This window comes from Eleginops maclovinus, chromosome 23, assembly GCF_036324505.1.
Source record: "Eleginops maclovinus isolate JMC-PN-2008 ecotype Puerto Natales chromosome 23, JC_Emac_rtc_rv5, whole genome shotgun sequence".
Taxonomy (NCBI): Eukaryota; Metazoa; Chordata; class Actinopteri; order Perciformes; family Eleginopidae; genus Eleginops; species Eleginops maclovinus.
Genome location: NC_086371.1, coordinates 7,872,202 through 8,160,559, shown reverse-complemented (window position 1 = coordinate 8,160,559; position 288,358 = coordinate 7,872,202). Strand labels below are relative to the sequence as shown.

At 39.8% G+C, this 288,358-nt stretch overlaps 12 protein-coding genes and 1 long non-coding RNA gene across 24 annotated transcripts; 4 read left to right on the top strand and 9 right to left on the bottom strand.

Moving 5' to 3' along the window:
- Positions 1-15,940: 15,940 nt before the first annotated feature.
- On the bottom strand, positions 15,941-23,792 carry smyd5 (SMYD family member 5). The gene is made up of 13 exons (XM_063875757.1): positions 23,661-23,792; positions 22,291-22,399; positions 21,510-21,649; positions 20,641-20,762; positions 20,483-20,552; positions 19,956-20,060; positions 19,650-19,712; positions 19,005-19,075; positions 18,807-18,913; positions 18,583-18,639; positions 18,371-18,465; positions 17,887-17,957; positions 15,941-17,396 (listed from the first exon to the last, which is right to left on the bottom strand). Exons 1-13 carry the CDS (start codon positions 23,751-23,753, stop codon positions 17,246-17,248), a joined length of 1,254 nt encoding a protein of 417 aa, XP_063731827.1. The 5' UTR covers positions 23,754-23,792; the 3' UTR covers positions 15,941-17,245.
- Positions 23,793-24,222: 430 nt separating this feature from the next.
- On the bottom strand, positions 24,223-33,986 carry sfxn5b (sideroflexin 5b). Its single transcript, XM_063877338.1, has 14 exons — positions 33,743-33,986; positions 30,067-30,135; positions 29,724-29,801; positions 29,484-29,510; positions 29,316-29,370; positions 29,198-29,223; positions 29,001-29,054; positions 28,593-28,649; positions 28,281-28,346; positions 27,857-27,947; positions 27,442-27,557; positions 27,108-27,193; positions 26,012-26,129; positions 24,223-25,751 (listed from the first exon to the last, which is right to left on the bottom strand). Exons 1-14 carry the CDS (start codon positions 33,797-33,799, stop codon positions 25,674-25,676), a joined length of 978 nt encoding a protein of 325 aa, XP_063733408.1. The 5' UTR covers positions 33,800-33,986; the 3' UTR covers positions 24,223-25,673.
- Positions 33,987-35,408: 1,422 nt separating this feature from the next.
- rab11fip5b (RAB11 family interacting protein 5b (class I)) lies at positions 35,409-47,028 on the bottom strand. Its single transcript, XM_063876722.1, has 6 exons — positions 46,246-47,028; positions 43,459-43,988; positions 42,633-43,215; positions 39,675-42,035; positions 37,924-38,059; positions 35,409-36,706 (listed from the first exon to the last, which is right to left on the bottom strand). Exons 1-6 carry the CDS (start codon positions 46,623-46,625, stop codon positions 36,449-36,451), a joined length of 4,248 nt encoding a protein of 1,415 aa, XP_063732792.1. The 5' UTR covers positions 46,626-47,028; the 3' UTR covers positions 35,409-36,448.
- A 1,348-nt stretch (positions 47,029-48,376) lies between these two features.
- Positions 48,377-57,533, bottom strand: LOC134859399 (BEN domain-containing protein 4). 2 transcript variants are annotated; one of them, XM_063875865.1, is made up of 6 exons: positions 57,038-57,533; positions 53,621-54,199; positions 52,560-52,651; positions 52,359-52,385; positions 51,451-51,691; positions 48,377-50,148 (listed from the first exon to the last, which is right to left on the bottom strand). In XM_063875865.1, exons 1-6 carry the CDS (start codon positions 57,507-57,509, stop codon positions 49,916-49,918), a joined length of 1,644 nt encoding a protein of 547 aa, XP_063731935.1. In that variant the 5' UTR covers positions 57,510-57,533; the 3' UTR covers positions 48,377-49,915. The 2 variants fall into 2 exon arrangements, with proteins under 2 accessions (XP_063731935.1, XP_063731936.1); XM_063875866.1 differs by lacking the exon at positions 52,359-52,385.
- Positions 57,534-59,347: 1,814 nt separating this feature from the next.
- On the top strand, positions 59,348-62,906 carry shisa3 (shisa family member 3). Its single transcript, XM_063875867.1, has 2 exons — positions 59,348-59,920; positions 61,693-62,906. Exons 1-2 carry the CDS (start codon positions 59,650-59,652, stop codon positions 62,268-62,270), a joined length of 849 nt encoding a protein of 282 aa, XP_063731937.1. The 5' UTR covers positions 59,348-59,649; the 3' UTR covers positions 62,271-62,906.
- Positions 62,907-64,085: 1,179 nt separating this feature from the next.
- On the bottom strand, positions 64,086-159,594 carry atp8a1 (ATPase phospholipid transporting 8A1). Of its 6 annotated transcripts, XR_010165129.1 has the most exons (38): positions 159,195-159,594; positions 143,447-143,561; positions 137,579-137,678; positions 136,101-136,199; positions 132,116-132,161; positions 131,875-131,915; positions 129,412-129,485; positions 127,653-127,722; positions 127,404-127,531; positions 126,490-126,601; positions 126,093-126,258; positions 123,012-123,139; positions 122,366-122,443; positions 122,156-122,244; positions 118,757-118,801; positions 115,797-115,869; positions 111,205-111,310; positions 109,623-109,705; positions 108,162-108,211; positions 107,798-107,867; positions 107,169-107,253; positions 106,280-106,419; positions 104,381-104,519; positions 101,714-101,778; positions 97,652-97,824; positions 96,091-96,274; positions 94,041-94,151; positions 88,190-88,264; positions 86,731-86,853; positions 82,586-82,664; positions 81,433-81,494; positions 81,136-81,192; positions 80,701-80,808; positions 72,403-72,491; positions 71,971-72,063; positions 68,691-68,782; positions 67,507-67,798; positions 64,086-66,650 (listed from the first exon to the last, which is right to left on the bottom strand). XR_010165129.1 is itself a non-coding variant. In XM_063876254.1 (37 exons), the coding sequence occupies exons 1-37, from the start codon at positions 159,241-159,243 to the stop codon at positions 66,553-66,555; spliced, it is 3,495 nt and encodes a 1,164-aa protein (XP_063732324.1). In that variant the 5' UTR covers positions 159,244-159,593; the 3' UTR covers positions 64,086-66,552. The 6 variants fall into 6 exon arrangements, 5 of the variants coding, with proteins under 5 accessions (XP_063732324.1, XP_063732323.1, XP_063732326.1 ...); XM_063876254.1 differs by lacking the exons at positions 67,507-67,798; positions 129,412-129,485 and adding an exon at positions 130,158-130,231 and having other exon boundaries at positions 159,195-159,593; XM_063876253.1 differs by lacking the exon at positions 67,507-67,798 and having other exon boundaries at positions 159,195-159,593.
- A 6,600-nt stretch (positions 159,595-166,194) lies between these two features.
- grxcr1a (glutaredoxin and cysteine rich domain containing 1 a) lies at positions 166,195-170,203 on the top strand. Its single transcript, XM_063876867.1, has 4 exons — positions 166,195-166,669; positions 168,039-168,278; positions 168,376-168,441; positions 169,924-170,203. The coding sequence occupies exons 1-4, from the start codon at positions 166,271-166,273 to the stop codon at positions 170,101-170,103; spliced, it is 885 nt and encodes a 294-aa protein (XP_063732937.1). The 5' UTR covers positions 166,195-166,270; the 3' UTR covers positions 170,104-170,203.
- A 2,630-nt stretch (positions 170,204-172,833) lies between these two features.
- On the bottom strand, positions 172,834-184,290 carry slc30a9 (solute carrier family 30 member 9). 2 transcript variants are annotated; one of them, XM_063876550.1, is made up of 18 exons: positions 184,153-184,290; positions 183,586-183,735; positions 182,559-182,750; positions 181,986-182,033; positions 181,710-181,809; positions 179,774-179,866; positions 179,553-179,635; positions 178,673-178,734; positions 178,331-178,398; positions 177,663-177,821; positions 177,376-177,511; positions 176,840-176,879; positions 176,680-176,751; positions 175,906-176,013; positions 175,569-175,734; positions 175,105-175,234; positions 174,535-174,648; positions 172,834-174,376 (listed from the first exon to the last, which is right to left on the bottom strand). In XM_063876550.1, the coding sequence occupies exons 2-18, from the start codon at positions 183,692-183,694 to the stop codon at positions 174,332-174,334; spliced, it is 1,725 nt and encodes a 574-aa protein (XP_063732620.1). In that variant the 5' UTR covers positions 183,695-183,735; positions 184,153-184,290; the 3' UTR covers positions 172,834-174,331. The 2 variants fall into 2 exon arrangements, with proteins under 2 accessions (XP_063732620.1, XP_063732621.1); XM_063876551.1 differs by having other exon boundaries at positions 178,673-178,731.
- Positions 184,291-185,097: 807 nt separating this feature from the next.
- gsr (glutathione reductase) lies at positions 185,098-193,770 on the bottom strand. Of its 3 annotated transcripts, XM_063876293.1 has the most exons (13): positions 193,330-193,770; positions 192,802-192,970; positions 190,597-190,623; positions 190,394-190,482; positions 189,031-189,100; positions 188,724-188,871; positions 188,588-188,642; positions 188,404-188,503; positions 188,055-188,309; positions 186,733-186,844; positions 186,503-186,634; positions 186,195-186,328; positions 185,098-185,748 (listed from the first exon to the last, which is right to left on the bottom strand). In XM_063876293.1, exons 1-13 carry the CDS (start codon positions 193,389-193,391, stop codon positions 185,599-185,601), a joined length of 1,503 nt encoding a protein of 500 aa, XP_063732363.1. In that variant the 5' UTR covers positions 193,392-193,770; the 3' UTR covers positions 185,098-185,598. The 3 variants fall into 3 exon arrangements, with proteins under 3 accessions (XP_063732363.1, XP_063732362.1, XP_063732364.1); XM_063876292.1 differs by lacking the exon at positions 193,330-193,770 and having other exon boundaries at positions 192,802-193,104; XM_063876294.1 differs by lacking the exon at positions 193,330-193,770 and having other exon boundaries at positions 192,810-192,996.
- Positions 193,771-196,647: 2,877 nt separating this feature from the next.
- LOC134860118 (uncharacterized) lies at positions 196,648-198,822 on the top strand (the record flags this gene model as incomplete). Its single annotated transcript, XM_063876960.1, has 1 exon — positions 196,648-198,822. A coding segment is annotated over one exon (1,080 nt), but the record flags the coding sequence as incomplete, so codon positions are not given.
- A 3,137-nt stretch (positions 198,823-201,959) lies between these two features.
- Positions 201,960-217,139, bottom strand: LOC134860256 (cytokine-dependent hematopoietic cell linker). 3 transcript variants are annotated; one of them, XM_063877159.1, is made up of 16 exons: positions 216,981-217,139; positions 215,057-215,118; positions 213,508-213,673; positions 212,145-212,197; positions 212,008-212,050; positions 211,277-211,356; positions 211,153-211,163; positions 210,993-211,076; positions 210,570-210,591; positions 203,712-203,736; positions 203,548-203,632; positions 203,449-203,465; positions 203,279-203,373; positions 202,576-202,650; positions 202,346-202,501; positions 201,960-202,265 (listed from the first exon to the last, which is right to left on the bottom strand). In XM_063877159.1, exons 2-16 carry the CDS (start codon positions 215,057-215,059, stop codon positions 202,113-202,115), a joined length of 1,068 nt encoding a protein of 355 aa, XP_063733229.1. In that variant the 5' UTR covers positions 215,060-215,118; positions 216,981-217,139; the 3' UTR covers positions 201,960-202,112. The 3 variants fall into 3 exon arrangements, with proteins under 3 accessions (XP_063733229.1, XP_063733232.1, XP_063733231.1); XM_063877162.1 differs by having other exon boundaries at positions 217,011-217,133; XM_063877161.1 differs by having other exon boundaries at positions 217,015-217,133.
- Positions 217,140-247,970: 30,831 nt separating this feature from the next.
- Positions 247,971-250,594, bottom strand: hs3st1 (heparan sulfate (glucosamine) 3-O-sulfotransferase 1). Its single transcript, XM_063876048.1, has 2 exons — positions 250,399-250,594; positions 247,971-249,647 (listed from the first exon to the last, which is right to left on the bottom strand). Exon 2 carries the CDS (start codon positions 249,508-249,510, stop codon positions 248,593-248,595), a length of 918 nt encoding a protein of 305 aa, XP_063732118.1. The 5' UTR covers positions 249,511-249,647; positions 250,399-250,594; the 3' UTR covers positions 247,971-248,592.
- A 6,442-nt stretch (positions 250,595-257,036) lies between these two features.
- LOC134860178 (uncharacterized) lies at positions 257,037-287,554 on the top strand. Its single transcript, XR_010165199.1, has 3 exons — positions 257,037-257,282; positions 286,710-286,794; positions 286,969-287,554. It is a non-coding gene; the product is annotated as an uncharacterized LOC134860178 (long non-coding RNA).
- Positions 287,555-288,358: the final 804 nt, after the last annotated feature.

Below are 288,358 nucleotides of genomic sequence, written 5' to 3'. Positions count from 1 at the left end.
TCCACTTTGGTTTTTCATTGGCTTTCTTAATTGTGTCTCTTGTTTATTTGTTACCATAATTTGAGGTATCAGTGCTTTGCTGTTCTTCCTTCAGACACAGTCGTTAGCTGCCACTCATTCTTGTGCAGCATTGTAAACAAGTTTCACAGATGTGAACATTTCCTGTTCTGGATAATCCTTTGCAGTAAACCGAAATCCTTCAATTTAGTGACGTGATTTCACCGCCTAAGTTGAGAAATGTTGCATCAGAGTCTGCATTATGTTAAACTTAAACTACTGCCTATCATCTGGCATTTAGTGGAGGAAATTGAAAGTCTGCAGCATGAAATTATCCATAAAAATCTTCAACAATGTTTTTTTCTTATCCATGTAATCATTTTTGAGCCATCTGTTTCGACCAGGACAGACAAACACAAGTAAATAACTCCTTTTAAGGAGGAAAGGTGGGTGAGAACTGCAGACAGTAGTTTGTGTAGCAGTGAGCTATAATGAGTCTTGTAACATGTGTTTCAGGACTTCATTCTACACCTCCAACACACACACAGTTTATGCAATAGCAGGCCATACATACTACTCCCGGGAGAGTGACGTGATGTCTTCACTTGATTGTGAACAGAGTGGCTGCTGTTCTGTGTGAACCCCTGGGACACTTCCTCTTTCTTCCCAGCTCAGTAGACCATTATTTGAAACAACTCCCATGAACTTTTTTCCCTCACCACAAGGGTCCTTCTTGAATATTTTAAGATGCTTGATATGATTTAATAAAGCAGGAATCCTGCAGGATAGTAAGTATTGGCAGAGGAATCTCTTGTAAATGTCAGGGGAGGAAATCTACCTTGTCATCGACAGTGTTTGACAAAGAGGGACTCCAGTGTTTGTCCGACATTGACAGAAGTTTGGGGGCATGCAGTTACAGCGATCTGAAGATGGTGTTTCACAGACAGTGCCATGCCAAATAGTGCAGTGCCAGACTGCGTGGCGGGCATTTGCACAGACGGTGACTCCGTTACCTCTCACTACAACAGATGGTCAGTCTCATGCCCACTGTGTGCAAGGTTATGTTACTTCTCAGTGGATGCCTAGTTGAGTCTTAAACCTAATTTGGACCACACAGGCGCAGACACAAACAGACACACATGCTCATAAAACACACATGGAGAGGAAAGAGCAGGCTACTGATATAACTGATCAATGTTTTCTAATAGTCAGCACAGTAAAGATTGGCACAACATGCTGCAACACCAACTGAGTCACAGAGGTGTGGGTTGTATTTTAGCTGAAAATCGGACACATGCATCCGCTCCTAACGTTCCTTTTTAAAACACCTTCCCCTTTCTTTAACCCCAGGGCTCGGCTATTATCACTCATGTAATTAAAGATAAGAAAAGAAGAGGAGCAAAGAGATCAGGTTACAATGCCCGTGACAGATGTTAAATTCATGACTCTGCTACCTTTTTTCCAGCATGAGCAATTTGTGTCTGTGGTAGGTTTAAGGGGGTGATAAGGTTATCCGTGAGCATCTATCAGAGATTCCCTGACACTCCTGGTGGCCAAAAATAATCAGATGGCACCTGGATCAACAGCTCTGTGCTTTAAGATCCATAACTCATCCTCCGGGGTTTTTTGAATGTGAGTGCGCACACTGAAATATGTGTGGGAGAGTGTATGCAGATTTTTTTGTGTTTATAAATGGCTACTTGGTCTTTTTCTCTGACTCTTTACTTCAACGCATACGTCTTTGTAAGCTAGAAGCACAGAGCAGATGTTCGTGGGAAGCGATGCTGCTATTGAATCGTGATCATTTTGTTTACCTGTGTGAATGTTTGTGTAAGGACCGTGGAGCCTGACTGACAAAATAATTCTTGTGTGTTACAATGCTCCATCCTGCTTTACTGATTATGATTCGCAGAGTGATCAGAGCTTATCATGGCTCCACTTGGACTTTGGACCCACTTGGTTATCATACACATTACAAAAAGATCAAGACCTGCGGCAATATAACAAAAAGTAATGAACCCGATTCAGATTTAATGTAATTCAGACGCATCTGAGTCATGACTTGGATATACTGAATCGTCTGGTCTCTTCAAGTCCTCTAGGTTGTTAGTAGCAGATTGTTAAATAGCAAAACAGTTGAATACATCGCAGTTGTGTAACAGATCATTTGTTTAAAGGTTTATCAGATGCCAAGACGCTGCACATTGGTCTATGATACTAAATAGGATTTTATGGTGGCAACTTTCATAGTGACATTTGCAAACTGGCTCCATTCAAATAAATGAGGGCTGCTTTTTTTGCCATGCAGGGCTCAAGTCAACCCAATAACTCTCAAGGTTAATTAAGTAACTATGTTTAAGTAATTACAGCAGATTGGTTCACACAGTTTTAAAAGCTAACAGCCATGTGAAACCAGGCCATTCCTTACGCCCAACCACACTGAAGCGGTTTTAGCTGACTGCATAACTTCACCAACCAATCTTCACTGACTGCATCGCTCAAGCAGCATGTATACCTGTATAAGCTTAAACAATATTACCATAAACAGACATGTCAGGTTGTTGTGAAAGTAACGGAGCTGGAGTGAAAGCATACAGAGACATATTGGCAGCAGTGAAAATAAAGTGTTTCTGTTGGGGGAGGAAGACAGTTTGAAAACCTTAGTGATATGGAGACAGCCCCGTCTCCCTTTGGAGGTCTGTGTTGTGAAAACTCTACAAACTCCAGATTCCAACATGCAGCCTTTATAGACTATGGTGGAATGACAGTGAGAGATCGAGGCTCATTTTGGGCGCATGTCTTTGCGCTTTAAGACTGACCTGACCTGGACACCCGCTCATTGATGTTGCACATGCCGGTTGTGTATGCGCGTCCCCTGGGTAAAAAAACAATTAGCCAAATTAGAGGACAAAATCTGGCAAGGGCAAAGGTCGAAAGGGGAACCTCTGCTGTTTTCCATGCTGGTTGTAAAGCAAACAGCTCAGCGGCAGTGTTGTTTTTAGGAGTCTAAAGTGGAAACTTATTACTTTGGCTGTTGTCTCATGAGCTACCTCTCTTATGAACACTATTATCTCCACTTTATTTCCTGCTTGACAAAGACTTACACAAGAGTGCACACATAAAAATATACAAGAGAGCAAATATTTCAAATTTGAGTGAGTGGTTGAAGTCGTGGTGACTGTCTTCAGCAACAAAATGAATTTGCAATTTGTAAAGAGCTTCCACTTGTTTGTGAAATGTGTTGTTCGGCGGTGTGGATGGATGCTACCGTTAAAATCAACAAAGTGGTCTGTAAGCTGTCTTTGTGCTGTCGTTGTTTTTTCCTGTTGGTAAGATTACGCTTCTCGTCGATTTCTATTAACAGGGAATTTAGCAGATGCTTGTTCTGACCTGAGTAGGAGTTGTGAGGGTATTTATTTTGAGTTTAAAGTACTCAGAGGCTGATTATTTGATGGTCTCCATATGTGCTCATTAGTTTTCCCTAGTTTAAGCCATATGTAGGATATAGCTTAGCCATTTTGCAGCTTCTGCATCAGGTGGTGATTCACTCTTTTGGCCCAGAGGCAAAGCCATCCTTCAACTCATGCAGTATTCAGCTCTTTAGGTTTTTCACTGGGCCTTGTACTGCTTATACTGGCCTGAGGTTTCCATGAATTTTTCAATGTAGCATGCTCTATGATAAACTCTGTGTTGTGTGCAGCGTATCGCATTACTTCATGAATTAGTGATGAAGGTTATGACAGAGGGATATCTTACATTCAATGTGGTTCAGATTATCGATTCATAGATCACCTCTTTTTCTCTGCTAATCATTCTGGATAAACCCATAAATCAGATGCAGTACCAGTTTTTGCCTCTTATGTTAGGTTTAGGACATGTATGCATGTGTTTTCTCTCATCTAATGCATACATTGGTACACGTTATTGCATTAAACATTGGTTATAGTCTGCTTGTTATTATGTATACATTTTCTGTGTTGTGATATCGTCATTAGATCTATTTTCAATATTTTCAGCCACAGTTTTACATTTAGTTTATTGCATTTGTTTTGCAGTCTCTAGAAGTACTGAGGAACTTTATAGTGGCTTTGTACCTTAAATGAACACATTTCTGAGACCCCAAGGTTAATTTTTTGTCAAGTGTTATTTCACTTAACTGGATAAAAGAAACAATCTTTAATCATGAATCTTTATAGTAATTTAAAAAAGCACTGTTTACTGTACATGCAGGTTATCTTGGGAAAACATCCGAAATACTCTAAACGAATACAAACTGTAAATAAACAACCTGTCAACGAATGCCACAATAGAGGCTGTGTCATGATTTTTACTCTCTCCTCTGTGCTGCTCTTATAAACTGTCATTGTAAAAACTCTCACATAATGCAGAGCGAGCATTATAAATAATAAGGCAATCTACTGTAGGTGTCATCCTTTCCTGCTCTAATAAATGACTGCTCTGGGACTTACTACTAGGCCCAAGATATCAACAAGTTCACTGCAATATAACAGTCTTTACTGTTTACTAAAAGCAAAATAGAAGGTTTAAGAACTTTTTTCTGATTTGTGCACAAACCATAGACTGTATAAAATATAACAACGGGAAGTAGTCCTTGTGCAATCACCCATTGGTTTGGGGATTATGGGTTGAAAGCCTAAACCTTGGCTGTTTTTTGGGACCAGCAATGAGTAGAGTAGGTAAAGCTTAGTTCTACAGAATGCATTTTCTGGTGACCAAAATGATATTTAACTTGCATGAACTTAAAACACACATCGAAACGGTGAAAAAAGATTTAAAAGGAAAACATGTATCACACGAACCGGATAACAATATGGTAGCGACACGTTATTGAAAAGGTAGCACGCCTTTAAGCACACCCTGCTGTATTGTCTATTTTTACAGGACCATTTTAACATTAAAATCATGCTGTATTGAAAAAGACTCAAAACTAGCAATTGACACCATAATCTAGTGTTCTCAATGTCTACTGAGGTATTAAATCTAGTAAGAAGTAGGGTCATTTTCTCATAGACTTCTATACAATAGGACTTCTTTTTGTGACCAGAGGAGCCTGCTGGCCATTAGAAATAATGCAGGTTAAAGGCACTTGCTCTGCCGGGCAAACACCTAACTTTAACCATGAAAATATGCATTTCTAAACATTTGTGCACTGAAGTGTACAGCAGAAATGTGAAAGGATTTAACCAGCTGGGTGTCCATTAAAGTTTAATCATAGTGGCATACTAAGAAGGTCCAACAGCCACGTGCAGGAAAGTCTTGGGTTACACGGCCTCTTCAAGTAATGATGTAATGATTTGTTGCCAGTCTAATTATCGGATCGTGTCAAGTTTGGTAACAGTCACAGTGAGAGCTGCAGAGACAGGGCAGTCCTTAGATTAATGAGAATCCTTCACTCAAATATCTAAATGTGTTAGTCACAAACTCAGTCTCATCCTTCATGGAGAATAAATAGACTAAAAGTGTGAGTCTAGTGAGGTACTGCATCAGCCTATAAAGGCAGGCGCATATTATTTACTATGTATTTTTTACTGTTCAATTCCCAATCGTAGCAACAAACAATAAGGTGAATATTCACCTTTTTAAACACCTTTTTAAATACTTCCACAAAGAACATAGATACCAATTCTAGAAGCCGTTTTCTCAATGAAAGATTTGAGCAAATACATGGTGTGTTTAAACCACTCAAGAGTACCCATGGGGAAAGGATAATGTAGAAATGTTAATATGAAGAATATTATGATAGATGACACTGTGCAGGGAGGATATAAAGAGGATTGGACAGGACATTAAAGCCGTGTGTTTTAATGCCCATGCTAATCCTGTGTTCATTTCTTTATTTAATTTTCTGTCATCCTACCTTAGAGGATTCAAATGCTCAATGGTTTGATACAATGTTAAGCGATTAAGTTCAAGAAAACTTGTTGTTTTTAAACCAGCAAAAGAACAAATGCATAATACTTCCAGGGTTTTTTGCCCTGAGGTGCTTGACAGAAGTGCTGATAAAGTGAAGGGTACAATCAAAGCTGATTGAGATAATTATGTAATAGCATAAGTGATAATCGGCCCTATTATGCTGTTGAGAATTAAAAGGGTTTTGACTGTACTGGGTGAAAATGAATGTTACAATGGGAAATTGCTTTTTTAAATTGTAAAAATGCAGCCAAAATAATCTAAGTTAAAGAACATGTGTGTGTAAAATTAATAATAAGCCTTTTAGCCCAAAGAGTTATTATGTGTGCATTCTGTGTTTATTGGCTTGTTTAATGTTTGATTCATTTAATTTGCTCATTTGCTTTATTAAATCACATGTCGTAATTTGGTTAATGTCCCAGAAAACCACTCTCTATATTTCCCAGTTCGGTGTGTAATTCCCCGGTGATTTGTTCATCTCATTTCCACATTGATGTTTATGACCAAAGGGAAATCAGTTTGAAGTCCCAGTTTTACGGAGAAAACCACAGCATTTGTTTTATGAGATCTATTTCCCTATATGAAACACAAGTATGAAAAGCTTTAAGGGGATGTAAGGGCTATCTTCCCTGTGTAGATTAGTTTTTTTATAAAGGGTCATAACGCTTTGGCATCACAATCTCAAATGAAACCACTCTTATTAAGGATTCACAGCCATCCAAGTGATGTGCATTACTGTGCGGAGTTACCATGCAGAGTTATTCAGGTCCATGGGAAATGTGCCTCCGTGTCCTCTTGGGAGCGCGAGTGAATGGGGAAGATTCAGGATCCGCACGGCTGGAGAGGGATTACATCCCACAGAGTCTCGTGGGGAGAAAGACACAGATGCTGCATTGATCCTGCTGATAAACACTGAATGGCTGGAAGCTTGAGTAAGTGTCAGGTTCCCCAAACGGAAACGCTAAGTCAGCCCAGAATGAAGCTGTGAGCAGTGTATGGAAGACATGCAATCCAGCTAATATGTCAAATTACCAGAACTAATCTGTGCTATTTACCCACAATTTACATAATTCCCCAACTGTGATCTAATTGTTGGAAACATGCACTTAATGAGAGACAGACCTAAATGATTTCCTGTGATGGTTCGCTTGGACACTTATTGTTCATCCAAAGTTTTGGTAAACATTCTGTTAAACTGATTGACAGTATCACATATTTGGGGGAAAAGAAGGTTTCAACAATCAATTAAATTGGCTATAACCTATTTTGTATTAACACAAATGTTTGAATTGACCACAGTGTCGCACGTGATGAACCGACAGAATATTATCACCTGAATCTGCTCGCCGGCTTAAGGAGCTTCATAGTAAGTTTCAAGTTATAGCTGTCTGGTTTAGTTTCATAAAAAATCAGTCTTTATCTTTTATTACTGTCATTTAAATTTACTATGATGAGACAAATTCAGATTTATTTTCTATAAATTCCATAGGTAAGTTATTAGCCAATGTGACTCCTTTGGCGCTCTGTTTTGTTTTGTTTCATGGTTACATTTCAGTGTATGATTTTCCATTGATAAGATTATTTTATATTTTATTTATGTTATTTTTCAGTCTCTATAGTTACATCCTCTCTTGATGAACAACTTAAATGGGACAGTTCAATTAATTGGTAAACAGTCTCACTCTTAACATATTGGAGTTTTTGTCTCTAATACTAGGATCAAATTAAACTCACCATTATATATCCTGATTATTTCAGCCAGGTTAATCAAATCATAAACCATGTTTTTATATCAGCACTTGCCTTGAAGCAGCACTTTCAAAGGAAAAGGAAAGCCGCCTAAAGGACACAGGGAGGGACCTTCACAGTGGTCAGCGATTGGAACAAGACCCCCCTGACCACACAAGAGAAGACCCTTTATACGGACAAGACAGGATGCTGCACAGCAGAGGAAACAAAACGATCTCACCCCTGCTGCTCTCTGATTTGCGCAGCGTGAAATGACTGTCCTGTTTGTATGAACAGGAGTGCTGGCCACCCATCAGGTAGGGACTGTGGAGAGGGGTCCAAGAGGCCCTTGTGAATTAAGGCTACATTCATAGGGACTCTGGGGAGGTCTGCTGATTGCCTGCAGCACTCTTAATTGATTTAGTGCAAGGTCGGAGGCTGAGTGACAGAGGGTAGAGGAAGGAATTTCCTGTTTCTGCATCTATAATTCAGTGGCTTCCTGTGTGTAAGAGCGGCATGTATGAGTGATTGTATGGAACTTATAATATGCCCATTTATTAATTCACATGGAACCAAAATAAATGTCTTCCTACAGTAGTATTCGATAAGAGACTTCAACCTGAATGTGATTGAACTCCACTGATTATTTGAATTTTACTATAATCCACATAATTTAAAATATATTTAAGATATTGATGTTCAATTTGGTCAGTTTTCATTTGATCAGCAATGACTTCTACATAGAAGAATCCTTTATGCATCAAACATCAATCCATTACTTTTAAGTTATTGCTTTTTCACCATTTATGCAATTGGCAGCTTTTTAAGACTGTAAAATGTTTTTCACCAATTTGAACCGTGTCATAAAATGTAGTTTTCTATTTCAACCATGCATCCCCCTTTTCAACATAATTCAACACTTAGGCTTGTTCACTAGTGATCAATGGTTGAAGTCAATCAACATCTATGTTTATACTTTGCCTTAGTTCCCCGTATTTTGACAATATGGATTGATTCAATACTTTTTCGGAAACCATTTAAAAAATGTATTACTTTTAGCGACCTGTTTACACATCTCTGCTTCCTTACACACTACTTTTCAATCACAACATAATGTGTAGATGTTACATCTTTCTATTTTACTACTACACCACCATCATGGTAGAGGCTGAAGTAACCCTAGAGCTACAGTAATGGTTTTCCCAGTTGGGAATCGTTATTTTCAAATTTCCAATATGCTGTCCTGTACATTGCTTTTCTTCATCCACGCTGGTGGGTGGTGCTATGTTTATGTGTGCTGGTCAGTTAACTGGGCCTATGTTGTAAGGTATGCAAGCTGTCCAAACCAGCAGTCTGCCAGCACGCCCCGCTGCACTTCCCCTTTGAAGGTCTGGTGGATTTCCCTCTGGTGTCTCAACACTCTTCAACCAGCCACACAAACAGACTGCCAGCTTCATGAGAGAGGCCTTTGTTTTTCTCCTCTTCCTCTACAATGCTCGAGCCATCCCATTACAATTAAACAAACACCACAGTGTTCGCTAAATCTGTGATTCACTTCTTGTAGTTAGCAGATGAAGATCATGGACTGTCATCTGAGAAGTGGAGCGAGGATATTTTCATTCAAAGCAGTGTATTTGCTTAAAAGTATGTTCCTTATTCCCAAAAGCAATTCATATCTAGCTAAACCCCTTATGCTGTAAAGTGGTCTCTCTTTTACTTAGTACGTGCAACTATTTATTTTTGATGGCACATTGCTTAAGCCGTCAATGACCCTTAACCCTCAATTATTTGAAAGTCTCCATTTTCATAACTTGTGGACTCTGCCATGCTAAAGGAGGAGAGAAAAGTGACTGCGCAGTTTATTTCCTCTCTGAAACAGAGAAGGTGTATTTCGTATCAACATGCACAACTTTAACAGAGAGAAAGACAAAGCATGGATCAGCCCAGAATTTCAAACAGCCCCAAGCAGCCTAAACATCTCTCACTGAACCCCACAAAGCATTGCTCCTCCCTGATAAAAAAGAAACTACTTCCCATCACATTAAAGAGAAACATCTGTCACTTCAGGGTCCCTCATCCCATGTCACACTAAACAGGTTTATGCCAGGAATATGCTAAATGTCTCCCGAGGAACCACGACAGAATTACAGTTTTGGGTATGGGATTTGTTTGGTGGATCCCTACCACAGAGGTTCAGGCCTTAATCACATTTCCAGCTTGTGCTTGGATCCAACTTTCTGTCTTGGTGGATTTTGCACCTTTAAGCTGAATCGTGAAACTTCTTTGGACGGGTTTGGTTTCAGACAGCGGGGGCCTTCAGAGGCACATCCATCTGGAGAACGAGACATTCACTGCGTCATAGAAGCACCTGATGCGTCAGTTCATCGGAGCGGGAGTTGTCTTTGGAGGATTGTTTGTTTAAACTAAAAACTGAGTCGTCAGGGAAATTCTAGGTAGCTTGTGGCATACGGGCGTTCCTGTTGTGTGCTCTAAAGACAGTCCCATTGAAACGCTTTATCTGTTCAATCTGTGAACAGACGTTAGATGTATTAGGAAGTCAGCTCGGAGTAATATTCGTATTGTTTGCTCCAGCCATAACATTGCTTGTTAATTAGCTGATGTCCTGAGGTGATATTGATGTCTGACAATATTTTCTCCCATAACAGTAGCACAAGGCTTAGGATATGCAATAAAGCCAGTTCAATATTTATTAACATTTAGAAACCAACCTACACTGAAGAAAATCAAAGGGTCAACCTTTGCATAGCAATTGTAGTTTTTGTTCAGGTAAAGGTCTTTATTAATCAATTTCAGAAATAAGAAATGTGGATATAATAACAGATGAATGAGGAAACTGTTTACTGGGTTATCTCATCCTGAAAGTATAATGAAAAGGCCTCGTGAAACCAAGGCTTGTATGTGGTCTTTTTATGTGTAATCAATGGAAATTGTGAGGGAACTACACAAAGCATTAGGCATGCCCCCCCACCCCCTTCCCATGCTGGTCAAAGTGTGTCCTGAGGGTAAATGGTGATGATGGGGGGTTTTACTTTCACACGCAGGCCATTTCATTTGGGACCGAGCAGTGAAATTTGCAGATGAGGGATCATTTTCTTCTAAATTCGAGTATGGAGGCCATAAATCTTGAAAGAGGTCACTCTACAGAGACTCCTGCTGCCTGCAGCCATTTTCATCAGGGACTGATTAGAAGACACAATTCTCAGGGGGCCAACAGAACAGCGCCCAATAAAGAGATCAATATGTATGAAACCAAAAGTATTACACTTTCAGTGCAGATTCTGCAGATTTTGCTCATGAACCTCCAACTACAGCTGGATCTACAAATTTAATAAATCAGTAAATGGACTGAAAGAGTTACTATTTATAACTATTATTGTTGTTTTTCAAGGAGAAATGCCAATACTTTGCTTTTTAAATATTATTTCTTTGTGTTTTTTATGCTAGTAAACTGAACGTATTTTGCTTTTGAACCATTTATTATGTCCTCTTTGAATATATGAAAATGTTAAGGTAATTGTCCCGGTTTTCTGACATTTTATGTTGATAATTCAGAGTTTTATTGTACATCCTATAGCAGCATGTACTTCATTTGCTCTTAGAAGTTCAGAGCCTGTTAGCAGCTTTCCTGAGAACCACTTATCCAAACAACTTCACACTCGACACCACGCTTCCCTGGGTCCTGAGGAACACACCCCCCATGTTTGAAATTGATCGGATTACAAATTGTGTTATCACAAAAATACATTTCCCATTTATCTCCAGTTACTCTTTTAATCAGATAGCTAATTAATCAATATTGAAAACAATTATAAGTTAATAATGATTCATTTTTGTTTAACACCTGAAATATATGGGAAATATTTCCATTAAACCTTTTTATTATGCAAAATGGTTCATCAGAATAATTCATACACACGTAACTTACATGTGTCTACTTCTATATGCAACAGAACATTACTTATAAAACTCAATTAAAAATGCTTTTGTATGAAAGATTCCTGTTCTTGGTTCATGAATGTGACCTTTTCCATGGTTAACAGTTCATCAACCAGCTGCTCACAGGGTATGAGAGCAGCCCTTCATATTGAAAAGATTCTTATCTCACAACGCTATCTTTCTAGCATGCATGTTTCTGACTAGCAAGAATACGCTCCACATGATTGGATACAGTTGCTTCATTTGCATCCAGGACTTTGAAATGCCACAGCCAAAAGAAAGCATTAGCCTCATCCTGTAAGGATGTAAAAATGTCCTGCTCGAGATGTGAAAATGTGATAGCGAGAAATATAGTTGAATAGCCAAAGTGTTTCAAATGCCTCATTTGCACTACATGAGTCAGACCATGTTTGGTCTCAGTGGGAATGTCTGGCTTGACCTTAGAGAAAGAATTCATCTAAGCATTCACAGTTGATCACAGTTGAGCTCTTTCACATATAGCACAATGGACTTATTTTAATTGTCCAAGCCACCAACTGGGAGGTTTTGTAAAACAGTAAATGTACGTCCTGGAGGTCTAAAAATCTGTGCTGAGGGAGGGGAGGAAAAGAAAAGAAAAAGCTTTCTTTGCAATAATGGAAAAAACCCACAGCTACTGAGTTGTTCTTGGAAAATGTTCTAAGAAAATATTCGGACACAATGGGGTGTAAGAAAATATCCCTCCACTTGAATGTTGCAATGTTATGTATTGTGGTAGTACATTCAGGATCAGGGGCTCAGATAGCACAAAAAGTATTGCTTTGATTATTTGATGTTACAGGGACTGTTGCACAATGTGGATCCAACTTTTATTTTACATTAAAAAGCATTGTGTTACTCAAATTATACACTGCATGGCTCTGTGTTCTCTACAGAAAATGATACTATTTCAACTTTGCACAGCTTGTGTTTGCAGGAAAAGGCTAGAAAAAGGCTCAAGCTAAGCGGTCGCTTTAATGTTCGAATATACTTCAGTAGGTAAACACATTATCGCTTATCAGATTTTGGTTGTTTATCTTTTGTTGTCTTTTGATGTTTGTTATGAGGCAGTGCATACTGAATGTAACAGTTGTGCTTAATTTTGATGTTTGGTTATCAGAGAATATATTACAGTTCATCCTGACGGTGTAAAACATTTTATGGAACAACATTGAATTGTTGTTGTCAACGAGAATACCATCGGAAAAAATGTTTTCTGTTTGCAGAGGTTCTTGCTTTTTGCTTTGACACTCTCACCAATGAAGCGCCTGATTGTGTCTCTGCAGGAACCAAAAGAGAGAATCTGTTCACAAAAAACACTTCAGTTATCAAAAATAGCAGATTTCTCTTGAGTTCTCCGTCACAAACACGGTGTTGGTGTTACTGTAGACCCTGTTGTTGTATTTGTGATGCTAAAGCCTGTGTTTGGATGATTCACAGCTCAATTCTTCATGTTCCATCCCACTGGCTCCGGACGCACTGCAAGATTTATATGACGCCATAGAGGTCTTAAACATTTTTCCCTGAAGATGAATGTGATGTTATTGGGCAGCCCACAGTGTTTCTGTTCAGTACTGTTGACAATTTGTATCATTTTGATTTTCACAGAGGAAATGATTTCAGCAGAAGTGAACCACCAAAATCTGAAACATTGATCAAAGCCAGCGGGTCACTCAGGAGCCATGTTAGTGTTTGCAAACTGTATTCCTCTCATGTTTATTTTTATGCAGGGTGAGCTAAAGTGCAATAACCTTACTTCAGGTCGGCTAATTACACGTGAAGCAGTCGTTCATCACTGTAGTTCTGGAGTGGCCCTCCAAGGTAGCAATGGTATGCGTTGTGGTAACCAATCTGGACAGAGCTAATGTAGGCTGGGGATTGTTTCCATATGGGGCCTGTTTTCAGTTTGCTTGGCTCTAAAAACCAGCTTTCATTTCATAGTTTACCCACTTGGAGTATGCAATCTGAAAAAGATAGACAACTTTCACACGAGCAGTCATAACAACACAGTTCAACTTTCACCCTGGTGGATAAATCAACAGCAGGTTGCTGGAAATTTGAAAGAGGGACGGAGTAAAGTATGTTAGGATAAAACCATTATTTCTATGACAGTTTAAAATCATTTAAAATATATTAGGTTAAAATGGCAACTGCTTTTTATTCGAGAAAAAACAAGAAACTCTTTAAAGAAAGCTAAGAAACAAGGACATTTAATTGCTCCAAATGATTTGAAATGGAATAGAATTTATGGGAATGGTGTTGCAAACATTGTGATAAAAGTTATTCTAAAGTTTATTTTGCTGAAATAATTCATTAATAAATGCATTAGAGAGTCAGAAAATCAATAATGGTTAATTAAGGAAGTATGAATCAAAAACTAACTGCCCTTAATTTTACTTTCTCTAATGTGAAGATTTGCTATTTTTCTCTCTTATTGAACAACAGATTTTTGGCTGTTTTTTGGAAAATAAAAGACACATCATGCAGTGCTTCAGGAGATTGTTGGAGGTATGTTTGACCAATCCTTGCAATTGTATAGACTCACCAATTAATAGATAAGTACATACAATGATCTGTATTTAGAATTAATGTTGGTTAATGTTAGCTGTCCCATGAAGTCGGCTGTAAGGAGGTCACATTTTGTCCGATATCATCCTTGAGGTATATTCCGCATCCTACTGGGCCTGACGGAAAATCATATTTTATTCAACTGTATAGATTTTTGGAGGAAAACTGCAAGAGCATCTAATGCTGATGGGTCTGCCACACATTTCATAAAGCCTTGTGTAGTCCAGCCTTGAAAAATAATACAAGATTAAAAGTATTATAATGGGAAAATATGGCTTCTTTCATGTCTTTAAATAGTCAAGTATGGTCCCTCCACCATCTGCATAATATGGACATGACGCTAATACGCCTGTTTTAGATCATTGTAGTCTTTGAAATGTATCTGAAGCGTTTCATACTTGTTTTGAGAGTAAAGGACTCTTTCTCTGCATAGTAATTAATGCTTCCAAACTTCCCTTCTCCTTTCCTCAAACACTTTCCTCACTTCCTGCTCCCTGAATCCTTCAAATGAGCCTCTTTCTAGACCACCTCTCTCGGGGTGGACAGTTTGACCTCTGCCCTTTTAGTTCTTTAAACAGGCCGTGCTGCGTGATGGAGAGGCCAAAATCTGCTCCCGCCTGCGCTGCCACACCAAAGTCCACAATCCAAAGTTACAGAGCTCCTGCAGCGATCCTGGCACGGCTTCAGAAGAAAATGCGCCAACAGTGGGGGAGCTTCAACTGGAGGATCTGTCCAGATGTCCAGCCTCCCCGCCATGCAGGGTCCCAGGTGTGAATCCTTTCATGGACATGTGTTGTTTTTTTTTTTTTCATTTATCTTTTGTGCATCCTGGATGAATTAGCATTTGATGCAAGTACAGCTACAACTGGGGATTGGAGTGGAGAAAACTGAGGAGGTCAAAGGAGAAATGTAGACCATAGAAGACTGGAGGCACTGGGAAAGAATAGTGATTGTTATTTGAAGCCGATGTAGTTCAGGGTTTCTTGATGTTCTGATTTTGTATCTTGAAGTCCCTATTATGCTAATTTTCATGTTTGTATTTTGTGCCTTCTTCATGTTTCCATGCTTTAATTTCCCAAAAGCTCTTTATTTTTCTCGTACTGCCTGTGCTGAAGCTCAGTCTGCTCTGATTGTTCAACCGCTCAGAGATTGCCAGCCCCCAGTGTGTTGGAGCGCTAGCCAATTGAAGAGGGAGTGTTACATAGTGATGACACTATGTAACAGAAGTAAACAAAGGAGTCCAATCCAGGCATTTCAGGCATGGGGGGAGTGTGTGGGAGAGAAACTCCCTGTGGGATATAAGCTTTTGCACACCATTAAAATACACAAAATCCTATACAAAACAATACAGATGCACAAAAGCAAAATCTAACTAAAATGTATTGTGTAGGATTATGCTTAAAATTGTATATGTATACTCTTATCAGTACTTAATGTCAGTATGAATAATGTTTGACTGGCAGGCATCAGCAGTAGAATAGCTCATTTAATCCACTGACTAATTAATGATATGAAATAAGAGATGTATATCCACATGTGGCATGCTAAAAGTGCCTTGAGCAAAAGGCAGTCTGGAAAGTAAAAGCCATAAAGAAGCAATGATTAGTTCAAACCCCTTGAGGAAGACAATTTGACTAAGGCTTTGTATTTAATATGCAAAGACTGAACAAATATTTTACCAGTAGTCTTCTGTAGCACAGGCAGGAGGTGTGTGAACCAGATAAATGACTCAACAGACATCCAACTTCAATGGTTTATGCCAGAGTAGTAAAAATGACAACTGCTATGCTCCTGTTATAATATTTAAATCATACTTTTGTAACTTACACATTCCCCTGTACCACTGCACTTAATGCCAATTGAGGAAATTAGGATTAGTCATTCAATATTTCCAATCTTTGTCAATTTACTGAAATTATTGGGATTTGTGATTACAGTCATTGTTGTAATATTGATTCATGTGTGGGCGGCTGCAATCTCACTCATGTGGAACTGCGGTTTGAAATACAGGCCAAACAGTTACTGACAAAGCAATTTCAAGCTCAAGGTCTCCACAATACATTAAGTAAGGTTAAACTTAACCTCATAGATCATTGGATGAAAACCAAACTAAATTTCTCCGGCTGGATGCCTCTCGTATGACAAGACTGTAATTACAATGGAATATAAATAAAAAGCCTCTCCAATATAGTAATGCATAGTCACATAAGGAACTTTTTAAGTGGAGAAAAACACCTGAGAACCGATTGACCTTCGCCTAATCACTTTGCCTTGTTTAAGAGTTGTCAGGGAGAAGAAAGGATGACAGTTTTCTAAGTTTGCTTTAGTGGACCTGAAGGTCAGACACAAGTATTAGGACAGTTTAGTTTTCCCCTGCACTCTAGCACAAAAGATGAACATGGATAAACAACAACAATAAGTGTGAAGATAAAGGTCTGACTTTAACTTGAAGCTGTTCTAGGACTAGGACTTTAATACAATAAAACTCACCCTTAGTGAATGCTACAGACACTAATTAAAAGCCTCTGCAGCATTCATCAGCTCTTCGGAGCTCTTTTGAGTCTTTCAGCCTGTTGTTTTGTTTGTTTTTTTGGCCCAACTACTTAACTGTTTTTGATTGATTCTCAACATCCGCAGGGTTCAGAAAAAAGCTGTTCTACTGTAAGGCACCCTTTCTGGTTAAAGGGTTCAGAAATTGACTGAATTATTGTTAATGAATGTAGTTTTAACAAGGTGCTTGCATGCACATTGGATTAACAAACGCCTACCAGTCAAACTGTTCAACCCATAACCCAGATAGTTGAAAGTGATAGTGTTGTTTTTATTTGACCCCTCAGCAACAACAATAAACCTATCCCTGCCCATATACTGATTTACATCTTTCTGGGGCAGATCGCACAATTGACAAAGTGTTAAATGTGGTGATAATAGCACACATTTGACAGTCGTGGTGAAACACAGATTGTGGTTTGAACTGTTTTTTTTTATTCCTCAGGGCTTCAGACCGGAAAGGGAGCGGCTGAGAATAATATTGGCAAGTCATTCATCAGACATCGGTCATCTCATCTTCTATCTCATCCCCCTCTGTTTCGCCTTCTGCCTCGCCTTCTTCTTCCTCTTCCTCCTCTGATGTCATGTCCAGCTCATCCATCTGGGAGACGCACTTTGGACATGAGCAGACAAACAGGTAGTTCTCCCTGTGAAGAAAAAGGCAGCGCAGGTCACACTGTTGCACCTCTAATAATAGCTGAAATGAATCACACTCTTGGTCGGAAATCTGGTTCTGCACACCGGAGAGAAAAATACATTTTCTGGAGCAGAAGAGCATAGGTTTATTTGTGTAATTATTACTTTTAATAACCGGGTTTGATGTGGGGTGAAGGGATTTATTCACACAACCAACCGAGCATGCAACTGCTCTTTTTCAATGCTGATAATGAACACAGGTTGCTGAAAACACTCAGAGACTAATAAAACAAACTTGCCCTAAATTCAAAGATGGATTGATATCATGATGATTGATGAGGAGCGTAAGCACAAGAGCAGGCATCATATCCCTAGCATCTCTACTTCCAAACTCCCTATTATGCCTGGAAGGGATTTTTTTGTTATTGATCAAGATTGCAAGCCTAACAGTATGACCTCGTTCAAGTGGATCATCTGAGGGATCAAACACGCTTACTTTACCTCAGAGTTTTATGTCTGCTATGGCGGCTTCGGTCCCGCTGACAGCAGTCCAAATAACTGATGCAGATCTCCTAAGGATTGAAGGAAAAAAAAGAGGTGAGCAGAAGTTTTTGATACTTACAATTACTGTTTAGTCCCATCTACAAGCTACAGTATATTTCAGATGGCACAAGAAAAACACTTGTCCCCCGTCATGCAGGAAGTGGCTGCAGCCTTCCATCTTTCACAAAGCACTCCTGTCTTAGCAACTGTTCAAAATGACAGCCTTGCTTTGAAAATAGCAGGACTGCTTTGACATTACTGTGCCACGCAGATGCAAGGCTTCTCAATCTTTGTGACAGCTTGAAAAACCAACTCCAATCCTCAAAGTCTCAGCCTTCTAATACCGTCTGACAGGGGAGCAAACAAAGCTAGAGAGGGATGTTCTGTCTTGTCTATTTCCGGGCCAGAATTTATCACTGCGAACCCAGGCGTGTCAGCTGACCTCTCCTGGGTTGATGTCATTAAGGGCGCTGAGCTGAAGCAGGAAATTGTTATCGGGAAAGGAGGCCTCTGTGTTGGGTATGCAGCTGTGGTTACCTGCAGGGTCAAGGAGGCAAAAAGACAAAGTCATTAAGGCAGTCTCTTGACCAGAGAACAGGCATCTTTGAACTGAAGCGACAGCCACTAAATAACATGTATATCATCTGCACTTACATGAGCTTTGGAGCAGAAAGAGTCCAGAGCCCTCACAGTTTAGAAAGTCTCCCGTTTCTACAGAGAGGAAGAGACAAATGATGCACAGTTGTTGAACTCTGAACACGGGTTACATAATCACAGCAATGGCATTGGGACAACACAGACAACAATAACCACTCTGCTCAATAGAGACACAATTATTTACTCTAAAATAAACTGCAAGACTGAGATAAAACTGTGACCTTTCTCAATGTCCTTGTACATCTGGTCGATAAAAGAGTCCAATTGCTCCTTCTGCTGGGCAGGAAGCGCAACTGCATCGCAGGCATGAACCCACTGACTCAAGGAGCTGAATGGAGAAAAACAAAGAGCACAAAGAAAGAGTATTATTACTGAGCCCAGGATGTAAAAACTGAAGGACATCAGTGATGAGTGTTTACCTGGTGCCAATTCCTTGTCCATTGGTTCCCACAAGAGCGAACAGAGAGCGGAATCCCTCTGGGGTAAACCACTGCAACACAATCATATCTTTACTGATCAATACTGAAGATCCACTCATTTCCTCTGACCCCTTTCATACTAAAGGGAGCAGAGGTCGGGGTCAATTGTAGCATTTTGAGCTTGTAAGATGTGCGTTCACTTTCCAGTTAGATCAGCATATTAATATGACTCTGGAAGTCAATGACATAGCAGCATGACAAGGAAAATCTCAGATGACATTTATTCAATACGAAGTGGATTTATTAAGTAGGGCAAAATGAATGGGACTAAGCATCCAAAATCAAAAGAGCTGTCAGCTCAGTAGTGAACCTCTTTGATTAGCTTCCTTGAGCAACAAGCTAAAGATGTAATGTGCAGCTGCATTATGACACAGAAATAATAAACACAACTTTTAATATTTGATAACTTATTGACTGTTTCTGATATGAACTTTTGCAATATTCTCAGTTGTATGCATTGCACTTGATTTCCTAGTTTTCTATGATGCTTACCATACCTTTTTGCCAACATATAAAACTAAGTGATCAAAATAATTGTATTTTGGTGAAACGTGAAGTGGTTCCATATTAACTGCGCTTTCTTACCCGACTCAGATGGTCATCGTATAGTGCTGCTTTGAAAAAGCTGTGTAACAAGGCCAGCTGCCCCTACAGAAACATGTTAGATAAAAAACATAAATGTTACGTAACAGAAAACATACATCAAAGATGGCCACCGTGGGAGTTAAACTTCTCTCTAGAGGGTGCAACATTTTCACGCTATGCTTATTGAGCCGTAAACAACTGTGATTAGCATAAGAGCATGATATTTTCTTTGAACTGCCAGACTTCATACATTTTGCACTTCAACAAATTCATATTTTAAACAGAAATCACTCTATGGTCACTTACCCTGAATTTCTCTCCTAGGAGCTTATGGGCGATCTCCTCTTCCTCATTACCTGTCCGACTGCAGAAGTGTGAAAACAGCTTCTGCCAGTGCGCTTTGTCTTTGGCCTGGACAACAAACCAGTACAAACATATCAGAAACATTAAGTTATCAAATAGTTAAATGTGAGTAGTATATCTTGCTTGCACATGCGTAATATTTTCAATGCCCCCTGTCTTATAACAATCAGAACTTAGAAAGTTGGTATGCTGAACTAACAACAAATAGTTGTCTGTATACAGGCTAGGCGAAATTAGCATTCATTTATAATCAGGTTTGTGACAATATTATAAGTCCATGTTCACTCTCGTTTTTGCTCTGTTTTTGTCTCCCCCATCTACTGAGTCTCTTTAGATGCTACATGCTTTGTTGTGTTGTGCTGAGAAGTTACAATACAGCGAGTCTATGTCAGGGAAAAAGTAAATTTCAAGAGAGGTTTGAAACCAATCAAAATATTATGGCTGATAAAAAGACGTTATCAGAGACTTACCTGTTTGACGATTGCTACCATTCTGGCCATCAGCATGATGCTGGAGGTCTCCGGAGGATAATGCATACTCCTGAAGAGAAAACAAATCTCCCGTTTAGATGAAATATATTCTTAACTAGAGAGTTTACGATGAAAATATCTATAAAATGCCCTCTGACCTCCATGCATCTTTGAGCTTGTTGATGGGGTGGTCTGGATCTTCCTGAGAGGGACCCAAACACAGAACCCGATGGTACTGATCTGATGCAGCTTGTCGGCACTCACTGCTACAGTACATCACCTGCAGGGTTAAATATCAATCAGGAACAACCGTAACATTAATGCAATGCATTCATTTTAGGTGACGGGTACAGAAATAAACTAAACTCTGTCGCAATTCTCACACACACACACACACACACACACACACACACACACACACACACACACACACACACACACACACACACACACACACACACACACACACACACACACACACACACACACACACACACACACACACACACACACACACACACACACACACACACACACACGGTTTTTTTTTTTTTTATCAATTAACAGATAGCACTCATTTTAACTGCTTTCTGAAAAGATGATGAATAAATAAAGTAATTTGTATTATCTTGGAACCCAGATCTGAAAATCTTAATTAAGGACACTTTGTTGCAGTCAAAACTTCACTTGTTTCAGATATGTAATACTGTGAAAACAAGAAACCACCATGGATAAACAGTGTTCCCTTTTGGTCTATAAAGAAACAGACAGATTAAGTTACTGATCCGTAATACCAATACTGGCCTCTTAGAATCGATCGGCTAGTCCTGTCACCCACCGTAGACGCAGTGGAAGTTCCTCCATGACCACAGCGGTCTTAAAATCAATATGGTTTATATTGATGTGAACACTTTTTGAGGGCATATTTCTTCAGTGAGCAACAAATGACAACTTCCACAGAAAAAGATGGAGGCTCGTCATCAACGTCTGTGAAATCCATACAACCACACCTCCTGTTTGGACTCACCTGGCACTGAGGGCAGGCTTGGTGCTTCTCCGGTCGAACCCGGCAGAGCTCAGGGTTAGGAAGGCTGAGTCCTGGGATGCCGCTGAGTCTCCTCGCATTCTCCTCTGCAGTCTCCAGAGCACGTAAGCAGTACTCACAGGCTAAAAAAGAATAGCGGATTAGCAGAGAGAAATAAACATTACTGCAGACCCTGTTAGTTCAAGATATAAGATGTATTCTAGATGAATAACCTCCTAAAAGTATCCAGCATTCGTCAAGTCTGATAAAACATTCATGCTTTTGTCATCCCTGTGTGGACTATCAACTATATGTTGTTATATATTATTAATGCAACATCAGTTTCAGTGCTCCTTATTTGTGCAAGATGTAGTTAAAAATTCCATGACCTATTTTTGAAGGCCAACCACAAAGCTAGCATTGCACTGGTTCCCTCGACAAAAAGCCCCATGAGATTTTACCGATGGATTTTCGATATTGCAGACAAAACAAATGGCAAGTATTGAACAAATGTTTGTGAACACCACTTATTTATTTATTAGAGATTGTATGATTAATGTTGTGCTCCTAATTTCTAAAACAGATGAAAATATATTGTTTTAATTCATTTTGCATATGCTTCTTGAATATTTCAGTGCTTGCTCTTATGTTTTCCATGGCTCTACTAGGTTTTTTGTCATGCACCAAAGAAATTCCTTGTATTCCTGTGAATTAAAATGTGCAAACAATACTTTGTCATTTCACTGAACTGCTGTGCGTTTTTTAAATACAGCCCAGATCTCACCTCTATATTTGTACAAAGAATTCCACAGGAACTGGGCAGAGACCAGAGGCCGCTCCAGAAAAATGGTATCACCCTTCTTGATGCTCTTTTTGGCGAAGAGACCCTTGCCCTGAAAGATGAGACAAAATGTTACTGTTGTGCGATGTCCACCAGTGTTTGAAAACACAGCAGCATCTCGTTCGTTTTAACCCCGCCTACAGCAGCAGCACTTCGCTTCACAAATAGGAGCTGAAAGAGGGAAAACTTTCTCTCAATTTCTCATGTTTTTATATCTTCATCTTTCAATCCATAACCACAAAAAAAATTGTATTTGCATATTATCAAACATATTCCTGCAACCCTGCTAAAGATAAGCTGGCAAACATCATTGATACATGGATTTCAATAGACTGATTGATAGTCACCTGCTTTATTTTGATGCCAATGACAAAAACGTGTCTTTCTAACCCTCCAACCAAAACCTAATATTTACACTGAAGTTAAATCTAAATGTCATTATTTTGGATTCAACTTACTTTGTTAAATCTACTAACTCTAATTAATCACGTTTTGATAGAATGAAGAGAATAAGCAATATTTATGAACGTTTTGGTCTAGTTTGTGTTGGATTTGACACAATCAAGCAGTGGTAAACCCATTGCTATATAATGCTACTTTATACGTTTTACCTCCAGACATATTCAACACTTTTAGTTACTATTTTACATATAAAAACACATATAGCTTATGTGATATGATGCAGTACTTTACTATTAAGACTCTAAGATTGGCACATCGACAAACTACAATAGGAAAATGTTAATACAAGTGTTTGTTATTGATAAAAACAGGACAATATAAACATGTTAACATAATACAGTAAAAAAAAAAAAGCCAGTAAATTATTCTGTACTTTATATCATTCGGAAATGGACCATTGTGCAGTATGAGTACTTTTTGTACTTTCACTTGTAATGTATTATTTCAGGACCACAGTATTTGTACTTTTACTCAAGTAAAATAACTTAGGACTTTCCTCCAACAATGCAACTTAGTTCCTTGCTCTATATATCACACCATATTAACTATAATGGTGTAAAGCGGTGGAAGTACTCCCATTTCACAGTTACTGGTTAAAACGAACACCCTTAACGTACAGATCACCAACTAACTGCTAGTTTTAGAAACTTAAAGAGCTCTTATACTCGGAAAACGTTTTATAAACTACATTTGTTCCTTCAGTTCTGTCTGAGCCCTGCAGTCTCTGCTCTGCCGGGCTGGGATGCTCACTGTCAGCCGACATGCGTCCACCACACCTCAGCCGCAAGAGCCGATTCAAACTCCGGATCCCTCTAAATCTTTTTAATCTGACAAACTCTGCACCGCCTTACCTTGATATTGTCTATAAATCTCACATCCACGCAGGCAGAGACTTTGCCGGGGTCCACGCAGAAGGAAAACATGTCATCATGGGGAGCAGCCATGTTGCTGACGACCTTTCCCCTCTCACCCCTGACACTGAGCAGTTATCTCCGCACGAAGCAGCAGTGGCCTCTGGTGGTCAACATGTGAACTGCAGGTCAGTCACTGCTCAACACTAGGGGACTTATTGTTTTATTGAAGGTGAATAGAAAATAAGTATAAGGACAATTATTTTTGTTATTATTAAATATTAACACATTTCATTTATAGTGCAATTTTAAAAGGTGTATATAAAGACACTATATGTGCAGGTTAAACTACATTAAAACATAAAAACAATTGAATTTCCCTAAAGTGATAAAATAAGGTTTATCTCTCATCTTATTTTATCTTACAATCATCCGCTCTAGGACTATGTTCAAATTATATTATTCATATTTACAGATGTGATGCCTTAGCAGAGATATCTATCTAAAAAGGATACGGCACCTATAATGAAATGTCTGGAAATAAAGTCTTCACCGAATAAAGTAAATGGAAAGAGTATTTATTATATAATTTTTAGATAATATAGATAGATGTTTTACATGGTTTGTCTACCAAAGGTATAATAAACATGTAGTACAAGCATTTTACAAATATTAAAAATACTAGTTCATAATCAGTAGTACAATATATCAGCTTAGACGTTTTATGTTTCAAATATTGTACAAAAGAAGTCATTAGGAATACAGCAGTGGTTTCAGAACAAATCAATAAGTTAAAATGTCCTTTCTACAAAGTGAGGAAAGAAAGTTAGCATACAGAGTTTGGCTGTTATACAAATCAAAACATCCAGAAAGTAGAATCATGTTTGTTGTTTCACATTATTGGGTTAAACAGTGGGTAACTAATAAACATCTACAGTACAGTGTCTGCATTTCTCCACAGACATATACAGTACAGAGTGGCTTCTTATTGTCCTGTAGTGACTCAGTGCTTTGTTTAGTATGCAGTGCTGCAGCCTTGTTAATGCAGAGTTTCTCTACCATCACATGATGAATAGACTTGTTCCCGAGAGATAACTTATACTTTTATTTTGACATCTATTTCAGTGTTTCCCACATGTCAACAATATGCTTTGTCTCTGTCACAATATTACAGCAGATTGATAAATAGCCTGAGTGATAAATCATCTGTGCCGCTATTAACTTATTGCAGATACATCAGGGTCATTGTATTTTGACAAGAAAGACCAAAGAAAATTTCCATTACCCTTGAAAATGAAAATGTGCAGCAGAGGGCACTGATGAGTTTTTTTTTCCAGCTGTAAATGGCTCCGTAAAAACCTTCTTCAATCATCTTTCTTCACTGGAAATGTTTGTGAGTTGACATTAATGTGTTTATGTAATGAAATGAATCCCTGCTTGTATGTCTTTGTGTTATAAACCTCAGAAATCCTGTGTTTGTCACTAAAGATGCCTCTAAATAAATATAAAGGCTTTGCTGAACATGGGAAACATTTAGCAATGACTCACTACACTGTAGAGTATAGAGTCATTTTTTGCAGGTTTAAACTGCATTTATATACACCCTTTGTTTTCATGGGATGAAAACACAGCTGAGTGGGCAACAGAATATAGCCTGTGTGTGGAAAACACTGTATTGTACATAATAAAATAATTTCATTAATGCTAAAAAACTGATTTTACCGTAAATATATCATTATTTCTATTTACAGAGCTTCTTCTATTCTCTTAAAAACAGCAAGGACAATGGGAATCCCTCCCAATTTTACACATTGACTGGGATCTTGGCAAAGGTTAAAAAAATGTGAAAATAAAACCTGGGTTAGTACGCCATGATATACACGCTCTGCTATGATACTGCAGCAGAAGGTTTCCCACAGCTGTGGACAGAAGAACCCAACCGAGGCTCTCCCTGACAGCTTTTCACCGTGCAGCCTCTGTCCTCTGATCTCCTCTCCTGCTCCACGCCATCCATCATAGACCCTTGTTGTAGGTCACCATCTTGCAATCTGTTGCCATAGCGATCTCCGGCTCCAGGCAAGACACTTCAATCTGCAAGAAAAACAATCAGACTGAAGGAACAATTTTTAGCTCTACATTTTTGTTTGTATTTAAGCTGTGAAAAAATAATGTTGACTCTAAATTAGACGTGGGAAGAGACATCTGGAATGAGAGGTGAAACTAGTGCATGTCAAGTGGTGTATGTGTAATTTGAATTTCTCCCAGCTGCTCTCTTTTCTCCTCACTCTCTCTCTCTCTGTGAGCCATCTGGCCTTGACAGTAGAAGCAGTTGAAGCGTTGTTGTACTGTACCTGAGACATCTGGGGGAACAGGCTGATTGCCATAGGCAGCGAGAGGCCGAAGGTAACCAGGCACACGAGGCTGTGGATAGGCAGCAACAATCTGCGGTTGCTCTGCAGGAATCGCAGCCTACCAAAGTCAAGAGACAGTGATAAAAGGAAATGTGAGCCTGCTGTGTGGATCGATCCCAGATGACTACTGCCAAGCCAGGAGTTATTTTGGGATAAAGACAGCATGTGCAGATTTAGGGGTGCTATTTTCCACAATTAGTGGGTGGGAGATTAATCTGTCTGTGAGAACGCTCCAGTCCTTGGTTTATTGAGCCAGACTGTAGAAAGCCTCTTTTATATGTTCATAATAGTCTATTTATATTCAGTCTTTTTGTTCTTTAAAACAATAGGGTGTATTATTATATTTTCTCAGGCTGTGACCTACTATTGAACGAGTATATGGAAAGCACTTAGGGGCACACCATATGTCGGGTCTGGCTCAGAACACAAACTGATATTAAGAGATAGATTTTTAGATTAGCAATAACTCAAGGCAGGGTGAGAAAGAAGATTCAGGCTAGCTGTGAAAGTGATTAATTATGATGATGTTTGTTGTAAATGTAAGGCCTTATAGGCAGATTATTTTTTCCCGCTGCCTCTGGCAAAACTTACAGATGTAGGAATAAAAAAAGCTTTATTGTGTCAGTGGCTGTGATATCTGTTACAGCTCCTACTTTTCTTAATGAAGCCAGTCATCTTTTAGCAGGACTGAATAACTATCATCAAAATAGTTTATTTCAACTTCAGGAAACAGGTAGACATTTCAAGACAAAGAGATGTAATGTATCTATCTTTACTAAGTCACCTGCTAGCTTTGACTTAAAAGTGTCGTAGCTGGTTTGCTGTCTGGCAAAGATATTGGAGTACGTTGGAATTGGCACGAGATAGATTTGAGAGTAACAGGATAAGTTAGAAGCAGAAAAATAAGAAATATATTTTGACGTACTAAAAGATGAATGAATTCATTGATAAATTAATCATTAGATTAACCAATACCCAATTTCATTCTTAATTACAACCCCTAGAAAAAAAAGCCACCACATATGTCTGTACAGACCTCTCTAGGTAGGACATGATGATGGGGGGCAGGACGAAGATCGGCATCGGGAGGACCACACGTGTGAAGGCGGTCTCCGTGATCGCCTGGGGTAAATATAAGAACATTGTGCACACGCTTCATTTCAAATTCTGCAAATGAGTTAGATTTAATTTCATGAAATCAGATGTGTGTTGAAGATAGACTGTATAAAATAGCTGCTGAGTGACAGGATCCGAGCAGGAAATTATGAGTTTTCCCATTATCGTCACCACCACATTTGCAATTCATGGGAATAAATCCGCAAAACATATTCAGTGCAGAAGAGTAGTGTGCAAAAAAATAAAAAAATTACATGTCTTGCAGCAATTTTGGAGGATCCCACCACATTGCCGTTGTCGTCCAACACATCAATGCCTTCAGACAGTTCGTTGTGTCTCATCAGGCCCACATTACAGATGTTTGCACTAGCTGAGGAAAGGTGAGCAAAAAGGCTGCTTTTATGATGAAATATGTACACAGAAACATATGGGGTAGACAAGAAATACATAAATCTCAGTAGTTCTTACTGCAAGGGACTGCAGGTATTTCTAAAGGAGTTTATTCTTTTGATCCACGACTGCAATTCAGTTACTAATTTCTAACAACTGAAATCTCTGATGGAAGCTAAATTCAGTGTAAAATCAGTAATAAGTTGTAACTCCCACCACCAGAGGGCCACATAATTACCCCCCCCAATATAACTGGTACGGACGCCTTTGAAAACCTACCTACTGCTGGGAAGGGGACCAGTCTCTGAATGATCATCCTGGTAGCAGGACTCAGCCTGTTGGCTTTCTGAATCAGCACATTGAGACCCACCTACAATAGTTCATACAATAACAAAAAAAATCAGGTTCATCTGCTATGCTCATTTAATGCAAAAGTGTCCTTTGTATTTGCAGCAGTATTGTTTGTATTGCTACTACCGTGAGCCAGACATCGGTAGAAATATAACTGTAAGGCTAAATCTATTCCAAATGCTTTTTAGCAGCACTGTTACTGATACTCTGTATAAAATACAACTAAAAATATAATGACAACTGTTGTGCACATTCAACAGCCGCTCATGACGTAATGTGCAGGTAAAATTCATAAAAAAGGCCCTTTTCAAGTACATTTTTCTCAAGATTTAAGAGGAAGAAACACACGTACTGCAATAGAAACAGCACTGGTCACAGCTCCTACATAGCCTTGAAGAAACTTGGATGTTGGCGTAGGCTGAAGAAAGAGAGAGCATATATTGTGTCACAGCTTTACACATGGCTTACTCTCTATAGTGACCCCTTATGTTGGGATTTAATGTCGTAAAATTGTCCTTCACAGAACAAAAAACAACACAAGTATGTTCTATTATGGTGATCGAACATTTTATGCAGAATCTTAAGCAGCCCAAATTAATAAATACATATTTAGTGTAGCCTTTACTTGACTAAACATCTTAATATCCGGAGTCAATGTTCCCACCTTTGTGGCGTTGCGGTTTGCATAGTTCACACAGGCATTATGACTCTGGTTCAGCCACTGTAGGAAAGACAAAAGACCATAAACAAGGGTTACAGCAAGGACAAAAGAAGAATTATGGAGGAAAAAGACAAAGGGTAATCAAGAGGAGGAGGCAGCAAAGGAAAGGACAAAATTGAAGAAGGAAAAATCTGTAGATAGAGAAGTAGTACAGGCAGACATAAAGACAGGCTCTATATACGGTCTTATTTACTGCTTTATAAACAGGAAGCACACAGAGAAGAGCAAACAGAGCAGCAGCACTTTATATTACAACGTCCTTGGTGGGAAAGCATTGCATGTAAAAGTGTGCTTACCAGAAAATGTACAACAAATGCAATGGTTTCACAATATGTTGGTTATTTACAGTACCTGCCATATAATGGTAGACACCACAGTCTGATTTGGGAGAAGAAGGCCAATGACCTAGATGAGACCAGGGAATAAAGGCTTATTTTTCGGGGTAAAATATGTCTAAAGTCTCATTTCGTCTATCCCCAAACACGATCATGTAAATGGACATCTGCACAGCCATGATTTTGAATGTATGGTTTTCATATGGGACTTACAATTGGTGTTCCAAATGGCACATAACCTGCACAGTGAATACATGATTTTCAGTGTAAACAAAGACAAAATGGAGGAAACTTGAACAACTTTAGCAAAGATCTTCATTTGAGGTCGTACCTGACATTCGAAATGGCATGAAGATCTTCTCCCCTGTGTCTGGATGAATGATAGCCTGCGTGCAGAGAGCATGAACTCATCCTCATGCTGCCCGGAGCCCAGAGGCTTCAATGTATGGAGGTGCATTTAACCTGAGCTGACCTACAATATGAGCGATGAATCACTTACCTGCTTGATCTTCTGGGCTTCCCACAGCTGCATGGGTAAGCAAAACAGTACAAAAAATAACTTCAATTAATCATAAGGTTTATATGTTTGACTTTTTTTAATTGTGATTACTGTATTTTCCTCCAGCAAGGTCTTTTTTATACCAAATATGACTACTTTAATGTGTTTCCTGTTGCATGTTATCTTATTATACTGCGATTTATTTCGTTTTCTATCACATCCATGTCGATAAAGACTCACCTGACTATCGGACACTCCCGGTGGAAGCGCGCCATGTTTGTAGTCATCGAGGAGTTTCAAGCATTCTTTCAACCGTGTCTACATACAAAAGAAAAACAAAAACAAGCTTCATTAGATTAAGAATGTTAAGAACTACAAACATTTTTATTTACAAACTCCAAAAAAAGTCAGTTATAAAACATGTAGGGCTTTTATTTACATCATATTTTTCTTTGCCAAGTACATTTGTAAGTCTATTGTTGCATTTTCTGCTTTAAAATGAAAACCTCATGAAGATGTAAAAATTGACAAGGGCCCAAAATAGTATTTATCAAAAAACAAGTTAAGTTCTTCTTCTCTTTACCTCGGACACAAACAGGGTGCTGGGGTCAATGATGTCTACAAAGTGTCTCAGCCGACCCAGGAATGAACCCTTGAAAAATAAAAAGTTAATTCTTAATGAAAGTAGACACATAACAACAGCACATCCTCGCCTCTGTGAATGGATAATATAAAAAGTGTTATTTAGTCTGAGATGATTTATCACACTTTCCATTGCTCTAGTTTATACTTACTGGTTTAATACATCTTGAGACTTTGCTTTGTCAGTTGCACAGCGCTGGTGTGAATGTTAAATGTGTGTATTTAGTCACATTCAGTACACTTTATTGTTGCGATGATAAACAGGGCTGTAGTAAGACGTCACTAATGTTTAGATCAAGGATAACGAGGCTACACCAAAAGACCCTACAGGTGCAGTGATACTTAGTTAAAGTCTCAGTAAATTTAAGATTTCATCAGTTATTTTTAGATTTTTTTTATTATGGTTAGGGCACATTTAAAATGACTTCTCTCTGCTTTTATTAGCAAATAAATACTAAATCCCTTAAATGTCTCCTAACTTTATGCCCGAAAATATTCACCTTTAGTGACTTTTTTATCCGTGTGTCATCATCCATGATTATGGTTCTGTTTAAATGTAATGCTTGAAAATGTGATATCTTCTTTGACAAACAAGATATCACGTTAATCATTGAGCTTGAGAGGTGCTTCTAGGTGATTGTAATACCTTTAGACAGAGTCAGGCTCACTTTTCCCCCTGATTCCTAGTTTTACAGTAAAATAACACACTGCTGGCTCTATCTTTATATAAAGAAGAAGGACATTTAAGTGGTATCAATCACATCCCTGTCAGCCAGAATATGAGTAGGCGCATTTCCTTAATATTGCTGTATATTTAAATCTCCATCCATAAATATGAACCTTTGCTTTTTGTATTTATCAAACCGGCTGTGAGCTGCAAGTACAAAAATCTGAATCATTAGTAAAAATACTTTTCAGTTTTTTATCTTCTCAGGATTTGTTTCCCAAAAGTCAAGAACAGCATTGCACAAGTCTTTGCTATTTAAATGAAAACTTAACAAAAGGATTCTTTGAAATGCCACTTGAAGGAAAACTGAACCAATATGCTCGATGGCAAAACATCAAAACAAAAAACAGCCAAATATAAAACAGTGTAAAAATAGATGACAGTCTGTGCTATCATAACTAAACAATCCAACAAAAACAAGCTGGGGTATAAAAGTGCCTTTTTTTAGATGTACTTTTAAGTAAATGTACAAACAACCTGAGCACATTTAACAAACACGTCCTCTATATAAGTGAGGCTTTGAGCTGCTGGTCAAATGCCCCGTTTCCAGTTCCCTTCACTGTCTTCATCAGCATGCCAATCACTAAGTGTGTGTGCCAGCACTCTGAAAAGGCCCAACAGCAATGTATGCCAAGAGTCTCTTTGGCAAACCAGATGGACAAAAACATGGCAGCTTCAATCAGATTCCCTCAGAGACGTTTATGAGTTATGAAGAGCAGTGGAAGAGGAATGGCAGTGGAACAAAACCCTTCAATATTTTTAATTATCTGTTCAGCATCGGGTCCTAATTGAAATGACTGGAAACAATTTCCAGTTCTCCTGAAGACCGTAAATAGCCATCTTTTCTAAACTGTAACCCTGGATCTTCTGCCACTGCCATTCCTCCATCACACGTCTCCTCGTCTGACAGGCCATATGTGCTGCAGTGCTGTTTTGTAAGAGAGGGTAGACTGAGGATCCATGTGAGGATCCTGCTTTAATTATGCATGAGTTTCAGCTCCCTGGAGACTACACAACAAGGCTATAGCTGAGATGGAGCACGGCAGAAAGAGCAGACAAACAGAGGAAGATTTATGCTGATTCAAACACTGGCCTAATTTCAACTGCTTTGACGCAAGGAACTGAAAGTATTACACCACCTTTATCAACCCGACAGGAAGTGCAGGTTGCAGATGGAAAAAATAAAAAGCTCTATGGGGGTCTGCAAGAAAAGACTTCCTACTTAAAATCCACCAGCAATAGGAGCCGGAAACCAAGATACTTTGATATCTAAGATACTAAGATTACTCTCTTTTTTTTGTAATGATGGAAGTCTAAAAGAAGAATTTGTGAGGTAATCTTTAAAAATAAAAACTAAAGTAATTCAAATGTGACAAAGGGGGGGAATGAAATGCCACTTAGGCTTCTTGTGAACATAAATTACCCTGTGCTAATTAGTCAGTCCTCATTAATTAGTCCTCAACACTCTAAGAGCAAGACCCCAAGACACTCTGTTTAAGACACACAGAACAACGTCATTTTGTGACCATTGTAGTTATTCTTTGTGGCCGTTTTTCATTCATTTGTGGTGGATTTGTGTTTCTCCAGGACTGTTTTGCATCCTTATGTGGACATGTTTTTAGTCTCTTAGTTTTGCGCCCTACTGTACAGTATTTGGTCATATTGCAGTGTTATCTGGTGGTTTTGTGCCTCTGTTGGTTAATTTTGAATCATACATGGTTATTTTGTGTCTGTTTTTGGTCCCCTTGTGTTTATTGTGTGCTTTTATACATCTTATATCGTTATTTGCATTCTTTGCTGGTCCCTTTCTGTGTTTTTGGCCGTTTTGCATCCTTTGGTGTTTATTTTGCACCCTTATATTTGGTCTTTTTGTCTCTCTTTTTGGGCATTGTGTGTTTCTTTAACTCATTATGCATCTCTTTGTAGTAAAAGTTAACCGTCAGTTCAAACTGATTGTGTTCCCTCATAATATCTCAGAATTTATTTGCTCATAATTTAAGCTTTTTGATTTTTGTCTTTTCGTGCCTTCCCATAGCTTTTCAATGTTATCCTGCATTTGAAAAGAGATGCATCTAAATTGAAATTGTAGACAATCAGAAAAGTTTTGTGACTTATTCACACAATGTGTTTATGGACCTTGATCTGTTCAATACTTCATGTGAATAATTTCCTTAAGGCTGCTGTTTAATAAGTGTCTCTGAAGAAAGAAGCTTCAGAAATGTAAATGTACCCAGCGTGCAGCTTCCTCAGTTAATGTGCAATCCGAGTTTACGTGAAGGTCACATTATCTTTCAAGGCTGACCAATGCAAATTCATTTCTGAGGACGGAAAATTGAGTAATGGGCTTCAGATAAGGACAGACAGCCCATTAACCTCGATCACATTGGGGGACACTGCAGAAAGCATCTTGATATATTAGATAAACTTCATGATGTCAAAGTAGGATTTGGATTAGATAAGTGTACAAGATTTGCAGATATTGCATCAGAAATCCCAAGCAATTTTAAAGCCTAAGAGGCAAAAACAAATATATACGCTTTATGTGCCTTGGTTGCAGCCCACAGTCTGATAATGTCTTTCACGGAGCAACAACAGCGATCCAAAGGGTGTGAAATCCCTTAGTGGAGATGATAAACAGCGATAAAACAACCATTAGCCTATTCCTATTAGTTAAACTACTATACACTCATGCAATCACGCTCAGAAGTTCCTAATCGGTTCAAAGTTGTTGCTGTTCCACAACAAAGAATCGGATGAAAGGCAACTTTCAGTACAAAGTGAGAGCATCCAGAGCAGCAGGGCGGATGATGGAGCTGTTTTCCACCCGAAAGACTGAAAAACAAAATGCCATTAACGCACGCTTGACGGGGAAATAAATAAAAAGACTTACCTGCTCGTATCGCGGTCTCCCGAGCTGGAAGGCAGGACATGCTGCAGGTTCCGCCATGACAGCCAACTCTTTATTTATTAATGAAACTGAATCATGAACGGATTTTCAAGTAGACTGAACTACACTCATTGAGTAACTATAGTGAAGCTGCGAGCCGCTCCGTGTGTCGGGATGTGTAGTCCTCTCGTTTGTGTTAACAGTGGCAAAGTTGAACCGCATGACTACACATCCCAAAATAATCGATAACGTGGACGTTATTGCATAACTGCTCGAATTGATCTTGGGAGAGATAACAGTTGATGCACCTATCCCAGGTGTCAAGATTGAACCAATAAATCATTTTGTGAGGAGGTGTGGCCTAACTAGAGAGGAGAGAAATAACCCAAAGCAAAAGAAAAGTGATGTTAGTCACCACACTGCACACTCATAGCAAGAGATGCTGCTTTTACATTGACTATTTCCAGTGTAGGCTAATGTGCATTAGCCCTTTAAATTATTGTGCACCTTAATCATATTGCTCATTTTATCCCAATATTATATCACTCTGTTTGTATCCCCATCCCTAAATGTGCTCTATTTGTACAGTGGTATGTAAACAAGTAGATTGCTTCGTAGGCCTACTCGACTTATGTATCTTGAGTAATACCATTCTATACAACTTGTTATACCATTGCACTACATTTTGGAGGCCATTGTTGTACTTCTGTACGAGAAATAATGTATATATGATTTTCAAATGGGCCAATCTGTAGCCTATAATGAGTCTTTTAACTTTTTGTAATTTAAGTTTATTTTGATGTTTATTCTGATGTACTGAAGCAACATTTTGAATGCAGGACGTATTGGAGAAGTTCCACAGTGGTATTGATCTTTTTAATTAAGACAACGTACATTACATCTTTACAACTAAAGGGGTATGACAATATAAAGATGCAGCTCAGCCTTTTTTTCTAAGAGGGAACAACCTGCTCAGTCTAAACAGGAAATGTGGCTAATGTTATGCGTCCGTGAACAAACGAAAAAATGCCTGTGCTAGTATGCCTTGCTTCAGAGCAGAAATTATTGGTAATCAACATTTCACAACCTGGAATTGATGCAAAGAGAGAGAAGTGAAGTAAAGTTGCCAGCAGTGCAAGGGCAATATGTCAACATTGTTTGTAATGCAGTAAACGCAATTTACATCAATAATATCTTTAATAAATCACAGAGATTCAAATATCCTGAATACAGTATGTGGAAAGCCAAGGACAAGGTCCATGCTGATCCAGCAGTTTTATAACACTGTGTAGTAAGGAGTGCCTTCTAGTGGAGAAATAAAAGCATTACTGCAGCATAAAGGATGGTTAGCACTTATCAGAATCAGAATCAGAAATACTTTATTTATCCCAAACTGGGAAATGTTTTCGTTGCAGCAGCGAAATACAAAAAGAAGCAAAACAAATAACAAATAATTAGAACTAAAAAATAAAATTTGAAATATGCAAATGTACAAAAAGGCAATAATGTAATCAGTATAATGTAAATGTACATTGTTAAGTCTGAAGGAGTGCATGTTAAGTCCAGTTCACAGAGAGGCTACAGAGCAGTGAGTTGTCTGCCAGCCAGAGGGGAATTTTTGTACAGGGTTATTGCAGTTGTTGCAGAGCTAAATAGTGACACACCAACAAAAAATGACCCGACACTTTGGCTCATGTGCACATTATTTTATTACAGTACAGTACTAAGGTCATGTAAAGCATTGCAAGTAGCTACAGTGGTACTGGAGTGACATAAGATAATATATTATCGTGACAAAAGTATTTTATCGAAATAACTTATAATATCTTATGCATTGACGCTGTTTTATTTCTACAATAAAATGTCGCTAGTTTAAACAAAAGAAAATGAAAAAGACAAACAATACATACAAAATATATTAAACCTTTTTGCATGTAACAAAAAATAAGACTTTAACTAAAGGATTTTGTAAAAGTAAAAACACAGACAATAAGTCTTCATCTCCTTTAGTCTTTTCAACCAGGATTGTTGTTTTTTGATTATCATAAAGCGACGTTAATGCAGAAATGACTTTTATATTATGCAGCGCAGTATTTTCATATGCACATTTTGTAGCATTTCCTAAATTTGAACATATGCATTACCTCAAGTAAACCTTGCACAATTTCATAAAACAGTGGGAGGTGAAAATCTTTTGTGGAGATGTAGTGTTGCACTTGAACAGCTGCAAATGTAGGTTACTTGAGCTAAGATCATATTTTGCCAGAGGATCTACTTTATTTTTTATAGTTAAATGCACTCTGCAAAAGTGTCACCTCTAGCCTGTATTTTATTTTATGCATGTGTATAAGCAGTGAGTTCAAAATTTAAATCGACAACAGCCTACCTTAAATTATTCTACAAAGCATGAGTAAAATTACCTTTATGGTATGATAGGAGCTTTTACTCCTCATAGTAATTGATCATGTTTTTTTGTTTTGTTTTGTTTGGTGCCAAATCAGGAGAGAAACCAGCATGCATATTGGGTAATATTGTGTCTACATCAACAAGGCAGTATTAGCACTGAGAAGACCTGTTTGATTGTGAGATCAAATTTTGAGGAGCATTTCTTTGACTGTCTCTAGAACAGTGATACCCAATCTGAATACTAACCCTGCATTATGCACCCCCTCATGAGTTCAACATTCTGCAGGATTGTATGTCGCATTGTCACTTGTGTCTTTTGACTTGAAGCAGCGTTGGTGTCTGCTCCATGATGCGCAGTAAAAGATTATCAATGTAGTCCTCCAGGTCTCGAACCTGTAACTTGACCTTTTTCAGCTCAGCTTCACACTTGTGCAGCTGTGCTGCCTGCTGCTCATAGGCCGAGTCCTGCTTCTGCATGTCCATCTCCTGCTGCAACAGCAGGGAGATCAGTTCCATGTTGGTCAGCTGCTGATAATGCGCTGAGTTGTCGACTCTCACCTCCTACATAAGAGAGTACAGGAACAGTAAAATGAATGTGTGCTAAATAATTATTTTGGCATTAAGAAAATATTCATATTCACTGCCTTGCCAGTAGTTAGATGACGATAGATGACATAGAGTGCTGCTGGGTTTACATATTTTTGGAGGCAAACACAGAAGCTAGCATCTTACTGGTTCCCTCAATAAAAAGCCGATAAGATTTTTCCATCGGATTTTGGATTATTGCAGAAAAGAATTCCTTTAAATGAGAAAATGATTAAAATGATTTGCTTATTACGATTCTAAATGGCTCACTAATTCACTAGAAACAATGACTTCATCTGTGGTCCTGCACTGAGTCCTCTGCTGGTGTTAATGAATGCTCACAGAAGCATTAAATAGTCTTCGGACCTAATGGCTTTCTTTAATTTATTATGACATGTTAATAACTTCATTATTACGCTGTTTGAACACACAGAGAGACTCACGCCGTGTTATGGGTACATTTGGAAAATTTACTGTGAAGTTTTTACATTCAGTTTGACAGGTATTGATTGATATGTGACATAATGAATGGTATGCACATCAGCAACAATTAATTACTGCAGGATCACCATTGTTCTTGTATAGTCCTACCCAAAAATAAAACAACTAACCAACACAGTTGAGACAAGTAGGGTTGTTTTTTCCCTGCAGTTGCAATCCTTGACAAACTTTCCCTGAAAGCATAAACATCTCATATCTTAGGAAGAAGTGACATTTAATAGCTCCACACTTCTGTATCAGGTTAAAGTGATGCTTATCCATTTACCTATAGAATCAGAATTATTGTATCCCCTAACACACTGCAACAGACCAGGATGTCACAGGGAAAGGCTAGAAACATACGTTTAGGACCTGAAAAATCGTATCTGGGCCAAAGAACTAATGGGATCAGCATTTCTCTCCCCAGTGTTGAGAGCAACCTCAGTCTAAAAGGAGCTGGTAGGCTGATGCTGTGCATTGTCATGTTTTTTTATACGTTGACTAATTTACTTTATGGCACTAATAAAACAGTCACAAGATGTAAAAGCTGCACAGTAACTCAAGCTAAGTACAGTCCAACCAGAATATTAGCAATACCTCGTGACAGGTATGAAATATCCTTTTGCAGTTAAGGAAAAAGCTTCATGTGAGCTAATTCTTTATATTGAAGGTTATAAAGGGTTAATAATGTGTTGTGTTTTTGTCTCCGTTACCTGACTCCTCTCAGGTTCTGCAGCAGCCTGGTGGGCGGTGCGTCCAGGGTGGATGGTAGACTTCAGCTTATCCAGGACCGACCGGCCCTCCTTTTTCTCTGATTGGCTGGAAGTTAACGGTTTCACTGGATGAGTTCTGCAGAGTAAAGAGGTCAGCAAGGGTATTTGAGCACAGTACGCTTACTATAAGTGCATTGTTGATTTCTTCGTATAGCATTTTGCAGTCAAATGATTGGTAGCAGGACAGTCAGCAGTTATAACTGAAGGTCACACACATTTCAAAGCAGATCAGAAAATCAGAAGGAATCTGTGAAGAAACAGTAATATAGTAACAACATAAGCACACTCTATTGTTCGTGGAGCATTTAAAAGCAGCAATGTGAGTTGAGCTTAAACTAGAAAATGTGCTAATATGCAAGTATTTCCTTCTCTTGTTACTGCAGGATGAAATTATCACAGGGGGCAAACACAGGGTGTACTTACTCAACAACAACTAAACCAAAAGGATTGTATACAAAGTTTAGTCCCGGTACCTTATAATGGTGTGCCACTAGTAATATTTTTTATCCAAAATTCCTGACATGTGTCTTCGAACTCTGGGTCCCTGAAGCATTTCATCCTCTCTACCCCCAAGTGGTGCTTCTGCCTGCCCTCTACTTAATCCTAAGTGCACATTATATGCAAGTATTGGCTTTTATTACTGTTGGTTTTGAACCAAATGTCTGAGTTCACAATAAATCAAATAAAAAAGACACTAAAGCAGAAAGCTTTTTTAAGGAGGGGGATGCCAAATGTTGGAGACAGCATTTGTTTCAGGAAGCCAATGACTGGCATAGGTTGTAAATGTCCAGTGATAAAGAGTTTCTGGAAAGAGTTTCACAAAGCACTAAGCAGCGTATTAAAACTGATCTCTCCCTGCGAAGTGCCAATTGTTTTGGGAAATGTGGATTTTCCGGCAAAGCACCCTGATGAATATATGATGGGAATTGTAAGAAAATCTTCCTGAACCCCCAAAATACAGGAGTGGTAAAATATATGAAATATGCGAAAGATTTGTATTTTATTCGCTTAAAAAAACATGTTAACTAAGTTCTAGACCAAGTGGGCCAAGTATGTCATTTTTGGGAAGTATCAAATGAATCACCCTGTTATAAGGTGTTATTTTTGACCTCATTTAACGCATACTATTTTATTATGAATTCTCACTGTGACTTTTTTATTCTTTCTTTTTTATTGTATGTATTGTTTGTGCAAATACTTGATAGAAGCTTCGTAGTTTAGAAAAAAATGTGGAAATAAATCATTTAAAAAAAGGACACTCAATTATACAAAACTAGACATGAACACTCTAAAGTACTATATGTTGGTGATATAATAGAGGTATAGAGAAGAAATAAACTTTGATGTAGTGCTTTTAGATATCAGGAGATTATGTATCAGGGGGTCAAAGTAATAGCAGTTTAGGCAACGTGAAAAACACTAACAGATTTACCACAGCCAACGAGAAACAGAACAATGAGATGAAAAACATAAATGTGAAGCAAAGCCAAGAACAATGCAGCAGGTGTCATCCAACAACATTGGATGAACAAACAGAACTTATAAAGACATTCAACATCAAGCTAGGCCAAAAGTAAGCAAAGCAACCAGAGCAATAAAACAAAGAAAACATTAGGTGTTTTGTAGTTCATGTGGAAATGTACAGCTTGTCACTACAGCTTGTTAAAACCTACATATGTGAGGTCTCTCACCTGCTCTCCTGACGGGGCAGGTTGCTAGCGGGCTGAGTCTCCTCAGGCAAAAGTGAGTGCCGTGCATCAACCAGGGGCTTGTCGGTGGTGCAGGTGGTGGAGAAGGTGGAGGTGAAGGGGGCCACTGCCAGAGTAGTGCTGGCTCCAGGCCCCATGCTTGAGGGATGTATGGAGGGGCAACAAACAAGGGTAGGGTGGGGCTTAGCCTGTGCGTCAGCTGATAGGGAGAGTGTGCGCAGGATGGAGGAGGAAGAGGCCAAAGATTCTCCAATCTTTGACTTAAGAGGGGTTCTTGAGTTTGGTGCTACTTTAGCGTGAAGGTCTTCAAAACTGATATCAGAGGATTTTACTCTTGTGTTGTCCTTTGAAGATATCTGGGACGTTGCATTGGACTCATTTTGATGTACGGTGCTATCTACTAATGACAGTAACGAAGAGAGAGCTGATTTAGAGGGCTGATATGATGACGGTCCTTCTCTGACTTCTGAAATGTTTTGAACGAGGGACAAAAACTGTTCGAACTCTCTGTCTCCATTTCTGCTATGGTTGCTTGGGCTGCCACTGCTGTTTTGTCTGGAAAGTCCTTTCGGCCTCAAACGTGCACTAACCACACCAGGAAATGGGTCATTTTGGTAAAGTGCGCCTGTTTTAGCTTGTGGGTTCCCGTTATCATCAAACTCCTTTTCAGTCTTTTTAAAATCCACATCACTTCTTGCAGTAACCCCTCTGGACTCAGTTTCTCTGCTTTTCACCCTGGAGTTACCATGTGGTGCCACGTTATTCAGCTGAACTTGGCAATTGTTTTGGTAAACATGAGAGACTTTGAACAGTGCGCTGGATGATGCAGGTATCTCAAAGGAAGAGTTTGTCTCCGGTATGTAGGTGTCCTTCAAGGTGAACAGTTCCTCAGGTGTGGTCACTGTCCCCACATGGTAAGCAGCTATCTGTGAAGCTTCTAGCGGTTGTGGGAAAGTCCCTCCAAAACTCCTAATGCCTTTGAGAGGGTCCATTACCTCTGAATGCGTTGAGCTATCTGAATCGATGAAGCCAAAATCTGAATTATTCACATTCATGTTCAGATCCTCCAACGTTTGAGACAAAGACACATTATTGTTCATGCATGTGCTTTCAGGCGGATTGGACTCTGGCTCTGCTACTCCAGTGGTGGTAATCTCTAGTGCTTTTGCATCTGGTTTTGAGGAAGTACTTGCCATGTTTAAAAGGTCTGCTACAGATACCTCACTATCAAGAAGTATTTTAGGTCCTGAGTTTACAGATGTCACCTTATTTCCAGCAGTCTCTTCAACATTCAACGGTAAGCGATTTATTTTGGGTTGTCCGTAGTTTCCTCTGCACATGCGTCCGTACAAGTCTTGCTCAAACAGCATCCCTCCCCAGCGGTCAGTGTCATCTTCCAAAGGTTCATATTTGAACTTTTTTAGCTTTTCATCTGTCATGAACCCTGGTGGAGTAATATTTGTGTACGTCTGAGAGTTAGCGCTGAGGGAGTCTGAGGTCTCACTGCTGGTGTGAGGGTCCGGAGATATACTGTTCCTCTTGCTTTCTGCTTCTCTTCCACGCTGCAGTGAGGCCACGCCGGTCTGAGACAGGAGGTAGGCTTCTTTATGGACAGCCAGCTCTTGCCCTCTGTGCAGCCAGCCATCGGAGTAGATCTCATTCACTGAAGTTCTTACAGGTCTCCTTGGAGGCAAAGGTGGAGGCTCCTCTTCGCATGTTTGCAGCTCGTGTGCATGATTATTGGTGTTGTTATTAACTGGAAGATCACTGTGAGATGTTTGACTGGTTCTAAGTTTTTGAGGGAGACTATCTTTAGGAGAGTAGAGCCTGCTGGAGGCGAAGGCATCGAAAGAGTCATCCCATTCTCCTGTACTCTCCGACATGGAGCGAGGGGTGGAGGCTTTTGAAGTGGCTGCTTTGGGGATTATTGCAGGAAGAGATATCTGCCTAGCAACTGGCCGGGGGCGCTCCCGCCTTATGTGAGCCATATTTGTAGCTTTAACATCCCGAGCATGGCTGGGTGTGCAGGGTAGGGTGGTGTAATGAAAGGGGGAGGAGTTGGATGAGGAGCTAGGTGCAAAAGTAGGGGACCTCTGTGACTCCTCGGCTATGAGATCCTCGAAAAAAGGGTTGCGCTGCGAGGGGAAAGGGTTAGAGGGGGAGATGGGGGTTGAGGAGGGAGAGGAAGCGGGGGTGAAGGGATTGGTGTGATTGCAGTCATCAGGTGAGGCATGATCGGAGGGGGAGGCGGAGGGAGAGGAGCACTGAAGGGGTACAGGGGAGCGAGGAGGGAGGGGAGGGGGTACGTCTGAGCTGCTTTCTACCTTAGGAGAAACTTCCAGCCTGTAGAGGAAGATAGGGCACAATAGTCTTCTTAGTTAATGATGTGCCAGGTTACCAAACGGGGAACATGTTTCTTACACAAACAGAGAAGACAACCAAAATACTAACGGACATTTGTGTTACCTAGAATAACATCAGTGGATGTGGATTCAACTCAAACAAGATCGAACTGGCCAAATAAAACAAAACTGTAACTTAATCAAAAAAAGCAGAGCACATTTGCAAAATAATCAAGCAAAATAAAAAATGCATTCAAGACCTTCTGCACCGGCAGCTGTTCTGCTGGGGGAGTTCATATTAATGTGGGATGACTTTCATCACAATCCTGAAGGACCATTTCTCTAAACCACAGAAATGTTTCATCTTTGAGACAGAAACATAGACACACATTGATAAAACAAAATAAAATAGAAATGCTTAAGGGTTATTTGTGGAAAATATAGAATGAGATGATGAAACAGCCTGTGGTAAAATGGAGTTACCTATCTATTCCATTTTCAAATGAGCATGGAGCAGGGCAAACACTGAACTTGGGACACACAGCCGAATGCAGACCTCCCATGTGTAGAGGAAAGCCTGTAAATGACCCAGACTCACCTTGGCTTGTTCTGGGATTCACTGGAGCCAAACCAGCCTCTAAGCTTCCCCTCAGAAGTCGAACCAGCCTGGTTCATGTCGGACTTAGCTGGGAGAGAATCACTCCTCCCTCCAGAGAATAACGTCTTTCTTAGCTTCCTCCCTTTGTCAGGAGAAACAGAGGAGACGGCTGACAACTCTGCCTGAGCTTGCGGATTTGCTTGAGACGACGCCTGAGCTTCCTTATCATCCTCCTTTTCCTCTTTCTTTGTCTTGTCAAAGGACCAGCGTCGGCCCTCGCTGAAGTTACCTTTGTCATCGCTTTTCTTAGTGAGGTTCTGTAGGGAACGAGAGAGTGGAGAGCATTTCTCCAGCAGCACCAGCCGGGACTGCTGAGTTCCTAAGCTCTTAGGAGTCGATGGCTCGGAGTCGTAGACATGGCTGCCGTTTATACACAAGGAAGACTTGGACTGAGTCATGGTCTGGCCCTTCAGAGACTCCACTGCAAGGTTTGGTCGAGGGAAGGCTGTTGTGATCTTACTGGCTTCATCGCTGAAGGCCCGCTTGTGAGTGAACACATTTGTGGTGTGCTGGCTGGTGAGCACTGTTGGAGGAAAGGAAAACAAACAAGAAACATATCAGTCTTCATCTTGTTTTATCTTAACACAGTCAATCAACAACACCATGTTTTTTATTTACAAAGCCATGCTTCATAGGCATCCATTTCAATAATCATTGCTTTTTAAGAGTTAGATACATGGGATACCATCCTCGTTCATATAAATACATTACCTTGCATACCCCATACACATGCAACATACACCATTTTGAGTGCCTAAAAGCCTACCCTTTTTAGCTAAAGCTGTCTCTCCGTAATGGGGGTCCACTCTCACTCTGCTGGTGTAGATGGGAGAGCTGGGAGGGTCTGACATCAGATCCAGGCTGGGTGGGGGGCCCGGGTTATCACTGGCCATGGAAGACACACTGCTCTCTGAAGCCAGGGAGGAGCATGACCTGGTGTCAGAAGACTTTCGCAGCCTCCCTTTGAAGAAATCTTTCACCTTGCTCCTCTTCTCCTCTGCTACCTCCACCTCTCGAGTCTCGACCGGCCCTCCGCCCCCATCCTCAAACGGCTGCCCAAGGGATCCTGACAGGGCGGCGAAGCGGCCAGGAACAATAGCTGAGGAAGACTCCATGTCCCCCCTCTTCCTCCCAGTGACCCGATCCTTGAGCTTTCCAAAAGCAGAGCGAGGCTTGTCCTTTATGGTGAGGTCGAACATGCTGGCTGTCATGTTGTTGCGAGTGAATTGGACTGTGACTTGAAGCCTGCCTCGGTCCTTCTCCTTCCTGCCCGCCTTGGAGTTAAGCTTGAACCATCTGGAGCCAGAAGGAAAAGGGACAGTCATCATCCAAACCGTGGCAGTCATACCAAATATGTTACTGATTTGTGATGCTATCGGTTTTAGTCAATCAGAGGTTGAACTAGCCATTCACAGGGGTGACAACAAATAACATTGATTTATTTTTGTCAATGCTTTCCACATATTACATAAAGTGGAAATACTGCTTGGGGGATAGTACTCATAATCTCTGACAACAAACTGTTTTTACAAGCTCTCAGAAAAAGGAAATCACAACCCAAATTCTTCGAGTTCCAGTGGCCTGTGTGTACTGTATGTGCAGTATGAGACAATACTGTATGAAGAGTGGCCCAATGAAATCCTCCCTCTGTTTCTGCCTTCTGAATCCTAAGAGTGGACCAGAGAACGTGTTGTAGTGCCAAAACTAACAGCAGGAATTCAGTGAGTTTCACTGAGCGTAGAAAGGGCGGAGAGCCCACAATTAAAGCCAGATGTGTTGTATTGCTTTCGTGGAGATGTTTCACATTTTAATGTTGACTCCTGTTGCGTCACCTGTGGCACAACTGAGGTCTTCAAATACTCACTATCAGGGAAATAGAAAGACTCACGTTAAGACAGTAAAAATAACTTACTCTTACAGCATGTAATCTGAATTAACATTCATACTATCCTAAAACACATGATGCAGAATTAGCTACACATTTTAAGTTGTAGTTAGTTATCATGGACATGCCTTTCTCTTCATATTTTCACTTCCCTGTGGTTTTCTACACTCATCAAAAACATGGTAACACATCAAATGATGAACATCCGTCACTCCTTCTCACATACTCATAATATTTATATCAGTGTATTTATAACAAGGTCACCAATATAATTTGGCAGGTCTCGGTTCACAAAGCAACAGTCAGGTTAAGTAAGACTGTGACTGTCTTTAACTAATCAATAGTATATAAAGATGATAAGATTAGCCACACACAGCTCCACATTAAATTGATATAATGTACATTAATCTATCACTACATGATAAATGTATATAAATCCAATATGAGCCATTATGCACAATGATTACTTACATTTTTGTCAGTATATTTTAATGCAAACAATTTAGTTTTTTTCACTACAAATCTTTGTTCATTAATTCTACACGGTGGAATTGGTCTACAGTATTCCACCACTTCCTGTCCTAGTCAGACACAACAACATGAAACATCACTTCTATTTTCTGTATGAAGAGTAAACTTAATTGTTTTGCCATGCAGGTATATGAGTACATTTAGTTCTGTAGAGAGGGAACTAGAAGGTGTGCAGAAAAAGATGGAGACTATCTGGGTAGAATCACTACGTGAACTTGTTTCACAGTGGAAACTGCGACTCATTGTCTCATCTTGTTGGTTTGCAGTGCATTGTGGGAACCTCTTCCGTAACAGTGTCAGCCTGAAGGGCCTGAATTTAATGAGCCTGTGTGCATTTAGGATTCAAGCTTTAGCAGCGCTCTGTGTTATCCCGCAAAAAACTAACATGCCTGATTAAAGTATTCAAGTCTCATTTACTCCTTGTTCAGCTGCTGTGATTTGGGTTGTGAAAGCACATGGTTGATCATCTATCTGAGCATCATCAAAACAGGTGAGAGGAGAAAAACTATCCCCCCAAAAAAAGGCTGCTGAACTTCCTCTGAATAAAAAAAAACGACCTTAATGAATAACTGCATGTCATTTTCCTGTAATGTTTACTCAATAGCAAAGAAACATTATCACTGGTGAAATGCACTAAGCATTTAAAGCCCTTACTCGACTTCCATGATGAGGCGCTTGTATTTTCAGTATTTCCATTTTATGCTACTTACCATTTAACTATTTTACAGCTAAAGTTACTTTCCAGATTGATGATCTATACTCTGCATTGATTGAAAGTAACTCCAAATGTACCATCTGCAACATAAGTGAGGTTTATACATAATGCATCACTAATTGTAATCACGTTCTAAAAGTGCTAATTGTGCCATTCTGCATGAGTACTTTTACTTTTGATACTATATTTTGAGGCTATAGGCTACTTTTACTTATGAATGCTGGACTTTTACTGGTAACAGAGCACTTCTACACTGTAGTATTGATACTTTTACTTAAAGTTAAACCTGTATGACTACTGTTTCCACCTCTGCCTGCATGTCAAAGTCTGACAATACATGACACTCAATGTATGTCCTTTATATGGGCATTGAACTGGCATTTTTCTCATTTAAGCTTCATTAAAACCTAAACACAACGTACTCATCTCGAGGACAGATTCCCTCCTGAAATATCTTATCAATAGGAATGACGGTTTGCCCGAGGAACACGTCGAGTCCGATGAGCACCCTGTGCATGACAGTGAGCACCAGGTCCCCACTCCCCGGGGGGTAATCGCCCCGGCCGCCGTCCTCCAGGATCCCGGGCAGCAGCTCGAAGCAGCACTCTTCGTTCCACTCGGGCACCTCCGCCTTTTCCACCAGCCCGGTGGTGTACTTCTCTTTCCCCACCTGGATGATGGTGTAGAGGTATCGGCTGCCATGCTTGCCCTTGGTTCGCAGTCCTGTGGCCCGGAGCACGGTGACATTCACATGGGTGGGCACCCATCGCTGATCATCGTCCAGATCTATCAGTGACATCATCTTGCACCGAGTTGTGTGTGTCTCAGAAAGTCGTAGTTTCACTCCGCGCTGTCTGCTGAGTTGGAGATCATCCCCCCTTTGTGTTGCACCAGAGTTTCCGTGCTGCGCCAAAACACGGCTCTGCTGCAGAATAGAGTATCCCCAAAGTCCGAAGAGCCTCTGAGGGTTTACCCGAGGTCAGTCTCCAGACAGTGGACCGGGCCTGTGTTCAGCGTGCAGCTTAGCGTGCCATTCCCAAATCAAATCAGTGCAAACGAAGTTAAAGCGAGCAGCATGTTGAAATCAAGTGTGTGCATGTCGCATCAGTTAGTTTACTGTCCGAGATATGCTCATCGTGCTCAGGCCCGCCCTCCTCAGCAGCAGCAGCAGCAGGCCCGCATACAGAGAGAGGGATGCCGCAGAATTAAAGAGAAACACCCAGTCGGAGCTCTGTCAGAACCACACACACATCATACACTGCTGACAGACAGCACACACCGGAGAAAAGAGATGCATTCAGAAGCTTGTCTTTATGTGAAACTGCAGAAAATGAAGTCAGTGTAGTATCTGGGCGGAACCTTCTCTAAAAATAAAAATATTCCAGCTCGGGCTGAAAATTTGATTTGGATAATTATTGGAATATAATTATCTGGAACAATGTGTCCCCTGTTGCAGGATTGCTGCAGGCAAAAAGACAGAAAAAACTTGTAAAAAAATCAAATCAAATAAGGCATAGAAAAAAGAATGCATTGAATTAATACATTCATTGAACAAATGATCAATTTATTTAAAACACTGTTTTTAAACAAAACAATAAAAGAGCCTGAAGGCAAATGTACCATTTCAAAATATATTTTATAGCTACAGATAAGTGTATTGCCCTTTGAGAATACACATGTGCATTTACCCTACTTACAGTAAAGTTATTCTGTTGATATTGTCTGGAGAACAGCTTTCACTGAAGGACTTCATCAGGTTTCTGTCATTCCTGCAGCTACAACGCCCTCTGCTGGAGATCAGTTACATTCACTGAGAAGAATCAGAACAAAAGAAAAGCAGCAACAACACACTGAAAGCTCCCAGGTGGAGGAGCTGTAGTGACTTCCTGTTATGTATCTCTGAACTAATAAAACATATCAGCCCTCTCCTGATAACCGGAAATATCTGAGTCAGCCCCAAGGTGAAATTCACCAGCATTTTTGCAAATCTCGCTAAGATTTGTGGAATAATACTTTATTGATTTATGTTTCATTTGTGGAAGAGAACATATCTTGTCTCTTTCTACATCAGCTCTCACCTTCGCTTTCCTTGGCTCGAAACAGATGTTTATTTAATACTCTGTAACTAGGATGTCTGTTTTGTTTGCCACAAATTTAAATCAATTCCCAATTCCTCTTGTATATACTGTATATTCTACCGAAATTTCTACATATTGTTGTTGCTTCTATTACTTAAGTGAAATACATTCATTCTTCCACCTCTTTCAAACCCCTAAACCCCCGTACTACATCAGAAAAACTCAAAACTCCACAAACATCCAATTGTTATTTTATAACAGACATAAATGAAAACATTGATTTAAAATGAATGCGACATTTACATTAAACTACCTATTCAATGTATCATGATCTGGAATAATTGATCAGATGCTATTAAATGACCCAAAAGATACTGATTACACTATTGTTATTTTAATAAATCTTTCTACTTCTTTGAAGATTTTTGTCAAGTCTGCACAAGAAGTAAAAACAGTAGATAGACAGATCCTCATTAAAGCAATTTTTCAGCTTCAGTGCATATTTTATTTATTATAAATAAAAAACAACAGAAGCTATTAGATTTTTAAAAATCCTACAGATGTTTCACAGTGTTGATAACAGCCACTTTGAGGGAGTAAATACAAACAAACGCTCACATTCAGAACAGCAACACAACGACAGAATCCGACTGGTTAAGGTTTCTGTGGCACTTTTCTACTTGGCTTTTTAAGAGAGACATCTCACACAATACTGTACTTTATATTACACATTTACACAGCACTGTCGACGTGGCAAAGTGACCTAATAAATGTGGTACATTCAAAACGTAGAAAACTGTGTCATGGAGTGATTAGTACCAAATGAAATAAATACAAAGGAAGACAAAGGATAGAAATCGTTATACTCTGTTCAAATACCACTCAGACTTTTGCCACAAGACAAGTAAAAGTGCAAATAAGGAATAAGTGCTTTTTTTTATCAACAGATGAAGAAGTGGATATTTTCTGTCATGAAGAAGAAGACAGTTACAACCCACATTGTGATTACGTGAACACATGAAGCATAAATATGTTATATATCGGAGGTCTTGAATCGAGTTTAAGGCATTGTTAAATGGCAACATTTATTCATCCAAACCTAACATGTTTTTCGATGGTGAAAACTGAATGTAAAATTAAATAAAAGTTATATTTTTAAGACTTTTTCATAAAAAATCAATAAAAAAATTGATGACAGAGCAAAGAAAGTGCAAAAAAATGGCATCAAGGAAACAGTCTTATTGTGTTTTCCCACTTTTTGCTTGTTTTGGAAATCTGCATTTTTACTGTCATATACAGCTTTTACAATTAATTTAAAAGGCCTCTTGTAACCTTTGCCGATTTAAGGAATGATGCACTTACTCAACTGTTAATTACTAAGAATCCTCACATTTTCTTTTGTTGCATATCCTGAAATCTGATGCAGGAAGTTCTGAACAGATCCACCTCGACCAGAACTTCTTTCAACCCAAGGAAAGCTACATTTAACACATAGGAAAGACTTTGAAAGGACTTATTAAAACTAGACAAATCAAGGGTACAGAACATGAGTTTCTCAGAGGCACTCCTGTTGATTGGAGGAAAATATGAAATGCTCCTTTCTGTGATGTAGGCGAAAAAGGGTGCAGAGTTAGTGCTGGATATAATACGTCTCTAACTTGGGTTACGTAACACAAATCTTTTCCTGATGACCTTAAGGTATGCATGTGAAAAAAAGATACATATAACAACTGCTCAAAACATGAAACCATAGAAAAAGTAGCAAATGGAAGACTCAAATTTAAAAAGTCGAAAAGACTTCAGAAGTAAGATTTGGCTAAACAAAATAGTATAGTATATAAAAATGGCAAAAAAGAGCTACAAACTATTCAAACGGCTTCAGAGATACTGTGGTTATAATCTGCTTGATAAACTTCTTCTGGAATGTTTTCTTCACTGTGTAAAGTCGGTGTTTTTGGATATGTCGTTGTTCAGCTACATTTCCGGCATTTGTCCTTAAATCACCACTTTGATTTCAGTCCGATTGGCCGTTGTGGCAGCCTTTCAGATACAGTTCGTCCTGTGACAGATGTCCATCGAAGCCGTCCATGTAGAGGCTGCTGGTGCTGCTGCCGCTGCTGCCCAGGAACGTCCCGACTGCTCGGCCCTGACGCGCGTGACCCACGGCGTCGCTGAAAACTTTGTTGATCTGCTCCTCTGATGGCATCCACCAGTCTGGGTTTGAGGCACAGTGCATCCGGATGAACTCTGGTAAAGAGAGTTTCAAGACTAATAAATATTGTTTTGTTTATTGAAAAATCAGAAAAAATGAAAAAGAGGTGTCTATTGTTTGTCTGTTGTAGTAATTCAATGCTGTGTGGATTTTGGGTCACATGACTTGGGAGCTATTGAGAAAAAGTGAGACGTTATGACTAAAAAATGCTTATTATTCATTAAAATATTCATATAAATTAGAGTTTGAAATAAAATCCACTAAAAATAGATGTGTCCTACTTTCCCGGTAAAGTAATTATATCTGGTATCGACGGGAGTCAATGGGTCACATGACAAAAGCAATTAAAAAATCTAATTCCAATCAAAAGAAGTGTGTTCTTTTCAATCAGTGTTGTAATACCATGCTGTAGTGATTTGAAGTCATGAGTGGTGTGTAAGCTACTGAAAGAAAGTTAAATTATCTTCTATTAAAATATTTATGCAAAATCAATTCATGACAAATCAAAAAAGATGGGCCATATAAGATGGTAAATGGACTGTATATATGCAGCGCTTTTCCGATCTTTACGACGCCTCAAAACACTTTACATATACAAGTCAATATTCACCCATTCACAGAGGGCTGCCATGCAAGGTGCCACTGGCTCAAGGAAGCTAACAAGCTGGGGTTAAGTATCTTGCCAAAGGATACAGCAATATGTTAACTTGGGCTGGGATTGAACCCACATCTTCTAATCGGTAGAACACCACACTACCTCACAGCCACTGTCAAATGTATTACCATTTTTTGCACCATTTAGCATGGAGTTATTGAAAATGACATTGGTTTTGTGTCATTCAAAAAGTCATTTATTGATGGTCCGTAAATGAAACTCCTGAGTGACTGTCTGTCAAATATCCAAACCAAAACTAACTTCCCAATGTAAACACATGTGCAAATGTTTCAGATCCTAAACCAAATAAAACTATGAGATAACCCAATCTATATCCATGTAAAAAAAAGCTCATGTTTGGCCGACCATATACTTGTCATGTGAACAGTTATGAATTGTTATGAGCCCATGATTAATGGACTCACTCGATAGTTACGGCTACTTTTCAATTCTGAAACATGGGCTGTAAGAGTGAATTACTCTAACAAGCATGGCACTACATCATTTAAACCACACTCACATTTTATACGCAGACATTTTCCAGAGCTCCTGGCAGAAGGACAGCTGTAGGAGGTCTAACAGTGTTTCAATTCCCAGAGTTTCAGTCATAATGTATCACTTAAATTGAGCAGACTGAAGCATAAAGCAAACACACTTCTACAGATTTTTCCAGGCCTTGTACCTCTGAGGCAGCTGACTTTGACGGGGTTGAGCGGTCGTCTCTCCAGGCCTGGATCTCCTGAGTGGACTGATCGTTTCCTCTTGCCCAAACCGCAGGAGAACTTGAGCTCGTCGGTGGTGAAGACGAAGCGAATCAGGTAGCGCAGCAGCCGCCTGCCATCTTTCTTGGAGGAGTTGACAGCTTCGTCCCACTGTTTATTGGAGATGTAGAGAGGGTAGTTCTCCAGCAGCTGCTTACTGCCCTGCAGGGAAGAGGAGGTGGACAGGCTATGTAATGGTGAGAGGGAATTGAGGTATATCGACATCTTTAATGCACCATGCTTTAACCCCTAAACTCCTTATAGATATTTACTTTTACTTTTTGACTGCAGCTTTAAATTGAATTCTAGGTTTTAGATGGTCCTTCCTGTCCTTTTAACATGCAAAAACTACACAGAAGTTCCCTTCAATCGTACAGTTTACTAAAGGGGCCCTATTATGATTTGGGGGGTTTTCCCTTTCCTGTCGTGTGTTATATAGATTTGTGTGCATGTTAATGGTCTTCAAAGGCTAAAATCTAAGTTTCTCTCCCACACCCTCTCCCTCCCTGCCTGAATCGCCTCGATTGGACTCTTTTGTTTAATTATGCGCTCCAACACATTGAACATGATAGGCTTAAGGGATGGGACATCTCTAAGAGGGTTGACCGATCACAACAGAGCCAACCAGTTAACCAATCAGAGCATACTGGGCTCTGGTTTCAGACAGAGGGTGAGAATAGGTGCTTCAGCACAGGCAGTTTGAGGAAAATAAAGAGCTTTTTGAACATTAAAGCATGGAAACATGTCACAGAAGAGGCACAAAATACAAATATGAAACTTAAACTGAGCATATAGGGCCCCTTTAAAGGCTTAAAGTAAAAACACAGACCTCAAAGACTGTTTGTCGTTCTTCTTCCTGCGAGAAAGAGTTTTCTTTCATTTTCACACCACTTAATTGCAAAATTAACACGACACAGAATTGTATCACAGAATAATGGATATGAGCTGATATTTTTACACCTTAACAAATGCTACTGATCGCACATGCTATTAATAGCTGTGAATAATGTATAGCCGTGTGTTTTCTAACCTCTGTGAGCTGCTCCTCTGTCATCGGTGGGACCAGCTGGTTGTGAAACTCAAGAACAGTCTTGAAGTAGTCGAGAGCGTTTTGACAGGGAACTGTGGAACCAGAAAGGCAAAGGCGTTGTTCAAAATATGCTTGAAGGCAAAGAGACATCCCATCTGATGTATAATTTAACAACAATACTCCAGATATGTGCGGATAAATTGAGGCGTTTCAATGCAAATTAGGTTAGGGTGACACAGGGGAACTCAGAATGCTTTAGGGAGAGCAGAATGGTTAATAAAAATAGATGCTATTAAGACTGTTGCCCCAAACTCTAAATGCATTTAGAGTGGGAGAGCATGTCACTCTCTGAAACAGATGACACAATCGGTTTAGGTCTAATGATGACATACTGATAATAGCTTGGGGATTGATTTATGCACCTGTCTGTGTAAAAGATGCTGAAATCAGTCAGAAAGAACGTTTTTAACGAGATACACAGACAGGTGACGGATTAAAAAAAAAAGGTTGAAAAATGAGTAGAGTTGAAAAGTATAATTGAAATAATCAATCCACATAAAAGTAATTTATGTGGATTGATTAATAAATCACCTGGTCTCCTAAGCTATTTCCCTCAATGTGTAAAGTCGATTCGAGTCTTCAGGCACTCAAGATTCAAGTAAGTCAAGTCACACAGCAGAGTGCGAGTACACTTCAGTACTTTGAGTAGAATGCAAGTGTAGTAGATGCAAAAAAAATCCATTTGACTGGAATTGACAGTGATCCTGCCAGTCCCAACATTTTCAATAAGAGAAAGAGTGAGTATAAGGCACAGTGGAGACCCCATGACCGAGCTGGTCTATGGCTTCCAAATCACACAATCTATCCCTGACAACAGATAAGTGAAGAACAATGTGTTCGTCCCTCTATTAGCGCTCTGTAGATTTAAGAAATGCCTGGGAGCTTATGGTAGAAAAACACCGTAGTTCTATTTTGTCACAGATCTTTCTCACTTTAACTTTGACCCATCCCAAAAGAAAAGACGCAACACAAAAGTGAAAACCGGTCTTTCACTACTGCACCTGGAATATTATCCAGCTTGTTGCGGAGCTCTTCGTTCTCCTGCTGCAGAGACAGCACTTCCTGCTCCAGCTCCAGGCAGCGCGGGCAGCAGTTCTCCTCCTCCTCATCCTCCTCGGGTAGCGTGGACGACGGGTGGCCGTACGACTCTGACTGAGTCGGCGAGCCCCAGCCTCCAAGGCTGTGTCTTGGAGGAGACACCCCCGGGCCGTGCCCCGCTGATGGACACTGATCCTCATCCAGCCCTGCAGCCAGATGTTCCTGCTTCTGCTGCGGCCCTGAGAGCAGGTAGTTCTGTAGGGAGTCTGTGAAGATACGGAGAACGGCAGAGGTCTGTTGTTGGTTCAAATGGCTTTGGTGGGCCTCCTCTTCTGGGTCGGTGGTGGAGGAGCTCTCTTCAGGTTTGGTCTTCCCCAGGGAGGAGCAGTGAAGCCCCTGCACCTCCCCTGCCCCATCTTCCAGCTTGATGTTGGAGGTGAAGGTGGAGGAGGAGGAGGAAGGCTCCAGGAGACGACCGTTGTTGAGGAGGCTGAGGACTCGGCTACACTGATGGGCGAAGGCATCCAGGATGAGACGATTCTCTACGAAAGAGAGATGAAAAATCAAGAGGTCAACAGTAGTATTCCATCCACAGGGATACTGTGTTCATAAGCTGATACATTTTAAGTGTACGGTTCATTTTAGATCTTAGAAACAGCACAATATCCTCTCTAACGTACATTTAGAGGCAATTCTTGAGCTTTTGACTGCATTGGTGTTCTTCAGCGGATTAGTTTTCTTTACATCAGGTGTTCATATTTTAAGTCAATATGTTTAAAAAGTTCAAAAGACACTTAGATTACAAGGAGGTTTTTGACATCTACTGCCTGCAAATCTGGTAAAGCAGTCAAAAGCTCCAGAATAACTTATAGATGAACTTTTCTTCCTTAGCCATCATAACCTTTAATATACATTATTCCTTGCACTAAAACAGATAGGTAGAAAAAGTACTCAAATCCAAGGTAAAGTGCTGCTTCTTGTACTTGTTCTGCAATAAAATGTCAACATATGACGTTGCATTATTATCCTTGGCATTTTAGGATCATCAATACTGATGCATCATTCTGTGAGCAGAACATTACTGTTGTAGCTGGGGAATAATGGTGTAGAAAAGAAAGTTTGGCCATGAAAATTTGTATTCATTTGGACTGTTATATAATCTTGGCTTTTATTGTGCAATATTGGTTCATTTTACCCCTTTGGGCTTTGAAATTTGATATATTAAGCCATGTGGGAGGTTAAGAGAGGATTTTTTTCTCCAGATCTGCTGACGACTCGTAGATATTTAAACAAGATAATGAGCTAAATAACATGTTGCTTTATTTAAAGTGGCTGCAGGTCAAACAACTTAGGAACCCAGTTAAGTAAAACCTGGAAGTAGTAGAGAGAAGAAGTACAAGCACCTCAAAAGTACATTAGTGATGTACTGCTGAAACATAATGAAATTCCCTATAAAAAGCAGCAGATAGACTCATGGAGACAAAATGAGCGGCTCTGTGTTTAGTCATTCCTGGATTTTGTTGTTTCTGTCCCATTTTTTTCCTTTGCAATGTGTCATTTTGTGTTGAATATTTTCCGCAAACAGTAGCTCCTCTGATCACAGAAATGTCAGCTTCATTATGCTGATTTATTCAGATGTCAATAAACCATAAAGTCACAGTAGCTGATGTGACCAAACGCAGCCGTGAAAAAGACAATCAGCACGGAGCCATTGTCCAGAAAGGAGCCTCAGTGTGCAGTTTCCCTGGTAGTCTGGGCACGTCTCAATGAGATGATCTCACACATACCTCCATGTAATGATTATGAGTCCTCTGTCCTCACACAAAAACACACAAACACAAATATGCACAACAATAAATGAGTTCTGGGCGGCCACTGCTGCGTTTTCACTCGCTCAGACGTGTCTATCAGCCTGGCGCAGATGTGTCGCATCTATTAATATGCGTGCTGTCTCTGTTTACTCGTCGAGATGTATCTGATATCATTCCCCTTCACCCTGCAACCCCCCAACACACCCTCCTCTGTTTCTCTCACCAGTTCTGTGAGCTGAGAGCCTCATAAAATTTCATTAAAACAACACGCTCGGCAGAGGCAAATTTATGAGCCCCATTTATTTTAATCACAACTCTTTGGGAACGGCTTTTCAATGCAATTTGTGTTATTGTGTTCTGAACTGATTGCTGAGTCCAGGGGTCTCTGCTGCCTCTCTCTCCATGAGAAGGGCATCAAGTTGTGTTTTTTTCCAGCCATGAGAGGGACATTAAGTTTCTCCCATTGTGCAGATAAGAAGCACTTATACGTGTCGTTATCAGTAAAGAATGAACACCATGTGTAGCTGTGATTGTGTCAGATCAGCGTAGAAAATCTGGTTTAGTGTGATCATTTCATAAGTGACCAAGCGTATGCCTGAAGGAGTGCTAACAATGGGTCACCATCACTTTAACCAGCGCTTCAGGAATCCAGCTGCACTTTCACATATTTAGGTGCGTGAAAGATAGGACAACAATACCTATTTTTAGATCAAACCAGTGACACTTAAAGGGCGCATTTGCCAGTTCTCATGCAGGTGAGTGAGTACAGTGCAACCTGAGCTTAGAACGAACACTTGATTGTCTGTAGAGCAACAAAAACCAGCAGCAAATTGAGCCTCTGATTCTGGCTGTGATAAAGAGATTAATATCTGATTACAGGATGAGATGTAATGTTTAATTTCATAACTGCCAGGATTGGGTTCATTGCTTTCTTCTTAATGTTAGTTCCCATGGACCCGCCCTCCACACAGGGAACACATTTCTCCCTTTGCCTGCACAGCCCTAATGAACCGCAGCTGAGGAGAAAAATTAGCTCAGAACAATGTGTTTCAATAGAGATTGAGAGGGCTTTCTTGCACACACACACATACATGAAACACACACACATACATGAAACACACACACAAACACACACACACACACACACACACACACACACACACACACACACACACACACACACACACACACACACACACACACACACACACACACAATTACCCAATGTATTTTTTAGCACATGCACACTGGAGATTCAATCATGACTGCTCTCATTACAGCAGCAAATCAATCATTGCTGACAGGAGAAATGGGAACAAAAACATGAAGCTCATGTGAACAAAAGAGATTTTTCATATTTGTTTGTATTTTTATTTAAATTGATTGATTCTTGAGGCTTTATGCTCCAATGAAGTGAAAACCCAAAAATATACACAAAAAACCCAGGACAATCTGTGACATGTAGCTCAGAAAAGTGTCTTTCCAAATAAATAAAACTAGCTTTGGAGAAAGTCCACACAAGAGAAGGAGTCACTGTCAACCCTCACTCTAAACAAGTTTGAAACCCACCTGAGCTGATACCGTAGGTGCAGTCTGGGGAGAGTCTGGGCTCTGATCTGCCGCCACCAGTGCGCCGCTGCTGGGTACCAGGAGAGGCTGCCGCCGCTGCCGAGGTGGATGTCGGGACCCTGCTGTTGGGCCTGTTCTCACATGGGAAACGATCCTGCTGCTGCCGAGGCGTCTGGTGATGCTGCTGGCTGCTGCTGATTGCCACACTGGTTTGGTGGGGCTGCTGCAGACGCTGGTGGTGCTGCTGGTTGTGATGGTGCGGCTGGAAATGGTGAAGCTGCTCGGGGTGGAAAGTGAAGTGATGCCCGTCGCCAAACAGAGGCACCTCCACCACAGCGGACCTGTCAAACCGCGACTTGCCCGCCGAGCGCTTACTCTGGAAAGGTTTCAGGCTGTTGTGCGGACCTTGCTGCTGGCGGCACATCTTCGGGGCGCAGGGCCCTTCATCTGCGGGCTGCATCTCTCCCTCCATCCCGGCCAGGTGTCACAGCGTATGGCTCGGTGTTGTGGCGTGCTGGTGTGACGGGCTGGAGGATCAGATCCGTCACTGTCTGGCTCGGTTTCCCTCATGCACAGTGTGTGAAGGGTGGGCTCATTTATTGACAAGCAGCCGCTCCAATCCCCAGTCGGGAGTGCAAACAGTGAGACTCCTCCAGAGGGAAATACAGGCGGGACTTGTGCCTGCTGCCTCCTTTGTAGCCACCATACACACCGAGAACAACGGGGCGCTATAGCAGTTTTACAATCTGGAAATGAAAAAAAAAAACGCAGAATGAAATCCGACAAATGAAAAGGCAGAGGCCATTTTGCTACTGAGCGCAGAGCATCAATAGAGCAACATGAGAGCAAATGAAAGAAAAGGCCATCCACACAGACATCATGCATAACGAGCGAAAAAAAAGTACTTTAGTTATTATTTGTTATTGCTTACTCCTAACAGCCTATGTACTTGGATCAATAAAACGAAATAAAATAAACTGTTGAAATGATAGTTTATACATCTTGGTCCTGAAGTCGACAACATGTTTTAGCTATTCTTCCAATAAATAAAATATATATATGTATAGTATTTTTAAAAAAAGGAAAGTAAATATATTTTTAAATTAATTTAAAGGTCATACTTCAGTCATTTGATTCGTAATTTCCTTCATGTTTGAACGTATTTTAGTTGGTTTAAAGCCTGCTGGTGAACCTGCCTGATAGCCTGCAGGGCTAAAAGTTTGCATCACCACACGGGGGCGCCACATCGAAAGGTAACAACCTATGGTAACATCACGAGAAGAGTTGAATAGATGGAGGAATGAAAAGACCTGCTGCTGAATAACATAAATGTGTTTTTCTCCTCCTTTCAACAGCTCAGTCAGGTTGGTAGTTTCTACTTGTGCTTAATATCAAAACACATGTGTGTCTCAATAGTGTGTCTCAACATCAAACTCAACCTGAGCTTAAAATGGAAGATTTATAGGTCTGTATGAAAAATGGTCCAAATAAAATATTGAAAGGCTAATAACTTTTCAATGATGATTTCCATAAACGACATATTACACTGCTTATTATCAGTCCATATTGGCGTATTTGAATGCAGTGTCAAACACAGCTCTATCCTTTACTCCTTTGTCTTTACTCCTGTATCTCTATCTCGATTTTTCCTCCCCTTGAATAAGCCATATCTCTATTCACACGTATGTTTCTTTTGCTTAACAAACTTGATTTGCTCTCAAACATTTGGAAATATTAGATAATGATTAAGTTTGATTAGTTTTGTTTGATCTTTTTAACAAAAATAACATATAATCCTTAATTTTCACCCGTAGTGTGTGGATTTATATTAAAAACACACCCAACGAATACAAGTACAAACATAATAAATGATTATTTAATTAAACAGAGTGTGTTTTATTTCTTATTATTTTCACTTGTTGCATAAGGATAGGTCTCCTTTACAATTATGTAGTTTTCTTCTGCATTACATAGCTGTCTTGCTTTATTGGTTTTACATATTGGCACTTGCATTGCTCATTGATCTTAAATGTAAAATAGTGATTATAAACTAATTAGATTAATACAAGTAGTCTATAAATTGCTGTACCGTGAGTTTCCTTACATGCAGAATAATGTTGTTAAGACCATGTATTGTTATTATTATGTTATTTGGGCACCTTCATGGTCATTATAGGTTTAATCGGCATAGCTGCGAAGACCACCATCACGTGAATGCGCACGTTTGGTTAATGGGGGTTACGTGCGCGCCAACACAGCCAGAGTCACAAAAGCAGCAACTCTGCAGTGAGGTGGGCGCACAACTTCTGCACCGACATCAACAAACACTCTCAGGAGCCACTCGGTATTGGACACAGGGAACCCGGAGCAGATGTTTGGATGAGAAAACTTTTGAGTGATGATATTTTTAAGTGACTCACACAGAAGACTCAATTAAGGATTTTCTTGCATTGCAATTTGGGAACTTTTCAACGGCTTTTGTTGGCGGAAAGATGACGGATGTGTGGATCGCCGCGTTTCTCTTTCAGTAACTAAATCTCAATGAAGAGTCTCTAACCCGGTGGCCGGGAGCCCACAGGACGCAGGAACCGTGAACCCAGCGGCTCGCCGGGATGGCGTGCCTGCTGAACTGCCTGCTGCTGGGATATCTGACCTGGAATCTGCGGATATCGGACGCACAGGGGGAGTACTGCCACGGCTGGCTGGACGCTAATGGGAATTATCATGATGGCTTCCAGTGTCCGGAGGACTTTGACACCATGGACGCCACCGTGTGCTGCGGCTCCTGCTCGCTGCGCTACTGCTGCGCGGCCGTGGACGCACGAGTGGACCAGGGCAGCTGCACCAACGACAGGGAGGTGGACAACACCGAGTTTGCAGCGCGTAAGTTTACTACATTTAAAGTAAATTACTCAAATAAAAAAGACTTTCACAGGTTGTTTCAAAAGTGCAGCAGTTGAGCAAAATTTCAAAAAACAAGTTCTGAGTTTATTAGATTGGATAAACAGAAATACAATATCTAAAATGAATAGTATTTAACTTACATGCAATTGTAAATAAAGTTAACAGATGAATGCACATGTTTAATCGAATTTATGACTTATTTAGTGTGATTGATCTTTAGGAAAGTTGGTTTCTACAGAGAGGTCAGAGGTCAGCTGAACATTAATAAACACAGCATAAAGCATGACTACCAGCCAGACTGCCCTGCTGTCGCATTGAATTATGAAGAAATTAAACAGTGTGCTTAAGATCTGGTGCATTGACTCAAACATGACACTTATACATGTATGTTCTTAAGGACGAAAAAGGCAAACAGTTGTACTATTAAGTACAACACATGGAGGAACAAATCACAAGTTGTAAGACAGACTAAAGTAGATGTGTTTGAACCTACACTTTTCCTATAATATTGTCCAATTTACAAAACAGGAAGTATTTTTCTTAGCCACCTTCTGTATATTCAACACGTGTTTTAAAGTTTTCATGTAAAGTTTTTGTGTCCAGTTTCCAACACCTTATTCTCTGAGCTCCTGTGGCTTCATTTGACCTGAACTCACTGCAGATTGCTATCAGTGTAAAAAGTAAACCTGGAGGAGTTTCTGGGGACCCAGCCTGTCAGTCACAAGTGTTCTTAAAACCCGCTCTGGAGAAACCTTAAGCAGAAATTTGCATAAAAGTTAATCAAGATTAGTTCAATCGCAATGCAGGAATGTATTCAAAACTTTCTCACTCAAGCCGGCTTATGTGTTGCCCAACACAAAACACACTCACTTTGACTTCGGATTTGCCAACCAAAGTAATCACAACACAATGAGGGAGCAGCTCATTTTCTTTGGCTTCTTTGACAGACTCTCACATTAACCCACTGTGAGTTGTGAAATCTTCAATAATTGGTCCCTTTAACCCTCAACGTTTTCTTTAAATTTCTCGAACTGATAAACTGTGTGGCTTTAACTGAATGGACTGTGTGCTCAGAATTTCCTAATTTTTCCTGTGAAAATAAATAAACATTAACTAATTTCCTCCCAAAGTGCAAATGGGCTTCATTAAGAGGAACTTGAACTGTTGCTGTATTCCAGCAGGAATACTTCTGTTAGGTTTTATAAATAATACTATGAAGGACATAAAATAAATTAACTGATTAAAAATGATTTTTTAGTATTTTAGTTTTGAGTCATTAACAAGAAACATACTTAATTAAAACACATTTGTAGCACACAACAGTTACTGTTTGATAATGGATTGAAGTTGTCAGCAGATCAAATTGTTTATTAATGTGTTTGTGAACAACTATAACTTAGGCTGGATAAATAATGAACAACAATGCAGTAACAACTGTTGTAATTATATAAAACACCTTAAGTGTCTTTGTTTTTATAAAACATTAAAAACAAATTCTATAAAGCCTATAAATGTGAAGTAGGGGATTAAAGCAACAAACAGAAGTGTTAGAGAAGTGCTTTTTATCTGATATATTTAGTTTCTTTTGAACTTTTTACAGCAGTTTAGTGTGTTGTTTTTGAATCTCTCTGGTAATGTGAATAGAAAATGATAATAACTTTATTTGGTGATTTCTTACATGTAGACATGTATCCCTTGAAAGAGTTTCCTCATAATTGATCCTAACCTGCCTGCGTTTCCTCCGCCCTCAGAGCCCATCTACGTCCCCTTCCTGATGGTGGGAAGCATCTTCGTGGCCTTCGTGGTGGTCGGCTCTCTGGTGGCCGTCTACTGCTGCACCTGCCTAAGGCCCAAGCAGCCGACGCAGCAGCCGATCCGCTTCTCCTTGCGTAGCTGCCAGGGTGAAACCATCCCCATGATCCTCACCTCCGCCCCACCGAGCCTCCGCGCCCCATCGCGACAGTCCAGCACAGCCACCACCAGCTCCAGCTCGGCCGGGGGCGGCAGCTCCATGCGAAGGTATTCTCTCGGGGGTCCGGGGCAGCAGCACGGCTGTTTGGTGTCTGCCACCATCTCCTCGTCAGCCTCCACCCCCACCCCTCAGACTTTGCCACCACCTCCACCTCCCCCCTACATGTGCCCACCCACATCTGGGGGCATGCAGCACCAACTCCCCTCCACCCTCACCCACACCCAGCTGCAGCTCCACCAGACCTCCATGTCCTCTCACTCCACTCAGGCCTTCCTCCTGCCGCAGCAGTACTTCTTCCCGCTGCAGCCCGACCCATTCTCCTCAGCTAAGGGCTTTGCAGACTTCGGACAGAGCTGACAGCTCCCGGCGGGGGAAACAGAGGGATTACAAGATTTCTAGAAGGTTGGATGTGAGCCGGGCGAGGACAGACACACTGCAACACAGCTGGTGGTGTTTGGGTGGAAGGCCCGGGCCGGCTAAAAGGACACAGAGGGTGCGACAAGAGGACGAGGGATAAAGTACGACAAAGCTGCGCAGCCTGAGGCGCTTCCCCCTTCTGCATCACAGGACACATCAGAGTTCAGCAGACCTGTTAGAGGCAGTAACTGTGTCCCATCTTGTGCACTTTTTTCTTATATTGTAAACAGACCTCACTGGCCTTACATTTTATTTGTATAAAAGGAGTGTACAGCTTACAATATAGACTCAAATCTTGACAAGTTATCACAAACCTTCCTCGTAAATCTGAAATACTTTAAAGGCAAGTGGCGTTGTCACTGAGACTCATTGCTACATGATTTAAAGTTGAAAACCAGGGAAATATTGTTTTTTTTTGACAATCGCAAGGACCTCGGAAAGACGGGAGGACCGGACACACAAAGAACTTTATATTTGGAGGAAATGTGTACTTTTATAAGATTTTGTACAAACATTGTACCCACAGCAAGGTTGTCATATTGATTCCCTAATTTACAGCCAATAAAACGTTGTATCTCAGTACTTTCTTGGCACTGATAAATGTTTGTTAAGTGAGATTCGGCACTCTGAAAGTAGCCTCATCATCATCATCACTCAAACAAAGACAAAAAGGAAACCGGAGCGGCCGGGCTGCTCACTACCTGTCGCTCACTCTTGCGCCAGACTTCACAGCAGGAATGCAGCGCTGAGATCAGTCATTGTCAGTGTTCAATGAGCATGGCATGGTCACTGTGTTAAAAACAACTCGCCCCAGAAATAGAGGTTTAGGTTGCACCAACAGGTATAGCAAAACCTCCACAAAGAAGGCTCTGTTCTCTGGTTATCTGACTGTGAAATAGACCTGGCAATCAGTTTGTTGTGCAACCTGCACACTGTTCGCTCAGACGATGTTTGAAAGCTACATTCAAGTGCTGCTATCAGCTTTCTTTTCTATCACAAAATACAACTCACTTGAGTGATTCCAGTAATATCTTCTTTAGGTCTTGTTTATACTTGCAGCTGTCATATCGTCATCATCTCTCACGTTCCACACTCTGCTTATGAAAGGAAATATTACAAGTTGTGAATCAGTTTTATGAGAGTTCCTAAATCTTTTGGATAGGTTTATTCTTTCATGTCTTTGCCCAGACTCAAAAAAGGTTCACATTCCTCTCATAACTTAATCAATCCGACATAACGATGGATTTAGAACCAATGTTTGATTTCATTTTTACCACTTATTTTTTTAACAATTGCCAACAAATGTATTTAGTCTCTCTTACTATCTCTCTATATGGTAGTTTTTGTTCTGCGGCGGAGTTCCCACTGGCCACGATGGATTAAAAAAGATAATGTATGTTGTAATGCGGTTTGAAACAGCTGGAAATAACCCCAGGACAGGGAACACAGACCTTGAATTCACATGCGATGTATTATTGATTTAACTTTTCTGGATTCATTTCTGGTGTTTTTATTGTTATTCGAGTCACTTTCATTCTGGATGCGCTTATTCATAAACAGACCACTTTGTGTTTCAGTAAAAGGTTGACTGACTCCACCAGTATAACAAATATGGACTCTATTGGTATAATGCGTGTCCTGAAGGCAGACTTGTTCTCCCTGCCTTTTCCTGTTTAGTTTTCTCGCCGTCCTGTTTGTCGCCACACAGACACAAGACATCACAAAGAAGAAGAAAAAGAAGACTATGCAACGATGTTCCTCCATGATTGTAAAGTTTATTTCAGTAGTCCTTCATGGCAGTAAAAGACAACACTTATAAGTTTGCAGTCCCAACATGCAGAACAATCATCGAACGAAATGACGGAAAAAAGAAACAAATATTTTAAAGTAAAGTTAAAGGTGCGTTTTTTTCTCTTTTGTAAAGTGATCAACACTTGAGGGAGAATTAAAGTAGTACAGTTAAACATTTCAGAGAACAGTTTGTGTTTTCCATTCATGCAGCCCACGACTTTCACAGACAACAACGTGTGTTTTATGTTTTCTGGAAAAAGAAAGCAACAGTCCACATTCAGCGTATTGGAAACTTTGGACGACCAATTAAGATTCAACACTAAAGACCAGCAGAGAAAAAATATCATTAACTCTCACTGAAGAGTTTTCCTGCAAAGCAGAGGTACACTGCATGAAGAAAACAAGTTACAAACATTTACACGCAAGAGAAATCCTATACTGAAAACCAGATAATACCAGATGTCCACTACTGGAAAGGTACATCGAGTGCATTGTGCAACATCTCCTGTCGAAGCGAGCTGAGTAACAGAAACTCTCACAGTCCTGGTCGAGAGTTTGACCGCACACACAGTCATACCGCACACTAACAAACACACACACAAACTTCCCCAAACGGGACATGCGTCAGCACACAGTAGTACACCATAGCTATACTGGAGTCGTGCAGACGGACAACTGGAGCAAGCCACACACACACATTCATTCTCTCACACACACGACAAAAGAAACATCAGTGGACGCCAAAAACTCCCAGTCTCACATAAAGGACACAGACATGCAATGCATACATAGAGGTTATCCACAGTAGAGGTGACACACACACACACACACACACACACACACACACACACACACACACACACACACACACACACACACACACACACACACACACACACACACACACACACACACACACACACACACACACACACACACACACACACACACACACACACACACAGCACATGCACATGCAGACAATACACTGACACACTCACACAAACCATCAGATTTGATCTCCCATAGGGAGAAGAAAGCAATCACACAGGACATTAAGTAGTCAATTATAAATAAATTGCGCTGTAACAATATTAATAATAACAAGACATTTAAGAAAGCTCAGTTTCCTCATTCGATCTTTTCTATCCTGCCAGTTTATCAGAGGATGAAAAACAACTAAAAGTTACAGACAGTTCATTACAAAGCCAGTCGATGCAAAATTCATACATCTCCAATATAAAAATACAAATCCACAAAATAACTATAGAGACAAAGTAGTTTTGATATTGTTGTGAGTTCCTGGCTAATATTTCTCTCTCCCTTAAGCTAATGGCACTTATGTTAGAAGGATAAAATCTCCATTTTAAGGGAAACACTATCACCAGCTCCAACAACACCATCAGAGAGCCTCCCATTCGTTCACCTGCGCAGGAACAAATCTTAAAAGTTTACACACGTGCCACAAGGCACAGTAGTTTTCACATTGTACAAGTGCAATACTGTGGTGGGGAGACAGTGATTGTGTCTTCAGTAGGAGTGTGTGGAGCACTGGTCTAAGCTAGCTGGCTAAACTATTCTTGGCTATCTATTAGGGAAAGGTTCTACGTAGGCACCGTTGTGATTGTTGAGACAGGAGTGATGTGTGGAATGCAATTATTTGTCGAGAGCAATGCTTCTGCTGTTAAAACGGTGAAAACAGGACTACAGTGAGTTGCAGGAGGCAACTTCTTAAGCAAAGAAATGAAAAGAAGGAACAAAATAAAATAAAACCAGGCACGATATCTACATACTTTTTAAAAATGAAACTAAAAAAGAAACAAATGTTTTGTTATAGAAACAAGGATAAAGGCATGAGCAAATGTAAGGCTTTACACAATAGATGCTTCCTTAAGTGCAAAAAGAAAAGTTAAATATTACAATGTCTGCTCTGAAGTGGTCCGTTTAGTGCTGGAATACACTCAGGAGTGTGAGTACATTTGGTTAAAGTTGTCCGAATTCACTAGTACTTGGAAGAGTGTATTAACGACTGCTCTTTGGCAATCTTTCACAAGTTTTCATCCTCTGAAACCAATCATCTTCCAGTGTTTAGGAGTTAAAGTTAATTAAATGATTTTAGATGATTTTGAATAGAGAGGAGACGTTCATTCCAACAAACTGAGCGAGAACAGTGAAGAACTTCAGACCACAGGCTGCTAAGAAAGCACAGAGCTCATCGTGTCTGCTGGACACACAACTACAGCTGATAGTGAACACAATTTGTTTTGTTCCTTTTTTTTTTTCCCTTTTTCAAAGACGTTCTGTCCGTTTCATATTCCTAAAATTCCCTCAATGCTGGAGGCACTCTCTCGCACCTCGTCTTCCCCCGGTAAATATCACCATTAGAAACGGCTGCTGTGGCTCTGGAGAGGCCGACCAGAAGGACGGCTGCTCACCACTCGTTGGTCCTCTCTTTGGTGGTGTCGTACGCTCTGATGACCTCAGACTGAGACACCACTCCGTTCTCATCTTGAGAGAAGGCGTAGCCATCTGAAAATGGGACAAAGCAGTTAAAACTATGTACATCACTGATAAATGTAACACAACGTATACATAAACACTTTGAACAACTTAAACAGAACAACAAAAGTAACAAACAGACAAAACTTTAAGGAATAGTCGAACATTTTGGGAAATATGTTTTTTTGCCTTTTGAGCCAAATGCTAGTTAGCTTAGCTTAATTGGGGGAAATCAGCTAGCCTAATTATGTCCATAGGTAACATAATACGCCTACCAGGATATCTAAATCACAATATTAACATGTTTTATTTCATTTATCATGCACAAAATAATTTAAAAACAACTATTTGGTTTCTACTGGGGCGAATGTTCGAGACAGTGCTAATGTTTTTATCCGGTCGAAGCTTTATGCTAGGCTAAGCTAATAGCAGTTTAGTTACATTGGAGTAACAGAGCTAAGCCTCGATTTTCTCTTGTAGAGAATCACCTTGCGGTCTTTTGAAAGGGCAGAATGTAGTTGAACCCTTATAGTACCATCTTTCTGAAGATACTTTTCATAAACCTCAAAGACTTCTCTAACCGTCTGAGATCCGACGCAATGCAACACTTAAACCCGTTACCAAATTTGAGGCCGTTTTTTTGATGGAAATAAGTCAACAGAGTTTTATGATCCAGCATATTTAAATCTAATTAACACTCCCAAAATCTCAAACTATTACTTAAATCTAAATCATAATGATGGAAAAAACATAATCTATAAAGGAGATTTAAAAGGTTATCACAGCTCCCCTAAAAGTTTCATCTGTAGTGTAACAGCAGCTCTGGGATTTACCAACTAAACCCTTTCCTACAGGCTTCCTTTCTGACCTCTGACTCCTGACTCACCTTCAGGTGTCAAATGACTCGGTCACTACCTGGAGGCCAGCGGGGATGTTCAAAGGACCCCGCTGAGACGAGTGCATTGTGGGGGAATAACAGCGCAACATATGATAACTTCATCAAAATGTCACTCTACTGAACTCAACTCAGGCACACGAAAGGAAGGACAGGAAGTGAACAACCAGGAAAAAAGAGTGAGAGAGGCGACTATCAGGTAGCTAGAGGAGGCTCTAAACGGGAGGAGGTTTGATTAATGAAAATTAAAAAGGGTATCACACAACAACGGTCTCAGCCCGACCTATGAGACAAACAAAAAACAAACTGATCAGACAAAGACAGAAAAAACTGAAAAACAAACAGAAAACCAAACCATGCCCAAAGAGTATCAATGGAAAGATTTGAAAGTAACCTGAGTTTTGATGCTTGTACGGATAAATCTGTACCTTACTATACATCAAGTACAATAAGTTGTTCTTGCAGACCCTTTAGTTTGCAGTTAATTAAAGCCCAGCTGAATAATGACTGGTAAATAATACCAACATAAAAAAAACAGCTGCTGTAGTTTGCCAGCGGCTAGAATGACTTTTATTGTGAGGAAGGAGGGAAAATATCTTATTACCAGCCTCCAACCGTTACATTAATCCAGCCTGTCTGAATGTGGCTTTAAGATACATTACTGCTACATGTTGTTTTAGAGAATTAACAAAACATTAACAAAACTGTGATTGGAATCAAGCAAAAAATAAAAGAAATATTCAGTGCCAACTTTTAACTGATAATAAAGTATTGAGATTTGATATTCTGTATTTTGCTAACTGTTTGTTTTCATGTCTCAAACTCACCCTAACATAACTAATCTAATAGTTGATATAAGCACTTTGTGTACAAATGGAACTGCCAGGAAACAGTCACAGTCTAATGTGTGTTAACTACATCTGCAGATTATTTATATAGAAAGGAGGGATGAGCAGAGTCTTACTGCCTCCACAATACAAAGATTTTATAGATATAGTATCCAACAGAGGAAGAGTTATGAGGCTCGATCCGTTTCCCTAACGAGGGAAATGATCTTGAAGCAGATAACTCTAACATCGATGAATTGTGGAGTTGACTGAAGCCATTCATGTTCAGGCCATTTAGTGAGACAAGAAGAAAGAAAGAAAATAAAAGAGAAATGTTGTGTAACTCACGGAGCAGATTCTGCTGCATGGAGTCGGACCGGTACAAACTGACGGTGCTCTTCTTGAAGACGTTCTTCAGGAGCTGGGCTCTCTCCGTCAAACTGCACACACACAGAAATGGTGCCTAGGGTTAGCAGCATGCTGAGCACCACAGGCAGATTTAATGAGCCATATATCCAGCCTGTCCAAGCACCTCCAGAGTGGATGGACCTGCCAACTGCTCTACCTGCTGGTACAAACACCATGTGAGGCAGAATCAACTCTCCAGAACAAAGCGCATGTGTATGTGGTATATTTGTAACAGCACGTTTGCCAGAAGGCATTCAAGTTACACTAATAAATTGGTTATATAGCCTTTACGCACATTCATGAGTTTATGTGCAAATATGTAAAAATCCTCCATGTTTCTATGGTTTTTTTTTATCTCCACATGTTTGTTTCTGAAAGTGTGTATGTTGGTGTGTGCGTGTGTGCGTGCGTGCATGCGTGTGTGTGTGTGTGTGTGTGTGCCTGCTGGGTCTGGGACAGTGGCCAGACTCGGATCACTTTCAGCCAGCAGGAGATCTCACACTGATCTACTCCATGTTGATTCCTGCTGCAGTCATCGGGCCCCAGAGAGCAGAGCAGACCCAGTTCAACTAATAGTTTTTGTAAAATAATAGATGGCTTTAATATAGGAGCTCTAAAATGATACATTCACTATTTGGAAGAAAAAAAAAACGGGATATCTTCGTCTGTCATGATTACTGACATTACATTCAAACTGCTGCAATTTAACAGCAATTTGAAGATTTATCTTTTCACAGAGGAATACGGTTGGCAGCGGAGCTCGGAGTATTTGAGTAATCTGGGAGGTTACGTACTATTGTTCCTCCAAGTTGTTCTTGAGAATTTGCCAAAGATGCTTCATAATGTTTGCACTCAAATAATAATGGACAGGGCATCGACTCTGTAGCCATGAGAGTGTTGGGCCCTGTGATGATATTCACAGTGAGAGAGTTCAAATTTCCAATTTTATTAAGACGTTAATTACTTTGTAGTTCTCTCGATTCATGTCTCCAGTATCAGGCTATTGTGGGAAATGTCAATCTGTGTTAATGTCAATATTTGGCTTTAGAGGATCAATATTCTACAGTACATTCATCTGTCACGTATTTATTGACATTAAGTTTAGTTAATATCATCCTATCCAATATATATACAGTGGTATGCAAAAGTTTGGGCACCCCTTAGGAAAACCACTGCATCAGTTTGTCACTTGCTGAGCTTTTGAAGCAGCAACTTCATTTTAACATATGTTATACCTTATGGTAACAGAAACATCTCAGTAGTGAAATAACTTTTATTGGTCAAACAGAAACATGTTTATGTGCATTCAAACACAAATAGGCATGTGCATAAATTTGGGCACCCCTAAGAAATAATTCCATTAATATTTAGTATTGCCTCCTTTTGCTGCAATAACGGCCTGTAGACGCCTCCTGTAGCCACAGACAAGTCCCTTAAGCCTGGCAGGTGGTATTTTGGCCCATTCTTCCACACAAAACGTCTCCAGTTCAGTCAGGTTTCTTGGCCTCCGTGCATGGACAGCCTTCTTCAAATAAATCCATATATTTTCAATGATGTTAAGGTCTGGGGACTGGGATGGCCATTCCAGAACATTGTACCTGTGCTTCTGCATGAATTCCTTGGTGGATTTTGATCGGTGCTTAGGATCATTGTCCTGCTGAAAAATCCAACCCCGGCGTAGCTTCAACTTTGTGACTGACTCTAGAACATTCTTGTCAAGAATCTCCTGGTACTGTAAGGAATTCATGTGGCCCTCAACTTTAACAAGTTTTCCAGTACCTGTGCTAGCCACACAGCCCCATAACATGATAGATCCTCCACCAAATTTTACAGTGGGCAACAAGTTCTTTTCATTGAATGCAGTGTGTTTTTTTCGCCATGCATACCTGTTCATGTTATGACCAAATAACTCAATCTTGGTCTCATCTGACCACAGTATTTTTGTTCCAAAATGCTTCTGGCTTGTCCAGATGTGCTTTTGCATACCTCATGCGACTCTTCTTGTGATTAACACCCAGGAAAGGCTTTTTGCACATCACCCTTCCAATGAGCTCTTCCTGGTGCAAAGTACGCTGGATTGTGGAACGGTGAACAACTACACCATCAGCAGCCAGATGTTGTTGTAGTTCTCTGGAGGTGGTCTGTGGCTTCTCTGTGACCATTTTCACCATCCTTCGCCTGTGCCTTTCCCCTATTTTTGTCGGCCTACCACATCTTTCCTTCACACGGACTGTTCCTGTGGCCTTCCATTTCACAACTACGTTTCTGACTGTGGAGACAGACAGTTTAAACCTGTCAGATAATTTTTTGTACCCTTCTCCTAATTTATAATGTTGGATTATCTTAGCTTTCAGGTCAGTGGAGAGTTGTTTTGAGGTCCCCATCTTGCCACTCCCTAAGAAAGAACCTAGGCCAGGCACAGCCAGCTATTACCTATGTTAAATAGCCTTTTTCATGATTGGTTCCACCTGTCTTTGTAATTGAAGGTCTAATGAGCTAATCAAAGCAATTTTGTGCAGCAACCTGTCAGCTATAAATCCGTACAGGTGTTGAAATGAATGCTATTTATAAGGGTGCCCAAACTTTTGCACATCCCATTTTTTGCATTTTATTTTATTATAATAAAACTATGTAATGCTACCCTAAGAATTTTGGTCTGGAAAACACTAAAACGTCTACATCTTTGTAGGAAAACAAATGTTGTTGCTGTGATCTTCTATTATAAAGGAAAAGCAAATTGTCATGAAATCTCAGAGGGGTGCCCAAACTTTTGCATACCACTGTATATAGATATGTAGATATATTACAGTATGTATCAATACAAAAATAATATATTTTGTAGTATCATTTTCCATTCAAATGACTACACTATGATTCCTGTGACATCGTTGTGTAGTATGGTCTCTATTGAAAAAGAAATCTTAATCTCAATGAGACTGTCTGATAAAATAAAGGTAATATAAAATTAATTTACAGAAAAATATATTTTGGAAGACCGACTTAAACACTAAATGTGTCTATCCTTACATAACATTTAGTGAACGAGAAACAAAGAAGACACAATTATAATTTGGGGGAAAATAATGACTTGATTTGTAGCAATAAAATCAGTTGTCATCTTTTTTAAACACAATGAGTTCCTAGTCGGAGACAACATTATATTTAAAATGTGAATCTAAAATTGTGGGACAAAGATACGTGAAGTGGTGTGTAAGCGTACCTCTTTCCATGCACCACAGCTCCAGGGTCTTTGGACAACGCTTCAAGCTCCTGCACCTCGTCCACCAGGGTCTTGAAACACACCTTCTTTACTCTATATATTGAACAATAGTAGAGCAACATTTATTTATATGACAGACAGTCAATGACAGATGTTTCAAAAGGATAAAACCTGCATGGACTGACATAAGAATACCCCACTGACCGATTGAAATGCTTTCAGTGCATCAGGAAATAAATCCTTTAGCTTTCAAAATTGCTCCTGACATCTTAAATCTTCTGTGTACTGGTTTCAACCAGACACAGACATTTCCCATGGAGCATTTAGAGAATGGTTAAGCTACACTTCCAACATAAAGAGGAGATAGGAGGGATTCTGGAGGAATTTCCGGGAAAGGACGTGTATTGGAGTGATGAGAGAGGAGATACTCACACTTTGTAGGCCACGTCAAAGACCAGCGAGGTGATTGGGATGAAGACCAGGCCCGTCCAGAAGACCCCCGAACTGAACATCATCTCCGCCTGTCACACACACATATACACTTACTGTCAGGTCAAAGCAGACAATGCGGAGTTCAACACCTGATCAGATGAAAAGAAGAGCTCTTTAGAAGAAGAACCACCTGATAAAGAACAGCTGTTATTTCCCTCTGTAGTGCCACATCATTTAAAACATACATGACAAAGGCAGCCCAAAACAAACAGTTATGTTGTGGAAATAAGAAGGAGATGGGCCTAAATATCTTGCTCAAAGTGGGTTAATGCCCTGTGACTAAATGATACCATGTTTGTGTATGGATCTCCTCCTCCTCTCAGTGCTGCAGGGCAGAGGAAGTACCTGTGAAGTATTTCCACAGTGGTGTCTCTTTCACAGGAAAACAAATCAACTGTTTATTGTGTTGAGAGTTGCTGTCAATACCAAACAGAAGACACAAGACTGTGATCTGAGCTGCTTTTAATGATACACTTTAACAGTCACCAACTGTATGTATGAGCTGCAAGTTTAAAGGTGCGAGGTTACTCTTTCAATGTTCGTAGAGAATACTCACATAGAAAGCCTAAAACGTATCATATCAGAAAACCATTGGCTAGTTGGCCAAATAATTTGTGGTTGCTTTAAAATAAATACAAAAACAGAAAAGCACCCTGGAGGAAAATCAAATGTGTTTGTTTCTGCATTTTTTCAATTTGATATTTTTTCTGTTTTTGTTTGTTTCAATGGTGTTAAATTATCCATATGACAAATCAATATGGAAGAAATGTTCACATAAATCTGCAAAAGATAAGACAGTTCCTCATTGAGACTAGTTTCTCTAGCTGGAAGGAAAACACCTTCAGATGTTATTTAATACAAGTCGGGCATTTTGAGCAACTGCTTCTCCTCCGTACTCCTTCATCTGGAGGAAAAATATGCTTCATTAGTAGCAGCCAGTGGCCTGTGATGATTTAAATTAAAAAATCACAAAGCGGTGGCTGTGTCAGGAGGTTGTTTTTGGTGCAGAGCGGAGGGGAGACAGTTGATCGTCTTGTGGGGGTGGGACGATGTTTGCTTTGGGTCGCTGCACTGAAACTATCTGTCATTACATGTCGAAGTGCAAAACTTTCAAACTCCCGCTCCTTGCATTGTAATGTGCCACTTGTTTAAACTGCTGGGGCCCCCTCGACAGTGTCCTTCCTGTAATGTGACACAGGCAGGGCCCTTAGGATGCACACACACATTCATTCACACCCACACACACACACACACACACACACATACACCGATCAGTGTCAAAACTATCAAAGTGCCCAGGTTTGCTCAAATTAGCTAATCTGTTCGCCATTACCTGCAAATTGACTTTGATGTCTGACAAAACACTGGAGGAAGAGGAAACCCCAAATGAAAGGAAATCAAAAATGCCTTTTTTCCTACGGATTGAGATGGGACTCGGATGAATAGAGCCTCTCTTTCTCGCCCCGGAGGCCGAAAATGAATGAGATGGGGGAAAATTGCATCGAAGCACGGGATATTTTCATGTCAATTTTTGAAAATACGCAGCCAGGGTGGAAACATTTACTGTTTTTTTTTGTCGTGAGGCAGTTTAATTATTTTCGTTTTCATCCACTGTATCATACATTTTAATGGGAGCATTTAACTTGTCTTGAAAGTCTTTTGAAAATAAACCAGGGATGTATGCTGACCATATTAAATCAAAGTCAAACGAGCTTCAAAAATAAACCATCTTAGTCTTTAACAAGTTAAATCTATAAACCATATTTATATGCCTGTGCATACCTCCGGGCCAAAAATGATGTATATACAGGATACTTTAAACCTCAAGTTTATCACAAAATTACATGTGGTACAATAACTTATTATAACTTAACTGTGAAATCTTTTGAAAAAACGTTAACATAAGTAAAACTAGAACTTACAAAAGCTGCAAAAATTCATTGCTAGTTCTTCTTTTTGACGTCAATGTTTCAATATACAAACAAATCTATCCAATTACAATCAACACATGTTTGTCTCCAGGCATCTGGACGGGCTCCAGGACTACGAGCAGGGCCAACACTGTTAGTAGATGCGAGTAATGCTTCATACCAGGGGCCCCCTGAGAGCTGCACGGGGTGAGAGAGGTCCGACGAGAGGGCTGTATTTTTAGGAGAAACTAATAAACTTGTCTGGCTGGACAGACAGTAGTGTCCGCTGGCATTGAGGGGTGTGTTTTCACAGGCCGCTGACCCCCTCATGGCCAAACACACACACACACACACACACACACACACACACACACACACACACACACACACACACACACACACACACACACACACACACACACACACACACACACACACACACACACACACACACACACACACACACACACACACACTCAGCAGACAGAAACAATCACATGTGCACACACACCATGATCTTAGAAGCTTGTTTCTTTGTATTTCTCCTTGAAATACAATGGACGATGTGGTGGTCAGTTTCTGAATGTTTTGTGGCCTTATGGTTAAAAAAGCATACCATTCAACTCTCCCCATATTTCCTGTCTATTTCTACTACCCAACTACCAAATTTCAAAGATGCAAAGCACTGAAGACAATCCCCCCCAATCTGCGTCTACAGAGACCCTGCCCAGAATAGAGTTTTCTATTTTACTGGGATTGGGACGTTTCTGGAAGTCAACCTGGATAAAGACGGTGTGACCAAGTTCCAGATCCTAAGACCACATCCAAGAGGAAGCTACTAAATTGGCAGACACAAAACATTTTCAGTGCTTTGTCTGCCAAAATAAAAAAGGGCCAAAAATGTTGTAGCTTCCTCTTGGATGCGGTCTTATTAAAACAATCCACAACTAGCAAATGTTACTCATGGTACCTTTTAAAAACAAAGGGAGGTGAATATCTAACATTTCATCTCCTGGATGAATCTGGTGGGACATTAACCATGCAACTTAATCCATAGCTGCTGAAGGGATGCTGCTCAGTGGCCAACACACCACGCTATGGTATTAATGTGCAGCTCCTAGGTAAAGCATACTGTGGGAAGATCTAAAGTAGTGTGAAAGAGAACATAGATTGAATTGATAGAATGACCCTCCTTTAGAAATATGTGGAAGGATATGAAAACCATACCAAATGTTTATAGTTTTCCTTCCACTAACACACGATCAGGGGAATCACCTGTGCTGATCATGTTTAAGAAAAGCCTGCGGACTCAGCAGTTTAAATCATGTTCCTGCCTGCCACTGTAAATGTAAGGTAATTCACCCTACACATCTTTAGTATGCCCTGGTTTCAGTTAGTAAGACTAAAGAAAAAACGACTTTATAACACTTAAGCAGCTGTATTCCTTTGACGCTATATTCAAACATTAGCTTCCTGAATGCACAGAGCTTCTTTGTACAAACTTTTTTATTAGGTCAACGGAGAGTCTCCATTGATTCCTGTCTCAGACTTTACTTTGGTCTGCATCTAGTCATGTTGATTATCCAATTGGCTGAATTTAGCTGGCTTAACCAGACAACACTGTTAACGCTGGCTTCAAGAAGAGGAAGGAAATTGAAGATGAAACCAAACATTTAGCTAAATGGGGCTCCAATCCTGAGACATTTCTGTGAAAACTTAGCTTCTTTTTGATAAATAGCAAACACAGCACAGTCTAGCCGAACCAGATGACTGAGGTTGACATACATAAGCATGCTCAGTAAAAGAAAAGAGCATTAAAAGCAGTAATGCGTAAGAAAGCAAATAAAAGGGCAAAAAGGCGGCTTTGCTTGGACAAGGCAAATCCACAAATTCCCCAAATGTCATCAGCAGAGACAAATCAGCCAATAACCACCCCTGAAGAGGTCAATGTGTAAAACAAGCAAGGACTTTCTCAGCTGGGTCTTTCAACCACTCCATGCTCTCTGTGTGTCGCCTAACAAAGACAGCAAGACATCGACTATGAAAACAGAGGAAAAAAAAGGTTTTACCCACATACCTCTAACTCTGCGGTCTCACAGCCACAACTACACACATGTGATTTACAGTATTTGTACAGCAGATTAAACCTGTTTTTCTCACTAATACTGTACACCATGTCCAGTTATTACACCCACCATGTGTTCTGTTGTTTATCAATCATTAGCCAGGAGAGGCAGAACAGTTCTGGGTACAAGAGTTTAAAAAAACCTCCCATAGGACATGCTCATGAGTCTGAAAGAAGGACCAAAAGGATTCCACAAGTACCACGGAGGGACTAAGTCAACAGCAGTGATGAACAGGGGTCAGTAAATACATCACTGGGTCTTTCACAAGTTTAAAAATCAGGAGCTTTTTGTTCCCCAGAAGAGGAGTAGTTCTGCCTGCTGAAGGTCAAATATTTCAGAATTCATATCAAGTTTTTTAGACCATTTATTTGAAAGATTACATGAAGATCAAAACATCCATCGCTTACCGGGTGTTTGGTAAGGAAATATTGGCAGCACATGAATTCATCATTTGTCTCTAATAACCCTGCCTTTTAAGGTGCATGGCATTCAACTATAATAAAACCTGTTGACACCTACAGATGTCTCTAGTGAAGTACTTTGATGGATTACTTGTCTTTAGCAAGTTTCAAGTTTCTCTTTAAGATGGTTCCAAAGCAGTAACTGCCTGGAGGGTAATAAAAGACAAAAAAACAATGGACCAAAACTTGCAAAACACTGCCATGATACTTTAAAGAGTGCAACCAGAGCGGTGAAAGGATACGAGACATAAATCAGACTTAAATGTGTGGCTTCTTGACAAGAATTACAGAACCTGATGACTTTATAATTTGGCAACTGAGCCCATACAAGCAGTGCATTATGTTACATACAGCACATTGTAATAAATGAAGTCGCTGTCACTGTAATTTAATTAACAAATTAACCAAACTAAGCAATTAAAACCTAGATGATGAAGCTCCAAAATAGGATCAAGTTTTCATTTATAATTCTCTCACCTCTATCATTCCTGACTCTAAGTAAAATTATGAAAAGAGACGTTCACTGATGGATAAGTGAAGACACATGAGATTTTTGTTGAAACCAGGGACATTTTGATGGATTCCTGTGCTTGTTTATAAAAACTCACTAAGCTTTTAAAACTCAACTATAGCTAAATGAAATAAATCTGAATATAAACCACTCTTTCAAAACGCCGAAAACTAATAATTTGATCTGTTCCTCCAGAAATGTTTTCATTCCTGCTCTCTCATCAATTCCTCACAGGCTGGCATAGATAGCCCTGAGTGTATTCCTGGCATGCCAAACATCAACCATCTTCTTAATAAAATATTGTTCTTCTGAGAAAGGATTTCTTATCACCGAAATGTAACTGTAGAAGAATCTAACGCACTTTCCCAGTGTAAAAAACCATGTCCAAGTGCTCGAGTTTGATTGAAAGTGGTTCCAAACTCACAGCAGAAATTGGAAAATAGCACAATGTGTGTGTGAGAAGCAAAGCGGGGCAGGGATAAACTGTACGGGAGGCAGCTGTGTTGATAGAAGAGGCAACTCAGCAGACAGCCGGTCAGTTTGACAGCGTCTACAAGAGACATCTCCTGAGGTGAAGCTAAGCCGCTTAGTGGGGCAGATTACATGGTTTGAGCAGAATAATCTCACATTTTCTTTTAATAACTGTGTCAGACTTTTATGAGGTGTAAACGGGATGAGCCAGTTTTGGGAGTACCTGTAAAAAGCACAGTGTTATTTTGTTTGTGGAGAGATCCTGCACCTGTTCTGTCAATCGTCCAAAGAATATTGGAGCCTGACATTGATGAATGCGTTCACATAAGGCTCAGCGCTGCCTAACGTCTCTTGTTAAAGGCGCTGAGCTAGGTAGTGAGTGAGAACAGGAACAGGGGGAGAAAGGAGTTCTGGTGTCTGTTATGTTGTTGACCCTCGGGCAGTTTTTCGATTGGCAGGGAGAGGGGGGGAGAAGATGAGCATGAAGAGAACAAAGAGCGAAAAAGCTGATGCAAAAAGTAAATGGAAGGAGCAAAGAAAATAGAGAGAAGGACTGAGAGTACAAAAATATTTGAAGATTCAAGTACACATCCAGGAGGCCTTAGTGAAATATGTGAGGCTGCATCAGGGTTCAGAGCTATCCTGCTCTTCAGAGGCTACAAGGTCTCTGATGCCGTCTCAGGTTTCAGAGAGATGTGTCCCTGCCTGTTTGATGATGTACTGGCATCCCTGAGTTGGGGCAGGAGCGTAGGGTTACCAACTACCCAAAGGACACCATTACTGTCTTCAGTCAAGTGCTGCAGGACATGGATGAAAGCACCAGGCTTCACAAACAGGGGGTAGAGTGAAGCTGATGTAACCATCGCCCCCGTGTGTGTGTGTGTGTGTGTGTGTGTGTGTGTGTGTGTGTGTGTGTGAGACAATGTTTGTGCATGTATAGTAAGTTCTGTTATTTAAGTGCCCAGCCATCATGGACTTAAAATGCCAAAAATTCACGAGTAACAACTGCCCTGCAAACAAATAATTGTGTATTCTGTTACCTATTCTGTCCTAAATCTGGGCAGCTTTTTTTTAAAGATTCAAACAGCAAATTAGATAAGAAGTAAAGACCTTTAACGAAGTTTGGCTTTCAAATGAATAGTTTGAAATCATAGGAAAAACTTACTTTATGGAATGGTGGCTGAATAGTAAATATGAAACAACAGTCAGCAGCTGGTTAGCTTAGCTTAAAGCCTGGGAACAGCTAGTCAGGCTGCGACCAAAAGTAACAGACCTACACATTTAAAGCTCATTAATGAACATATTTAACTGTGCCAGTAGGCAGATTATGTTACCATCGTCCACAGCGTGTATCCACTCTATATTCAATGCTCAAGGAACCGTCTACTAGCTGTGTCGTTGTTTTAAAAAGGCAGATAAAGGAGTCATGGATAGGCATATTTTTGGATATGTTGAACTGGTCATGTAAATCATCGTATAATGAACACAACAATCATAGCAGTTTTTTTTAGGGAGAATTAAATCTGAGTGTGTCTTTAGCCAATATAAATGTACCTGATCAGGACTGTGCACATGTTATTGTTACTTTTGTTAAAGTCTGTCTGCGTAAGGCTGTACATTGTTGTGGTTTATCATGTCCAATTTAGGTCTTTACACTTACATAAACAACTATTTGCATATTTAGTTACACCTTACTAATCCATGAGTTTTTCCTGCAAGATGTCCCAGAAAAAGACTCTTCTAGTGAGCTGCCATCAGGCATATTCCCAAGACTGGTTCAAATCCTCTCACAATTATGTCTGACATTTGGAGTCTCTCATCTAATAGGAACAGCCGTAGCCAAAACGTCCTGAACTCCCGAAAGCCCTAACCCCGCAGTGAACTGTTACAATCTACACATTCACTGAATCCCCAAATGCCAGAAGCATTATCTCAAACAGGACACACACACAAACAGAATCCCCGATGGACGGATATTTTTCCTCCTCTGCTTGCTGTGTGGTGCCAGCCTTTTTCTTTGACCAGCCTCCTGCTGTGTTCTTGTTCCCTAATGAAAAGATGCCTCACTCTCCTCCCAAGAATGCACTGGGAAACGTCACCTGTGGTTAATAGGCTCTCATTAACCACCTGTGGTGACCCAGAGAGACAGTAGTCCCATTCACATGTAAATAACAACTCAAACAAGTAAACAGTGTAAAGCAGTAAAGATGGCTTCTTTAGTTGGTCTTTTATTAACATTTAATTAGTTTTTAAGCGCATCTTAAACTACAATTCTGATCCTGGTGATTGCAGGGAAGATTTTAAAGACATCACGGTGTGTGTGTATACCAACTCCTCTATTTGCTTAGCTTCCAGACTGCTTTGCTGTTTCAATGTCACCTGCGGATACTCAGAGCCGAGGGAGGGCAGAGTAATGCAAACACTGGGCTAATTGGCCCAATTAAGTCATTATGCAACACAAGCCAGAGGTCTGACAGTTAACACCCATCTGGCTCTCCTTACAAAGACCTGTGTCAAGTTTAACTCAGAAATGTTCCCACCAGCATGTGTCTGAAAATGAAATATGAGGCGCTGCGGGTCAGTCAGTGATAGACGATTATATCAGCAGTTTCTTCAGCACCAGAGGAAGTTGTTGCTGTGAGACAGAGAGAGTGTGTGTGTGTGTGTGTGTGTGTGTGTGTGTGTGTGTGTGTGTGTGTGTGTGTGTGTGTGTGTGTGTGTGTGTGTGTGTGTAGATGTGTAAGCATGTGTGTGCTCACCTCTCCTGACATGTCGGGAGCCAGAGGGATGAGGGGCCACAGGGAGGAGTAGATAATGAAAAACACCACCCACAGGCCGATGCTTCCCCAGATGGCGATGTGACTGAACTGTAGGTGGAGAATCAGACAGTAAGGAGTCAGAAATTGTTTTAACTTATTTTACCGCAGATTCGAACCCTATTTAAATGTTTATATATAATCCAATATACTTTAAAAACAAGTTGAGGAAGTTTAAACCAGACTGCACTATTTTTCACACTCTACTTTATATATTTTAATTTTAACTAACTATACGGTACATGTTACTTCTCAGAGTTTACAGTTGCAGGCTCAGTGGGAAATGCAAGTGTCACAAGTATCAGTGGTCATTTAAAGTGCAGGAACTGGAAAGAGTGGGCAGAAGTTCAGAGAGAAAAGATGGAGCCATCAGCCTACCATGGTCCAGGACGAGGTCTCGAGGCCGGCTTTAAGACAAACTGTGATGACCACAAACTGTAAAGACACAAATCACACTGACATTACACCAAGTCCCTCTGCAATGCTAACATCGGTCATGGTAAGTGCATCACACATTTAGATTAATATTTGTTATACTGTGGAGTATAAAAAAAGGCAGACAAAGTAAAAGGCAGTTACACTGAAGGTGATTCACACAGATGGGATGACACTTGGCTCAGATACTACACCGTTTAACACGGCAACAGCGCCTGTCAAGAAGATTGGTGCACTTACTGTGTAAACCATGTTGCCTAAGAGGAGATAGTCTGGAGTTCTTCCGTTGCCAAACACTGTATCTGTGAAAGAAATCAACAACAGAAGCTTTTAGGGCCAGAGCTGTCTCCTTTCAGCTCTTGGGTTTCATGCAGAGTTCCATTAGGTGATCCAAAGAGTAAACACCCAGGCATGGAGGTTATTACTTTAGTACATCTCAAGTGTGAACTCTGGTGTAAAATGCCCCATTAGAGACTTGGATTTAAAGCGGACATGGGAGTGTGAGGTTAAAAACCACAGGCAAATGCTGATTCCATTACTGCCCTTTGATAGAAGCTGGAATGTTAATTCTGTCTTTCGCAACTATAAGGAAGGAGTGTTTCTGTGAAAATCCATCAGTAAGACTGAGAAACTAAATTGATGTGCATTTATCTTGGTCAGAAATAAATGTCCCGACTAATACACTGCTGAAATATAAAGAACATGGCTGTTTTTCTGACAACATTGACATTTATTCTGAGAACAAACCTCTTAAACAGGGGTTAAAAGAATTTCCTAACTTAATAAAATGAACATTACGTGGGTTGAGGCTGAAACTAAAATATCAGCATGGTACGGCGGCCAGTAAAGAAAGAAAGAGAGGCTCCTTTTCCCTTTACTTCCGGCTGGTCACATGTCTTGTGTGCGCTGAGGCTTTGCTGACAGCCTGTCAGTCAGAGTGAAGGAGCTTGGCGCCTTTGTTTGGAGAGCAGGCACAAGCTTGTGTGGTCTTGTGGCCGGCCAAGACTTACCGGCTCAAAGATCCCTATTCTCTCTGCACCCTGAAACCTGCATCTTAATGTGCACAAACATGCACAATTGACCTTATACGGATAAATAAAGTTATCAAGAATTGTATAAAAGCACTGATAGCTATTTGGATAAACACTTCCGACAGTAGACTGACATTCAAAAAATAAATAAGTGCAAAAGCGTTTCATCAGCTCGTTGTGTGCGGACATGAATATGTGCTTGTTAGTGTGTGTAGCTCTTGCCGGAGCACACAGATGTTTGTAATTCATGAGCGGGCGGTTGAAGAGAGAACTAATTAAGACAAAGTATGTGTGTTTGACTATCCTCCTTCTCCATCCAGAGTCCACCGAGGGCCTTGGCGGAGTCTCTGGGAGCTACTTACCATGCTGGAAGGCTTTAAGGGGGATCCAGAAGAGGATGACGGAGTGGAAGAGGCCGTTCAGACAATGGGCCCAGAAGACCTGCAAAAAAAAAGAGGGGAGAAGGATGGAGGCGAAGGAGGCAGAGGGGGAGGAAGAGAGGGGTGGGGGGTTGGAGGCGGCAGGAGTTTCAAAGAAGAGAGAGGGAGACAGAGAGAAAAAAGCATGAGAAAAGGGTGTGGGGAGCTCCAGCCTTCCAAGTGACCCCTGACCCGGGCCCTTTGTGGCAGCCCAGCGCTAGGCTAAGTGGCGGTTTTGTCGGGGCCTCCTCACTGAATGGCCACCCCGCTGACAGACACGTTGTATATCCTCTGTGTGTGTTATGGGGGAGAGAGAGGCTACCGAGTGTGTGTACGAGCAATGAAAGGCAATAGGACAATGTCAGTGTGCAGGTTTTAACTTGTTTTTTTCCACAGAATCAAAGAAAAAACGCAGCGAGCATAAGAAACTGCAAAATCCTCGTCCTCACCTCGTCGATAAGAATGTTATGCAACTGTGATATATGTGCTGCTAGTGTGAGGGTTTCCTCTCATTACATTTCATAAGGCTTTGGCTCTTTCATGTAAGGATTTTAACTGGTGTAGAAATAAATGACAGGAGTGTTTAAACAAGCAGAAATCAGTCTAGAAACACACACAGCGAGACTGACAGGCCTGACAGAGATTAAACTGTTTTCATGGTAATTATTAAGGGCCTGGAAAATCCTAGTGTGGACCGCAGTCTGTGTGTGTGTGTCTGTGTGTGCGAGCATGCAGACTTTGGATGAGTCGTTTAAATCAATACTCCCACTCCAAAACCACCTTGTTTCAGATTTACTTTATGCAACACCAGAGCCAAACAAAACACAAATGGGCGATGTAGCATGAAACAGCCGTGAAATCTATTCTGCCAAAAACGGCCCCACATTTATGCCCCCTTTTCCTCCCTGTGCTGACCCAGACGACGCTGTTACTTCTGAGGGCTGAGAATTCATCAAACCCAGAGAGCAAACGGCTACAAGGAGGAAAAATAAAAACTGAAAAACATCACATTTTAATCTCTGGCCTCTTTTTAATCATCGCTTCTTGGCAGACAAGTTAAAGGCTCGCTTTCTTATAAACACTCTTTTCAACGACTTCAGCAAATCTGTCAGTAAAACATAAAACACAGCTTATTTGAGACACGTAAGACGGGCTGAAAGTCAACATTTCTTGGGATTTCCGCAGGTTTGAGTCATTTTAAAATCACTAATAGTACTTGCTTTGGACTTTGGGGTGATTCCAACATGGTGAAACAAGAGAAAAGGCAGGAAAAGGTACAGTGAAGGAGAAGTCTTGCTCCAAACTGTGAGTCTTTGTAATACACCTTGGCCTCTGTGGCACGACCTACTCACCTTTGTTATCGAACAAACAAAGTCCCATAGCAGCCACCCCCCCCTCCTTCCTTCTCACAACCTCCCCCCAGAGGATTACCTCACCCTTCCACTATGTACACAAAACCCATTGGGTGAAGAGTGGCCCAAACCAACCCCCACCCCTTTATCTCAATTGTGGATGAAATTATCACTAATGTTACAATCACGTTTATGCCAATTAGCCTCCTGTTGACAGGCTCTGCTGTCTCTCACCCTCCTCCTCAACTATTCCATCCCCAAACACTGCGGGGATGCAAAACAAGCAGTTTCCTTTTCCTCAATAATGAATGCTAATGAAATCAATAAATGTTCATAATCATTTGTCACAGTGGGATCCTCCCTTTCACCCTCCAACCACCCTGCTCTCTTTCTTTGTTTGCATCCCAGCAAGTTGCCCAGGGGTCCCCTCCGAATGAATGCTCAGTCTGTCCTGGAAATATTCTGACCTTTGTGGAAGTACTAATTACGGAAAATAAAAAGCTGGTAATTAATTTTGAGCCAAATATTTTCAGAGCTGCCCACGCCTTCCTTTTCCTTTTAGAGCCATTTCAGTAAAAAGGGAGCTCAAAGGAAGAAATAAAAGTGTAAAACAGAGGGAAGAATGCAGTATAAGAGGTGATAGTTGCTAGTAAACTGCTGAAATTACCACAACCACATAAAGGGGGTTAGGGTTTACTAGGGTGACTCAAGTGTCAGGTATATGTAATTAAAAGTGAATGGGTGGCACAGTCAAAGCCACGCCTTGGGTTTTTAACACCCTCAGTCACTCCCTTCTCCCACCTCAACACAAGCAGCTTTAATTCACAAAGACAGTATCTGTTGTGTACAAAAGAGCCAGGCGTGCAGAAAGACAGGCTTCGAGGGGCCAAATTCCTGCTGGATTTTCTCGCCTCGCCTCGGGCCAGCTGCAAGGAAAATATCTCGGGAAAAGAGTGGACAAGCCAGCAAAAACAACCTGCTGACCTGGCAAGAGTCATCATTTATAGGTCTTGGAAAATGTGGCCCAAACTAAATTGAGCTTCTAACTATCAGACACATTTTTCAGACCCTTATTTGGCACTGAGAAGTAATTAAGTTTTCAACAATATTAATGAAGGGAAATCCATCCTACCGTAGAGTTTAACAAAAGAAGGGGACAATTTCATGAGCCGTTGTGAGGACAAATGTCTGTCTGTTTAACTTATACACAAAGATAATGTATCCACAGACAACCAATAGCTCTTATTTCGTGTAAGGTGTATCAGTTTTGACACCAAATGACCTCCACTTCGTCGTCTTTCTCTAATGATGAAACACAATCCGGGCCATAGCTAGGACTGGATTTGATTACATTTACTCAACTAATGACCTTGATTGTGTTCATTTGTCATAAGTGAGTTTAAAATCTGAAATGTTTTTTTTTTGTAATTTTTCTACTAATTTCCCACAGCCGGGGGCCCAATAGCTCACCAGGTGCCCCATGTACAAAGGTTACTTACTGTGGGGACCTGAGCTCCAACCCAACCTGTGGCCCTTTCCTGCATATTGTTTCCACTCACCTCCTTTTTTGTCTCTACGGCTGTTCTATCAATTAAAGTCTAAAAGCCCAATAAAGAATTTCAGTCCAGGGGGGTGTGTTAAAATTGCTTGTTTGTTAAAATAAATATTTCCTGAAATGTTGTTGTTGTTAATTAACTAAGCTATGTATCAACATGGGGTCAGGGAAATGCTATTCAAATGAGTATTTTTAGGATGAATATGAAGGATTTGGCTTTAACATGCAGGTTGAAATGGGCCAACCGTGTCCTTTTTTAAATTTGGTTGATCAGAAAACTGTCAGTTCTAAAGTAATTAAGTTGTCCCAGCTCAGTAAAACTGAAGATAGAAACGCATTTCACACATTCAGTGAGGTCCTACATGGGTTAAACTCAATCTGACAGCCGTGCTCTGAGAACAAAAAACAGACTTACTTAAACAAATTGCATAATTTCCCGCGACAAACACTGTCACACAATGACAGCACACTCTCTCTATCCCCTTCTTCCCTCGATTTATTCTGCCGCATCCCCCAACCCATCTGACCTTCACTGCCCCTTACCGCCATGGCCAATCCGTGTTTAATCCACCTCCACGCTGTGCTAACCAGGTCACCACGCCTGTGAGGAGGGTCCAGGATGAAGCAGGAGACATCTTTATTACCAGCGGGGGAAAGCTAACGGACAGCCCCTGCTACCAGACAGAATAGGTCAAGCCAGGCCAAACCAGGGTACGACTGGAGACCCACTGACTACAGCTGCCAGGTCACTGTGACCAGAGATGCATCAGTCCTCAACAACAACAACCCGACAGGACCTTCTTGTGTCATTCATTTGATCTTAATTGGTTGTAAGAGCTAGAACATTTGACCTTTTTATTTGTGTGGTGGAGCACAACATTCATTCTCAATTTAAGAACATTGTTATATGATAAAGTATAATATATTATATGAAATGAATAGAGTGTTTATGAGCTGAATAAAATTACCAAAATGACTGGCAATGTTGCTGGCCCCAGTATGTCAACAGTAAATTAGGCTATAGCAACATTTGAGAACTCCATATCAAGAAATGATATTACTTTATCTAAATGGAGCCGTTATCAAAATAACGAAAAACTGCAACAAGATGACAGATACTATAATAATGGGGATGTCAATGGTTGTGCACAAATAAAGTACATTTGATAAACATGCGTTACCTTGGTATTAAAGCCCATTGCATTCTGGGAGGTTTTGTAGAGTTCTGGGTATTTCAGCATGTTTTCTTTCCTGCAGGAACGCTCAAATATTCCCAGAGTGAGAGGAGGCAAAGCAGTGAAGATCTGTCCAAGAAAAGCACACACATAAAGGAACATTAGTGGTAAAAGCACTAGGCATTAAAATAAACATATCTATGTAACCAATAGCTAAAATCCCTTTGCAATTTCACCCGTTTTCATAATTGCCACCATCTCCATATGTTACATTTATAGAAGTATTTGCTTCAATTTGTTCTCCATTACTCCACATTCTACATCATTGTAGACCATTGACCTTATAACCCTTAAGGGTTTCTTTTTGATTCATTTTGATTTGTCATGCTTCAGGTGTTTTCATATGCAAAACCCATCTCCAATGAACATCTGTGATACCCTTGACTTAGAAGCAGGTATTTAAGCCTGGCTAAAGTTTAATTTCTTAGTGGTGTTGTAATGTTGTTCTGTATAGCAGCTGCTGAGAGAGGAGTGATGGTATTGTGTAGCTCAGGGGCTCAGTGGGTCAGTTGGTGTGAGTTCCCTGAAGCCCCATCTGGAGTGGGAGTCTTCAGGCTTCAGTCTGCAGGACCAGCGGGCCACAGGACATGCTCCACTGGGCTCCTTTCTTATTCAGAGCCAGGCCCAGGAAGATCTCCATTGAGTGGCGGATTCAGCCCATTGCTTCCCGACAGACTCCCACTGAGCCGGAGGAATTCCCTCAGTTTTGGATAAAGTAACCCTCTTGCCACCCCCTAAATACCGTACTGGATCTAAGCTGATGGTTTATTATGAAATGAATGCGAGAGTCAAAGCTGTGAAAATATCCTTCTCACTTAACAGTTTGTCCCTCCCATAAATTACTTCCATTTGAGACCGATCAGGAATGTGATGAAATTTCACTTCACACGTCTCTGATTTGTTGTTTGTTTGAGGTGATTTTGATAAACAGTTTAAAGTTACATAACAACTCCTTATGGACTTAACAGGATGGTATTAAATATTAGACTTGCAGATACACATGTTTGAGTTCTACTTAATTCATGTCAGATATGAAATATGAGTTCATTAGGAGTGGTCCTATTATGAAGCCCTGTGGGACGCCGTACCTCAGCAGCCCAATCAGCTGCTCCATTCTTCCTATTCTTTTTTATCATTTAAAGTAGCTATCCTTACAAACAACACTCTTTAGAGCAAGCAAATCTGTTGTTCTTTCGTATTCAGTACATAGTTCAGGGCACAGAGGGAATATGGACTTGACAACAGGTCATAAATAATGGGGAACGCATTAAAGATGTTGATGACAAAGTCACGTAATAAAAGGATCAGTTTTAGGCTCACAACCGCGAATCAGTGTTATTCCAGAGAGCTTTGGGGTAAAGAAGCAAAGTGGAATCATTAGAGAGTCAATTTTATTAGCACTTACCACATTGTATAAGCCGATGCACCAGCGTTCGAATAGGATCTGGCCTGAGAAGCCATTGACAAACGCAAACCAGATCTAAGGGAGACAAAAATCACATGAAGAAGGAATAAGAACAGTAACCAATGGTTGTGAAACAGACGGAAATAATCAGCTCAAACACAAAGATAACTACGATGGTTTATCTCCCCTTCCCATTACCATCATTTTAATCAGTGAGGCACTTAGTCATGAACTTGATACTGCAGTCCCAACTAGATGCTGTAAACAACATATCGATGTAGTATTTGCACTTTCAGTACAGTATCTGCTTTCCATTATTGAGAGTGATGGTGAGACCAGCTCATTTTATATACCATCGTTACCAGAAAAAGAGGTCCTGTCAATAAAAACAAAAAAAACAAAAATGACCCTAAATCAAATGTGGGTTTGTTTGAAGTGCTGACCTGTGATCAACACAACGTTAGTGTTAGTTAGCCATGTTTCAAATTCAGATTAAGCAGAAAGGGGCCAGAATAGAGCATACAAGAACCAAATGAGAGTGGGAAAGCCTAGACCTCCAGATGCCACCTCCACGATACAAACTGCCAACTGGATTCATCACGGGATTACCTACAGACATATATCAAGCCCACTATTTTCCCCCTTGATCTACCTGAAGACAAGTGGGTGACAGACGATGTTAGTTATAGGAGCAGAGTCAGGGCTGTGGGACTCTGAATGAAGGAGACTTTGATATATTATATCAGGAGACAGAGACAGAAGTAATGTAAACCATATGTAGGGTGGAGACTAGGCTTATCACATTGCCTGATTAGTCATGATTATCTGAACAAAACAATGCCTCTTAGATCAGGATACAAGCCAGTTATTGTAAATAAACCATATTTAAAGCAAGTAGAGAACTTGGGATACAGTATCTAGTCTAAAAAAACATAATGCTAATTTGTTTTTAAATGCATTTGTCTGACACACGTTTTGCACTATGCTGACAGTATATCAAAGTGTGATACTTTGCAGTCCAGAACCAGATTTAGCTCACGCCAGATCTGTCAAGAAAACATCAGGGGTGCTGTGTTTTGGCCGTGGCCAAGCAAGCATTTCCTCGCTTCATTTAACTTCATTATGAAGGCATGAACTGCTACAAATTCTCAGATTGGGACAAAGCCTATGTGAGGGCCCCACCCGCCCGCGGCCACTCTCTACATGACCAATACCAATCTGCAACTGGCCCTTCCTATTTAATCGTGTAAGCATATGCATGAAAACAAATGTCTGCCCCCTCTCCCCACCCACTCTTCATTCCCTTGGTGAGGTTGGGGGAGTGGGGGTGTCTATAGACGAGGCCTGTGTTTATGTGTGTGCCCCCAGACCCTGCCCTTCATCTCCCCTCTCTGCCACACCCACCCCTCACAGATCCAAGCCTGCTCTCCATCAGGTGCACTCTACCATGATGTTGTTTCTTTTATGTGGGGGTCCTGTTTTTAAATTCACGTGGGATGTTCACCCAAAACTGGGACCATGTGGCTCTGTTACCATGAGAATCAGGGGATGTACAGTACATCTGTTGGCAGGGCAAGAATAGTTTTTAGGTGTTTTGGGATCTTGGCTTGTAGAAAACACATTCAGATACCGTTGCTATGGATAATGTTAAGATGAAGCCCAAGCCATGAGGCAGATTCAACCATTAGCGTGGCTCAAGCAACGGTAACGAGAGGCTAGCGAGTAAGTCAAACTGCTGAATTAATTACAGCTCTGCCCAATGAGGAGCTCTGGGCTGATATATTGTTGTGCTAAGTTAAAAAAGGCTCCTATTCATTGCATGTGGTAACTGCCTCTGTGTGAGTGTTTTGGCCTGGTCCTTGGGGTCCCAATAGCTTCTGTCTCTTTCTCCCTTTCCCATCTCTTGAGGGACAGATGCATTGATTTGCTCATTAGGGGAAGTACCAGGCAGGATTTTTCTTCCCCTTTTCTTCTCCTCATTGAGTGCCACTCAGCGAAGGGGTGTGGCTGGCCTCTCTCCCCGACTGCACATCATGAAAAACAGTAATGGAGGGAAGCGGGATTGAGAAAAGGGGGATTGGGCAGCGGCTTGCCGATAAGAAGACTTCTTGCATATTCATTAGCGAATCAAAAATCACTGATTCCAAGAGCTTCTCCACAGCTCTGCGGGCCTTGTCTGAAAGTGGCAATGGGTTGGAGGGGTGGGGGGAGCATGACATTTGTCCTTAACAATGTGAGCCCAGATACTCTTAAGCCTAGTACCCAGTATTTCAAATGGAATTCATACACAAAGCAAGCAAAGAATGTTGAGGGATATAAAGAGGGAGCTGATAAATATGCTGGAAATATGTGGAGCTACAACACAAGCTGTCTCACAATGCTAGACACGGCCTCTGTGGCTTTATTCAGCGTGCAATGGTCGGCAAGCTCAGCAACTCTGAGCCGTTTCCAACTACACTGACGCATTGAATGAGCTTCCATGTAATTGCCTCATAAATGCCACTTGTCCATCAGACCCTTCTGTCGCACCCTGGCAATGTGTCAATCAAACACGAGTGGCCAGCTGGATCGGTCATTTGAATGAGGTTACTATGGCTTCCTTCAGATAGGTCTCTTAGCTTAAATGTGACTGAAATTAATTATTTTGTAATTCTGTTCTTAGGTTAATTGTGAAATATATCAGAAAAAAAGGGTTATGAGGTATGAATTCAGCTTGAAGCTCTGGGATACACTGTTTAAAAAGAGTTAAGATAACCATGTTTTGCAATTACTGCAAAGTCAATCTTTCAAGCGTGATCATGGTGTAAATATTCTCTAACTGATAAGGGAAAAGGAAAACAAACCATAATCAACAGCATGGGGAAATCCAAAAGAAACACTGTGATGCAGTTCAAGCTGTCAGTCACTCATCCGCCGGAGGGACAATCTTACATTGTGACTCACAATTAAACCACAGAGACAGAGGAGACCCTAAACGATCATACAACTATTCTAAGTGTCTCAGACTTAGTTCCCGTCTTCAACAATAGCCGTGGAATATTTCACCCTCCTACTCCATGTCTCTTAAAAAGAACCAAAGACCCAGTGGAAGGAGAGGGAGACGGAAAGAGGCTTAACCACCGAGTCTCCCAGTGCTGGCATTCAATTTGTAACACACACTGTACCAGACAATGGTGCTGCGAACAAAAAAGTTAAAATTCCCGTCAAGATCCTTCCTTTTCTACTTGCAAGGTAGCTTGGGAGTTGACAAGAAAAACATGGAAGCACAAAAGTAAACCTGTTAGTGCAACAAATGCAGCTTTATACCCATACCCCGAGGTTGCTGGTGTGTTAGATGTCAGGGTCTTACAAAACAGGGACGTTTGAAATATTGAAGCAGCCTTAATGTGGAGAAATGTTCTATTATCTACCTCAATCCCCTTAAGGAGCGTAGAGCATGGGGGAAGGGGAGTTATGTTTTCAGAGAGCAACAAAAGGTGTGCTAGAAAGAAGCTCGCCCTGCAGACAGAACTATAGATGTTAAGTTCAAATTGTAGGAAAACACCTGCTTTGAAAAGAGTCTTTTGATATACTTCCAAGGTTAGCTGTTTTTGGAAATACAAAAAAGTATAGAATAAATATTGCAAAATATTTGAACGTGTTATAAAGGTCATATTAGGATGCAACTCAAGGGTGAAGGGGACGTTTTTGGATAAAAGACAGGATTGCAGTCATGAACTTACTTAATATAAACACAAGATGTTGTGCCACCTTGTTTAAACAGTTTTAACTTGGTTAAAAACAGGGACAAAAATGAATGAATTAAACATCGTGCACATATGAAATTGTTTTAAGTAACGTTTTTGCTGAAAGAAAATTAAATTAGCTGCAAATGTAATTTTATTTTGGATCTGCAAATTCAACCTTATCTGGAAAAGGGTAGCATGATCAAACAGTTGCAGTTCCCATCGCTGCAGTTATAGCCTGAAAGAAAGCGGCTGCCCTGTTTTACTTCAGGTCACAATACGCCAGACATGCTGGAATGTAAAGGGTAGTCTACTGATTCTCCATGGTACATAAGCTAGAGTGAGATCAGAGGTCAAATGTTACAGAAAGAGGATGAACAAAAGATAATTTTAAAGTGCTCATATTTCCAAGACAGGTTATTTGGCTCTGATGTATTAAAACCATGAGGATGATCATTTTCTACCAGAAAAAAAGCAGGGCCAGAGAGCACATATGAATTGTGCTCTTTTCAGTGTATAAATTAATTGCTTTCTATGGCTACCGGGCCCCTTCAAGCACAGTGTGTGTGTGTGTGTGTGTGTGTGTGTGTGTGTGTGTGTGTGTGTGTGTGTGTGTGTGTGTGTGTGTGTGGTGGTTATTTCTTCAAATGCTCACTAATCTGCTCTTTATTTCTTAGCTGATTTGTTTTTGTTTTGTATCGTGCGCAGTTTGATAAAGCTAAGAACAAATATCCCAATTGTGGACGATAAACTTTCTATGTAATTAACATTTTATTCTAATAAGCAAATGCCTCCAGCTTTGCAAGGTAAGTACATTACATACAGTATAACAGTGTACAGTATGTGCATTAAACCCCCCTGATATATATTGTGGGCAGACACTCAGTAGGGATGTTTTTTTAAGAAGATGCAAAGCCAAACTGGCTGTATCCGTCAGTCAAGTGCACAGCCGGAAGATCAAAACATCTGAGCACTCCCTATGATAAAGCGGCTGCTGATAGGAAGCACTTAACCTGTCCGCTCGTTCCTGGTTATGGCTCTGAACCTGCAATCAGTACTGGGTCTGGTATCCGTCAAATGCCATCAAACCTCCCGCACAGCAACAGAACTATATGTTTGAACCTCCCTAACCTTCGTCCACTGATATACAAGGAGAGTGGAGCCGGGTGCTATGAAGAGACATTTATTGCCTGCTCATTATTGTCCATGTGAAGTAACAAACATGGCTCACCAGTACAGTAAAGCCTTTATAAATCATGGGACTGATCCAAAACGAAGCTAAACATTGGAAAAGCATTCTTTGTTCGTAGTAGGTTGGCGCATCATAGTGTATATTGACTTAAATTCTGTATATTTATACATTGCATTTGATAGAGCTATCTCTAAATAATTAATATGAACTGTTGATATGTATATATTTAGTGTTGATGTTTATTCTCTATCTTATTTCATTTTAATCAATGTGCAATGCCTTGTTTACATGCTGCTGTGATATATTATATCAAATTGGGATAAATAAATTATAGCTTTTCTTCTCAAATATTAATCTAATATAATCCGTTTTTAATATTCTAGTAAATATGAACACATACAGTATTTAATTGTTTGTAAAAATAATTCAAAACTGTGATTTCCTGTATTTTTATCTACATCTTTATCTGCTTTTTAATTTTTTTTTAAGCATGTCCATTGTGATGTCAACACAGTACAAAAAGATAATATCTGATTAATAATGTAATCCTAAGGCAGCAATGGACAACAGTAGCATTGCTAGCTCGGATTCATGATTATTCAGATGAATTGGGTGGATTAATAGTCCAAGGATCCAATGCCTGGCAAGGTTCTGGGAAAGGCAGACTTCCAGTTACGTAGGTTTAGTTTTTTCCCTTCATTAGTGTGAGTGTGCGTCTTTGAGTGTGTTGGTGTATATTCTGTCTTGTGTGTCAAAACTCAAACTACTGGCCCAGGACCTGCACCAACTGGCAGGTAGTGTGAAGAGCCAGTCAACAGAAATACAAACATGGAAAATCCAACAAGGAACCTTTGCCTTTACACCTAATCATGTCATGTGGAAACATCTCAATGCTTTGCATTCAGAGCCTTTGGAGCTGCTGCGTGAGACTCACCTCAATGATGTAGAGGACAATATTCTTGTAGAAGCAGTACAGGATGCACTTGGCTACACGGTTGTAATTCCAGGCTCCGTGGACGAGCAGCAGATTCTTCAAGTATTTGAACTGTGTGGGAGGAAAATGACAAGATGAATAAATAGCAAAAGTCTGAGTAGAGTACACTGTCTGATGGTTTCTCATAATCACAGATCAGTGCTGGAACAGTGAAGCAGAAACCAGCAGTGTTATGTCCTCCAGCAGTAGAGAGTGATGAGGCATTGTGGCCAAAGCGTCTCACTAACACTTTCCAGAAATGTCAAGTTAAAGATTGGAAGATCAAGCTTTGAGATGCTGAAAATGGAGTTCATATGGGGGTATAATCTCCTGGGGCTCAGCATAATAGTAAAATGGTTTTATAATTATGGCAACGTTTAGGGACTGTGGTGAAATTACCATTTCACTGCAATTTCTGGCTGATAAGTGTGATTACATTGGAGCAGAACTTTGAGGCAAGTGTTTCATCTGTGTTGCCAGCTAATGACTCAAGTGAAGCACGCGATCCACACTGCATCGTCTTTCCATCACACAATCTGAAAGGTCCAGTCTCAGACACAGAGTAGGGAAGTAGGACGAGTAAAATTACATTCTTGGTAAAAGACAAAATGTTTATCGGAAGGTTTTCTTGTCCTTCAGCCTCACCACAGTATGTTTTGGCGTAAGGACAGCACAGTGGCGACCCCCAGTTTGTCCGAACCCTCGTATGGTCTGATCAAACATCAGTTACCACCAACCTGAGCTGCTGATGGATGGAAAGCAGAGGTGCTTCAGCCCAAAGCCTTTCATCAGATAACTCCAAGCGTTTAAGTAGAACATCTTTGAAACATTCTGCTTAATAATCTACAGCAGCATAGGGTTAGGGGTTAGGGTTATCCTGAGAATTGGTCTCAGTTTGCAGTATGCAAATTACAGTGAATGTATCGTTACGCCAATATGTTGAAAACACCATTGGATGTCTGGAGGTTTAATTTAATTGTATGCTGGTAAACAAGCTAAATAGATTACAAGAGGCCACCTATCTTTGGAAAACATGCACTTTTACATGTCATGCCCACTGAAGAGGGCACTTAAGACAAACCCGAGTCTCTTGAAAGGTAATTGCGTGCTGAAGCACAGAGCATTCTGTGTTTCAGTCAACATTTGGTATCCCGTACTCTCCAGCCCTGTGGCTGTAATAGAAACATGATGTACGGAGTGGCGTGCGGTGGAGAAACATGGCTCTTGTTGCTCTGGGTATCCCATTTCTTTGCAGAGTTTTAGACAAACTGGTTATGAGGATAAAAGCATGTATTTGAGCAGCATTTAGCTGGGATCTGTTTCTGTGTGGTTAGGATGGGAGTTGGGTGTCACCAGATGCTTGTTTTACAGGTGTTACTTCTTCACTGTATAAGCTAATGCCCTAGCAGACATTTGACCTATTGTTACCCAGAACAATGTGCCAAGCTATCAGTTACACAAAAAACTGAGTTTTGGAAGATAGAAATGGGCATTGGTTTCAGTTTATTGCTGCAAATTGAGGGCATGCCCCTGCAGCTTCAAATAAAAATCATGTTTTAACAATGCAAAAGTCTGAAATCTTATCTTCTGCTCTTTTTAATATGATGTATATACTTAGCTTCATACTTAGCATATCTGAGGCTTAGCAGTCACTGCTTAAATAATTTTGTTCGAAATTAAATAAAAATAAAAGTTTCACAAGTGTATTCAACATTGTTTAGCTCTTTACATTTAACATGTTAATGTAGTCTGAATACATTTATCAGAAAAGTAAATAATCAAATCAATAATGACACATTGAGTGCTTTGGTATGGTTTTCTCAGCCTCTCTCTGATGGCCTGATGCCATCCCATTTGTAGTCAAATATACAAAGCTGTCAATCAATTTTTTTCATTTTAAACATAAACAATAACTTGTTTTGTTCCCACTTTAAATGTATGTCTTCCATCTCCCAGTTCAAATGAGGAAACAACATCGTTGATATGTTGTGTGTTTTCTCACTAAACTCACCTGGGCAATAGAGTAGTCGGAGGAGTTTGCGGCTTGCAGACCCTCGTTGCCTGAGATTCCTACGCCGACATGAGCCGTCTGAATCATTCCCACGTCGTTAGCACCGTCACCGATAGCCAGCGTGATCACCTTCACCTGTTTCTTCACCATCTCCACCACCTCTGACTTCTGAAGAGGAGAGACTCTGTAAAGAAAAATATCAATTCACAAAGTTATAAACAATGGGGTTTTTTATCTCAGAAATGGGTTTGTTTCAGATGGAGCTTTTAATGTGGCATTCTTGAGATCAGGGTTAGGGTTAGTTTAGTTCCAGTAACTATTTTTACATTTTGGACAAAGCTCCTTTGTAGTTTTGAAATACAATTAAAACCCAAGAATGTTACAACTTTTTTAGATGTAATGTACAAAAAATAATGGTGGCATGGAAAGGTCTGTTTGGGGAACCGTGCACTTCTATTCAAAATAAAAAAAATATATATTTTGGGGTTATGCATTCCTCCCGTCCGCTGCTCTTTCTCCCTGCTCTAAGAGACCCTGTAAGACCTTTCCTACTGGGTCCATTAAGTACAGCCAATTATAAGCTGATGGTTTTTGAAATAATTTATAACTCTTCCTTTATGAGACGTCAACCTTGACTTCAAGTCCTCACTGACTGCAAAGTCTGTATTCTTCCATACAGGAGCTTCCTCTCAGCGCACCAGAGGTTCAGGGGTAGTCTCCAGAGATGATGTCATAAACTGCAAGTCTGTCTTAAGCTGTGAAATTGTTAATGTTTATCTTTTCCGTGGTTTAAGAGGCTTCATTCATCCCGTGGTGTCTCTCAGTGCCCACAGAGTGTGCACAAGGCAAAGGCAGGTAGAGGTGAGGGGGGAGAGTCAATAAAAATGTTGATGCAATGTACCGAGTCATAAGGATTGCTGTTGTTCTGAAAACGTGGTGCTGATTTCTGGCCTCAGACGCCGTCATGGTTGCTTAAGTACTTAAGTACTTCCTATTATTTATGTGGCCTGGGCAGCTCAACAGTGTACCTGCATGAAGTTGAAAGCTGCCATTTAAATTTATAACCATCACACTTTATAAACTGCTGCCATAAAATACTCAACGACCTTTGTGGCAAAGACATAATGCTTTACAGTTTAACCACGCAACTTTAATTTGAATTTAATTCATTTTTAAGGAAAAAGGTTAAAAAAACGACGTACTTTCTGCTTGTTATTTGTAAGCTGCTGTCTCCGTTTAATAATATAGCAAAATCTTTGAGTCAGGGGCTATCAGTCTGAACATTTTATGACATCGTAAAGTAGAAAATTTAAGAATTTTCCAACTCTATATACATGTGTTTTCTGATGTGCTGCTTAAAAATGGACACTTGACAATGACTTCTCCTTGTGAGTAGTGTACAGTACAGTGTTGTACTTAAACACACATTTTGTGTAGTTTATTTAAGGTGCAGAAACAGATTCAGTACGTTAAGTCTTCGCAGCAGGACCATCGTTTTTCATTTTGGTCAGAAGAGTTTATTATCTCTGGTTCGTTTTATTGTTGAAAGAATAAATCTTACCTGCAGCAAATGACAGCTTTACAGGACAGCGCGAGGTCCAGGAAGTACTGTCGCACTCCGAATGTGAGCGCGTATTTCAGAGTCTTCCCGTCAATAATGAGAGCAAAGTCGTTCTCCTTGTAGAGGGCATCTCCCAGGACTCCACAGTGGTGGCTTAGCGTTTCCCTCGTTCTCTGTGTAATGGAAAAAAAGTCATATATATAAGTTTAATTTGTGTGATTAATCATTATAATTTAAAGCCTTCTGTGTACGACTTGCAAGAAGAGATGTGCACCAAGATATTGGTCGCTCTTTTAACCCTGGGGGATTGGCTTTAAGGCTTTTATTCATTCTATTTAAAAGCATTTTTAATTCGTTAACAGAGGAAAATATTATACACTTTTTATAATAATTGGTTTTGCATCAATGCTACATTAAGTGCACATAAAAGTCCCGGAATAACAGATGTTTTATGGAGTATAAGAAGAATGTTAAATACACTTGTAAAACCATTGAATATTTGTATTAGTTGTATTTTCTTGTTTTTCATTACCACATGATGACTGTTAATCCAATATATGACAAGTCTAGAGAATAAGAATGATTGGTACTGAACCACAGTAAATGCACTAGTGTAATCTTGGAAAAGTGTTATATTTTATCTGCTTGGACGCAGCTATCATGTATTCCCCTCTAAAGTTCCTCCAATGCTTGTGTCACCACAGGTACCAGTGGCATTCATAATACAACAGGAAATGTTCACCTAGTTCTCTTTCACATATATATTTCTACTCTTCTTGCTAATCCCAAACTGCTGTGGAGCAGCTGCTCTAGAAATGTTTGATATTTATTTTGTTTCCTAAGCTTATTACACTCGGACCTTAGCCACGAGGTGATAACACAGACGAGTTCTGAGAATGGATTGGGTTTGCTTATACAGTACATACAGCTATGATGATGAGTGATGTTGAAAAGCCATAAATATGAGACTGACAAGAGGATTTACTGTCCTATTGGATGGAGGCATGTGGAGTGGATGGATGGAAGGGTGAGATCATCCTTGTATTCATCATTCGATCATCTTCACTACAGATGGTGAAGCCATAAGGAAAAAACATTTCTGTGTGTAGCCACTTTCTGAGGGACAGGTAGATGTTCTACAAGTGCTGCAACTTATGATTATTAACTGTCATTTTTCGATTATTTTTAACAATTATTTTCCTCATTATTGCTTGGTCATTAAAATGTCAGAATAAATTATTCAATCTCAGCTTGTCTTGGAGGGTCTTTAAATGTCTTGAGAAAAATATTAAGATTTTTAGTTTGATAATGAATGCAACTAATTCAAGTGTGAAATCTTCATGAGCAGCTGATTTTTTTTTCCTTTTGAATAAAAATGTACTTTGAACAATGTATTAAATACCAAAATAGTTGGGAGTTAATTTTTCTGCAGATTGACTCAAGTAGTCGAATAATCGCTGCTGCAGCTCTATGTATGACATGTTTGTTTTAAATTGGATTTTTACAAAAGAAGTAAAACACATTTTCAGAAATAACCTGGCTTCACAAGTGCAAAAATATAATAGAGGCTCTTCTTGCATGAAATTACATCTGTAATGGTTTACAGGTGGACACAGTTAAATGACAAAAATTGGCAGATACAAACAATGACACAATGCAGGATATCAGACCTAATATGACATGCAGATGCTCAAACAGCTGCTATCATTAATGTTGGCCATTAGCATTACTGATGGAGGAGGGGGGGGGTCCAGGCTGGTGTTGAGGTCAGATATGTCAGAGCAGTCCGATTGTACCACAGGGACCAAGGCAACATTGGCTTGGCATAACAAAACTCTGAAACCCCAGCTTAAAGGAAATATTTGGAGACGGGGCTTTACGTTACACAAAGCGAGAGAAGTAGAGTGAGAGACACGCACAGAGAGAGATGATGGATTAACAGAGGAGAGAAACTAAGCAAGAGGATACAAGCAGAAAGCAGCTGCGAGGACTTAACCATCCCTGATGGGGTCTGTAAAACAGCACGGGACAGAGAGCAGGGGGCAGGCTTGTGTGTGTGTGTGTGTGTGTGTGTGTGTGTGTGTGTGTGTGTGTGTGTAGGAGAGAGCACAAACCAAGCCGTGATATCTATATTCCATCGCAAAGCAAAAATGTTGAATATCTCCACTTTTACATGATGTTTTTAAGAGACATCTCTTTGAGTGTGTGTGTGTGTGTGTGTGTGTGTGTGTGTGTGTGTGTGTGTGTGTGTGTGTGTGTGTGTGTGTGTGTGTGTGTGTGTGTGTGTGTGTGTAGGAGAGAGCAGCAAGTCAAGCTGTGATATCTATATTCCATGCGATAAGCAAAGTTTACCATTTCCTCAAGTAGGACGGCCATTTACTCCCTAATTTCCACCAAGGAATTTTAGCACTAATGCTGCAACTCTCCTCCTAAAGCCTCTTTGTTAAGGATATAATGAACAGTTTGGCCTATGTGACTAGCTAGTGTTTGGCTTTGGATTGCGTGTGCGCTGTCCATTCAGAAATCCACGAGAGCTTCCCACAAAGACTGAGCTCTATTGTTGATATGGACACTTGAGTGATTTAGCCTACAGGACGTGACACTCATGATGTGGAATCTGGACATTTGTATGGATGTAATGTCATCATCTTTATAAGACTTCTAGTGGCACCCACAAAAAAGGGACATTTGACCTCAGTTCGAAATGTGTTGACATGTACTTTTTTATTCCTGAACTACAGCTAACCAAAGTTAGTGAATGTTTAGGCTGTAAATCATCATTTTCCAAACCAAAATTCCCCTGCAGCCTGTGTTTTCATTGTTTTTATACAACTTAAACACATACAATAAGCAAAGTTCAAATAATATGCACCATCTGTGACTGTGTTTCATATAGATGAATAGGCAGCTCTCCACATTATTAAAGATGCTGACTGGAAGACAGAGCTATTCGAAATGACATAACCTTAACTTTGAGAATAACCTTCACTCTGTTAAACACAACGAAGAGTGAAGACATGCTCCAATTACTCTCTGTGCCTCCTCAGTGTTGGAGGAGAGGTTTTCTCCCTTTGCTGCCTTATGTAAGCATCTGTTCAACCACAGGAGAATGAGAACTGACGTTTCAAAAGCGCCGGTCCGCATGCTTCATGAGTGCACCGAGCCCAAATTTCTACCTAAACTTAATTTATCACGCTTAACGACTGGCTGACAGAGTGAAGGCCGTCCGTCATCACCCCCGCAAACACCCCCATGTTGCTTTCCCCTCCCTGATCCACTTCTTCTCACCATTCCCCCCTCTCTTGCCCCCAAGTCGATTTTCTCGTCCATCTGCGGCTCCTCTGCTTAGCTTCCTCCCGCTCGAGGTGCAGCGACGTGCCCTTTTCAATCTCAGAAACAACAGACAAGGCTCTACTGCCAAGGGGTCAACAGACTTCTCTGCTGGGGGTCTTAAAGATGGTAAAGGCAGTTTTGGGATGTGTGTTGGCTGTGAGAGTGGACGGCTCCCTGTGGTCTTGTCCCTTCAGGGTTTGAGAAAGCTCTTTCACAGGGAGTGGTTGATGAGATCAGGGGATTATTATGCTAAAACACATCCTTGTGATGCCCTAATTCACAATCACAACTTCAAACTACAAAAAATACAGTAGCTACATGATAGGTGCCAAATTGTAAATCAGTAAAATCAAAAAACATATAAAAATATTAATAAATCATACATTTCAAGCGGTATTGACTCCGTTGAACCGTTGTTGCTAAATTAGCAAACACGAATATGAATCGAGAATAGAAATGACTGTAAATCATTTATCCAGAGTATGGTGTTTTTCTTTATCGTCAGCTGTTCTGAAAATGCTGAAAGATGCAGGCATGAGGAAAATGGCAGCTAGGTTACATTGTTTTTATTGCATGACTGACCCAAGAAAAGTGGTTAGTTATGTGTGGACGAGGCAAAAGTCCTAGTAAAACATTTTGTAAAATAATTGTGAGCTTTGTTTCGCTTGGTGTGGTTTTTGGTTTTGTCAGCAATAAAGTGATTCTGTGGATAACACGCTAAATACTCACATCAAGAGTGTCTTCATTGACCACAAGCATGCCCATGTTCTTGGTCAGTAGTTTGCAGGAATGTCCTGTAAAAGAAAATAAAGACAAACAGGAAAGAAGAAAGTTTAGAAAACTTGAAAGGGCTGGAAAGTAAGCACGCAAGTAGGCAGGAAATACTTTAAATGAATTCAATAACTACGTCAAATTCTAGCTTAATTCAGATTCTATTACCCTCTTTAGGTTGCCAACTTTTCTGATTATGGCCCAAAATCCCTTGCACACACACCGATTGAATACACAACATGAACTAAATCAAAGAAATAAAGGACATAACAGTGCGTGGCAAAACGTTTTAAGGGACACCAATTAAAATGTTATAGCTCAAAGCCAGTGTCTCAGGACATGACTAATGAGTTTGGTTTACAAGAGTTTGTCAGTTTCCTGTTTTAATAGGTAGTTACAACTCTGAGTTACCCAACATGGCTCCCTGGGGAGCGCTCCCTCAGCTCTTGCCCGGGACAGATGCTCAGGGTCACCAGCGAGGTGGTAAAGGGAGCCTCAGATTGGGGAAAACAGAAATGTTTCTCCGACCATGACTGAAGCGTTCAGTTTAGACCCTCGGCTGTATGAAAAGGCTGCCATCTGTGGCATAACCACACACATATTTGTGGGCTACAACACTTTGCTTCTTTCTGGAAGCGACCACAAAGCCCATGTTTTGTGAAGACATGGGTGGCATTTTCTGTGAGTGAAACTGAGATAAGATTATGCAGAAAACACAAAAACACACACAGCATTCACAGAGAGGGCCGTACATGAGGAAATGAGAGGGTTTCACCTTCAGAGTCAAAACCAAACAGGGTCAGGGTCTGGCAGATTGTTTTCTTAAGTGCTTAAGGTGCAAACGTCCAAAAATGTGCCAATGTGAGGAAAAATGTCTCCCCATCTCAACACTGCCTTGATTCCCTTCCCCCTTGTCAGTTCCTGCCACAGCCCTTCCGCTTAATGTGTTTACCTTAAGCTCATTTGACTGCCCTTTTTAATTTCACCAGAGAAAGTTGAATTCCTGGCCTTCCTCCATCTCAGCGGAACTAAACACTGCTCCCACAGGACGTGAGGAATGTGTAACAGGGACACTCCAGTCACAGAAAACGAGACATTCAAGTAAAGACAAAAGGTTCAGCCGCAGAGGGAAATCTTCATTTTGAGAGGAAGAACCTCCAAAAATGATATATTTGTGTAGGAAATAAGGGGTGGGTGTTTTTCTGCCAGGGATGATGCACCCTCTGGAAAATTGCTTTCATCTGTGACACATTAATTAAAATGTGTAGTGTTTCCCAACAAGCTGAGGAGTGGGCATTTGTGTCCTTTCCTAAGAATTAAGAACATTTAAATCCCACTAACAAACTTCACACAGTTCCAGAGCAAACATGGCTCTTTCCCCAAAACCACTGAGTCGGAGTAGTAATGGTGTATTATTTAATGACAGTTCAGGATTAGGGGCAAACTGAAGCATGACAGTCTTTACAGCTTCAACATCAGGCATTCGTTCAATATCATTTTATTAGTAAAATTATTAAACTCAACTCCATGTGTGCCAAATATTCTGTGCCAAGAGTGAAATTTGGGTGGTTCAGGCCACCTTGAAATGTAGAATAATGTAAATGCGATGGGCTGAATTCACCGGTTAAATGTGGCAAAACGTGCACCATTAACCCTGGCAAAGGGGATCGTCTTTCAGTGAGGAAAATAGTAAAAAACAAAGTCAATATTGAGCTGAGGTTTTACAGAGCAACTTAGTCAAACAGCGGTCCTGTAAAAATACTTCCAGCGAGCATGTGCCTCTGCAGAGCTCCCGCACATCTGGGCACGGTGGGCACAAAGGGCTGATTCAGGCAGGCCACAGTGGTAGCTAGGTAGAGCCACAACGGAGGTACTTTTCGTATCTATTTATCTGGCTGTGTTTAATGTGGATTTGTAGTATTAAGCACATCTTAGAGCACCATTAAGAAGACTAAACTGGAACTGGTGGACCAGAGTTCGACCTTCCTGATAACATCTGCAGCGCTAAAACCCTCTGGGGGAGCCAGATACGTGAGAGCTGCCTGCCTGTGTACATATGCATGTTATTTATTTCATGTCAGAGCAGTAAGCTCATACATCATCTAGCATTCTGCGACAGATGCTTTTGCTAGATATGTGTGACAGAGAAGCATTCAGCTTGTCAGTAGTTTGTCTCGCCAGGTGAAGAATGAAACGGGGGCTGACTGGGCTACCTGTAAGACGCTGGCATGCAATCTATCACAACACGGATCAGGTTCACCGGGGGTTTTTCCATTTGGTTTGGAGACCGAGTACACAAGCAGTGCATGTCATGATGCAGACGTATTAATGAAAGTAAGTGTGTGCAGACGGTGTTAAAGGCACCAATTTAATACTTGGAGTTCAGTTTAGATTTGTCTTCTTCGTTTAGCTTTTAACAGAAGCCTGTATGCCAGCTGCAGATGTGAGGTTTGGGAGAAGTGGGCATTTAGGAGCCAGGAGTCTAATTATTATACATTTTAGTTGTATTATGGGACATTTAGCATCTACTGTTCTTGGCTCTTGACCCAAACTGGTGTTGAAATTACAAGATATGGTGTCATCTAGTGAGTCTACAAACTTTATGGCAGTGCGTGTGACTCTCACCAATGTTAATAGCTGTTTCCTGTTTGTCCCCTGTCAGGATCCAGATCTTGATGTCCGCCTTCATCAGTGTCTCGATGGTTTCTGGCACTTTATCCTGGAGCTTGTCTTCGATGGCGGTGGCCCCGAGCAGCTGCAGGTTCTACACCAGACATAACAGAAAAAAAAGTGTATAAAAAAAGCCAGAACATGGTGCAAAAAGAGGAAAGCCTTTAGATCGTCATGTGTCAGAGAAACATGTGCGCCCGGATTGTGTCACTCATTCACTCATGTTTTTCCCTTCATCAGCTGCTCTTGTTTATCACCCAGGAAAATCACCACGGGCTTAAGGGGTTTTGGATCAGTTACTGAGCCTCTTTGTGTGTTTGCATCTGCAGACATGATTTCTCCCTCACAAAAAACACCCACAAAAAACTGTTGGTGTTTTTCCCAGGAACCTTGGTGGTTATGTGGGGCTGGTTGTGGGTTCATATGGGCCAAAGACTTGACGAGACCCAGGGGTGGAGGGGAGACAGGAGCCAGCAGCAGAGGAAAGGCAGGGGAAGCTCTTTAAGTTGTGACCTGAGCCGTGCTGCCTGTACATCTGTAGCTCTGTCCTCTATAATCATATTTGAACCACTGAGTACGGAAAAACATCGCCTGAGGAAGAACACGACTATAGCTGAAGAGTCCTCATTTGCCTGTTTGATGTGAGTTGTTCTCTTGTTCCTGTGGTTGTTTTTAAAAGGCCCTCTTTGTGGCTTATGATATAAGAAGAACTTGGATCAGTATTTCAACCCTAAAGCCTGGGTGGGACCATAACAATCAGTAAACAGCCGAAGGGCGGTAGATTCTCTCTGGCATTGTATGTGTACTTTCCTCCAATGCTCCATATGTTTAAGAAGAGAAGTTTAACTTTTCTAACTGAGGCTGCCGTGTAGCACTTTGTATCTGATGGCCATCTGATGGTCTTCCTGGAAAGAGTCTGTCCAGTTCCTGGAAGTTAGTTCAGCTATAGTGCAGAAATAATCGATGTAAGCTTGAACAAATCACAAAGATTCATGAGAAACGATTCCTCTTTCGTCACATGTACACACTAAGGAAGAACACACTGTAATAATATGAGGGCAGGGAAGTTGTTTGAAGGATGATTCAGCAAATATGATCATAGCACCAATTTATATCAATGCTAACCATCAATAATAGTTCATAATTATAATCAATTGAAGGATCAGGTAATAAAGTATAGTTCTCTCACACAATAACAAAGAAAAGTCATGTTTGTTTCTTATCACTAACTAGTTCCAAGGCTGAATAAGAAGCAGTTCATCACATCCTGACGTGTTATTACTCTCATTGGAGCATTTTGTTTATGAGATGATGAAGGAGCAGCTTCAGATGCCTTTAAACTGTGCCGAATGTTTCTTTTGCATTCCACTGCAACTCCATTGTGCCCCCATGTGGCGTTACTGTATGCATTTCTAAATACGGAAGGCCATGAACCCAGCATCAGTGCCACATTAAGCAATACACATTACATTTTCCTCTCTGAAAGCTTTTATGTTTATTTCATGATTGATTGCCTCCATTTGTTTTGGGCAGGCAGGGGCAGCCATGAGGAACGTGCCAAATGGTTGATTAACGACTGTGGCTTCCTGTGTTGACCAGCGCTTCCACATAGACCCACCTCACAGAAAACAAATTCCACCTGCTGGTGAACCCAATTTCTTAAAACTTTTTGTTCACCATTCCACGTGTGATTGCAATGACCCCGATAGCTATGCGCATCTTTCTTCAGATTACCAGAAGCCTCTTAGTAAATGCAGAATGTAACCAGATAAAGATAAATCACCCCTCAAGCAAGATGCTAGGAGTAGTTCAGGGAACATATCAGTAAGTCATGGCATCATATACCACACAAACCTTCTCTATCAGTTCGTAGCTCTCCTCCAGCTTCAGGGCTCTGTTCTGCAGGGAGGTGCCGGCTCTGTGGAAGATCTCCAGCCACTGCTGATAGGACGACTCACTGACGTCGGCCACCGCAAAGCACAGAGTGCGCAGTCCTGTAAGAGGAAAACGGCCTCAATACACCTGGGTAAAAATGTCATGACTTTACCTTTGAAAACTAAGATTTGTTGAGCAGATTAAACTCTACAGTCGATGTTACAGCAAGCATGTCATTCAGGGAGATCTGTGCATTTAAACTATTGGTGATCTATAATCTGTACTTTTTAGGCCCCTCTATACAATAAATACTACATTTTACACTCTTTGTAGTGTGACTTAACTCATAAATAAGCAGATTAAATCCAAATAAATACATGAAATTCAAACATCTGTGTTCATATCTAGATTCTATGTTTAATGCATATAACAGACATGTGCTTATAGGTCAATGTTTGTTGTCGGAGAGAAAGGAAGTCATGTCTTATTCAAGCCTCTCAAAATAACAGTTAGTGAAGATCTTCACACTCTGTCCTGAATGCTATTTTTAGCCTACATCAAATGTTCCCAATGACATCATTCTGCTGGTGTCTCACAAGGGGGCAGTATGAACACAGAACAAAAAGGAGAGTCTGATGCAGTTTCTTTCGGCTCCACTGCGCACGTTTAACACAGCTCCAACATACTCATATTAGGATTTACTGTTCATATGAGGCTCTATGGAAAAGTAAAAAACAACTTATATTGCTGCAGCTGATGATCCAGTGGTGATAATAAGAGAGAGATACAGAAGCATATAGTGTAGATTTGAAGCATCCTCTAAGATGTTGTACTTTTGGCAGACAGGGGGCGATGTGTGTCCACTCACCCTCCGTAGCAAACTGTTCCAGGTGCTTCAGTGTGATCTCTTTGTACCTAGAGCTGTCTGCCAGGCGGTCATAGATCACTGTGTCCTGAAGGGAAAAAACACAGTCATTGGTTATTGACACCCCGAGTGGAAAGAAAGGAACCTCCTGGACTAAAGCACAAATGTGTGTTTCAGCTAGAATCCAGCTCTCTCTGTTCTCTGATGCCCTTTCATCTTCTAATCAGATTAGTTTGCAAAAGCTCTTTATAATCTGAAATAATCATACGCTTAAAAGCTGTGGGGGAACAGGGGGAGGGATCAATACACAACAAACGTACAAAAAAAGAATTCATAAGACAATAAAGAGCAACGTATTACCCAAAAATGTAAATTGCCCCAAAAATATGATGTTATTCTGAATGGATTTGGACAAATGAGGGATAAGGTTGGTCTGATGTTTGATAGTAGCTGAGAACCTTCCTGTAGATGTTTGTGTAATCTTTATTTCATAGAGACACCCATGTGTGAAATATGGTGATCTAGCTTTATGCTTCTGAGCCTTGGACACAAGTGTTGGTGTGTGAGTGTATGTGTGCGCAGTAATGGTGATGGGCTGTCATGCGTTGCCATGGAGAGAGACAGACACTCACAGCTCCTTTGCAGTAGAGGCGGATCTTCCCAGATGGAGTGCGCATGATGACTGACATCCTCTTCCTCGTGCTGTGAGAGAAAAAAGGCAAGAAAGGGAGAAGAAGGGTGGGTTAATGAGAGAAAGCAGTGGAATCGCATTATAGGGTGTTACAGCCACTGTAGCAAATTATCAAGTACAGTTCGAGCATGCAAATGTCTGCTGAATATAGAAATCACACTAAGGTCACACAATGAATTAGTAGAAATCATGAAGATGATGAGCTGTTATCATACTCTTCTTTAAGGTTTAATTAAATTACACCTTAGGCCAAAAAAAATACAGGAAACAGTAGATGTACACATCATAATATAGCTGTAGATTACCTTGTAAACTCCAGCACATGAAGGAGTTCGTACTTCTCCTCTGTCCCGGGCTGAATCCAAAGAGAAAGACGTGTTAACATACTCAAAGAAAGGTCTCTTCTCAACCACAGTCTCCTTCTGAGACAACTTATCTGAAGTTGCACAAGCCACTCTCCTCAAATCAGCTTTAATTATACGTTAAATGTGTTATCAGCTGCATGCACTGGGCCGATGGAGGCAGAATAACAAGGTAAAATTCAATTAACTTCCTCAGTTGTAGAGACCGCGAGGTACAAGACAGAGTGATTGGATAGATGCTGAGAGCTTAAGAAGGCCTAATAAAGGTTAAGAAATTGGACAAACGACTTAGAGACAAGATGTTCTCAGCAGAAGTAAAAATAATTTGAGAATGGCCTTGGCCTTTCTGCCTCCGCCTCTTTGAGTGCAATCATCAGGTTAGCCAATTAAGGAAACAACGGGACGAGTGACCGGAGCTCTGGAGAGGACGCACGCTGCAGCTCAGGATGTTCCTCATGTTCCATTTTCATTTTCTAAAGACTTTAAAAAATATATATGAACAAAATGAAGACAAATTCCAAGAGAAATATTTAAGTAACTCTCAGAAGACACTACAATTTCATGGTAAAATCATTTTGATGTGCAATGTGGTTTGTATGTCTGTGGTTACCATGCTTTCTGTAAACTGCTGCTATAAATGTCACTAATGTTCTTGTCGTTTAAATATTATTTATTTCTTTAACTCTCTTTGTTTATCTCTGCTATGACTGTTCTTAAGCTGCTGCAACAACTGAATTTCCCCTCTGAAGGATCAATAAAGCTTTCCCTTATCAAATCTCATGTAGATGGAGCAGCAGGCGGTTAGCTTAGCTTAGCATAAAGACCGGAAACAGGGAAAGAGCTAGGGCTAACCTAGATCTATCATAAGGTATGAAAAGCTCTAAGGCTCTAAAATTAAAATAGTATGTCTGGTTTGATTAAGCTTACAAAAGTGCACATGTAAAAGCAACTGAGTTTTTACCGGGGGTTATCCGTACTATATCTTGGCCAGGTGCAACTTACAGAAGTGTCTGTTTTATAAAATTCCTTTTAATAAATAAACATGAATAAATGTTCAAACTAAAGCTCTATTGTTAAGCAGGGCACATATTAATGTTTGTCTCTCGTCATCACATAAGTCTTTTATGTCTGCACATTATGTTTATTTCACAGCTTACGAACGTTTCTATCAATCAATGACAGAAAAAAAGCAATAAAGCAAGTACCTAAAATGTCTTTTTACTTAGATTCAACAAATACCCTTCCCATTAGTGTCGCACATTTATCAGAGAGTCCTATAGTCTCTTCCCTTGTTTGAGGTCATACTGCTACAGGGTCATGATACTCATATTAAAGATTAAGTGGAGCCATCCGTCAGTGCAATAGCTTGCATGCCTTTCATTAAACTTGTGGTGTCCAACTTACCATTTCCACAATCACGCTGTCTGGTGTTCGACCGGAAAACACAAAGCCAAGGTTTTTTGCTGCTCTCACCAGTGCTCCTTCATCTTTAAAGCAAAAAAAGAAACCCACAGTGTTTCAGATAAACACACACACAACTGTCTCAATATAACCTGGAATTTGAACATTTCACAAATATAACCATGAGTCTCAAAACATTTCCACAATGAGGGTAGTCACTGAGCTGTGAACCAGCTAGCTCATGTACAGCTTGCATGAGGATGCTGCAGGGCGAGAAAAAAGCTCTCTGCTTGTTTTTTACAGTTCACTTCACCACCCTTCCCTTTGCAGCTATTCCCCGCTCTACTTCAAACCCCAAAGCTCCATAAGAACATGATTGTTTTAAGCAATCAGGCAAAAAATGGAATCTCTCTTCAAGAGCAAAATGTGAGATAAAAATAAGCAGCAGTGCTTTGTGAGGTTAATGTAATGCCTTTTAAGTCAATCAATATTTTTGCCCACTAGCTTTCTGATTTAGCCACAAACATCAGTATTCGTCTTTTATTTAGTTGCACTTTAGTGTTTTTAATGTACTGAAAGGCTTGTCAATCAATTTGGCAATAACATAAGCTTCAGAGGCTGTGTTTTTTTAACTGTTTCCCATGAGAGCTACTTCTTTGTTTACATTTGGATCAAAGATTTGAGCCTTTAAGCATACTGACAATTTCAGACTTCATTAGGAAGGTTCTAATTTTAAGGAAATTAACATAGTGCTGCTAGGGGTAACCACTGTGTCTAAGTGGTGAAGCCATTTTGCAAATGCTTTAACCTGCAGTCATTCTCGAAAAAATACAAAGCACAGCTATTTAGAGTTGCAGTGGTTAATTTCACCTTCTCTAACACCAATGATTTTGTGGAAAAAAATCACGTTAAAGGGTAGGTTTTCTTGAGTGGCAGGTGTGTCACCACTGCATGTGATAGACTGAGGGTTCAAAGTGAGGCTTGAAGAATCAAAGTGACACACACCATGCTTTCTGTAAACAGGATATTTGATTTTATAATGCAACCCATGACTCTCTGCTGCACTGATGACTGGAAAAACGCCTTTATGAAATACAGCTACCCAGAGGCTGTAGTGATTGATCCATTTGCAAAGACACAGAGGTCAATAGATGGAAAATTAAACATTACTACACCAAAAAACATATCAACGACACATGATCATTGATGGAAAGCACTTTGTATTAGGATTACACCTAGTAGCAAGAAAAGTAACAGCTGATCGTGACACTGAGAACCACCTGCAGGCAAGAACAAAACTGTTTCTGTCAGCCAAAGGCAAAAAACAGCACAAGTGGTGAGTGTTAGTTTTTTAAATGCTTTATTAGCAATAGCTGGCACAATTATAACTTACAAGCCCTCTTAATGATGAGCTTCAAATTGAAAAATGGAATTCTGATTAGCTGCTTCATATCAAAATAACTAGTTTTAGTCATGAATACGAGACAAGTTTTGGCAAAAAAGCTAAACAACTGATAAAGTGTGTTCAAATACTGTGAAATCTCAAGCTGTATTCCACTTGCTGTGTTATGGAGGTGTGATCTACCTGGAGATGCAGCCTGGTAGGTGATTTTTCCATCGATGCGCTCGGGGACCGCAGTGTGACAGATGGCCATCATGGTCATGAACTCCAGGATGACAGCAGCTGTAGGCTACAGGAATAGAAAGGGCACTTTGACTTTTAATGTTCTTTAACAAAACATGTCACAACAGAAACAAAACAACTTAGAGGGATACTGAGGAAAGAAAGAGGACTGTGAGACTGATAAACCATGACTAATATGTGTGGACTGTAGATTTGAGTAAAAGTCCTAGCATTCATTTAACCCTTTTTGTAGCAGGAGGTTTGCTACATCAGGAGGGTTCAGTTCAACCTTGGTAGTAGAGCAAGTAATCAACAAATCAAACATTTGGAATTGTTTGGAAATAAAGTTTAACTTGCTTTCAGACTACCATCTTCAGAGAAGCAAACCACAAATGCTTAAAATGTAAAGCTTGTTTCTGACCATAACACAGTCATTGTCATCATTAGTGTTGTATATTAGGCTGGGAATGCACACAAATAGTTTATATTAGCAAGGGAGGTAACAGCAGAAGAAATGAGACGACTGAATAACCTATGAACAACTGTTTGAATCAAAATAATTAGACCACAAGTCAACTGATCGACTTCAAACCTGTCTCCTCTACAAATTCAGTATTTTCATTCAGGAGTAAATAACCCTAAAACTAAAGATCTGTCTTAATTTCCATTAACTGCAATTGTTCAAAGCCATCTTCCCGTTTTTCAGTTTTTGAAACACATGTGGCTCCGCTGTTCAGGTTCGGCCAGACCAATGACTGCTGGTAACGAGCCAGAAGGATCCCACAGACAGACATCTCCTCATGCATGTGCATGCAATATAAAGTTGCTTTAGTTAATGAAAAAAAGGCCTAACCTATACACTGAGGCCATTTTACATTAATGAGGGGAAACGTATGACTAACTAGCCCAGGGGAAGGCTCAGACAGGCATCTGCTGAGGCTCCTGTCTGAGGCTGGAGGACCACCAGCTTCTAGTCAGTGAGGCAGATATCAGCTAGCTCCAGGGCTACGCTGGACTTGAATCATACAGCAAACAGTAATCAGGCTGCTGATGGTTGGGAAAAATGTGTTCAATGGCAAGATAAGCTCACGTTATTAGCTGACCAACATTATAAACAGATGAACCGATGGTGACGTAAAGACTCTACAGCAGCTGTAACAGAAAATGCCTTGTTATGTATTGTTGACTGCTCATTACTCAAAAGCATCTGCTGTTTTTTTCTCTTTTCAAAAAAGATCTGTGTACACACGTACATGGTATTGTTCAATTTGCTCTTTCAGTTGGCCATGGCCACTCTGATGAGAGGTCTGTTACTGGGAACAAAAGAGAAAATGAATGGAGGGGGGAGGGCAAATCAAAGGGCCAGCTTTAAATGAAAACACACAGAGTCTATTACAGTCCAGGTGGCTGTGAGAGCCCCTCTGCTTTCTAGCAGCATGCTAATCTGGTCTGGGTTGACAGGTATCCTCTGAAGGACATGTCGCTGTGTGTGGGCTTTATATTTCTATCTTTGCGAGGAGCCATAAGAGTGTGACGTTTTTTTTTAAGTTTTTTTTAGCACATTCTGGCCAGTCATGACCTCTTTAAGGGACTGTCAGTTTAAACGTTTAGTTTAAGGTTAGAACTAAATCGTGATTAAAACTATATGCTAAGGGTTGGGTTGGGCATATAGTTCCACATCTTTGGGACTCCCTTAGCTGAGCTAACGGGTAAAACCAGACTCCAGACGGTCACTGAGCAGAGCTTAGAATTAGTCCAGCCCCAAAAAACCCTAGGAAAGCCAAAACTTGTTGTGTTTAAGAAAACAAATTATAATAATTTCATGTTACAAATCAAGAAGTGAGCTTTAGAGCTGCTGGTTGGAACATAGCTACCCCTGATTTGCTAATGCTAAGCTAACACAACTGTCTCCACACTCCAGCTTAATTAAACATGCATATATAAGAGTGGTATTGATCAAGTCGGCTGACTCAGAAATAACAGTTAACATATTTCCTAGAATTTCAAAGCACTTCATCAAAAGTTAGGGTTATGGGGTGAGGAATGCATTTTGTCATTGACGGTCTCACAAGTATGTCACACACATGTGATTGCTATCCAAATAACCTGAGCAGAGAGTGCAGGGCAAGTTGTGAGCGTTGCTCTTATGGCACAATTAGAAGTGACAGCTAATACGGTGCTGCCAGCCATCACCCCCACTGACTCTTGGGTAATCTGTGTCAGGATAAGAGTGACAGACACTCATCACTTTAGACGTGGCCAGTGTGGAAAAAGTTGAAGGGTCAAGAGAAAATGAAGCAGAGCGCCCGGCCCAGACGAGCGAGCAAGTAAACAAACACCCACGGAGGCTGCTGGAGCTCTGCGGGCGGAGAACATGTCCAGTGACTCAAGAGAACATGAAAAGCACCAGGGGGGAGGTTTATTTTTGTTAATACCCCTCTCTTCTAGTCTGCCATCCCCCTCAACAGTGTATCAACAAGACTCCTACGAATAGCCTGCAGCAACACAAAGGAGTTGTTAATGATAAGGATTAGTAATGTTTAAGTAGGATGCATGCTGAAGGCCATCAGGACACGGTGTTTAAAATGTGAGAACGTACGGTGTTAAATGAAATGGATCGTTTAGTGTAGCTTCTATGAGGCACACAAGGGAGAGGGAAGCGTTGAGAGCTTGACAGTTGTAGATAATGTCATAGTGTTATTGTTTTCAAGTAGATTTAAAGGAATAGTGCAAGATTTGGTGAAATATGCGCGTGTGCTTTGAGCAGCTAGCAAAAAGGCTGGAAAAGTTAGCTATTGACTTCCTGGAGTCCTTCCATAATATCAAGATTGCCTGACAACAGGAGCCGACTCCATGGGTCAATGCAGCAGACCGGGAAATGTTCTGGAAATGACCTGGAAATGACCTCTGGTTTACGTTTACATTTATTACAGATAAACATTTTTAAAATGCATAACGTGTGAGCTTGTTAGCTCTGTTTTTTTGGCGCCGTGCTCCCCTCAGTGCAGAGCCTACTGTATACAACAGCAGGTGCGTAAGTAGAGCAAGGAGGATAATAAGGACCCCCTACCACCGACTGACCGACTGTTGTACGGATGTGCTGGAAAATTTAAAACACTGGGAGAGTGAGGAAGAGCTTCTTCCCACGGGCTATCAGAGCCTTAAACAACGCAAACTCTTGAAAGACAATTTACTCAAGGACATTCATGTAAAAATTAGTCTAAAGGCTACACGGAATACCTGCAATGTTAAGATCACCTTTAATTTCACTTGTGACTTTTAACCAGGTTTCCTATTATGTATGATTTTTGAATTATTATTTAGCTTTTTTATGTATTTTTGCACACTGTGAAAGAGTTCGATGCAACATTTCACTCTATGTTCTGTATATCTTACCAAAATAATCTTGAGCCAGGCTATTTCCTCCTGTTTTCACTTGCTGTGCTAAGCTAAGCAGCTGCTGGCTGTATCTTCATATTTATAGTAGCAGTACAATTTAAATGTATCTTATTCTTTGCAAAAAAGCGTATAAGAGTTTTTCCCTAAAGTGCTAATATCATATATCATTGTCACACATATTACATTTCAAATGATATGACAGCATCGTGACAAGAGCCTTATAGAAGGCGACTAAAAGAAGGAACAAACTATGACTCACAAAAGTACTACAATATTCAGACAACCACCATCATCAAATCTTTAGAGGTAGAACTCCAAGACAATAAACAAATCAGAGGAAAAAATCATTACCATGGATTCAGAGGGACTGCTGTTTCCAAACACTGGTTGGTTATGCGGTATAATTAGCAGTGAGTGTGGGGCTATCAATATGAAACCAAAGCAGATCCCAGACAAACTCAATGTGTGGAGAGATGGCGCTGTCATAACAAAGCAAACATCACAGTGGGATTACTCCTTTCCCTGGGCGGTGCTACTGTATGTAATTAGATGTGACATTTTGCCTCCCCCATGCTGTTCTGCAACTGAGTGACTCAAGGAGCCAATAAATCACAGTTCTCACCCATTTCATTACCACAGGTGGCCTTTAGTGCTAAAGTACTGTGACGGATACCCAAAGCATGTGCACCTTTTTAATCCAAACAACACAACTGCTATACATCGATGTTGTTTTTGAGCAGTGCTCATACTCATAAGTTCAGACTAATGTAATCACTCTGCAGCAGTACAGTTCCCCACAGTGGATAAGCAAATAAGCAACTCTTTATCCTGTCAGAATAATTAGGTTGTTTACCTGCCTGTGTTTACAATGCCCTTCAATGAAATGGTAATCTACCCCTCAGCTGGATTTTAATCAAACTGATATAGAGACAATTGATATGTTCAAACATGTCATTTTGATAGAAGAAAATTTAAGCATGCCATTACCATCAGAGCATTTCCACCACACATAAAGACAAGTCCACTAAAGTCCCCTTAAGCTGACAAGATAACCTTATACAACCACACATAATTACATCCAAAATCCTTCTTAGTTTTGTGCTAAACAGACAGCAGCCATCAAACGGGTGGCGGGAAACCTTGACATTACTTACATGATTACTTTGGAGGTTTTCCAGTAAGCTCGGGTCATTAAATCCCTCCTCTTCCGATGAGTTGGTGCTGTGGCTGGAAAGAAGAGATGGGAAAGTCAAAAAGACGGAACACACTGGAATACTTAATAACTCTTGACACACAACTGGAACCTCTTGCTGTGAGATTAGTAAAGCACAGTTCATTAATTTGCTTTGTCATCAGAGCATATTTTGACAACAACAGCGCTTATGACAACGGGAGTTTTGAAGAGAAGTCCAACTATTTAATGTCTCTTCCACGTACAATAATAGGCAGGACAATAGGACTTCAATAGAAAACTATTTCCAAACTGATTTTAAGCAATTACACTATAATAATTCAGTCCTCACTGTGCAGCCTGGCAAACAAGAGCAGACAGTATTCTCGCAAAAAACTGCAACTAACATTTAAAGTTGTCGATAAGTCAATTTCTTTGTCCAGCTGTGTGTGACGTATCCAATTGTTAGATTCTTCTGGGCAACAAGAAACTAAAACTAAAACAAAAGCATCAAACATAAACCTGTAACCAGTGAATTCCTGAAAAAATATGGAGGCAAGTAACTGTTTATCAAAAATAGTAATTCAATGATATTTGTTAATCAACCCAATATCATCTCAGCTCAAGATAAAACTGATCTCAAACTGGTGTTGACCAGTGCTGAGTGCCAACATTATTGACATTTGTTGAGGAAAGTATCAACCGCAATGCAGACAGAATGCAAATGCAGGTCCTCTGGGTTTTTGCATATGATGTACAATGCGACATCCTGAAATGGGACATTGTTATTTCACGATGCAAAATGAATCCATAGCCATTTGTGTTCCCCTTTATATATATCATTTGATTTAACTTCAGTCATTCCCCTCTATAATAAATGGTGTTCCCCTACTTTATAAATGAAACAATGCAATAGGAACTGCTTACAGGGACACAGCAGGCTGGCAGGCTGCATTTCTGGCAGCTAATAAACACCATACTACTCATACAGGAAATCAAAGCCAAATCCTAGTAAATCACTGGAAATAAAGTAGTCTCTCATATTGGTTCCAGAAATGATTTGTGTTACTGGCACGATGCAAAATAACTCAATATGGTTCATTCCATTAGGAATAAAGCGAAAGAAAAAAATTATACAATCTTTCATCAACAACAGAGTCATGCTGAACAAGATTTCCGGTTGCAGACATTTTTCATTGAAGATAATACGTTTTTTCCTCTGACAGTAAATTTATACGTAACTAGCGGCTCGTTTGCTGTCCGGCAGGGATCGATTAATGATTATGTGATAAAAAAGAGTCCTATAGCTCAGGAAGACAGCAGATTTTTACGTGGCACTAGGACTTGATGGGCTTGATAGAAATGTTACCGAGGCTGCCATTAGCGACCATAAGTCTTTTTAATCCCACAGGGTACACTGTTCGGATCCCTAAGAGCCAAACACACAGCAAGCCAGTAATACTTTCACCTACTGCACCGCCAAGAGGTTTGAGAGGAAGGAAATAAAGGAAAAATACAGCAACGCCATAAACAACACGGCTGGAGTTGATTTTGCGTTACACCTTCATAGATTCACTAGAGAAGAGGGGAATTTATCACAGTTTTTGAATGCTTTATTTGAATATTAAAGGAGAAATCAGTCTGCATTTCTTAATGCTAAACATACGTATTATAAAAATATACTGGGGAGGATACTTTTCTGTATCATATACTGTGAAATATATGTTCTGAATACAGCAGGTTACATTCCTGACTGATTTCTAATTATCTAAGTAAGATTAAAAGTCTTAAAGAGCCCTATTAATTGATATATGAAAAACAAAAGTGAAAACAGACGGGTAGAAAATCTATGGAGTCATTATTATTGTGTCTAAGCCTTGTACAGGGAAGGCGGCCCTGAGCTTTTTCCTTCTGCAGCAGTAGCGTAGCTCGGTAAGTCGATTGTCTTGATGACATTTCTTAGGAGCTCGATGTGGAGAACGGTCAGCTATTGATTATCTGCCAGCACACAGAGGTCCTGTCACTATGGGAACAAGGGCGCTGGCTGTTCACAGTCAATAGCCGGGGACTGGTTGCTGATCAAACCTGTAGCGAATTGTGCTTTCCTGGGAAGAAATACATTTCCAACCAACCTGTGTAGAGATATTGTTAGCTAAGAATAATTACTGTTTTTCTGTTTGCTTTGTAACTATCATCAAGCAACAAAACACTAATTCTCCCTTATTCCTATATCCCTAAACTGTTGAGTACAACTAAAGCCTTGAACGCATCACTAAATGTACTGGTATGTATATTTAACAGATGTTTTAGGAGAAAAGGAGACATGCTTTCGTGGAAGCTGGCAACTTCCTTTCAAGAAGCAAGATTCAACATTCGTTACAATAGGAATTTACAAATACGCCACAATCTCCCATGCAGAATGGATTAGACACGCCCATGCTGTTACTGCAGTCCTCCACATTGTAGCAGACGGATGTCAGAAGTAGGACTGTGTGAGTGTGTGTGTTAATACATGCAAGAGAGAGGATATGTGGGAGTGTAGCTACCACCTCCAAAGTTAGTTTGATGTTAACTGAGAAGGAGAGTGTGCTGCACAGCTTCAGCCTCAACACAACACACAGCAAAGACTTGAACCTGCTAGTGCCGGTTAGGAAGCCACAAAAGGTAACCACTCAGAATTCAATACTTATTCTCACACTGGCAGCATATATATATATATATATATATATAAAAATATACTGAAACATGTGTTTGTTCATAACCACCGATATACACAGTGAATCACATAGTCACATACAACACGTCCAAATTGTACTCAAAGCACAGAAACACACACATTGAGGTATTGTGTTCAAAGTCACGAGTTCCACAAGGCAAGGCAGCACTTATACATGACAGAAGCCAGGAGCGAAACACAACTCATTATACACCCAGTCATCTTACCAGTCGTCCTCTGCAAAACTACCATCCTCAGCCTCAGGGACGTGGCTGTTGGAGAAAAGATGTTCTTGTTGACAAAGACTATCGTTAACATGTTGTGTGAATGTACACACACCGGGATTGGGTTATAGATGGTTTATGAGTTGCCGGTGTTAGAGTAGGAGGTGGTCAGATGCCGGGATAGGCTGAGGTGTTGTAGTTGGTTTGAAATTCAATGGGAATAGCAGGTCCTCTGTTTATACATGTAGTACTCTCATGTCTGTACACTAGGACCTGGTTAGCTTAGCTTAGCACAAAGACTAGAAACAGGTGTAAACAGGCTGAGTTTGAAATCGCACCCTAACATACTGTATTATTTAGGTATGACTAGGTATGAGCATGTAGTGAATCCTGCAAGATCTTTTGAATTTATACAAGATTAACAATAATTTATGAGTATGAGACATGAGCTTTTTAAACGTACTAATTATCCAACAGTGGAATTTTCATTTTAAAGTGGTGACCAGTGACTTGATGATGGAATGGAGAAAAGATGATTATCGTAAAAATATTGAATAACTTCATTTTGCCTAGAAATATTACTGGAAAGTATTAAATTGAGTGTAACTGTGATTTACATTTGTGATCTTATTTTAATTTATACGGTAGCTCGGACTGGTAAGGTATTGATCCACACAGACGAGATGAGCCCGAGTTTGCTTCAGTGTGAATGGTTTGCTGGTAATGGCAGACCAATTATTAATTATTAAGCAGTAGGAAGTACATACAGGTTGAGTATGTAGTATGCAGCATGGTTGTCAAAAACAGCCAAAGTCTGGCTCTATCAAAGTGTAAAAAACTCCTGTAAGAAATTAAAAACAAGAAAGCCAGAAAAAACTGCAGTAAATTTATGAATATTTGGGGGCAATCCTATTATAGTAGGAAGCCTCCCTCTATCCTTCATCATCAGGCCCCAGCAGGAGCTCCAGCTGCATGTATGTGAGAAATCTGTGTGTATTTTCAAGGCCACCAATAACGCTGCTATATAAAAAAGCCATGTCTGAAAGTAAATGTGGTCACAGTGCACACTGCTCTAAAATGAGGCAACACATTATTTTGACATCTCTGTTCTGGCAGACTAACTGCAGTGCAGTGTTTTTTAACTGGAAGGAGTGGAGCGGACCAGGCGATGTGCTCCACTGAACATCACAGCTCCTCTTTTCATTCCAACTCAGTTTGATTCATGCTGTGAGCCTGTTCACTCCTGTACCTTCAGCAAGGCAACATTCAGGTTTTGTGTATCACCAAAAAGAACAGCCTGTAGAGTATTACACAAATCAACTGCATCCAATTAATTTGTCTAATGAGAAACACTTGCTTTAATCTGCTTTATTTAATAAAACAAAGCATATTTTTCTGAGTTTGGTCACTTTTTAAAAGAAATCTATAAAATTAACTGACAAACTAAGCACTCTTCTCCAAGCCTCTCTAACTTCAACAGTATCTCTACTAGCATTTTAGTCTCAGAGCCAGTGGAATTAATTAATGTCTACTCCCTTGGGGTTTGTTTTATTAATTACAGCAGCACTTCATTTGTGGAGAGGAACACAGGCAGACAGCAGTGTGAGGGGGGGCTCTGGTCGTGTGCTGGCGTCAAAATAGTCATGCCACAGAATAAGTTGCACATGCATTTGTTTTATCATTTTACCTCAAATTATCGTTTTCTTTGGCAAAATGATAGTCTACTACAAATGAAGTAGAGTCATATAATTTGAATTCTGTCCTAAATCAAATATTCAATAGAATTCAGCAATGAAGAAACGTTGCTGTGCATTCATTCTAGAGGTAGAGCTGTTACTGATTTGAGAATTAAGGGATGAATGAATCAATAACTCTCTCACAACTCCTTTCATAAGTGACACTTTCTTTCCATATTTCATGATTAACCTCAGCCCAGGAGACAAGTGCATGTTGTCAAGTCAGACATCTAGGTGTGCAAACAGAATCAAGCACGCCAATCATGATTCATTGTATGTATGGAAGAGCACTGTTTCAATCCTAATAGTCTCTAAAATACTGATTGTAACCAAATGACGGAATAAAATCAACATTTAGGAATTCCCAAACACTATTTTTGATGTGGCAAGTTAAGAAATGTAATCAACATACAACACAAACCTGCCAAGAAAATAATTTGCTTATTTTCTAAGAAGGAGGGGTTAAATTAAATAAAGCAACTGAATGTATTACACATAAACTTTGGACAGCTTTTGTATTGCACAGTTCCAACTCCTGTGTTGGTAAACCTAGAGAAGGAAGAGCAGGCCAAAATATAGCATCGTCAGAAGGAAAAACAGGCTCGCCTCATTAGAATCTGCCTTTTTGTCTGCTGCTGTGAAACACTCATCCATATTTATCAGTTACATAAGAGGGAGTCCTCGTTTCAGAGAATCAAAGGAACGCATCTGTTCTTGGGATGAAGGAGAGAGAGACTGCTGCCTAACTTCATCTTTGCAGGAAAAGGAGTGTCTGGAGTGTCTTGACCCAATAAAACACCCATTAAAAAAAAAGGAACCAGGAATGGAAACAAACAACTCAATACCCAAAATAAGACCATAGCCTTTGATCAGCAGAACATAGTTTTAAAAAAGAAAGAGATGTCGGGAATACGAATGTTATCACTACTTAAAGTTACTTGTATTTGATCCTTGGATGACAATGAGAAGTTTAGAATAGCAATCATACCATAATGAGAGCTTTGTCACAGAGAACTCCAGATAAAATTCCCCCATTTGTCCTTCAGCCTGCACTTCATCAATCAAGCTTTTAATTGAATCCTAATGGGATTAATCATGTACTGTCACGCCTGCACTTGCTTTGGTTCTGTGAAGATCTGCTTTCCCACTTGTTTTGCATCCACTGAGACTAATTATCCGAGCACTGAAATAAAATGAGAGCATTTCTAAGGGAGAAATAATACCTTAAGGGCTGATTTAATGAAATGTTTAAAAGTAATAGAATATGGTTTTACGTCAGTGGAGCTGAGGGAAAAAAGAGAATTTGGCTGAATCCTTATTTTTAGGAGATACTGTCAGCTGATGTTCTTGTTTCTCACGTCTGTCAAGAGATCTACCTCTGTAGGGAAAATACAGAAATATAATCCAGTTTTTACAACCACCTCCGACGTGACAAACAATGGACAAAACCCCACGTAGGAGAGAGTAAAGTGCCTTTGCTTCCAAATGTCTGTCTGCCTTTTATTTATAGTTTATGTTGAGAGGAGCACTGATGCAGCTGCTAATAAGAAGGAGAAGGAGAGAGAGACGCCAGCTGTACTGTGATGCACACTCGGCGTTTAATGATGGTGAGGGGGGCGTTAAGGGGGGGAGGGAGTAATCAAAAAGGGAAGAAAGGTGAACGTACCCATAGGCCACACCGGCGACGGTGCATTTCTTAAACTGCATCACGTTGCAGGTCAGGGTCCCCGTCTTGTCAGAGAAAATGTATTTCACCTGTATGGGTAACATGACAGAATAAAACTTGGTTCATGGGTATTTATTTACTTCTAAATATATTCATATTTTAAGTGAGAACTGACATAAAGTAAAGTATTATTTGAACGGCATAGTGTACCTGGCCTAGTTCTTCATTCAGGTTAGAGGTGCGAGCCATGGCAGGTGTGTTGGTGGGCTCATAAAGCATGTCGGTGTCCTTGAAGCAAATCACAAAGACATTTAAATTAAACTTCTTTAAAATAAACATTATTTTTGTCAGCAATACAAAACAAACTATTAAAAAAAAAACACAAGTGTCCCCACAATCTGTTTCCCCCTGCAGAAAATACTGCAACTGAAGAGCTGCTTGCCCTTAATGTTACAAAAAAAATTCCTTGCTAGGACTTTAATTTAAAATGTAATGAGTTATAAGGAGACCCAGAATAAAATAAAAAAACTGCGCATTTCCTCAGCAGATATATTTGGTTGGGCTGACCTAGTTGCGAAAAATAGAAGACCTAAAATATTCTAGGTGCTCACTCAAATGTTTCACGTCAGTCAGGTTTCAGAGTGTTCCTGCTTTTCTGTACTCTTTAAAGATTTGAAGACATTTAGTTTTCATACAAAAACAGTTCTGCATGCTGCTTACAAAAGTAACTTAATGCATGCCTCTATGTTTAGATGCCTGTAAACATAGGCATGCATTTAACGCCTGTTTTTCTTAAGTCAGTGCTTCTTTTAGATAGTTTACTTCAGATACCTTACAGACTGTAGCTCTAACTCACCCAGTTGATGAAAAAGGCTTGGATGAACTTGATAACCTCCAGTGTGACCAGGAGACTGATGGGAATCAGGTTGTTGAACAGGATGATAAAGGTGAGGAAGTTAAGGCCAAAGTTAGCCGCGCCGCCATCTATCAGAGGACGAGTTTTGGACAGAGGGAAGTGATACACGGGACACTCATCAGTGCTGGTCCATTAATATCAGTTAGTTAAATGAAAATGCCCAAAGCTACTTCCAGCCAGTGCTCAACATTATCCCAATCCACAGAATGTTTCGGGCTAACGTTGTGCATTAGCTGGAATTAGCCATTTCTTCCACCCAACCTCATCTTCTTACGACTCGACCGATTAACAGTCCAATTTAATGTCCCGAAGATTCAAAGTAGCGAACAGGGACTAAAGTATCTCTAATGTCATTAGTGTCACAGCAGCAGCCTTGGCATCCAGCATGATCCAGGCAATGAATTCCACAAAGCACTATGCAAAATGATGCTGGTCCCCCCCAATGCCCCAAACAATTGGCAATGATCAACATGTAACCCCACTGACATCAAACATGAAAACAGGAGGGATGTGATTTACCTTTCCTCAGCTTGCAGGAGGTGCAAATGTTACCTTCCTCAACCCAAGCCTTGATCTTAGCAATGCGGTTGAGAGGGACAGCCCTTCCCCATGACAGAACGATAGCAAAACAAAAAACTGGATGGCAGAATGGAAGCTACTGCTACTGGTACAACGACACACATAGGAGGGAGTACTTTTTGTGGGGAGGAAGACAAACATTTTGGATGCTCTCAAGACAAAGGAGGGAGATTCAGTCCATAGCACATTCTCAACCAACAAGGAGTGGAAAAGAGGGGGTGGATTATGCCAGCAAAAAAGTTTAGGTGTTAATGAAGATCACTACGTCACCTCCTGTCACTAAGTTCTAGTAGCTAGCTTTGTTATTCAATGTTAGGCACGATTTGTGAGGTCAGATGAGACAGGGAAACCATGTGGGATCAGTAGAGAGCCATTAAGATAAATACAAATCAAATCAAAGCAAACCAGGACATGCACAAGTCACACAAGTGCAAAAGTGCACCTGATGTCTTCTCTTTAATATATGTCACTGTAATGTAAGAGCAAAATGAATAAATAAGATTTTCTAACCAACATGAATATATGTTTTTGCAACTACTCACAGCAGTTGGACTGTAAATTATTATGGTTTCATTAACCTGGAAGATTTTTTTGTTCTGTTTGGTGTGACACATGTACATTACAGTGAGAATACCACACCACCTCAACGAAAGAAACTTGACCATGCCGTCGGTTGAGACATCAGCAGTTTACTAACAGAGATAGTCAGCAGAAAGTCAATGATATGGTGATAAATGCACAACTACCTCGAAAAACCGGAGCAGGTGGCACGAATGCATAACAAATGACCATTCATCATTTTTGCTCTCAATCTGCATAAAGTTTAGTTGTCACTATGTATAGGCTTAATGCCGGGGATGACCTTTGTCAGCACTCTGCAGCGGGTCAAAGTCAAATTAATTACTCACGGGGGCGTGCATAATCGCAGGCCTGTGTGACATATAAGCTTGGTGACGCACAGCGGGCTAACGTTGACTCTTCTGTTCCTGTCTACTTCCAAATGTTGGTAAGTGAGTGAAATTAGAGCAATTTAGTGATTAAAGTAAATATGATGTTTAAGATTTGACAATCTCCCCACCTCTCTCTTTTGTCACTGGTTGGATAATGTGCACTGGACAGAGTCTCAACAACTCCTTATGGAAGTACAATCAGTCTCAAGATGGACGCCTGCCTTATGACTTACACTCCCCTCATCGGAGTCTTATAGGGAGTTTAAGATGTGGGTTTTAATGCCACTGAAGACATTGTTAAAACCCTTTACGAAACCAATAGAAGCCAATGCAACATCTCGTAAAGAGGGACAGTGTAAGTCGTAGTGCAAGCTGAAATTGACCAGGGCACAACCTCTCCTACACAGGCCTATCAGGGTACAGAGTAATGGCCAGAGTATCACGATAAGCACTTTGCACACCAGGTTCAGAGCTTCATCACAACAGACATACTGCAACAGAAACCGAGCAGCCCATATGTTTTGTTTTGTGTAAATAGTAGCTTTAAATTGTATGGAATTTAATGTGTAACCCACCTCTCCGCTTCCCTCCCTCCCCTCTCTGTCTGTCCTTAGAAAACTCCACACAAGAAAGGCAGCGACAGAGGCATTTAGAAAATGTCAGCTCTTGCCCCTTGGGTTGCAACACATGTTGTGTTCGAGCAATAAACACGTATAAGCCTCCTGCTAGGAACAGCTTCCTGAGTACCTACCTCATCTCCCTGGCAGTAAAAGTAAATGCTGCTGTTCATTTCTCGGAAATTAAGGGGGGGGGGGGAAATTAAGATGAGGGTCTGAAGCTTGGAAAATGCAAAGTGTTTAACGTGGCACAAAAGAATGGAGGAAAAGTGAGACACTGTTTGCATCAGGCACTGAAAATAACTAGACGAAGGTATAAGAGAGCTGGAGGGGAAAAACCTATTGTTGGATCCCTGGTATGTGCTTGTCCATGGCATGGGCCCATACAAAGTAGGGCAACCATATAGGGGGCGAGGGTAGGGGGCTTCATTTGCTTAGCAAAGGCAGAGCTTCAGTAAGGGGTTAGTAAGGGAGGGTCATTCACGGATGGCCAAGGCTTTTAAATGGTTGTTACCTGGAGCTGTTAAAAAAACGACAACAAAGAAAACAACAAAATCAAACAGAACATTAGAAAGGAACAAAAAAGTACAGCAGCGCAGTGATATTCAACCATTTCTGTTTTCACTCAAACTCATTCACAACACATCTATGCATGTCACAGCTGTCTTTTCTCAGTTAACAGGGAATTCACTTATTCCCACATTGCCACATATTTCACTTGTAATGCGAAACATAGTTTAACTGAGGCAACATAAAAACGACACAACACATACCAGCATTTAGGAACTTAAAATGACAAAGGAATAAGCTGATATGGACAAGTGAGACAAAATATGTGGAATAAGAGCAGCAGCGTGGGCTGTGGAGACTCTTACAGTTGAGATCCATGTACCAGGCATCGTTGCCGTACTGGTACTTCCAGATGGTTTGGCCGATGGAGCAGACCAGAGAGATGGCCAGCAGGCAGCCGAACAGCACCAGGATCTGAAAGTTGGTGATACGCTCCACGTTGGACAGCTTCAGAGGAGGCCGAGTGGAATTCTGGGTAACAAATGACATTAGAGTTACGTTAAAAGTAAATCATAAATATTTGAAAGTAAAACCAGTGGTGATGTTCTCAACACGTAAGGATTTGATTTGTGTGCATAAATGATGCACCAAAAGGAAAAACAATAAATAACATTAAGTATACACTGGTTCCCAGACTGAGCTTTGTCAGGTTAATTCACCTCTAACCCAAATATGACCCCTCGCTATGCAGACATGCTTTACCTGCATGAGCTTGGTGTCATGTCCTGTGTAGACCACCACACCATGGACCCACTGAGTGTTCCTCAGCTGGGCTCCTCTCAGTAAGATCTGATCTGGACCCAGTGGAATTGTACTGCAATGAAAACACAGCAATGCCATTAGTACATGATTTCCCCACAGAGAAATAAGCATTTGGTTGACAGTAATGGGTAAGACATTAAACAATTATCTTATCTTGCTACTAAAGACAATTAAGTAAAAAAAAAAACACTGTTAGCCTTCCAATATTACCCGAAATGAGTGCTGACCTTACATACAATTTACATAAACGTTTCTGATTCCCTACTGATGAATATGCCAATGCTAAAGACAACCAATAATCAATACAACCACACAAAGTAATCTATACTGACAAGATGTTACCACACAGACATTACACACCAAAAAAAAACTAGACAATATGTTTGTTGTGATGCTTTGAAAGACTTATTATTGTCCATTATATTTATAGACAAAAACATATTTCACCATTTATGAGTATAACTGTTAATTATAAATCTGAATGTGTGTGTACAGGTAATAATGGAAAAAAAGCATTTTAGAAAGATTTCCTATCAATACGAAATCAAAGCCCATTAAAACCCTACACCCCCTAAAGGCTCCTGGTAACAATGCTTTTCAGAGGAGAGTAAAACTCATATAACAGAGCCATAATAAAAGCAGGCATACAGCATATAATTCATTTTCTGTACAATGGAAAAGCCTCAAAACAAATATTTCATTACATTTCACAGAGGCAGGTGCTTTTATTTGTTTATCAGACGTACTAAATAATCCCTTAAACCTCATAATGCCGGCTGTGTTCCTGGCTAATGGTTTATTGAGTTGGTAAGAGGGGCAGAGAGCCAGGCACGGAGCTCTGCGACTGAGCCCACCTGTGTCCGTCCAGGCGGAGGTTCCCCACAAACTCGTACAGATGGCGGTTTGGGCTCTCACACTCCATCTTCCCAGAGAGACGCATCAGGCTGTCGATGTCCCGTATGTCTGAGGTCACTTGGAGACCCTGTTGAAGTAATTAAAGCAGTGATTTAGTTTTCAATCAATCTGTGTATTGTTACCTTCACAGAATATAAGGCAAATTGTAGGGACTGTAACTTGTATAAACATAACAAAAAAAAAAATACCTGTCTGATTTTAAGGTTTGTTTCTCCATCCAAGTTAGAGGTTTCAATGTAGCACATTCCCTGTGGTTCACTGTAGTGGAAGGAGAGGATAGAGACACTTGGAGTAGTAATACAAGATGATTACTGCTATTTATTCAAATATTACAATATCTCTATCATCAGCTGTTCAAAATGACATTATTGTAAAAATCTACTAAAATCTACTGATAATTACCAATAATTCAATAATAACTTTTCACTTTCACTTTAATTTCAGTCTATTTAGAAATTAAATGAAATTTCAAAAAGGGTCTACAACAGAATATTTATATAAGACTAGATCAATGCGAGCAAAGACGCTGCATGTCAGCCTGAAGGCCACTCGGGTACAAAAGTGGAAGTTACTGAGGTAATGTATACTAAATATAAGACAGCCATCTTTGTTTGCTGTTACCCTAGAGCAGGGGTGTCCAAACTTTTTTCACCGAGGGCCACATACAGAAAAATATATGGAGAGCTGGGCCACTTATAGAGGTGAATATTGTCTCAAAAGGCAAGTTATAAGTTAGCAAAACAAATAAAATGTAGGTGAATAATGTGCGATACTTGAAAAAGCTTTCAGAAAAAAACAGCCTACATACCATCTCTCATTATATATTTGAACGTATATATTTGAGAAGTACAATATAAGACAAGCGAAAGTTTAATTTGTGGGCCATATTCCATTATACTTTTATAATTTGCAGAGGGCCGATTCAAAATGGCCTGCGGGCCACATTTGGCCCCTGGGCCGTAGTTTGGACACCCCTGTCCTAGAGGGTTACTGTCTTAAATACACCGCTAAGGGACAGGAAGTGGAGACAGCGCCAGAGGAAGGATATACGAGCAAGCAAGCATGCCGGGCACAACAAACAGAGCAGAAAAACGGCCTCTGACAGACTCTGGGCACGGGGACAGAGAGTGAGAGCATGCCGGTGCTTAGGTGAGCTGGGTTTCTGCTTAGCTGCTCTCTTTATAGAGTGATTTATTCCTACTAAAGGCTGGTCCAAACACACAGGGTGAAAAGGAAAAGCAAAACGAGATCTGTACACTGAAGCACAGTCAATAAGAGGTTTGGAATCGGGCACTATTACCCATGAAATGAGAGCTTTGTTTCATGCAAATGAGCAGAAGTCTGATGCCATGGCCAGGAAGTAAATTTTAAAACTCCTTGCTTTTCCTTAAAACAGCAAAATGAGTGATTGTGAATTTCTGAACTACAGTTAAGCTCACTGCAAAATTTAAAACGTGTGGGTGACAACATGCATACTGTCACATGAGAACAAAATGACATTGTTGCATGCAGGGTGCCATAAAAGCCATTCAAAGGGAAAAAATGTGGAAATCTGTTCACATCCAATTGAAAAGTGTGTGAAAAAAGGAGCATGAACTCCTGTGTTGTAATACTAGATGACTCCATTCACGCTGAGCAGCCAACCATTGAAAAGGGTCTACTGTGGTTAGGTCTTTTAAGAATACAACAGAATAAAATGACTGTATAAATGGCTGCCAAACCACGATGTGGAGGAAAAGTAGAAAAAAGGAGAGGAACATTCATCGACTGTGGCACTGTGACAATATGGGGTTGCTGCCAGAATATTTACAGGTTCTTTCTTTCCTCTAGTCTTTAAAAGTAGGTATTTTATAGAGACAAGGGCTAAGATGTCTTGTCACATATGGTGCACACACTCCATATCCCTCCCATGGCTGCTGTGTTTGCTTAGATTGCTGGTTTTCTGACCTGGACGACAGTATGACGAGGTCAGCCGGGAGGTGATCCCCGTTTGAAGCTCTGACTACTTCCCCAACTGCCACCTGATTTTACCAACCACGCACCAGCAGGGGGCGAGAGAGAGGAGGTGGGGCAGTTGTTCGCACAGGGGGGGGCAGGAGAGGGGAGGATGAGAAAAGAAAAGGTAGGGATGGAAAGAAAACACAGACAGACAGACAGACAACATAAGGGGAGAGAGAAATGACAAAAGCACAGAGATCAGTCCTGTGCGATCAGAGGGTTAGTCATCTGTTCTCCTTTTCACAAAATCATTCAGAAAAACATGAAACTGTAAAGTTGATGACACAATTGTCAAGGTATGAATACAAAAATATTACATCCTGACCGAAGTAATGATGTGGGACGTTGCGATTAAAAACTTGCCAGTAGATTTTTAGACTTTGAAATAGTCTTAAAGAGGAATACAGAATGTTAGTTTAATAGCATGACTGATCAATCCTAATTCAATATCACATTACCAGCCTTGCACCTAGAGAAATGATGGCTGTCACAACAAGATACGAAAGTACAATTAGTGGACTGGACAAGTAGTGTTCTACTAAAAAAATTAGATGTTCCAATTGCATTTCAAATGCAGGATTTTTGCCACTTTGACTTAATTGCTCATTGTAACCGTCACTTCCTTAGGGAGAGGCGAGAGAGCAAGGGCAAGAAAGAAGGGCAGAGTTTCCACATTTTGAGTTAGACTCCTATACCTGGACCACAAAAAGACAGCATCCACAGGAACGAAATCACCGCCATTTACTTTAATAATATTGCCCACTTCAACCTGTGAAAATAAACTGGTTATTATTTTGCACTGCCTATAAAACTGCAAAAAAATACACAGCTGGTGAAACAAATGCAAGGCAGTACAGACACAGCAGGAGTCTTCTTTATATTACTGATCAGCTTTGCGTAACAGGTGCGAGCACTTAGTATATCCCATCATTCAGAAACTTCAGGGGAAAAAAGGTGAAATTAACACTTGAGGTTAATGCATTTTATACAACTACAAGCTCACCATTGCAGTACAAGATGTCTGTTATAGTCCTAGATCATTTATTTTCCTGCAGCTAATAAAGTCAAATTAAAATATATATACTGTATTGAATATATTTCATAAAAACCTCAAGATTAAGCGGGGCAGTAACAACAAAAAAAGCAGCTGAAAATGCTGAATAATGACATAATTGAAGAGCAAAGAGAAGGACATTATCAAATATTTTGTCAAAAAGTAGTGAGTTGAAGTAGGAAGGACCTGTGTAAAAAGAATGTCTGGGTTATCATGTCCCTCAAAGCAAATTTACAATGCAAGGTAATAACAACAGGGAGGAACAATTTCCTGAGTAAAACAGTGAATTGACAATAAGGAAACAAATCTTGTTTTCTACAGTATGAAAAATGTATTACAGCTGAAAAAATGACCCAAAAAAACAAAACGATTTTGTTACCATCATCTAAGAAATAATTATGATCTAGATGTTGTTTAAGACTAAAACAGGAAAAAAAACAGCACGTCATTTTGGCCTCATTCAAGCTGCCTGGAAAGGAACTTGGAGAAGTTTGGGAGAGAAGCTACTTTTACAATATGCATGATGAAGATGTAAAACACATTCATTATTTAAAGCTACCGTTTTTAGAGTAGTTCTGTATAAATAAAGAGGAACATTCACTTCCCAGAAAGAAAGTCCCTGATTTTCTCCTTGCATGAACCGAGTCGATGCATGAATCGTATATGTTGAGAGTTACAGAAACCCTGCGTCACTGCCTCTGAGAACAAGGCCTATGTATAAATCAGTTAGGGTTCATTTACTGTAACAATAAATACCTCCTAAACCCCATTCTACAGCATTAATCATGGACTGCAACCTATACTTCATTTTATTTTAGCATGCTGTCTTAAATATGTGATGTAGTGCTCATGTTCTATTTTGTATTCATCTTGATGTACGACATATTTTTGCTTTAATAAAAAATTGCAATTTCCAGGCAAGCAGTCGAGCTAGCAATGTGTTTATAGACACTACATCTCCTGCTTTACTTTTAGTTGTAAGGAACAAATCAACAAATACTTTCCTGTCTCATATCCTCGGCAGCAGAAAGAAAGATGTATCTTATATTTCCCTGCTCCATGCTGATTGCACCCTCTAATGGAAGAAGCAATATTTCTGAACTGCCTGGTGTTGTTTCACAGAAATTGTTCCAGCCACAATAATAGCATTGTTTCATTAAGGGGGAAAAGAGGACGCTTCTCCAGCGACGCCTCCTAATCGCCACGTCCACATGGCAACGCGGGGTTAATTAGCGGCTGGACACTAGAGGGATCAGTTCTCAAAATTGACAGCAGCACACTAGATGGCAAATGTGCTCTAGATGAAAAACATGTGAGCTGGTGAAATTGACAATTAGTGACACATTGTGGTTAAATACCTTCTCCCAGTGCACGATCTCCCAGGCACCGTTCCTCAGAACTGTGGTGAGAAATGAGAGAAATGAGAGAGAGAGAGAGAGAGAGAGAGAGAGAGACAGACAGACAGACAGAGAGTTACAGCAAGAGACAACGAAGGCAAGGACAGAGAAGACTTTCAGATTTATGAAGGATTTAATGAACACTAGTAAGTCCAACAACACACAGGCTTTTACAATAAAAAAGAAGAAATGCTCTCAATACCTTGACATTCCTTTTTGTTGACAATGCTGTCAGCATTGTGACGTTTCTGTAAGGAGAAAAAGAGCATAATTTAACCTCTGTATGCGTGAATTAACAAAGCAACAACAAAACATTGAGCTGAAACAACAAGAAAATAATCAGACTTATAACCATGTTGATAAAAGCCTCCACTTCTCTACTTTTGAAAGGCCTGAAGAAGCTGACACCTTATAGCACCACCTACTACGAAGTGAGAAAGAGGAAGTATAACGAATATAACACCTTCTCACTGACTGCAGAGTTTATGTGAACACTCTTACAAGGACTATACCACCTTCTATCTGCACAGACTCATTCTGCAGTAAGACATTTGAGTAATGCCTCTTACAGGACCATGACAGCATATTGTTTGTTGTGGCACCAGCAAGAACCCCATCATCTTAAACATGTTCATGCCTCCTACCCTTTGTAACTCAGCTTATGCAGAGAAAATAAAAACTGGTATTGACTGTGGCTGTGCAATATTTGATTTATCATATCTTTCACAGGAACAAACAGCATTCAATAATATCACATTATATATACAGTACATCTCAGAATAGTGGCAACAAGGTCAACAACGGGCCACCAATCTGAAAGGCCATTTGCTGGAACCACGTGCAAACATACAGTATGCGTCTGTGGGAAATGTAACGGTCGTTGATCATAGCTGTCAACAACAATTTCAATGCAAAGCATTACAATAAATATATTCAGGCCTTTCAGACTGCTTTTTGCCATGACGCTTTACGTTACAGGGCATGTCAATATGGACGAACACCTTTAACTACTGTACAAAAAAATTGAATTTTAACATCTACAATTCCACATAATCGACAAAACCCATCTGCTGATGAACACGTGGTTACATAAAAAGCCTCAGATTTGCTACTCAAATGGATCTTGTGGTCTGATATGTTTTCCATTTAGCTTTACTGGACTATCAAATACATTTAGCTACTAATTTACAGTTAATTTAAAAGAAAAGTATGTTGCAAATATGAAACTAATGAGAAAAGCGTTGGAAGGAGATACATGTCCTTTCTACCACACACTGCGTAGAACATTTTCTTGTCGTCCATAATTGTATGTCAAGCGGCATATTTGACATTTGGCACTGAAGTGTCCACATAAAAACCAACACTCCCCTATAGGTGCTGTTTTGACTTCATCTTGAAACTAATCAGCATTATTTGCCTCGCGTCTCTCTTGTTTGTTGAACAGTCATGAAATCAACTGTGACTCCAACAGCTGATTCCAAGGGACAGCTTGTCAACTAGCATCACGCTGAGTAATAATGTGTTGCTGAGTCCGTCTTGTATAAATAATCACTGTTTCCCCATGTAGCTCCTCCAAGCAACATGTGCTGCTGGACTCCATTACTGAGGAGAGGACGTCTCCACTCATGTCCACTCACGCTAATAATCTGTTTACTTTGAAGATCTATTCAAATTTAGTCTAATTGTAATGCAATTTAAGGCTAATGTGGGTAATTTGGCACACTGTACTGTACTTTTCAAGAGGGGAAAAAGTGTTCTTGTTGACTGCGACAAAACAGAGCGGCGGAGATGGGATGCATCGATACAAAGCTGCTAATGGAGCAGTGTATAAACCGTTGAGCCAGATTTCTCCAATGAGCTGTGTCACGAAAGCATCTAATGAAACCCCACAATTTCAAATGGAACACTGATTCAGTTTGATGCAATAATCAGTTTCTGATCATGAAACACAATATATATAAACTGGGGGTTGTTCCATGGAGGCACATACTGAATTAATCATCTATCAAGTGCATGCTCTTCTTCCCAATCCACTTTCTGTTCTGTAGCTTATTCATTTATTTTGATCCCTCCCTTCCTCTCTTTCTGAGAAGTCTTTTCCTTAGAAATTGTGTTTCTTTAACACCTTCCCCGCCTACATTCTTGCTTGCAGATGTCTTTGGCTATCATCTTGTTTCATTACATCATCATATCTGAAATCCTTCAATTTTTACAAAAGGCGTTTGAATTGTTGCAAAACATAAGGCGTGTACTTTCCTGAACACACTGTCGTTATGGTTTCATTATTTGTGCTTCTCAAGATTATAGCAAACACAAGAAAACGAATCATTGACCCAAGAAAATACATCACAATGCTCAGCTTTTTATATATTATGAAATACTCTGAACCCTTAAGCTGAATCTCTTCTCTAGGATTTGTTTTCTCTCACACCTTTGTTTCATCCACTCTTAAGTCTCCTCTACAACGATTATACTGCAGCGTGTTTCCTCTCTGTCGTCCATTACCCGACTTCTTTTCAGGCTCCAGTTGAATCAAATTGTTCTTAATATCCCTGCAGCGTTCTGTAGTGTCTAATGAAATGTCTGACTGCATCTGTGGCGTCAGACTTTTACCAGCTGCACTATACCCAGAAAACAAGTTAGCTGGTAGAGACCTTCATGAAGCTCATTCATCATCCCGTCAGCTAATTTCATTCATCCGCACAATATCTCTTCTGGCAGTATAGACCGTTCTCGATTCATAAATGTGTAGTAGCAGAGAAATGTATTTATATACAGTAACCTTACTCCACAACTTTTTCTGCCTCACCCCCCCCCCTCTCATATTCTCTCTCGTACCTTCTGTCCCAATGGATGTGGAGAAAAGGCGGATGTGCTGTATTTAGATGATGTGTGTAATCACAGTGCAGTGGAAGGCGAGTAGCATGCAGAGGTTATGCGTAAATACTGCAGTATCAGGCCTCTGTACACTATAGCGGGGGAAATCTGAAGGCAGCAGAAATAATAAGGGCAGAGCTTCTGCAACGTTACCTTGATTAACCTGCTCATGTGGCTTAAACGAGAGTGACGCAGTAGTGGAGATTAAACTGCTGTTTTCATTTTAATCTCACTGGAAACTTAACAGCCAACAACAAGGTAAGATATGTGCTGAGCAGCGTGGGTCCATGGTGCATGATTCATGAAGTTAGGGGTCGATGTTGCCCTGTCAGGTCAACTTGTGAGGGACAGCACAGTACAGGGAACAGACGTGTGCAGGTGACCTTCAGCGATAAAGACGGAGTCATCACCGCTCTGTTCCCATGTTTTTCACAACAGGCCGAGAGAGAAAGTGCTGCGCTGGTCCCTTCAGCACGAGATGGAGGCTAATAGTATAGAGTAACTGTCCGCTGAGACCTGCATGTACGATCGCATTGCAGGGTCACTGCAATACAGTACAAGGCAACATTCCCTCACTTAGTTTGAATGGGCTTGAGTGGATTACTTGCCAACATAGACACAAACACACTCCAGCAATGAAGAATTCATACAATATTTTTATTTTACCCTCCATCATGCTCTATAAAATGCATAACCTATTTATTTTTTAAGCATCTGTTCAAAAGTTCTGATATGCTCAAGGGCAGACAGTTGTATTGTTTTGTTAGTGCTAACTGCCTTTGTTCACAAGCGTTCAGTATGTAGGTTAATTGACTGAAAGAGAACTGTGGGTGCAGTAGGCACAGCTGTGACCTCGGAAATGAGTGTGTTTGTGTGTACGCACGTCTCTGTGTGATAATGTGTCTATATGTTGGGGAGTTCCCTGCTGTGGTCATATAAACATCCTGATTCCTCTCTGATGCAGCACTCAGAGGACAAAGCCAAAGCCCTCACTCTCTATAGAGCGACATCAATACAACTGAGAACTAGTAACCTACTATCCTAATTAAGGAAGGTAATATAGAGATTTCTGGTCCAAGAAACACAATTCAGTGGGCCATTCTTGAACAACTGCGGAACCTTAGGTACATGTAAGGCAAATCATTTTGAATAAATGCAAACACTTATGTAAAATGATATACCATAGCAAATAGATTTAAGCCAATTCAAGCCAGATCTAAATATAATGCCAGTCTGCTGAAAGCGAGATCTTCTGACAGGGGGGACACACACCAAAACTAGTGTCAAATAATATGTGAGATTTGTCTTACCAGATCCTCAATGAACTCCTTCACAGCAGCCACCACCAGGATGAAGAGCAGCGGCACCAGTGTGGTCCAGCGACCGGTGGGAGACACATCTGGGATTTGCTAAATGAGACAAAACCTTTTTTTCAGGAAAAAGAATATCGACACAAACTTTGCGATGTCTGGGTATATAAGGTTCTCAGTACTATTTTAATGCCCCTCTTCCCACTTAATGTTTAATGATTTGGCTATTTTAAGACTTTCGAAATTAACAGTTAAACATCAGCGTAATTAAAGCTGAGTGAGGGCCACAGGAGATTGTCCCTTTTATAGCCCGGAGGAAAGTTGAACGAGATAGATCTTATGTCTCCCTCATCTGCATAGATGTTTTATTCAAGGTCGCCGCATCGACAGGGTAGGTAATGAAGATTCACACTGGCTGCTTTTCAAAGCAGCTTCTTCAAGGTCAGTGGATAGAGCCCTTTCCCATCCTCAAAGCTCTCATTAACAGAGGCTAGTCTGTCAACACGGATATAGGTAAAGACAGACTCTCAGTTCTATGCAGCGCTCCTTCTCTCCATTGTTAATCTGTTCTGGAAAGCTTTGAAAACACCTGAGACATGGGGTTTTGTCCGCTTTGAATCATATAGTAATGATTGGTGGTTTGGGGCTTCCAGTGTTCTTAAAAGGGATTAATGGTAAAGAAAGAAAGTCTTTGTTCTGAATCAAAACAGTGCTAAGATCTGTTGGTAGTTTATGGGAAGTGATCAAAACACAAGCAAAGCCAACGATCAGCTGACACTGAAGCTCTACTGCCTGTAAGTAATGGTACAGTAAGGGAATAAAATACAATGCCATGTCATGCACGGGACCCCATTTATTTCAAACGCATGGTATATTCAGTATAGTGTGTTAGGCCTGCGGGCAAAAAAATCTATAAATGTCAAAGAAGCACACATAGTATTACATGTATTATTCATTATGAGGATATATAAAATACTGTGTGTGTGTGTGTGTGTGTGTGTGTGTGTGTGTGTGTGTGTGTGTGTGTGTGTGTGTGTGTGTGTGTGTGTGTATATGAAATTACAGAATTGACCAATAGAAATGGGGTCTAGGTGGTGTCAAATTATATTTTAAATTAAAAAAGAATAGCTTAGAAGTACAGTGATTAAAAAATCATTCAGATTTAATTTGTATTTGTACATTTATTTTACATGTGATTTATTTTAATGTATATATAAATAAATAATAAAGAATACTAATTTTCTAATAAATTATATTTTCATTAAAAAAAAATCAAATAATACAAAAAAAATTACAAATTAAATTAAAGTTAAATAAATCCATGTTTTTTCCAAAGTCAATAAGTAACTGTGGTAAATAATATTGATCTCAATACTGACCAAAATAATTGTGATTGTATTATATTTTTGTATAATTGAGCAGCCCTATTAATAGGGTAACATCTTTGTTTTGAAGCACAGATTCACAGCTGATCTTACCTGCAACAGTGCAATGAAGAGAAAGAAGGCATTTGCTGCTCGTCTGAACTGCGAGTAGAGGAATCGGGGGAGGAAGGTGAGGACGTTATATTTGGCTGTGCTGAGGACGGCATCAGGCAGCAAACAAGGCCATGGTGGGAGGAAGGAGGCAAGAAAAAGAAGACAGTTAGTTCTCTCTCCTTTTCACAAAGCAATGTTTAGATACATTTATATTTTCCAACCCAGTCATATCAAATATATGCATTTTATATAATCATTCACTCATTGAACAAGGTACTTTTTGTTGCTGTGTTTAAGTGAGGGACTGATGAACAGCAGAGAGCAGTGTACTCAGTGGTCATAAAGAACGATTGGGAGGAGGAGGGGTGAAAGTGCTCCTGTCGTACATGAGCTATGTTGCCTGTGCTGCAGTGGGGCTGGGTGGTGTGTGTTGGCAGTGATGGTGGTATTGTCGAGGCTGGTGGAGCCTTCATCAGCCTGAGAGTCAAACCTCCAGCAGTCTGACTTACAGCTGTGTTAAAGGGCCAGTCAGAACCTCCACTTTGGGAGAACATATGCGCCATGATGTACGCCAAGCCACTGGCAACACTTTGCTTACTCACGCACACACAAAAGCCGTCACAAACACACAAGTAGAATATCACAGAGTTTAGCCTCCAACACGTCTGAAGGGTGTTAAGCATATGGAGGTTAAAATAGTGATATCACTGTTTGTTCCTGTTAAACTGAATCATGTTGGACAGGCGCATTTGCAAGACTCGTGGAACGTCGACAAACACGATGTAAAGCTATTGGATAAAGAGATAGCATTATTCAATACAAAATAATGAGTTTGTTATCTGAGCGCCGAGTACAGCTGAGCTGTCCACTGACAGTGAGCGAGACAGAGTGAGAGTGAGTGAGTGAGTGAATGAGAGAGCCATTGTTCTGACAGCAGTGCAGTGTAACACCAGCCTCACATCGGACAAGGGTCAGCGAAGGGTCAGCTTTGTTTCTTTCAACAAAGTATCGTTTTTCTTTCAATAGCTCTAGTTTTTTCACTTTCGGTGACATCTATGAGAAATCAAAATCTTTAAATACTACGTAGTTTAATAGCGATTACGCTTTATTCTGAAAATTTGTATCAGCGTCGTGTTATTAAAATGATCCTGTTTAATATGTCCTGAATATAATTGTCAGTTGATTCATTTGATCAAAAAACATCACACCAAGGGGAAATTCAAACCAAATAAATACAGATAATTGTTTATAAAGTAAGATGTTTTAATTCTTGATATTCGTGAGGTACATACATTTTGGGGGTAAAGTTTCCTGTAAAAAGAAATCATCCTTTGTGTTAAAATAAGATCAGTTTTAAGGCTGTCTGAAGATATGATGTCTTATTTTATAGACATGCAAATAGCTTTAAATCTATAAAGACTAAAGAGTATTTCTACAGGCCTTATGTGTGTTTGAAATGAGTTTAATACTGAATTCCATGAGGACAGCAAACATAAAACAAAAGGAATGCGAGCCAAAGAATAAACACAAGGTTAGAGCACAAATCCATATACAAGTAGCTAGGTTGCTGGTTATCATGAAGTGTGCATTTATTAGCTTATCAATGGGATAGATAAGTGTGTGTGTGTGTGTGTGTGTGTGTGTGTGTGTGTGTGTGTGTGTGTGTGTGTGTGTGTGGTGTGTGTGTGTGTGTGTGTGTGTGTGTGTGTGTGTGTGACATTATGCCTTTGTAATTTCTAAAGCAACATTTCAGGGAAAGGTTTGGTGAATTGTTCCCTTTAAGTTTACTTTATTGCCCTCACCATCTTTATTTCTGATCTATTGGGTGAAGTGAGTCCCATTCTGACTCCTGGTCACTGCATCATTTCCCAGACTCATTTAACAATCAGCTTAATGGATGATTATGGATCTAATATTATATTTCCTGGTCGTGCCCTGAAGATCAAGACAACATGAGGGAAACCCCTTTTTCTTAATGCAGTATCTCTGCAGGTTTGGCTTTACAGGAAGTCATTATGAAGGTCTGTTCTGGTTTGCCTGACAAGTCAAAACAAGATGGACATACATTGACACAAGCGTTTTGTTTGATTCCTCTTTGGAGCCACACCTCTCTAGCATCTTTTCTAAAGAGTTAAACATACAACAAAACAACACAGAGCATCCCATTGGATTGAAACATCAATGGGTGGATTTAAATGCAAGAAAATAAAGAGCTAACACAATCTAACTTTGCCCGTAATTCAACAGCTGTAGAGCAATCAGTCACATGACGTTACCACACTGAAAGGGAAGCCAATGAGGATGTTGCAGCATGACTTGCAAAACCTCTCAGAGGTGGTTTCCCTTTATTTTAGAGAATAACCAGTATATCTGACAATACAAATAATATTTAAAAAATCTTTTGACATTATCATAATTCACTGTGTAGGCCTCTTCGCGTGTGTGTTCTATGTAAACAAACCTTTCACAGCAACAGAAACCAATACTTTTACTTGTTAAATTACAGGTGCTCTTCTTAAAAACTTCCCAAATGGAGTTTTCTTTATCTATAAAACTAGATGAACAAAAAGCTAGACACATGACAATACTAGCAGGTTATGTCACACTTTTCTAATACAGTACACTCCCTTGTGGGTCAATCTCTTCCATCTGAGGCCAGCAGGATATAGCAGTGTATAGTAAACCACAGGAGAGATGATCAAATCAGCCACTGAAGCTCATGCAGAACAACCACAGTCTATTCAGACAGCTCATTGGCAGACACAAATCAGAATCTTGTTTATATCTATTTGTATATGTTGAATGGATCAAATTGTAAACTGAATCTCTATATGGTGTTTGTAGGGTCAGACCGGTTGTTGATTTAGCATACAGGATGATGATAAGTCCTTGTTTGTCAAGTTATTTAGCTTTGCAAATACTGCAGCCTGCATGAAGCTGAACAACAGGTTGGATCACTATTTCTGTACTGGCCTTTTAAGATGGGTCTCTATGTGTGTGTATAACAACAGAAGCACTGCCTCTCACCAGTTAAATGTGATAGTTAAACTTTATAATGTGCAAAACTTCATATTGAATTGCTCTGAGAAGCTTGAATGTGGTCATGATGATATAAAACCCACAGAGTTGTGGACAAAGATGAATAAATACCACTTAGGGAAATGTGTAGTGTCATGTGATCACGTGGCAAATTAAGGAACTCTTCTCAGACTGTACAAACGAATGTAGTCAGTGTGCTTTTCTGTCGGTGTTCATAACTGTCTGTTTGTATGTATGCATGTCAGGATTATCTCTTGTTTTCCACCCAAGGCATGCAATATTAGGATGTCAAAGACACATGACAGCAAAATGGGTTTGTAAAGCCACTCCTGTTTGCTATAGGATGAGTTGTGGATAGCGATTAACAATCTATAAAAAACAACCAGTTCTGCCAGTAGCTAAATAAACACTCCACATGCATACAGGAGAGAACAGGCCGCCTTTATGTTGTGGAGCAGGAGTCACATACGTGTGCATCTGAGTGATGGTGAGCTGTGACATGTTCTGCAGGTATTGATGCTGCAGAGGGGAGATGAGAGCAAGTGAAAGCAGAAAAACCTGTGATGGCTGCCTGCTTGTAACATTAGATTCACAATTTATTACAGACCCAGCGCCTGTAGGTGTCTCCACAGATCTTTAGAGCAGACTAAAGCCTGATGGGCCTCCAAGGCTTGAGTCCCATTTTTGGACACATTCAGAATACAAATACTCAAAAACGTTGTTTAAAATTTGTCTGCAAGCTGTGTACTTCAGTCTTCAAACAATACGTTAGCACACTAAACAAAGTGAAATCAGTTAAAAAGGAAAAAACGTGGCTGCATTTCAATCAGATCCAAGGGAGAGGATCTGAAACAAATGTGGTTTGAAAAGGCATTAACATGCAAGCTTTCAATTCAGTGTGAGCTCAGAGAACAGACTCTTTAGTCTCTAAAAACTGTGCTAATAGCAGTCAAACTTCGATACATACTGCTGTTATATTTATACAATTATATTGGATTGACTTTCAGTGGAGCAGCTATCATACTTCTGATAAATGTATTAATAGAAAGTCTGAGACGATGATTTCTTATTGATCATTGATCTGCCTAATGTTGAGTGTTTGTGTGGTAACAGCATCTGGTAAGATCACACAAATTCAGTAAACTATATATTTTTTAAATGGTGTAAAGGAAGATAATATGCATATTGCTCATCTGCTTTCATTATTTGCAAATTCATAATTTTCTATTTTCATTTTCCTACAGCAGTGTCTTTGTAAGCACATCTCAAGCTACTCATGCAGCGGGAACGCTAACAGTAATATTCATTGACAGAGGACGACCTGACCTAACAAACGTGACCTTTAATGCTAGAAGCACTGCACTCCTCCAGGAGAACAAACATGATAAAAAGATCTAGCCTGGATAAAATGGACTTAGGCGTCACTGGTGATACAAATCTTGCAAGTCCTTATCAAATATCATATGGCTTAGGGGGCTGTCATAGTACCGATATAGCCTAGTGGCAGCTCCTGGCATTAAAAACTATAGCTCTGTACCCTGTTTTAACTCTGGGGATGGTATTTAGTCATCTTAATAGGGTGAAACACAATATATTTTTCCCTTTAAGACGAGATTTTCTCAACATATGTTCAAACAGGCCCTTAAAATGAATTCTGAATTTTACAGATAGCTTGCTTTTGAGAAATGTTCCCCAGGCTGACATTTAAGTAGCAGCAGCAGATACTCTTCAATCCAACAGTTTTGCTTGTGAATCGAAAGGTTAATGTAAGGTTAGAGGCAAAGTGGCAAGTTATGCTGCAGGTCACCATGAAAAGCAGTGATGGCCTCTGGGTTGCCAGTAGCAAGTTAAAAATAGCACCAACAGCCAAATGAGAGAAAACATTTCAGATGTGAGTTATTAAGCAGTTACATACAACTTCATTTTGAGTGACATACAGTCCCGGAAAAAAAAGTCAGAGAACACTTCAGCATTGTCAGTTCCTCTGGTTTGACTAGTTATAGATATGTCTTTGAGTTAAATGAATTAACTTATTTTTTATTGTTTTCTTTAAACTACTGACAACATTTCTCTGTGTTGGAATTCAACAGAGACTGGAATGGCTGCCATACATGTAGAGATAAAGACTTAATGTGGAGTGGTCTCTTTTTTCCGGAGCTGTAGGGATCTAACATAACACCGGAAATGCTGGATGGTAAGTGCTAATGGTTGACCTTGCGACATCGAAGACAGAAGTTTGTATTCATTGAATGCACAGTATCTCTATACCACAATAAACCTCTACAGGATGAACATGTTTCCTTCATCCGGTGTTAAAGACATCACTGAGGATATACTACAGACATTGTTTATGATTGTATAGCTTTAAGTGTGTTGCTTCCTCAGCTTAGTGAGAAACCATTAACTCAAAATGTGAAGGTATATGGACATTCTAGTGTAGCTTTTCCAATATTGTGCACAATTGAGGCTGCACTGATATTTAACTTAAAGAGGTTTGGTTTTTCAGCTCATAATGAACGCAAGAAAGCGCTAAATGCCCAGTGTAATGCATGTTGGAGAGGCGTACAAAAGGACAAACTGCTGGGGATTTTACTCTAAAGGTGGTACAAACAGACCAAAACCATTACTACTAGCCAAGTATTAGGTTCACATGGAATACTACCGTACAGTAGCAATGGTAATGCTACGTGTTTACCAAAAACAATAGTCAGCATTAGAGTTTACAACATGCTCCCACACTTATAATACCTAAATGCAACTGCCTTTCAAAACCAACCGATGATTCAGATGATGAATTTTTAAATTTCCATTAATGCAAACACTCCTTACCTGACTCGATTGTTGCAAAACTTGGCAAACTGCGGCTGGTTGAGGTATATCATCCGGGCATCTTCCTGGTCAGCTAAGGACGTCTTTTCTGCGGTGTCCTCTGTCTTTTCATATCCTGCAGCGGGGGGAGAAAGAAAGACATTCTATAAGAAACTAAATCTGCCTTGAGCTTAAAAAAAGGTAGGATGAAACGGTGTTTTGAAGTCTTTGAGTTGGTGAAAAAGTCCCCGAAGGAGTCTTCAGAGCCTGTCAAAGGTAAGTCCCTGATTTCAACACTCTACAAATATAGAAATCACAGTTGACCTTGGTTCTTTAGAAACCTGAAATATAGAAGTTGTTGGTGCTGTGATGGATAAAGTTGGTATTGGAAAATGTCTAATTTTGAAACTTTTCAAAAGATGCGTCAAACTAAGATAAAATGACTTTGATTTGATTGCATTACTCATTAAGTAGTAACTGCAGTCCACACAATATTTTGACCAGACATTAGTAATTCTCCACATGATGCACTCGCCTTGGATCAGGAGCAAGGATCTAATAGCAGTGTAATGCTTAGATAATTATCTTAATGAAGTGAGGGGGTGGCGGTGCTTTAAAAAGTCCTACAGTGGGATTGCCAAATGACATGCCACTGACAATACATCTCTCATTAACCGCCTCCACAGTTTAATGCAGCTCAGAGAAGTAGCCTGTTATATAATAAAACAGGGAATCTCCTGCTTGACTGTTTCACAGCATGACTCACACGAACCAACATATCTACTGTACGGAGCAAAGCATGATATTCCTCATGTTGGTTTACATCAAACTGTCTGTTTTAGGAGATTAGTATTTTCCTCAACTTCTATTTGTATAAAGACCACGTGTAAAATGGGTTTTTGACACGCCCAAATCACTGAGTAAATGATTTTATTCTGCTTATTGAAGAGACGTGTTAGAAACTGCCAATGAAAACGTTCCATTTGGAGCCAGAAATTAGTTAGAGATTGGAATTTCCTGTCTAAATTGACATCCTACTGTAGAAGGACTCATTTTTGAGGATCAGTTACAGTAATGTGGTGTCATGTAACTACAACACAGAGGTACTGTAGCATGCAAGATTACAGTTCAGACCAAATGCATGAGAACAACCCACAGAACTGTTTCTCTCACACACAGATTTTATGCATTACTGACAATTTAAAAAATACTTTTGAAAAGTGCGCTTCATTGGCAGAAGCAGCACTATCTTTGGGGTGGATAACGCTGCTTATCTCTCAATTTCTGGAATGGTTAATAGTACTCTGCTCCCACTAGGTTCAACGCAGTGGGATGGAGCCATGTAGGCTAAACCCACACTTCATATGAGGGCTGAACGTGGCTCGCAGAGATGCTTGTTTCTCAGGGATGCAGTTTTTTCCATAAAAAAAACACTCACAAATATTGTTCTTCTTTGATTGGCAAGCGGCCTTATGGGTCTTGGTTTGCCTCTGTAGGCAAGATCGAAAACCCTCACAGATGGACGTGCAAGCTTTCATGCTGGAGACAGGTGCTGCGTCATGAGAAAAGGATGTCTAGGGATGTTGCGTTGGGAATATCACACGCCTCTAGCTGGAAATTGCTTACTGCAGTGCGGGACAGCAAAAAGAAAACCCAGAAGTATCTTTCTTTTGAATACTGAGTGACATTTAAAAAAGATAGAAGGACCGATTCCACAAATACAGCTTTCCTCTTTTGAACATCTCTCTAAATTATGAACACATATAATACCTTTCAGCTATTTGTGAACCAATAAATATCATTGAACGGAGACCTCTCCTGGTATGGAAGGAGATATATAAGGCAGTAAAATGATATCTTAACACATTAGCATTTCTCATTTTGAAACCTTATTAAAGTGTGCTGAAAATAGGCGTCAGTAAAGAAAATAAGGCCCAGCTAAATATTGCCAGGGCCATCCATCCATCCATCTTCTCCCGCTTTTCCGTCAGGGTCGCGGAGGTAACAGCTCCAGCAGAGAGCCCCAAACTTTCCTTTCCCTGGCCACATCAACCAGCTCTGACTGGGGGATTCCAAGGCGCTCCCAGGCCAGTGAAGAGATATAATCCCTCCACCTGGTCCTAGGTCTACCCCTCGGTCTCTTCCCAGCTGGACGTGCCTGGAACACCTCCCTAGGGAGGCGCCCAGGCCAGGGCCTTGTTTATATTATTTTAAGGGGATAAGTTCTCGGACTAACCTATAACTAATTCCTTTTGGCAGTTCTGCTTTACAAGTATTGAAAGTACAGGTGAATAAGTATATCCATTGGTCGGTCAATAGTTGTATGATCGAACAAATGTTTTTATTAAGCTAGCAAAAACAAACAGGGGATGCTAGCAGATTAAAGCTACTCAGATAGCAGGGTTTACTACTTCTGTTCTCTAAAATAAAAAATGGGGTTTGGTCTATTGGTCGGACAGTAAAAGACATGTAAAGGCTTTGTGAAATGTATTCTTAGCCTTTCGTTTGTATTTACGAACATTTTATAACTCAATTTTATGATGAAAATTATAATTGGTTATCAGTCCAAGCATTTGTTGTGGTTACAGCAATTAGGATAAGATAAGAATGACTTGATTAATCCCAGACTGGGAAATGTTTGTGTTGGTGGTTGATGTTTAACCTTAAATGTTCTGCCAAACTCTACCGTTTGAAGTTGAAATATCTGACACCACAGAGGCAGAATGGACAGACGTAATATTGTTTGTAAAATGAGAAATGATGGAAAATAGGATTCCCGTGGTTCAAATGGCCCAACCTTCCTTTTATTTGATGTATCTATCTTAATGTCCTCAGCATAGCTAGGAGGGCACTACTGTAAAACTCTTAAGTCAACAGTTTCCCCAAACTCTCAGGTTACATGCATGTGATCCGGCTGCTGCAGCACGGCCTTCCTTAGCATGTGGTCGTAGTGGAGTTAGGAGATATGAGGTAGGGAAGGCATAGCATAGCTTCCACAACTACAGATAAACCCTGCAGGTTAAAAATGGAAAGAAGTGACACTAAGGGCGGGGAGGAAAGCTGGCGGACTGCTGGAAACATCAACAACAACAAAACGCAGAGTCATGAGGTCCTGTAACCAGAGACTCATAGCGGATATGGCCCAGTTGCAACCTGCATGCCTCCCCCCCGCCTGCAGTTTTTCTTCCTTGTCATGTCAAGTCAGGAGGAAACAAAAGGCTTACACACTCGCAACTTTCTCTGCTCTTCTTTTCCCTCTAGCATTCTCCTCTTACTCTTCTTGGCACTTTGTCAGTGATGTTACACAAACCCTGAACCTTAAATTACAGGTCTTGTTATTTTAATGGCCCACTTGGCTTCGCAGAGAGGATTACCGGAGGAGTGTGTGCCAAACCTTCCTTCTTCGCACCATCATCTCCTGATAGTTTCTCCCCTGAGCATGTGCTCCAGGGCTAAATATAACTGGCCCCCTGTAGTCATCTGGTCACCGGGGGAAACATGGGTTGGCTATCCCAGCACTGGTATGCAACACGTCAGATCTGCATAGGTGGTTTATTGGATTAGCGTGGTGACAAAAGGGTAGGGGAACGAGGCAGGCGATTAAAGAGTAGAGATAGTGCTTGAGTAGGGAAGCTTCCTGCTATGAAAGCTCTGGTCAAAGGCCATTATAGGCCGAGTGCCTGGGGTCCATAATATGATGTAGTCAATAAGTGGTTCCTTGAAGTAAAAGACAGATCTATTTATGTATACAGTGGGTCATACAGGGTCATCTATAAAGCAAAACAGAGGTCGGTTGATAAATTGACCGAAACATTTCCCAGAAACGCAAAAACTCGCTTTGACAGCTGTTTAGGAATAGAGCACAGTATAAAGTTACATTTTTGATGAGTGATATCCTCATGGGATCAAAATGAAGTCCCGGGATGAGTATAAATCTACTTTGAAGCCAGGTGAGGATTTACAGAAACATTACCTCATACATCTAAGATATAAACATGTATTAAAAGCAGTGTAACAGCATGTGTCGCCATGGCATTGCACAATATTCCCCAAGAGTTGATCCACTGTCCTTACATCACCTCGGAGTTGGTGGGGCCCTTCTTGCTATGGGGTAATAACTTTGCCCCAGCCTTAAGGCCTAGCCTATTTCATCCAAAATTGTAAGAGAAAATACAGCCAGGAGCTCACCTGGTGACACTGGGGGGACAGGTGGTTAGGGATGAGTAACAGCACTGAGGAAAGGTGAGAGAAAGGACATTGACTCAAAGCCATCCTACCTCACTGGGCTGAGACCGGAGGAGGACAGCGCTACATGACTGCGGCTATACTCATAATCCCATTTTTACCTCAGAGAAGGAGGATAGATTTCTGTTTCGTTTTCTTTGGTTCGTCAGCAGGAAAGAATGGTCCGATTTTCAGGAACTTGGTGAAGGGTGTAGTGTGAGCCAAGGGAAACCGTATTACATGTTGGAGCGTATTTAAATCACGGGACAGATTCATTTATACCTTATGGAATCACATACAGTAGCCTTTTTTTAACAAAAGGAACAACACTGTTTCCCTGCAAATACTATACAGTCTCCTGTGTACAAAAAAAATACATTGTCACAGAACCCCCCCCCCCAGCTACAAATCCTCAATGATTGAGGGCATTTCTACTGCATTGCCATACTCTACAAACCCTCATAACCACAAGGACACTACAGAAGTAGCTAAAACCACACCTCTTAACAGACCCCAACTGAAAAAGATATATTTCAGTTATTTTTGACATACCATAAAACAAGCAGATTGGTTTTCTTTCCATTTGTCTAATCGATCTAACAATCTTTTTCATTTTAAGTCATTAGGTTTTAAGTCATGTGGTGCCCTGGGGGTTAAGGTGAAAGCCATAAATCCTTACTCCACAGGTTTGTGAGTTGATATTTGACTACTTGCAATTGTCATTCTCCTCATTTAATCATAGTCTGTTTACTGCAGACTGTTTAATGAAAGCATACAATGACATTTTAGAAAGAGAATCTCAACTTTCAGTTTGCAGCAACCAGTGTTTAGGTGACACTGAAACCTCAATAATTATCGACTATATGCCAAAGAGCGAACTCGCTTTCACATCAAAAGCCAGCGAACAACGTAAGCCAAGAAAGTAAATCTTTGAGAAGCTTGGGTGATCTAGGAATTAGTGTCAACAATGACAAATGGAAGCAGTGTGCTGGCATAGTGACTGCAGCATACGGCCTGTGTGAAATAGCAGGCCAGAGGAGCGGCTGAGCCGCTGTGATGGATGTTGAGTCTGTGTGTTCTGAATGAGCCTCGCAGCAGGAGCCGGGTGCTGCACTCGGCCAGGTGCTGCAATGCACCAGTTGCAGGTGGATCTGCTACAGCTTAACTTTATCCCTTTGCTCTCTCTGAGCAGCTAGGCTTAAGGGGTTGAATCCAAGTAAAAAATGCAGGCAAAACACACTGTTGGACTGAGTCTAACATACAATTAATCTTAACATATTTAGTCGATTCATATAGGACTCAAGGTTCATCTTCCCAAAGAACCTAGATATTCAAAAAGTCAAATTTGGTTCAAGCTGTATTGTATGACAAAGTACACGTTTTTGAATTTATATTTGTAAAGGGAAATATTCTTAGAAACTATAAGGCAGCTAGTTTATAAATTATATATTGTAATATTTAACATTTCTTTTAATTTGAAATTGAAATATTCTTGAATTCAATGAGAATTGAGAAATGCTAAAAACTTATTTTTATAAAATGTTTTCTGGGACCTATTGTCTGTGTTTTCATTTGTGTATTCAAATTACAATTGACAACTTATTCAAATCGAAATACTCTGTCAACTTTACAACATTACTCAATCAATTTTAAGTGACCCTTAGAAACGAAATACTCTTTATTAATCTGATTGAGTACGGTTAACCTATTCTAACTACAGCTGGCCACTGAGTTAACAGTTCTCCTCGAGTCTTCAGAAGCTGTCTCATCTCTAGGTTTGTGCTACAGCTAATATTCTCGCACACCTGATCCAATTAAAGGCTACATATTGAACACGATAATTGGATTAGAAGAGTTCAAGTAGAGCTAAATCCAGAAAGTGGTGAGTTTTGAGATTTCTCGAGTTAGTAGTCAAGTAAATGCACCTCTATTATTTTACAGTAAGGTAAAGTTGACCTAAAAAAACTAACAATAGAACTAGTTTGATATGCATGTGCACACTCACTGTAACTGTGGCCTTCACCACATGTAAAAATAGAGAGGTCGAGAGGTTCGCTAATGAAAATAGCCTTTCAACAGCCTCCCCCTCTACACGCACTAACAGGATCTATCCTTATTTCTAGCACAATGTGTGGATAATGTACTCAGCCACTTCCACAGATGTCTCAGTGGGAACTGCTCTTAGTATTCCCTGGTGGACACTGTGCATTTTCTCAGCACTAATTTCATTAACTGCAGGCGTGTCACGGCTCAAGTACCCTGACATCAATAAAGAGAGCGAGAATGGGAAACTGGGCGGGTACTCACTGCGAACATGGTTCTTAATCTGTGTTATATTACGCTTCATAACAACACCTTTCATCTATTAATGGAGCCGGCATATTAGCCATACTAGCTGGCTGTATAAAAACAAGAGAGGAGAGAGAAAAGCGTAACAAGGAGCCAAAGAAAGCTCAGTAGTAGAGCTCAGCTGTTGAGGGGAAGCCTCGAGAGGAAGGATCAATGCCATGAAGTGTCGTAATGAGTTTGGATGCAGGCCAGATGTCAGGATTATTGCTTGTGTCAGCCAACAGACAGACGGGTGGAACAATGGTCACAAGGGGGCACCTTTTTTTGGAGACGACGCCCAATGGGGATGAAACTGGGCCCAGCATGCTTTGGCGTTGGCCAAGGCATGCCGGTCTTCCCCCGGTCTGTCTTTTCATCCTTGTGTTGTAGGACAGTGCAACCATCAGGCATGGAAAATCCTTTCCGTGATACCAGAGAGCTTTTTTGAAATACTTTTGTTTTTTTATAGAAAAAGGTATACCAATAAGACTAGAATATTTGTTATTTTGTTATAATAAAAGCTAACTGTGTTTACCATGTAGTTCAATGCAAAAAACAATCTTGGATTTTGAATAACTTAATATCCCTCAATAGTTATTTATGAGGTGTTCAAAAATGAAAAAAGGTAGAGTACAATCCCCTCCTCAGATTTGTGATACCCCGAGAGGTCATGTATGTTCATGTCAGGCAGAAGTGCTGGGGGTAAAAATGATCGCTGCCATGACTGTCAACACATAGTAAACGCCTCAATGACAATAATGACATGATACTCAAGCATGTGACCGGGCACAGAACGCCAGGGTTCAATATTAAACAACACTACAGAGAACTAACCACTACTTTCAAAATACATCCCCATAACATGGAAGGTATTTGGCTAGCTACTGAAACACTTACAGCACTAGTCCTCATTTTTAAAATAAGGGGATCAACTAGAAATCGTTGAGAGAGCCAAGATATTTTTAGCAAGCGTATCTTATTTTGGCAAGTCAAGATTGCCAAGTCGTAAAAGAACATTTTACAACTTGTGGTCACCTACTTTTTCTTTGATTACACTGTGATGAGTCAGTTAGCTCCATGACTAAACCCTGGGATTCTTCAGAAAGACCCTTGAGTCAATCACTGGAGGAATAACATCCATCTGCAAGCAATCTAATTGGAAAAAGAAGGCTTTGTGTTCTTCTAGAAGCAGGTCCAGGAAGAGTCCGATCTAACCGTTGAGATTCTGAACAAGCAGTAATGAGCCTGAGAGACTTGTAAGCTGGTCAATAAAGAGTGGATGAGGAGACACGTGACATGGCCACGACTAGGCTCCCACACGATTCATTCAATAATCCCAGGGTGGGAGGGGCCAGGCAGCTCGGGGCTACTGACATTGATCTTACACAAACAAACGAACTGCTGCCAAACCACAGTCAAGAACTTTGTGAAGAAAAACTGCATCCAACACTCTGAAATCTTTACTTGGCTCCTGTAAAAATGTTAAACACACATATACCATCTAACACATAATAAAAAAAGAGGTAATAAGAAAGGGGAGAGTAATATGGAGTTCAGCATGGTCAGTCTACACATTGGTCCCTTTAACCTGAGGCTATCACCATAGTTATGAGGGTCAAATTACTTCCAAATCCCTGGGCTTTGGGATCACTCAACTCACTGAGCCCAATGTGCCATTTATATCTGCTCATCAGCATCAAAGAAAGATCCGGACACGTTTCATTCATGTTAAATAAACATTTCAGTAGAAGATCCATTTGGATTTCCAAGTATTTGTGAATCGAGGGGGAAGAGCCGGGGGGCGGTGGATATAGATGCTGCTTCAAGTTAAGCAACAGTAACATCTATAAGTCGCTTATCAGATCACAACTCTGTAACCAGCACTCATAACAACAACAGGGCAGCTGCAGAATTAATCCCCCCCACCCCTGTCCTGCTCCATCTGGCTCCCTATAGGTTCAAGCGGGCTACAGTGGGACGGACAGTCCCGGGACAACGCGGGCAGCTGGGGCTTGCTGTGACATCACAGGGATGTCCTGGCTTAGTTTAGCGAGGGCTCTGCAGTGTAAGACCTGGTGAATGAGAAAAGGGAAGGGCATATGGCGTGTAATTCAAATGGTCTGAAAACAGGAAATACATCTGTGGAGATCACACAAACTACTCTTCCTCGTTTGCATAACATTTCAACGGTTCCATTAGCCAGAAAATCACACATTTATCTTAAGGCTCCTCCACCGCTGCTGAAACACCCTCAGTAGTGCTGGGAGAAAATGTCAGTTAATCTGTTCAGTCAACAGGAATAAGATGGACAACACGAGTCACATCACTTAATCATTAAGGAATATATTGAACATAAATAATAGTCTATAGGTTTACTCTGGAGGGCTGTACCTAAGCTAAATGTCAACATAAGCAAAGCATAAATGAAGGTTAAATGATCCCCAGAGTTAGTAGAAATCATTCTGAGCGAAACACCAAGTACCAAATCCAGGGTCAGATTGAAAGTGATGACTAAATATTTGTCTCCTTGATCTTTGGTCAAATAAACAATGACAATTTCGAAGAGGACTTTTTTACAGGGGAACACTCTTCTCTCCAAACAAAAGTAGTTTTTCCATTTTTGAGACATTTCTTGCCCGGGGAAGAAGAAGGGACTCATACATTAGGATCTGGATCTATTTTGTTCTTTGTTTGTTTCAAAGTATTGTTTTTTGCTTTGAATCTTTTTTTATACGAGGAAAAAATGGACGTTATTTTTTTTTCTTCTCATATGTTTCATTTAATTTGTTTCGTGGAGGTGGTCTTCTATTTTTATAATTTTGTTTTGTAAATATAAAATTGATCCATTAAAAAATATATATAAAATGAAAATAACAAATGGAAATCAAAATAACATGTAAACTGTATTTTTGATAATAAAAGATTATTAAAAAATTAAAACCAGGACATGAATGATACCAGGGTTGTTTATTTAGACGCTTATAAAGACATATGTTTACGTTGTCTCTCAGAGGTAAGGATGTACATATCAAAGGGGAGGAATGTCTATAATTAGCATTTAGCTTTCCTACTGCAGATCAGTTTGCCTCATGTGTCCTACCAACAGTCCACACTGATTATCAATGATTCCTATCTACCTTTTACAAAGAATTGTAGTTTCCTGAGCTTGAACACTGACGTTAAGTATTTGTATCTGCTGTCAAATATATCTAAATCCAATAAGCTTTACATAGCTTATTCATTTTACATTTTAAATAGCTGCAAAATCTAAAATGCGTGAGGAGTAACAATTCATCTACCGCAGTGTTTGAGCGATGCTCGCTGACCTGAGGTAACATGATAGTAATGTGTAAGCTAAACTGGAAAACACTTAGTAAGAACACACACACACACGCACACGCACACGCACACACAGAGTTTTATAAAGCAAATAATAAAATGGATGCTAGCCGTCAGCTAGCCAGCATTTAAACAGACTGTGTCTATAAATAACAGGATCCAGTACCGAGCTTTTACTGCACTGATATTCAGGAAGCCGGTAAGAGCATTATTATGTCCTTGTTATAGGAATACTGAGGAGGTGATCAGTAAGTTACTAAACTGTGCATTAAGGGCTAAATTTAGGCTATAAAACCGGAGCAATTCAACGGTACACTGCTCACATCACTTATCGTTGTTTTTAACAGTGCATTTCTACTAGTACTCTATTTTAAAAAGGGATGAATATTGTTACACTAGTACTTCATATTGTACTTTCTGAAAATATGCCTTTACTTTAGCCCCACATCACTACTGTCCATGTCCACCTATTCACAAACAGACCCTTTCACGTATCTTCTAACGAGTTAAATCTTAATAATTTTGTGCTTAAACACAGTAAATAACTTTGTATAATATGGAAGTCCTAAAGGTTGCAGCACTGCAGCCTAGTCGGTCCATACGGTCAAGTTGAAGACGGGAACAAAGTTGTAAAAAACCGGAGACCTGGGGTTGAAGGGCAGCCGGTGTTTTATCTGTCAGCCTTTGATGTTGTTGCTTTTCTGTGGAGTGCCTGCCGCCACCTCTCCATCTGACCTTGTCCTCCCGCTGTGACACGATCACATTGACCGTCTCCTGGCACGTGCAGGCTTCTGCAGCATTCCCCTGCTGTTCATGTGTGTGTGCATCAGACAAACACAGGAAGGCAAGAAACAAGACACCAGCAACAAAAAAAAACCGATGAGTTTAGGGCCTCTTCCTCACGGGATGGCTGCTTTCATGAATTATTTGACGTTTGGGAGCAGGAGGTGAGAGCGGAGCTACTGTACATCTTATGAGCTGATGGAGGTTGAGAAGATTTACATCCCTTCGAGCACATGTCTGCAACACAGCTTTTCAGTCGCTCATAAATAAAGTTGGATCTGAGCAACATTACAGAGGATCTCACGCTGACCTGCAGATCAGAGGCTCTCGTAAATTCAGAGGAAATTATAGTTTATGGACTTGAACCATTACGGATATTAAGACAGTACAGTAAGTGTGGGAAAGACCACCAGTTTCCCAATCTTAAAATATTTGTGTTGACTCCTTTAATATAGTTATTAATACAGAAACTGAAAAATACATTAACGTGACTAAATGTTGTAAGATGTTGGTCATGGCGATATATATGTATTTTTTTTTCCTGTATATAGAAGCAGTAATGAAAATATTTATTCATTATAATTGCACTTTTCTAGCTTAATAACTGCAATCATATTTTTACATTTCTAAAATAATAATAAGAAAGACTATTCATGTTTTGCATAGAGCCACATCTTTCTGTTTATGATAGCAAAAGAGCCACAATGTTTTACTTTTCCTAGAATCTAGGTTAATAATTTATCTGTTTGGAAATACAGCAATACATTTTGTGAGAGCGTAAACGCCACATTTAATTAATTGATGAATTAATTAAGCAAATGGTCGTTATTCAATTGTCACTGTTTGAATGCAAATGCAAACTAAATGGAATCATTTTCCGGTTACAGCTTCTAAAATGTGAAGATTTGCTGCTTTTCTGTGTTTAACATTCCTCAAAATGTAAGTCCCTTTGGTTGTGGACAGCTAGTTGAAATTGAAGGTAATTGTAAGTTGCAGCCCTTAACAGGACGATTCATTTCCTTGTTACCGGCAGTCCTCGTGACACTGTCTGCAAAGTGTCTCACTCATTAGCTCTTCATCATCCTAGGTCAATATACCAATGCACATGAGCACTCATTAGAATAGGTGCCATGTTCTCTGCATCCTTTACTGCATGGACACGTGCACATGAGCATTTTACATCTCCCCTTCCTCACATCGACCTGCCACATCCACTTCCCTCTGCAACAGAGGAGAATCACTGAGGTGAGGGAAATTGGGTCTCTGAAGAAACCCATATTAGACTGGCTGCAGGTTAGTGACGGAGGCAGGACATTAAGTGGAAAATACACGAGCGGAGATGTCATGCCGGCACATCGAGAGAGTAGAGAGGCCCGAGGGGACTTGATATGACACACCAGCGGCCCCAGACAGGGGATTTAGTGGCGTGTTGGGCTTTTGTGCCACACATGGGCAGCTCTCGATCCCTTCAGAAGGGAGCCGTCTATCCCCCTCCAGTCTCCCTCCCCATGCTGTTCCCACTATTCAGACAGACCGAGGCTTAGCCGGTGTTATTGAAATGCTACGGGGAACATTCTGCTTCACTTACACATGAAAAAAAACCTTGAGAATGACAGAAAAGTCCAGGTATAATGCTTAAAAGAAGAAGCACACTACTTTGTGTCTTCTTGTATGTCAGCTATCAGATGCTAAGGAGCACCTTATATGATGTGAATCAGCTGATACACAAAGACAAGTGTTTCTTCATAGATTCATCCTCACAGGACAAGCTTACCTGCCTTTAGTGTCAATTGTGCGAGGGGATTCTGTCTGCCTACAGATAAGCATGCAAGCTAAGACGACAAACAGGATGCTTTTTGCCATCAGGCTAGACTTAACTTGTGCGGCTACTGTCGATCAGCTTTACCATCTAGACACGGACAGCAGGTATTAAGAGACTTTACGCCCATAATGGAAATTTGTATTGGAAAGATTAACGTCAAAAAAGGTGGCTGTCTCTCAGCGCAGGATCACATGCTGACGTCATCAGTACCCCAAGTGTCCCAGATAAGGTTATTTTGGCAACACATGCAGGCACAGATCGCCATTGATGTCGGATGTTTCCACAGCACATCAGAGAAGAGTGACAAGGAGTGGAGCGGCACGTGGAGCAGCACAGAGAGCTGACGGACAGGCCGCTGATGGATTAGGAGGTAAGCCTGGCAGAGGGCTGCCCTTTCTAGATGGAAGCCTGCCTGATGCAGTGTGGTGATTAAAAAATAAAACTGAAGGGTGGGGAGCGGGCTCAGGCGTTCATAAAAGCAGCCAAAAGATACGTAACAAAACAGACGTGAGATTGAGAATAATATTGCACTGAACACGAGTTGATCGAATCCTACATTCAAGAAAATATGATAGTCTCTTCACTAAAGCGGGGAGGGTGGTAGCGTACGCTCCGTGCTATGGAGCCAAGAGAAAAACACAGTCATTTGCTCTTTGTTACCTAAAAAGGTGGTGTGTGGTAGGGGGGGGTTGGGAGTGGCAGCTATAGCCGCTGCATTATTCATGTGTTTGCTCTTGTGACTGCAGCAGCCACATTGGTCAACAGTTTCCTATGGAATTTATATTAGTATTTAATTATTTAGATCTCTCCCAGTGCCTGCAGTGGCATATCATTTGTAGTGCACATGATGACAAATTGCTCTATAATAACCAGCACTCTGCATTTATAAACTAGGAAAAAAAACTACAACTAAACAACAAGTGTGAGATTAACCCTGCTTACACTATTTCTTTTCTTTAAGGAGAAACTCAATTTAACTGTACAGAAATGGGTTTACTGACTTACTACTGCTCTATTTTTATCATTTAATTTGTGTGAAACCACTGCACTATAGTCAGGTTTAATTATCACATTCATCATTATTGATCATTCATAATTGTCTGTCTTACAGTCATAAATCAGAAAGGCAATCTTAGCACCAATTTCTATCATATAAAAATGTACTACTGTATTCTCAATCATTGGAAGTAATAAAAATGGTGACATCAAGGCCGTCAGTTGTTAATACGGATATGAAGGTATGCTCAATATTCACAATAAGGGCACATAATAAAACATTTAAATAAGTTATTGATGAGCTATGCATATTCTGACTTAAGAAAACTGATTGATTGTATGGAGTAGATCTATAATGTATGGTGGAGATGCTCAGAATTTAAATAAGCTTAATAATTGCCTGTATATTTGTTCTGTAATAGTCTGTAAAATGCTAACAATGACACTATTGCCTCAAGTAATCACTAGTTTTGCGAAAACAATTTAAAAAAATACCCCGGTAAGATCCAGATGATTTAGGAAAATCAGAATCAGAATACCTTTATTTGTCCAACAGAGGGGAAACTTTCATTTGTACAGCAGAAATAGCCAAAGACAGCTTAATATTAAACCCAAGATACAAAAATATAAACAAGAATCGCACAATTTACAAAAGCAGTAAATTGGGGGATTTGTAAGTCACAAGTTATTCACTGGTTCTTTACATTATGGATGTAGATAAGGTGACCATTATGTTTTACACCACAAATTGAGGGACTCACATGTTGGTGTTTGTCATGTGTTCTTCTGCAGACACTTCTTCATGCTCACAAATACAGAATTTTTCAAATGAATCGCATGTCTCTTTAAAAATTCCTTTTTCCACAGTGCTGAATTCTTGGAAGAAGGACATAGTTGAGAAATACTTCCTGTATGAACACACACTCAAAAATGCAACGGTTGCATCAACGCAGTTAAGTTACTGCATTAGAAGTGAATGTGATGACACAACTTATCAAGGAAACAACTACTTCAATTCACTCTAAACATCCAGACCGCCAACAGATACACTTAACAGCTATAACTCAGATTGAGATATAAGCCTGAGCCTATATCTATAAATCAAACCCGAGCAATCCCAAAGCAAACCACGACAGCACCACAACATTTTGTGTGAGGAGAAACACAAACTGCACCATAAATAATAACAAAACGGTATGTTATTGATCACTAGAGATACATTCTGCTGGAGGTCAGAGGTCAGGGTAAGCCACACATAAGATATGGGAGGAATCTAAAAGGGAGGAAGCCCTCTAGGACTGTGCATCTGCAGCCAGTAATAAACCTGTACATGCCAAGCCATGGTGCTCTTCTCCTGGTTACACAAACTGACCTCAACACCCAAAGCTACTAAGCAGCCTTTAGAGCCCTAGATAAACAAATCCCCATCAAATCACTTTAATAATGTGGATGTGTCTGTATCCTCCTTCCTTTGCATACCCCACTGAGATGCAGTGGAACGTTACTGGTGCATTGAAGAAGTGGGGGTCCCAGCGGAATCACAATGGCTGTAATATTAGTCCCACGCTACTGTAGATGCCTGTGCTGGACACTACTGACATCAAGCATTAACGTTGCAGTATTCCTGGTTAAATCTTCTGCTTGCTAAGATATTAAACTGTATATTTGTATACCTGATTTAAAGTGTATTTCATTTATATACTGCTGCTTCAAATGTGTATGCCTCCTTATAGTGTTCATGGTGTAACTACTGTCAGCTCTATGCTTATTATGCTACTGAATAACAGTGCATTTTACGACTTGTTTTGCACTTCTGATTAGATGCTAACTGCATTTCGTTGTCTGAGTACTGTTACTCATAAAAAATACACTTTAATCAAATCTAATATTGGTACTTTTGTGGAGAGCATGACATAGCTGGTGAGGGAATCCCAGTCTTGGATGGGTCCACGGTTTGCTGTGTCAGGCGCACCATACATTCAGTTTCACCCATTGTATAAAGAACTTATTTAGGAAAACCCATGTTAAAGCTGCAGATATGGAATTGACATTATCCTTTTAAAATAGATTCAAATGGATGTTTTATTCCTCAGAAAACTCTCAAGGCCCCCGGGGTTTCCTTGACCCCTTGTTGGTTAATCACAGCTTTAGCTAGCAAGTTACTGTCCTGTACTTCCAGACAGCTACCGGCTAGCCTTCTTTCGGTTTCGAAAAAAATAGCCAGGTTTCCCAACATTCCCGAAACACACTCAATGAAGTGAAATCGTCTTTACATACCCTCTGCTCGGCTGCGAAGGTCCGACATGGTTCTCTGGACGGGCGGCATCTCTCTCCACGCAGAGCCGGGCGACAGCACCTGTCAAGCGGCCGCGGCTTGTTCCCTGTGTCTGGCTCCTTCTAACCGTTAAAGAATAAAAATAAAAAAACGGCTAAAATTTTAAGGAACCTCTCTCATGCAGACAGTACTGCTGCGTGTTACCCGCTAAAGAGAGATACAGGCGAGGCATAAACAACATTCATTTTCTGGTGGTGACAGAAGCATGCCCCGGATCCTACGGCTTCATGGATCCCCCAGCATCCCGGTTCACACGGCGGATTATAGAGGCGATAGACGCCTTCGGTAAAGCAGGAGTGGACACGGATTTACCATAAACTGACGTGAGGGGGACGGTGCCGCTTCACATTATGGACCGTACCACATTCAACCGCAGCTGCAGGGGGGTGCTTAAACATAATAAGTCTCATTACACTACGGTTAGTACATATATAAATCATGAACATGGTATTTTTATGAGGATTTAATAAAGACAAACTGCAGGATTTCAAACTGTTGGGCTAATAATGTTTAAAACAATGATACGTTTTACAAATTGGATAAGAAATTGTTCTTTAAAGTGGGCGCCTCACCCCTCTGCAGTCGATGTTGTTCACAGCTTGAAGACACAACAATAGTACACTGGGTGGGAGTTGGCTTATCACAATTAAGTCTTGTTCTCCTTTAAAATCTAATTATTAACGCATGAATAGTAAGTGCACTGTCAGCTAACGAAAACCCCCAAATTCTCGTCATTTATGTGCTCAAACATTAAAATCTCACAAATTAGAAATATACCTATATACTCTATTTTGCCTTACATTGACATGTCTTTGTACTTTGTGATTTCTTTTACCATATATACAAAAACTAAATATCCTTCTATTTATATGTACTGTTAGGTTTATTCATTAAGATGACACCAAAATATCTTAGTCTATCAATAATTAGTGATGTAACCTAATCCTGAAATATAGTGCACACCATATTTAACAGCACAATATAAATTGTAATATATATATATATTAGATCTCCAAATATAAAATTATATATTTTATATATAAAGGGATAGTCTGTCAATATATTCAAGAATTACCTGACTGTAAATGTTGAGCCAAAGAAATGTCCAGTAACTACACTTTAAGTACTAGAGTTGTTCAGTTTTATCCACATGGACTTTTGGCTGTAGGCCATGTGGCTATACAAATCTATACATTTTTTGCACTAGCAAACTCCAGATAGTATGATAACATTCAAGGATGATCTTGAATGTCTAATATGGCAGAAGTAATACTAACCTTTTATTAAGCACCCATTTTATTTCAACAACCAACATATAGACTAATGATTTAAAAGATGAATCCTGTTATGTAATGAAAACAACTCATAAACAATCAAAAATAAAATCCTGGACAGTTACTGGATCACAACAATGGAAACACGCAGTTATAGGAAGACATATATGTCAGTTAGTTTCTCAAAACAAGCTTAGCAGAAGATCAAATCCATGGGGTCTAATTCTATTTAACAGTTTTCTTTATATCCCTCTTCAGCACATCACTCTCCCGTCATGAATCTGCTCTAATGTGGACCCCTCATCACATTTTCCAAAAATAGGACTCATAAAACACATTATGCATGCAACTACAAAGAAGAAAGCAATAACAATGCCGGCCCTGCTAGCTGTACAGTAAATCAAATTGTGTTTTCATTCTCACTGCAGTTGAAATGCAAATCACACCAGTGACAGCATTTGTACAGCAGCAGCACCACTGCAGTTGCCTGGGAGAACTGCAGTGTTACAGACATACAGTCGTCTGCTACGTATGTTGCTCTGCCTACATAACGCTGACTGTCCTGCTTATGTGCATTTGTTTTTTATAGAGTGATTCCTTAGTGTTTCAAGCCAAACTCGTTGCATATTTTCATACCATATGACACTCTTAATTTTAAAGGTAAGGATGGGTCAAAATCAAAGCTTCTAACCAAACATATTTACTGTTTAAAGGATTAGGAAAAAGGTATTATGTTTCTTTGTGTCTGAACAGTGCAGTATGCTGGAAGGCATATCTGTGTTTTAACATGTCTTTGAAAGAAGATATCCAGTATCTTAAGATTTAGGTATGTCCATGAACATGGTTTTCCTGTTTTTAAAATCCTAAATAAAACTGTTGGTCTTATTCTTAATAGCCAAATAAAACAAAAACAGAGGATGAGATTGTGTTACATAGGAACCCAACATTCACCACATCCAAAAATAAGAAATGAACACCTGAACATCTATGCCTCCTCCTGCGCCTGGTAGAGACACATCTCTCCCAAAGATGTTCTTTCTTTCCCCCACTCCTCCTAATTCAACATCAGCTTGCCACCACGGGGATTTGGCTCTCGTAGCTCCCACGGTTGCTAAGCAACAGTGACAAGAAGCCTGCCTCTTCGGCTGTGTGTGTGTGTGTGTGTGTGTGTGTGTGTGTGTGTGTGTGTGTGTGTGTGTGTGTGTGTGTGTGTGTGTGTGTGTGTGTGTGTGTGTGTGTGTGTGTGTGTGTGTGTGAGCTGGTTTTTGTGTTTTACAGCAGATCCAGTCCAAACAATGACTCATTCAACCAGCTGTAACAATTTCCACCATTGTCAATATGTGTGTCAATTTCAATCAGCACCAGTGTTTTTATCAGTTTATGTATTTGTATCCTTATCAGAGTGAACTCTTTGTTTTAAGTTGATATTCCCTTTGGACACCATTGTTCCCCGATAACCTATTACAGTCTAAATAGACATGTGGGATGTGATTAAAATGCATAAAAGATCAAGGACAAATGAAAATGTCAACACGACTTTATAATCAAGTCCTTTAAAAGAATATTTGTCAAGGCTCAAAATGAGTCATGTTATTGATAACAATAAAAACTGCAAGTTTTATTCCAAATGGGTTTTTTAAACTCAGCTTTTGGTCTGCAATCAAGCTTAAACAATAACCACTTTACGAATAGTGTCTTGAAACGCCATAAAAGGGCTGTTATTCTAAGTAAACCGTAACAGTATAGAATAGACTATAAGAAATCCTAACTAAAGAAAATGGAGGACAATGGTTTAAAAGTGAACAATAGAGGATAAAGTACTAATTTCTTTCCAATGGTACTGAAAATGGCAAATGTAAAATCTCTCCCATATGTATCCTTGATGCTACAGTACTTAATAACTTTGAAGTAATTCACCACCCTAAAGTAAAAATCACTACAAAAACAGCTTGATTCATAAATACATTGTATATCATGGACATTAGTTTGGATTGTATCCTCAACACAGCATTGAAATATGCCCTAAGCTAAAACATGAAGATGTACTAAAACTATATCTTATTCTAAGTGTTCTTAGACTCAATAATGGCTTTCACATTCTCAAAATGTTAAAAATAGTGTTCACCATACCTGTGGCTGTAAACAATATGTAGTTCAGTTTTTTAACCTATAGCTTTTCAGGGTAAATTGAATCTCCTACTTGGGTTGGATAATTCTGTTATTTGTATCATAAATCAGTTTCCCTGCTCTAAGGACTGATCAGACGTATAGCTGGCAGTTGCAGCCACCCATTTTGCAGCTGCATCATTCATTTCTTGCCTAGAGGAGAGAAGGATTTGGCAGCGTGACATTTTGCTGTAATTGAATTGCACTCTGCCCCCTTGTGGACGTCGATCTGCAGTCAGGGAGGGCGAGCTGGTTAGATAGCCAACTAATGAACAAATGGTGTGTCACTCCAGAGTCCTTTTACCTAAACCACAATCACATGAGTTGATTAATGTGTGCAGCTCTTGTCAAACCTGCTCAAAGACAAATTTCATGCTCTATAAGAGCTAAGAGTTGCATTAAAATAGTATTTTATACCATTTTCTCTCAGGCCCTAGCTGTGAAGATCAGTATAATTGTGTCTTATTAAAGCCATATTTAAAATTGTACTGCAAATCAGTCAAATTATAAAGTTTACATACCAATCATGCTGGCAATATGTGAATACATCTGTTTATTCAATCTGCACAAAATTAAAACCATTCATCACCCTGCTCTGTTTGACTTCCTCCACTCAGTCACAGTTGAGGCAGTGAACTGCAGTGAAATTAAAAAGTGTTAAATTATTAATCTTTTCAAATTGCTTTTTTAATAGCAGTCGAGGTGACTGGCGAGGTTACATTAGGACTACTGATGAGTAAGGCAGAGAGATAAGCTCTTCAGTTTGAATATACTATCAACAAGCTCAGTGGGCTCTTGTATAAATGTGCTAAAGTGAGATAAAATGGCTGCTTGACTCGACATGATGTGAGTGTGTTTAACTGAATTCTAGATAAGCATGTCCACTCCTTTCTTCATAGGAGGTCAAACAACATGGTGAGCATGTTGTTTTCAATATCTTCATTCATCTACTGATATTTCACTGTAGTTGTATCCATGTGTAGTATCTTCCTGGAAAAAAGATGAAGAAGAGGTTTTTAGATTCAAGTAAAAGTTCAAGTGTATGGGAAAGGGTTGATCGAGTAACTGCTCCTCCTTGATATTTGAAATAAAACTAATTAAAATGAAAATGATATGCAAAGACCATGACTGAGTTATTCCAATTATAAGAACAGTATGTTCAACTGGCAGGCAGAGAAACATAAGCAGCTTTATCCAGGCACTGACTGCCAAATTCAAAATGTAGAATCTGTAATCCATCGAGCCCTGTGTAATATAATATAATATAACACTTTGTACAGTGTCAGTATTTAGTATTTTGAATTCGAAGCATTTTGAAAGAAGCATTTGACACTAAAACTCTCCACTAAAACACAAACTGCTTGTGTTTCCACTTCAGCATGACTGGAAAATAAAGAATTGTAAAGAAGCTTTATCTGCTTTTTATGTAACTGTCCAGATTTAGTCTTTAAGGCAGGGCTGCAGATTTTACAAAAACATTGTATTGATTTTGTCTTAAATGTTAGTAAAATCCCACAGAAAATCACAGATATAAATGAAATCACCTTTTACCAACTGAGCCCAAGCTAATGCAGACCAGTGGGACAAGCATTAAACAGCACAGAAATCTCCAATAAGAAATGACCAAAACCAGCCAAGTAGTCGAACTTGGGCAGCAGCTGTTTTTCATCTCATAATGTCTGTGTGTTCCTGTAATTACCCTCCGTCTGCCTCATCACTAACAGTAAGGGGACAATTCTGAAATGTACTTTTCCAAGCTTTTTCAGATGAGAGTTAAAGACTAAAAGACATCATTCAAATTAAAAAGAAAGAAAAACAACTCAATAAAATAAAGATAAGATAAAACATAAGAAAATGTATTTTGCCACCATGAGCACCTCAGACAGCAGTAACATAATCGCCCTCACCAATAACACTTGGAACCATAGCCAGACTTTAAATACTACTAAATTCTCAGGCTGTAACTAAATCTTGGTTGGACACATCACACATTTCCCAGATGGATTTTCTGTAATGATCAGCACGATGTGACATGAAAAGGTGGTGATATGCTGTGGGTATGTGAATGTGTGTTCGGTGTGTGGATCCTACCTCAGGGGCCAAACTGCAGCACTCAAACAGAGTGGTGCTGTCACCGCTATAAGCTGACGTGTCACATCTCCAGGGAGCTGCTTCATCACCTGTAACAAATAAAAAACGGTCCGAGGCGTCTCTGTGGACACGCTGCTGTTTTGTGTCAGTGTGACATATTATATGGTCTGGTTTTTCTTTGCTCTGAGGATGCCAAGTGAACACCTGCACTCCCGCTCTGGGTGTAACACAGTTAGCAGTAAAAGAATATACCTTACGTCATGTGTTAGGAAGATGTCACCTTACATTTTGCTTTCCTTTAAAACTTTTCTTTACTTACATAAAGAAATGAAGAGCCTGTAGAATCTGAAATTAAGCAGACACATTCATTTGTATTGGTACAGTTATTTCTTCTCTTACTACCTTATCATTCATTCTGTACTGTAATCATAGGTAAGCCTATCCTTCCTCTTTCCTTCTCTGTGTCCTATTCAGATAGCATACTCAAATTAATCACTTTTTAAAGAATCCCATAAGTTATATCTAAATATTTCTTTTAAGTTCAAACAAAACTACAACCAAGATTGCTAAGTTCTTTGTGAGACTGTGGACTAAAGATGTTCTTTCAGAAAAATGCTAATTTTAGAATGCTAACATACTCAAAATGACAATGCTTACATGCTGATCTCTGTATAATGTATGAAGTATAATGTTCACTAAAACTCAACCACATTTTAAGATCAAAGGGTTAGCTAAACTGGTAGCTAACACGCAAACTAGGTTATATACCAGTGTTAGCATGCTATATTTAGCTAATTAGCACTGCTTGGCCAATAAATCAGGATATCAATAAAGCGATAACGATTCATTGTCAGAAAACTAAGACATTTCTGTAGACCTATTGAATTTCATAACCAGCATTAAATGGGCCTAGTTGTTGAGATATTTTAGTCTAAAAAGAGCAGACCAGATGACATAACTTGTGAAGAAGTTGAAAGTAGGTGTTTTCAGCAGTCTCTCAACCAAATTGTTATTTATTTTTTAAATATTTAATATGTTGTAGGAAATAACCATATTTGGTGCAGTGAATCATGAAATGAAGCTGTTGTTGCCTCACAGCTTTGGCTGTTATCTTGTCAGAAGAGATAGAAATGTTTATTTGTTTGATTAAAGCACACAAAGTCAGGCCATTAAAAGTCTTCTGTCAAAGCTTTGGTGAAAACTTTGTAAACTGTGATGAATAATTTAAAGTGAACTATCATTTTACTTGAGCTTAGCTTGCTAGGTTGCCATGGTAGAGACGCATGTATTATTTACTGGCAGTGTGAGTCGGACTGTAAGGCAGCTTATAGGCTCCCAGTCATTTTTAGATCTGTTCAAACTGTGAGGATTAAACGTAGTTGTAATCCATGAGGACCAAACTGACCTAAGTGTCTACCTCCGAATGAGAAGTGAGGAGATACACTGCAATGTTCTGGAGGACCAGGTAATGTGGCAGAGGGTTGGCAATGGAGGGGTCGATGCCGATGGCTGGACAGGAGAAGCCACAGAAGCGGGTGAGGTTCCGCGTGGCTTCGGGGAACAGCGGCCGGGTGCTGAAGGAGATGTTCAAGGATGAGGGTCCTTCAGACTCCCTGGATTCAGACTGCACCAGCAGCTCTGATGCAGATCGAGCCAGCACCCCATCTACAAGTGAAGACACACACCTGTATGGACACCTGGGCTCTGAACTGGACGACAGTGAGTGTGAGCCTGATGAACTGCTCAGGTACGCAGGGGCCACAAAGGATTGGATGTTCACCACCAAGAGGGTCAACATACTCAGTAAAAATGGGACTGTAAGAGGGGTCAAGCACAAAGTCATCGCGGGACAGACACTATTTGAAAACCTCCCCAGTACCAACAGTGTAAGTACATCATACAGGGCATAGTTTTATCTGATTACCTCCGTCTATCAGGGACATGTTTTTGGTTTGATGTGTTTGTTTGTCAATGGGATAACAGAAAAATATTGAACATATTTTCATGAAACTTAGTGGAATACTGTAGAATTTGCCAAGGACCAAGAGCCCATGACATTTTGGAGTAGATCCAAATCATGGGCCAGATAACACAAATTATTTTTCACTGGCTAACATTGCGAGATAGGGCATATGCCCTTTGTGGAGCTCTGCATTCTCCGGGTGCCCTTTCATTGGTTTAATACAATCTGTATAACACAGTTCCCATCAGTGTCATCTCTCGCCTTTAGTCTAGTTACAGGTAGGAGCCTTATGACTGGGAGAAAAGCTTCAATAGAGGACAAGGTCACAGAGTAATTAAAGATTAATGATGCATTTCGTAAGTGTTTCAAGAGAAACTAATCAGGTTAATGAATTCTCTGCACTTTCTAGTAACCCAGCAGGAAGAAGTGTTTGTTATTCTGAGGTACTCTTTGGCTTGTGTCCAGATGCAAATGGTGATGGTGAGGGTCATATCGAAGAAGCCATTTCTCTCAGCAAAGTGGTATTAGGTGAACAAACACCAACACTTTTAATTCGATTGAGCTTCTCATAGTGTTTCTTTTTGGGAGAAGTGTACATGCTTATCACAGTCTGATCTGATCCCAAAGGAACATCAGGTGGCTTACAAGTTGCATTATCAACATTAATGTTAAAAGCACTAGTGCAGTGCCTGTTACAAACATGCTATTGCTGTTTTCAGTTTCACTTCACTTGACACTGCATTTTATTCGGTCCTGAGTAATACACCTGCCATGACATAAAAGCATCGCTAAACAATGCTTAGGTATACTGTATGCGTCATTTGGGTGAAGATAGCTTACGTTCAGTAAGATATCAGTGACTCATGTTCACTTGCAGCCTTCCTGTCAGCGGTATAAGTTGAAAGTGGTCCCTTGTCAATACACGGATGAATGGACTTCCTGCTCTAATTTCAGCTATTTGCATGTCTTTATACATTGCATTGATCTGTTTGAATAAATGGTATCTAAAGGCTGTATATATACTATATAACATTTGTTATAGTAATGGAGGTGATAACCTTCAAACACACAACTGCCCAAACACAAGGTCTGGGAAGGGATTTGGTTACCAAATGTGGTTGAATGCTTGCTTCACCTTAATAATCTGTTTGTCATTTGAAAGCAAAAAGCCTCTCAATACCTTCGAATGTAAAGCTTTTAGAGATCCCTGTAGTTAATTTGAACCTTATGTATGAAAAATATATAATAAAATGAATTATGTTACTTAATTCATGACTGTTACGTTTTCTTAGGTTGAGTTAGCTCTTGAATTCGGGCGGATAGTGATTTACACTACGAGTTTCCGTGTGGTGAGGACAACCTTTGAGCGCTGCGAGCTGGTCCGGAAGATCTTCCAGAACCACAGGGTGAGGTTTGTGGAGAAGAACATCGCCCTGGACTTCGAGTACGGGAAGGAGCTGGAGGAGCGGTGCAAACGTGTGGGAGAGCCTCCTTCATTACCAGTCGTGTTCATCGACGGACACTACCTTGGGGTCAGGTCTTATTCTCAATTATTTCTCATAATATCTGACGTCAATAAATCATACATCCACACAGCGAGTTAAATAAATATTGAATTATGCTTCCCAGGGTGCTGAGAAAATACTAGGCATGAACGAATCAGGAGAGCTTCAAGATCTTCTGACCAAAATTGAGGTTGGTTATTACAGTGTTTGCATTGTGAATTATTAATTGTAGTAAAACAGATGATATTCTTGTGAATCAGGTTGTGTCACCCCTTAATTTGACTCACACTCACTCTCTCAGTTTGATTAATTATTTTTGTCATTTATAGCACAGGTCATTATTAAACATAAGGTAATTATAGTCATAATAAATGATGCTTTGTGTTTGCCCATAGTTACTGAAATGAACACAATGCAAACAGCAGCAGTCATTTCCCTATCACCAGTTGTGCTGTAAATACAACATGTGCAAACTGCAATGTAAAAGATGCATACACATCAATAAATTATCATCAATAATGGAGGGTGTGTTATTGATTTAGCCTCAACACATTTGTTCAAACACACCGGTGCAGAACACATCGCTCGGTGGTACAAAAGCGGTGTATAAACTATTTATGTGTCTCCCTGAGCTGCAGCAAATTCTGTTTCACAAATACTGGCCTTCTCTCAGGCCTTGCTTGTAATTTGGACCCAATGAAAGCCTTCATAAGTGAATACAAAGCAGTGTTATGACATTTAAGTCATGCACTTCAGTCACTGCAGGCTATTTAAAAAAGCAGCTGTGAAAGGTCATGCATAAACTCATCACTCTAGAACTGCCCTGCAACATTCTGTGTTTATATCTGTTATACGCCTGGGGACACCACAAAGTCTTAACATTTTGAAAATGAAGTTGTGTTTAAAAGAGTAGCTACACCTTTTGGGTAAATACACCATCCGGTTGAGAATAAAATGAGAAGATTAATATGACTCATATGAAGCTTATTTTGAAGCAGAATTGTTTGTATTAATATTGACCTGATATGTTAAATAGATGTCACAGGAAGCAGCAAATTTGTCCATTTTCAGACAGGTTTTGACACTGCTGTTCTTCTTTTCACTAAATTGGAGATATCTTCTACTCAGAATTACTGAGGAAGACAGGAACAGTTATTCTGACCTGGTCACTCATAGTTATGGTCCTAATGATAAAGTAAGTACAAGATATGTGCCAGACTATTTCTTGGTTAGGGGCAGTGACTTTCTGGAGTGCGGGATGTGTTTGTCCAAGAGATAGCCTGGCACATTACTTCCAGTTTAACCACAACTTGTAATTTTTACACTTTTGTTTTTGTATGGATTAAACATATAAGATATAAAGTCTGCATAAAGACCAGGCTAGCTGTTTCCTTGTTTCTAGTCTTTATGCAAAGCTAATGTTATGTGGTGGTGTAGACTACTGATCTTCTCACATAACTCTGAACAGGTGTATTATAAATAGGAGTGTTTCCCAAATATTAGAATATCCCTTTAAAGGTTTATAAATATTTATTAGTAGCAAATTCGTTCATTCATACCAAAATGTCAGCAAGAAATCACCTTACTTTTTTACAAGGAATGTTTCAGTTGTCAGGTTTAAATGTTGGACATCTTATCTGGATTGTACATTTTGGTCTATGTTTTTTTCTAGAGGGTTCAGCAGCCCCAGACGTGCCAGACCTGCGGGGGCTTCGCCTTCATCCCGTGCCCAATGTGCCATGGCAGTAAGATGTCCGTGTTTCGCAACTGCTTCACGGATTCCTTCAAAGCCCTCAAGTGCACTTCCTGCAACGAGAACGGCCTGCAGCCCTGCGTGAGCTGCAGCCACTGAGGATGTACAGTGCCTGACCCAAAATCCTGACTCCTCTCTCTGGGAACTTCAACTGGACTGTAAAACACAGGCAGTGAAATTAAACACGGCAGGACCCTTCTTCCATGGCCATCGATTGTAAAGAAAAATAATTTGTAATAAAATCTTTGAAATTGTGGATCTGGTGTTGTTTGTATGTCAACTTTCTAAAATTCACACAAGGCAATTCTTTTTTAAAGGTCTTCCTTGAGATTATTGTAAATTTCTCAAAGAACAGTGTGCTTAGCAGTCTGTATGTCTGTCCACCAAGGAGCCATGAACTAGTTTCACCTTTGGTAAGCTTCTTATTGAATTAGTGACGAGGCTCCTTCTTTAACAATGCTCCCATTACTGATCCCATATCAGACAGAGCTGAGGATATTGGAGACACAGGACAGAGAGGGAAAGTGAAAGGCTCAACTTGCAGCCAGTAGAGGGCATGAAACTGAACCTTTGCTCTAAGTAGAGGACCAACCCTTAATCAATCTCTATATTAAACCTTAAAAATGTAATATAGTCTTAGGTGTACCAAATAAATAGAAAAACCGGTCGTCTATCGGAAAGTAAGAAAAACCCACTAAAATTCAAATAAATCCAGGGAATCAAACAGATTTGACTCTTTTTTATTGTACATTATATTGCATTGTGTTAGATTAGACCTCAATCAATTAAAGAACAAATATATATCAGTAAACAGTTTTATAATCAATAAGTTGTTTTTGTCACCATTAAGCAGAAATGCCAGCACAGCCTTTAAAGCGGAAGGATTTGCTGATTTCCTTTGTCTGTTTTTTGAAGTCTCTTCTTTGTGATAGGCAACTGAATATCTCCATCTGTTGGTTGTGCAAAAACAAGACAAGACATTTGAAAATGTCAAATTTGGCTTCATGAATTTGTAATACACCGGGCAACAAATCCATAATGAAAATGGTAATCAGTTTCAGTCATAAAAAAGATATGCCTCGAGAGTCTATGGTCTTTGTTTTGTTCAGCAAAACAGAATTATTATTTTTCCATACATGGTGAGAAAAGAACCAAGCAATTGTGAACCTTCATTGTTTTGAAATTAGCTTCTCCAAAATCAAAAAAGGAAAAGGGGGATGCTTAGCTCTGGCTCCAATGCAATGGTAATACTGTAGAGTTAAAACGTGTTAATCCAATGCAATGTGACTAATTGGTTCAATAATGTATTGGCTGCAAAGGGATTTAGGTTTGCATTGAATAATTCAACCCAAGGAGAACTAAATGTGCTCCAGTTCTTCCAAACCGTAAACAAAGCAATGCATTTCAGTTTAACACGACATTACCATGACAATTTAAAACAAGGGACTTTTGTCAACATTTCTCACATGCAATCCTGGCCGTTTAGTGTTTTTAACGGATGATGTCATGTGGTGGCTTCCATCCAAAGGGTCAGAGAAACGCAGTTCAGCTCTCTATGCTGTCATAGCCCTGTACAATGCTGCTTGAACATGATTACACAAGGCAGCACTGTAAAGAGGCTAAAAGCGTAGAGCAGTGTGATGATAACGATGATCATCCGCCGCTACGAAGACCTTTCCCCCTGCCATCAAACACTGGTCGCTCTAGATGCTCCTGCACCTGTGAATGAAACAGCAACAAAAGCGATTATTTCAGAAAGAAATAAAAGGGAAACACAAACGGTGCGTAAAAAAGGCTTGATGATTTTTTTTCTGAATTGGTAATGTGAGATGGACACTGCTGCACAAAATCTCGTTTCTTTAATTCAATTCCGCACCGAAGAGTAATGGGGTTTGGGATTTTGTAACCGCAGGCTTGTGGTGATGGAGGGGAGGTTGCGTGAAAATATGAGACCCCAACTGTGCGGGTTTACTGCGCCCCCTTCTGTGGGCTGCTGGAGACGAAGACAACAGGGAAAAAAACCCTCTAGCATGCATCGAAAATTAATTTTAAAAAATTACACATTTTCGTAAAAATCCAACACAAAATAAAGCAATGTATAACAGTGAAAGTGACAATGTGATGCGCGGAAGGATTGAGGATGTGTTTGCTGATCTCCAGGCGCGTCCCCAGGCATGTTTCCTTTATATTGATGAGCCAAATCAGCCTGCTTTTTTAGAATTTAAATCAACGAGCAGAAGCGATGCTTTTCTTTATCTGAGGTGGGGGAGACATGAAAGGAAACGAGATGGGCACTGGCACAAGTGACTTGGGAATGGTATGACGAGACATGACACTGATATGCTCGCAACACCCAAAATGTTAAGACAACATTCAATGGTGTAAAAACCTGCAATGGTGTTTGTCCGCATTGTCTTCGCTCTCCGGGATCGGTGAAAAAAAATATTTCAGTCGAGTAGTCTATAGCGTGGGTCCAGCCGCGATGCTGTGCGTAATGTTTTGAACGGTCGGTCAATGCGCAGACTGGTTGGAAATGACTGTTTTTATTGACGTCAGCGTACAGGCTAGTGCTCCCCCCTTCTCTCCTCCCTACAACTGCAGCATCTAATGGACTTGGGTTTACATTCCAGTCAACCATCTGAGCTTAAACAGGAGATAGGCCTCCAATCCAAAAGCAAATAAAAACAACTTTGTGCTGTTCCAGAAGATCATCGATGCATCCAAAAGGCATTTATTGGGGTAATAATCTTGGTATGGTCTCCTACAAGACCTGCAACATCTTGATAACCAGCAAACATGTAAATGAAATCTGACCACTTGACAGAAAAGGAAAGCAAAATAATTTAATAAATTATTACAAATTTATTCCAACTCCTTCAGCAACATGTTTACAACCGACGGGAAATATTACACTATTAACACCTTCAAAAATATATATCCACCCTCCCAGCAGAGCTCTCCAGGCCCGACCTCCTGAAGAAGAGGAGCATGTTTAAACAGCAGGTGTTCCCGGGCTGTGACCGGCGGAAGTAAATGCAGAATGAAAAGCAAAAAGCAAAGTCACTGTATGTAGCAAACACATTATTCAGCAGTAACACCAAGTAAGAGATAGTTCACTTGATCATTTGATACAAACTGTACCGGGGTGTCGTTATGAATTATTAAAAACCTGTTTGAGACGGGGCTGGCCCAATCATTTTTCAATATGGATATCTTATTTACACTTGTGCATCCCTCCATCACTTCATCTTTGGAGCAGTACTAATGGCCACCTGCTGATCAGCCAGACCTCATGAGAACATCAACGTTAAGAGCTGGCAGAGAGTAATGAAGTGTAAGAGAGAGGTGCCACTGCCTTTAATGTCATTTCCTGGCTTGGAACTATGTTCACACGTTCAATTTGACATTATATAAAGATCATCATGTCCAATAAATGGATAATTGATACATTTGTTAGTCAGACTCTCAAATTGTCTTCATAATATTGCAGGAATACATTGATTTGAAGTGATACACCCTGTTTTCTATTTGTTTGCAAAAGCTAATGCTTAATAAGTGCTACTGTATTTAACTTCAATTCACTCTAGCGTATAATAAAAGGAAGTCTTTCTCACCCCTTTTAATTTGTATGTTCCTCGGTGTAATAGCAGATACAATCTAGTCATCACAAACTCTCTTCATTGTAGAACCTGCAGCGGCACTGTGCTGTTTTCAGTTCTGCAGTTTTTACATTAAAAGAAAATTGACATCTAATATTGTCTAGAGGTTAAATAAATCTTGTTTGAATATGTATCTCAGATTTCCTTTTGTACTAATTAAGGAAACACTAGCACTGTAGTTCAAGCGTCACAACATAGTGAAGTTCAAGTCTAGTAAATGATACTGGTCCTGTTCCTTGATATACTTTTCTGTTTTCAACCACAATCCAAACACATTCACACAGGAATGTGAGTTCAATCAAACAACCAGAAGATTATGTGAACTGCAACACAGTTTTAAATGTATCTTTAAAGTCAAGGAGACCAATGACAGTTCTTAGTCCTCAGCCAGAAACACTCACACTCAGATGTGAAGGTGCCTCTCTGGCAGGATGAATTCTCAGCTAATGGAAGTTCAAGCATCACAAAGAAAGCAAAATAATGTCCCAATCACTGTCCTCAGGTAAGGTTGTGGTCTGTTCTACAGTAAGACTTGAGTTGTACAGAGACGGAGGTTTGTTCTTGGTGGTCAGGATTGGAGGCAAATAGTGAAGGCAGACAGGACCCTCCTTTCAAGTTATCCTCTTCTTGTTACAGCACGATGTTCCTCAGCAAACACCCGCCAGCTATTATAGGATCTCCAAATCTACATGACGGACCTCCGGGTTACGTTGCTGCAGAGGAACAAAGCCAGGTTACATGCAAATCCTTAATTGTATTTGCTGTGCAGATACAGTTCAATACATAAAGGAATATCATGCTGAAATGGTAAAAATAGGAGTTCCTTTATTTATTTATTCTTTTTATGATAACATTTTTATAATTATAGTACCTTGAGTTCTTTCTCCAAGCGGTCCACCTCGGCTCCCAGGGTGTCAATGATGTTCTCCCCGTGTTTCAGCATGAAGCTCTCCAGCTCCTCGGGGGTCTTCACCAGCTGAATTTCCTGCAGAAAGAAAGGAAATAGAGATAAAAGGTAAGCTTTATATATGAATATTCAAGTCTTGCAAATGATTTCAAGAGTGAAGTTCAGGTTTGACAAGATTCCTGTTGCAAAAAAATTAGAACTGCTTTAGCCGGACTGAAGAGGGTCATTTATGAATTCACCATTCAGTTTGTGGGAACAAATGTGTTAAAAGTCACCGTCTAAGCTGCATTGTGAGGCCTTTTTTGGTCAAACAGTCAAAGTGGTACATAAAAATGTATAGTTTGGAGACAAATACATTTTGTTCACTCTGTAAAGACTCCTTAATGTGATGTTGGCATCAAAGACGTGATCATTGCCTTTGATTAATAGTAGGCAATAACAGTGATAAAAAAGGTAGAGATCAACATTTAAAGTTTTAAACTCACACTCAACATATGTATTTCAATGGAAGTATAAAAATAATAAACAACTTACATTAAGGATCATGTCAATGTCTTGTTTTTCCAGATAAGACCGTGTCACCACTCGGCCATCAAAGTCAACTTCAGCCTTGAAGCGGACTTTGCTCAGCCCCAGATCAGTGGCCTTCACATCGTGGATGGCCCTGCTCGTAAGAAAATATGCATATCAGGAAATATTCAGGTTTGGTAGGTAGACAAACAATCATTCTCTAACATGGTCAAGGAAAATAAAACATTACTTGGTACTTTTAGAGGATTAGAAAATCATATACTGCAGATTTAACACCACACTGTTTAACGTCTCAAAGTGAAGTTTGTTAATCGCATGCTGTGAAAGCGGCATTACCCAGAATCACTTTGATCTGCTCCGTGCACAGGTCTAAAGACGGTTACATGTAAACACCAGTAAATCTATTTTAAGCCTGAGTGTTGTCCATCGACATCAGTGTGAGCGCCGCAGTGTGTCTGTTCGCTGACCTGACTGCAGGGTCGTTCTCCAGGAACTCGGTAAGCTTCTGCACACGGTCGGGCTGGATGGAGCGACCCAGCAGAGCCTCTGTGTTTGTGTAGATGAGGAAGGCTGAGACGGTGCCCAGCAAGGTGCCCACACCCAGAGAGCCCAGACTGTCGTAGTAAGGGTTACCTGCAGAGGACAGGGGAGAAGATATAGAACGAAAAGAGTGAACATTAAATAAATCTGGGTCATTGCCACGTTAGCGACCACAGTAAGGAAACATGAGAAAAAGTTTATTCACGACTATTTTTCTTGCATGAATTAATAATCAATTTAGTAAAGATGTCTCGATGTTTCTACCTGTGAGTGAGGTGAGCCCCATGCAGCTGGCGGCCATGATGACTCCTAACACAGCAGCAGCATCCTCCAGCAGCACCACATTAGTGCTGGGGTCTCGACTCTGCATTACTGCACACACAAACAACACAGTCAACATCAGCCATATCCTCAACAGCCAGATTTATTCTTTCAGGGACTGGCATTGATTGAAATGATGTTAAAAGTCTGTTTCCTCGTTTCTTCTGACTGAGCGTTTTTTCTTCATAACGTGCTAATTAACTCTGCCTGAATGATACTGTCTCTGAAGTCACAAAAAAATACTCATTGACACCTGGGACCTTCTCTCGCTCCCTCTATGTGTCCTATCTCTGTGAGAAGACTTTTGCTTTTGTTTGTTTGATTAGCCTGTCCTCATAATGGTGGAGAGGAAGTTGTGTGTCTCACTCCCCCTCCTCCCTTCTCCCTGAGGGTTTATGCCCTTTTTTCTCTGTTAATAATATTAGGAACGTGTTTGAAGCATGGGTGTAAGGCCTGTTAAGTCATGTATGCTGAACATATCGTAAAGCCGTTGAAAGGGTTGATGTGATATTGGGCTATATAGGTTGAATCGACTTGGCTGTTTGCCTGACCTCTCATCTGACCAGATCAAAACAAAGCCATGAGCCATTCTTATGTTTGAGGCTAACACTTTTGCATCATGTGCGTTCAGTTAGAAATCATACTCTCCCTGATCAATAATGTGAAAATGGCGTCCAATGCAACAATTAATAGCAAAAATATTTGAGTATTACATACCATATTCATAAAAAGATACTCCATGTATCCCGGCGCTCCTCTTTATCTCATTGATGGCCACTAGTAACGTGGCTGGAAGGAGAAAATACAAAGAGATGTTAGAGTACAGAATCTTTTTATGTCAAACTGTCATCAATGATGTAGAAGCTTATTAAAATACCTCCTTCAGACACCAGAGAGCCGGCCAAAATACAGTAGGCCTGTAACACAGAAACACCATTTGTTGGGTCATTATCATTGTGATGCCCCTGTGGGTTTATCTGGAGAGGGTGTGGCTGTGGGATGTCTAACTTTGATTGCAGTAACTCAGGGCACCTGGCCCCGGTGCCCTGTAGCTACTTAAAGTCTCCCTGCCACACTAACTCTCTTCTCTGCTCCTCTCTGCTCTTTCCTGCAGGCACCAGGTTTTGGTTTGGTATACTGTTACTTTAGTTGTTCTACTTTGTACATCTCAACACCCTCACACATACACGTCCATGCAACCCTCACACTGCACTTACACTACTGATACCACTGACGTCCACACCTCATCCTTTACTTATTTGTGCACTTCTTTAATTTGACTTACTTTAATAAAAATATCTTTTGTGACCATTGACATGGTGTGTCTCTCCTTTGTGGTGGCCTTTTTTGAGCCAGGTCATAACAATCATGCTTCATGTATCCTGTATTACAGACAACACAACAGACACTCACCCATAACAAAGACTGTATGGGCTGTGGGTGCAGCAGGCCCATGATGCCATGGTACCAGGAGAGGCCCGCTCCCATCATGAAGATGCCCACCCCGCTGATCAGGGAGGCAATGTAGCGCATGTTGGAGAAGCCGTACCTGGAAAAGACGGAGGGTCAACAAAAGGAGGGATGGTTCTTCAATAGATTGAGGTACACTTAATTCTAAATCCGCAAACTTGGACCTTTATTTTGACTCTTTGGTGTCATACTGATCCGTTTTTTTTTTTAAAGTATAGTAAGGTACTTACGGGTGCCCTGCATCTGGGTTGCGGACAGACTGGCTGATCCCCAGGGCGAGCAGAGCCTGGTTGCAGGTGTCGGCCAGAGAGTGGATGGCTTCTGAGAACATGCTGGCTGATCCGGTGTAAACCCAAGCCAGGAGTTTGAAGATGAAGTTCAACCCATTGCTGCAGAGAGAGAAAAAAAGAGTAGATGAAGCACACCAAGGGCAATGAAAGGTTTATTTAGCACAGCCCTGGTTCTCACTGAAGTCGTCTATAGATTTATTGGCTAGATTAAATTTCCATTACTAAACTATTTTGAGTAGTTGAGTGAGTTCAAATGTTTCTGTTTTGAGGCTCCTGAATCACGGTATTTAAACACAATCTGGACCTCTGCTCGACTCTTAACTCACGAGTCCCGTGCTTCCTTGTGCACATAAGTGAAGGAAACGTGCTGCTGTTCATGTGACTGCACATGTCCTCTAACACAATCATCCTAATTCAATTGGCCACAAAATCTCATGTGAGAGAAGGTCCCACGCAGGGCCTCATACAAGATTTCATACTCTTAAATCTTTGCTAGCAAGTGTCCAACCTGTTCAGTAGAGGATATTCATGTGTATTAAAGCCATTATGCAATATCCCCACTTAGTGTATAAAGTCACGTAGTTCAGGGTGAGGGTATTTGAACTTACATGCAAATAGCCACCATGACTACCTTTCCTGGTCCTTGTAGGAAATGCGCCCTCGGTCCTGATCGAGGCTTTGTTGAACAAAGAAAAAGAAAAAGGGACATTAGGCAACAATCATTAATAATATATATTTATATAATATAAATAGTTTATATACACATAACTCGGAATACTGAAACACTTTTGCAGTTTATGTTATGTCATGAAAGATACTGTGGGAATACACGTGATTAAACAAAGCTAGCAGAGTATATTATATCAATAGACACGATGACATCACTTTATCTTTCACATATAAAACACTATGTGGAGAATTTATTATATTGTCAAAAGAAAAGCGCTCACCTTAGTGTTTCCCCAAAAGTCTTTGTATTCCTTCAACAGCTGCTGATTCCGAAAAATATCTGCTTGTTGTCAGCAATAAGAGACACAAATTAGCCAATTATGTCCAATAATTCATACATCGAAATCTTAACAACAGTATTAAAACAATCAGGTTATACAAATATGGACACATTCTCCATATTGAGCTTTGTTTTAACATTACAGAAATGGTTCAACAGTTTGGGAAACACGCTTATTTGCTTTCTGGCAGCAAGTAAGAGGGAAAATAAACAGCACTTTTTATTGTACAGTATAGGGCGACAGCCAGTAGCCCCTTAGTTTAGCTGAGCATAAAGACTAGAAACAGGGGAACACAGTTAGCTTGGCTCTGTCTATAATAGCATGTGCCTAATTATCATGTTATACCCAATTTAATTATTCAGTACATCAAACCAAATGGTAAATACAATTCTTTATTTTATTGAAGGTTTTATGTCGGACTAATTCCTGGCCACGCACAGCAGCTTGATGGAGCAGAATGCCTAGAAAAGGGTCAGGGCCAAGAAATAGTTCAGCACATAACCCCAGAGTAAACTGTAGAATTATTTTATTATTTCACTGGGTTTTGATTTGGAAGTTTGAAGGAGATATTACTTTTAAATTGTAAAAAAAGAGATGTGCTTGTTTGATTATATTTAGTTAAATTTAGTGAACTCAGACCAAGTATTTACCCCTTGTTTTTCAGTCTTTGTGCTAAGCTAAGGTAAACTGCTGTATAGAACGAGAAAGTGGTTTCGATCTTCTCATCAAACTCTCTGCCGGAAAGAAAATGTTGAACTTCTGCTTACAAAATCATTAATACATTTCCAAAGACATGATGCCAGCAAAACCAAACACCTACTCTCTTGGTACTCTCTCTCCACTTCTTTCCTGAGATTTTTCTCTCGGGCTAGAGCTTCATGGCTCCCCCACACCTCCAGAGCTCTAACAGGGAGAAACAGAGAGAAATAAATGCATCAACAAAAGTCATAGAGAACCTTTGAATGCAAATGACCGTGCAAGGATTTGTTAAAGTGATCTGGTGTTTGTATTCTTTATATTTCAGAAGTGCTTAGTACTAACTTGGCCTCCACGTCTGAGCGCAGAAACACAGTGAAAGCCTCGGTGTCGTCATGGGGGCTGCGTCTTCTGATCTTCCGGAGCTGTTCCAGATCACTGTCAACATAGAAGGGGGAGGAGGGGAGAAAAAGATTTAGAAGGACCTGAGTTAAATGACGTTAGGCAGTCTTAAATCAGCTAACCACAACAGCAAGCCTGCTTATTAACTCAAAGGAATGTGTGTCTGCCAGCATCTCAGCTAGTATTGAACATGGTTGAACTGACCAGATGAGCATTTCAGAATCAGAAGTACTTCATTTATCCCAAACAGGGACATTTTTGCGTTGCAACAGCAAAATACAAAGAGAAGCAAAACAAATACACATAATTAGAACTCAAAAAAATAAAGTTAAAATAAAAATGAATGAAAATGAAATAAACAAATGTACAAAAAGGCAATAATAATAATAACAACAATAACATAGTGTAAATGTACAATATTAAATGTGAAGGAGTGCATGTTAAGTCCAGTTTACAGAGAGGCTATGGAGCAGTGAGTTGTCTGCCAGCCAGAGGGGAATCATTGTACAGTTATTGCAGTGGGCAGGAATGTTCTCCTGTACCTGTCCTTGTGACAGCGGCGCTGGAGCAGTCTGTGAGAGAAGGAGCTCTGCTGTCTGTCCAGCTGCAGGTGGAGAGGGTGGGTGGGGTTATCCATGATGGACAACAGTTTGTTCAGGGTCCTCCTCTCCACCACAGCCTCAAAAGGGTCCAGTTTTATGCCGATGACCGAACTAGCTTTCCTGATCTGTTTATTGATTCTGCTGGTGTCACCAGCTCTGATGCTGCCCCCCCAGCAGACGGCAGCAAAGAAGAGTGCACTGGCAACAACAGACTGGTAGAAAATCTCCAACATCTTGCTGCACATGTTAAAGGATCTCAGCTTCCTCATGAAATAGAGTCGGCTCATCCCTTTCTTGTAAACAGCGTCAGTGTTGGCTCTCCAGTTCAGTCCATTGTCGAGGTGCACTCCAAGGTACTTGTAATCCTCCACCACAGCCACATCCTCACCCAGAATGCACAGGGGCAGTGAAGACGTCCTCTTCTTCCTGAAGTCAATGACCATCTCTCTGGTCTTGGCCACATTCAGGAGCAGATGATTTTCCCCCGTCCACTCCACAAAATCCTCCAATCCTGTACTCCTCCTCCCGTCCATCCCTTATACACCCTACCACTGCAGAGTCATCCGAAAATGTCAGCAGGTGGCATGACTCTGAGTTGTATTGAAAGTCAGTGGTGTATAAGGTGAACAGGAAAAGAGACAGCACAGTCCCCTGAGGAGCTCCTGTACTACCAACCACCACATCAGACAGTACACTGCCCAGCCGGACATACTGTGGCCTGTCTGTGAGGTAGTTGGTAATCCAGGAGATGGTGGACGCGTCTACCCTCATAGCCTGCAGCTTGTCACTCAGAAGCCGTGGCTGGATCGTGTTGAATGCAATAGAGAAATCAAAGAAGGTGATTCTCACAGTGCATCCCGATCCATCCAGGTACGAGTGAGCACGCTGCTTTAATACTAGGGCTGCACCAAATCATTTCGTCCAGTATCGAGAATCTGCAGACTTTTGGTGAAATTAAGCGATTTAAAATAACTTTTTATAGACAAAATTAGGCATTTTTAGATCTTATTTTTGTCTGACCAAACCTGCAAATAATCTCATTTAAGGGGCTGGACTCAGAACCCTTTTTTTTTTTCATTAGAAATTGCTTGAAAAATGTTAAAAATATTAATTGATTAAAAGAATAATTGAACTTTTATTCTGTCAAAAAACTTAAGGATCAATTACTGACTGTTTTAGCCCCTTTTAATACTGATAATTCAAATGTGTCACGGTGACAGATCAGTATTGCTGTGTATTCTACAGGAAATGCAGTTAGTTTGAGGAACAGGAGGTACCTTGGTTTGAGGCAGAACTCATTCATGGCTCTGACGGCTGTGATGAAGTTGTTCATTGTGTACTTGGCTCCATATTCCCTTTTCTTCAGGACTGCCCGAACTGCATGTGACAACAGAGGGAAAATATGAAGAGTTTAATCTGCATTCATTTGCCTTTAATCTTGACCAAGCCACCAAACGACACACACGTTACGAAGATAATAACAATAAAAGCTAAATATAGTGTAAGGCAGCAGGTCAGTTTAATGTCAAACATGCACAGAGGTTGTTCATTACCTTTCACCTGAATTGTCTCAGCCTTCGTCAGCCCCTGAGGTGTTGACTCTGTGAAAGAAAGGTTTTTAATGTAACCAAAGACGTTAACCAGTGAGAAACTCTTACAATAGACTTTTCTAAACATCTCAAAATCTTTTATGTCCTTGTGTTGACAGGGCAAGCTGACAACTGCTTTTGAGTAGTTTAAAAAGGGGACAGGGATGCACAATGATATTGGCATGGGATTGGTAACAGCAGATAAAGGCGTTATATTGGCCAGAAATTTTAAAAACGTCCAATATTACCCAAAAATAAATATGGCATGTATTAAGTGTAAGTTCAATTGTTTTCTTATTTGCAGAGGGTAAATTCAGTCACTTTTCCACCACAGAAGGAGGTTCATCTTTCCTACAAAAAGGTTTGGAGAAATATCTGAGCATATCAGTGTAAAAAAAAAAGAGTAAGAAACTACTGAGTCTGGTGCTTTTATAGAAAGTATTAAAAGCTAGTGTACACAACGCAATGACACCAAGGCCAACCATTGACAGACATCCAACATCTAAACACCGCTGTTATATCTTGAAAGTTATTCACCTGTTGAAACTGGGATGGAAGCAGCAGACAGGACCTGCTGTGCTGACGGAGCATCACCTGGCGCAGGTTTTGGGGGATCATCTTTACTGTTGCCAGAGGTAGAGTAGTACTGCACCTTTCCCAGCCCTAGAGAAGCAACACGGCAGTCTGGAAGGCCGAACCACATGTTGTGTATGCCAGCACTCTGCCAACCTGCCAACAGATTGTGTGACAACAGTTTGTTTGATTCAGTGCAATGCATATTAAACTATGGTTCAAAAGAAAGCAGAGCAGTAAGAGCCATAAAGTACATTATGCTTCGGCTAACCTCTAATATCACTCTGATACAGTCCAGAAGAAACATCCATCTAATGTTATTTTTTAAAGCGTTACTATTTAATAAGGGTGTAATTCATGGATCTGTATCAATTCAAGGACCAACTTTCCAGTATCATGAATACAAACATCAATACATATTGATTTCGAGATATACTGTATATTTAGTTACAAATACCTATAGCAAGTATGTGTCCACCTAAAAAACATTTGCACTTAAACATGGCTAATGTGGCACTAGTTAACAATAGGACGTCTACTTTTATTCCTAATATTTTGTCATTCTTACCATGTCTGTAAAAGCCTAGTTATACAATTGTGAAATCATATTTGAGTTGCTTTTGAGAGTAGATACAAATGTAAATGTGTTAAAATGGCATATAATATCTTCCCATATAGACAGTAGTCCCCTAACTAATCTCAAAACAGAAATTGTTGCAGACTTTGAGATTATATATTGTTGACCACTGTTTGGATATAATAATGTGCTGTGAAGATGCATGTGATTTACAGCCTACTGATGAATCTTCCAAACTACCTCACATCTCTCAGATCATTAATATCTACGAACAGTACAAAGTCCAGCAACTGCTTATTCTTTGATATCCCCTATGTACGTACTACTTTATGTAGTATATGTCTTGTTCTCCGATATCTCTTGAAATAAAATAGATATTAATCTCCGGATAGATAAAAGTACAAGTGTACTCACCGTAGCACAGCTGAGGGAGCCTCGGGGAGCGTTGCGACAGGGGCACCCTGTGCTGCATGGACGCCCTGCAGAAGGCATGCCATGGTCGGTGGGCCAGGCTAGGGAACATCCTCGCTGTAGCGGGGCAAGGTACCGAAGTGCTGGAACTTGCTGTGCAGAGAAGAGGATAGCCCGGTCTCCGTTAGGTTAGCATGTCAACTTAACCCAGTTCAAACAGATTAACGCCATGGAGACATGTCAGCACCTGACAATCTGATCAAGCAGTACGGTTAACATATCTACCAACAAACTAAACTATTTACACAGCTGGCATTGGTTTCTGTTTGTCAGTAATAGTCAGTTTGCTCATCAAATATTGCCATTGCCGGCCGGCTAACAGGAACGCAGTTGCAGCGCCACCAACCCCGGCGGTTACAGAGCCAACAACTTGGCTAACCTAACCAGCTAGCATGCTAAGCTAACACTGTTACCCACCATAAGTGCCGTGTAACATTTTATTTACTCAAAAACAACTGAACTTAATGACGAGTATTTTAGGAAGAGGTCATTCAAATGAAGTGCCAATACCTTTTTATTGCGAAGTTTGTTCTGCATGTTCTGTATCCATTTTGAGAATGTATGGTCAAACTGATGATACGCCGCTATGGACGTAAGGTAAGTGCTACAAACACACACACGTGACCTGTGACGAGCCCAGTCCCGTTGTCTTCTCGTGAGAGCGTAATCCGTTTAGGGTTACGTCTACTAGTATCGCGATAGTCTGTATACCGCTGTACAAACAAGGTCATCTAATGTTCACGTCCCTGGTCCCCCCTACTTATCATCTACAAATATATTTAAAGCGTGAATGAAATGTATCCTTTAACAATTTTACTTCAGAATTGGGAACAAGTCAATTTAGAAAAATGGTGACGTATGCTGCACAAACGAAAAAACTGTTAAGGGCAACTGTTTGTGATATAATAAATGTAGAAATCCTTGAATCATTGGCTGAGCTCCAAATCCATATAGAACTTTTATTTTTTTGTTCAGCGAATACATATAAAATGTCCAAAGAGCCCATGCTTACTTTGTATGTATATGTATGAACACAATTTATTCTAGCCCATTACTCAGCATTTTTAAAATTATAAGCCTAACATTGAAATGGCTTAACTTTATCTACTTTTTTTTGTTCAACCTGAACTAGTTTCTTACTATTTAGGTAACTGATTTACAATTGCACACTATGGGTACATGATAAAACATCAACAAACCGGGATATTATCCTGCTTTCTTTAGTGGTTAAATGGTAATGTAGTTGTTTTAAATGCAAACATATCAAACCTCTGACTTTAAAAAATAAAATAAAAAAAGATCACTGTGTCCAAATATGAGATGTAAGTTTTCATTGCCATGTCAGTTGTAAACCTAAATAGGGAAGGGCATTGGTAGGAAAGGGTGTTGGCAACACAGCATTGAAATAACAAAACAAGTCTTAGTCACCGAATATAAAGAAAGGAATCTCAACAGTTAAGAAAAAAAAAACTCTGCGTGTTTATTCAGTCTTTGTTTACAACAGTACAGTAGATACGTTGTGACCTTGCATTGGTAGTAGGTAGGTGCCTTAAGGAGCAGCAGTGTTGCAATATTCATCTGACAAATTACTTGACAAATCCAACACATACACTAGGAGAGAGGTCTTTTTTTAGTTAGTTTTCCCATGCAATCACCTGACAACAATACCTGCAGATCCATCACTTCCATATCACAATCATCAAAATGGAATCTGGAGTATTCAATCAAAAACCAAGACCCACAGTACAGTTTAAGAAGGCCATAATGTGAAAATTAGAAAAGATAAAACACTGCGCACAAGTAAGGTCAGATAAATGAGTGAAAATGGAAGTATAACGTTTTAGAAAGCAAGTCGTAAAGCTGATGCAAGAGTGGTACAGAGGAGCAACTCCGTCCTGGTATGATTGTCTGGGTTGCTGGTCGTATAGGGAAGCAAGAAGGGAGGTTATGTTCGCACTAACGCATCGTGACAAACTCCTCAGACGAGGTGGGGTGAATTGCGACAGTCTTGTCAAAGTCTGCTTTGGTAGCGCCCATCTTGATGGCCACAGAGAATCCCTGCAGCATCTCATCACAGCCCAGCCCCTGCATGTGCAGGCCGACCACCTGGGGAAAAGACACAATTCAGTCTTCGACCACGCAACTGTCAGGGTTTAGGTACAACACTCAAAATAAAGAAACATTAAGGTTATGTAAGGGAATTAAAACTAACTATTTGAAACTCACTGCTCAGTGCCATCTACAGCTGATATAAACCTTTTAATTCCCAACTTAAAACAATATCCCTTTTCCTAAATCTCCTTGTTTGCTTGTCATGTGCTTTATAAGACTTACTTCCTACATTTACCAGAATGCCTTTTGACTGGGTATGAATATTTTGACGTCACCCGTGGATTATACAGCATAAGGTGGATAAAAATGATGGTTTCAACATTTTAAGAGCAGTAGGGATATTCCCGTCAAAGAAAAGGCAAGACACACCCCACACTAACCATTTTGATGCATTCCTTGATCATGTTTTTACTCACTTCAAATAAGATAATGAGACCTACCTTCTCCTCCTTGCCCTCACACACCAGCTTCATGATGCACTGACTCTTCCTGCTCGTGACGGCGTGATACATCGGAGTGAAAGAAGTCTTGTAGATCTTTATGTTCTCCTTTCCTCTAAGTTTAATAGCTTCCTCTGTGAAAACAAAAACAAAAAAGCATTTTAAATATTGTCCTACTCAGTAAAACTTTGATAAATATATAGTACATTAACTTAATCTAAAATAATTTACAGGATGACAGCAAAACTGGACATACAGGCAATTTAATTATTTATTATAGTTATTTTGAAGATGAAATTACTGCTCACCTTCTGTGAGGCCCACAGTTCCGATGGGTGGGTGGCTGAACACCACTGTCGGGATAGTCGAGTAGTCCAACTTTGAGTCCTTCTTGCCCTCAAATAGTCTGTGTGCCAGCTTTCTGCCTGCAGCAATGGCAACTGATCCAACACAAAACATAACATCAAACTATGTATAAAAGTTCAAGTAAAACCTTTCAGCTACCCAAATTATTTGAGTTATCAGCGCAACTTCATACCAGGTGTGAGAAGAGCTTTCCCACAAACGTCCCCCACAGCGTAGATCCCTGGCCGGCTGGTGTTCTGAAACTCATCCACAACGATATGGCCTCTTTCATCCGTCTCCAACTCCTGCAGACAGAAAACACTGTTCTATAATTATGAGCAATTATGATCATGTTTTTCACCAATCCATACATCTTAAAGCTTTATTCCTTCATGTATGTTAATGCATGAAGGAATAAAGGTTATTCAACAAGAACATTTTTTTTGAAAGGACGTTGTTTATGGTTTTGTCATATTCAATAGCAAAGAGACATTTCTTATTCTTGTAGCCTTTTATATATATGTGGATTTAAGTATAGAAAAGTGAAACCTAGATATAGGTTATTTTTAGAATGAGTTTCTATCTTATATAAAAGCTTTCATTTCCTTTTTGCTCATTTCTGATCTCTTTCATACTATCAAGAGTTGTTTACTGTTTACAGTGACTCATCTTTCTGTGGAAACTTGGAGCATTATATGTAAACCAGGAAAAAACAGAGCACCGGCAGCCAAGTACTCGCACTAAAAAAAGATTTGCCTATGCAAACAGGGCATGAACTAAGACAACGACAGGTCACATCACTTTTCCTTTATACCTTCTTTAGTCAATTGCTGTCTACAAACACATTAGTGATTCCTATAGTATTAGACAATAAAAAAGAAGCTTTCCCTTCAATAGAAAACCTTATAGCCCACTTCCATACATTACTTTGGTACTTGGTAGAAGGAAAGGCTTAACTAACCTTTAATCTCTTATTAGCATGCCTATTAACCCTGAGCTAAAAAGGAATAACCCATCACCTTTAACAATCAACATAACAAAGACTGTTGTGTAGTCTGGTTCCTGGATTATCCCTAATTGTTGATTAAAGATGATCCCATGCCAGGTCTACTTTGGGCTCATTTTAGGTAATCTCATCATAAACCTTCTATCAAAAATTGTGTGCAGTTGGATTTAGCTATTTTCCCGTGTGTAAAGAGAACAAATCATTCAAAACTATCTGCAGTGTTGCTTTAATCTACAATGAAAACCAAGCACTGGGTAAACAAGGAAAAACTGTATTCATTTGTGCTAAATAAACTGATACTACTTTATTGTTGTTTAGTGCATGGGTTATGCACTCTTCCCAGCAGTAAACATCAATAATGCATAGGATACATGATTTTGTTTGTCTAACCAACAGCTCATTCCTTCTTCACACATCTTAGTAAATGTTATGCTTTTTGGTTTTTTTTGTAATTCCCTCTGCACATTTCAGTATCCAGTTCACTGTAAACATTATGAGCAGACTGTTACCATCTGGTCGATGTTCAGTCCATGAGTGTTGGGCTGCCTGCCGATGGCCCAGAGAAGGCAGTCTACTTCCTGGATGGTGCTGATTTTTTCCTCGTCGTTCTTCTTCTCCGGGTCTTTGGTGGCGATCATCACTTCCAGTCCCTGCTCTGTTTTACGCACAGACTTCACCTGAGAGTTTTTCCACAAATCCACACCAGAGTTTTGCAGTTCTTTGGTGCAGTTTGCGCTTATGAAGCTGTCGAAGTTCCTCAAAACCTACAGACCGAAAATTAGATGTGTTTTTGTTATTGCATGGCTAGCTTTGAATAACATTATTTAATATTGAGTTGTGATTATATGGGTTTCTTACTCCCGTCTGTCGAATAACGAGGGACGTTTTGGACCCCAGGGTGGAAAGGATGCCTGCCATCTCCACTGCAATATAACCTGCACCCACAATCACACTGCGCCTGTCAGGGAAACAAAATGTGTTATTATAGGCACACATTTTACACATTATATAAAACACAGAAGAGATAATAAAAATAGCTCACTTTGGCAGAGTTTCAATTTCAAAAAAGCCATCACTGGTAATGCCCAGATTCCCTCCTGAAATGATCAGTAAACACATGTTCAATAGTACAATCCATAAAAATCAGTAAGTAAAAATCTCGATACAGTATGTCTTACCTGGAACTTCATCCTCACTTATCATGGTAGGCTGCCCTCCGGTGGCGATGAGGATGTGAGGAGCTGTGTATTTTCTTCCATTCACCTCCACCGTTGGCTCAGGATCATTTGTAAACCTGGCATGACCTTGAATGGTTTGGATTTTAGCCTGAAGTGGAGCAGATGTCATAATTGTTCTAACAGTAATTATGTCTTACTATCCTTTTTTGGAAAGAAATTAAATGAATACTTAATTCAGTAAAACTATTTTACAGCCAAAAATCTTCGTATTTAAATAGGGAAAAAACAGAGACATGAAAAAACTTACTTTGTCAAGATTGTTACGATAAATTCGATTGAGGTGACTGACATAAGCATCCCGTTTGGTTTTGAGAGCTCTGAAAACACAGGAAATGATGAAAGATGAGATGTTTGTTTTTCGTTTTTTAACCCATATTTACTCTAGAAATGCTTGCCTTCAAATGCAACTCACTTCCCTCAAAATCATAAATTTAAATTATAACACAAACACTGGCAGTTAACTATTCTAGAAAAGTACAACAAATTATATTCAGTGGTCAGATCAGATGAAAAACTTAAAGAATAAAACCCTTAGTGTTGAACTTTGTCCATACTTTCCTTTTGTAATCTTAAACAAACAAAACTGCTAACCAGAATTGCCTGCTTTATGCAGGAATTTATTCCGGCAACGACCAACTCACAAGTCTGTAGCTAAAGCATTTCCTGCATAAACATGTGTAAACCTAACATACTTCTTTAAACTAAATAATTTGTGTTCATGAAATCTACATTTTATGAAAACAACTATCTAACATAATTGATCCTGAACTTCAAAAGTTACAATTTGACATATGATTAATTTGAGCCATTTAAGCACACATTTCATTAACTGTATATGTGATGCAGTATAAAGTCATTTTCATTTTGCTATAGCAACTTTATGGTTTTAGAGCTTTAATAAAGTGTCATCCTAATGAAATGTAACTTTTAACAAAGTGGTATCCTGGAAGTATTATAAATCCTTATCTATAAGAAGAACTTTTCGTCTGTGTTCCCAGGGGTTTTATGACGGCAGAAAGAGAGGGAGGAAGATTAACAAGTTGCATGGGGGCTTTTATGACATCCTGTATAGAGGGGCATCTGATCAGTGTCTGGGTCTTTTGTGATAGGGCGACTACCGGGGCCTAAGTGTTGTTGTGTGACATGTAAATGATCTTTGATGTTTTCCTGTAAGAGTCTGTCTCACATCAGGAGGAGTTGCCATGAGTGCACGCATTAAAAAAGATCTGAAAGGACTCTGTCTAACTCATAATTTTCTCTAGACAGCAGCTGATTTTAAGAAGCGATGACAATTTCAAGATATGTTACTTTATATTTTTAAATATTTTCATTTTTTATCCACAAACGTCTGGTAGAAATTATCTCACAACTTCCAAGTTGAGAACCATTGACTGAATGAGGCTTCCAGAGGCTTATCATTAACTCTCACCTTGACTTAACTGTGTTGTTAGCAAAGATAGAGAAGTGGGCCAAAGTGAAGCAACAAAAGACAGAAGTTGTGCAATGAAATGGACACCTCTCTGTTCCAGGAACAACAGGGACAGGTTTCCTAAGAGCTCATTGTTGTTGCACAAAGCGAAAAAAGACACCAGTAGATACTGAAAACTTACTCCCAACTGAAACGGACATTTCCAACGTCAAAGCCGTAGTCACCGTGATCGTGGAGATACTCAGCATGAACGGCTGCGTTCCACATAACCTGTGAAGACAGGTTAAGTCACTAGATAAGACATTGAGTGAATAATGAGTCAAAATGATCATGTTTCTAAGGTAAACTCAGCACATAACAACACAATTGAAAAGAAAAGAGTACCTTCTTAGGGACACAGCCAACATTGACCTGAAAAACATTTAAGCAGTGCAAATGAGTTCATTGTTAACTTGAGGAAATAACTTCCAAGTATTTTATGCTAAAAAGTAAACACTGCAAAGGCCGCAATAGGTGTGGTAGTTTGAATGAAAATGTTAATGCAGGCTAAACCATACAGTCGATGGGCTACACTCAAGAGTTAACCCTTCACTGAGTAACTTTTTGAACTATAAAATAACACAATATAACAATATCATCATAATACAATATCACTGGAAATCAATAAATATAAACTTGATAGCTATTAAAAACTATAAAGGAGGCTACTCATAAATTGGATTTGGCTGTATTTATTATTGCTTAATAATTCCTTGCTATGTGGTTTTATTAAGAAATACAACTACCTAACATTAGTTTTTTTTACCCATTTATTAGCAAAATGTGAAATTACTCAGACCAACTGTTTTGTCTTTATGCAATCAGGAAGTGGTTTTAGTGGTAATGACACATCCTACTGCAGTGATACATATGTGTCATTAACTATCTATGTTTTAGATAAACTAAAAAGCTAAAGTAGTGGATGAACACAATATGTAATATTAGGGATTGGACAATATAGGATTTCAATAACAGATCACAACAAGTTAACGGTGTTCAATTTCCATTTTGGGGATAACCATATAATAATAATCCTGACATGAATTACTTAAAAGCTTTATATCTTCCTGTCATGTTAAAGAAAAAATGATTACAAATTAAAAAAAACAGGAATTATCATGTTAAAAAAAGGTGACAATATTCCTACTTTTCAAAAGGTAATTTGTACTTTATGACCTTATGTGACCTCATTTAAGATTGTTGGATAACAAGGCTATTTACAGAAAAATATTTGTTCTCTGGGATCCAACATGGTTGGACATCACAAATTGCAATTATTTTGACCAGGATCATCCTGCTACGGTGGTACGGTGGTGTATTGCTATCACACTAAAAAAAAAAATAAGGCTCAGTATCAAGTAATTACGTGAAAGTTTCTTGTTATAACAAGATCTTTTTCACGTTTAAACAAGATAAGTATCACGTTATTACATGAAATTATCACGTTATTTCATGATAATTATATTTTCACGTTATAACGTGAAAATATAAATATCACGTTATAACGTGATAATTATTTTCACGTTATAACGTGATAATTTCACGTTATAACGTGAAATTATCACGTTATAACGTGATAATTTCACGTTATAACGTGATAATATCATGTTATTTCAAGATAATGACATGGACGAAACAGCGTTGGCTTCAAAGAAATAGCCTATAAAGGAAGTAAAACGGCCCGACGCGCAACCGAATTGCCCGAGATGGATGTTTCTGATAATATATGCTTTTATTTCCTACTTGGCCTGAGACACTGGGAGATATTGGCATTTCTTAGGATGGACGGAATTATAATAAGCATGCCAACGCTAAGGAGGCGACTGAAGTTCTTGGGGTTGTTCAGGAGGAAAGCCCAGTCAGACTTGGTGGATTTCTTATCTCAGAATAACGTGATAGTTGCATATCTTGTAAAAACGTGAAAATATCATATCTTGAAATAACGTGATAATTTCACGTTATAACGTGATATGATATTTTCACGTTATAACGTGAAAATATAATTATCATGAAATAACGTGATAATTTCATGTAATAACGTGATACTTATCTTGTTTAAACGTGAAAAAGATCTTGTTATAACAAGAAACTTTCACGTAATTACTTGATACTGAGCCTTATTTTTTTTTTTAGTGTGATAGCAATACACCACCGTATCCTGCCATATTATTTTCACATCATCCCAAATATGAAATACTTTCCAAATCAAACGTTTTCCAACAATAACTAGTATATTTGACGTCAACTTCCTCATATTGAACCCCTTTTGCACAAGAGGTCTATTCAATGAAGGAATCTATGAGGGGTGATCAGGATCAACCCATTTGCATTTAACTGTTAAGACTTTCTCTCTGCTTCTTTATACATTGGTTGTTAGCTTTAGTATGTCAGGGCTACAATGTTTGTTACACACACAAAACACTTCCACAAAAGGAGTCCGGAGGCTTCGCAGTGAACCTAGCAACCAGCATGTGTGTATGAAAGCTGCAGAGTGACAGCACAGACAGTGACTCTAGTCGGGATGAATAACAGTGTTGTTTTTTTACTCACGCAGGTACCTCCGAGTTTGTGGCTCTCGATAACCGCGGTGGATGCTCCGAGCTCTGACGCTCTCCGAGCCCCGGCTAGACCTCCGGACCCGCCGCCGATCACCAGAAGGTCGAACCGGGTCGTCTCCGCCGAGTTTGAGGCCATGCTGCGGCGGATGTTAGCTCCTTGTCTGCGAAGAAAAGGCGAGAGAAGTTGCTTTTTGGGGACAGAGCAGCAGGAAGCTCGTATACACCGGGTTAGCTGGATTAAAATTGCCATAACCAGGAAGCTGGCGGCAGTGTGCTCCAACAGGAGAATGGGAGGGTCAATGCCTCTGCTGTGTCATTATGAATTGCAACAATGGTGTGCAAATCCCAGAAAGTGTATTCACAATAGTCATGATCATCACATGAGCTACAGTACCAGGTATACAAAAGCAGGAGAAATCTGAGAAATCTGCAACAAGAATAAGGTAGTCAAGAAAGAGTCATGACATATTGTGATTGAATATAAACAGTGAATATGTATCCTAGATACTGCATGGCTCACCTTGGTAATGCCATGTGCACTGACACATTAGGAATCAGCCTGCAGATTCTTCTAAACAGCATGTTTTTCTCGGTTTTTAGTGCATTTTAATGAGAAGTCTCCATAACGTGTGGTTGTTGTCATCCGGCGTAAACCTGTGGTGTGACTTCATGGAGGTTAATATAAAAGCTGCAAAACACTTCCTGTGTCACTGGGTTCACTCCAAAATACTCGACGACACGACCTCTCGTCGGTCTCTAAAACAATGTGCCCATTCAGTAGCCTAGAAACTGCAAAGCTGTCGTCCTTTAGGGTGTGTATAACGAAGCTGCCAATCAAACTTTAAATTGCGGTTGTTTTTTTTTCGGTAGCAGATTTAGAAACGGTCGTAAATAATCCCAGGATTTAAAGGGGGTTTGCGTAGTATTCCTTCAAGAATAGCATTTACACTGCACCCTGCCTGAGTGCCAATTGTAAAAGGAAACAAAATAGAAACGTAAACTTCCGGTCAAAATATTCAAAATAAGACTTGGCCAAAAACACACTTTCCCCGAGGTCGGCAATAAAGATTATATTAAGAGAACAAGACAAGATAAAATAAACTATTTCGTCTCATCCATCTATATACAGTGCAGTACAGCACATACATTGTGAATTAAATTGCAAATCCTGCACAACATGTTGCACATTTCTGCTCCATGCTACTTTTTTAAAATCAGCATAACTCCACTTTGAATATAGCACATTGTCATACTTTATTATATTTTGCTCCATAATTATATTTTGTGTATTATTATCATTATTTTTGATAGCTCTTATAATTGTACTCTTTTTTTGTTTACGTATTTTTCTTTCTGTGTCTATGTATGCACCACTTAAAGCAAATTCCTCCTATGTGTAAACCTACTTGGTTATTAAAACCGATTCTGATTTTGGTTATGAAAAGAAATACATGTTTCTTTGCTTGTTTCAGGTGCAAGACAAAACGGTAAGCAAATTAACATAATGTGCAAACAACAGGATACAAAAAACAGGTACATTTTTAAAGTGATAAAATACAAAAAAAGGTAACTGGTATAAGCATATCCAGAACAAATTGAGTAATACAAAAAAAAAACATGAAATAAAATAAGAATATCAAAATACAGTTAAAAATGTATTGGTCAGAGGTTAAAGGATATATATATTTTTTTATAAAGTTTATTGCTTATGGTATTTCTAATGAAAGGTATATAAGAAGATAATTCAGTTTAAGGAGAAAATATTGCAATATGTGAGAACAATTGCTACAAAAATACGTAAACACAACAAACACAACATCTAGGTGGCACATTTTTTGGGGGTGAGATTACTGCCCATTTATTATTTGTATTCCATGCTCTTACTCTGAAGGACAGCTTGACCCGTTTCCGGTTCTGAGTTATTTTAGCCACAGCTAAAGCTAAAGCAAAGCAGCTTGGTTGGTCGCGTTGACAGGCTTTAATATCAACCCCACAGGAAGGATTTACCCATTTAAAACATATAACAGAGGAAAACAGAACACCCCTTTAAGGTATGTATGTATGATTGGACTCTGAAGAGAAAATAAACAGTAAAGAGGCGGATCGTCGTCTTTGTAACCCCCCTTGTTGTGGGCCTGTTTAGTGTTCAAAGGAAAACAGGAAAAGAAGCAATTGAGAAAACTGCATTTAATTCAGTGAACCGCTTTTGTGTTTTTCTTGCTTTGCGTTACCTGAAAATCAAACGACTGCGGGCTGTAAAAAAAAAAGAAGCTGCCTGTGACGGGGGAGGGGCTGCATGGGCCTTATCTGAATGACAGCATTAGTATGTGCATATCTTCATATGTTCTCACATCTCACAATCAGATCAAGATTGCTTCTTCTCTGACTCCTCTGACTCCTCTGTTTGATTGCAGAATTGATGGCTGCTAGATGACCGGCTCAACATGATTCCTGTCACCTATCACAGTATGCTGTCGTCTGCAGATAGCGGAAACCCCAACCCTCTCTTGGATCGTGTTTTGAGCTCTTCAAACGTGAAGTGTTGTCAGAAATGTGGATTTTCTACTACAGATGCTGCAGAGCTCAAGAAGCATGTGTTGGAGCACAAGGGGATGAGATTTTACTGTTTTTACTGCAACAAAGTCTCGTTCAGTGAGGCAGAGTTAAATGCTCACCTGAAGGAACACAATTCAAAGTTTCCGTTTACCTGCCCTCACTGTGGACAGGGCTACATGAGGAGGCTGTGCCTTGTGAAGCACATTGAGCGTTTACATACTAAAAGCTTGAGTCAAGGACCTGCTAAGCCTGGCATGATAAAAAATCCACACGTTCCTTCCTCCAGTGCCTTATCAAGTTTTACCACTGCTGATCCATCATCGCTTCGACCGACTGTCCGGGTGAAAGTACCTGCCCTGAGCTCATCTGTAGCCAGGCTGGGTAAAGATGAACAAAGAGAAAAAAAACAGATCACTAACGTATCAAATGCTACTAATGGTGGTGCAGAACGTTTTTCCCCTTTGAACGGACTCATTCAGCACAACAGAGCTGTGACGGTTTCTCTTCCCGAGGAAGTAACAATCCCTAATGGCTGTAGGGTGGAACTTGTTGAGGTGAAAACTGTCAATGGGACGAAGGAGCTAAAGTTGAGGATTGTCTCTCAACAGGAAAACGAGTCAGTGATAAAAGATACGAGGACAACAGTTTCGCAAAGCGCAGCACTAGGAAAGCCATTCTTATCCACAATAAATCACACAAACACAGTTAAGTCTATGAATATGGGTATGTGCACTATTAACAATACACAGTGTGAAACAAAATCTGTTAATCTGGAACGTCCTGCTATTTTCCCAGTAAATCTTTCCAAAAACCTTCCGAATCAAGTCAGTAAAGACAAAGTTGGATTAAAAAGAACATTGCCGGAAATAATCAATCTGGAATATCATGAAGTTGTTCCAAACAAGGTTCCCAAAATCCTTGTGAATCCTGCAAGAGAAGGAAATAGTAAGATCAGAGTTGCTCAGAGAGATCTGGGGAACCACGCAAATCTGCACTCTGTTCTCTCCAACAGGGCTGTCAACAGGTTGATAAGCGCCCTGCATCCAGAAAACAAAGGAACACATGTTTCTCAGAGAGCGATGGATGATAGAAGACATTTAATTGATCATTCCAAAGGTGTTCCCCCTGGGAGGGAAAGTGACACAAGAGTTACTCATCGAGATGTGTCCGGACCTGTAAAACTTGAACCCGGGGAAATACGCGACAACAACCCTTCCTCGAGAACAAAGGAGGCAGTTGATTTTAACCAGCAAAAATCAGCCCCCACTTCCTTTAATGTCTCTTAGCTGGCCAAGTGAGACCTCCATACATTTCAGTTTGTAAGGATAATGTTGCAAATTCTTCCTTTTCATTTCCAAGCACACTAATAGACTCCTCCTCAGGCAAAACACCAGCCCGTTTTCATCCCACAAATTCCAACATCTCACCTTGGACCCAGGAAGGGAGATCCAATGAGAGATCGGCAGAAGGAGACCTGCCAGAGCCTGAGAGTTTTCCCGTCATCTCTTCTGTGTTTTCATTAAGTCAACAACCAGGGGACATCCAAGGCTCCTTTCAACCGCTGGTAATGGCTCTACGTGGTATAGTGATGGGTAAAAGCAAAAGTTCTGTTTGTACAACTCTCAATAACATCAAGACAACAAACAGCACAGAGCAGGTGCAGGAGGCAGGAACATCAGAACTCTTCACTCAGATGGCGACAATAGATGGATCCATCATCCGTCACCTTTTGTTAACTGACCAGAAACCTGACACTGTAAAAGTGGAGGGGCATGATAAAAGCATTCAGTACCCTCCTGCACTGACCCAAAACAACTTTCTTGTCAAAGAGGAAAAAAATAGCACTACGCTAACGGACCAAGGTAAATGCAGTCAAACTTTGGCGTCAAAATCTTGTGTAAAAGAGGAGGAATCCAAAGTTGACGCACATGTAAATGCACATCCCACTGCAAAGCCTCTACAGGGAGTGGCACAAAGCGAGCATGACATGTCAAAGTTTCTGACTGTCTCTCTGAAAAGGGTGCAAGTAGGCGTGTGGAAAAAAAACAAGAAGGGACTGAAACTTAGAATATCCAAAGATAGGACTAAGGTACCTGTGTCCAGTCTGACTGACAGTACAGTTGTTTATCTGATGCCGCTGAAGGTGGACCAACTGGTGAACCGGCCGGGCCCCAACCAGCCCGTTGTGGTGCTCAATCACCCCAGGCCCCGAACCAAGTTTCAGGGACCGAGGACAGACAGGTTGGCACTCACAGGAGCCTCGGAGGGGGCTCCAAAGTGTAACATTTTAAAAATGAGGCTGAGCAAAGGGATCGGGCAGAAGTATGAGGTAAAGGGGTGCACTGTTGGAGTTTTTCAGTGACTTTATCGGATAATATCAGTGGACATTTATCTGAAAAAAATAGTATTACAATAGGGATACTTTGACTTAAAAAAGGACACAACATAAGGACATTTTTTTCCTCTATGGCACCATTAGATTAGAAGGAATGGACTTCTGATTATCATGGAATATTGTGTGTGTTACATGTATGTTGTTAATATAGGCATGGGATCAAAAATACTGAAGTGCAATGGACCATCTTCAATAGTAGATTGTGGAAACCACATTGAAACCCAGTTAAGATCAGTTAGTCGAGGCATAAATATTGCATGCTGTTTGCTTAAAAAAAAGGAACATAAATCTAATTGTTTTTGTCTTTGCATCACTTATGTTTTTCATCTGGCAACTCGAAGACACAAACTGAATTTGGTGTCCCTGAGATTATCAAATTGTATGGGAACCCACTCAGAATATAGGCAAGATCATTATAAGGATATCGGTCATGCATGAAAATTTTAATGATGGACAAATCAGTGGTGAATATTAGGTAGGGCTGCAACTAATCAGTATTTTCAATGTTGGTAAATCATCAAATATTTTCTTGATTAATAATTTGTTTGCTCGACTGAATGTCAGAAAAATTGGGGAAAATTTGTTGCTCAGTGTTTACCAAAGCTCAAGATGACCCCCTCAAATGTCTTGTTTTTAATCACTATCGGTCCATAGTGTAGTGGTGCATTCAGGCTCTCTTTGCAAACTCTTACATTTAGGAAATCCTGCATGACCATGTGGTGTTTACCAGACCAACATTCAGTGGTTTCTTCATCAAATGGATTGGGCCAATGGCATGAAACTGCAAGGTGTAAATATTGGTAGTTGGGTTTGTTCTCAGTTTGGATGTGTTGTGAACCACAAGGTGTCTCAAAAAAATTGAGGTTTTCTTTCAGGTGTTGTGTAAAGGGAAATGTCACAGTTTTATATTTGCCCCAGTTTCTCACCAGTATCTACCACTTTGCAGGCTGTTCTCAGTGATAAACTCTAATGTTTTCTACTTTTCCAGTTGAAGAAGGGTGCCTGAATGCACCATTAGTTCTGGTTTCAGTGAAGCCAGAGCTAAAAGTAGAAATGTTGACTTATTATAGATTCCAGCTGGACTATATAATAAGTTATTTTGCAGTTTATAAGTCATGTTAACCTCAATTTGAAGATAACTCAATTTTTAAAATGATTTTGTTCCATGACATTTCAATATGTAATGTACTGCAGATATTTCAGATTTATTTGAGTCCAAGAAACCAGTGTTATTGCCTTCTTCTTCCTCTTTGTGCCATACAGTGTTCTGTCTTCAATGTACTTCCATGTAAAGCCTCTGTATCTCCTTAAACAGTGCTGCAAAACTGATCTGATTGAAGCATCTCAAACTGGTTTACTACTGTAACAGAAAACCATGTGCGTGTGTTTTAAATGATGTACATATTACGTGACTTTGTACGTAAACTTGTCTTTTTTTAATTAACCATTGAAAGGTCACAAACACACTCTTTCCAGATGTTTTTGTCTTGTTTATAATCTAACCATGATGTATGAAGTGCTAGACCTATGATACAATGTATAGGTGTGGGTTGCCCAGTTCATATTGTGTATATATGTTTTGATCAAAAGATTTTTATGGTGTAAATACCTAAACATATAAAACGTGATAACTGGCGTTCATACTCTGAAGGGGATGGTAACCATTCCAATGCCTCTTCTACATTGTGCTTTCTAACGCTGCAGTGTCTAAAGCTGCTGTGCTCTATTGTTTATTTTTATTATGATTATTTAAAGATGTCACAATTATTTCTTAATGTTTTACTTTGCCTATAAACACTCCTCAATTGTGTTAGAAATGCTACTATTACTGTACAGTACAGCTTTCTTGGATTTTAAATTCTCAATGTGCATTATCGTGTCTCATGCTTTTATAAATAACGATTGTGTAACTCCTTTTTTTTTCTATTAAAACATTATCAAAATGTGCACATCCTTTTCCCGTTTGTTCATCAGAATTGCATTACATAAAGGGCTCATAATTATAATACCTTGTACACAGAAGATCTCTAAAAATCAGTGGTGGTTTAATTACTCATATTTTTAACTTGTTCCATAGAATGGAAAACTGTATTTGCTTTGGCACAGTTGAATAAGGAGAGTTCGGTTCATTGAACTGACATACCGTGAACCTCAAACACCATTGTTTCCTCCTTCACGTGTAAATCATGAATATGCATATCACAGCGGTAAAACGGGCGAATTACAACAATCCCTGTGTGTTACGTCACACACGGTAGTCCAGCCCCAACATTTGCATACACCAGCTGCTGGAAACACTAACGCTAACACTTACTACTCCGTAACGTTGCTCTCCAATCTCCGACCAACTGGCTGTTCTTCAAATTCATCGGTTTCCTCCTCCGATAAAGGCTCAAACAAGCCGCGGCTCGCCCATAGAGGTCGCTGGGGCGCCGACCTGCCTGCATTTTTTTATTTTTTATAATCTTTCTAATTTAAAAAAATAATCTGTGTTCATTACATGCTAATAATGATTTTACTTTAGAATGTGTTTAGAACCCTCCAGAATGATATTTGCATTCACTTTCACGTTCAACGTTTATCATTTTGGTAGACAATAGGCTGTCTTCCCTGAGCTCCAGTTCGCTCAGCACTACCAGTGCTGGAATTTAAGCCAATGGTTCCCCGGTTGCTACGCAAAAAAGTACATATTTTGCCAATCAGCGTCATCAAATTCTATGGTTTGGGGGCTCTGAAAATATCGCCCGTAGTACCAAGATTAGAACAGTGCACAACTGCACGTTACAGACATTTACCTCAAGAGAGGAGCAGCATGACGATGTCGAGTATACTAATGTAGTTCAGCTAGCCCGAAAATTCAGTTAAATCTCTACACCTGTATCCCTTCGAAAGAAGAACATTTGCGGAAAAACTAATTGTAAAAGAACTCGGACCAGACAAGTCAGAAGTGAATATTACCCAACAGGCACGATAAAATTGAAAACCTACAAGAGAAGCTTTGCGAGAGGTTGGTTGGATCGAAAGGCTTGGCTAACTAGCTGTGGGTACGCTAATGCAATCATTTGCTTCTCTTGCTTACTTTTTAAAACAAGTGCTTGTGATAGTTCGTGGACACAGACAGTCGTGACAGACCTGAAACATATGTCATAATGCATTAGGAATCACAAGCGGGCAAGAGTGCATATGGTCAACTGTGTGAAGCTAGCCATGCTAGGCCGAATTAGCATAGCCACACAGCTAGATGAGGGACACCGCATTGCCGTAAGAAGGCACAACAAGGAGGTGGACAGGAATTGGCATATTTTGTCAAACAGCCCCACCTACAATATTTTTCACCAACTGCCACTGGCTCAAACATGTGAGGTTGGATGCCAATAGCCTCCATGGTTCATCTCTCACAGTTTCGCGAACTTCCCTTACTTCGGTGGGCTGTGAGGCAGCCATGGATTGCTCCTTGTAAACCGAGCAGAGCTCTTCACAATTGTTTAAATGAGCCCCCAAATAAGGAAATTCAGCTAGTTTCATTCTAGGACCAAATCATAGGGTTGTATGGGCCTGTAAAACCGCATCGGGACATTTTTTGGATCAACTAAAGTTATATACCTTCTTTGTAGACATCAGAGAACAATTTAAAATACCAGATAGATGCATCCTATGGCACCTTTAAATATAAGTAGGAATAAAACTGTAAACCTTTAATCAAAACCGTAAATCAAACTTTACTGAAAGTGTCAAAAGTAAAAGTTGTCATAGACTAGATAATAGTCCCTTTCGCAATAATTTATATATCTCACAGAGTTGTTGATGCATTAATGTGCTTGTCCCTTTATGCTGCAGCTTGTAAAGGAGGAGCTTAGTTTAATTACTTATAATGTATTACTTGATCCATATTGTAAATCCTTATCTGTTAAGTCACTTACATGTAGGAATAGATGTGCAATATTTTCTGCCAGAATGTGGGATAAAACTTGAAATACTTGTAAAATACCTCAAAACTGTTCTGAAGTACAGCATTTAAGTAAATGAAATTATTTATTGAATTATAATTTTGATCTAGTAGCCTAAATCTCACAAATTTGACATATCATTTGACAATCATTTTCAACTGTTTTGGTAATCAATCAATGTTTAGAACTTGTTGAGCGAAAATGACAAATATCTACTGGTAGATCAACACATCATACTAATCAGTTGCAGACTTAGATAAAACATTGTCTTTAATTGACACATCTTTCAAAATTTCTATACACTGTCAACTTTTTGCTAACATGCTCAGGATGAACTGCAGTGGATGTTATGGGTTACCACCAGATGGGATTGACCGGACTATTATTGCAGGAAACCTTCATGTGTTATTGCAGCAGCTGGTCAACATCACTCCTGGTTACTGGACACGTCAACACACAGTTTTCTGGACATGTGTTTCTGGGCATATTTCTCCCGCTGATGAGTATTACTGGGAATATGGAGTGAAACTTGATGATGTCTCCCACCGACTCAAACATCTGAGGAGAAATAAGATGTAAGGTTGATAAAATATGATGAAGATAATGCTTGTTTAACTTTGTAGAATTTATCCACTCACATCATTTGATCGATGTCCTGTTCCCAGCACATACTTGCTGGTGCTCTCTATAAACCGGATCTTTACATTATAAACCTTCTTGTGGTGATACACAGCCAAAACCAAGGGCTCACTGTTGGTGTTGATGGAGCAGTCTCGTACCAAATAGGCCCCGTCCTAGTGTGAGTAACAAGAGAAAATTAGATTCAGACTATTTCAATTTTAAGATTATGTCATCTAAGAGGTTTTACCTTGTTCACCAGGTGTAAGACGTGCTCAGCATCTGCTCGAGTACAAGTCCCAACATACCAGTCTTCTTCACAGGTCTGCCAAATATTATCAGTGGTGGAAGAAATATTAAGACAGTTTACTCAAGTAAAATTTGCAACGCTACAAGGTAAAACTCATAGAAAGATAACATTCCCTTACTGAATATCTACTCAATTCAACTTCATTCAAACTATTATCCAATCTTTCAAGATATACATAAAGTTAAAATTCTCATAATGCAAAATGGCCCATTTCACAATAAATAATATTTAATAATTGTTTTAATAATAAGTGTTTTGTTAACGTGCACATCACCTCCAAAGAAGAAAGTCTACCTCAGGTGCTTTATTTAATTAAAAGTTGAGTTAATACGTAAAATAATCCTAAAAAAGTCCTTCTTGAAAACGTACTTAATGTCGCAGCTGCTAAAGACGACACAACTTTATTTGTAACGTATTATAATATATTAGTGATTCATATGTTGTATTAATACTCTAAATCTGCAAATTTAGAGTATATACATCTGTCAAAAACCTACTAAGAAGTAAAACATTTAAGTAAAAGTACATCAAGATTGTATTAAGATAAAAGTCCTTTCCTCAACTAGATATCACAGACTTCAGAGAAAAAGTACTTCCCACCTATAGTGTATTATTTGTCTTTATTTAGAAGCACCAACTGTACCTGTTGAGGCTTTTCCATGGGAACAAAGTCATGTTGGTCAAAGTCTTCTTTAGTTTGAGGCCACTCATGGTGAAGACATTTCGATGGCACCCTTTCTTTAGTAGAGAATAACATTGACTTATTTAATCATTACATTTATAATTATACTGATGATCTATAACACTACTTACCTATACTTAGTTGTGACCTAAACAAAAGAAGAAGGAACGAATCAAATATGAGACAGATGACAAATTTGTCCTTAAAAGCTTTAGGAATGAATGTCCCACCTTGTTTCTAGATCATGAGTTTCCAAATCCAGAGAATGTCTTTGATTGGCATGAAAGTCTGAAACATGCTCAGCACACTGTGGACCTAAATATATTCAACATTATTACAATAGTAAAGAGGCATTTCACTAAAGCTGTTACATTCACAATCATTAAGATCTTACCTTTACCACGTGAACGGAATTCTGCCTAAAAGTAATACAAAGAAAGAAAATTAAGTTTAAAAACAATATTGCATGAAGTACTACAAGTTTAATTGTTCAGAATAAAATAAAATGTGCTAAATCTATATAAAAAAAGGCTGAAAATGCTATTGTCTTAAACAAATATGCAAGTAGATTTTATTTTATTTTATTCATTACTTGGCTTCACTGTAGTAAACAGTACAACAACACATAGCGTAGAACATTAAACAATGATAAAAAAGATTTTAAAAAGGCACATACTGAAGTAAGAGAACCAATCAACAATAAAATAAACTAGAGAATGTGATTCCTGAAGAAATTGCCTGTGTGAGAGCTGTATGCTGAATCGCTGAACTGCAATGCTGGCTTGAATGTGAAGTAAATATATGGAGTGAGCTGGTAGCTGGAGAGGTGCCAGTTCTCCTCCTAGGCCACTGCCGAGGTGCCCTTGAGCAAGGCACCTAACCTCTATCTGCTCCCTTGGCGCCGGGTACCTGGCTGCCTCTCTGCTCTGCCACCTCTCCTCTGCATGTGGTTGTGTGTGCATGTATTTCCTCTGTGTTTGTGCATGTATATCCTCTGTGTGTTTAATGTGTATCAACACAACAGAGTATAGAAAGCAATTTCCCTGTAAGGGATTAATAAAAGTGTGTCTTCTTCTTCTTCTTCTTCCACACATTAGGTAAACAAAAACTTGAGTGTTCAATGACTGTCGGCCTTTTGACCCCTCCTCCGGACGTCCGGTTGGCTCGTCTCCTCAAAGGGCCAATGTATCCATGTTATCACAAGCTCAACCAGAGGACGGGCTCATCCACAATGTCATACACAAGACCGTTGGTATCACAAGGAGCCAGAGATGGAGCACTCGAGTGCCGATTTTTGGGACTCGCGAATTGACTCAGTCTCGCGCACTGATGGACTCGGACTCAAACTCTGACTTTTGAATTCTTGCATATGAGGACTCGGACTCGCACATTGACGATCGTACTTGGACTCGGACTCAAACAAGTTTTGTCTCAATGGATGTACTTTGTACAGCTGCGAGGCTAGTTCCCGTACGGCGCACCTCTCGCATTGTGCTGTGTGCTTTGACAAAAAGAGTAGGCAAAATGCTCTTTCTGTGAAAGGACAATTGAGGCATTTCATGACCTAAAGTCGAGAGTGACTCGGACTCGAGAATTGGTGACTTGACTACAATTATCGTAAAAATGTATAATAGTCCCATTTAATTATACGTATGTCACTGTAAGTTTCTTCTGCAGTCCGAATTTCCCACACTTTCAATCCACATCTCACTAATGAATTTCACATCAAGCTGTTAAAGCATTGAGTTCCTGAGAAAGACAAATGTCAAATGACAAATAGCTTCCCCTTCCCCACTCCCTTTGTTTTAGCATCCTGTAATCTACATTACACTGTTGAATACAATCTGTCTCTCTGTCATTTGATGCAGCTCCCCCTTTCCCATCTCCCTTTGTTTTAGCATCCTGTAATGTAGAATTTGATTGGCTGTTCCCCTTCTTCCTTCCCTTTAAGAATCTGGTCTAATGTTTGATCGGGGTCAGATCCTTGTACAACATAGGTTGTGCAGGTTATCTGGCTTCCAGCTGGAATTGATTCTGTTAAATGCTCTGCTCTTTATTAAAATAACTCAACTTTGATTTGAAGCTTGTAGATTTGTTCTTTTCTTACCAGAAGGTGATTAAGCGTGGAATTTCCTCAACAATATGGCGACGTGGATGGGATTAGACTGCTGACGGGTACTCCGAAAGAGAACAGAGGACAACACATTTTTGATAAAAGGAAGTATTCCTCCCTTTTCCGGTGAGAAGCTGAACTCTGACGGAGGCCCGATCACAGCTCTAATCTAAGTATAAGTAAACATGTATAGTAAGATCTGAATAGATAATGTGTTTTTTTCAAGAGAGAATTTAACAGAATCAAAAGGTTTTTTACCGGGACTCTCACAGTGTTTTGCTGATAGACGTATCTTGGTTATTATTGTTACACTGTTTGGTGTATCCGGTATATCTGGACCAATTAGTTAATCTCACAAGAGACGAAATAACTAGAGAAATAAAGGGTACGAATAACAGTAAAGCTAAGTCTGAGGATGATCTTAATCCAACACCAGTTTTTTCCATAATAATGCAGGCAATGTTTGACAGAGACAACAGTAATCTAAAACAATTGAAAGAATGGGAAGAATTGGGTTTTCCAGAATTTGGGAGTTTCAGTTTAAGACAATTGGATGCATTGAAATTAAGAATGATAAAAAGAGAGAAAACAGACGCCGCAGCACACTCTAGAATGTCCAAAAAAAAGCAGAAAAACAATATGCCATTTATCCCAGATTTGAGAGAGAAACCGCATCTCCTGAATCCAGCCATTTCCAGACCAGCAGCCGAGGACACCTGGGTGACATCGACACTATGGGAAACTTCCCCATGATGGAATTTCCAGGACACAATTGTCCAATGCTGGTGTTCAGACCGTGGTCAGACAGAGATATTGATGAGGCTACGCAGCATGTTTTCTCCTCAACTGACAACTGTCAGAGATTTGAGACAACTTTTCGCCAGTTTGTAGGAGAATACAGACCTACCATGCTTGAAGTAAGACGATTATTGGCGAAACTACTCAAAGATAAGTTCCATAAAGTATCCAGAGTTTTTACTATGGACAGGATTGCACAAAGACTGACAGCCTTAGATTATGATGATGCAGTAAATCATGATTATGAGGTAACAATTGCCACACTCCTTGAAGCTTGCAGAACAGCTTTTCCACTTCAAATGAACATGACACAGATAACCAGTCAAAATCAGGCCTCAAAAGAATCAGCCGGCGCTTTCCTGGCTCGCCTCACCACAGCATTTGATTTACATAGTGGATTGACCAAGCCTGTCAATTTAGGAGTGCAACCTCTCACTCCATATGAAGCGTATCTGAAGGAAACATTTTTAAGTCAGATGCAAGACGAACTTTCCAAAATGATCAAGAAAGAACTGCATAACGTGGAAAATTGCATCATTACAGACAACACAAGAACATGCTGAACATGCAGAAGATATCATCAACACCACAGAGCAGAAGAAGGAAGTCACTGTGGGCAGGAGGCAGGTATGGGGGTTTGAACTAAAAGCGAGCTTTATTAAATAAAAGCTGTTGACCAAACACAAAACGGCAGGGTACGAAAAACAGAAAAGTAGCAAATAAAATGTGACAAACCCAGGGACGCAGAAAGACAAGGGAGGGGGAACAGGACATGCCACAGGGAACAGACTCTCGGGAAAGACGACGACAGGACAAGAGACAAAAGGAGAACCAAGACTAAATACACAAGGGTAATCACAAGACAAGACACAGCTGGAGAGGGGAGAAGAAACACAGGGGCAACAGGTGAACATAATGACACAATCAGGCACAGGAGGGAAACTAAACATGACACAAGAAGGGGCAACATTTCAAAATAAAAACAGGAAACAACAAACACAAAACAAGGATCATGACAGTATGAGAATTGTATGATTTCATGTTGCTTCATGTTGGTGATGATTGGTAATTTGATTGTGTTATTTGGTTAAAATCAAGTTACTTTGTAATTAAGGTCATTTTCATTCAATCTTTATTGTGTTAAGTCTTTCTTAACAGCTAAAACATTGCAGATGTCAGATATGGGAGGGTTAGACATTAAAACATGTCGTTCATATAAAGAAAGTTAATTGTTAAGGAAACTCACTTTGATCAGTTTGATTACTTGGGAGGAGTATGACGTAAAGCCACCCCCCTTCTTCAAGCCACAAAAGCAGATTCAAACTTTCAAACGCTCTCTTTTCTTTTCTCTCTTCTCTCCTCTACACTCATGTTACTCTTACCTCTTAATCATGGGATCTTCATCACCTCGGGTCGCAAGCCCTGTGATGCCCCTAGGACCCCCAGGGAGACTCCTTTTGTTTCACCTCCTTTATTCTTCTTACGTTCTTAGTTAAAGTTACATTCTTGAGTCCTAAAATACTTTACTTCAAAGACTCTCACCTTGGCAACTGAAGTTGACTACACATGATGCGCTTAAAGAATTTGAACGAACCCAGCTGTTCTATGCCATGTGCTTGGAGGCCGAAGACAACGGCGCCAACGCATCGCCAGTTTCCAGAGGTTCCGACCCGCAATTGAGAATTTTTGCACTGTGGTGGCTAGACGCAAGGTCCACCGCCACACGACAGAGCCGGCCCCAAAACTGTGCCGCCACGAGGGAGGAAGTACAGGCCCAAACCAGGATGCATCTGAACGCATGCCGCTGGCTAAACCCAGCCACCTTCGCCAGGCCCCTGTCCGCCCGCTGTCTACAGCCACCTCCAGCACGGGAACCCCCCGGTCATCCATCAGTGAGGCAACAGCGATTCCTTACACTTGGGTTGTACTCATTTTTATCTATTGAGTTCAGGTTAGATTACGGTTTCCATCCATCCATCTTCTCCCGCTTTTCCATCAGGGTCGCGGAGGTAACAGCTCCAGCAGAGAGCCCCAAACTTTCCTTTCCCTGGCCACATCAACCAGCTCTGACTGGGGGATTCCAAGGCGCTCCCAGGCCAGCGAAGAGATATAATCCCTCCACCTGGTCCTAGGTCTACCCCTCGGTCTCTTCCCAGCTGGACGGGCCTGGAACACCTCCCTAGGGAGGCGCCCAGGTGGCGTCCTCACTAGGTGCCCGAACCACCTCAACTGGCTCCTTTCAACGCGAAGGAGCAGCGGTTCTACTCCGAGTTCCTCCCGGATGACTGAACTTCTCACCTTATCCCTAAGGGAGATGCCAGCCACCCTGCGGAGAAATCCCATTTCGGCCGCTTGTATCCGCGATCTCGTTCTTTCGGTCATGACCCATCCTTCATGACCATAGGTGAGGGTAGGAATGAAGATGGCCTGGTAGACAGAGAGCTTTGCCTTCTGGCTCAGCTCTCTTTTCGTCACAATGGTGCGGTAAAGCGACTGCAGTACCGCTCCCGCTGCTCCGATTCTCCGGCCCATCTCACACTCCATTGTTCCCTCATTCGAGAACAAGACCACGAGATACTTGAACTCCTTCACTTGGGGTAAGGCTTCATTCCCTACCTGGAGTGGATTACGGTTTAAACTCCCCAAATAGTTCCCTACATCTTTCAACTGTTAAGAGTTTCAACTTTACTTTCTGTATTTGTCCACCATCTGATTCACTTTCCTTTTATATTGCGTAACCTTCCTTTCCTACATTCGCCATTCATATTATTCTATAATACTTATGTTTTCTTTAGTGTTGTATAACCTTAGTTAGTTAATAAATGTTTCATTTATAAAGAACCTGTTCATGTGTTTTTGTGTGTGAGAGGTAAATCAGCCGCTGTTCACCGAGTAAACTCCGACTTTCAGAATATGAGACTGATATAGGTAATAAAGCTATTTCTCTCTTATTAGAGAGTGGTGCCCCACCGTTACTAAACCGTTATATTATCATATTTTATTAAAGGTATATTTCGAGTTGATAGCTTATGTAGAGTGCTGGCTGGCCACACTACGTAAATAATTAGAGATAATTATTAAAACTACACAAGCCATATATGCTACATAGGAAAAGGGTAGTAGGTATAATTGGAAGCTCATTTAATAGTTCACTAACACAATGCGTTTAAAAGATGTGGAATATTTAAGTTTAGTTGAAAAATATCCACTGAGTATTTTTTATGCTTCAATAAATAGCAAGATATAAATATATTGACATCTTGACTGCAAGACCTGGAGTCAAACCCACAACCTTCTATATGTGTCATGATCCTGGTTTCGTGTCTGTCATGTGTTTGTGTTGTATGTTTTATTTTGAAAGGTTTTTCCCTCTTGTGTCAAGTTAAGTTTCACTCCCTGTCTTTAGTTTCCCTCCTTTCCCTGATTGTGTCATTGTGTTCACCTGTTGCCCCTGTTTCTCCTCCCCTCTCCAGCTGTGTGTTGTTTGGTGATTAGCCTTGTGTATTTAGTCTTGGTTCCCCTTTTGTCTGTTGCTCGGTCGTCGTCATTTCTTCCCTGATGTTGTACATGTTACCTGCCTGTTCCTGCCCGTCTGCTCCTGTTCCCAGTGTCCCTGTATCCCCTGGTTAGTGTTGGTGTGGTTATTTTTTGGTTGAACGTACAGCTTTAATTTAAATAAAGCTCGCCTTTTGTTTGGACCCATACCTGCCTCCCGTTCATTTTACTGCACTTGGGTCCTGTTTCTCCAAACCCTGACAATATGAAGGACTGACACACCACCACAGAGCCACAGTCACACCTGTTAAACAAGTGGTGTGGCTGGCTGATTTAAAGAGTTCATGGAAGGGGGCTTTAATGTGTAATGTGAAGAAAAAGCAGCAGAATATTTTAGCTGTAACCATATGAACAAAACATACCTCACCAATAATGTATAAAACATGTGGAAAATGTTAAAGTGTGTGTGAAGTTTCCATAAGACTGTACAGAATAGGCTGAGACAGTCTTTTAAACTCCAGTCTGTGTGTCATTGTCTGTATCTGTGCTGAGTACCTAATCATAACACCTGTGTCTGTGTCCAGAGATCAAAGGTTTCCATGGAGATGTTGAGTGTTCAGTGAAAGGAGAGCCTTTCCATTGTTCTGGTGAGAATAAAACCTCTTTCATTTCTGCCTTTTGTTGAAAAACGGTAGCTGCTATCGTTAAAATGTTTACGCTCTGAGCATGTTAGATCCCTGATGAGTGTTTAATGTGAGTTTATGTCGCTTCACAGCATTCACACCAAATAAAAAATCGGTCACATTATTTATTAGCAAAGGTAATGCTGTATGTTCTAGTACTTACCCTTTTAGTTGATCTTTGTCGCCTGAAAAGGAAAAGAGGCATTATTTAAAAATAACATCACATTATGCTAGGACAATAAAAAAGGTTTTCTTTAAGCAAGCAAATAAGGGAAAGGAATTTATATCTGAAGTTGATTGTTTCCAGTTGGTATTTTTCCAGATTCCACAGTCCTTTATGGATAAAGCAGACCATCCAAATTTAAAATATTCATTGTGGCCTTTTACAGTTTGCACTTATTTTGCTCACCAGCAGATGGTGTCACTGCCACACTGTACGAACTATTAAACTAAGAGGGCCTTACTTCCCTCCATCAACACAGCGAAAAAGGTTGTGGTCAATAGCAGCGAAATAAAACAACAACAGCTGAGGGTTTATCTGTGTGCTTCCTCTCCTGCAACTAAAAAACAACTACTGTATACTCACTCTCTGCAGCTGGTATCTTGTACAGTCAACCTTGGCAAGTGACTCACTAACTCTGAGGTCACCGCTGGAGGCGAAGGAGAGCGCCTGGAAGTGCATAGACATCAGCTGTAAGTCCATTCATTAACCCCAAAATAACTTCTATAATAGTGGAGTAAATTACCTGTGTGAGTGCTGTGGTATTAGAAAAAGGGGAAAATTCATCAGTATTATATGCAGTGCAACCAACACGATTTATATTATACATTTGAAACAAAAACAGAGTAAATATATATGCAGGTGTTTACCTGGACTTCTGGCTGCACAGGCGGTAACTTCTTAACTTGTTTTCTTCTGCCTGGCTTCAAGTCTCTATTCACAACAGGCCCTGGGTTTTAAAAGCACAGAAACAAAGTTTTTATGGCAGGGGATTAAAACAAATGTTAGCATGGGACCATTATAGAGAAAAATAGACAATGCATTGGCTCCTACATATGTTTAAAATTGAGTTGAATAATAAGCTGGGCCTATGGGAAAATAACATATCTTGAAATGTAGCCTATAGGGTGGTCAACGGCTCATGTATAAACCTCTTTTTACACTGTATGGTATTAACAGACCCTTTTCATCATGCATGAAATACTTAGCTATTAGATAATAATGTGTGTGGCTAACAACTTTGGCATTATGAATGAGTGCCACACAGAGATTTATAATATGCTAGCTAGCGTGCAAAATCAGTTAGCAGTTAGACCACCATCAGTCTGTACATTTTGTAAATCAATTTTTGTAAATCAAATGGGTTGTTTAAAAAAAAAAATAGGCCATTGTATCTCTAAATACAATGTTAAACTTGAATAAAGCATGTTTGGTGACCATGTATACAGTCGCTGTTTAGCAGCAGCAGCCGCCTGTAAAGTAGAAAAATGTCATAAATTTGCTCAAGGCAGCTTATGTTAGCTGCCTTTAGCTACCACCAGTGCAAACTTCCCCAATAAAATCAAAATTCAGAAGCACATGTAGAGTTTTGTCATGCTACCTGAAGTTAGGGAGATGTCTCTTGGGAAGCTGTTAGGATTACCCTGATGGAGTGGAGAGAACGTAAATTATAAGCGTACATTTAAAGCAGTAAAACCATAATGGAGCATTAATTTAAAATAAAAACAGAAAGCTTACACTTGAGAGGGATGAAAGACTCTGGTCCGATGTTGACCTTAGAAGATCCCTGTCTTGAAAGCAAAATAAGTTGTGATTATTTTCTTATTATCAGTGACAGTTAAGATAGTTTCAGCACTTCCATTGTTAGTTGGCAGTTTAAACAACAGCAACAACAACATCAACAACAACAACCACATGAGTTTGGATCATTGTTGCAGCTTGCCAGTCCCAGCAGCACTCTGCAGCAGCAGCAGACTGTATTGATTAAAGAGGGAGAACACCCCAAGTGTGAACAAATTTAAAAGCCACATTCAGTATAAAGTTGTAGACGTGCAACTGTGAAGCTCCTGGCTGTGGGCCACAACCATGCAGGAGAGTAAAGGGAGTCTCTTCACACTACATGCTTCCCTCTCTCCCCCTTCGGCTCCTGGATAATTGTGACCTCCCACAGTCTGCCTCAGCCAACAGATGGCTCTGGAGACCCACTGGCAGATCATGATCACTCAGCATGAGCTCCATCTCTCTCCCTCTCTCTCTCACACACAACAGTTTGTGGTGGAGCTGTTTCATTTTGGTTTCTGCAATTCATTCAGCTTCGACTTAATTATGTCCACCAGAGCTTTTCTGTGAGGGAAAAATAACTCACTTTCTTTGTGCTCACTGTAACACAAGCTCTTTTAAGTTGAAGTTTTTTTTGAAGTTTATTCTGAGGGTTTTTGATGGAGGTCTATAAATCGTTTATACATTTAATGAATAATGAATGATTAAGATGGGTAGTGACAAATATCACAGGAATACTTCACCCACAAAATGTCCATTATGCTGTTTCTTAACCTTGAATTCTTGAATGAAAATGTGTTTTTCTAGCAAGCCTCCACGGTGAACAAAGACGTAAAAAATCAAACAATCAAGACAGTCCAAATGGGTGTAAGTAAATAAGGGCTGTGTTCAACCACAGCAAAACTATGACAAATGTGTACAGGTTTTGAGCAGAAATACATGTGTTTCATGAAGACTTTTCTTAGTTTTTTAAATTTTAGTTTGCTGACGAAGTTCTTTCTTGAATTAAAGGCAACACAGGCTGTGTAATTAATGTACAAATTCTAATTTTGAGGTTGAAATATTCCTTTAAAGGTCAGATTCCCTCCTACAGATGAACAACAATGCTCAGCATACAGTGCAACCAAGACATCAGTTCTTTGTTTTATTGTTGTTTACTAAGCTTCACAAAGACATGGTTACAAAACAGAAACAAAGTGTACACTAGACATTTGTGTGTAATAAATAAATCTTAACTCATGCTTAATCTAGGTAACCTTAACTTGTACTGTAAAAAAATGCCGTGTGAAAGTGAACGGAGAGTCATGGTTTTTTTCTCTACCTGCATACTCTCTCTCAGCGTCAATGGGTCTTGCGGGAAATATGCGCACATTCAACAAATCCGCATGGTCATCCACCACGTCGTACTCGTGCTCAAAAATGCTGTTCTGGTAACTTCCTTCGATCTTTGACCTTTGATTTCTGTTGTTGCCTTTCCTGTTTCGATCCTGTGCAGAGAGAAATGCAGTTTTAAATTTCAGATACTAAGAGTACAGTTAAACACGTTTTCTTCTACAGACCACCTACAAAATATGTGAACGTGTTGCTAAGATTTAGGACAAGAAAGGCCTTATTATGCCAATACACTAATGAAATCAATAAATGTGAGTCTTCCTAATTATATCAAACATCATTAAGTACTATAATCTATAAATAGCTTTGTATGATCCTGAACACAATGATAAGCACAGGAAGCTATAATGAGGTGTTGCAACATAACCCACTGCTCGTCTCCGAGGGGTTTCCTTTTTAAGTCTTCACTCTTTACACTCACAAAGACACACACACACACACACACACACACACACACACACACACACACACACACACGCACACACACACACACACACACACATATTGACAGCTAGTGGGAGAAAAATGAACAGTCTATGACACAGTGTTGAAGGTCTAAATTACAAGTGTTGTGTGTTTCTGCTAATTAATGACATGTGATGCATTGTGATGATATTTTTGTGCTAAAAAACATTTGAAATTAGGATGAATATATTATCAGTGGGCGCATCGTCCTCACACCAGCTTCTCTCTTTCAATTTTCTCTAAAAGCAATGTGCTTCACATCAGAAGTGGCTCTTTTGTAATGAAGAGGATAGTCCAGATTGGATTTTGCAGAGAGGAAATTGATGTTTTTGTCCGGCAGGTGCAGTGTCACCACTAATATGTCGCCAAAGGCAAGAAATCCCTCTCTTTGAAAGCCCAGGTTCCCTTTTTCATCTTTAATGATGAATCCTGAGAAGTTATTTTTTTATTACAGTTTACTTTGAATATTTTTGTAAGTGCACAAATGGTGGAGATGTTTCTTTCAAATCAAGCACAGGTTCAGGTTGTTTTTAAGTTTAAGATTTTAAAGTTATTGGTATTTCCCAGTTTACAGAAAATAGGCATATAGTTATCAACATCTCAATAATAATAAACCTAACCCTAATAACTACTTTATTGAATTTTGAAATATGTCAATTTAGTTTCTTGTTTTTTAGACTCCCTCAAATGATATTACAATATTATTACACTAATGAGCCTTCTTGAGAAAAGGAGAAACTTATTTTATTAATCAGTGAGATTAAAAGGGGGAAAAAGTAGCTTATATTTTAATTTTACAATTAATATTCACGCAAACAAAAATAATAGTCATGAATCATAATCCTGGTTTGCTCTGTGTTGTTCTTGCTGTGCAATAACAATGGCAGAGCATCATTTTCTTCTTTCCTCCTTTTTGTGCTAAAAGGTAATTACACGGGGGGCTGCAGGCTCCCATGGGAGTGTTCATGTATAACCATCGGGAAAAACACTGTGGGTCGGGCGCCATAACTCACCATTATCACAGCAGAGTCATTGCTGGTCCCTCTCTCTATCTGAAGCTAACGAGGGGCTGCAACTGTAATGAAAAACATCATTAGTTTGCTGTTCTGCTAAAGGATGAGGCCTTCCGACACAATTTGTCCCCACACTTTTCTTCCTCAACAGTTTCCCATGCAGCAGAATGAGGTCTTTATTAAACCTAAACAAAGCTTCTAGTGGCCCCTCAATGTGCTCTCTGTCCCCTGCTCAGTTTGTTGATCTGAGTAACAGTTTTACCATTCAGTGGAAAGAATATAAAACTGATTTCATTTTGAAACACATTGACATATTGTTCTTAGTGTTTAACACAACGTAAACAGATTCTGCTTGGTAACATACAAATAAAATGTACGTGTATTAAGGAAGAAAACTAATGTTTTACATCACAAATATGGACGAAGCCATTTATAAAATGTAAATGAAGTAACACTAATAAAAATAGAAGTTATTTAATTTGTTCTTTTTACTGCACCGGTTTTATATTATTTCTGTAATGTCTATTGTATCTTTATAACTCTGGCACAATAATTTCCTGCGGGATAAATAAATTCCTATCTTATCTTAACTTATTAATAGAAGAGGAAGATTCAAATCAAATATTTTATATTTTTTATTTTTGTTTCAATATTTATTATCACAAGATAATACATTAGAAAAACATTAAAGACAAAACAACAAAACAAGTAAAACCCCAAAAACAAAAACAGACAACGATTATTTTAAAAGTATATATATTATTATTTTATATTTCATAAGATCATTACTTAACAAACGTGAATTGTTTTTGGTGTGTTTAGATGTACCACGTATTGAGATCATCTACAGAATGGCATTTTGCACTAAATTATTGGCAGATTTAATACCTTGGGATTTATTATAAATGTACCAGCATTCTGAGATCATTAAATAAATAATGATAAATGTAAGGTTATCAGTGATGATTTTATCAATGTTTATTTTTAACCTGAATGCCACAAAGAGGGCTGAAACGGATGTGTAGGTCTTATAGGTCATATATTTTCCATTTGCAAGCCTTAAAAGACATATTATCAATTTTAAAATCATGTTTTCTTGCGGTAGAGAAACACAAGGTCAGGTCAATCAATCACTCTTTGATTGACATGGTTTTACCTTTGAAGCCTTTAAGGGAAACACAACAGGAAGCAGGAAGGAAATCTACCAAAAATAGAAGTTGGGACATTTAAGTGAGGCCCAGGGATTGTGAAATTGCCAGGAGACATTACAGTCTGCAGTCTCACAGTCCTGAAAGGGAGAGTCTAACTCAGTATTGGATTTGGCAGTGTGGTCCAACACTCAGTGTGCTGCCTGTCTGCTCTGCAGAGCTCACTGAGCCATGGGAAGTGGTGTTGGATGAGTTGTATGAAAGAAGGAGATTAGATACTTGGAGCAAGCATCTGAGGTTGAGCAGTTAGTCTGGAGAGTAAACTTCTGCTCCATGGAAATTGGGTGCAGAGGATTTGTAGCCACTGAAACCAGCAGGCTATTTCTGACCTGGAGTTGCACAAAGTATCAACTGCACAGAGCGAGAACGAACTCCGTCTGAGGAGAGGAACTATATCACATATTGGGCTATATACACCCAGGATGCAATAGTATTGTTGAGTTTTTTGACCCTGGTGTAAATAGCGTTGTTGAGTTTTTTAAGGCTTGTATTAAGAGTGAACACAAGGTATTTCAAATGTTGAATTAAGAACATTTAATCCAAAAATCCAAAATCATTTTTAACCAAAGCAGTATTCTTAGCGTCCTTCTTGCAAAATGATCTGCATTTCAAATAGTGTCTCTTCTTTATCATTGCTACTTCCTCCAACTTTTCTTTTAAAGAGACCAACCTTTTTTCCGCTTTTCGACACACTCAGAAAAACATCAGTAACTTACCTTAACCGAAAACTTTTAAAACAAGCACACCTGCCTCAGTGGGTATCCTGCAATATATCCCTCTTTGTTGAAGTGTATTTGATTACAGAAATAGACAGTCGGCAGTTTTTATTTCCTCTCGTACAAACAACAAGAACACCTGGGCTGCTTCACGTCGAGTGCCAGAGTTAGGCAGCCCACTGCAGTAACCTAAAAGGACTTCCTGTGTGGTGAATAACTGGCCTATAACCTGAGGTTTTCATTGTTGTTTAGACAGCTAAAGCTTTTTTAGAAGGGGGCTTATTCTCCTTGTGCATTTGTGATCTGAAAAATATTTTAAAAGTCTTGTGATTTTTGTAGCTTATTTCTTTTTTTAAAGGTTACTAATCTCTGTATCAACGTCTTAATATAAAATACTTTGTGGTTTTGATTAAGAGTTTAAGCTTTGCCGTTTCCTTTGTAAGCTTCTTTCATGCAGCGCTGACAGTTTTAAATGTGCGGATTTCAATAAATCCGGGTCAAATGAATCTGCTATTTCTGCATTCTTAATTTGTACAGGAACACGGTGACATTTCAACATCTACTCTGCCGAGTGCAGAAGGAAGCAGGGTGACATTTACTCTTTTCATAAGATCATCACCTGGCTTCATTTCTATATCAAACAAGATGGGGAACCTAAATTACAAATTGTGACAATATTGTATTTAAGCTTAACCTATTGATACTTCATTTTGGTGTAATAATTTCAGTTTAGAGCGTCAATCCTTAATAAAAAACACTTTTTTTGAAATATGTTTTTGGTAACTCAGGCCAAAATATTGCATTGTTAAAGGAAAACTCTCGTGTATTATAACCAGCTTTTATTTCCATAGATTCAGTCATTGGTGGAGATATGAGTGGTGTTGGTTAAGTCCGTACACAATCTTTTACATGTTGTATCACTTAATGGAAATTACAGCAAGTTCATCATGTCATTGATATGGAAACATTCCCAACAGGAAGTTGGTCGGGAATGTTTTGGCAATCATTTGTTCATAATTAATTCAATTCAAAATTAATTACAATAAACTGGAATTTTGTTTTCAATTTGTGTGATTGGTTATCTGCCAAGTTTCTCTGTAACTTATCCGGTAAATTATATTACAATAATTATCTAAAATATTATTCTATCTGGATATTTCTGAACCCATCGGAGTTCAATATTTTATATTACCAAAGGGTCAATAGACTATCAGTAATGAATAAGATTTTTCTGTTAGTGAAACACTAGAATCAGAATCAAAAATACTTTTAGTGACAGAGAAAGTACAAACCTTACAGAACCTTTTTTTTAGATAAACCCTTCGGAACCACATTGCATGTCCCAGCTCATTACATTGACGCTCCTCATTGACTGCTAACCTACAGAGCAAAATGGTTACAGCGCATGGTCTAAAACCACACATCCGTGGGTTTGATTCAAGCCGTGAGACCTTTGTTGCTCTTCAAACAACATTCTCACTCTATCACATTGTTTCCATGCCACCTCTATGCTGTCATCCATCTATCACCCTCAAAAGATGTACAGATAGTCTTTAACGCTGGAAAGGTTCCCAAACTAAAGATTGAAATTATGCAGTTATCATACAAGAGTTTGTTAACTTTCTTTGTGATCAGCACATAAACTCTAGAGCTCACTTTTTTAAACAAAGCTGTGCTATGACAGAGTATCTTCCTGTCTGCAGCGGCTTGAAGGCCTAGCTATGCAGCAGAGCACCGGCACACAAGGTCAGCCTCTCTCCTGTGGTTTCTTCTGCAATGATATAGCCTGACTTCCTGCGAAAGATTACCATCTAGCCTCTCATATTCTCACTGATGCTTGTCTTTTGAGCCGTAAACGCCAACTCCCCGAACGTCTCTACACCTCGGCCCCTAGTGACAGCCCGAACAGCCTGTCAATCTGGCAGCTCATCCTGTGTCCTCAACCCCCCCCTCGTCGTCCTCCCAGCAGCCAAAAAATGAGCCGACCTCCTCTCCTCTGTCCTGGACCTGTCACTAAGAAATAAGATCCAGAGTCCCAGCCTGGGGGGCGAGGAACACAGAGGTTGAATAATATGGGTGAGGTGTGGGTGCATGTGTGGGTGTGTGTGATCGACATTTCAGATTTTTGATAGGTTAATACAACCCAAGTCCTTCAGGCGTTCACAGAGCATCTCACTTAAATAAAAGCGGTGATGTTGAACTCCCTGCTCTCCAGGAAGGATACGTGTATTTGTGATAAACCACGTCAAGTACAAGGTTAACATTCGTGAACAGCTGCAGAGGTAGTCTGTTCATGAAGGCCGTCCAGAACCACAACAAAGTGACGGTAAATGTTGGCCGATGGTTTCTATAAAATAGTTAATGAACTTCTTTCATGCACTTATCTACACTTTGTGATTATTGGTTAGCACTCATTTACTTTCATTCTAACAAAAACTAGTTTGCACTATGAATGTATGATTGGATTAATACTATGGGGTCAGATCAGTCTCATAATACACAAATGCACACAGAAGGATTCACACTTGTATTTCAAGATCAGCAAATGTTTTACAATGCACACACAAATGTGTTCCATTTCGTCATACATGTAAATAAAATCCAAATACAGACAAAAGTTTTACATATGTATTTTTGATCCACACATATTTGTTTTCCATTTAAAACCGCTGAAGCTGCATACCAAAACCACTTTCTGTGCATTTGTGTATTATGAGACTGATCTGACCCCATATAATACATTTTTGTTGCATCATAATGTGAAGTGGAGGGACACAAAACCAAGAAATAAACCCTGAAGCTAGGAAACTTTTTTGGGCTATGTTATGCACCATGCAAGTAATTGTCATTGAACTGAATATGCACTATCTTTCTGTCTGGTATCCATTTAATAAATTATTTCCAAACAAAAAGTACAGTTAGGCCTACAGAGACGACTGTAACAATACTCTGAAAGAGGTGTAAAGGAATAAACCAGTTGACAATTAGTAGCTTTAAAAGCCTTTTCTTGGTGAAATGTAAATTCAACACTATTACTAGTAGGGTTGATAGGTAGCAAGGGGGTTGTGGCTCAGGGGCGTCAACCAATTTCAGTGTCAGTCCCCAGCACCTGCGGGTAAAATCTAATGTCCTTGGGCAAGATAGTTTCCCAAAAATAGCTCCTGTATGTCCATGTTATTGAACTGCATGTACGTTTAAAAATGTGATAATTGCTCAAAAACAAGGATAGCAGCGCATATATAAATAGCCAATATAAAGACATCCTTAAAGGTTGTTGTGTTTTTAGCTGACTATATTTGTACTCTCAACTTCTGAAACTGAACTTGTACCATTTTTTAACAGTCTAACTTGTGTTGGCTTAGACTGTACACTTGGTCACCGCGAGCCCAGCAGATGTCATATCTAATCTACAGTATAAAAGAGAAAGATGAGATAGTGTCATACAGCCAGATAGATAGGATCAGAGAGAGGGAGAGGGAAGGCAGTTTGGCCAGTCTGGCTATCTCTGGTGAGTGTGATTCAGCAGCGTGAATAATTAAAGCTGGGAGCAGAGATAGAAATCTGTAGACGCCAGGGTCGGATAATACTGGACGGATATCAGGGGCCTTTGGTGCGGGGAGGTGGCGGCTGAGACGACATTAGTCACTCCTCCTGTGCCCCGGGCAGCCGTCAGGGCGTAGAGTTGAAGGTCAGGAGATGATAGATGGACAGAGACCGGCAGCGGTGGCAGCTCACCGCTGAAGTTGACTAGAAAACGAATGTCCTGTACATGAAATATTATCCTTATAGAGGAAGAAACCTGATCTGATACTGCAGCAATGTGTCATGGCTTTGTGAATTTAGTCAAGAACCATGGTCCATCAGCTTGAACTGTACATGGTTTGAAAGGAAGAAAAAAAAATACATGTGTACTCAGAGAGAAACCTTTTAGGTAAATGTAGCTAAATGTGAACACTTTCATATTGTGAAAAATATCTCAAATGACTGGTCTGCATTTGGATGTACTGTATTTAAAGAATACTATACGATAAATAAGTATTTTATATATATATACTGTATATACCTTTAATACAAAAACTTACCGTATATTACTTTGTATTTCTGAAGAACACTCAGATACACGTCAGACTTCTCTGCCCCTGTACAAGCATGAGACTGTTTCTGCTTAAGTGTTTTCAATTAGAGCAGTCTGGGTTCTGTTTTCAGATGGAGGGGAAAAAAGGCAGTATGAGAAAAATAAAGCACTTATTGAACATGAAAACAAATTTTAAAAATACAATTATGAAACCTGAAATTGAGCATAATGCAAAGTATTCTCTTGCATTGCTTATGTGGATTTCATACGCTGAGCCAGATGTCTTTCATGTTTGCTGCATAGAAACTCTGTCAGCAGTGAGTGTGAATTTTTGGAGGAGGATGTGTTTTTTTGTGAGAGTATGTCCCCCTCAATCAACCACAACTGCACCCTCACTGGCTGATTTATTCACAGGTTTATACAAAACTAAAATACAAACGGTTTCTCTTAGAAATAATGCTTCTCCGAAAGTTGACTGTAGGTAGTCACAGAAAGCAAAAGCTCCCCCGAAACAATCCTCCGTATGAAGGCAAACACAGAACAGTGCCCTCCTCCTCCACCATTAGTGTGATCGTTCTGTAGGTCCCTCCACACACTGCTCCATTCATTATAATGGTAGCAGTGTGTCAGCAGAGCCTCCATGACAGCGCAGAGTCCCATATTCAGGTCAACTCGCAGCTAGAACGATTCCTTGATTATCCCTTATTCATCCCAGGCATTCCCCCTGCTGTTGTGTGGACTCTGAAAGATGTTTGTCTGAGTGAGAGGAGCCAGGACTAATGAGCTGAGGGCCGATTGTGAGCAGGCTAGGAGTCGTGTTTAGCCACACTCAGAAGAAACATTCAAATCATCATCAGCCCTGCATCTTATTCAAGCTAATAATGGAAGCTATTTAAGCTAACATGGAGGCTTTCACTGGCTTCTTTACTTATACTAACCCTTGCATGCTGGAGTTATGATTCAAAAATCCAGGAGAAAAAATTACTTGCAGTGTTTGAAGTTGAATAACTTTAATCTGCATGAATATAAGGCTAGTAAGAATAAGATACAATCCTTTAAATCCTTTAAAGAAAACATACAAATGGTGGTTATGAAACCACAGCCATTAGTTTCAATGATTAGCTGGATATTCTGTATTCATCATGCATATATGCAGAAAAAAAGTCCAGCTGACTAAAACCAATACGTTTTCTAAGAATCGTACCACATGCTTTCATTTCCTATTAATGTGGTGCACCTGGCAAACAGCCGTACAGCTCTCATCTGTTCTTCATCTGCCTGTGGTGAAAAACACAGATACCATCAGCATGTGATTTCTGTTGAAAGGAAACAAGTAAACACTGTATTTTTCACATTTAAATGTGCAGGAAATTATAAAGCATCTGCCGTTTTGGAAAAGTATTTAGGAGCCATTAAACTATAGATGTTTGTAATAAGAGCTGATTTGATTTAGTTTTGTCATTTGTTATTACACTTTTATCAACAAAGATATGTATCTAATAAGAAAGCATATTAGTCTACAGATCTAAAATTACCATTAAGCTGGTTGAAACTTACAATTTCCAACCTCAAAATGAATAATATGGGCATTTCAGACTTATATCACACTTTATGCTGAACATGTGTATTTACAGTTTTATTTAACTGAATAAATAAAAGGCAAGAAATTAAATTGAGACAAGAGTCTCTTACTAGTCTCTAAACTTTGTTTTGGTTTTCCATGTGAAAAGCACATGGTGTGTTTTTTGTGGTATCAACTTGTTACCGACTCGGGAAAAAAGTGACACTAAAACAACGCTGACAACTGATTGGTCAGGAAGCATCGTCACCACCATCACATGGGACATCCTGCAAAAAGTGGGTTTTTTTTCACTCAACCTAGTCTTTTCAAAATGTGCAGCCTGATAAAATATACTATACAATACACAAATGTCAAAGTGCAGACGAAATGGAGAAAAGCTGCTGATATAGTGGCTTTTTAAGTCAATTCAAGTCCAGTGGAGCAGTTGCAAGCAGTGGAAACTCAGCAGAAGTGTTCTTGAGCAACAGGGTTAATTTTACCCTCTGGTCAAATAACATTAGCAAGTTAGAGGGAAAAAACTATATTGGCTATTCTATGGATTTTCTATAAGAGCTTGCTCAATATTGTATGCACACACACACACACACACACACACACACACACACACACACACACACACACACACACACACACACACACACACACACACACACACACACACAAAATGGGAGCAAGGCCTTTCTCTAGCAATTCTAAATGAGCAACGGTGGGACCAGGAATAATGGATGAGCAGCAGCATGGTCAAGTGTAATTACTGCAACCTCTCGACCATTGAATGTGGTCCTCACTTTCCGGCCCACCTCTGGTCCGTTCACATGTGTAACAGCCTGTGGGGAAAGCACGCCTCAGTCTCCCCGTGTTGCTGTAGTTCAGCAGGCTCACAGTTCAGGTCCTCACTACGAGTAAATGTGGCTCTACATCACCTCGGACACAATCCATCCCCATTAACTTTAAGCAGGTGCAACCTATTTCATCCTCATTGCCTACAGTGTCTGAACCCGACAGCCACTCTACTCATATAATCCATGGATCTCAATGTGCTATGCCCAGCTCACGAGGTTCAAGTGGTTTAAAGGAAACCACCGGGCAGAAAATGGAAATTAATTGACTGTGCGATGGCTGTAATGACTTGGTCCCGGCTTGAAAGTGAAAACCATCATGATAATTAGACATTGAGATCCATGGCGCAATTATGGAATAATATCTAACACTGCTGCAAACAGGAGAGGAGCCATACACAAAATGTATGACGATAAACTGAGAATGCACAGATGCTTGGAATACTGGTGATGTCAGGATATACTATACTATACTTTATTATACTGTGCTATAAATCAAATATAGTCAAACCTTGACACACAGGTTACTACAAGTCAAGTTGAAGCTTTTTCAAACCATATTCTAACACCATATACCAAATGGCCAATCTGAGTCAAGCCAAGTCAAGTCATATAACCTCAGAATTACAATTTAAAGACACAATCTGTACAACAAACAATAATATGAATACAAAAAAAGTTCTAACTTGGTTAAAAAAGACTGTACTGTATACACTTTAAAAATGGAATGACTTGATAGTCAAAGTCATAACAGAATGCAGTGTAGCGTACCATATATTTACTATTTGACTATCTTTCCTATACATGAAAGATGGTAATATCAATGAGACTACCTGTTTTAAATACAAGGCTGACATGAAGTAAAGTCTACATTTATTGGGGACTATTTTCAGCTGCAGTAAATGAATGGTGGATGAAATGTTGGGCAGTGCCAAAAAAAAGTCCCATATGATGTGCTTTTTTGGAGCTCTATGGCAGTGGTTCTTAAACTTTTTGTCTGACGACCCCACAAAAAAAACTGGAGAGGTTTGGTGACCCCACTTTCCCAAAAGTGTGTAAGTGTGACGTCACGTTTCCGTAGCAACCGATTTTTTGTTCCAATCCAAACAAATTAACAATGTATGACGATTATTTTATGGAAAAGGAACGATTTTGTGTGAATTAATTTACGAGTTTGCGTCTCCAATGATTTGAGTGATAGTCATACATTTTGAAAGAAACAGCAATGCCATCTGCAGTTTGGTTGTTTGGGGGCGGGCTGTAAATCGCGTTGCCAGGACAACGTTATGCATTGCAAACCCATGGTAACGACTGTCAATCAAGCAAAAACAAATAGGCAATGTGTAAGAAAAGGCCTGGGCGGCAACAATTTATTAACGCAAACAAGAACTGGAACAAACAAAGCAATGAAACAAATGTCCAAATCAAACGGGAGTCAAGAGTCAACAGAGAGTGTGTATGATTGGAACGATCTCACTTCCTCTTATACGGACGCCATGTCAATGAGAAGGATGGGCCTGCTTCCGCGAGCATAGCAGGTCAATTCGGGGATCGATGCTGCTCACAGCAACACGAAGATTCTCCTCCATGCTGTTGAGACGACATCTGTATTTGTTCTTTATGTAGGCCAGGGACGAAAATGTCTTTTCGCACAGATAGGTTGATCCAAACGGCGTGAGGATGTCCATGGCAGCCTTGGACAACCCGGGGTATTCCTGCACAACTGACAGCCAGAATTCATCTAGAGTTTTTGAGGCAAACGACGCCTGCAATGTGCGGTCGCTGGACAGCTCAATCAGCGCATCCTCGAGCTCAGATGGCAGGTTGTTTGAGGAGCAGTTGGTGAATGGTTGTCGTACCCAGTCAAAAGGCTCTACATTCTCCGTGAGGAAATACTTATTGAATTTGTCGAGGAGACTACGAAGATGACAGGTTATTGACTCTTTCAATGAATTGGCATTCATGTCACTCTCCAAAAAGTCGTGCAGCTCCGAGAACATTTCAAAGTCCCCACTCTCTGCACGGGCTGCCCAACGCTGCAATTTTTTTGTGAAAGCATTCACTTTGTCTGAGAGGGTCAGGATGTTTGTGCTGGGGCCTTGTAGTGACAGGTTGAGACTATTTAATTTGTCAAATATGCACGCCAGGTATGCAAGACGTGATAACCATCTCGAGTCAGTGAGATGGTCTGCAAGAGGGGAATGCACGTCTGAGAGGAAGGTGCGCACCTCGCTTCGCAACTCGAACAGGCGTGTAAGAACTTTGCCCCGTGAAAGCCACCTTACCTCTGAATGAAAAAGAAGGGATTCATGTGCAGACCCCATTTCCTGGCAGAGAAGGGCGAAGAGTCGTGAATTTAAAGGGCGCGATTTGATCGAATTCACTATTTGGATTGCTGTTTGAAGAACATTGTTAAGCTCGGGTTCAAGTGTCTTGGATGCCAGGGCCTCCCTATGGATAATGCAGTGTGTGAACTTGACATGTGGTGCAACGCTAAGGACCTTGGCTTTCAGCCCTTTGTGTTTTCCCATCATAGCCCCGGCACCGTCAGTGCATATGCTTATGCATTTATCCCAATCCAGGCCTGTCTCCTCCATCCAACCATTAAGACAGTTAAAAATGTCTCCACCAGTACATCTTCCTTCCATCGGAGAGCAGCACAGCATGTCCTCATGCAGTTTCCCGTCATGACTGTAGCGAATGAAAACCATTAAATGGGCTACATTAGTCAAGTCAGTAGACTCGTCTAACTGCAAAGAAAACCGGCTGTTTTTCACTCTCTCGATGAGCTGGCATTTCATATCATTAGCGATGTCGTTAATGCGTTTGGACATGGTATCATTGGAGAGGGGAATCTGTTTAAGCACACTTGCGATCTTTTCACCATGCATTGCTGTGGTCATCGCAATTGCTGCAGGAAGGATGAGGCTTTCAGCAATTGTGTGTGGCTTTTGTGCTTTGGCTACAAGGTGGGCCACTTTGTATGACGCTGCCAAGGCTTTGGTGGGCACAGTAGCTTGGCTATGCACAACGGTCTTTTGCCCATGCAGCGCAGCTTCTTTTCGTAAAAAAAATGTCATGGGTTTCTGAGCATCATCTGGATGTCGGCTTTCGAGATGTCGTCTCATTTTTGTGGGCTTTAAACTTTCATGTGCCAGAACATCGCCGCAAATAACACACTGTGGGTGGTCGAGCTCATGTTTTACCTGGCACGTGAATCCATATTTAAGAAATTCTTTCAGGTATCGGCGACGCCTCGTTGGTGGGTCTTTTTTATTCTCACCACCGGCCAAACTTGTCCCATCTGAGGATCGCGGAGGAGTAGGTGCACAACTGGAGGTAGATGGCACTTCTGAGCTCAAATCATTGTTTTTTAGCAGCCACCTGTCCATTTTTGATGAAAGTTATAACTAGGCTAGTGGCTAAAAAAGTGGCTAGTATCACAAACGTGGCTAGTAACGTGGCGAGTTAACTATGACGTATTGTAAAAAAACCGGGAAGAAATTGAGTTTGAACAGTGGGCGCAGATTGTTACATTGTTTCTATCATAGGACCAATAAACGATTCGAAACGCCATTTAAAGCTGGGCAACTTTTTTTTTTCTCTCTCTCTCTCCCTCTTAACAGCGTGTAGGAATGAGAAAAAGGCAGATTTTCATTGTATTGACATTTTATTTTTCGTTGTTTCACCAGGTGTTATAACAGCTAATTTCCGACTGAAATAACAAATAATTTTGCGACCCCACGGAAGTTTTTGCCGACCCCGTTTGGGGTCGCGACCCCTAGTTTAAGAATCACTGCTCTATGGTATAGAAGAGTTAGATACAAAGAAAGAAATATAACCAGAATTTATGTTTCTGAGAAACTGAGAAAACCACCCTTTTTCATTTGTTTAATTTAAATCTGCTTTTTATATAGTTCTACTAAACAATATATTCCCAGAACTGCAGTAACAGAATGAATGGAGCTGCATTTAATTATCCGAGCCACGTTCTTTTTTGTTACGTGCGGTAGAGGTTGATGCAGTGCAGTGCTGGGATCAAATTCCTTCATGTTTTTCATTGCGTATTGTTTTTAGGTCGTTGTAGTTTACAAAGGAAGTCTCAGAAGACAAGCAAAACTGAGCGTACTGTAGATATCCCAATGTTGTTCAAAATATCTTCCAAAATCTGCTGTGAAAACTGAATGTGAGTACCTGAGTTATGAATCCCTATGTCTGGCTTCTGAATATTATAATAGAAAATAGTGGTTTCCTGCAAGGTGTTGTGTCACTTACTCCCCTTCCAGTAGATAAGATGTTTTCTTTTTTGCAGTGACCACTTGGTGGTGCTGGCAATCACACGTTTCATTTCCCTGGTTTACACACTACATGTATTCAGCAACACTGTATTATTACATTTAGAGGAATTATTTGATTATGTTATAATGAAGGTACCGTAGGATATTTAACTCACAAAACATGACCAAAGGACATTTTCCTCATTTTTTGTAATACAAGAAGCCAGAATAAAATGCGAGGCCTTTGATCAAAGTTAATTAGTGTTTTTTCGGTGCTTTAATTGCTGTCTCATGTTATAAGAAATCAGTGATGGCCCCATGTGACCCAGAAACTGAATAATAAAGTGTTTTAATATTTATTTATGAAGACTTTTAGCTACAAACGTTGTGTAAATTGTCTTTGAAAGGTAGCAGCTGTGAAACTCCTTCACCTTTAAGTATAGCCACCATCTTTGAACTTGTCTGCTGTGGCCAGATGAGTCTTTTCTTCCCCTGAGTAACACACACACACACACACACACACACACACACACACACACACACACACACACACACACACACACACACACACACACACACACACACACACACACACACACACACACACACACACACACACACACAGATGGCCGGCGTCAAAGGCAGAGAGAATTTAAAGAAGGTTGGGTATTTCAGGTCTAGTGCTTTTAGATTGGAAAGGTTGAGGTGTAACAGTTATTTTGTAATCCGAAGCCTCTTGTGGTACAATTTACAAGCCGAGGGGGTAGAAAAGCAGTGACTGACCTGTCTGATGATATTATTAAGGTACTGGCCAAAAGTCTGTGAGAATTTATCGATGTAAAGAGTCTGCAGGTATCTTCTTTCATGCCCGAGGTGGAAACAAACATTTCAGTGACAGACAGAGATGTTCATCTACGATTCCTTTCATTATAACTGTAACATTTGTTGTAACTGTGTAAATGTGTTGAAGGTGTATACAAGAAGATGTGGTCAAGAAATACTGATGAAAGCTCCCAACATAAAAAGCAAAATCTCATCTGCTCAGTGGCATGGAAAGAAGTCCAATCCCTCTTTTCTTTAACCTTGTTTTTCCCTGTAACTAAGATATGAAGGTTAGTGATTATATTGCTGTTTCGTCTCTTTTTATGTAAGATTGGTTGCTACTTTAGTTGAGAGTTATTTTGTCTGGTTGGCCTTGGCCTACTCTGTTTCTTTCTTTTATTTGAAAGGCCAAAGATAGACAAAAAAACTGAGAATTAATTGAAACAGCCTATGTCTAATGTTATCAGTTGATAAAATGACCATTGAGTGATAATGAAAGTGATACTCGAAAAGAACATGTTGTAAAACTAAATGAAACATAGCTTGTTGAACACAAACAAAACAACTTGATATTGTGAATACAAAGCAAATATCCACTGATAACGAACATCAGATAATACGACGGCAGTGTACTCCGGCTTCTGTGGTACAGAGGAACTCGCTTTATCCTAGCATACAGAGGACTACAAGACCTACTTCATTGTATTGTTATATTCTGGATTGCTACAAAGATTATACACATTTTTGTTTTGTACATTGTTGTTACACGTTTATATTGTTGTGGCATGCTTATTCCTGGCATGTTGGGTTGTGTGTCGTTTTTAGAGTGATTTTACCACAGCAAAGAGCAAAATTGAACACACCTGTGTAGAGGCAATTAACCAGTGGGGTAACCCAGCAACAGGATATAATTGCTGGCCAGAAAATGCTACAGAATGGAGCAATGCTACAAGACACAGGGGGAGTGAAGCAGGTGGCTAACGCAACTGCAGAGCCAAATCCGATGGCAGTCCAAAGAACCGGGGGAAGTTGTACGACAACCCTCCCAGGTGAGATACACCTGGTCTGAACGGCCAGGGATTTCCTGACAAAGTGTTAGTACAGACTAGTGAGGCTCCCCTCTGGCAACTGTTAATTAATTCTTACCAGGCAACAGCGTGTGGAATGTATTTCCACACTTTCCATTCATCGGCTATGTGAGCAGCTGTGAAATGCATTCTCTCTAGTTTCAAGAGATGGGACGTCGCATTAGCTAGTCCTCATTTGCATGCATTTGAGGTCTGGATAATCAGTTCAGGGTTATACAGTGTGACTTGTGCCACTGAAAACTCCCAAGAAAAACTAAAACAATTCAGTAACGGAATGGCTTATTTCTTGCCCAAAATGTTTTCAGAAACCCATATTAGAAACTATTTTTGTATTATGGGAGTGAAAAGTTTCCAAACAAGCTGCCATGTTGAGGTGCCTTGTGCCTAAATGCCAATCGAAGGTCTAATGTGGTTAAGAAGCCTGTTGGTGGAGCGGTGGTAAAAAGGATGCAACGGTATATTTGCTTGGGACTGATTTAATCATGTGTTTATTGGAATTTCTCTTATGTGCTGTTCCATTCACTCTTAATGCTAAACTATATGTTTATAGTTTATATAAAGTAGATCAACAAGTATTTCTTTAATGTAAAATCTTAAAAGAAAATAGAACGATACTCCATACTTTGATATCCACTTTGATTAATGAATGCCTCAAAGCTTTTTTGGCCAGTAACAGTATAGAGGGAGTACAGCTCTCTGTCACTGAGGATAAGTTAGGCCTTGAGGGAAAGAAAGCAATCAGATCAATACCTTTAAGTCACCTTTACCCCGAGGGAAATACTTCAGTTAAGAAAGGGGGAAACGAGGAAAGGAAATGTATCGACCAAATCAGAAGGTGAGGAGATGCTTAATGTGGACCACAGGTACAGTCACCTTAAGATTACATATGAAAAGAGGACTGAATATTTTGTATTTCTTTTAGGGAATGCAAATATGCTCATATCAAATAGATGTTTTCTTTCTTTGATGTTTCATTTCCCGCAACTCTCATCTCTCCTGGATTTATAGTTGCTGAATTCTTCCTCTTTGGACTGAAAGAAAAGTGCAGCAACTGTGGAGCAATCGTATAAAGAAAAACATTGGCAGTGCTACAATGGCTTCATCTATACATGACAAGCTAAGGGAGTGTTTGAAGCTGACTGCATTGTGACATTTTCCAGGCAAAACTCTGTCCTACATATTTGAAAAAGCTCTGAGCAAGGCAATGAAATTATTACATCAAACTTAGACATCGGCATGCTCTTGTTCTTATTTCTGCTTGTAGGCCAAAAGCGGAAAGAAAATTTACTTAAAGGAATAGTTCGACATTTTAGAAAATATCTAATATATGTATCATCTAATTGAGAAATCGATGTGAAGAAGGAAATAATCTAATTTCAGTAGGCAACATGAATGCTAATGCTAAAACTAGCAGACAGTTTAGCTTAGCTTAGCATAAAGTCTGGAAGCAGGGAGAAAAAGCTAGCCTGGCTCTATCTTTCCCAAAGGTAAAAAATCCACCTATACAGTAAGCATCAATGGGAAGCGTTACTGTGCTGTATCGTTAAGAACATCTGGATAAAACTTTTGTTTTGTTTTGTAAGCTAATGCCGCTAATTAGCTTTAGCTTTACAATATAAACAGTGTGGAATGGAGAAGGCACAAAAGTACTACTATGCTGATTAAAAGGGCTCAATGCATGCCTAGTCAGAGGGATGTGTACTGCGTTGACAAATTAGTCAGTTCTAGTTTCTAACATTAAAAGTGTAAGGCAGAGTATTCATTGTGTTAGCATTAGCTTCAGCTTGAGACACAGGTACGATGTTGAAAAGAATATATGGTTTGGGGTTTAGTTTGAAGGGGAGGTCAGTGATTGATGTCTTTGTTTCTTTTGACGGGTACCATTTAAATAATAATCTTGAAGATTTTCAATTAATTAAATGTCTGTTTAGTTATCTTTCACATAATGAAGTAACACTTCTTCTGATAATGTCTATGGCTCACTAATGAATATGCAGTTTTACGATCTGGGTGTATGTGGCGACATTCCCGGGGAGGGCGATACTGATGCAAAAATAAACCTGCAGTTACCACTTATCGCATAGGTGCAATGAAAGAAAAAATAAATAAGAAAAGGGAAAGGGATCTGCGTGATGGAAACTTTAACAACCCAAGGGATGGTTTTATAGCTTGTTATAGGTTGGGTTGAGCAGGGTGCATTTGGTGCTTGCCGATAGGAACTGCAGTTGTCAAAGGTGAGGCTGTTCCATTGTTTGTGTGTATACTAACAACTGGACAACAAGTTAGTAATCCAGGGTGTTATGCATCAGACTCCTTGGCCAGTAACAATGACTTACTGATGTGATTATTAGTGAGCTTTACTTTATGAATTGCTTCTATTTCCTTTTTTGCCAGTCCAGATGTGAAGTTAAGCAAACTGGCTGCTGGAGTTATCTTTATATGTTTTGTAAAGACATGAGTGGCACACTTACCTTCTCATGAAACACTCGGTAAGAAATCAAATAAGCTTATTTTCGAAAATGTTGAATTCTCCTATTTAGCCTCAGTAATTTCTCAGCTATATGTACATGCTATAAACATGGAGCACAAAAAGGTGTCAAACCAAACACTTCCTTCCCCCCTACTGGGAAGCCTCACACAATCTCAGGGTCAAAAGTCAAGCTTTCTTCCAGGCTATGCGAGCCAACAGGCATGTGTCAATGCAGCTGTAGATGTAATATTTCTCCCTCCAACAGCAGAAGGTTGTAGCAGCAAGTGTAAGAAACAGCGGCACACCACACAGAAAGAAAAACTACAAAACAGGTTGTGCCTCTGCCCTCCTAATCCTTCCACCCTTCTCTTTTCATCTCTCTCCATCACTGGAATTTCAAATGGGTATGAATGTTTTTCCGCCCGCTTTTCTCAAAGCTGCGTATTAACAATTGCAACGTGCGGCAAATGGCATCTCCAAGGTAGGGGCCGACCTTCATTCCTCTGCAGAGGGCACGCCAGTAAATCCATTTCTCCAGAGATGCGGTTCGCTGAATAACAAATCACGGGGGCAGACGTGGCTCTCTCTCCTGTTAAAGAAGCCTATTGCTAGAAAACTGTAACACAGAGGGTTTATTATGAGAGTTGCGAGTGGACAAACAAAGGGAATGTGCTGCCAAAGGGAGCTATGCCTCCAAACACTCTGTTTCTCTACTTGTTTATTGAATTCTCTGCTGATAATAGTCTCTGTAAATTACACATACATTGTTACCACGTGAAAAAAGTAAGGAAGTCCTGCACACATCAACACATTATTGACAACACCCTTGGCGTCATCAGGGAGAATGCACAGCCCCATTTGCACTGATATCTCACAGCTTCTGCACATATTCCCGTATCTTATATCCTATGCTCTGCTTCCTCGAACCAAATTAACTTCATGGAATATCAGCTAACCGTCAAAATGTGTTAAGGTGGATCACATTTCATGAAACACCTTATCTCAATTCATGACCAGTGTAATGTTATTTACACCCTGCAAACAAAATGGCTCTGGCACTGTCGCCGCTGATAAGAAGCCATAGTCGTGGAACAAGGTGACAGCAGCCAGATTACGAGTCTGTGATTTACCTTATTCATTCCTGTGACCTAGAAAGGAAGACCAATTTCAATGTGCGTTGCTGCTCCACTGCTGACAGACCTGATTTACTGTCTGTGGGGTTTTATTGAATCCTCCTCCCTAGAATTGTTCAAACAACTTTCTTGTGATTTAAAAAAAAGCTTGTCTTGCCGATTTAAGGAGATAAGATTCAAAACATTCAAAGAAACCAATTTAAAAAATCTTATGGCTTTGTAGTGACCTGTGTTGCATCTAATTCGAGTTTTGAAGACATCCTTGGAGTGCAAAGCTTTAGGGATGTTCTGGTATTTTAAATCCGTTTTCTATGGCCATAATTTATATTTTCAGGAACATAGTCTGGTAAAAAAACAAGTCGTATCTCAGGAAGCAACTCAAGCCCCCTAAAGCCTTCCATTATAAACTTCAGTTTGACTTGAGTGAATTCAAATTCTTTACCTGGAGAGAGACAAAAGTAAATACATACATTAGTCGCATGGATTAGATATTGTAGCAAGCTGTTTAGAGATCTAGTTCAGGGGAGAATTGTTGACATGTGTAAAGATGTAAGGCACTGACAATTTAGTAAATGGAGATGTGGAAGCAAATGAGAGCAGATTTATATGCGTTATTGTCTCATAAGGGAATCAACACCAAGATAACGTGAGTATTGTTGGGCCTGTCATGCTTTCTATGTTTATGTGGCTTAGTTTACAACCATACTGTTTTCAGAAATACCACAAAAAATGTATTTCAGTCAGACAACTCACGTGTTTCATTAATATGTTTATTAGAAACAGTATATAGTTTGAGTTTGGCGTCTAGGCTCGGGCCTCATCACTCCACATATTAACATAGAACATTGAGTGATGATTAGATAACTATCCCCCGAGCCTACAGATGGAAGCTGGGGAGGAAGCTGGGGTGGTGGTGGGGCAGGCGAGCATCGCCAACGTGAACGCAGCAGCAGCGAGGTGAACACATTAGCAGCGTGGAAACAGCAGTAGTACTAGCAGCTGCATTAGCGAGGCAGAGGTAGGCGGATCCAACAGCTTAAATAGAGCGCCAGATTAGGAGACTATGTTTGGTTGGTTGCAAGTGTGACGAGGGGCATTATGTGCGAATGTATCATTGGTGCTCGAGTTGACTGCCTGGACTAGCTCGCAGGCTTCGCCCCATTTATCACTTTCATTTTTCAGAATTTGAAATTAAGATATGTAAGGCATTTTCTATGCACAAAAATAATTGCTTCTCCTCTGCCAAGATAATGCACCTGACAGGTGTGGCATATCTACATGCTGATTTAACAGCATGGTTATTACACAGGTGTGCCTTGGGATGGGCACAATTAAATGCCACACTGAAATGGGTTTTTATTAATCACGTAATCTCAACAGAAGTTTGTTTACGAGGATTCCTTCACAAATTCTGTGAATGTGTAATGAGATGTCTGGGCTTCTGGATATGCTTGGTTATACTCCCAAATTATTTGAAAGGAATTGGAAATGGCTAATGGTTGTGAAATGCACACAAAAATGTACATCTGCAGCCTTATGATGTGTGATATATCTGTACATATAAAGTGGCCTTTTTTTCGTGACCAGCCCAAGGCACACCTGTGATATAATGATGCTGTGTGATCAGTATCTTGATATGCCACACCTGTCAGGTGGATCTTGGCAAAAAAAAGAGGAACTCACTAACATGGATTTAAACACATTTCTGAACGAATGTGGGGGAAATATTGCTCGAGTGCAGATAAAAAAAAGTCTTAGAGGTTTTATTTTTTACAAAAGTGTTAATAATTAACAGAAGTGCTTATATTTGTATTGTGGTTACTGGTGTGATCCTTTACAGTAACCATTGAAATTGACATCAGAGATGACAAAACTTACAGTTTTAAATCTATTCCTTACACGTCCGCTGTATCGGTTTTGGTTTTGTCAAGACTAAAAATAAAAAGACACACTCTTAAAACCCCATTGTACACAGATTATTACTGTAAAGTGATCAGCAAACAGTTGAATTGTGAGTGATATGACTTTGATGGTCAACCATATTTAATGCACATAAAGCAGACATGTTGCCCCTACTCTTCATCTCTATGCATTTAACCTTAAGCTACAGTAGCTGATCCAGTGGTAACATTTCTGTCTTTACTTTTAAAAACAAGTGCTTGTCTTTTAAGAGTCATTTGGATAAAATAAAACTTAATTTTCCTTTTAATAATATTGCACAGCAGCCTTTGCTGAACCCAAAATCCAGCTACCTAGACTGGCTTACACTGGAGATGTTGAAGTTTATCCTTTTTAGATTAGGAGACTTCTTCAGGTTTCTCCCCCCTTTTTACTTTTTTGGCAAAATTTCTAAAGTTTTAGGAACTTGAGGGGAAAAGAGAGTGAAGAGGTATTGATTTGAAGGTCGAGCACCCAAGGGACACAAAGGTGCTAAGAGCCTTCAGAGTGCATGTAAGATCACCCTCTTCTCGTCTCTCACACAAAGATGTAGCGCGTAGTCTTGCACGGGATGCCCACAGCTACAACCTGAAAAGTGCTTTCAAATACACACACACACACACACACACACACACACACACACACACACACACACACACACACACACACACACACACACACACACACACACACACACACACACACACACACACACACACACTCACACTCCCATGTAGGAGGCAGGTTATACACACGGATGGATGAAAATGCACCTTATTAAATAAGTGGCGTTCCTACATGGTGAAATGGAGCAGTGAGGAGGAGTTATATGCACTGCCTGTTCTGCAGTGTTGGTGGACCGCCAGCATCACCATAAGCAGTCAGTCAATAGGCTGACTCAACAGTGTGTGAAATTAAGAGGGAAATAGAAGTAGACAGACATTAAGCCTCACTCCCACTTCCCCTTCACCCTCTCAGACGCCAGACAGCGGCTAATGCACCCCCTGGAGCCCCCACACACTGCTATCACACACCAGCAGCACCGCAGCTCCACTTCTTGTCGTCTGTCAGCCTCAAAAGGAAAAAAAAACACAGAAATGCGACAGTTTGACCTCCTAAAGCATTACTGGAAGTTTTCTGAACGGCTGTTTCTGTGAGTTGCAGGTTTAATTCAACCCGCAGAGATGGAGGTGTGAACATTTTCAAAATGCAGCCACATGGTAAAGTGCTTCAATTTGCTTTTTGCAAGTTCTGTGGTTTTTCACTTTATTTATGTAAATTGTTAATACTAGAGTTTGTGTTGTAAAAATAAAACTCCTGAAAAAAAGTTGAGAAATATCACAGCAATAAATCATATAACAGTAGAAATCCACACGGCTGAAAAACCTCTCCAATAAAACCAGGCATCTGTTGTCAGAAGTCTATTGGGAAGATGTTCAGACTATCTTTTCTTCCCAACTCCTTGATATGTTAATGCAGGTCTTGTTTTTTGAGTTAGAACAAAATCCTTTCTGCTGAGAGCCTCATTTTGTCAAAGCTGGGAGGAGTCACATTTCCATACCAAATGTCTTGGTTAGAATTAAACAACTATTAAGGAAATTCTCAACAGCGGCGTAATGATTAAAAAAAAGGCAGTTGCCTAGGTAATATGCAAAACTCATGGCTCATTGACTCTGAGTTGAACTATGAGAACCGCCTTCAAAATGGAGGCTGGAGAATTAAACCAAATCATGCTCACTGAAATAAACTTCGCTGCATCTCCTTACTTGATAGTATTGTTAATCTCATTTTAAAAAAGCTGAATATATTGTATATGTTGCTCTTAGTTTGACGGACAAGTATTATACGATCAAATCATTGTGAAATAACCAGGATGAAAAGTAACTCAGTGTATTTACTGTATGTTATACAATTTTGATGTACTTGTACTTTATGAGTGTCAATACATATGTATATATGCATGATATTCTTATGGGGCAGGAGATTTCTAACACATCTCTTAGCGGTTGAATAATCACAACAGAGCCGGCAAGCTAACCAATCAGAGCAGACTGGGCTCTGGTTTCAGACAGAGGGTGAAAAGAGGTGCTGCAGCACAGGCAGTATGAGAAACATAAAGAGCTTAAAACATGTAAGCATGTCACGGTAGAGGCACATAATACTAATATGAAACCTGAAAATGAGAATAACATGTCCTCTTATGTCAAGGGGACTCACTAAACCACTGGAGGGAGCAGCAAAGGTGAAGTAGTTAGGATGTGGTGTCACGGTTTAAATCTTCCTCTGTGTCGTTTCAGCGTGGACAAAGAGCTTCATAGTGTGTTTATACTTTGAGTTATCAAAGTGATAATGGTAATATTTAAGAAACAATCATAAACAAATAGATCACAGATGTCTACCCTTAAACAGCTTATTGAACCAGTGGGGTAAGGCAGATAAAAGACATTGTCCTTTGTTTTATTCCTCGGAGCACGTCATGCTCATCAAGTGTTTTTTTCCTTCTTCAATCTCTCCTTCTTCAACCTCTACTGTTGCAATCTGACTCTGTCTTCCACTGAGGATGAATACAAGTGGCGAAAGACAATGTGTGCAGAGCCTCTTCAGGTGGATATTGACCAAGGAGGAAAAAGCTGATGGAATTTCATTGACCCTAATGGCAATCTGCAGCATGTTACACAAGCAGATCAATGTCCTCTCCCCCTCTTTTCTCCAATCACCCCTCTCTGGGGGACTTTTAATGCTCAAACTTGTTCGTGTAGAGAACCGAAGGAGCACCTGAAAACATTTACAGATGAGTGAGAAACGGTTCCATGCGGCTCCTCAGGATTGTTGCGTTTGATCTGCGAGATTGAAGAACGGCGAGTCAAGGTTTCAGCTGCCGTTGTATATTCCTCCTGCGACTTCAGAGGGAATGTAAGAAATAGATAGATCCTCTGATGTGGAAGATCCTGCACAGATGCTGCATATGTTTCCCTCGCTCTCAGAAACAGTTTATATTCACGCTGTTGACGTGCTGCCTTTATGACCAAGGTCAGCGGTTCAAAATATTTGATTAAACCCCTCTGGTTGATTTACGATTCTGAGTTTTATAAGGACAAGCGTGCAGGGTCGAGATCTCTGACTTACAACAGGCACAACAATGATGAAGTCAATGTTTCATGTCTGCTGGGGCTAAATCTGTCAGGCCTGAAGCTGAGATCAACAGGAGTTGTGTCTGACATGTGTTTGATCATTACATTATTATCATCACAATCTTATGTTCACTGGATTCGTATTTAATTTGAACACAGGTATGGTTTTGATTCTAGAAACTGACACATCTGGGGAAAATAAAACTGTTTTTTAATTTAATTTAAGGAGGTTTTGATCTAACATAGATCTTTGAATCTGTCAAGCCTTGACTATGTCCGATCCTAAAACAAGGGAGTCTACAGCCTCCTGTAGAGCGGCTCTGTATGAAGACAAGAAGAAGAAAAGAATATACCCTTAATGGTCCCACAGAGGGGAAATTTTACATTCTGCATTTGACCCATCCCAGTTTTGGGAGCAGTCGACTGACATTATATACGACATGGCACTTGGTCTTTCCGGGTCTTGAACTGTTGACCTTCCAGTTCCCAAGCAAAGCCCCTATGGACCAAACCCTATGTTTCTGCATTTGACCCATCCTAGTGTTAGGAGCAGTGGGCTGCCATTATCTAGGGCGCCTGGGGAGCAGTGTAGGGAACGATGCCTTGCTCAGGGATACCTCGGAAGCACTTGGTCTTTCAGGGACTTGAACTGGTGACCTTCCAGTTTCCAAGCCAAGCCCCTATGGACTATGGAATGCTGTATGTGAAGAAAACATTTTTCTTTTACTGCAGCTGTAGGAAAAAGAGTTTGGTCTTTAAAGGTCTTTGCAGCCAATAACAGGATGGGTTAACATGCAAAAAACATCAAAATATATACAGTAAGTGTGAGGGAGTAATATATATATATATATATATATATATATACAAGAAATGTGAGAGGGTTAAAAGCAGAAAAGTCATGATGTTAAGACATACTTTATTTATACTATATAAGGTAATAGATTACATTTCTGTGCAGTTTAATCCACTACCATTGATAGAAGTTTAGCGTATTAACATGATAACCACGGCTCAGGCTTCCATGCTATTGGTTGTTAGTATTCGGTCATGAACAAAAGCGCTGGACAAGTAGAAATTTTGACCTGATGATAGAAAACCAAGGGAGCGCAAAATTCATTAGGATTCATCCTCTGGGGATCATGAATCTACGTGAAAGAGTTATACGCAACCTGTCCGATAGTAGATAGTAGATCTGGAGAAAACGTTGGAGCAACAGACCAACTCTGTTTCTCTAGAACCAGATCATATGTTTGCAAAAGACAGACTTTGAAAATTGACTTGAATATTTTTCCAAATTTTAAATATTCCAAAAAGGAATACACATGAAAAAGAATAGTTTTTAAACTGTGTGAAAATGAAGTTACACACTCATTTAAAGTGCGGTTAAATATGTGTCTTTAGTACAAGACCTTAAAGGCAGAAAAAAAACAGAAAAACAAATCATTACATAAAAGAATTCATTGGCGTTACTTGTGAGCTGTTCGTTAAACAAAAGAAGACAAAACATGCTGAATGAGGAGAGAGTTTAAATGGCCATGTTTCAATTAGTGATAAGATTTAATTATCATTCTCCAGGTGAGAAGCAATATATCAGCCGCGCAGGTCATTGGGTTTCAGACTCGGGGGTGAAGGGATTTGGTCAATCATGAAACCGCCGATTGATTTTCTTCTCTTTATTTGCAGAACCTGGCACACAGCAGAAGGAAATGTCTGTCCCTCGGCCCGCTGATTGAATGTAATTTTGTTGTTATGAAAAAAGCACACTTACCACCTGTTTTTTATTTTCTTTGGTTGACATTTGGGGATATGAGATACGTTTGTGAAATACTTGAAGACAAAAACAACAGCAAAGAAAACAGTGTGGTTTGTCTTTGAAGAGTATAGTTTCCATGATAAATGTTGCTGGACTGTTATGAGGAAATTCAAATGGAAGAATATGAGCTGAATGTCGAATCAAATCAACTCTTAACTTTTAAAGCAATTTTTGTTGGGCATTCAACTAACTGTGGACGAATTTGAGAAACGAGACTCCCACAATAAGTGTTATAGGCTTGGCAATATTTACCTCAACATCCTTACCTGTGCAAATTTGTATTCTGTATAATGAATGAATGCCAAACTCATATTCTAATATGAAGGGTTAGGCGCTTTTTATTGATATAATAAATAGCTCTTATTTGTAACACTTCACCTTCAAACGGCAAATGACAGATAAAAACTCGGCCCCCAAACCCAATAAGAGAAAGACCCCCAGACTAGTATTTAATATTTCTTTTCTCTGTAGCTGTTTTGTGTCTTTTCATCGTAGTGCTGTGTCCTTTTAATCATTCTATGGTCGTTTTCTGTCTCATTATAGACGTTTTTGTTACTTTGTAGTCCATTTGTAGTGGTTTGTTTGTCTTTTTAAGAAATGTTGTGAGTCTTTAAGTTATTTTGTACCACTTGTTGGTAATTCTTTGCGTTTATAGTTTGTTGGCGTCATTTAGCATTAATATATGTTGTTTTCTCTGGCTCTTGGTGGTAATTTATAGTTGTACTAATCATTTTGTGGTTGATTTTTATCTCTGTGGTCATTTAATTGACTTTCCAAAAATAAATATTAAGAGGCTCAAATACAAACATCCTGACTGTATATTATTATATAATTATTATTATTATTATTATTATTATTATTATTATTATTATTATTATTATTATTATTATTATTATCATTATCATTATTATTATTATTATTATTATTATTATTATTATTGTGGTAGTGGAGGCGCACCATTGAAGACCGCCCTGGCCATCCCTCTGATCCCTTTTCTGTTAACATCCCTTATGAAACACCCACAGTGTAATTAGAATATCATCAACGTGTGTTTAGTTGTTCTGTTGAACTGGAACCGCAACGTGTTCAGCAGCATCATTCCTCTACCAGGGGACGGGCCAACACATGGTTTCAATACGCAGCAGCACTGCTCGATTTAATCCGGACAACAAGCGCACGTACACATGAACAAATTCCTGTATGTTGTAATCTGATATATGGGTGATCTCACATGACGTTCAGCCTTGATTTGAACCATATGCAGGAGTACAAAGAGAACATTTGTAGGAGAATTGAACAGAATTGTGTTGATGATGTTGTTCTCTTACAAGCAGAGTAACACTGCAATATAACTTGAGCATTAGAACAGTCAAATTAAGCCCAGCAGTGACGTCAAAAGGGACTGTTTGAAAAAACACATTTCCAGTACCAGAAAAAATGCAGAGCTATTCTAGGGTTTCGCTCTTTGGGGAGAGTCTCAGTCTGGCGTCCGATGTATGAAAATCCTGCTCTCTATCACAAGAAACACATGCATAATCCCACATACGTGTGCTTGCATGGGCACTTGCAGATTTTCCTGTGTGCAAAAATGCAAATTCACTGGAGCGCATAGAAAACACAAAGCAAGTCATGAACCCGGTGTGCATGTCACTCACACACACACACACACACACACACACACACACACACACACACACACACACACACACACACACACACACACACACACACACACACACACACTCAGAGGGGGTGAGGGCTATCTGTGGGCCCAGTCATGCTTCACCCATGCAGAGGTGTCTGTTAGCAGTGGGAGTTATCATTGGCCATGGCGGCTTATTCCTCTGCTAGGGGATACCATGCCAGGAAATGATTGATAAAAGTGCACAGCGATGACTGGCTCTCACAGCAGCCGCTCATGTCGACCCGGGTCGAGATGCAAGAATGATGGGAAATATTGGCACATACATCATATAGTACAGGCCCCTTCCTCCTTTATCCCTTTTATTAATGACATGTATTACGTTCCATTAGCTCTGAAAGGATCAACAGGATTGAAAACGCAGTTCACTCAGAGGTAAAACCACATTTTTCTGATCTAATAATTTAAACATTATTTGTTGCAACATCAAGCTGCAAAATGAAAACGCTGATAAATATAACAAGCATGGAGGGAAATTGATTATTTGTGTGATCGCCCGAGAGAGGATCATAACTTAAGTCATATGCTGCGGTATTTAATTTAAGTGATTCAATTTATTCAGTGTAATGTTGTCATCTATAGCCTTCTGCCAAAACCGCTCTCTGTCTGTGCAGGGGAAATGGGATTGGGTCTAGAAATCATTCACATTTCATGACAGAAGACGGACCAAGATTTTCTAAGAGTTAAGAGTTTTCTCTTTTTTAATGGAAATGCTCAGGAATTCCCTAAGAACAGTTGGCTAAGCAAGGACTGTCCAGGAAGTCATTAAAACATCTGTGGGGAAATTGGGAAACAGTTCAAGTACGTCAGCCAGGGTTTCTGGCAATGACAAGGAGCACTTAGTCAGTGCTTTACTTGCTGAGGTTACAGATAATTAAATAATAATAAAAAACAATGTTAATAACAACAACAAGATGAGCGTACACTGGGTTTCATTTCACTACAGTGCGTACGTTAACCATGAATGCTTTAAATCAGAATTTAAGCTGACAATGTCAAGGTCAATATGCTCAATAACAACAGACACTATTACTCAAAGAAACTGAACAGTTCCTCATCCTTTTTTTTCTAGTATTGTTAAAAATGAACCTACAGGTAAAAAACAAGAAAGCTAAAGGTAAAACAGGGTAAGGACTATGTATATTCTTTAATAATGTAGACTCTATATGTGCCGTACTAGAATGGAAAGTCATAACCACCATACTGGAGACAAGGCTGAGTGAACTGTCAATATTAGCATTTTAGTCTGCTCAGCAACCAGCTATTTTTTACTTTTGTAGTTCCTTAAAAGAAAAGCACAAATGTTTACTTTTCCATGGACTTCATCTGTTTTCTGAAATGTCGTCAATTAAAGTAAGTAAAAGGGATGGACATTTTGTGGTTGCATTTATATTTTATTTTATTCCAAGTCCAAGATGTTGGTATAAAAAACATCCTGCTCGACAGAGTGTTTCCAACCAACTCATGGAGCTAACGTTAGCTTTTTTAGCTAACCTAGCTTATTACGGCTGACAAATAGGGCAGAAAAAACTTTTAGATGAAGGCACATCTATCGTTGGAAAATGTTTCCAGGTTTGTGTTGACATGGTGTTGATGTCCACAATTAGACTGACCTTGTTGGAGTCAAAAGTCTAAAGATGTTCTCATGAATATACATAATGGTGATAAGCAGCCAGGACAAAAGATGCTCACAACAACCTGTAATTCAAATAAAGGCCGGTTTGCCTTTTAATGCTGACTTTAAATGGACAGAAACCAGCACTTAAATGATAGATTCTTCGATTCGCTTTTGTCTGGTTTAATCAAAGATGCTTGTCAAGGTTGCAGATAAGACGTACCAACAAGTTTCAGAGAATCCTTTATTTACCTGGTGCGTCCTTGTTTCAAGGTTAGCTGCTTCATAATACAGCAGCACTATATAAGGTTTGAGTGCATGTATGAAAGCTTATTTTAGTATTTCGTCTTTCAAAGCTGTGGAGGACATCTTGAATGCGATTCAGTTCATGATGAGCAGTTCTGTGATAAACCTGCTAACCAGACATAGTTAGAAATATGAATAACTTCTATGAATAGTTATGGATAATGAAGGATTTGAGCAAGCAACTACTAGCTCTATTTCCAAATAAATGTACAACTTGAGATGGAAGTTAAAAATTGTCTTTATCGTGGAGGGGAATTCATATTTTTTCATCAACATGGTTAGAAGAGTCCTAAAGGTATTTTTAAATACCCTCCAGACAGCAGTAACTGTAGGGGTTTTTGAAATATCACCGGGTGTATCTTTAGGAATTTCAACCACTTGGCTCTGTGACTCAAATGAGAGGCTAACAATTAAAACATTGTGTGTGCGGGCCGGTGTGATCGTGCATGTAATGCTATTCCTGAGTTTGTAGGCAAAAGAAAGAGAAACAGAGTGGCTGCATGTGTTATTTCTGCCGGGTTTCACACATTGAGTGGACAAAACAATCTATTCCAATTAAAGCGGGCTGCAGCCCTGGTGGCTGCAGAAGGGGCCTTGCTCCATCGGATCACATCATCGTTTGAAAAACCTCAGATTGGCTGATTGTGGTCTGAAGGGAAACAGGGCCCTTCAGAAACAACTAGTGTGGGCTGGCAGCAGGAAAGAGTCAGGGGTGGCCGGCTGACTCCGAGATAGTCCAGAAAGTTCCACGGCGAGGTGTTATCAGCTGGAGGAGGGAAAATCCATTTATCCCGGTTGTGGCCCGGGTTTACCGCTCTTACCGCATCTGGTGCGCGGAGGCAAATTAATTATGTGGCTGAGATTAATTAGCTGATGTTGAGGGAAATCTGTGACTGTAAAACTTTACAGGGCTGCACAGCTGACTAGACTAATGGGGCGTTCATGAACTCTTAATAGATGCTCTGATGTTGAGTAGTGTGTTGGTAAAGCGGAGAGAGAGCCGGGAAACTAGAGAAAGAAACAAAAAGAGCAGAGGGAGAAAATGTCCCTGCTGAAAGTAATTTCAGTGGTAAGGATTAGGAAAGCTTCATCTAGAAGCACCTGAACAGGATTGAAGTAAATCTTTATATTATTTCCAAGAACCTCTTCATCCCCCCTTGTTATTAAATCTATTATAATCAATATATTTGTTATTAACAGGGGATATGTGGATTTGAAAGAGCTGGTAAAGAAGCACCCACAGAGAATTACTCACTCTCTCAGAGCTTTTTTCACCTTTCAGCTGAAATCCTATTTTAAGGGCTTTGGTACTTAGGGAAATATTTGAACAGAAATGTAAAGTAATATTCATAACTAAAGTGTGTAATCCCCTGAAACTGAAAATAGTTGGTTTAAAGGTCAACCGCTACCAGCTCCAGGAAATTGTATTGCACCTAAAGTAGTATCAAAGTATTTAAATTAAAAGTAGCCCCCGTGACATTTCAATGAACCTGCAGTCTGTCAATGTAGTGAACATGAAAGCTGTAGTGTTACTTACTGAAAGATAAAATAGTTGTGTGATAACTTCTCAGAGTTGCAAAGTCCTGACTGTAAGTATTAAAAAAGCATGCGCAGCATTTTGGTTTACGAAGACCCTTTCAATATTTATGTTACTCAATCTGAGCATTGAAAATGTTCTGACAAGTATCTTTAGACTTGGGTCTGGTGACATTTTAGGGCCTCTAACTTGTAGTTAAATGACAGAATAATAACATTGATCGAATAAAAACATGACAAGGGGTCCTAACTACACATGTTTTTAGTGAAGTCACTAGAAGTAAAATCTCAACATTGTTCACAAGGACTTACTTTTCAGCTCTTGCACTAAAGCTTAACATTATTTTGAAGTAGCCTGTTTTTTTTTGTCTCCCGCATCTTTTTTTCTCCTGTCTGTAGAAACCGGTTTATCCGAAAATTAGAGTCCTTCAGTCCTTTTCTGACCCAGAGAAACGTGACAACACTGCCTGCTGTAGTCTTGATTAGTAGTAACTAAAACTGCATTCCTGTGGGTCCCTCCAGATGGGATTGCTCTGAAGAGCCATCTGGAGACATGACACCTTGAAAGCAACACTAAAGTAGAACATGCAAGTTGTGTGTTATCGCTGCTCATGCCAAGAGCAGCTGTCTGATAATCTTACAGCAGGGATCAGCCTTCACATACTTCCTGTCTTTGCTCTGTCTCCATCTTTCCCCTGCTTCTGCAGTCAAACCAGTTCTGCTGATAGCCGTTGATAGTCTTACTCAACACTATTGCTATAAAAAAAAACACATTTTAACCGCGGGCATCAGGGTATGCTTGCTCTTTGACGGCAAACGGAATAAAAGACACCCGAAAAATATTGCCTTGGTTTGCATTTAAAGGGGCAATGAGGTTAACATACCGTATTGCCAGTAAGCCCCAGAGTAAATCTAGGCCACATTCAAATAGGAAACAGCTTCTGTAGGTTTTTTCAAGGTTTCAAGGTTTCAAGGTTTTATTGGTCATATGCACAGCATATACAACGTATATGTTGGCAATGAAAATCTTATGTCCCATGCTCCTCCAACAACTCCACATACATGGTGCAAATAAGATAAATAAAATAGTGCAATAAGAGAGAAGAATATTTACAATAACAACAATAAAGATTTGAGGATGTGAAATATATACATATGTGGAATACATTGAAAGTATTTAAATACTTTACGCTGTTGAATGAGGAGGTATGGACAGATGCATATATTATGTATAGCAGATGTATATGGCAGATATGTATAATGTATAGATATGTGTACTATAAACTGATATGTATGGCAGATGTGTATATAATATATGTATGTGTGTACTATAAACAGATGTGAGTAGACATTCACAGAGCTCAGGAGTTCAGCAGTCTTATAGCCTGTGGTATAAAACTGTCTCTGAGTCTGGTGGTCTTGGTCCGGATGCTGCGGTACCGTCTGCCAGACGGCAGCAGACAGAACAGATTGTTTTGCAGCTTAATGTCTCTAAGATGTTGCTGCTGATGTTTTTAAAGCAGAAATAAGATTCTAATAAATAATCCCTTGCCTCTCTAACAAACTTAAGAAGAAGATCACCACCCTGGGCATAAACAACTTTTCTTTTCTCAGGGTTTGGATTATGTAAGAGTTTAAGTTTACTATACCCACTCTCAACTGTCTATACTAAAAGTAACTTAAATAAGTGAGTAAAACTCCTGACAATCAAGGCACAGTTTTTATCTTTCTGATTACAGGGATAAGAATTAAACCATTTTACCAAACACACAACAATTTCTTTCATAAATACAACTGTGACAAGCAAGAAGAGGTTGAACAATGTCAAGTTATGTCAACTAAGTTGAGAATTCTCCCTGCTGTAGGACAGTTTTCTCGAAATAAGCAAAAAGAAAGAAAGGTTAATTAACACACATACCAAGTACACACAAGTATAAGAGTTGAATTTGCATTAATTGGGTTTATTGATGGGAAAAAGGAGAGCTTAGCCAAATGTGATTTGAATTTTGTGTGGACTTGTTTTCAGTTTTTAATACGGTTTTTTCTTTGTGTGTATTTGCTTAATTGGGTTTATTGATTAAAATAGATGGTCAAGTCAGGAGCTTTTTCATGAAGACTAATAAACCATAGGTTGTTTACGTCAAGTTTGATTCCTTTCTGTGTGAAGAGATGATCTTCAAGTGTAATAAGAATAAATGCAGCTCTGAAACCTTGCGAGGAAGTTAAGCTCTGTGGAAAGAGCGAAAGGTGAAGTGAAAGCTGAGCAAGTGTGGTTGAGGAGAACACAATAATTTAGAGTAGCGCACACACATTGATATGCACTTTGTGAAGAAAAATGTACATATTTTGCCCTTCTCGATAAGCAACACTTTTTTTAACACAGGAAATTCAAGACAGTTGCATCCTTGATTCATGTGCATCTGAATGACAGCACATATGTTCAAAATATCCTGCATTCATAAAACAGTGTGATCCTGTAATCCACAGAGATGGCTGCAGTGTATAAACAGACTCTTGCTCGAGCCCTGATAGAGTGAAAATCATGACTTGAGTCATCCTCTTCGCTTGTTAAGATCTGAAGACACACCGCATCAGCAGGCGGATACATAATGGACGAATGAAAATAGATAAACCAAGAAGAAGAAAAAAAACATCAGACATGCTAAAAATAAAATACATCTTTATTATGGTATTAATTCCTTAATTCTTTTTTATAAAAAACTATTTACAGTACACTGTAATGGTCGGCAAATATATGATGTGCGCAGAGCTTTTATATATCAGACGTTTACATAAAGAAACAAAAGGAAATACGGCTCATGCCTGAAAGTGACTGAGAAAATCATAGCAGCAGGTAAAAGGTCCTTAAGAGCTCTAAATGCAGTGAGACGTTAATAATGTCATAGTATATGAGGCGAAACATGAAGGTATGATAATATTAAAGTGCCTGGTGCTAATTTTATGTAACACATTTACTGGCACAGTCTAAAATCTGAATATCATTATCAATGTCATTATGCATCTTTGATCAGATGAGCTAAACAGTACTGTGTTTCTAACAGTACATAAAGACGGTTCATTTTAATGTTTGAAAATAGAAATAAATCAGACATGCACTAACAGAGCATGTCATGAACTGCAGTCTGCGCTGATATTTGGCTCTCGATCATATTGTAACAAACGTAGTAGTAGAAAAATAGATTTAGTTCATTTACATTAGCTTTGTCTCTTCATGTACTTGTTTAGTAATGAAAACCCAAAGCATCCCTACACCAACACAGACGTTCATTTCCAGTTGAATGTCCGGCCCACCAGCTCAAAAAACTTCTTGTTGGGTTCGTGAAAGAACTTGTAGAGTTTTTGCAGGATGGCGGGCGCCACATGAGGGTGAGCCCGGCCTTTTGAATCATGTAAACATCGTTCTTGCCCGTGGTCTCTCAAACAGTAGAATCCCTTAGTTTTATTGAAGTAAAAGTTTGAGCCGTTCAGCTGGGGTTCAAGTTTTAGGAATCTTTCCACCTTTTTCATTTCTGGGAATGGGTCCCTTATCAACTCATCCCCATCCACCACGTGGATGCTCTTCAAGGGGAAGTATTGCAGCCAGTTCTGCATGTGAACATAGTACAGGCTGCGATTGAGAGCCTTGTATCCCAAGTTGATCTCGCCATCCTTCACCAGAACCGACTCGATGGGCTGGTAGCGCTTGTGCTTTTGGAGACGGTTATAAAACACCTGGGTGTAGTCCGAGAGCACCCGCTCCGTGGGGTCTCTGAGGATGAGCAGGAGCTTGATGTTAGGGTTCATTTGATATATGCGTTTGGGGACTTTGCTGGAGGTGAAGTAAGCCGGCGTCTTCTCTACCGTCAGCTGGTCGGGGAAGGCGTAGGGCATCTGGCTGAGATACCAAGGCAAGCCCTTCTGAAAGTGACTCTCCCAGTCGAAGAAGTGAACCTCGTTCTGCGCCGCCGCCACCGTACTGTGAAGACTGAGCATCTCTATCAGTGCCCGCGTCCCCCCTTTCCTCACACCAATGATTATAATCTGAGGAAGTTGTTGGAGGGTCCCATTTGGGTGGCTGTTGGCCCCGATGTCGGTGGGCGATGAGGTGGAAGGAGGTGGGGGCCCCACATCATCCAATGGCCTGGAGGGGATGGGGGGAGACTGCATCGCAAAAAGCAGCAGCCCGAAAAGCATGGCAGCCATGAGGGAGGTCCTGACCCTGGAGGATTTCAGCCTGACGAAAGCACCAAAACTGTATCCCTCATTGAAAGAGCAGCTGCCTGAGCACAATGGTCCAATTGAAAGCAGGAAAACGGCCTCTTCTCTGCCAGCAGAAGTAACTGCAAGAGAGACAAACAGCTGTGATTAGAGGATACCTGGCATGCATCTGGCAGGGACACAAAACACCTCTGGAAATAACATACCTGCAGGAACGCAATCAATCCCTTATATAAACACCATGCCTGTCAGTTTTATTTCAAAGAATGATTTGATGATATATTTTATTGCTATTGGGGTGTGATTACATTTTAATGTCTACAAACGATAAATAATCAACGTTTTAAAGAGAAAACAATGTACTCACTACGGTATAAGTCTTTAGTTTTAAACCTTAGGACCAACATATATGAGTCATGCATTCAACTATAATAAAACACAATATCCGAAAATATGGCATAAAAAAAACTGTTTACCTTAAAAATACTCTGTTTTTGAATGAAATCAAATGTAAATACATTGAGTTCATGAAACCCTAAAAACTGCATAATATTTTTTTATGTGAAGGATTACAGTTAATATTTAACTTAACATTTAGCCTACGTGTACACGACTGAATTTAAGCTCGGAGATGTTTACAAGGCTATATGAATAATCAGGTGTGGTGGATATTGCAAATGAAAAGGCAGGACAAAAGCTAATAAAGACCAAAACTGGTAATAATGTCTGCACACAGAAGACATGCTATGTTGCCGCCTGCTGTCATGTTATGCAGAGTACAATTGTTTATATGACAGTCTTAGTTTTTCCACACTTCGCTACCTCGCTTTTTACATTGACGGAAACAACACAAAGTGCAGCCGATCTCTTTACCTTTTTAACTATATTCCTCTCGACTCGGTTTCATGTCGTGCAGCTTTGAACTCTCAGCTCACAGCAGCGTTACTTCCACATATGATCCAGCTGTGCACTTTTTCTCCGGACTCTCCCGAGCGCACAAAAGTCGCCTCTGCCGCGGGGACACAACTTCACCTGAGCGCCTCCTCTGTGCTGTGTTTCCGAGCCGGACGGATCTCACGGCTTTTGACTGTCAGCTGTTGAAGCCTACGCCCACATTACGGGACCACTCCCCCCTCCCGCTCCCCCGTGACTCACAATGCTGTAATGGTATTTGGAGGAGATAACACTGCTGGTATTATGGGTGATATGAGGAGAGGGGGGTGAAGCAGGTGATCAAGGTGTGACACTTAAGTAGAAATTCCATACGAAAAAAGCAACAATGTGATATCTTTTGTGTCAGCAGAACATTGCTCCAATCTTGCATGGAGTTAGTTATGAAAAGTATGAAAAGTGTTTACCAAGATATTCAAATACATCAGTCTGACTTACAGAAATGTGTAACCCATAGAGAGACTGCGCCTTCTCAGGGTTTTGGTTTGAAAAGGCTTTTCAGTGGCGCCTCCAGGAGTCCTCCTTCGCTTTCATGGGAAATCAATGAAGGAGACAGAGCAGTTATTCATCCCTGGCATTCTTCTGTGCCTTTGTCCACAGTGCAAGTCCATCTGTGGGTAGTCGCCCGGTCCAAGTTGCACAACCTGTTGAGCTACATTTTCAAAAAATTTCAAATTCTTCTTTTCAACAGCAGGTTTCAAATATCACTCCAATCCAAACTTCAGATTTACTCATGTAAATACAGAGCACCATAGTGGTTTTGCAACTTCCTCTGAGTCACGTTTTGAATCACATTCAGTGTGTGAAAGTTGGAGTTATTTCACAGAATCAATGAGTAAGTGGCACATCACTAATGCCAACAGTCAGTGTGTCACAGCAGTGAGCTGTTTAGGTACAGCTTGTCCACATGACAAGTTTGGATGAATACTGTTTATATTTCTTGTCTGTAATTGGGTGTAAAGTATTGCTTGCTTCCCATGCTGATGTTAAGCCTACAGCATCAAGGCTTAAGGGCTTTGCAATTGAATATGGATGTATCTGATTTTACCCATGTTTGCGAAAAAAAATCTGCTGTGTTGTTCATTTAAATGAAGGCCGTTAGACACATTAAAGAAATGCACTCTACGTGAACAAGGAGGACATTTTGGTGCCAAAGCATGAGGTCAACCTCACTTCTTAAATACATCCTGTAGAGAGAATGCAAACGCATGTGCTTTACTTATTCAGCGCACAAAGTATAAATGCTGATACAACTAAGAGTTCCCCCCCGACATTGATTTTTTTGATGCAGTTTGGTAATCCTCACATTCTGCCCTCGTTTCTCCTGGAGAAATGTGAATTCAGCGGAGTCGTGGCGCCGGCTGGTACAATATAACCCCGCTTTGAGGATCATCAGAAGCGTCCGACCACATTAACATGACAATAGTACATATTCACAGATCATAAATACCCTCAGTGCCACCTCAGCGACTTCCCTTACCCTCAGCTCTAAACAGGATGAAGTAACAACAATAGCTTCTCTGTGCTTTTATGGGTGTCACATCTACTGGATATTTCATCTCTGAAAGCCCTATTAAAAACTCGTAAAAAGCTTTAAGAAGTTACAGACAAATTAACCCAAACAAGTGACTTTCACTTCTGATGTAAGTCAGACAAATCTTGCAGTGTTGCTGCACGATCTGCATGCTTAAAAACCTTTTTCTTTAGGGCTTGTGCCAAACTGTGCACGGCATTAAAAACAGGTTTTATCTAGCTCTGGCAGGCTTAACCGATTCCAAATGGGTACACAGACTGTTATGGGTAAATAAATGATATGCCTGCACTGTGTGTGTAATGGTTCTGATACCAATCTGTCGTGTTAAATATAAAAATGTGTGTTTATTTTGTACATTTTACTTACGCTCCGAATAAGATGTTCAATGCCCCTACTTGTATGTTTTGCTGAGGATACTCGGAACAGCAGTCTGTCATGCACACACTTATTTATCTCTAATCAAATGTAGGATATATTTCGAACCCTCAAAGACATCATTATACAGAAACAGTATTTCTTTTTAGGAAGGTATCACTGATGATCTTTTTCATGAACACAGAGGTTGCACTTTGACAATCCTGGCTCTGTTACTGGTGTTACATGAGGCTGTATTTCTGTGTGTTGTTCTCCATCTAATGATTTGTTTTCCATACAACACATAGCTTTACCTTCAGGCAACAAAATATAATGTTGTTAGACTTTTATTCCCCAATGTAATATTCTTCAGATGCACATTTACTTTTCTTGTAATACTCAATAGGTTACTTTTTATGTTATTCTTAAGGGGAAATATGTTATGCTTCAGTGTCTTTCTCAACACCTGAGGAAAGGCTGTTATCACTCCACTCAATGGCTATTATAATCTATCGCCTATTTCCTCACTTTAATTATAACACTATGTGAATCATCGCTCGTCACAACACCCACCCGTGTCACACTGCAGGTCACCAAGCTCACTATAACTGCAGCTGAAAAATCAAACACTTTGTTCAAGTGGTTTCACCGTATGTACCATAACTGCAATTATTTGTGATTAGTTATAAAAGATGATGGCAAATGACAAAGAACAGAACATGTAGTCGATGAAACACCGATAGCTGTCAGATTGAAGTGCTGATAACAAATTAAAAGATTCACTTTGTTTAAGAATGAATAGATCAATGTATTACTTTATTTGGGACAGAAACCTGGTTAAGATTACTGCAAAAGGTGCCGAGAATAATGGAAGTTGAACACTAAAAACTGTCTAAAAAGTTAGTGGAAAGCTAAACTGAAAAAAAGTTAAAAGGTTATTTACAATTTTGAAGTTAAATAACTTCAACCTAAATCTCCTCTTCAACTGAGGGAGAACCACTTTGGGATTTCTTTTGTGTGATCTAGCAGCGATAACAAATCTTTCAATATCGGTTTGTGAGCAGATGATTGTGTCTTTAATTCTTCAAACCATGTAAGAAACAGAAGTGTAGCGACCCTGAAGCTGCTCAGGACTTTGTTTCTTGCTAAAAGAAACCATGCTATCCAGAAACCCACAATCCTACAAATGATTCACCTATTAGCAATATACCAGTGCTTATAAAATGCAGGGAAAGTTACATTTTTGGGATTATTTTAAATGTTGTCATTCTGTATCTTCAAAACACTTTGGCAATACATATAATGCCAATAAATTAATGATGATGGCTGTGTCATTAAAGTTCCCTCAAAAATGAACTTGTAGTTGGGTATAATCTGAATCCTCATGAGAAAATGTTGCCTCTGGGCCTGAAAGTTGTCACTGTGACTTTAGTGTGTTTGAGAGGAGTTGACCGGAACAAGAGCTACAGTTCAGACAATTCAGTGGGTTAGGAGGATCAAGTCATTAAGATCATATAATCGGTTACAGGAAAACTGCCAAATCAGTTGCATGCCTAATAAAGAACACACGCACAAATGTCAATACATATATTCCATGTAAATAGAGTAACCTTTCAACAGAAGGAAGTAACACAAAAAAAGGTGACGCAACAACAAATTCTGACTTCTAGGTTTGTCATTTAAATACTTTGTTTGCGGTTGTTACTACGCATCAGTTTGTCTATAACAATGCATAAAAACTCAGTTCTAGTCAGATGAAGCCGGAGGGAGAAGGGGGAGGACGCTTGGGCTTGATCATCATGCTCGGGCATGCTCAGTGACGTTAAGATATGGTAAAACAGCATGGGAAACCGGAGTGTTTCTTAATGACTCATCTGGGATCCCATATGGACACATGCAGGCAGAAGAACAGCTACCATGCAGTGAACGCTAATACACCTTTTATAGAAAACAGTTACTGTCAACAAGGGAGATAAATTTGACATAATCAACCTACATATTGTTTGATAAACAAGCTTTTTGAGTAAATATATAAAAGTTATAAAGATAGCTCTTCACTCCAAACATTAGGTTTTGAATGAATTGGATGTTGACATAAAAGCGTTCATGCAAAGAATTTAAAAGAGATGGTTTGCTCAGGTCTACTTCATTTATTGGATAACACAATGTCTTCATTGTCTTTCACATCCTCAGGCAAATCATTAACAATTAAACAAATAGATCATGAAATGAGTTGAAGAAAATAAAAGCCTTTATGTTTGTCGACAGCGGTTGTTCTGTAACAGTAAACATCATTATCAGTCCGGAGCTGAAATGCTGAAGATGCTGCTTTTTCTGCAGGTTTACAGTTCTGCAAAATGGTGAGGGATTACTATTTATAACCTGCATTAAAGGCTAAGGGTACAGGGAATCTCTCTGTATCAGTAATTACTGCAGAATTTGGTGTCTATGCCAGGTGCAAATCCTTGAAAATGGCCTTCATTACGGGGAAGCTTGCAGACTGTGGCTAAGAAGTGAGGATAATGACAGTGTGGGATTAACCCTGCTTCCAACTCTCTTTACTCCTCTTTCTTCAAGCCCTCCCTCCAAAGCCGCCGCCAGCCAAACCCTTCTCTCCCTATCCCTCGTTTCTCAAAAGAGCCCCGTCTCTCAGACAATGCGAAAAGCTTGCCGAAGGGGTTTTTGATCTTCCTGTGATGCGGTACTGTGTGACAGGTCTCAGACACAGATATTTAGTTTCCCACTCAAAGAAGAGATTAGTGGAAAAAACTTCAGACACAGCTGCATCTGGAATATTTTACTACACTGCAAACAGCCGTTAGCCCTACCTCCAAGTCCAAAAGGGAGCTGGATGCTTCAATTTGTTTAGTATGTGAATGTGAGTGGTGCTTGTATGTTTGCCTTTTAAAAATGCTTTTCATCCTCTGTTATTTTTTTTGTTGCTGATATGCTCCCCCTCTCAAAGTCGGGCCAAGGTTCACTATGAGGTCTGAATCAGCCTTCCTTTCTATTTGAAAATACGTTTCCAAGGGTATGAAAAGAAGGATTAGTGGCTTTTTGGTGAGAAAAATGTTTTTGAAAATCCATTTGAATGCATATGAAAACTCTCTCCAATCACAATAACAAATTCAAATAGCAGGTCTTTAATCTCGACATTTGGTGATACTGAAAGCATTTTCTATTTCATATCCAGCTTTGTTTATTGATTACGTTATGTGTTCATTAAAATTAAATCTTTGACCTTTGAGAATTTGCAGTCATATTTAGAAGTGTCAGGATAAAGATTTGTATTATTATAGCTTCTACAAAATGATGAATGGCTTTACACTAACAACATGTTGGGACAAAAGACTAGTCCGCTGAAAAGTAGAGTAGATATTCATAGATAATTTAAAGATGGATATAAGGCACTGTGGTTATTTGTTTACAGGTGTTTCTCCATTACACTGTGAATACCTTTAAACATGAACTGACCTGTCAGGTTAAACCAAGAGCAGGTGTGGAAATCAGGAGTCAGATGTTCAGTGGACTGTAAAACCCATCTGTGATGTTAAGTGCAGAAAACCTCAACAACATATGATTACAAATCTGAATGCCTCCCTCAAGAAAGGCTCGGCCAAGAGCATCAAAACAAAGTATCTTAAAACAACAGCATGAATTAAAAAAGTGTATGGCGCTGTGTGTTTTACTTACTGTGTTTCATTTGATATGAGGATAAAAGCTCCTTGTGTTTAATAATACTGCAGAGGAAGCACCTTCTGTTTATTGCTGTTCCAGCAGAGGCTTGGCAGGCTGCACAAAAATCTTGCAAACAAAAAACCCCAGAACAACCAAAGCACAGATATTCAAAGCCAAGAACATTGCTGATTTTATCAAATAAAACAATAAACTACACATTCAGACACAAACAAGCTGCTATGCATAAAATGTTATCATAAGGAATGAAAACAGTAAGGTAACACATTTTATTTCCAAAGTTAACATCTGCTTGTTGTAACTTTTGTTATCACTGCATATTGCCTCTCCTGACTTACACAGGGTGAACTCATCTGCTATAAACAGACAGGCCTCTATGGAGGTGTGTGATGTTGTGTTATGATATCTGCAAAAGAAGCCACCGAAGAGACTAAAATGTGCAGGTTAAATACAAAATAATGTAGCTGTGTGTGTCTCAGATATTGATGTCATGAGATGATCTGAGGGTCAGATAGGCTATACAAATAACAGTTGATACACAGGGGAAATGTGGTGGTGCTTATAATATTTTTGTTACGGAAGTGGCATGGTTGCATAATCCAGGATTATAAATTGTTCCAGGCAAATTTTTAATATAGTTAATACATACTGTGCATTGGGTATCAGCTACTTCTTTTTCCACCTTTATATTACCTGTTATTAACGTTTATAATTACTATAGGTCTTACCAACGAATTGTTCTTCCTTTAACAACAACTTGAAATTTATAATACCTGAGGAGGCTACTTCTTCCACCCTAAAGCATAACATAGATTGCCACCGTGTTGCCCAGAAACAGAGAGGAGTAGGCGGGGTATTAATGAGACACACCGGGCATCGGGAGCACCTACGTCCGCACAGGTCGGATTCGAGACGTTAACGTAAGGCGGTGCATTTAAACCGTCGATACCCCGCCCCCGTTTCTGATCAACTACAATTAATCAAACTCACCTTACAGCCAATTGATGTTGCTTCTGCACGACGTTACCGAGGAAATAATCACATATTTACCGCACGTTTCACTGCTGTTGCACGGCACTTCCTTCATTAGCCATTTGGCCTCAAACTGTCCACTCTTACCTGAAGTGGAGTTTTCCTGTCCAGTGGGAGCTCTGTGGACCGCGCCTGCTCGACTCTCCAACAACACGCACCTGAGATACTAGCAAGGCTTCACTTCAGACAGGTAGGGACCTCTTTATTGTGTCATGTGTGTCCAATTTAAGTCTTTGTTTTGGCTTAAGAAGAACGGTTAACCCTGCGTCACAGAAAAGATGTCAGGTGGCTGGAAATAGGCCCATGTGTTTGGCTAAATAGCATGCAAAAGGTGATGCGTCATACAGGTCTATGAAATGTAAATGCGTACGGTTTCTATTGACTCGATTTCGATTTAATGTTCAGGGGTTATATGTGCAGACGATTACAAGCCAGAAGGCTAGACTGAATGGGCTTGTAAATAACATTATATTTTTATTTGAATTGATTAAAACATTGAAACAGGTCGTTGTGAGTTGGCTGTATGTTAGCCTAAAGTAATCATAATGTAATATTGAGCTTGAATAATGCTATGCTGGCTAAGCAACTTTGTAGTTGACTTTTGGGGTGCTTTTTTTGGACCAATTTAATTGTGATAGGACTTGCAGTATGGTACCTTTTAACTATAAAATGTAGAAGTTTTTTTTTTGTCACTGTATGTCAATTAACTTTATATATAGGCTGTATGAGCCTCAATGTGTTACTCATTTCCGAATTTGGCCCTTAGTGAAATTGAGTTTGACACACCATGTCTGGTGATTTGGCTGCGAAGCCATGTGCTGCTGACTGTTAATCATTTTGGTGCAAATCTTTGCTCGGTTGTTGGCTGCTAGCTGTTCTTTTGTGCTTTATATCAAACTGTGTCGCTAGTTTCTGGTTAATTGTGATATCATTTCTTGTTGTGGCTGAACTGTTGTGCTGTGGTCTAACATGTGAATAACGATGCTTTCTTGCTGTGAAATATCAGTGCTGATGTTTAAATATTAAGTGTGTTATTATGGCCTGAATAATGGGCTGTTGACTGTAGGGACATGCACACGACTTGTTTTCACTAAGTTATATGCCTGTTATGTTAACTTTGTATACAGCTAAATATCACAGTTTTTACAGTACAAATATCTCTTTTCATGGTAACATGTTTATGTGACAGCTTGTGGCTTTTCTATTTTCGTATCATAATAACAACCAAACTATTGAGATTTTCTTCTACACTTCATACTGCGGAGCCCACTTTTTATATGTCAATGCTTATCAAGGCTATGTTATATTTCACAGAAAAAGATTGTTTACATGAATATTTGTGAATTCAAGAAAAGTATGTGTGGAACAGTGTGCTGCATACCTGACATGCCTCTCCCTGCTGCTGCAAATCCGGTGGATGCTGTTTTGTAACTCTATTTTTCTCTGTCATTTGAACGTGGAATTTTTTTAACCAGTCGTTCCATCCATCCATCCAGTCAGTCATCCCCTCTTAATTTTGAAGATAATGTATGCTTTTTAAGTCATTATTTTTGTCATTCTGTGGCTGCCATCGTTGACAAGTAACAACTTAATAATTGTGCAAGAATGAACACACTGCCGCAGACCTGTATTCATCATGAGGATAAGTTTAACACACAATAAAAGAGGCACTGCTAAAAAACTGCTCCACTTTATAGTAATGGTTTCAAGCTGTTTTACACTGCTTTGTACTAAAGGCATGAGCCTGTTAATTCATGTATTTTCTTTGTAGTTTGTTCTTTTTGAATATCCCATTTGTAGGATTTGCCAGACTGGGATGTTCAGGTCAATATTGTGCTTAGATGCACCCATATGCTGTTATGAAGGGACAAGTGTGTAAATGTGAGTGGACATGAGCACACTGTGCGTCAGGAGGACGTCCAGTTAATGTTCGCACAACATGAGTGATATGGCTTGCAGCTTCAACAAAGACTATAGTCGTATAATATGTTTTGACTGAGACTCCACTTCCCTGGGAGCTTGCTGTCAGTGCCAAAAGATATTGCTTGAATGAAACAAAAATAAATTTCTCTGCATGAAAGCATGGTGAAAAGATGAATTATAGCCTTGGATTGTCAAACATATCAGTCAGTGTGGCATTTCGATTGAAAATCGAAAAGGATTCTGCCAACAGCTGAAAGTGAGGAAACTCTGAATAATTTATGACTCGACGTTATGTCATTTGATGTGATAGAAATTTGGGGAAATAAGTCGAAAGAGAGGAGTTTTCCGGACAGCGTGAATTATGCTGTGAGCCTTACTTTACACCTTGAGGCGACAAGGCATGAGTAGCGTTGTTAAATTGACAAAATCTCAAAGCAAATAGTGTGGCCACAGAGGTCAGCAGTCAGGAGTCCAGTGAGGCCACTTACAAAGGCCAGCTGTCATACAGAGGCACGCTGAGAAGAGAGAGAAAATCAATGGCCATAATTGCTCAATAACAGTACAACAATGGAGGTGTGAGGAGAGGGGACATGGGTCACAGCAGACACAGATCCACAGTATTTGCTCAGTGAATCACTGCAGTTTGGATTTCTTTACAAGTCAAGTGCAACACATCTACCACCTCTCCATCAAAGGATATGATCGCAGTTTTCACATCTTTTGCAAACATTAGTCATGTTAGTTGAAGTGGTTTAGCCTGCTGTAGTCATTCCTTATCCATTTGAGGAAAGATCATTTACTCGTGCACAAATATGAAGTTGTGGCAGGGGCGGTGGCAAACTGGTTAGGGGCTTGGCCTGGGAACTGGAAGCTCACAAGTTCAAGTCCACGAAAGACCAAGGCTACCGTGGTGTCCCTGAGCAAGGCAGTGTTCCCTACACTGCTCCCCGGGAGCCGTACATATGGCAGCCTACTGCTCCTAACACTAGGATGGGTCAAATGCAGAATTCTCGAATTTCCCCACTGGGATGGGATGGGATTATGCTGCTTTATACTTTTAATTTCACTTAATTTTTGTGATAATTTACCTTTACTATTTAATAGTTACTTTGGTTTCTAGTACACTTGGGAGCTAAAACAAGATTATCGTTCAACACAATATTGGTTGGCAACAATAACAGTCCAAACATTTCTATGATAACAGAATGATATTCAATTTACCAACTGTTTCTTATTTCAGTGTTTTTTCTCTTTTATTTTGCTTCCCCATGCTTAACCATTATTTCCCACACCTATGTAAGTGGGTCTCTCTGGTATATTAATGGAAAGTACGCTGTATTTCCTCTATTCAGTGTTAATGATAATGCTATCATGATTCGTTTAAATTAAACGTCCTTAAATTAAGTTTTTGGTGGAAAAAAAAAAAGAATGAATTGTTGTTTGCAGGGGATGTTCTCACAGCACTATAAAATGGATATTCGAGAGGGATTGCTTACCAGCGAAAGACAAGTACACTGCATCTTAAACTGTAAATGAGTGAACAAATGCTTTTTAAAGTATATATTTTCATTCCGTGAGTGTCTTCATGTATTAGAGTGGACAGTTATAAAGGCAGGCTTAAAATCGCATTAAGTTATCTTTTCTTTTAGACGTCTACTATAACAAAATATACTTTGGCCACCAAATGCAGGGCTTAAAATGATTCAGTCCATCCAGACGGTTGAATGGACCTGGTTTCCATTTCATTAAGTTGGAAGTTACTTTAACTTTGTTGTTACAGCTTGTGTTAATTTTTCACTGCCGTCTGTGCCACCAGTCAACCTGATTTACTTACCAGGAGCCAGAAGAGCTGGTATCCTAGCAACAGAAGCAGATATTCATACTTTGTTTGTTCTGTATCTCAATGCGGGTGTGAGTGTAAGTGTGTTTATGCATATGGTGTGTGCTTACATGAGAGCATTTGTGTGTGTTCGTGTGTGATCTTCCTTTATAGAAAACCGTCTGTTCGCATGCACACCGCCGCCTCAGTCCTGCCTGTAAACGCCTCTGGATTTACAGGGATCTGGGAGGGAGCGCTGTTTACAGTGTGCCCTTCACTGTTACCAATGGCCATGATAACACTGTCAGACATGGCTCAGTGATCCCAATCCTCTGTCTCACCTCACTTGATAATATTTACACTCACTTTGAAATGGGGTCTGCTGTACTGAATGCCAATTCTTGACCCAATCCCGCAACAAAACCCGCCCTCACTGAGGTCATTGGTGAAGGAATTCCTACTGACCTTTTAACTGAAAATTACAGCATTCCCTGGGCGGGACGATTCAAATCCACTGAGCTAGAATCTAATTTACAACAACTGGATCTAATAAAGAGTACAAGAATGGATGGAAGGAATCCAGCAGTCCCTGTGAAGGATGCTGTGTGCTTTTCATTGTGTCTAATTGAATTACAGATCTACCCTATGGAACCTCTCCAGATATCTGGGAGCTGCACTCACGATATACATAAGCTTGCTAACATGATTTATAGCGTTAGTATTCAACTACGTGAAGACTTTATAAATAGATGCAGCAGGGGTATGTTTTTTTGTAAGATAAGTAAATAGACAATAACTTTTGCAAAGCAGAACTCTTTGAGATGTTATCCGTCATAACATTAAACAGCAAGATAGAGGTGACCCCAAATAGTCGACTATTCGACAACTCAATTTAAGGAGTAGTATTAGTCTGCAAATATCAACTCCAAATCGTCACAAGGGCATGAAAATATGGCTATGAAACAAAAGATCATTCCTTAAGGGCTACTGTGTATAACTGTAGTTTAAATAGCTTGGTTTCTACCAAGAAATCCAGCTATATATCCTATTGTGATGTAAATATAAGCCTTTCATCACATTAAAGTGCTATACATCTTTTGTATTTATGTGCTTTTTTTCTGTCAATTTTAAAAACCAAAAGAGGGAGGCACGTAAATATAGGTGTTTCCATCTTTGAAGGATGACTATGAACCATAACACTTGGAAATTTAAGCCAGCTGTTTATCAGACAGCACTAGGAGGGATTACAGGAAAAAAGGGCAAAGAGATGAAACAAAGGTCTCTGTCTGCTTTTGATCCAGATACATTGTGTCTTAACCCTAAAGCCACAAGGGGCAGCCACAGAGAGGATTTTCAGTGAAGTGGGAGACGTCAAACATTGTTTAGAAGTAGATTTGGTTTTAAGAAATTGTAAATAGTTGTATAGTTTTTTTGTGGGAAAATCAAATTGGAGTATTTTTATCAAAGCATTTCATGACGGTATCTTTAACCAGTTGTTGTTTGGACCCAAAACATGACTCCCCCCACAGAACTCTGCTCTGTTCTTGTGAGACTTCTCATGCCTGGAGTTAAGGATAACATCTTGTAAGACACTAACAATAATTTGCCGGCTGACAGTGGCTTATTTTGGAGGGCACAATGATCACAAATGAAATATTATGTTGTTATGTTGGTAGACTCTGTGAATCGCTTGGCACTACTATTGCAAGTTTTAGTGGGCAACAAAAAACAAGTTGTCATTATGTTGTTCCCAAAAACTTTGGTAGTTTAACCCTAGAAGAGAAACAAAACACAAATCGTAAAGATGTTTCATTTTTCTTAAATATTCTTCTGCTGTAACTGAGTATTAATGACTTTGATGAGAAGTCAGTGCATCAGAGAAAACAAAGATGAAAGTTCCTCAAACCTAGCCGCGTTCCTCTTTCAAGGATGATCTTCAGATAAAGATGGGAACAAAGCTGGAAAACAGCCAGCAGGCATCTCTATTCACTTGGACCAATCATCTGTTTCCATCCTCAGTAGCACCCTACCCCAACTTAAGTTTGTCCTTTCATAATAGAAACTGTGAAGAAATGTGATTTCTGATAAGCCTAATCTTCACACTGATTAGGCTCCTATTATCCCACAGATAGAGGGATCACATGTTTGATGCTCGAGATAACGGGCTACGTACAGAAGAAGCATTCCTAAAACACCGGCACACACACACACACACACACACACACACACACACACACACACACACACACACACACACACATTCATGGTTATCTCACTTAAAATGTAGCAGGGCATACCTAGTAGGATTGCTAACATCTGTTCTTGTTAAATTGCAAAGATGTTTTATTGATCTGCTGCTGGGGCCACATTCCTTTGCAATTTACTGCTGTGCGAAGAAAAGTAAAGGGTGTGGGCTTTTAAGGAGGATCACTAGTTCAGGTAGTTAATGCCCACGGTTTCTCTCCCCCCCCAAATCTACCAAGGGGTGAATGCTTAGGGAATTCAAATGAAAACAGACTCCTCTGCCTCCACTCTAGTCCAGTCAGCAAGGTCGTACTGTGATTTAAGGAGTATTGTGCAAGGGCCAAATTGGCTGCAGATGGGTAGGGGGTCTGCAGCTTCATAACCTCACAGCTTATGTGTATGGATTATCTGAGGAAAGAGCGCTATAAATTACGCATGGGAGTTTTCTTATAGTCTGACCTGGTAACCCCGGCCTGGCTGGTGTAATGGGATATCTTGGGGAGCTGGTGGTTCCAATTAATGGAGCCTGGCTCTGTGTTATCATGCTCTTCTACAGGGCTCAGAGCTGACTCCTAAACAGGACAGGTGCATACAAAAGAGCTGCTTCCAGTGTTTGGTTGGAGAGGATTGGGTCCTCATTTGTGTATTGATTGGGTGTTACAAACATCCTCATGGGGATTCGATTGGGGAGAAAGTGCCTGAAGCCCAGTCTCATCCCCTCACCTTCCTCTATAACTAATGCATTTTTTTGCTTGAATATTAAACTGAAATCACTTAATGTTTATGAAAGTACATTCAGACTGCATTCATACTGCATTTCAGTCTTTGAACGTTTTTGGAAATACATTTTGAGCTTAAGGCCAATGGCTGAGCGTCTGCTTTAGCAAGACCTCGTATAAAGAACTAATGTTGCTCTCAGGATGTGCTGTGGAATTCTGGGGCGTGCTACTGGAGCACATCATACTTTAAATGTTGATAAGACTGTTCCTTCATTTTTCATAAAGTTATAAAACGCTATAAAACGTAAGCGTTGGCTATAAGCTCTGAGCGATTTAAGATGCCTTCCCTTTTTTATAGAGGGCCGCAGTGAAACCATTTCAGATGTAAAGAAACCTCATCAAAAATCACGTTGACATGATGATGCAAATAATTTAAAATCCAGCCTTGGAACAGAGCCTTACTCAGCAGTATTTTCTCCATATTTCTAGATGAAACTCATACCCCCTAAAGTTGCCAATGCACAGTTTTGGGGTCTTTTATCACCATCTATCATTGGAACACATATTTCACCATACAGAGTGTAGTGTGTTTGATGTCAGGTAATAGTTCAGCTATAACATTTTTCTCTCACTGCTGAATGTCTGCTGACAAAGTTTTCAGCCAAAGAATCAATCATACAAAACATTCACTTACAGGATTTCAGGATTTTTGGGAGTAAAGGGTATCCGAGCAGCAAACAAACTGCTGCTCAACGTCCTGCTGCCCTTGTTAGCGCAGCTCTAGATGCTAAATATTACACACATTCCTATATAGATCTAATAGCACATCCTCAAAATTGAAGTCCATAGCTGAGTTGAGCGCATGTTACATATTCGGTAAGGGTGTAAGTATATATTGTAAATATCGCAATCATTTGCTACTTTACATTAACTGGTTAATTAGCTAAACACAACTTCCATATACCTGAATACTGTGGACATGCCTATGGAAGAGAATTGGGGTCAAGTATCTTGCCTTAGGACACTTGCAGGGAGTTGGGATTGAACCACTGACCCTAAGATTGAAAGATGTATATTTAACTCCCCGGAGCCCCAGCTGCCTGTGATACATTATCCATTATATATTCTACGTGGAGTATAGCTGTGGGCGATTTAAGATCCAAGACGTTAGATAGAGGGCTTTAGTGAAACAATGATGCATGAAAATGTAATCTCAGTGTTAATCACAGGGGTTTTGAAAAAAAATGTCATAAACAAAACTTAATTTTTAAATCAGATTGACATTTGTCGGAAATTATTTAAAATACACACTTGAGGAACACACTGTAACACTCGCGCTGCCATCACTCCAACACATTGTACGTGAAAGGCGAGGGGCGGGACATCTCTAAGCGAATGACCAATCATAACAGTGCCGGCCAGCTAACCAATCAGAGCAGACTGGGCTCTGGTTTCAGACGGAGGGTGAAAAGAGGAGCTGCAGCACAGGCAGTATGAGAAACATAAACACTTTTTTGAACATTAAAGCATGTTATTATATCACAGTTGAGGCACAACATACTCATATGAACCTGACGTGATTATAATAGGGCATCAAAAAGGATTTTAGAGCAACATGGGCCCCATTCCGCAAAATACTAAATCTAATCGGGGAGTTAGCAGGCGAGCCAGAAAGCCCATGTTCCCCGAGTGAAGTTGGCGCTGGCAATAAATCATTGGACCCTTCTACCCAGTTGGGGTCGGAGCATGCCAGGAAACAGTGGTTTCCTTAAATTCTCCTCAGTGTTATGCAGAGAGAACCAACTGTCTGTGCTGGCACCAGCTACACTTCTGAACACGGCACCAGCAGTTTGTCACAACGATTTGTGGAAAAGAAAATATTTGCAGGAATGGGATGAAAAGGTTACTTTAAAGGTTGTCAAGAGGGAAGGAAAAATGCAATAAATCTGAATACTCAGAGCAAACATTTCACAGGTCATTGCTGTTTTTATAGAAGTGTTTGCTTTTATTCAAATGATTTAAGGTTAATTCACGAGAGCTTGTATAATTCCCCATACCATTTATATTCCTCAAACACTTAATTGAAACCTTATGCTGGAAAACATGTTTTGAATTGGTTAGAAAATACCTTGCATATTCTGCAAATGTCCTTATATGAATAGACAAGAATGACATTAATTTTGTGCTTGAGAAATGCAAAACAATCTAATAAAAAAGAAAAGTGAAATAGAAAATAAAATGTATTTAGTGAAGAGCTACTTGATCTCAAGTGACAAACTTCTCTGTGAGATCAAAGTGACAGGTTGAAACGGCATCATTTGCAGACATTGCAACCAAAGCCGAGTTTTGATAGCTTCGAGCAAACCTGCCAGATCAAACCGTCATGGTCAGAGATGTGAAGTCTGAACGTGGCGGCATAAACAGCTCAGGATGTCGCCGCCTCCTCACACAGCCGAGTCTGCCGCCTCATTATGGGAGACATGCTAGCTGTACGTAGGTGCAGACAGAAGGAAGGCATCATCAAACTATTTGTGGACATTTACAACATGGCAAAATACGAGCAGGGAAAATGTTCCAACAATAATGAGGCTGTATTATTTCATGTTGTATGTTTGTAGTCATGACTATGGCTGATCCATTCTACATGGGTATCAGAAGGATTTTATGTTTGAACTACCGCTGAACTATGTCTCTGTTTTGACAAAGTCTTAATTATTGATAAATGGTTATATATTACATTCTTTCTCTGCATGCTGCCTAGAGCCACCTGTTAAGCATCTGGAGGATCTTTAAGCAAATCCCATTCACATTCCCTTGCAATACAGACATGTATTGTACTTTTTGTGTGCAAATGAAGAAACAAACCAGTAGTTGTTATGTGTGTAGGCAATACAAGTGCAAGTGTTGCAGAGTGATGTCACTATGTTATGGAAGTAAACAAAGGAGTCCAATACGGGCATTTCTGGCAGGGCAGAGTGTGTGTGAGAGAGAAACTTTGGGATTTAAGCCCTTTCAGACCATTTATATGCACAACAACCTATAGAACACAAGGGAAATGGAAAACTGTGGACTCTGCTTATGAAGAGCTTTTCTACAAAGCAAGTAACACTTTGCGAGTGAGTTTCATTCCACACTTTGACAACCCGATCAGGAGATCAATCACTGTGGATCTGTGATGCCCCTGGGTAGGAGGATTAACAAACAATAATGAACTGTCTGTCTTGTATCTTTTTTTTTTCTTCGGGAAACTTGCTGCTTTGACACATCTTGTTTAGATGTGACAGCTGCCATTTATCACACTTATTATCACCTACTTCACAAGGAAGGCTTTTTTTTATTAACACCTTGCTAATCAGAGCTATACCTCTCCTACTTTATACTTTAAGTGAATGCAGGGTGAGATTATATCTTGAAAAGACTGTGCCTCATTCTTTCAGTATTGCTTGTTGGATCGAGTCGAGACTGCTGCTTGAGCGCAGACAATCTCACTCGGGAGTTTCCATTCAACACTTTGGCCTCCCCATAAGGCCTCATACTTTGGTCTCTTTCATGGCTCATGGCTAACACATCATGATGCAAATCGTCATAGCGTGTGTGTGCATGATGTATTGAGTTGTGTTCATAGACTGTATAAATAATGGACGTAGTATATGTGACGTCACTCCTAAATTTGTAAAGAGCTGTAATGAAGCTCAAAGTGGGCGACTCCCACCGTCGACATCTTCTCAGTCTACCTCCCGCCCACTCCCGGCTAATCCAGACATGGACATAGGGTTAGAGCTGAAGCGGGCGTGGCTACTGAAACACGCCCATCTAGCTCGAAGCTACCAAGCTAGCGAAGGCTTCCAAGCTAGGCTACATGCTACCGTATGCTACTCGTGGCGGTATCCCGCTAAAAGTCAACAGCACACCCTGCGGTCTCGTTGCTCCCGGTTCCTGGTCGTCTTACTCAAGGTTAGTTAACCCGAAACTATACAACAAAACTTGACATAAAGATCTATCTGTTATTGAGATTATACTGCACTATTTTAAACATGCTTGTTTCAAATATAGACGTAATTTACAACACTATTTTGACCAGAAATGTGGCCAGGTGTTACCGTGAATCAGCGTAACGTTAACGTTTAAATTGAAACAGAATTTTAATTTCACATGATTCAGTTCACGAGTCGTTTCTATGGAACACTCGATTACAACGTTACTTAATATGTTTAATAAGCTAAGTTACATGTGATGGTAAATGTATTATTGATAATGGCTTGCATAGTCATAGTTATTATTGCTGCTTTAAGGAATTATACCAAGCAAGATACATTATCAGTGCAGAGGCTGTTAGCGGAGCTAGCAGAGCAGACACTAGCGGGAGGGCGCTAACCTGTCAATCAAAGCGACCACGCCCTTAATTATGCATAATTTTAAGCCTTAATATAATTAAAACGGGACTGTTGTATAGAAATTTAGCCTCCTCACAGTTGTCATGAATAGGGAAATTAGCTATAGAGACCAAAAGCAGTTTTTGTACCATGCTGTAAACATGTTTATTTCTGCTGTAAAAAGTGGCCTTTTAACATGGGGGGGGGGGGGGGGTCTAGGTAAATTGCTCTGTTTTGGAGCCAGGCCATCCGGCCATTCGACGAACTGCAGTTTTTGGCACTTCATATATGTGTTTCACTGCTCAGCACCGGAGGTTGCCCCTTGGTTGTGTTACATTCCTCTTTGTAGAAAGTCAGAGCTGTGAGCTGCAGAGATTGTGATTACTACACTACGGAGGAATGCACTAACATGCCCCTCAACCTCGACTTGTCAGCAGTCAGTAAATTAAAAGAAAACAAAGCTGCAAAAGTCTGTCTCCATGCCGACTGCGGTAACAGATACATGTTTTTCTTACTGATTATGAAAAAGGCTTATATCACAGTTGACCTTTACAGTATGTTTTCGCTGTAGAAGGAGCCAACAAGTATTACACAAAACATCCCTGGTGGTATGCAGCGCTGTACTTTTAAGAAAAATCAGGATTAAGAGTTCGATAAGCACACAGGTGTAACAGAGGACAAAGTAATCATGTTATTTTTCACAAGTGGAGTAGCTGTGGGCTGCCACGTTGCTTGTAATTTGTCTGAGTTGAACTGATGGAGCTCACTGGAAAATAAAGGTCAGTTTTTTTGCTGGGTGATCATGTAAATCTATGGAAACGATACACACTTGACAAACCAAATGACATGCTAGCCCATTGCAATCAGCGTTGAGAAAGTAATCAGTGCTTGATTAGATGTAATGCGCCCCGTATTGATCTGCCTCTGCAGCGGGAGGCCATTCCGAGTGCTCAGAATGAGAAGCGTTCGATCACCCCGGGAGGTTAAACACTGACTGTTACCGCAGAGTGGATTGCCTCGGACAACAGGAATGACAGGCAGGAACGAGATAACTGCGTGTGATTCTTGGCTGGAGCAACGTTTACCCTCCTCTGCCAACGTGTTGCTGATATATCCGTCGAAAACGCTGTCAGCTATTTTCTTTTTTTAATTTATTTTCCGTGTCCATATTGATTATTTTCTTTCAACAGCCTGGCTTTGACACTGGAATCTCACAGCTGCTATGATTTGACAAGACACCGCAAAATAATGTCTGGTCAACAAAAGATATATTGGGGTTGTAGTGTGATGCCCTTGGAAAGGAGGATTTAGCAACAATATTTGACTGTAGCTCTGTTATATATTGTTTTTTCATGAAACTTTCTGTTTAAAAACATCTTAATTGTGACAGCAGTGACATTCATCACTTTTTTTGTTCAATCACCTGCTTCACAAGGAAGCTCTTTCCACTTGTTTGAAATTAACACATTGCTAATCAGTGCTTTACCTTTTATTAACAACTGAATGCAGGGTAAGATTAAATCTTACAAAGGAAGCTGTACCTCATTATTTCTGTATTATTTTTCTGAACGAGGTGATACTGCTACTTGACAATGTTAGTGGTGGTCTCACTTGACTCTTATTTCAATGAATTTGACAGACATGCATATAATGACTTGTTGGATAAGTATTTTGATGGGTCAAATCTATATTTCTCAGTTAATGCAGTGACCTTCCAACAGGACACCAACAGCAAACCACAGGAGGGAAATATCATTGTGATGAAGACAATATTTTAGTTTTTCTTCCATGTCACACATACCTGATGTGTGAGTGCAGGAAATCTATATTTGACTAGAGCTGTAAGCAAGTAAATGATTTGTCCATTTGCATTAAAAAAAAATAGCAATACAATTAAGCGATATATTGGTTAATCATTTAAAATAACATATTTGAGCAAAAACGCTGAAAACTATCTGCTAGATTTCTCGTTCTTCTCTCATATTTTTACAATTCTGCACAAAACAATTAATATGTCAACTAGGGCTCCGTGAAAGAAAATGTGTGTGGTGTTCATTACCATAATAAAAGTCTCCATAAAACATTTTGACATCAGAAAAACAAAGAAAGCAGACTGTAAGGGGACAATGAGTCTAATCCGCACAGCATATCACACTCTTTCCTTTTATTTCTCCCACTCGATTCTGGACTGAAATACCAAACCTATATATAGCTTTTCCCTGAACTTCAATGGCTTACTTGGAAGTATACATTAAGCCTTAAAGTGTTTTGAAGTGTACAGACATCAGAGAAAGCGGGCAAATCTGAGAGCAACTCTACCTTTCTGAGCTGATCCTGTAAAAACTCCTGATCTTGCAATCCTCAGGACCTCGCTCAGACCTCATCAGCCCCGACACACGGAGCATGAAACCGCTTCAAACGGCTCACATGTCTCTTATAAGGCCGGGCTGGTCACCTCATGTGAGAGATTAGAGCAGGCAGCAGAGGCAGGATTGATCTCAGGGGGGGAAAACTCTCACTTTTATCAGTTTGAGGTTTACTCATGGCCGTTTAATAAAAGGCAAAAGATATATAACCCTATGATGGTGTCTTTGAGTCATGTCCACTAGCAGATGGCAGCATCCGGTGGGGTGCCATTTGGTATTTTCCTATCTTTGGCCTGCACAGGTGGGTGGCGGTGCAGATCTCTCTTTCTGTTTTCTCCTCTGGGGAATGTTTAGCTGGCCGGGGTTTGATGTGGCAGGGCCCCCGCCAAATAATCACAGCCCAGACAGGGGGGGTGTGCAAGCCTTCACCCCAGCATCCAGGGATTTGTGAAAAGTTGTCTCAAGGGAAGGAGGGGGTTTTGACGCCTGGTGAGTATCGTTTCAGACGGATGATAATGTGGAATAGGATCAAAAAGGAGGATTTTGGCCGAGTGGTGATTTTCACAGTGGTGCGCGGCTGAGAGGCTCAGTTTTCAGTCGGGCTGTTTTTTTATATTTCTTCTTCAAACTCTTAGTCTTTGTGATCTCTTTCTCAATCCTCTCTTTTCTTCAGTGTTATTATTCCTTTACTCCCACTGTCGTTTTTTTTCTTCTGTGAGAGGCGTCAGTGCTGCGGCTCTCAGGACGGATGCTCCCGCTAAGGGACTGTCCACGGGCATCACATCAGCTTTACTCAATTTTGCTGACGGCTCACTCAGAACAGTTGCTTTTCTTCTCATCCACCAACACAGTCGGTGATTACTTTCAACATCATCTTCACTATTCATTATTATTATTATCATCAAGAACGCTATCGCCATCGTCTTCAATCGTCAGCACTGTTTTGACCGTTCCATCCATCTTTTCTTTTTTTTTCAAAACACTTTGCAGAATAAGAGCACAGTCATTTTCAGAGTATCACAGACTGACCCTAACTATAACTGCTCACAGAAATAGGATGGGGTAATATATTTTCAGTTCTCTAAACACCACTCCGGAGAAAAGCAGCAACAAAATAGCTGGCTGTGTGCAAATTACAGCTTTAGCATGTCTAGGCAAACACTTTAACCACTCCACATTCAGCACGTGCTGCACCTGTGGGATCTGTTTACAGCTTAAAACAGCAACCATAATGGCGAGAGGTGAAATGACTATGCTGTGGGGATAACATAGCTTGTGATTTTGCTTAGTGCTGCACTGTGTGCAACCGGTAAGAAATAACAAATTAGCCAGATATTGTTTCCTCGGTTGTTTTTCTGTCCATTTACAGCAAAACTTCTTCTACAGTTATATCTGCTATGGGCTTAAGGAGAAAAACTGAAAGACATTAGAGGCTTATTTAAGACAGAGCCTCGTCAAAAGCTGAACTGGGGCATAATTGCACAGTGGGGAGACGGAAGAGAAAAGCGACCCGGTAAAAATTACTCTGTTACCCTCGCTGTTACAGGCACTGTTCAGTATGGATGTTATACCCATTTTACGTGTGACTTACTTAGGCCTTATGAAATAAACAACATAACACAGGTAGAGATTTCACAAGAGCTAATACTTTGGTAACAATCGATATCAGATATTGGAGAGTGACGGTGTTAAAAGAGGGTGGGGAAGAGAGGAGGTCATGTGGAAAGGGACCCCAAGTCATATTGGAGCCTGCGTTCGCCGCAGGAGGGACTTTGCCAATGCATGGGCCGTCGGCTCTGACCAGAAATGCTACTCTTATTTTTCAGTACTGCAGGTGGCCGGTATTAGAGCCAGAGGTTGAGACAAGCGGTGTCGTGGCGTCCCAAGATCAAAGGAAAAGCGTTTGGACAGAATAAAATCACCATTGACACATTGTGACATGCACTCCATGGAGTTTCTGACCACTAGTGCCTTGAAGCAATCTTTAAGCAGTGGGTCCCCATTTTGTTTGTGCATGCACACCATCATTTGAATTGAAACATCACTGTTGTTTACATAAAAGCTGAGAGATGTTTAATTCCAACAACTTTACAGCAGAATAGTGCGTCTTCCTTTTGGGGAGATCGATTCACGTCGATATCAGAACTTCCATCCATCTATACCATTTCAATACAAAAAGTATTTAAACTGTCAGTATTCGGACATATCAGATAAATAGATGTTTATTAAGTATTTAAAATCATCTGTACTGTATTTATCAAACTCTGTCTCTGAAATGGCAAGTCTGAAAGGATTCTGTTGGGATCGGGGTCAGATTAATTTGATCGGCACATCCATAAATCCAACTCTGGGGTCTTATTCTCTAAAAGTAGCCTCAAAAATGAAGTGTATTTTTCCCAAACAACTGAATTATAACTTCAAACAAAAGATATTTTTCATATCGTTGTCATTTTAAGAACTTGGATGTATCCGCCTGCTAACAGAAATGATCACAGCAATTTGTACTCTCGAATGAAAAGCATGTGTTTTCTGAGCAATATCCCTTTGTGTTCAATGTGTCTTCTGATGTTTGACAAAGAAGTCTTAAATCACAAAATACCAAGCAAACAGGGGGGGTGGGAAACAGCTCAAGAGCAACCGGGCAACTACAGAGCAATTCAGTCTTCTCTGCAGCGGTAGCCATTTCCTCACTTTTAAGATAAAGGGATGATGGATACGACTGTGTTTTTGAAAGATGTGTTTATGTGGCTTCGCAAACACGAGCGAGACATTCTCCTCACAGCAGGAGGCTCTTACTGCAGAGAGACCAGCACTAACCATGTGAATAATACGTCTTCATTAGCTGATGTCTGTGTCTGACCATCAACCCCTCTACAAGGGAGCATGTCACGGTCCTGGTGATGCTTTAAATCAATGTTTTTGAATATTAAGGAGGTGCGATTATTAGTGCTGCTTGTTATAGATGTCAATATAAAACGGCTCCTTTTATGCACAGGAGGGCACGCTGGGTTTTTACGAGGTGAACTGCTTGTCTCTGTGATTAAAGATTTGTTGAGCTATAAACTTTCACAGGAACAGGAATAATAGCCGGCTGTTTTCAGGAATATGGCATCTCTCCTATGGCATCTCTAAAAAAGTAAACTGGAGCAGAGAACAAAACTAAAGTGAATAATGCCGTGGCTTAAAGGTTTGCGGTTGTTTGCTGCAAAATCCAGACGGCAAATAAAAACATATTTTAATGTTAACTTAAGAGAGTTAACGACATGCTGTTTGTGTCGTAAAGGGTATTTATTGATGAATCATACATAAGCTGGTAATTGGCAAACTGTTGAGGCCTGAATACATTGTGTCATGCATCTTAATCTTCTCCATTTGACTGTACAGTTCTGAATGATTGTTGAAGTAGATCAGGGATTCCCAAAGTGTGGTGCGCGTACCCCCAGGGGTGCGCGAGCTGCCACCAGGGGGTGCGCGAGCTGCCACCAGGGGGTGCGGGAGATGAAACTGGTGTAAAAATATTACACAGTGTTGTTTTTTAAGTGGGATTTTTCCATAGGATGCAATAAAAAAAACAGGAACAATAAACATTTCCTTTGTAATCCCTTTAATTTATTAGTTTTTGCTAGAAAAAGGATATATGTACGCCATCTCGTTTCATTCATTCTTTCAAGTATGATTAACTGTCTGAAATCAGGGAAACTGTCAAGTGGAACGTCTCATGACAAAGTTATTTATATGGCGATAGAACAAAGCTTTGTTGCGTTTTTTTCTTCTTTCCATTTTTTTGGGGCGTGAGTCAACCCGGTTGGGACGTAGAAGGGGGTGCGCTGCAAAAAAAAGTTTGGGAACCGCTGAAGTAGATCACACACACGCATTTATTGCTAAGGCTTATTTTAATAAAGCTACTGTAACATGTTGTGTTGCTCTAAGATGATGTTGAATAATTCTCGAGTTGCTGTTTTTTTGATCGCCAAGAAGAAAGGTCTTTACAAATGACATATAATCCTCGAATCCCCAGCATAAACAGTTCACAAAATATATGATCCTCCGTTTCTGTGTTTGGACTGGATGTTTCTGTGCATGTACATAAACACACTTTACACCAGCCAGAAAGACAACAACTACCAGAACTAAATATTTGGTCTTCAAACAACAAACTTCCTCTCAACTCTAAAAATGTTATGACTCCACAAAGAAACTCTCTGATTGTTCTCAATGTGGCAAGAAACCAAACACATTCATCAACCAATGTTTAAACCTGTGAGAAAATATGCCAAACATGAATTAAACTGCTTCAGTATCATGTGGACTATTTCTCCTTAGTGTCAGATGACCAATAGGAAGTTAGTTTGAACTTTGCATGAAGAATCTTACATTGTGAATAGATTTGGACACATTCCAACAGAGGCAGTGTTATTTACAGTGCAAGCAACATGGTTCTGTAAGTCTCTGAGTCACGGTTATTGTGTACAGTTTTGCATATATACAAAAGACGCGGGAGAAACAAAGGCCTGGGTTTATACAAGAACAATGTGCAAACGTTTTTTGACTGATTCCGCGGGGGTATTAGACCCCTGACGCTCAGGTTTGCACTCCAGATCATAAAGATGATGAAGATTAAAACATCTAAGAGCTCAAGAACAAATGTGCAAGTCCAACTTTTTTTTGTCAAACACTTTTTTTTGCCTCTTATGAGATAGCTTTTTTAGTTTATGGAAAGCACCCAGCAGCAGAAATAAAACAGCACATGTAAACAACATTTTGATTCCCGTTACTTAAAGTTAGCTGCAATAATAGATCCATTCGAGTTCCATTTGTGCTATGTGTTGTATTTAAAACTTTAAATGAGCTCCTTGTGTTATTGATTGTCGCAGCTCCCAATAAAAAATGTTGCATGACACGTGCTCATTTGTCTCCCTATAGAAACGCCAGTAAACAGGTTGCAGACAAGCTGCAGTACTTCTGCAGTGTATCGCCTGGGACGCTGCCATCTGTTTGCGCACACAGGCTTGTATCTCTTTGTTGGAAGACAAACTGCTGGAGCCACTTTATTTTGTAATCATTAACCGTACATACCTAAACAATGAAGTTAGAACGTAACATTACAGGGAAGCTTCTCATTTTACTTGCTCTTCAAGTGACTTAATCTGCTGCAGACATGACTCATCAGTTTTAAGATTAGCTTTTGCAGCCCGAGCTGTGATTTTGGCGCACAGAAATAATGGAGTTGATATGCTTTGAACAAGTCGCCTCATGAAATGCACCTGGGACACAAAGTTCCATTTAGCCTTTATTGTGTTTGAGCTAATCATAACATTGCTCCTCATACTCGAGGTGCATGACCAAGCAGTTCTTAAAGCTGACGCGCAACCATTCAGGGATGTGCTCATGACACAATTTACCTTTTTTTAAAAACCCTCTTCTAAGGCTTGATTGTAGATGCATAGACTTGATCCTGTAACTGATCCTCTGTTTTCTGATCTCTACTTAACACAAGAAGCTTTTTCGTAGCTTTTTATCAGCCTGAACTGTTCAACATTCTTACTGTGAATATTTTAGGAAACAAGCCTTTTGTTTCTGAGTTGGTATTTCTGATCTTTTACATCCAGTGTTAATCGTATTTTGTATGTGCCCCTAGTCCTGAGTGATGTTAGTGTGATATCGATAATGAAATGCTGCAAAAAGACAACTCCTACAATCCTTTGACCCACCCTATTTAATCAAGAAACTAGTATAGATCACATGCATGGCACTATTGATAGTAAACACTGATTATGGATTGGCTGTTGTGCCTCTGTTGCTAAGTACAGTGCATACAGCTTAAATGAAAGCTTCATAACAAAAGCAGAACCAAAAAGTATTCGTAGCATATCAGCTATTCACAGCTGTTTGATATAACATGATGTAAATTACACCATGTCAGCATTACACTGTAATTTGCACTACCTAAATACAAGATAAATATACAGGGTTGTGTTGATTTGGACTCACGCATTACTAAACATATTTGAAAGTAATTGCAAAACCAAAAACTAACTTCACTGTGAACCTGAGGCTTCTTCACAAGATACTTTAGCTGGATAAAGAAAGTCTCCACTCAAATTAAAACCAAACTAAACAAAACACATTTGTCAAGGTAGGAAGAAAGTCTTGCTTATTATTATGTCAGCCTTCAGATTGTTGTAGTTGCCTGGAAAGCAATGCTGTTCTCAAAATGTGAAAAACTAAAAGCTAACAGTTCCTGCTTGGAAATGAATGCTTATGGCAGAAAAATAGAGGTGTGCTTTTTTTCTTTTGTGCTGAAGTGACATTCAGTGAAGTCTTAAAGCTTGGACCTGCAGTGCATTTTCATGTTTGAACCAACAAGAAATGATTGAAACAAACCTTTATTAAGTAATGTTTGGGCAGCAATACATTTGCTATATTGCAGCATAACAGAAATATACTGTCCAATGTGTTGCTATGAAATTATGCTGAAAAGCAAACAGAACTTCCCCTATACACGAGACCACAAATAGACCAGACCAGATCAGCTATTATCAGGAAATGTACATCTTTAACTACAGCACCACATATTCATCACCACCTCCTCTGATCTTTTTATAGTAAACAGGTCGACCAAACAACACCTGCTGTAATTACAGAGTGTGGAACCCAACTCATTAATGAAAGGCCGCAGAGTGAGAGGTGGACATGAAGTGGATGGGTTTTAAAGCAGCAGAAACACCTCATCAGTGCTGCTATACACCCTCTAATGATTAAATGAAAGATCACTCAAACTAGAAAAGGCACTTATCAGACATTTCTAAGTTCTTGTGGTTGAAGAAGGCATCTCAGGGAGATATGTACTCAAATCTGCCATGATTCAAATCCTTCTTTTTAATGACACCCTCATTTTCAAATCTGTATGCCATTTAGTATCTTTCAGAGGAGAGAAGAGAGAAAAAAGGCCTTTGTATACATTTTTAATCATTGACACCTTTCTGTACAGGCTTTCATAACTTAAAAATGAACTGTTCGTTGGAATTGATGCTTCATTGCATTTGGACAGAAGGCAATTGGACATGCCACAGTAGGAAAATCACTGCTGTAAATAATACAATTAATGATGGTTGAATTACTTTAAGCTGCTTAAAAATCAGGGTCATCAATTGTTTTTGTATACTAATTTGACAAATGTACGTACAATTAATCAACAATTTTGGTGACCGGAGTGACATTGTGCGTGCTCATCATTATATTAACTTTATTTGAGAGTTTTCTTTTTGATTAATGTCCTTTAATAATGCTTGTACCAAAAAGAGTGTATTTACAGCACTACTTTACATGCCTTAATTTATGCTGGATATTAATTTAGTTTTTAAGAAAACCAATGTTGTACTAAAATCCTCAAAACACTACATTACCCTCAACCCTACAGCTATTTCCTTGATCAGGGAAGTTGGGGATTTTGAATTGCTTCAAAGTTAGTATAGTGCAGCGATATTGGGAAGAAGGATGATGATGTTTCTGCAGCTGGATGGGCTTTTTATGAAGTATTATGAGTAATATATTCCCTGATTTTGCAATCACCCATCCTAGGCTTTTTAAAAAACGTTTTTGTGAATGTTTTTGAGCTGTTTGAATAAACTCTGAGCTGTTTAATTAAATGTATTAAATGTTGAAATCTTATCAATAACTTAGAGTCATTTTGTAAATTGGGATATTTATTTCCAAGAAGGATGGACTTACTTTGTTTTAATCTCACTTTTCAATCTGTTAGATTATGTAACTCATGCTTTTTTTGGCTTTTTTTTAATTATACTTTTTAATATAACTTTTCAAACATGTAGAGCAACATAAAAAAGCATACTGGAGGAAATTGATGAAGGATAAAGTCAACAAAAAAACCAACAAATATAGGTAATTAAGACAAGCCAATAAATAAAGGCCTCCAGAGATAGATTTGAAAGAACATTTACGGCTTGTTATGTTTTATTTATTAAATGTCAAAGTATTAACCCATATCCAAACTTCATACAACTTGTTAGGTAGTTTTTATTTTTCTAAACCAGTAACAAATCATTTTTATCAACTGTTCTCCTATTTCCTGTCATCAGATCAGGCGGATAACATCCCTCTACTGTGAACTCTCACTCAGCCTCTTGGTATTTGTACCATTTGTAGTTGGCAGAACTTCTCTGATTGTTCCTTGAAAGGGTTATTTTCCCAGGTTGGCTCTTATCCATCGGAGGATGTTATAGCAGTAAACACCTATCCTGTGCGTTGCTTGGCTTCCTCTCATTTAGTGTAAAAGAAACACTTTTTCCCGCAACACAACCTCTCGAAGGGTAAAATTAGGCTGAAGGGTTTGTTCTGCTGCTTCGTAATTACCTTTCTTTCTTTACCGCTGCAACCTTGCAAAAGTTTATTTTAGAAATCTTCAAGTTGTTGATGACATTCTTCTCAAAAATGTTCAACAACAACAAATAAAAGAGAAGGTGAGTTATTGCACTCGGACTGAGTGTTAAAAAATGTTTTTGCTCTGCACGAATGATGGCTTCCTCTTTTGTTTCAGATCTATTTGAGTGATTACATTATATCTCTCACAGTGTCCTTTGATGCAGGGTCAAGGTACTTCAGAGTCGAAGTAAAGTGGGCTCAGTGTATCAAGCCTTTCACCACAGATGCATCTTGACTAATGGAAACACCTTTGGCACATTATTGTATCTCATATCACCATGGTGGCAGACTGTAAACCATTAAAGAACAGTTGCAGTGTTATTTATAGTCTGAGCACTAAGAGCAAGCGCAGGGGCGGGTGAAAATATTTTCAAGGTGTCCCTAATGGCCTGCACTCCGCAGTAACTTTAAAGTATGAAAAGTAAGTTTTGCTGCTGATTGAATATGTTTGCTTACACCTACGGCTAAAAAAAAACCAAGTCAATCTGTATACAGTTAGTGCTTTGGGGGAGAAAAAGGTGATGGAAAAACAAATATTTCAGTGCACCCTTTTAAAAGCCAATATCTGGAATCCCACTGAGGCCATGCCAGAGGTCCCTCAACACATTTCCTTTTGAAAACCAGAGAATGAGACGTGAACATGTTTGCTTTCTACACACTTGAATCCTAATTTGTTTTCCATCAGAAGTAAGACTGCTCCGACGCACAATGGGAAGTCATTCCCCACAGAGAGACGGCTGTAATGGCTGAGCCTTCGATCCACGGTGGTTGAGTGTCGATGTTTTTCCCATATTGTTGATTCAGCAGCCCCTTTCTCGTCTTATCTACCTCCTCAGCTATATCGACCAGACTCGAGGTCAAGCTGTATTCTTCAATAATTGTCTGTGTTTGTTTTCATCTTCTTGGAAGAAACAGTGGGGAGAGGTGTGCACGTTCAAAGAAAATATACAAGTTCATTCAGAGCTCATTTTTCCAATTCTATTATCCATAATTATTGTTAATTGTTGACACATTTTGAAGAGTTTATTAAACGTCTTTCTTCTTTACTCTGTTTAGTTGCTGGTTAGACTCCTGCTGATGTTAAACTTGTTTAAAGAATTGCTGGAAAATTAACATTTTACTTCAACTAATGAAATTATTAAAGGGATTTCTTTTTTATTTATCTATGAAAACAGTTAACCCCTTTTGCTCCATGGCCGTAATTTACAAGGCAGACTGTCTGACTGTCACTTGGTAATTGTATTATCCTCTCTGTGGACTTTAAAGAGCTTTCAGCGTGAAGGGATGAGTCGATGTTGCCCGATATTCAGAACTGCCGAATAATGCTCGAGCTGGTCGCCTAATGGTCTGATCAGACGAAAATAAATCTAAACTTGCACCAAGCTGATTACGGATATGTTGGCACGTAAATCTATTTAATAACGGTTTTTCACATTATCAACTTGGTAGAGGCAGAGCGATGCTTTTCGGAAATGTTTCCTGTAAATGATGATGATTTAACTTGTCTGTAAGGAGGACGGAAATCTTTGAGAAGTGAGATCCTGTTATGCACTAATCCTCCCCCGAGGGCAAAGGAAGGAATTGACGCACCTTTGCCAAAAACTCGCAAAGGAAATCCATATCACACCTCTACTCCTGTCCCGGAGGAGGGATGTAACACATTTTCATATTCCAGCATTAAAGCCTTTGAAGATGTTGTCAAACATGAATTGACCTTGGATTTATTTATTTATGTTGTGTGGCATGTCACATATTCTCAGAACTAGTAATGTCAGTAAATGCTCTGATCTTTTTGCCTGCCAGTAAAACATCACTGCAGAATATTGCCTTTACTTGGTATTATATTGATTGAAATAGACTGTGTATTCTCACTTTATGGCTTATTCATTTCATATAAACATGTTCAGAGTCATGTGAAACAGCGGTGGAATATGTGGGTGTGTTTGTTTAGAATGCTGGCATGTCTGTGTTTCTGCGCTCGTGTTTTTTTCCCTGAAATGCTGTGGTGGCTACTGGGAGTGATCAGCTGGGACCTTTCAACACGGCCCTTATCAGAGACAAACACCCGCACATAACAGGTCCAATGAGGCTCTGAAAGCTCCAGATCCTCAGATTACCACCCTCTGCTCTCGTCACATGCCTGTTTCTTAACACTGCTTTAGAGTTTCTTTAGGGCTGCTATAACCCTGGAACCATATACTAAAGCAGAAAATCAGATTAATAAACAAACCACTAGCAAAGTCGTCTCAAAATGAAGCGTTCAAATAATCTAGACTGATGAGATCTAAATAACTTCAGGCGCTGAACTCTTGAATTCAATTGAATTATTCTCATATCAGCAGGTTTATTATTACATACTGCCTCAGCAGACAAGAATAAACAAAACGCTTTTTTCTCTAAAATATCTATAGTCTTCAACTTTTGCTCTTCATTGCTTAAGAACAAAACAAGCAACTACCTTAAAGTAGCACTAAACCAAAACGCCTTCATCTCATTCGCCATCCTTTTTGTGTTCTAGTTTCCATGTACAGTCTCATTTTATATTCATACAGTCACTTTTGTTTAGTGTGAGAGAGCTGATTCAAGGGATTAACCTATATCGCACTCGTGAAGAGAGTTGAAAAGGAATATATTCACGAGAGACATGCTCATACAAACAGTAACCCCAGGGGAATATCTATTATTGGCATCGTAGGTGTTGCCAGAGCACCGAGTGTTTAATGCACTGCTGTGGCTGATTAATAGTGGAGTTCTGTTTTGCCTATTAACACTGAAGATGACATGGTCCCTGGAGTGAAAGGGTAAATAAACACTTATCCAGCTTGCAAGTAGCTGATATGTCAGGGGAGAATAGCTGCTGCGGGGGAAATGATACTGCATAATCTCTACAGATGGACACACTGTCGTAAAGGTATAAACGTCATATCACCCAACACCAGGTCAGTTTATACAAAACGGAACAATTCTATAAAGCACAGAAAAGCTCCATATATTTTTGGGAGTCTCAAGACAATTTCTGCCATTTTGGAACAAAGTTTTCCAGAACTGTCAAAAGTTGGCGGTGGTAATAGATTGCCTACCACGGACAGCCTATAGGGACTCCCCCACATATCCATCTCAAACTGTGTTGAAGGACCTGACGTATCTCTGTGCAGACCTGTGAGGAACACGTTTTTTAGAGTCTCTAGGTTCAGCTTGAACTGAATCTATGTGGTTTGGTTTCTCTCCTGCATCCCTGTTTTTCTTTCAGTTATCCACTCTCTTCATAAGTGGCTCTTGTTGAAGTCCACTATTACCTTTATTTTTAATATATAACAATATGTAAACCAACCACCAATGGATGCAAATCCTTTCAGGGAAGGTTAAGGAAGATGCTGTCATCACAATCATGTTGTCAATATCAAGCCATCATCAGCCATATTGTGTGTGTGTTTTCTTTGTAGATATATTTGTGGAAATGACAGATTGTTGATAGGTTTCATATTTGAGTCAAACCCTTCTCAGACGGTAATCTTGTCCGCAGCCCACTTTGTTCAGTGCTTGCTGCATACTAGCTGTAATGATGAGCTATAGGGAGGCTGAACACACGCCTGCAGACTGATCCAAGCCTCCGACTGCCTCTCACTTGATCTCTATCTGCCAGCACTTTGATCCGAGCATCCTGGGATTGTGTAATCTGCTTGTGTCAGGCAATAACCATTGCTGTCAACTTTTAAGTCTCTTTCAGCTGAGTATTTAAAATGTTTGCCTTGGAGGAACTTTATATGAACGTTCTCATGAGATGTGCTAGAGTCTGAAAATTGGAAAACAATCCCACTTAGCTCCTGTTTTAGGGCTTGATTATACCTTTTATAGAAAACACTTACTGAAAAACGCCTTACATTTGTTTACAGTAGAATAACTAATCTGATACAAGTGATTTGTCAGTGAGAATAAATGAATCTCTGTGGGAAACCTATTCACCTCCCCATTTCTCTGGCAGTGTTGTAACAGTGAGTAAAATGTTATCTGACATACTGTCAGCTGAAAAGTTACACCTAAATTTGTTCTGATAGTTATGCTTTCCTGCACAACCTAATGCAGTCTGACACATTTTGGACCAGATAGTTCTAAATCGGGGTTTTGATGGTCCAGCAAAAGCTTTAAGAAACACCTCATGACTTCGATTGAGATTTTCAATGAAAACTATCTGATTTATGATTTTCCATCAATTCCATTTTGAGCAATGCTGCTTTTGAGCAATGTTGTAGGGGTGGCAATTTCTGGCAGTCCATTTTCCCATTTTGTTTTCTACTGAAATATTACAACTGCTTTTTTAATGCCAGCACATGTACAAACATCACACAGGTGAATGAATCTTTTTTTAGTCATTTTTACGCTCGCCATGCTGTTCATATGACAGTCCGGACGACTATCGGCATTGTAGCCAAAATGTATGACCACGTGCCCCAGACCATATGCAAGAAGTTGCGCGGTTATAGTAAACAGAGCTCTTGTTCTGCTATCTGTGTGTTTTTGTTGGTATTGGGTTGTCGACCTGTTTTGCATTTTATGAAATGTTGAAGTGTTTTTATTTCTTCTGTTTTTTTGTCTGATCACACTTATTGTATTGAGAAGGGAATGTCCTCTCCCATATGTTATTGATATGTCCATGTTTGTTTCTCTAGCCTTTACTAAATAAAAAAACGGAACTCTTTCCGTGTATGTTTTTGGACCATACGCAGCACTTTTAGTAACCCTCAGCTTTTTTTTAAAGAAACATTTAAAGTTAACTATTCCAATACACACTGCCCGCTCAAAAGAAAGGGCAGTGCTATGATCTGGGGTTGCTGCAGTTGGTCTGGTCTAGGTCCAGCAACGTTATGTGCCCAAAGAATGAGGTCAGCTGACTACCTGAATATACTGAATGACCAGGTTATTCCATCAATGGATTTTTTCTTCCCTGATGGGGTGTGCTGGAGAAGACTTTGCGCAGTGGTCCGAATCTCCCGTCATCAATACAAGATGTCGGCGAAAAATGAATGCAAGACAGAAATAAATGTTGTGACATTGCAGAAGCTTGTGGAAACGATGCCACAGCGAATTTGTGCCGTAATCAAAGCTAAAGGCGGTCCAACGAATATTAGTGTGACCTTTGTTTTGGCCAGGCAGTGTATATAACCCCTCTGCCTAAATTGTATAACTTTTGGTGATCGTTTAAATCACTGTGTTTAGGCCCAAAAACCTGCAAAACTAAAGTCTTTCCCATCATCTTCAGTTGTTATGATTTATTTACTGCTCATTCGCTAATGGTGAGCCTTGTCGTTGTGAGGTATGTGTTAACATGTTAAAATACTATTCAGCTCAAACCAGTGGTGTGGCAGTAAACTGGTTGTCTTGTTCAAATTGCGAGGAAGGTTTTCACCACAAGTAGAGTGTGTCTATTCTTTGAGTATTGAGTTTACGATATAAGAGTTAAATTGAACAGATTGACAGTCTGTCATGATCACATCTGTTTGGATGAGAACAGGGAAGGGAAACCAGCTGTAATTGACAAGTGATGGGATGCTTTGATGAAAAGCAGAAATAACTGGATTTGTGAGAACGTCATGTTCGGATTAATAAAGGTTTTGTTCTGTCAGTGACGAAGGTTACCGGTGCTCGTTCAGGTAACCAATTCTTTGTTGTTCAATTTAAACTAAACTGTCAAACCTTCGTGATTTCAGGAATTCACATTTTTCTATTATTGATTTACTTCTGTAATTTGGAAAACCATTCAGAGAAGCATTCTGTGGAAATGTTAACATCACATCATTGATAAATAATATACTGTGTTTCTGTAATTTGGAACCTTTTAATGGCTTATCAATAATGCTGCATTCCAGCCAACGTACATTATTTGACTTGGCCTGAGCAGAAATGATTAAGCTTCAGGCGTCCAATCGTCACCACATTACATCCATGAAATTTTGAAAGATATTTTGACACCTTATTTAGTTGTAGCGGCAGACTTTCTTTCAGTGAAATGATTTTCCTCCAATGCTTTATTTCTATACTATATAGAAATAAAGTATGTATACATACATTGGGTTTTTCAATTCAGTTTTTCAATGCTTTAAGATAAATATTCTGTGCAAGCTCATGAAGTAAATCAATTAGAGCTGCACGATATATCATTTTTGTATTGTCATTGTGATGTCAACTTGCATTAGAAACACATTTTAAAATTCTGGATAATCCACGCAGTTATAATTTAACATTACTTTTTCGACTGATTCTCTCGCTACTAACTCTAAGAATATTTTATCTATCACTTTGATGTTAGAAACCTATATTTATTAATTCAACAAGATGTTTGTTGTATTTCAACAATATACTGATAGCTGCAGAATGGCCAAGTAAACTAGTTTATTTATGGCAAGCGTTATCTTGTCACAACATTACTTGCATTATTTATTGACTTCGTATCGTGCCCTGAAATTGATCATTTATTCCCTTATTTGATTCGTATTATTAAATGAAATGAACATGGCTCTTTTAAAATTCAATAAATCTATTAGCCTTAAAATATAACATGAAGGAGACATGACAAAGAAATTAGCTGTAAATTGACATGAGCATATAAGCATCATCTCAGTTTTACAATAGCTTCTGATTGTGAGTGTTTTTGAGCTATAATGCTCAGCTCTACTCTACTACTAAAAAAAGTGCTAGCTTAATGTGCTACATTGACATTTTGCTGAACTCTCTGAACTATAAAACGTGATTAAATACATATACTTGTCTATAATTTAGGGCACAGACACATGAACTTTTATATAAAACATAACGCATTAACATTCAGAGGATATTGTGTTGCTAACATAGTTGCTGTCTGGCCTGAGTGAATCTGTGGACCCAGCTGGACGTGAACAGATGTACATGTGGGATGCTGGGACCTTGGGCTTAAGTGGCATGCACTCTTTTCACACAGGCTGTGTCAATTCTTGGTTAAAAGGCAGTTTGGCTTCTGGGTTTAGAGCTGTGTTTACACTGCATGACCTCAGGCGAAAAACTGAACAAAACAAACCCCTGAAAGAAAAAGTCCCCCAGTTGGTTACCCTTTTTACCTGACAAAAACAAAGATATAAATGAAAATTAAAAAAAAGAACAAAAGCAGTCTTATTTCACCTGAAGTACAAAAAGCTCAAAGCCCGTGGTACATTTCCAATAACTCCATCAAATGCTCAAATGACCTTTCTATGAACATAACTCCTGCCTGATCTGAACAATTCACCCTGAATGTTTCAGGACTCAAAAATAATTCATAGTTGCTTCAACGTATCTTCTCCAGAGCTTCTCCAGTGAATGAAAAGACCAGAGGACAGATATTTTTCATCTTGTATCCTGGGATTATTGTATATGTAGTGTGACGATTTGGAGGGATTACAAGCATGGTGAAATTGGTTTTAACTCTGGGAGGAGATTTAGGGGCGTATTCAATGTCAAAAAAGGATTTTGCAACAGCAATGAGTAAAAGCGGTTTCAAATGATTTATGAAAACGTGCTTCTGTGGAAATTGAAAAGTTATTTACGTCCATGTTAAACAGTTAATTATTGGTATTACATTATACCCTAGGGAGATATCAAATAATATGCACAACATGTTTACTGACAAAACAACTGCAGATTAAAAGCCTGTTTGATAAACTATGTTTGAAGTTTTGCCTGTAGAACATGTCACTAATTCTCTGTTGCCAATTCCTCTCACAGCTGCTGTCTGTCATTTGCCACAACACATTAACAGCCCCCACTTTTTCCACGAGGCGTCAAGGAAGATTGCCTGCATGAAACAGACGTAGGTTATGTTACGTATCACTGCAGAGAGTGAACACTTCAATTTAAGTTAGCTTTTCTCTCGTCATCGTCTCAGACTTCTTTTCTGAGGGGTGACTAGAGTGAAGGTCAAGCTGAGATCACTTTGCCGAAAACAACTGTGCTGGATAACAACAGTTTTCTTCTTCCTCCTCAGCCCGAAGAAACAAAACAAGTTGGAGCCCATGTCTGCACCTCAAAATAAACTGTCAAAAGCCACTTAAATTCTGATGTGCACTCCGAGGTGAAAGGTAATCTTCAACTCCATCAACCAATCAGCAAAACAGAGTAACCTCCTCTTATCTCCAGCAGTGCTGGGGGGGTGGGATTCATAAATTGGTTTGAAGCGCCAATTGCAGAGAATCTGTCCGCAAAACGGCATAGTGAATCGATATGGCAGCAGCATTAGAGAAGGTGGAGTGGGTCAGATTGCTGTCTGCATATCTACACTGTAGTGCTGAACCAGCATGCCACTTCACTCCGTATGATGGGGCAACAGAAATACTCTCTTATCATTACAAGTAGGGCTGGGTGGTATGAGAGACAGTAAAGACTTGTTAATTAAACAGTGTTGTAATGATTCCTTAATAAAGGCGATGTAGTCAATGAGCAAACAAAGCAACCTTTCTTCCACCAGCACTTACGATGGTAGGACTTGCTTGAAGTGAATAGATCTGCACTTTCTTTGTTGTTTGGAGTTTGATTCTCTATGTATGTTTGCACTTACTGTAAGTCGCTTTGGATAAAAGCCAAATAAAAAATTAAATGTAATGTTTCTTTAATTTTTATAGGAGTTTTAAATCAATATGATGACATTTTTTAAAAGGGTAATCTAGAGGTCTTTGTGTATGTAAATGGTCTGCAAAGGCTAAAATCCCATGCCTGGATTGCCTCGATTCGACTTGTTTGTTCACTTCCGTTAAGGTGACATCTCCATCTAACACTTGCGCTTCTATTTGCTAGCGCTCAAACACATTGTATGTGCTGGGCTAATTGGCGGGACATCACTAAGCGGCCAACCTATCCAACCGGGACAACCAGCCAACGAATCAGAGCATAACGGGCTCTGGTTTCAGACAGAGGGTAAAAAGACGTGCTGCAGTAAAGGCATTTTTGAAACATTGTAAACATGTCACAGTAGAAGCACAAAATGCCAATATAAACCTGAAATAGAGGCATAATGGGGCTCCTTCCATAAGCTTCATTAGTCAAATACACACAATCCTTACCTATGAGGTTATTCCACCCAATCCCACCATTTTCATTTCAACATTCACACTGAATGTGAGATCTCAAAAGTGTGTAAGTGCTCCTGATAAATCTATTTGGCCCGCTGACAATGACCTCTGTTCAACACCACAGCTTTACTGAAATGCTTTCTAATGTCCGAAAATCCATCAAAGCTTTTGATCTGTTTTGGACGGATTTTAAGAGGGACTTTGTTGAAGAATACAGAAAGACAACAGGCAGAGTTTTGATATGATGGAGCCCAGCCAGCTCTATAAGCCCATAGAGACAGTGTTCAGTTCATACTGACACCGGGGGTG

Bases quoted from the DNA above. Each gene is read 5' to 3' on its own strand.
- smyd5 (XM_063875757.1), bottom strand. From the start codon at position 23,753: ATGGCTGCTCCCCATGATGACATGTTTTCCTTCTGCGTGGACCCCGGC. The intron at 22,400-23,660 runs GTAAGGCGGTGC...CTCATCTTTCAG, and splicing joins GATTTATAGACAATATCAAG to GGCAAGGGTCTCTTCGCCAA. The intron at 20,553-20,640 runs GTCAGAGGGCAT...TTTTCTCTTCAG, and splicing joins AAGCTCAAAGATGCATGGAG to GAGTATGCATTATCCTCCGG.
- sfxn5b (XM_063877338.1), bottom strand. From the start codon at position 33,799: ATGGCGGAACCTGCAGCATGTCCTGCCTTCCAGCTCGGGAGACCGCGA. The intron at 27,948-28,280 runs GTACGTGTGTTT...GAACTATTGTAG, and splicing joins CCAGTGCTGTTTCTATTGCA to GTGGGTCTCAATGTGCTGAT. The intron at 25,752-26,011 runs GTACAGTACAAC...TTTTTCTTGCAG, and splicing joins TGTTCCCCCAGATGTCTCAG to ATTGAAGTGTCTTGCCTGGA.
- rab11fip5b (XM_063876722.1), bottom strand. From the start codon at position 46,625: ATGATGTCACTGATAGATCTGGACGATGATCAGCGATGGGTGCCCACC. The intron at 43,989-46,245 runs GTACGTTGTGTT...TTCTGGCTCCAG, and splicing joins GGAATCTGTCCTCGAGATGA to ATGGTTCAAGCTTAACTCCA. The intron at 42,036-42,632 runs GTGAGTCTGGGT...CTTCCTCTACAG, and splicing joins GAATCCCAGAACAAGCCAAG to GCTGGAAGTTTCTCCTAAGG.
- LOC134859399 (XM_063875865.1), bottom strand. From the start codon at position 57,509: ATGGAGGGAGAGATGCAGCCCGCAGATGAAGGGCCCTGCGCCCCGAAG. The intron at 52,652-53,620 runs GTGCAGTAGTGA...CTGGTTCCACAG, and splicing joins CAAGCTGGATAATATTCCAG to TTCCCTGTCAAAACGCTCTC. The intron at 51,692-52,358 runs GTCTGTGTTTTT...TCTTCCCTGCAG, and splicing joins AACGACAAACAGTCTTTGAG to GGCAGTAAGCAGCTGCTGGA.
- shisa3 (XM_063875867.1), top strand. From the start codon at position 59,650: ATGGCGTGCCTGCTGAACTGCCTGCTGCTGGGATATCTGACCTGGAAT. The intron at 59,921-61,692 runs GTAAGTTTACTA...CTCCGCCCTCAG, and splicing joins CAACACCGAGTTTGCAGCGC to AGCCCATCTACGTCCCCTTC.
- atp8a1 (XM_063876254.1), bottom strand. From the start codon at position 159,243: ATGCCGCCCGTCCAGAGAACCATGTCGGACCTTCGCAGCCGAGCAGAG. The intron at 127,723-130,157 runs GTATAGGAGTCT...CTTCCACTACAG, and splicing joins GCTGTCTTTTTGTGGTCCAG to TGAACCACAGGGAATGTGCT. The intron at 122,444-123,011 runs GTGAGTTAGAGC...ATTTGCTTCAAG, and splicing joins AAGCCTTTTTCATCAACTGG to GACACCGACATGCTTTATGA.
- grxcr1a (XM_063876867.1), top strand. From the start codon at position 166,271: ATGGAGGGGTCGATGCCGATGGCTGGACAGGAGAAGCCACAGAAGCGG. The intron at 166,670-168,038 runs GTAAGTACATCA...ACGTTTTCTTAG, and splicing joins ACCTCCCCAGTACCAACAGT to GTTGAGTTAGCTCTTGAATT. The intron at 168,442-169,923 runs GTTGGTTATTAC...GTTTTTTTCTAG, and splicing joins ATCTTCTGACCAAAATTGAG to AGGGTTCAGCAGCCCCAGAC.
- slc30a9 (XM_063876550.1), bottom strand. From the start codon at position 183,694: ATGTTCCCTAGCCTGGCCCACCGACCATGGCATGCCTTCTGCAGGGCG. The intron at 182,034-182,558 runs GTGAATAACTTT...TTTCTTTCACAG, and splicing joins TTCCATCCCAGTTTCAACAG to AGTCAACACCTCAGGGGCTG. The intron at 179,867-181,709 runs GTACCTCCTGTT...CTATGTTGACAG, and splicing joins GAGTTCTGCCTCAAACCAAG to TGATCTGGAACAGCTCCGGA.
- gsr (XM_063876292.1), bottom strand. From the start codon at position 193,059: ATGGCAATTTTAATCCAGCTAACCCGGTGTATACGAGCTTCCTGCTGC. The intron at 190,624-192,801 runs GTGAGTAAAAAA...AATGTTTTTCAG, and splicing joins ACAAACTCGGAGGTACCTGC to GTCAATGTTGGCTGTGTCCC. The intron at 185,749-186,194 runs GTAGGTCTCATT...TCTTTTCCCCAG, and splicing joins GTGAGGGCAAGGAGGAGAAG to GTGGTCGGCCTGCACATGCA.
- LOC134860256 (XM_063877159.1), bottom strand. The intron at 202,651-203,278 runs GTACAGTTGGTG...AATATTTGGCAG, and splicing joins CCATGGAAAAGCCTCAACAG to ACCTGTGAAGAAGACTGGTA. The intron at 202,502-202,575 runs GTAAAACCTCTT...TACTCACACTAG, and splicing joins TCTTACACCTGGTGAACAAG to GACGGGGCCTATTTGGTACG.
- hs3st1 (XM_063876048.1), bottom strand. From the start codon at position 249,510: ATGGCTGCCATGCTTTTCGGGCTGCTGCTTTTTGCGATGCAGTCTCCC.